At 44.5% G+C, this 241,950-nt stretch overlaps 1 protein-coding gene across 1 annotated transcript; it reads right to left on the bottom strand.

Annotated features, from left to right (window-relative positions):
* Window positions 1-37,379: 37,379 nt before the first annotated feature.
* Window positions 37,380-220,597, bottom strand: DISP1 (dispatched RND transporter family member 1). Its single transcript, XM_047755446.1, is given in 10 exon segments — window positions 37,380-41,020; window positions 47,833-47,930; window positions 52,380-52,398; window positions 52,400-52,478; window positions 52,842-52,869; window positions 52,872-52,968; window positions 53,774-53,897; window positions 60,928-60,957; window positions 92,680-93,205; window positions 220,486-220,597. Coding segments are annotated over 10 exon segments (4,671 nt in total). The 5' UTR covers window positions 220,535-220,597; the 3' UTR covers window positions 37,380-37,399.
* Between the last annotated feature and the right edge of the window lie 21,353 nt (window positions 220,598-241,950).

The following is a 241,950-nucleotide window of genomic DNA, read 5'->3' as shown; positions in this document are numbered from 1 at the left end:
TCACATTTCAGCATGACATAATTAGATTTATTACAGCTAACCAGATTTTACTCCCACCAAGCTGGGAACAACTGACAATAATTATCAGGGTGATGATAAGTACCAGTGGTGATTTTTGCATGAGGCAAAAATAAGTCTAAAATACACAAGCCAGAGTTCCTGTTGCGGCTCAGCGGGTTAGGAATCCGACTAGTATCCATGAGGATGTGTGTTCTATCCCTGGCCTCAATCAGTGGATTAAGGATCCAGCATTACTTCAATCTAAGGCAGAGATTGCAGATGTGACTCAGATCCATACTGCTATGGCTGTGGTGTGGGCTGGCAGCTGTAGATCCAATTCGACCCCTAGCCCGGGAACCTCCATATGCTGCGGGTGTGGCCCTAAAAAAAATACATATATGTATATATGGACCAAAGTGTATCCTTTCAATATAAGCGAAGTATCAAAAAAGTTTATATACTTCAGCCTTCTCTTTCTGACTTACTTAGTATGAGAATCTCTAGTTGCATCCTTGTGGCTGCAAATGGCATTATTTTGTTCTTTTTCAGGCTGAGTAGTATTCCACTGTATATATACCCCGTTTCCTTAATCCCGTCATCTGTGGATGGACATTTAGGTCATTTCCATGTCCTAGCTATTGTGACTAGTTTTGCAGTGAACGTACGAGTGCATGTATCTTTCTGAATTTTAGTTTTGCTGGGAGCTGCAAGCAGGGTTGTGCACGTTCACCTTCCAGCTCAGAATTTCCATTCGGAAAGCCGTTCACTTCAGCTTTCAGATTCCATTTAGCAGGAGGACCAGCCCCGTGGCTGCCAGCCCAGGTCTGTGTCCTGTGAGGGGCCGAATTGCTTCCTCAGCAAAGTTCGGATGGTGAAGCCCCAGTGTCCCCTTCCTCGGGGTGGGACCTTATTTGGAGGTGGGGTCTGTAGAAAGGGAATCCAGATAAAACAAGGTCATCAGGGTGAGCCCTAATCCAATGTGACTGATGTCCTCATAAAAAGGGGAAACTTCATTTGTGCAGCATTGGGGTTTTTTTCTTATCTATTTATTTATTTTATACACACACACACATTCTTTTTCTCACATTATCCTCCATCACAACATTGTAGATTAACTATACTTTCATTAAAAAATTTCAACTGGAGTTCCCATTGTGGCTCAGAGGAAATGAACCTGACTAGTATCCATGAGGATATGGGTTCGATCCCTGACCTCACTGAGTGGATTAAGGATCCAGCGTTGCCATGAGCTTTGGTGTAGGTTTCAGACACCTGTTCCGGTCCCACATTGCTCTGGCTGTGGCGTAGGCTGGCAGCTGTAGCTCTGATTCAACCCCTAGCTGGGAACTTCCATATGCTGCACCTGGACCCCTAAAAAGAAAAAAAAAAATTCAACTAAGAAAAGGGGGAGGGAACTTGGAGATGAGCAGGCATACAGGAAGAATGTGGGGGTGAAGAGACACAGGAAGAAGATAGCCATCTGTGACCCAAGGAGGGGGCCCGCCTCAGCTTCCCCTCCCAGCCCCCCACCCCTCCATCCTGGACTCCCAGCCTCCAGAGCCATGAGATGATGCATTTCTTTGTTTAAGTCCCCCAGCCTGGGTGCTTCATTACAGCAGCCTGGGTGAAGGAACCCACCCCTCAAGGAGCCCCTGGCTTCCCCGGGGGGTTCCAGCTCACCTTGCTGGAGAGGAGAGGAGCAGGTCTCCCAGCAAAGGGACCCAGCAGAAGCCAATGCCCAGAGACGGCCAGCTGGGGGCTCTGGGGAAGGAGAGGTGATGCGGAAGCAGAGAACAGGGCAGGCGGCCTGGCTGCAGCTTTTAGATGTGAAATTTATCCCAATATTCATTTGATCTTTGATCCACAGAGATTGCAGGAGCGGCGTCCAGGTTCTGCAGTCTCAGCTCCGACAGAAGCCCAGGTTTTCCGGGTGAGGTTTTTTTTTTTTTTTTTTTTTTTGTCTACTGATGGAAACAGGAAGCAGGTCCTCAGGGTCTCCCCAGGGACTGGTGCGTCTCCTCTGGAGTCAGGGCGGGAGCGGTCTCTTGAACACCCACCGCAGGCGCCTGGGGTTCATCCGCCAGTAGCCATTCCCCTTATCACCCCCAGGTGGCGTTGCAGGACCACAGCGCTGAGCCCTCAGCCCAAGGCTCCCCCAGAGCCTCCCTCGCGGGCTAGAAACCCAGAGGCTCAAGCTTCAATTCAAGGCCTGGCCCGCTTTAATGTCCCCAAACCTTCTGGAGCCTTCCAAATCAGTGGACGCCAAGGCATCTAGCATGTTCTTGCCACCTGACGTCAGAAGTGGCAAAGTGCTGGGAGCCCAGCTGCTGGAATTCACAGGCCAACTCTGAGTCCCCTCCCGCCACCTGTCTTCGTGCCCAGAGGGCCCCCTCCCCTTCCAGCCCTCCCGCCAGAAGGAGCCCCGCGCCCCCTCCGCAGACACTCGCCTCGGGGAGGGAAACCTCTGCGAAGCTCAGGCTCACACAGACAAACAGGAGCAAACGCCAGCAGTCTGCACTCACGGAGCCTCTTGGCTGGGAAAACAGCCCCCTCCCCACCTACGTTCTTTCCGAAATTCGTCCGCAGTCAGGGAGACCTACCCCCCAATAGCCCCCCATAAACACGCCCCACACACATCCATATTCCACATATCACACACACATGCACACACACACATGTACACACGTGCACACATCTCACACACACCACATGCACACACAGACATACCCCACATATGTACACACATCACACACACAACATACGTACACATCACATGCTATATACCTAACGCACGCAACACCACACACCACACGCACACAGCACATACGCCCACACCGCATGGCATCTTTGAAGTGTGATCCCAGAATTGCCCCCAGTGTGAAGTTCACAGTGATTTGAAAACAGCTGAGGGATCATCCTTCTCTTGGCCAGAGAAGAGCCAGCCCCTCCAGCGCCACCTCAGCTGAGAGGCCCGGCGGACAGGGCACCGGGCTCTGCAAAGACGGCGCCTCGAGGGCCCACATTCCATCCAGGCTTCATGAGACAGAAACGCCCCCCATGGACCCGCCTGGTGCCTCTGTAGGGAGCGGTCCACCTGCCAGCCCCCGCATCTCAACAGTGGCCAGGGACTGTCCCCCAAAATGAGGATCACCAGGACTTGCCAAGGATAACCGTGCCCAGGAGGCCCGGATAGTTAGAATGGGGGTGACTCGATTGAGCCTCCTTTAGTCTAGGGGTTGGCTCTAATTCTGCCGGCAGGCGGGGGTGATCCCGCTTCTGTTCGAATACTTCTAAGGATGGGAGGCCCCTCCTTTGTAAAGTCAGCCCGCTCTCTTATTGAGAATATGCTTCCTTCTTGTATTGATGCAAAATCTGCTTTCCGGAACTTTGACCCATGGGTCCCAATTCTGCCGAAGGGCCTCCTCGTCCCTCCAGGCAGGAAGACCCGTATTGGCTCAGAGGGTTACAAACCCAACTAGTATCCATGAGGATGCCCCAGGCCTTGCTCAGTGGTGAAGAATCCAGCGTTGCTGTGGCTGTGGTGTAGATCAGTAGCTGCGGCTCCTATTCGACCCCCAACCTGGGAACCTCCATATGCTGCACATGAGGCCCTAAAAAGAAAAGAAAGAAAAAAAAAAAAGACACACACTGTGGTATCTCAGAGACCCTTCTGTGGGCAACATCTCTTATACGGTAGTTGCTCAGTGAAATCGTGAACAAATTTAGGGTTTTGTGGAGATACTGGACAAGGCCCTTGGTCTCCCTGGAACCCAGAAGGTAGACTCCAGGCCAGAGGCCTCATCCACACCCAGCCCCACTGTCCACACCTGTGACCAGCAGACCCTGCCCAAGGCAGAAATGCCTGTGGAAGGCCACATGGGGGCCAGAAACACTTGTCCCCACCCCTCCTCGGGTTGTGCCATGTGCTGGAGTCAGGCTGGCCACCACTCTCCCTGTGGGGGCAGAATACAAGGGAGAGATTTCTGGAACAGAGCCCATGTCTCGGGCCGCACTGGCGGCCGTGAACTCAGCCTATTGTGGTTCTCCTTCCCTTCGCAGGGCTTTTATTGGTATTTCCCACTGGTCTTCCAGACCAAAAAGAAATCTTCGGAAACCACAGGAAGGGGAGGAGGGCTAGAGAGGAGCCCTGCAGGCCAGCTGCTTCTGGAAGTCGCTGATCTCCAAACAGGAAGGCTGGTCTTTCCTGTTTAGACATCGTGTCTGCCTAGAGGAAGTTGTGACAAAGTAACAGTAATAATGACATCAGCCCCCGATGTGTCCACATCCCTCCTATCACAAATGGCTGTTTGTGCAGGGCGTGCCAAACCTGGTGGGCACAGCTCCACTGGGGCTCTAGGGGCAGATGATGAGCTGTGGAGTTTGGAAGGCTTGACCGGGGAGGGGATCCCTTGGGGACAGTCCTGGATGCCCACGGACCCTTCAGGACCAGGGAGAATGGGCCTTTGGGCAGAAGGAGAAAGCCGTGGGGTCAAGCTTTGTTCTCAGCCAGGTGCCGGCCCGGCCCAGCCCATGCCAGCTGGCGGACCTGACCCAGCAATTCAGCTCCTCTGGATGCTGAGCTGGAGAAAATCCCCAGCTGCTCTGAGCACATGGCCCGTATTGCCCAGACTCTTGACCGTTTTCCAGCCACCTGGAGCCACCTGGCGGGAGTGCATCGGCTCCCAGTGCAAGCGTCACTGAATCTTGAGAAGAGGGCTCGAAGTTCCCGCTGTGGTGCAGCAGGTTAAGGACCCAGTGCTGTCTCTGTGGTGGTGCAGGCACCGCCCAGTACAGTGGGTTCAGGGCCCAGCATTGCCGCAGCTGTGGCGGAGGGACAGCTGCAGCTCGGCTTCCATCCCTGCCTGGGAACTTCCACATGCCTTGGGTGTGCCCAAGAGGGGATGAGGCGGGGGTAGGGGGAGGGAGACTGGGTTTCCAGTGGGAGAAGCCGTGGGTCCCAGGCCTGATCCAGCTCTTTGGGAGCTGCGTGGCTCCACTTAGTAAAACCTCTCATCCCCTTAGCAGCTGCTGCTAAGGTGACCTCTGTCCGGTGCAGTCACTGTCCACACGTGTGTGCTCAGGGCAGTTCTGCTTTCTGCTGAGAGCTGCCCCTACGTGTGTCTGTACACACACACAGGGGACCAGAAAGACAGCGTGATGTGGTTCCCAGGATCCAGCGTGGCCTTGGGGGTGGGGTGGGGGGAGGGGACCGTCTCTGCTCTCCCTTAGCTACCGAGAGGGAGCCTTCCCCCCACCAACGCCACCAACGCCACCAACGCCAGCTCTCCCTCATCTGTGTTTTTCCTTTTTTTCTTTCTTTTTTTTTTTTGGCCACTCCACAGCACACGGAAGTTCCCAACCCAGGGACCGAACCCAAGCCATAGCAGTGACAACGCCAATTCCCCAACCCCTAGGCCACTGAGGAACTCCAAGCGTGGCCTTTGAGTGGCATTTAAATTAATAGAGCCCTAGAGGGAATGCTGGTTAAACACCAGAAGACACTTCCTGAGCGTGAGGATTGCGTGTGGAGATTCTGTTTCTTCTGTGGCTTTGTTTCAATTCTTTTCGGATGTTTCAGCTCCGCCAGGAAGAACTAACAAAGGAAACCCAGGCACCTGCTCACACAAGCGATTTGCACAACCCCAGGGCATCTGGAGAGCTGTGTCCAGTTGGCTCGCATTAATAGTGCCTTCTGTCCGGTCACAGTAAGCAGCCTGCCTCTGCTGGGCTGTCTTGGTGCTTTAACTCGATGCTTGTATCTGTTTAACTGTCCGATGTCTTCCTGAGTGACCTCGAAGACCTTAAAAAGAGTAGTCACTGAACAAACTGTGAGCAAAAAAATATATGCATTAAAGGCTAACTTTTGAGCTGGAAAATTTTAACACGACTGCTGATGAACTCGGAATTTTTATGGACAGTTGAGGCATAAGCTGTGGCCCCGAGAATAGAGGCAGAACCAAGGCCCCGCTTCTTGCTCGCCAACCGCTGGACCCCTCGGAGCCTCCATGCCCTGCGCTGTCCCCAGATACGCTGTCCCTCCTCCACCCCAGAGCAGAGACTTGTCACCCGGGCCCTCACAGCCCATGGCCGCCTTCCCGAGACCACACAAAGCAAAGGCTCTTTCCAAAGAAAGAAATGGTCACAGAGATGGGAGGGGCCCACCCCAGGGAGGGGCCCACCCCAGTGCTGTCCCTCCCTCAGGGTCATGGTCACCCCAGTCCCTTGGGTTACCCTCTACCTGCCCTCCCACCTGCAGACCAACTGCCTCATTCCACACACCCACCCAGGGCACCTCTGAAGCCAGGAAGTTTGCTCTCTATCGGCGTCTATTTTGGGAGCTTGGACTTGGCCCTGGAATTTTACAAGCCAGGGAGGAATTGGCGGGGCCTCGGCACTTGGCCTGGCTCCTGCCTGCCCCTCCCAAAATGCCCCTGTCCCCTGCACCCCCAGGACAAAGGATGCCCAGCAGCCTGAGCAGGGGCAGTCCCGGGCAGCGGCAGGACAGCCAGCTCCCCATGGCCCGCAGCTGCTAGGGGGGTGCACAGCTGGAGGACCAGAAGCCCAAGGCTGCTGGGGAAGGACTAGCAGCCTTCAGCTCTTGGGGAGGGAAAATCTAAAACACCGTGGTTTCAGCAACAGAAGCGTGTGGTCCGGAGGCGAGCTCTGCATCCATTGCCAAGCTTATGATCCCGAGCAGGCGGCTTGTGAAGAAGCCCCTTAGCAGCTGCCCTGGTTTAAAAATGACAGCCGTGACCCTGCCAGTCTTATCAACACCTTGGAGCCCCTTTTTATTCCAGAGACTCCCAGAAGCTTACCACTAGGCCGGTTTCTTGGTTGGTTGGGGAAAAAAAAAAAAAGTCTCTCCAAGGAGATGCACAGCCCATAGGTTCCTAAATGGAAACACAACAAGCCCGGCTGCAGGTTATTGTCCTTGTTCATTTCTTTAGCGTTTGTCCCGAGAACAACGAGTCAGTGCCCAACACACACGCTGGTGTGACAAGAGAAATCCCCCCAGAGAAGAAGAGTCAGCCCTGAGTGCAGCCTGCTTCTCCTTTTCTTGGTGGGGAGGCACCCACGGCATAAGGAGGTTCCCAGGCTAGGGGTCGAATCGGAGCTGCTGCTGCCGGCCTACACCACAGCCACAGCCATGCCAAAACCATATCTGAGCCACGTCGGCAACCTACACCGAAGCTCATGGCAACATGGGACTCTTAGCCTGCATCCTATGTTGGGTCCTTAACTCGCTGAGCCATGACAGAACTCCACACAAAGGAATCTTATATCCAATTCTGAGCCGAAGGATGAGAACAGGCTGTCTGGGAAGATATGAGGGGAAGCTAAAGAAGGGGAGCCTGAGAAAGGAAGCATGCAGACACCCCCACTCTGAGAAGTATCCGAATGCAGCAGCATTCATCAGCTAGATGGCTGCCCCCAGAACTGCCTGCCGTGGGCCCCTCATGATCCTCTTGGAAGCCATGAAATTTCCCTTGACCTTCTAGAAGAAGCCTTTGAACCTGGGAAGTGGGATAGGCACATGCACACCACAGTCGGCCCAGCCTTGCGAAAGGGTGGATCAGCCTTCTCTGCTGAGCAGCTGGGGAGCTCAAAAGAGGGACCCCTTTAGTTCTTGGGAGCCCCTTGGGAAAACAGGGAGAGAACAGCTCACCCAGTCCACGTATATGCGAGGTGGGCGGCCAGCTTATTTTAATCCCACCTGGAAACATGGCTGGTGGGCCAGCCCGGAGACAGACACCCCAACAGCCCATGACTGCTCCAGGGTTCGCTGGCCTCTCCATTACCTCACACACAGCCACCCCCCCCCCAGGTTCGGATCATGCATCGATCCGCATCTTCATGTCACAGAGGAGGAAATCGGACTCAGACACCTGCCCGAGGTCACGCAGCCTATACCTGGACGCAAATCCCAGTCCACGGTCACTATGCTGCGACAAAACAAGGAAGGGTGTAGCCACCATTGGAGTTGGAAAGGTCCTCTAGGCCGTCCAGTGCACCCCCCCCCCTCCCCCGCCAGGCAGGAGTCCCCCAGGCTCCAGGCCAGGAGGCATCACCCAGCGACCCAGGCCTGCATGGTGCCCAGCAGGACCACCCACACCATCGCAGTGGCCCCTGCACCACACTCATCTCCTTTATTGTCAGGAGCAGGATCCCATTGGAAGCCAAGCCACCCGAGCCGCTCAGAACTCGGGCCAGACAGTAAGGCTCAGGGAAAAGGAGAGGACGCGGGCCATAGAGGATTCTGCCAAATGGGCCCATCGACGCCTATGCTTCCAAATCCAGGAGTTCCCGTCGTGGCGCAGTGGAAACGAATCCGGCTAGGAACCATGAGGTTTTGGGTTCGATCCCTGGCCTCGCTCAGTGAGTTGAGGATCCAGCGTTGATGTGAGCTGTGGTGTAGGTCGCAGACGCAGCTTGGATCCTGCGTTGCTGTGGCTGTGGTATAGCCTGGCGCCTGTAGCTCCGATTGGACTCCTAGCCAGGGAACCTCCATATGCCACAGGTGTGGCCCTAAAGAGAGAAAAAAAAAAATCCAGAATCCCCACTGCCTGACCTCTCGGTGGCCGCGTGCAGCAAGAGCCAGGCCTGAGCCTAATGCAGCGGAAAGATACCCACTACAAGTATCAGTTTGTAGGACTCCCCAGAAGATAGCAGGTGCTCTAGTCAACAGGACAAAGCCAACCCAGTGGAGTAAAAACAAAGGCCATGAATAGGCAAGTCACAGAAGAGGCCATACAAATGGCTTATTAATACACAAAAATGTGCTCGAAACAAATGTAATCTCAGAGTTCCCACTGTGGCTCAGTGGGTTAAGAACCAGACCAGTATCCTTGAGGATGCAGGTTTGATCCCTGGTCTCGCTCAGGGGCTTAAGGATCTGGCATTGCCGCAGGCTGCAGAGTAGGTCACAGATTCGGCTCAGATCAGGTGTTGCTGAGGCTTCTGCCAAGAAACTTAAAATAAGGAGACAAGTGCACCCCCGACTCAGTCTGACACAGAGCTGCCTCCTGAAACCCAGCCACCAGCCCTCTGCTGACCTGTTCCAAGCCACCAACCACTGCAGAGTCTCCTGGGCTTGGCTCAGCTTCCCCACCGGGTCATCTGCCACCTGTCCTCTTTCCAGCCAAACTCTCGCCTGAATCAGGACCAGGACCTGCCAGTGCCCCAGGTGCCATCCGTGATTCATTATCCATCCATTCACGACTCATGTGTTAGGCAATTATGATCTGCCCTGTTCTGGATGCTCCGAGTCGAAAACAGGGCAAGTCCCTGACCTCTAGAAGTTTATATTCTAAAATAGGGCAATACACAATGACCAACAGAACAAATAATTGTATCGCTCTGATGAAAAAAAAACTCAGGCAGGGGGATATAGAGGGACTGGGGGGCTGCTTTCATAAGGTGGGCGCCGACCTGCTGAGGTTCGCTTTGAGCAGAGACCTGAGGACCTGGTGAAGGGCGTCTTTCTGATGAGAGTCTGGGAACTGAACTGAATTGAATCAGGCAGATGAAACAGCAGACGCTCAAGGGGAGGGCACGGACTCTTTGGCCAAGAGCAAAGAGCCTCGCCCGCTGTCACTTCGAGGGAGACGTGGGCGGGCGGGGCATCCTCCTGCGGGGCAAGGGGGGCTCTGGTGAGAAGTCGTGCTCTGCTCACCAGGGCGTGACAGGTGAGCAGCACAGGGTGACCGCTCACGCTGGCATAGGGACAGGAAATGACAGCAGATACCCGGCAGCTCCCCAAAGACTCCAGGGGGAGGAGACGGGGTCCTAGCCCCAGGCATGGTGAGCCCCGACCCCACCAAAGGCAGAGTCAAAAGATGAGAAGATAAAGGAGTCAGACTTGCTCTGAGTTGAGTCTAGAAAGGGGCAGAAGACAGAACAGGCTGGGGCTCTCTGGGTTCAGCTTGCTAATGCAAAATCAATAACCAGCCAAACAAGTGGGGCCAATGGCAATGCTTTTGGAAAGACACCAACGATGCGATGTCTGAGTTTTACTAAATTTCATAAGCCGATGATTAAATCACACAGAAACAAAGGTACAGGCACCAGCACGGTGCAAATGAATTGACTCGCCGAGTTCAGCCAAGGGCCAACCCTCTTTTGGATCCAAAGCTGAAGTTACGGAGAGGGACCCAGGCCAAGGGCGGATGTGCCGTCCTACAGATGGGGTCGGGGGGGACACAGCAGTGTCCGCAGTCGGCTGGTGCTGCTGAGAGCGGCTGTGCTGTGCGAGTCTCTGAAATGGCGACTGTCACAAAAAACAAAACCATTTCAACTCAGAAGTTCTGATCCCAAAACCAAACATTTTGGCCCAAATTCAATGGCCAACTCAGCCGAGTCCTAAGGGTCTCGTGACTCAGGGGACTGGGAGGCGGGTCAGCAGGCAGAATAGACTCTGGTCCGAGCTGTGCTGCGATTTAATGCTGTGACCCCGTTCCTCTCCTCATACAGTGAGAACAGTAGCTCCCCTTTCCTTCCTTCGCTGGGAGATGGAGGCCCTCGCTTAATCCAAGACACTAATGGCAGTGTTTGGCAGGACCCAAGAAGGCTGATCGGATTGCAGTCTCCATGCAGGAAAGATGGGGTGTGTGGGGTCACAGCAAGTGCTGTGTGATTTAATCATCTGCTTATGAAATTTAATAAAACTCAGACATCGCACCGTTGGTGTCTTTCCAAAAGCATTGCCATTGGCCCCATTTGTTTGGCTGGTTATTGATTTTGCACTAGGAGAAGCGCTGTTATCATCAAGCCTTCCTACCAGTATTACAGAGAAACAGACGAGGCTCCCCACTGCCCCCCACTTCCATTTGACACAGTACCATGAGGCAGAAGAAAGAAAGAAGAATGTAGAGATTGGATGGAAAAGAAGTAAAACTGTCTCTGTTAGCAGATGGCATGAATGTATGTCGAAAGTCCAAAACAATGCACTCACCATTAGAATTACTAAACGGACTTAAAGTCACTGGATAGAAAGAGGTCAATATAAAAAAAATAATTGTGAAGATACCATTGTGGCTCAGAACCTGACTAGTATCCGTGAGGTTGCAGGTTCGATCCCTGGTCCCGCTCCCTGGGCTAAGGATCCAGCACTGCCATGAGCTCTGGTGCAGGTTCATGGATAAGGCTCAGATCACACGTTGCTGTGGCTGTGGTGTAGGCCGGCAGCTGCAGCTACGATTCAACCCCTGGGAACTTTCATATGCTGCGGGTCTGGCTCTAAAAAGAAAAGGAAAAAGAAATTATTTCTAGATGCTAGCAACAGAGAATTAGAAAAGGAACACTTTTTTTATGGAGGTAGAGTTGATTTGCAATATTATCCTGGTTTCAGGTGTACACCCTAGTGATTCCAGATGTCTATTTTGAATATTGCACTTAAGGTTATTTTAAAATATTGGCTATATTCCCTGTGCTGTACAATATATCCTCACAGCTTATTTATTTTATCCTTAGTCATCTGTAACTAATTCTTAATCCCTTTCTCCTTTCTCCTCCCTTCTGGTAACTACTAGTTTTTTTCTCTACATCTATGAGTCTGTTTCTGTTTCGTTATATCTATTTATTTATTTTTTTGGATTCCACACGTAAGTGATATCATACAGTATTTCTCTTCCTTTGTCTGACTTATTTCACTCAGCATAATGCTCTCTAGGTCCATCCATCTTACTGCAGATGGCAAGATTTCATTCGTGGTGTGTGCGGATGTATGCAGAGATAATATATCTATATATATATATATAAAATTTCACGCCTTCCTCATCCATATTCGCCTGTTGATGGACACGTGGGTTACTTCCGTATCCTGGCGATTGTGAAGGGTGCTGCTCTGAACATCAGGGCGCATGTATCTTTTCAAATTAGTCTCCGTTTTCTTCGGATACATACTTCTCCTGGGGGTGAGGGTCAGGGCCTGGCATAGCCAGTGTCTGGGCTCATCAGCGCCCCTTGTGCTGGGATACAGGCCAGGGGCCGATGACTCCCTGGAGGCCCAGCAGGGAGGCGGACTTCATCACCCAAGGCCTCTGAAAGTGGCAGAAAACTGGCATTAAATCCATGTTGAGAATGCTAGGTGGCATCGTGATCGTGCTTTCAGACAAGTCCTTGTATTACTGGGAAGCTGAATTTTTGAGCTGGGCCAGAGGCCACCACCTGCTCTTAAAGCAATGTCGGCTGGCAGCTAATAGCTTCAAACTTGTGGCTTCAAGGTCTCTTCTTGTAACTATTAAATTTTTAGACAATGAAATTGCTTTAGATCAGATATTAGCAGGAAAAAAAAAAAGGAACTATGTAATGGCCAATAGTTCCTATTGTGTATACACCACATCTGAAGTTAAAACCCACTTAGATAAAGGAGACACCTGGTCACCTGGCTACCATGAGTCTCTCCACAGTTCAGGTTCCAGGCTGGGTTTCAGGCTTCTTCTCCTAAATCCCTCAGGGAATGTGATCTGTTTTGTCTATTAAAGCTCCAGTTGCAACCCCTCCTAAAAAATAAATAAATAAATTACATTTAAAAATCCATGTTTGGACAACTCACTTCTTTCTCGGTTTCCCTCTCTGTCCCATCAGCTGGTCCCCAGCGTGCTCTCTGTGGCACGTTCCAAGCTGTGAATCCAGGGGGGCGAGGGGGAAACGGCTGCAGGCCTGTCTGGTGTCTTCTGCGTGGGGTTTGCTGCGCAAGGAAGGCGGGCCAGTGCTGCTCAGAGCCCCCGTCAGGGCCCCCAGGCACAGAAGCAGAACCCACAGCCAGCGAGCACAACAGCTCGTTGACAGATGAAGAGTGGGGGGGACTCGGGGCGTTTGGGAACCAGGGGGATGCTGGCTGAATGCGGACCAACATGTGGAGGCCGAGCTGTGGGGAGCCAGATGCACACACAGCGGAGGCCCAGAGACGCTCAGCGCTCAGGAAGACAGGCCCAGGCCGCCTGCCTGGCGGGGGAAATGGGAGGAGAAGCTAAATGGCCACTTTACTGGGTGCTGGGCTTAGGGACTGTTTTGGTTTGGGATCGCGTCCAAAATTAATCCTACACGTAAGTGTTCCCAAAAAGAGAACCCAGGAAAACGACTTCAGTTTTAGGCAGTGCACTAAATCTCCCCTTGGTTTCCAAGGCCCAGGCGGAGCTCTCCTCCCTCGGGGGCTCCCCACGGCACCCCGTCCTCCGCCCGCCCCCCCTCCCTGGTGAGATGCCTGGAGGCTGAAGAAGGACCCGTTCTTCCCGAGAGAGAGCAGCTTGGGCCGCAGATAAGCAGCGATTGTGACCGAGGGAGGCAGGTAACCTCTGTTTAATTTGGCTGTGCTTGCCCAGCCCCGGTCCCGCCCAGAGCCTCAAAAATAGAACAGCCCCAGGGACAAGGACAAACAGACATGCACGCAAACAGAGTAAGAGGGACAGACAGGAAGGAGAGCCTCAGCCCTCGTCCCCCCTCCCCATCCCCCTCCACTTCCACCTCTCCCCCTCCCCCCTTGTCCTCCCCACCCCCCCCTCCTCCTCCCCTCCCCCGCTTCCCTCGGCCCCCCACCCCCCATCCCCTAAAGCCCAGAGGGCAGGGAGCACAGGAGCCTCCCCGGCTGGGGTTTCACACCCCATAGCAGGGAACCGAGGGCAGAGCTGAGCCCAGGGGTTGGAGGTGGAGGCTGAAGGGGAAGAGTTTCATGAGTGACATGGCTTCTCCCCCAGGGCCTCCATCCTGCCAGTCACTGGAAACCCTCTGCCGAGACCACCCGCCACCGCCGGCCTCCCAGCGGCTTTCTTTGTGCCACGTGAGGCCCAGCGCCCCCACCACCCTGGACGAGCGGGCTTCCTGCCTGATTCCTATGCTGCAGAGGATGCTCTGGGCTTCCCCAGGCCCCATTCCTCCCCTCTGGGGCAGAGTCAACGCAGCCAGTGGGAGGCTCTGGCCCAAGCCCACGCCTGCCTGGGAGAAGCTGGGTGATGCTCAGTGGACCCAGGACCCCACATTTCCTACCCAAAGGGTCCTGAGTTGTTTCTAGGACCTGCACGGGCCTCGTCCCCAGGCCTCTCTCCCAGGGGATGGGCAACAGTTGCTCTTGTGGGAGATGGAGACCCGCTAAGATCTGTGGGCTCGGATCGGTGTGGCTCTGGCTGTGGCTGTGGCGGAGGCCGGTGGCTGCAGCTCTGATTGACCCCCAGCCTGGGAACCTCCTAATAAAAGGTGGGGCCGCGGCGGGGGAGTTCCCGTTGTGGCTCAGCAGGTTGAGACCTGGGGGCTGATAGCAGATGGGGTTGCTGCAGAGGGAGCCCATCTGTGCTCCCTAGGCCTGGCGACCAGGACAGAAAGAGGCTGAGGAGGGAAGGAGGGAAGGCCTGGCCAGCACCCTGCCCATGTGGCACGGACCCCAGAGAATTCTAATTTCTCGATTCAAACCTGGCCATCCAGTCATTCGGAAGGTATATTTGTCAAGGTGGTCCCTGCTCGCTTGTCCCAACATGTCCAATCAGACCCCAGGCACCTGGCGGACACTCACTTCCTTGTGGCTCCCGAACAGACTCCCTAGTGTGGGGAATAGCATTGTCTCTTGGGCTTCACTGGGGACAGTGCCATCACAGGGTGGTGACCTAGAGGGCACATCCCAAATGGGCTGCCCTGTGGCCAATCCCAGAATCCCCTTCCACAGGGAAGAGCCCAGATAGCCAAGCCCAGTTGTGGAAATGGGTGAAACAGGAAGGAAGGCAGGAAAATGGGAGAAAGCAATGCCAAGGGACTCCAGGAAGAGCCAGGATGCGGACCAGCTCAGGGCTCCCAGAGGCCTTGACAAGCCCATCTCAGACCTCGCAAGCTCAAGGTCACTTCCACCCAACTTGCCTTCCGCTCTGCTTCACCAGGCTCAGACCTGCGCTGTGTTCTGTGGCCTCTCTGGCCTCCTGAGGCCCCCCTTCGCTCTCCCTGGCATTTCCTTCAATAAAATACATGCAGGGTTTTTGGTGGTGGTTGTTGCTCTTTTTAGGGCCACACCCAAGGCGTATGGAGGTTCCCAGGCTAGGGGTCAAACAGGAGCTGTAGCTGCCGGCCTACACCACAGGCCGGCAACGCCAGATCCTAAATCCACTGAGCGGGGCCAGGGATGGAACCTGCCTCATCAGCGATGCTAGTCAGATTCATTTCTGCTGAGCCACAACGGGAACTCCAAAATACGTGCAGGTTTAACTCCATCTTGCCATCTTTCTGTCTACACCAGTACGACTTTGTGTCAATGTAACTTACATCTTCAGTGACTCTATTTTGAATCAAGTCGCCTAAGAAACTGGGGTTAAGATTCAATATGTCTTCCTTGAGGGGACCTAGTTTAAGCCGCAATATCCACCACCAGGATTTCCTGTCATGGGTTTTCCAATCTTTTTCACACATGTCCCATTTTGACAAATGAAGAAAGCTCATACCTTCTTTAATTTTTTTTTTTTGAGAAATTTTAAGCCATTCAGTGAGGACCTCAATAGCAAGTGTGAGGTCTCCTCCTAGATCACTTTTGCAAACCACAAACATCCCCACCTCCTTCATGGACCCACTCTCTGCTCCTGGTTAGAAACAACCCTTAGGGAGTTCCCGTCGTGGTGCAGTGGTTAACGAATCCGACTAGGAACCATGAGGTTTCGTGTTCGGTCCCTGCCCTTGCTCAGTGGGTTAACGATCTGGCGTTGCCGTGAGCTGTGGTGTAGGTTGCAGACGCGGCTCGGATCCCGAGTTGCTGTGGCTCCGGCGTAGGCCAGTGGCTACAGCTCCGATTCAACCCCTAGCCTGGGAACCTCCATATGCCACGGGAGCGGCCCAAGAAATAGCAACAACAACAACAAAAAGACAAAAAAAAAACAAAAAAAGAAACAACCCTTGGAGGTCCCATCGTGGCTCAGCAGTAAGGAACCTGGCTAGTCTCTTTAAGGATGCAGGTTCGATCCCTTGCCCTACTCAGTGGGTTAAGGATCCCGTGTTGATTGCTGTGGTATAGGCCCCTGACTTCAGCTCCCATTCGACCTCAAGCCTGGGAATTTCCATGTGCCACAGGTGCAGCCCTAAAAAGACAAAAGAAAAAAAGAAAAGAAAAAGAAAAAGAAACAACCTCTTTCTTAAGAAGACAAGGCCCAGGGAGTTCCTGGCTCCATGTGTTATGAATCCGACTAGCATCCATGAGGACACAGGTTCAATCCCTGGCCTCACCCAGTGGGTTAAGGATCCTGAGTTGTTGTGGCTGTGGTGTAGGCCGGTGACTGCAACTCCAATTCAACCCCTAGCCTGGAAGATGCCGCCCTCAAAAAGCAAAAAGAAAAAAAAGAAAGAAGGAGACAAAGTCCAGAACCAGGGAAACAGGACATGACCCATAACTTCTGACTCTTCCTAACCAAGCAGCCACACCGGGATCTCTTAGAGACGGAGAGTGAGGAAGAAGGGGCTGGGAGGCTGAGGTCTTCCCGAGCAGAGCTGCCTCTGCCTGTTAGCCCCTGCATGGGTGGCACACAGCCCGCGGGAGGCGGTGAGGGCCTTAGCTGCCGTCGAGACTTAGGCCGCACCTGTGGCAACGTTGGATCCTTTAACCCACTTGTGGCAACGCAGAATCCGTTACCCCACCGTGCCCAGCCAGGAGTCCAACCCTCCCAGCACTCCAGAGACGCTGCCGATCCTGTTGCACCAAAGTGGGAACTCCCAGCTGAATTTTTATTTTTCTTGCTTATGATCCATTATTTCCTAAATCCAAGGATTCGTGTCTTTCATCATTTTGGGAACATTCTCAGAAAAAATAAAATCCCTCTCCCAATGTCCCTCGTCTCTTTCTGGAACTTTCCAAGTATACATATGTTAGATGATCTCATAACCTCCTCTGTGTCATCATGTCATTAATTTCTTCTTCATATTATTCCATCTTCTTTCTTCTTGGCACCAAACTCTGAGTAATTTCTTCAGAACTAGCTTCCAGGTAACTTTTTCTTCTATTTATAAATAATTTCTTTTCAGTTCTGTCTTTAAATTCCCTTGGCTATTTCATTTTTACTTCTAGAATTATTTTCTTTCACATTTGACCTGGTATTTCTTTCAATATATTAACTTTGTTCATTTCTCATATTTTCAATTCTACTTTTAATCCCTACAATAGTGTTTTAAAATTAGCTTCTTGCTCAATATCCTTTTAAAAAAATTTTTTTTTAATTTTTTGGCCACACCTGTGGCATGTGGAATTTCCCAAGCCAGGGATGGGACCCGAGCCACAGCAATAACAGTGCTTATCTGTGAGGCCACCAGGGAACTCCCATTCCTGTAATAAGTTAATGCATATCTATTTTAGAGTCTATATCTGACAATTCTAATATCTGGTTTTCTTGGAGATTTAATTCTTCTGAGTGTTGTTGCTGATGATTCTTGTCCTTGGTGGCTTATGGCTGTAGGGTAAGTGTTTTGAGTTCACATATTTAGGCTTTTCTCCAGGGGACTGTTGGCCTGGGGTGAAAGCCTCATCTTTCAGAGGGAGGTGTTTCTTTCTATCAGGCACCCATGAGCACCTCCCAGCACTTGCCATTTGGGTCTAGTTCTTAGAGATTACTGGGCCACAGCTCCTCTTTTTCTCATTTCTTAATGAGTGGAGTCTTTCTTTATATTAATTCTCAACTTGAAAAATGTATGCTTTAACCATGTGTGTCTTGGCTTGTGTTCACTGATTTGATTCCTCCAGCAGGAGAGAACTGGAAATAAGCTAACTAACCCCTGCAGGAGACTGGTTGTGTAAATCATGGTATAGCCGTTGGATGCCATACTGGTCAGTCACTGGAAAAGTAAGATGGATCTGTGTATGCCAAAGTGGAACACCCTGAAAATCACACAAAAAAAGGATGCAGAAGAGCCTTTTAATTTACTGACATCTACATGTTCAAATGTTTTTATAAATGTAATGGGTAGCATTGTATTATATTCCAATGGTACCTATAATATTATATAAATGTGACATATGTGTATATATACTGTACGTTACCCTTATGCGTAGTTGTTTCTGCATGAACAGTTTCTGGAAGGATGCTTGTTATTGATCGTTAACTCGGTAATGACACTGAATAGCTGTGGGACATTTGACCGAATTGGCTTTCTAACACGAGAACATATATTGTTTCAACCTAGGAGTTTTTGTTCATTTTATTTGTTTAAAGATGGCAGGATGAGCGAAGAAACATCAAAAGAGAAGAGAGACCCATTTCACGACTAGGTCGTGTGGTTGCTTCAGTCCTACATTCAAAGCCAGTAACGACATGTAGAATGGGTACCAAAGGAACAATTATACTGCATCTCGGGGGAGCACCTGCTACCTGTACCCCCACCCTGGCCCTGCCCCACCCAAGCCTGCTTATCAATAGATCTCACAAGACGGTGAGAACAGGAGGCAGGACCTGTTTTCTCCCCCTCGGGGGAAGACGAAGCTGAGCCCAGGCCAAGCCCCAAATCTTGAGGGAGCCAACCGGGCACAGGTGCCATGGTTCGTTGCAGCTCCACCCGGACGAACACCTCACTTGGGGCTTTAAGAACAGCTGAGAGCGGGCTCTGCCCTGCCGGTCATCTCATGTGACCAGGGCAAGTCTTGCTTCCTGCGTAGCCTTAAGCACCCTTTCACTCGAAGCTGGACATCAGAGAGCTCTCAGCATACTCCAAATTCCCGCGGAGCTGCCAGGCTTAATGTGTGCCTTCAGGACAAAATTAACCCCCTGACCTTCTCAAGCCTGGTCAGATGCCAGTGAAGAGTGTGTCAAAACCAGCCGTAATAAAGCACAGCCTCTGGGCACGTGGCAGCAAGCAGACCGATGGGTCCTCTGCCTGCCTGCTCCTACCCAGGCTTCCCCAAGGGTCCTGCATTCCTTCCTCCAGGAGAAGACAGAGTGTTAGGGGACAGAGGCTGCAGGGTCCCCGTGCCCCTCCCCTGCTTCATTAAGAACGACCTCTTAGGAGTTCCTGTCGTGGTGCAGTGGAAACAAAGCCGACTAGGAACCACGAGGTTGTGGGTTTGATCCCTGGCCTCACCCTGTGGGTTATGCTGTGAGCTGTGGTGTAGGTTGCCGACGCAGCTCAGATCCTGCATTGCTGTGGCTGTGCTGTAGGCCAGCAGCTGGAGCTCTGATTTGACCCCTAGCCTGGGAACCTCCATGTGCTGCAGGTGCGGCCCTTAAAAAGGACAAAACAAAATGCCCTCTTAGGAAAACTGCTAAGGAAATTAAGTCTCCTGTTATTTCCATTTGGAGAGGTCCCTGTCCAGGTTTTAGCAGCGTTGGGGTTCGCTCAAGGTCAAAGCCCCAGACGTCATCCTTGCTGTCTTTGGGTCTCACCTCCCACATCCAATTCATTTGCAATCTCATCAGCTCTAGGTCCAAAGGACTTCCCGGGTGTGTGTCCTTCTCCCCATCTCACTGTCCCTACCTTAGTCCAAGTCACCTGTCCTCTCTCTCTGCCCTGCGATCACATCTCTCCCAACGGCCAAAGCAAACCTTCAAACAGGAAAGTCAAGATAAGTCAGAGCAGGTCCCTCTCACCGTCAAAGCCCTCTAAGAGCTTCCCCAGACCCTGGGTGTTCACAGCTCCCACCTGCCGCCCTTCTGCCTCCCTCCGGCCCTGTCCCCTCCCGCCCGGCCCTTGCTTGTGACTCTCCAGCAACGCACTGGACCCTTTCTGATCCCTGAGCCTGACAGGTGTGTCCCAGGTCCTGCCCTGCTCTTTTGGGCCCCTTTCCATGCCTGGCTGCTTGTCCTGGTTCCAGTCTCAGCTCAGTCACCTCCTCAGGAAAGGCCCTCCTGGCCACGCTCTCTGGTCCCCTGCTGCCCCCCGCCCCCCATTTCCCAGTGTTCTCCTCCTCGAGGCCTCAGCACTCTCTGCCCTTGGCGCGTTCTGTCATCCCCCTGTGTGTCCATCCGCGTCCCACAGGGGCGAGCTCCCTGACGGCGGGAACCTGTGCTGGCTCCTTGTCCACCTTTGGGTCCTGGAGGGCTGGGGTAGGGCCCGTCATACCATGGACATTGGTTCAGTGAGTGGGTCATCTTTCCAGAGGGGACAGGCGTGGATGGAGCTGCCCACGTCCTCTCGGGGCTGGGTCAGGATGGGCATGTGCGCTGAGGTGGGATTGCTCTTGTACCAAGCTCGCCGGCCAAGGCAGAGGACGAATCAGGAGATGTGACCTGATTATCACGCTGCATCCAGGCCTGTTTTACCAGCGAGAAGTCTCACCTGGGTCAGACCATCCAGACCTCGGGGGGTGGGGGGATAGAGAGCCAGGGAGGCTTCTGCCTGCAGTGATACACGTCACCTGCACAGATAGGTCATCTGGCAAAGTCGGTCATGTGACCACATCTGAGCATCAAGGGGCCGAAATGAATGACCTTCTTTCTATTTTTCTGTACTTCACCGTGTTCGCTATTTATTTATGTATTTTTTTGGCTGCACCCACGAGATGTAGAAGTTCCAGGCCAGGGATCAAACCTGTGCCATAGCAACAACTTGTGCCAGAGCTGCTGTGGCCACAGCATCAGCTCCTTAACTGGCTGAGTCACTGAGAACTCCCTTATTTATTACTCTTATTTATTTTTTCTTTTTGGCTGCCCCTCGGCATATGGAGTTGCCGGGCCAGGGACCTGAAAGATCTGAGCCACAGGTGCAACCTCAGCCGCAGCTGCAGCAACACCAGATCCTTAACCACTGTGCCCAGCTGGGAATTGAACCTGTGTCCCAGCGTTCCCCAGACACCAGCGATCCACTGTGCCGCAGCAGGAACTCCTATTGCAATCAGAAGACAAAGCTCTACTGGGAACAGAATTGTCTGAGCCCCTCCCCCAGGAAGACCAGGCTTCCTCCTTTCCTTTAGTTTTCAAGCTAGAGGTGCTGAGGTCGGGATACCCCCAGGTCTGGGATTTAGAAAGTCCCCCTTGACTGGGGAGAGTGGATCCAGGACTGGAAACAGGAGACCAATTAGGGGAACAGGAGGGAAGAGCCTCAGCCCTCGTCCGCCCCTGCCCCACCTCGTCTCTCCTCGTCCCCCCTCGTCTCCCCTCCTCCTCCTCACCCTGGGATCTTTAGAATCACCCTGGGATCTTTAGAATCACCCTGGGATCTTTTTCCTTTTTAGGGCCACACCCACGGCATATGGAAGTTTCCAGGCTAGATGTCCAATCAGAGCTGCAGCCATTGGCCTACATCACAGCCATAGCAACGCCAGATCCGAGCCGCATCTGCAACCTACACCACAGCTCATGGCACCAAACAGGTACCAAAATGTTGCTGCTCCTGCTGGTCCACGGATGCCTTTGGAGAACAAGGCACTAGGTTAAACTTGGAGCTGTGGGGGCCGGCCCTGTGCACAGCCCAGCTGGGGCCTCTCACACTCTGATGACCTTCTCATGAGACTGGGGGCGAGGTCACAGCCTGGCTCAGCACTGCGCCCCCCACAAGGTAGGGTTCAGTCACGCCCGTCTGAATATATGAAGTAATTCAAGGAACAGAATGCATTTCAATGTTTGAATCTTTTACTTCTTTCATTTTATGGCTGCACCCGCGGCATGTGGAAGTTCCTGGGTCAGGGGTTGAATCTAAGCCACAGCTGTGACCTACGTGGCAGCTACAGCAATGCTGGATCCCTTAAGCCCCTGTGCCCATGCCTTCCGTGACCCGAGCTGCTGCAGTCAGGTTCTTAACACACTGCGCCACAGCAGGAACTCTGACAATGCATTTCAAAGGGCCCAAACCTAGAGTGTTTCAGGTGCTCCCACCCCAAGTGGACCCAGATCCTCTGGTTGGTCGGCGGCACCCAACATCTACTCCAGGGACTACTCAGAGCCCACCTGGCTGCCTGAACCATTGACTACGAGGGGCCTGGAGCTTCAGGCTTAAACTCAGAGAGGCACGTCCTGCAGGCTGAAACTCACAGCAGCTGCGGCTGCCTGGCGCTCCCAAAGGAAGGGTGGGCCCAGCGCCTCTGTCTCTGGGGGTGAGGAGAGGAGCCGGAAGGAGGAAAGGGCCGGACCGAGGCCAGGAGATAAGCCTCTAATGACGGCAGCATCTGATCTGCCTCTCCTTCCTGCAAATCCTCAGGCACAACAGTGTGAAATCTGAACAAGTGCGAATGCCTGGGGCCCCAGCTGTTTCTCGTGTCAAGGCCCAGTCCCAGCCTGTCATGGCAAGAAGCGCCCCCTACCTCCCCTCCCAACACCCCACCCCCCAAGGATGCAGTGGTGAGATGCTGCTGGCTGTGGCCCAGCCCCTGCAGAGGGAGAGGAGGGTCACCCCAGGCTGGGGGACACCGTGGGGACTCTGGCCTGGTCTCTATAGCCCGACTGCCACTGAGGCTCTGGGTTGGCCCCCTGCTGCTGCCCGTTTCCCTCTCCACCACCTCCTCCTGCTCCCAGGGACCCCCCGATCTGTCTTCCCACCCTTGTGAGTTTCACAGAGCCTCTGGGAGGCCAACCAGGCGGCTGGGGATGGACAGGGGCAGCTGCCTCCCTGGGAAGCGGGACCTGGGGAGACTCTGAGCTCTGAGACAGACCCTGGCCAGGTCAGGTGACGGCCCAGGAATTGCTGGGGACAGCGAAGCTGTGGGAAGTGCTTGGGAAACACCTGCTAGTCTCAGGTCAGAGGCTGGTGCTGTGAGGGCCGGGGGCCCATGGCCACGGCCTATGGTGGAACTCACTCTTTGAATGGGGCAGGGGTAAGGGAGCCACGGGGCAGAGCAGGGTGGCTTCCTGCTGCCCTTAAAGAGAGACCAGGTCCATCCAGCTTGCCAGGGCCTAGCTGTGTGCCTGACAGGCAGGTAAGCTCAGTAGAGGTTTTTTAATTATTATTTTTTCCTTGCCTTTTATGGTCACACCTTCCCAGGCTAGGGGTCAAATAGGAGCTGCAGCTGCAGGCCTACGCCATAGACACAAGCTATAGCATTGCATGATTGGGTTGGCGACCTACACCACAGCTCATGGCAATACTGGATCCTTAACCAACTCAGCGAGGCCGGGGTTGGGGGGCAGGGGGAGAGGGCGGGAGGGGCAGACGGCTGTGGCCCCTGAGTTGGTTGGGTGGCTCATCAACCCACTCTCCTGACCTGTGGGATCCCAGGCTCCAAGCATCCGCTTCTCACCAGGCTGCTTGTGGTTCTGCTGAAGCCTGGGCCAGAGGGGCCACTGCGGCAGCACCAGCTACGTGGAGCCACTGAAGAGGAAATAAATTAAAACTCAAAATTCAGTTCCTCAATCCTCAGAGCCATGGTTTTTTTTTTGTTTGTTTTTCTTTTTTCTTTTTAGGGTCACAGCATATGAATTTCCAGGCTAGGGGTTGAATCAGAGCTGCAGCTGCCTGCCTACCCCACAGGCACAGCAACACGGGATCCGACCGGCGCCACATCTGTGACCTGACTGCCCCTCATTCGTGTTCCTGCCTCACGGGGAAGCCGTTGCTTCTGAATGATGAAGAACAAGCCTGTGCGTGTCCTGGAGGATGTCCACCTGGACCCAGGTCACACGTGGCCCAAGGAGGCGAGCAGCGCTCTTCCGCTCACCGCCCAGAGCCAGGGATGGGCTTCAGGTGTCCCTGTGAGGGGCCAGGACTGCCAGGCCCTGTCCCTCTGCTCTGTCCCGGGAGTGGCCTGGCCTCCAGTCCATGGGACAAAGCCCGCGTCCAGCCCTTCTGACTCTGGGTCTGGAAAAGACGTGGAGCCGGGCCCATCTCGCTGATCAATGTCAGGATACCCCGCCTTTCCAGTCACAAAGAAACGCCACGCTCAGAAATTCCAGGGCCTGGGAGTCTTCCGTCTCCTTCTCTCCACCTGCTCTGGCCCCAGATAAGGAAGCATCCATCCTCTGCCCCCAACCCCCGCCTCTGTCTTCCCTCCTCCCCCCTCCCTCCGTGTGTTTCCCACCCGACTCCAAGCACCCACTTCCCAGGACTTTTTCCCAGGGTGTGGACACACAGGACCTTCAGCGTGTGTGAAAGCAGGGACAGGGAGCCGGAGGGAGGGACCAGCAAGCAGGATGGTGGTGAGCAAGGGCCCCAGGCACCCTGTGAGGACAAACATACTGTGTCCTCTGTCCCTTTCCGCAGAAGACAGGCCCTGACGCTCCACCCAAGGCCTCCTCACCTCTGCACCTGACGGCGGCCCAGATAAGAAGCCCACCAACCCCATGCCACCCAGCCATCTGACCCAGTGATGAGAAGAACAAACCTGGAGTTCCTGTCGTGGCCCAATGGTCATGACCCTGAGCCGTATCCATGAGGATGCGGGTTCCATCCCTGGCATCGCTCAGTGGGTTAAGGATCCAGCATTGCCGTGAGCTGTGGTGTAGGTCGCAGACGAGGCTCGGTTCTGACGTTGCTGTGGCTGTGGTGTAGGCGGGAAGCTGCAGCTCCAATTTGACTCCTAGCCTGGGAACTTCCAGTTGCTGTGTGTATAGCCTTAAAAAGACAAAAAATAAAAAAAGAACACGCCTGACTCCATATTGGATCTGACCCTCTGTTGCTTGTGCTTAGTCAGGCTGGGTCTGCCTCTGGTGCAGAGGGATGTCGCCTAGAGCCTGAAATATGTGGCGTGGCCCATTCTCAGGGCTCTGGCCTTTAGGAGCCCATTCATAGAGAGAGAAAAAGTTGCAGAACAGAGAAGAACGGTTGTCTTGTGGCAGGTTTATTAGACTGTTGTGACCAGATCTGTGTGGAGAGCTGCATGAACAAAGGACTCCTGCCCCAAGGAGTGTGAAGCAACCAAGCAGACACCCTCCCCGTTGAGTATAAAAAAGGCCTGAATTCTAATTCTGGTAAGAGGCTTCTTTGGGACACTAGTCCACCATCCTCTCGGTGTGCTGGCTTCCCAAATAAAGTCACTGTCCCTTGCCCCAACAACCCGTCTCTCTGTGTATGGGCCTGTGGCGTGGGGAGCAGTACAAGCTTGGACTCAGTAACGACACCAGGCAGACCTGGTGGGTGACAGCCTGCCGGGCTCGTGCATCCTGGATGCAACAGGGGCAGAGCCCACTGCAACCCCGGATGGGCACTGCAGGCTTTGCTCCCTGGCCAGCCCAGTGCCTGCCCCATAGGCAAGCCTGCGTGGTCTTTGCTCTCCGAATGCGGCACAGAGGCAGGCCACCCTCTGTTGGCTTAAAAGATGTGTCCCATTTCTCTCCCTTTTGCCTTGTCCTCCAGAGCTTCAGCTGACGAGCTGGGTTCCCTGCTGGACTGCAAAGCTGCCCCCGCAACCTTCCACTGCTGGTCTCTTAGTCTTTATTTATTTATTTATTCATTTTTAATGAAACTTTGCTCATCATTACATAAAGAAAAATAATTCTGGAGTTCCCACTGTGGCTGAGCAGTAAAGAACCAGGCTAGTATCCACGAGGACATGGGTTCGATCCTGGCCTCGCCCAGGGGGTTAAGGATCCTGAGTTGCCATGAGCTGTGGTGTAGGTCACAGATGCGGTTCAGACCCTGCATTGCTGTGGCTGTGGTGTAGACCAGTGGCTACAACTCCGATTCGAGCCCTAGCCTGGGAACCTCCATGTGCCAAGGGTGCAGCCCTGGAAAGAAAATAATAATAACAGTTCTGCCTCTAATTCCAAAGAGAGGCAGAGGTCCGGAGCCTGATGTATCCACAAGACCTGCCTCACCGGCCTGTGCGGGTTAATTCCCCCGCTGGTTCCATCACGAGCAGCAGTCTCGGCTCTGCCAGCTGTGCTGGGCGGGTGGGCATCTCTCTCAGGGTTTTGCCTAGAGGTGCGACTCCCCTGGTGCGCAGCAACCTGCGATGACGGGAGTCTTTTTTGTGTTTTAGGCCTGAATCTACCTCCCGTTATGAGGGAGAACAGAGAGCCCAGGACAAGCCCAGCAGGCTGTGTGGGCTCCACCGTCCCCAGCCCTGGGAGGTTATCCCCCGGCCCTGCCCGCGCTGACCGCCTTCTCTGAAGGAAATCAAAGGACCGCAGTGGTGTCTCTCATGCCCCCGCCCCGTTCACATCCTTCTTTCTCACCCGGGCAGGTCTCTCGGGGAGGGAGCGGGGAATTGGGCACAGCCCTGCCTCCCTCCTGGCAGCTGTGCGTTCGGGTGGAGTTGTTTCCGCTGTTAGCATTTGCTGGGGAAGCAGATGTTTCAGAGGCTCCAAGGTCGAGACATTATCAGTAGACTATTTAGAATACTTGCAAATAAAGAGAAGGTGCAGTGGCCTCTGAGTAAAGCTCAAAACTCAGGGTAAATCCTGAACAGGAGCGCAGCTTGTTGACCTCAGGGACGAGAAGACAGGTGTCGGCAGAGAGGCCTTGCCTTCGTTTCACTGCTTGCTCCAGCCTTTCCATGAAGCTGAGACTGATGAGTCTGTAAGAGGCCTCTCCCTCTGCCCTTCGAGTTCCCACGTATGTCGATCAGGGTCTGAATGGCAGACGTCAGAGTGTCTTCTAGCTGGCTGTCTACTGAGGGATAGTAGACAACTCACGGAAATGTTGCAAGGGCTGGAGGCGCTTGTTCCAAGCTCTCTCGGAAGCATGGTCCCAGTAAGGGAGCTCCTGGCATCTTCGGACCCAGAAGCACCGGCATTTGCACGTGACTGTCCTGATCCCTGCTTGTGGCATCACTTCGACTTCAACTCTGGTGTGGTCCCATCAGGTTGGCAGAACCTGTCAGGTGTCTGCAGCCTTGTGGCAAAGGGAGGTTGGGAATCAGAGTTTTGGATGCTCTAATGGGAAAGTAGACTCAGCCTGGGGGGAGCCTTCAAAATATGCAGAGGCTGTTAAAATTCGGGGTACCCACGAAGGGCCCAAATCCACTACCCATGCAGAATTCCTCTTTCCACTGGTCCCTGGGGGAGACAGGAAATCTAGACCCAGATCTGCATTCTCCTGTTCTGCCTTCATTCCAGAGGCCCCTGCGTTCAGACTTTAATTTTCAAGGAAATGAGGAAGTCTGTAGAAAAAAAAGATTCGGGTTTTGCCGTGACTTGGCAACTCTGTCATCCTTTTAGCGTCTGCCTATGTTCTGCACGAGAAATTTTAACCGCTTTCCTCAGTTCCGCGGGATGGTCCCCAGTCAGGTGACCTTCTTCCAGGGCAGCTCTCATCTGTGCCAGTTCTTCCCCCTGGACCACAGCTGCCTCCTCCGCTCACCACCTGCAACATCTGGACCACGCGCTGGTGTGGCCCTGGGAGCCTGCTGGGCAGACCGGCTTAAAATCTAGCTCTGCCGCTGTGTAGCTACCCAGGAAAGCAATGCCCCGGTTTTCTTTCTCCTCAGTTTGCACAGCTCTAAGATAGGGATGATATTGCTGACTTCAAAAGGTCATTGAGGGGCGTTCCCATCATGGCTCAGTGGTTAGCGAACCCAACTAGCGTCAATGAGGACGTGGGTTCGATCCCTGGCCTCACTCAGTGCTTTAAGGATCCTGCATTGCCACAAGCTGTGGTGTAGGTCCCAGACATGGCTTGGGTCTGGCGTGGCTGTGGCTATGGTGTAGGCCAGCCACTGCAGCTCCAATTCAACCCCTAGCCTGGGAACCTCCATATGCCATGGGTGCAGCCCTAAAAAGACTTTTTAAAAAGTTTATTAGGAGAGTCAATGGGAAAGGGGTGCCCCAGGGCCACGTAGCTAGAGGGTAAACCCTCAGAAATCCTCCCCTCTGCCGCCTTATGTTTCTTATGACATTTTGCACAAACCCCGATTACAGCCCTTACGCCAAACTCTGCTATTTGGACATTTGATGATTTTTTTATTTTAAAAATATTGAAAACAAAGTTAAAGTCACCTATATTCTAAGCATATTGCAAAAAGCATATAAGCAGCATGAAATTTCTCCTTCATTAGTAATTTGTCCTACAACCAAATCTGCTCCCCAGAGGGAGCCTCTGCTGAAAGGTCTGTGCCAGTCATTCTAAACACTTCATTTTCCACTCTTTGTTTCTCTCCACTTAACAATATACCATCGTCAGGCCACCTTCTTTCAAGTCAGTTCTTCTCGGTGAGGTTTCATTCACTCAAAACTTAGCAGATGTCTCACAGTGCATGTTGAATTAATTTTTTGTTTTTTATGTATTTATGTATTTATTTATTTTATATAATGATTTTTATTTTTATTTTCATTATAGCTGGTTTACAGTGTTCTGTCAATTTCCTACTGTACAGCAAGGTGACCCAGTTACACATACATGTATACATTCTTTTTTCTCACATTATCATGCTCCATCATAAGTGACCAGACATAGTTCCCAGTGCTACACAGCAGGATCTCATTGCTAATCCATTCCAAAGGCAATAGTCTGCATCTATTTACCCCAAGCTCCCCGTCCGTCCCACTCCCTCCCCCTCCCCCTTGGCAACCACCAGTCTCTTCTCCAAGTCCATGATTTTCTTTTCTGTGGAAAGGTTTGTTTGTGCCGTATATTAGATTCCAGTTGAATTAATTTAAATGAGGGTAATGCAAAGGTGATTTATAAGTGATAAACAAATACTTTACAATCATACTATGAAAGATAAGTTTAAACAATTTTAGCTTCTAAAGTTGGAGTAGAAGATATCTCTGTGGTACCCCAAGAATACAGTGGATGAAAACACTGATACAACTTTTGGATCATAAGTAAATATGTAACTTATTTAAAGCACAATGATGGTCTAGTGAGACAGACTGGAATGGGATATAATTCTTATGCTATTGAAGCATTTGCACAAATATATATACTCTGAAATGATGAATTACACACATTTTTATACTTTGCAATAGACACAATGGTTGCAATGCAGGCAGGTATAGAGATGGCACCTGTGTGACAAGATCAGTTCAGCAAGGACAGCTGCTCAGTCTTTGCAGCCTGGGCTCCAGTGAGACCAGAATGACATCATGAGCATAACAACTCCTGGGACAGTGACGTCGAAGTGGTACCTTCACCAGGTCTCATCTCAGTAGGTTTCATCAGCTTTACAGGTGAGGAAGCTGAGGTATTAGAAAGTGACTGGTCTGGCTTTGCAACCTGTCTTTGGTTTTGAAACCCCAAATCCCTTGATTTTTTTTTAAAGGTCTGGCTGCTTCATACCAGGATGATTCTAAAATGCTTGTGACTATTTGAATGCTTAGTTTCAAATTTTTTCATATTTACCATTAAAAAAAAAAAGGCTTATTCGTGCAGTTCCTTGCTTTGCAAATTCCTTTTTCTGGGAGGGTATCAAGTTTGCTTTTTAAGGACTGTAATTTTCTTGAAAGCAGAGGTTCTGTGTCATCAGAGGCCCTCCTCTATGCCCTGAGTGCAATGGACTCTGGGTAAGGTTTTGTGACGTCAGCACAGCAAGGTGTCAAAGAGTGGGGCTCTCAAGAGCTTAGTCTAGCAAGGGAGACCGATAATCGGACAATTATGATGGCAGGTGATGGATGCTGATGGCCCCGATAATCGGACAATTACGATAGCAGGTGATGGATGCTGATGGCCCCTTTGGAGTCAGAGGCTCCCTACTCTAACAGAATTGTGGACCGGGAACGAGTGAGGTTCCCTGTGGCTCCCTTAAACATGGCCCACACTGCTTAAACAGATTGATTCGCCTGATTCTCCCCAAACTGAATGACATCAAAATAGATATTATAAAACCTTCCCTCTATCTCTGCCAGGCCTCAAGATGAATTCTCCCAACCCAGCTTGGTTTCAAAGGATCAACTCAAGATGAGAAAAATTTTGGTTTTGGTTTCCAAGACAAGATTTGTGCCTATATTCATTTCCTGAAACAGAGGGATTTGGAGGAAGGATTGCGTTTTGTCTCAAATCATTGGATTTTCTTTCTTTCTTTTTTTTTTGTCTTTTTGCCATTTCTTGGGCCGCTCCTGTGGCATATGGAGTTTCCCAGGCTAGCGGTCTAATCGGAGCTGTAGCTGTCAGCCTACACCAGAGCCACAGCAACGCGGGATCCGAGCCGCGTCTGCGACCTACACCACAGCTCACAGCAGCGCCGGATCCTTAACCCACTGAGCAAGGCCAGGGATCGAACCCGCAACCTCATGGTTCCTAGTCGGATTCGTTAACCACTGCGCCAGGACGGGAACTCCAAATCATTGGATTTTCTAACCTCTGCTTACTCTCCAATGGTGACATGCAGATATTTAGCAAAATGCTATATCATTTGTCCTGACGGGCAGAGAGGCCATTCACTGAAGGAGATTTACTGTACCTGCCAATCACCGCCCAGGGCCCTTTACGGGGTAGGGCAGAGAAATTCAAGTTGGGATCCGGGAAAGAATTAGTCAACAAGTTCAGATTATTCAGGGTATACCTACCCCATCTGACAGATAACACATACCCTGAAGGAAACGGAAGGAGATCAAACTGCAGAAAAGAACAGACACCAGCGACCTTCAATCTGAGTGAGGCCGTTGCCAGAGAGGTGCGTGTTTCTCAAAGCTTCCCTCAGATCTCTGCAGGGAAACTTTTGCCAGAGGGAGATAAAGCTCGTGGCTTTACACATCCCATCTTTCAGGCTACATTGAATTAAGCCCTTGCTTGCTGCCAGAACACAGAGAAAGGGTCACCCTGCCGACTAGAGAGACGCCCAGGGTGGACCAACGGCTTGCATGGAGTGGGCAGCATCCAACAGAGGCCACAGTTAAGACTCTTTCAAACAGATGCGATTTAATATGCTCAAGAGTACTTAGAACATCTGGTAGAGTTTTGCCTGCAGATACTCCTACTGCAATTTTTTTTTTTTTCCCCTGTGCCTGAGGCATCTGGAAAGTCCTTGGGCCAGGGGTCAAACCCGCACCACAGCAGGGACCAGATCATCACCCTGCTCCCCCACAAGGCAACATCTGGACTGTTTTTTCTTTTTTTTAATTTTGCAACTCAGGATCCAAGCCGTGCCTGCAACCTATACTGCAGCTCATGGCAACACCGGATCCTTAGCCCACTGAACTGGGCCAGGGATTGAACTCTTGTCCTCACAGATGCTTGCTGGGTTCATTACCACTGAGCCACAATGGGAACTCCACAGACCTTTTTTTTTTTTTTTAAATCAATGAGATTTGTAAATGATCATAATATGTTTCAAAAGCAGTTACACTACAGTAGTGTTTTAAACGCTCAGAGGTTTATTTTCTTAAGCAGGCTAAACAAGCTCTTTGTAATCTTGTTTAGATTTTTCTTTTCTTTTTTTGTCTTTTTGCCTTTTCTAGGGCCGCTCCTGCAGCATATGGAGGTTCCCAGGCTAGGGGTCTACTTGGAGCTGTAGCCGCTGGCCTACACCACAGTCACAGCAACGCAGGATCCGAGCCTCGTCTGCAACCTACACCACAGCTCACGGCAACGCCGGATCCTTAACCCACCGAGCAAGGCCAGGGATCGAACCCAAAACCTCCTGGTTCCTAGTCGGATTCGTTAACCACTGAGCCATGACGGGAACTCCTTGTTCAGATTATTGATTGATGTAGCAAATTCTTTCCCTTTAAATAGGGGAAAGCTCAAGTCCATTCATTGATCAAAAACGTCCAGTTAGGAGTTCCTGTTGTGGCTTGTTGGGTTAAGAACCGGACATGGTGGTGAGGATGTGGTTCAATCTCTGGCCTTGCTCAGTGGGTTAAGGATCTGACTTGCCACAAGCCACGGTATAGGTTGAAAATGTGGCTTGGATCCGGTGTTCCAGTGGCTGTGGTGGAGGCCTGCAGCTGCAGCTCTGATTTGACCCCTGGCCTGGGAACTTCCATATGCTGCAGGTGCCGAGGTAAAAAGGGAAAAACAAAATGTCCAGTTAGTGGATAGAGGTTGGACAGATTTTACCTTGATTGTTACATTGTCACAAACTAAAAGCAGCTCTTATAAGGACCTTACTGGTTTCCAAAGAAAAATATCTCTTGCTGTGAAATATCTACCCTTCACTCTTTTACATCTCAGGGAGATAAGTGGAAAAATATGATTAAAGGGCAAGTGTTGGGGTTTCCCTCTGGCAGCAACAGGGTAAGGATCTGGCGTTGTTCCTGCTGTGGCATGGATTGAATCCCTGGTCTGGGAACTTCCACATGCCAGAAGAAGAAGAAGAAGAAGGGGCGGGGGGTGGCGGGGAGAAGAAGAGCCTACATGCCCAAGTATAGCTGTTCCAGTTGGTTTGAGGCCACCAAGTGTAACTCCGGTTTCACTGTGACAAGTCACAGGGTCAGGAATCCCACAGAGTTGTAATAACAACATCATGAAAGGTGTGTATCTCATTTTAGGTGCTAGGCGAGAAGGCTGGAGCTGTTGACTTCAGTCGTCTAAGAGGGCGTGTGCATTACAGAGTCCCTTTGACGAGCCGGGCCCTTGCCTTCTCTTCTTACTCAGAATTCTGGGTGTGGATCCGAAGGTCCCTTCAAAGAAAGCCCTTGAGGGACATCCGGGCTTGGAAGAGCTGTTTCCTGCACTGGGACCTCTGACCTCAGAACCTTGCGGCTTTATTTCCTCCCCGCCCCCACCTTAAAACAGCACCCTCGTGCCCCACGTCTCAGGAAGTCAGACTTGTGGCTGAGAGATATCCATCCGGCTCTGCGGAGGTGGGAAGCCAGCAGCTAGCTGCCACTTGGGCTCTCAGGCTCTTGTTTGAACTGATGGATCAGAGGAACTGAAAGCCACTGCATGGATGACCCTGGTTACTTAACGGTGAAAGGGTGTGTGCTGTGCTTTCGAAGGCTGACGAAAAGAGAAATGACACTTCCTTCCCACCCAAACCTCCAGAATTAGGGAAGTTAAAACATTAAGAACATAAAGCATAAGATTCTACTCGGCGGAGCTCCCGTCGTTGGCTCAGCTGTTAACAAACCCGACTAGCATCCGCATCCACGAGGACCCCTGGCCTCGCTCAGTGGGTTAAGAATCCGGTGTTGCCGTGAGCTGGGGTATAGGTCACAGATGCAGCTCGGATCCTGAGTTGCTGTGGCTGTGGTGTAGACCAGCAGCTGTAGCTCTGATTCGACCCTTAGCCTGGGAACCTCCATATGCAACAGGTGCAGCCCTAAAAAGACACACACACAAAAAGATGCTACTCATCAACCATGGCTATTCATTACTTGTCTTTTTTTCCATATATTTAATCCAAAAAATATGAAACCTCAGTGTACAAAATCAAACATTATTGAAAGGAGCTGTTTTACAAAAAACAATGTAGACGAATGATTAATATAACAACTGGAGCTAAACAAACGAAATGCCAGCAAACATTTTGGAAAGACCCACCGGGGTATAAAGATTATTTGAACACCATAGTTCCTCTTGCATAAAAAAAAAAAGAAAAAAAAAGCAAAAACCCCCCATGATTCAAAAGATTTCTACTTTCATGGCTACGTCTAAATTTTATGAAGAAAACCCAGTGGAGTCTTTGGAATTTTTTTAAACGTAGGCTTAACTTTTTCTTCTAAAATGACATTCCTCATTAAAAAGAAAAGACACAGCTGTTTTCAAAGTCATTGTTTCCTCATGTTTCCTGAGGAATGGGTCCCAACTGCCGGTGGAGACATGGTTATCATGTGAGACAAAGTGAACCAAGAACAGTCCCTGATCTTTTGTAAAACCGCATCTGCAAAACTCTTCTTCAACTCACCCGTGGCAAAAGTCTTAAAATTGGGAATGATTAAGATGGGGGCATAGATGATTGTAAAATGAAATTTAATATAACAACAGCTTAGCAAAACTTGAAAGAACACTGATTCAGGAGGATGTGCATCTTACAGCGATTACACACGAGAGAGACATGACTATACACAGGCAAGGCTGCGCAGTGTATGTCAAACAGCACAGCTCTTCTCTGAGAAAAACTGTGCCCTTGGCCTAGTTCACTTTTCAGTCAAGTAGGGGTTTAAAAAAGTGACCTTGCAAGGAAGAGGTCAGGAACAGATTTGGTCATGTGGAATCAAATCTCGGAGCTGTGTTCTGATGTAGTAACAGTACAAACAGAATATTCTTTTCATAAGCAAATACCCTCCAAGTTACAAATCCTTCACAGGAAAAGGACTTTTTCCCTCTGTACAATTTAGCCTCTTCTCTGCAATTCTCTAGAAGACAATGGATGAAATTTTTGTGAAACAGAACTAAAAAGAGTGATCCTTTGCTGCCCAATAATGAGGAATATATATATTTATATTTTTTTGCCTCACCCTCGGCTTGTGGAAATTCCAAGGCCAGGGATCGAACCCTCGCCACGGCAGCCACCCAAGCTGCTGCGGTGACAACACTGGGTCCTTAACCCACTGAGCCACAAGAGAACTCCAGAGGAATAATTTTTTTTTAAAGTTTTCTAGTCCCAGCTAACAAGTGCTCCACAAAATCCCTGCATGAAAACTATAGTCGTTTCAAAGTCTGAAGTCTGTGGATGAAATCAACGTGGAAAGATTCTGGGTAATTAGGCAGGGGTGGGGTGCGGTGGGGAAGACCAGCGCCTCCACCTCCCGGACCCGAGCACCTGCGGGGCAGATCCGCAGACAGAGCTGACAGGCCCAAGGGACAAGACAAAGGCCATCTCATCCCTGCTTCTCCCAAGTCCCTTTCACTCCAGTCTTTCTTTCTTTCTTTCTTTTTTTTCTAAAAAACTTTTATTTTTAATTTTTACTTTTTGTCTTTTTAGGGCCACACCCATGACATACAGAAGTTCCCAGGATGGGGGTCAAATCAGAGCTGTAGCCACTGGCCTACACCACAGCCACAGCAACGCAGGATCCTTAACCCACTGAGTGAGGACAGGGATTGAACCTGCGTCCTCATGGATGCTAGTCAGATTCATTGCCCCTGCACCATGATGGGAACTCCCAGTCTTTATTTTTTAAGTGAAACCACACTTGGTTCACATGAAAGTCTGTCAGGCTGGACTTTCTGAAAAGAACCTGGCTTCTCCCATTACCCTTCAACTCAATCTGTGTCCATGTTTAGCAAAAAAAAAAAAAAAAAAAAAAAAAAAAAAAAAAGAAAGAAAGAAAGGAAGAAACTGTTTGGGGGGGTGTCACTTTTTTTCTTTTTTCTTTTTTTTTTTTCACCACCCCTCGGCATATGGCGTTCTCAGGCCAAGGATCAGATGAGCCCTGGCTGCGACCGATGCCGTAACAAACCTCTGTCCCCGGCTGGGGATTGACCCTGCATCCCAGCAACCAATCGCGTTGCGCCACAGGGGGAACTCTGGGGTCGCTAACTTTTCCCTAGCCAACTTTATGTGTACATGTTTCCAAAGAAAAAAGAGTCTAGTGCAGGGATTTTGCATCCTATTTTCAAGTGCCCCTTCTCTTCCCACTTGCTTAGATTTTTCTAACAGAATTGAGAGCACTGGGTCTGGAAAGCCAGGGTCAAAAAGGAAGCGGACTGAGAGGCAGCCTAGCGGCAGCACGTGCCAAAAAAACCTAGTGGGTGAGTTTCCTTTAAGCTGCACGAGAGGCAGCTCGAAGGCTTGAGCCAAAAGCCATTGCCACTCAGTGAACGGCTCCGTGGGGCCGACCCTCCGTCCTGGGCTGTGTTGGCATCTGTTTGAGGAACGGCACTTGGGCAGGGAGTCTGACAGCTGTACTTGTCCAGGGACCTGACTGCTCCATCAGTGCTGGATTTGCTTAAACCTGGTCATGAGAAGAAGAGCTGGGTGACCCGGGGATGTTACTGGCAGGATGGGATTACTGTTTCAGCAGGGCTGGCATCCGGCAGACAGAGGAGAGGTGGGTATTTTCACTTCAGAGAACAGAATGAGGAGCAGACAGTGCAGGAAAAGCTACAGGACGACAGATCTGGGTTCAGCCAAGGCAGTCACGTAGTAGGTTCCTTGTCACTGAAGGATTCAAGCCAAGGCGGGAAAGCGACTCAGCAGCCCTGTGGTTTGAGGCTGGCGCGAGTCAGTGAACTTCAAGAGCCCGTCCAACTCCTGACAGCTTTTTTCATGTCCTGAATAATCGGGAGATCAAATTTGAAAAACTATCCTTTGGAGTTCCCGTCGTGGCGCAGTGGTTAACAAATCCGACTAGGAACCATGAGGTTGCGGGTTCGATCCCTGTCCTTGCTCAGTGGGTTAACGATCCGGTGTTGCCGTGAGCTGTGGTGTAGGTCGCAGATGCGGCTCGGATCCTGCGTTGCTGTGGCTGTGGCGTAGGCTGGCAGCTACAGCTCTGATTAGACCCCTAGCCTGGGAACCTCCATATGCCGCGAGAGTGGCCCACGAAATAGCAAAAAGACAAAAAAAAAAGAAAGAAAAAAGAAAAACTATCCTTCGAGAGTAATATAACTTTGGGGAAGAGAATTGCATTTGGAAAATATTTCAGTTTTCTTCAGAGCCAGAACTGGAAGCACAAGCCAGAGGAAGCAGAGTGTGGCTGAACTGTCCTGTGTGGGGCAGGAGTCCCTGGCGTCAGATGATGCCCTGTAAGGGGGCAGTGTCATCTGAAGAATTACCCAGAAAGTGGGTGCCGACGGCTTGAGAAGGGCAGCCCCATCTAACACAAGCGACACACGTGCCACTTAAGACACTGCCTGAAGGCTCAGCCTTCTCAGGTGTTAGCTGCACAGAAGAATCACCCTTGCACATCCTGAGACCCTTTGTAACCCAGGAGGGAGCACCCTCTGAAGACGTCCCCCAAGGGCAGAGATAGAAACAAGGTTTCCTGCAAGTTCCTCGCTTCAAGGGGCTGGCGTTCACCTGGCCCGGCGTCACCCCGGTTCACATGCAAATAATCTTAACAGGTGTAGCGCAGGCCCGGCCAGTACTTCCTATCATCTGCGCTCTCCCTATGGCACTAATGTCATTGTCACTTGACACAAAACCATGACCATGACTCCCCAGTGAGTAGATGTAATCGTGGAACAACTGTACATTTGGGGAATAATGTGGGAGAAGACACCGATCTGGATATAAATGGGGCAGTGGCCTAATGCAAAGTCTACCTGTGCAGGCAGGTGGAATGTGCTATTGAAATGGCCCACAATTAATTTTTGAATGAGGCCTCACCAAAATATAAATTTTAATGTTTAGTTCCTGGATCCCAAGCTGGGTATATATGTTAAAAAACAAACAAACAAAAAAAACCGGACATTTGAAAACATAAAATCCAAAATGGGAGTTCCTGTTGTGGCTCAGTGGGTTACAAACCCGACTGCACGCAGGTTCCATCCCTGACCTCGGTCAGTGGGTTAAGGATCTGGCATTGCCGTGAGCTGTGCTGTAGGCCAGCAGATGCAGCTCTGATTCAACTCCTAGCCTGGGAACCTCCATATGCCTCAGATGCGGCCCTAAAAGGCAAAAAAAAAAAAAAAAAAAGTCCCAAACGGCTAATACCCATTAGGTACACGAGACTGCTGACTGTTTATATAGAATTGAAAAATGTTTGATGACTTTTGACAAAGCAAACCATGCTTATTCCTGTATTTTGGGGCCCCCTTTCTAAACGTCTGGATTTTATTTCCATTTCAAAGGAACAACCGAGGCACTGGTTTAATACTATATTTATTAAAGTGTTTTGATTAACAAACTTTCGCCGGAAAGTTCTGAGTGTGTTGACACAGCAGGCACGTTGGTTTCAATGTTTGGTATTTGACAATCCGCGGAACCCCACTTAATCCTCCCGACTCTGCCGCAGCGCGGTGGGTTGCTTGGGCAGCACCCATAGGCGGCCTCCCCCACTAAGTGGTTAAACAGAAACTGCGGTTCGCTCTGACTTAAGTGTCCCGAGCTCGCAATGACGTCAGTCTGTGACACGCGCGGCTCCACCAGCCCTTCCGCCTTGTCGCTCTGACTCACTGAACACGAACCCTGGTTTGCAGCCGCTGTGCTGCCTGCCCCGCCCCTGAGGTCCCTGTGTTTACAGAGTCCCCTTTGGTGAGTCCCAGGCTCCCAGCACGCTTTTTGCACAGCTGCAGCGTCTCTGCAGAGCGACGACGAGGGTGAGGGCTCTGCCATCTCTGGGAGACCCTCTTCGGTGCTCTGCAGACTGTGGACGCAGTTCTGACTGCCTTTTTCTGGGGCCTGATGATGCTGCACCGGGTGGAGGAAAAGCCCCCTGGGCAGCGACTTCTGCATCGCGGGCGCTTTCCCTCTGCCCTGGAGGCAGGGACAGGGATGCACGTGCGGGAGGGGATGCACGAAGCCCTCGGGGACCTGGCGGGCCGCTTTCAGGGGCACCAGGCCATTCTGGACACGGACAAGGCCGCTGGTAGGTGGAGCGCACTGGTGGCACAAGCAGTGACCCATCTGCTGGCAGGCGTGCGGGCCGTATTTCAAGTGTGTGTAGGCATTTGGGCAGCCACATCTCTGATTCAGAGAGAAGAAGTGACACACGGTGTGCTGTTCCAGGGAGGGCTGGAAGAGGGCAGAGCTCGTTTCGGGTTTGGTGCTCTGGCTGAGCTCGCCCTGGTAGGCTGCGCGGACGGACAGTCCTAAACTCTTTGCCTGGCTGTTGAAAAACTCCGAGCAGATGTGCGTCTCTTCATAAGTGCTCTTCTCAGAGGCCGAGCAGCTGGGGGAGGCCAGGGGTTCAAGCTCATAAAACTCGTGGTCCATTTCAGACTTTTGGTCCCTGGGATCCAAACGATAAGCATTCATGGCATGGGTCTTGCTCTGTCCCTTGTCACCCGGACTTGCGGACAGAGCATGGGAGAAGGCACTGCACTGGAGTCTTCTGGGTAAAGGAATCTGACCACAGGCAGCCTGCGGCCCAAGGCACCGGCACAGGCACTGGAAAAAGAAGGTGGCGAACGTCCAGCTGATGCACATGATGAGCATCATGAAGGTGCCCAGCTGGGTGTAAGCCAGGACCGTGGAGGGCATCATCATGGCCCCGGCCACGAAGGTGGTCAGTGCCGCCATGGCGATGGCCGAGCCCATGCGGCTCAGAGAGAAGATGACCTTGCCTTCGCGGTCGGCGTCGGGGGCCAGGCGGTAAGCCACCCCGTAATGGACGGCGAAGTCCACGGACAGGCCAACCGCGACGGAAATGGTGACCGACTCCAAGACGTTTAGCTCCCAGCCCAGCAGGACGAGAGAGCCCACGGTGACAAAGATGGTTCCGGCGATTGAGATGATGGCATAGAGGCTGATGACGATGTTCCACGTTGTCAGCAGCATCACACTGAAGGCCACAGCCACGGACAGCCCCATGGCGATGAGGGTGCCGTCCGAGAGGCTATCCTGCAGGTCGTAGAACTCCAGGTTGCTGACGAACCAGCCGTTGCTGAGGCCCTCGGGGGCCGAGCTGAGCTCGCTGGAAATCCACGCATCCACCTCTTTATAAAACTGATGCATCTTTTCATAAGCCAGCGTGAAGAGGTAGGTGCTCGGGAACTCCAGCACCACGGCCCTGATGGTGTCGTTGATGTCGAACCTCGGCCCCGGGGTCTTGCTGTCCAGATGGTAGCCGGTGCTCCTCTCCAGCTCCATGATGGCTCTCTTGATGCACAGCTCGAAAATCTCCTGCTTATAGGGGAAGCTCCAGTGGCTGCAGCAGGGGTACAGGGCAGGCTCGTCGCAGTCCTGGTTCTCCATCCACTGCTTGAAGGTCTCGATGAAGCAGCTGGTGAAGTCCTGCTGGTCCGTCTGGTAAAAGAAGGTCTGATTTCTCAGCTTTTGACAGAAGCGCAAGATCCAGACCTGGGAAGCCGGGCTGGCGATGCTGAAGCTGCTGTCCAGCGTCAGCTTGCCTTTGCTCTTGGGGTTCAGCGGGTTGCCGTTGTCCTCGGGGGACACACCCCAGATGACCGTGATGGGCATGTGGAGCTCCTCGCCGTGGTGGACGCGCTCGAACATGAAGAGCTTCTTGAACTCGGCGTCGTATCGTTCGAAAGGGTGGGACGGCCGGAACACCTGGAACTCGGACAGCTCCAAGGAGGGCAGCTTCATCTTGGGGTGGATGCACACGATGTAGGCCCCGCCCACGGTCAAGGCCAGGAACCAGAAGAGCCAGAGGTAGCGAAACTTGATGACGATGCACGGCAAAACCTTCTCGAAAAAAATCCGAGAGGCTTCCGAAACGGCGAAGAGGACTTGGTGGCACTTCCGGCAGGCCGCCGTCCAGCAGCTCTTGTTCTCGTAGATCTGCGGCTGCGGCTTCTTGAAGCAGCTGAAGATGTTGAGCAGATAGCGCTCGTGCAGGACCACCACCGCCGGGAGCCACGTGACCATCAGAACGTAGTTCACCAGGATGGCGGTCCCCGCGTAGACCCCGAAGCACCTGATGGCCGTGATGTTGCTGACGTAGTTGGCGTAGAAGGCGGCCGCGGTGGTGAAGCTGGTGACGAACATGGAGAGGGCGGCGTGCTGCAGCGTGACGCTCACCGTCTCCGAGGTGTCCGCGTGAGGCTTGTCGAATTTGGTGTAGTTCCACACGTCGCACAGGACGAAGGCATCGTCCGCTCCGATGCCGACCAGAATGATGAGCGCGGTGAGGTTCATAAAGGGGAAAAACTCGAAGTTAAACACCACGCGGTAGAGGAAGTAGGAGACAATCAGGGAGCTGATGATGGCGAACATGGCCATCAGCGTGATGAACATGGACTTGGTGTAGACACACATGACCAGGAGGACGATCACGATGGCGATGGCGGGATACACAGTGTCCATCAGCAGGTAATCCTGAAACAGACTGTGTTTGATCCCAAACTCGATCCCCGTGATGGTGGTGACGCCGTCCGACGCGTTCCAGTTTTCGAAGTTGTCCAGGTAAATGTCCATCATGCTTTCCCCCTTCTCCGTGGGCGAGAAGAGCATGCTGTACTTGAGGGTGGGCGCGGCGTAGTCGGCCGCCCTGGGGGCCAGGAAGTCTTTGTCCACCAAGTAGTGGAGGATCTGGTACACGGCGTTGTACTTGGTACACTTGCGCGGCACGCTGCTGCACTTGAGCTGGTCCTTCCTCCGCGCCGCCACGTCCCAGCAGTCGGGCTCCAGGGTGCCGTTCTGATAGTGTTTGGCGCAGGTGCGGAGCAGCTTCAAGGTATGGGAAACGTCTCGCTCGACGATTTTCTGGCAGGATGATCTGTTGTTCAGGATAGCGATGTAGTTGCCCAGCGTCCAGCTGGGGCAGCAGGAGGCGGCCGTGGTCCTCTGGCAGAGGTCGCCAAACTGCGGGTGGGATCGGATCTGCAGAAACAGAGACACGCAGAAGGACTGGCGTTTAAAATCAGAGCGTTCACTGCCCCGGGAAAGGCCTGAAGGACGGCGGCTTTGAGGGACAGGAAAGCCACAGACAGGCAAGAATTAGGTATGGGTTTGAACACAAGGCTAGATTTCTCCCTAAAGCTCTTGGGTTGCAGAGCGCTCAGTGGTTACTTCTTGCTGAACCACAAACCACTGTCTTGGGGCTGACAAACCAGTGTGAAGCGATTTCAGTCAAGGCCAGTTTGGTTTCAGAAAGGAGACAAAATGAACACCTCTTTAGCACACGTGTTTGTTCACAGTCACTTTGAAAAGCAATAAAATGGATGGGCTGTGAAGTTTACGCCTGGAGCCCTGGGTATTAATGAAGAGACAAGTGTCCGGTTGATCTATGACACAAATCTGTGGCCTTGCCTACAATGTCTGGTAATCAGCACGAAATTTCTGGTGACACAGGGAGTATATTTCAATCACCTTAGCTGGAGACAAAGATGATATTCTCTAGAAAACGGTCAGTGGATCGAAAAGGGATTCTGGTGGTACCAGAAGTAGCAATGTCAAAGGTGCTTGAAAAACCTAGAATAAAACTGTCTCCTGATATACAGGGAGAAAGCGGACGTGTTTCTCAATTAAAATCATACATGATTTTAAATGAACATACACAAGCAATAAAATAAGTAGGGATTTAACGATTCCTTCCACATCCTTCAAAGCTTATTCACATTGGCTAAACCCTCTTTTGGGGGGAAACTTTTTTTAGTGAACGGGGGTCTGCTGCATATTAGGAAGTGTAACAATTCTGGATTTAATTGGAAAGGATTTCATTTAGAGCCCTATTCCTGGAGAAAGCTTTTCTTCTTACGGCTGTTCTTGTTACAGAAAATTGAAAAGTTGTTCCAATGCCAAAGCCGGCGTTGCTGAGACCAGAGTGGATGAAGCCTGCACAACTGATAAATGGCATGATGGCCCCTCTTCCCTGAGGGTGAGAATAAGAAATATTCCCCTGCCCTGGAGCTGGTCCAGAGGCTTCTCTGGAAGTGCCAGGCTAAAGACGACCAACTCCCATCACTTTCTCATGGCTATTTACCGAAGGCTGTTCCGGGGAACAGTCAAAGTTCAAGAAGGGCGTGAGTATTTTTTTTCTAATAAGATTAAAGCCACCCTTTACCTTTTATTAAAGCAGGCTTTATCAATCCTTCATTGAAATATTTTCTCAAAGTCAGGAGAAGTTGGCACAAATCATCTCTTTGGCACTTAGCCTTATCTAAGAACCTAGTTATCTGTCACTAAGACGCCCTGGCTCGCAAGATGTTTTACTGGAATAGCCCTGTGGGTGCCAGGTCTCGAGGAAGAGAGCCTGGTATTGGGAACCGCTGCAGCTGGCTGACCTGCACATAGCATTCATTCTGCTCTTCTGCTTTTGCATCTGTTCCAAAATTTCCATAATAAAAAGTTGGTCCTTTTTTTTTTTTTAAAGATACTCTTTTTGGAGTAAAGAAAAATGGGTCCAAAGGTTTATTATACAAGTGTGCTAAAATAACGTTGATTTTAACAAAGGCTTAGTTTTTAAGCTCCTTTTTAAAGAGCAGTTATTACCTGACGTTTCATATAACAGGATACTGGATATTTAATTGTTTCACACATGCTAACTCAGGGAGACGTGAGCCACCTAATAAAGAACAGGACACCCTGAGATACTACCTTTCAGATATGCAGCTTTACACCACGAAGAAATACCAGGCGAGTCCCTGGGGTCAGCCTGGTGAGCTGAAAGAAAGGCAATGCCATCCCACTGTCTGACAGTTTTCAGGTGGGAGCAAATGAACTGCATCCATTATAAAACCCACTCTCAGCTCAGAGGGCACATATCTGTACTTGCTGAAATAACCAAATGCTAAAGATGAAAGAGGGGTGCCAGCTCAAACTGGAAAAGAAAGCAGAGAATCCTGTCCTTGAATAACCTTTTCAAATAACTGCAGGTTTTCTAAATGTGGGTATCTGACCGAAGATTAAAAAGCTGGACATGACAAACACAAGCCAAATACTACTTTGATAGCTGCTCTCAAAAATAAACGCTAATCAGCCTCTGGAGGGCCGGTGCTCGCATTGAAAGGTGATGCTGGCTAATGTACAACCTCTGGGAAATAGCTTTTAAAATTTTTATTTTCTTTTTTTGCTTTTTAGGGCCTCATGGAGCTGCAGATGCCGGCCTACACCACAGCCACAGCAACGCCGGATACAAGCCACATCTTCAACCTACATGACAGCTCATGTCAACTCGGGATCCTTAACCCACAGAGCGAGGCCAGGGATCAAACCTGCATCTTCATGAATACTAGTCGGTTTCATTACTGCTGAGTCCCGACGGGAACTCCATGAGAGCAATTTCTTCTTAACTGTTCTGAGGAATATAGACCTTTTCATTCTGGGTGCGCAAAGACGAGGTGTGTTAGGGCCTGATTCTGCTTCTACGGTGACAACCATACCCCTTCCCTCATTCCCGACGCAGACAGTAGTAGGGGCGGAGTTGGCATAAAGTAGGAGGGACAGGAGAGGAGAGAAAAGAACAGCGGCAGAGCTTCAAGCAATTCCTTCACTTTAAAACTAACAGCCAGGCTGGAGATACGTTAAGAGCTGAGAAAAGAGGAAAGGGAAGAAAACCAGACCCTTAATCCGGGTTCAGTCAACTGCTGGGCTCTGCTTCCCTTTGTGACCTCGTTCCTCAGGGGTCAAAGGTGAAGGGAGCCTAGAGAGGAAAGAAAAAGCAAGGACTCCACAGCTCTCCGAAGACACATCTCTGGGGTCCTCTAAGTTTTGGGGGGAATAGTCCAGCTGTACCCAAAAGCTGCCTAGTGGAGTTCCCCGGTGGCTCAGCTGGTTAAGGATCAGGCATTTGCACTGCTGTGGTGCAGGTGTGATCCTTGGCCCCGGAACTTCTGCATGCCCCGGGGGCGGCCAAATAAATAATTTTAAAAAACTATCCTAGAAAAAAGGGTCTTAGGCATCAAATTTCAGATTCTGTCTACAAGCTGATTCCTCTGAGCTGCAACGTCCACACTGTGCAAAGCCTAAGACAGGGTGACGGGTTCCAGCAGAGTCAAGATCACAGGAACACATATCTTGTGACTAATGACTCTGCCAGCACCTCCCGTAGGAAGGTCAAAGCCGAGGGGAAAAGGGCAGTCAACGGAGGCTCCTTTTGAGATGGTCTGAGCAAACCAGCCTCTGTGACAACCAGAAACGGAAGCTCTGGGTATTGGGGAAGTGACGCCCGCTGAATGGTGAGCATGAGCGGCCTGTAATTTCAGTGGCTCTGGAGTTGGGACTCAAGGTGCCGTAAGCGCCAGCAGGTGACCCTGAAACAGCCGTCTCCGCACGACGACGCTGATCCCCAGGCATTTTCTGGCGTCGAACCACCACACCTGAGATCTCCGGCTCTGAATCACTTGCTGCGTGTGCCATCCCACTCGCTACTGTCAGTAACCAAGGGCTTGGGAATGCCAGCTGGGAGGAGTCGGGCGAGGGAAGGACCTCGGAGGTCGCTCAAACTGCCACAACACAGGCGGGTCCTACAAGGCTCCTGAGCCGGGAGACCCAACAAGACAAAGTCACCACCCGAACTCCAAACCGTTAACCAGTCGTTGTTTAGGACATCCCTGAATATCCTGTCTCCAGGAGAAGCATCGATTATTCTGGGCTCGTAGCCGAGTTTGAGACTAGAATATAAGAGCATTTGCCATTAGCGAAAATAGTAATTAACTTCAAAAGTTAAAATTACGACCATGCTCCCTGAGGTGGAATTTTGGGGCCTTGATTCTGTGTAATCATTTATTGGTGTGGATCTGCCATTGGCTCGACCACGCCTTCAGACTCTTCCTCAGATTTTCACAGGAGGACCAAAAATTGCTGTATTCTTGCCAGGGATGGGACTTGAACTCACAGCTATCCAATCCTTACGAGCCCAGTAGAGGATAAAACCCAGCAGAGTACATGGCTTCTTTCTGATGGTCTAAATTTTGCCATTTCATCAAGCCAAACCCTTAGACACTACACATTTAGACGTCATTGACGTCTCCCCTGTAGAAGTGCGTCTGTGGTCCTGCTTTCCTGCCACCAGCCTACCTGAGGCTTTACAGATCAGCTGAGATTCAGTCCTGCTGTTCCCTCGCAACGACATGTGTCTTTTACGATGCCCGTGGGAATGATCCTTTCCTGAATTAGAAAGATGGGCTTCTTCGAAAAACAAATTTGTTACCCAACTCGAATGACTTTTGTCTCTGAGTACAAACTCCTTTTTGTTCTGGCTGCTGGGGAGGCTATGACCGGTTTGGAGCCCCCACTCAAACGTACAAGCTTCTAGGGTGTGCATTCCCGTGTTAAATCTTGTTCTAAGCTTTCTTATTTCCCCCCGTTATTTTCCCTTCATGAAATTCATTCAACTCATTTATCTAATCCTTTCTGTTATGCCTTTTTGTAAGCTACCTACTGATTTTTATCATCTGATAAGTGTGTATATACACATATATAAAATTATATATAAAACAAGACATGGCTTTCACCTACGGAAGCTCTAATGGCACAGTACTGCTTACTGGCTTTTCAGTCTTTGAGTCCATTAAGTCTTACATGTACTCATAGAATAAACTGCTAGCTCTTAAAAAAAAAGGTACTTATTCTAGGCCATGATGAGTCTCTGAGGTTGAGTTGAGTGGGAAATGGCAAATACAGTAAAACCAGACAAAACAAAAATGGGGGGGGGCAGTAATATGTATTATGGAAGCATGAAGAACGGTGGACAGAGGCACAGACTCTGGAATTGGACTTGGCTGGATTCAGATCCTGCATCTGCCACTTACCACCTGTGTGAACATTCCTTACCTGTAAAGGAGGCAAAATAACAGTGTTTCATTCCTAACACTGCCATGAGGATCAAATGAAAGAATTCACTAAAGTGTTGAGAACACTTCCTGACAAATATCAACAACTTCTTAAGCATAGGCTGTTAATCAATTAAGTGAATTCAATCACTTTGGCGTCTTCAAGGGAGCAAAGGTCTAAAGATCAGCTGTAAGGGTAGGACAGTGATTAAGAGCCAGAGAAGTTAATGAACTGTCCCCAACCCAGGTGTCAAGTTAATGAACTGCCCCCCAGCCCAGATGTGATTATCAAGTAACCAGACTGGCTGAACCTCTCTCAACTTGACTTCTCCTGCATGGAAAGGTGTTATTCCAAGGTCCCTGGTCCACAGGAGAGACGTCAAGTACGCAGCATAAAGCCCTGCATGCGGCAGGGGCTCCACAGATGCACCTTCTAGAAGGATCTTTCCACACAATGAGCAGAGGTACGTTCACAGCTTTTGAACCATCCACTGATGGCTGTCGACCAGAAGAATATCTGACAAATAAGAACTGCCCCCTCATTAAGAAACCTTGGGCAGTTTGTAGGTGGTTTGTGACTTTGGTCTATTTGGAGCTGCACAGAGATTAAGATGGCACTCACAGAAAATCCTACTATCTTTTTTTTTTTTTTTTTGCTTTTTAGGGCTGCACTTGTGGCATATGGAGGTGTCCAGGCTAGAGGTTGAATCGGAGCTGTAGCTGCTGGTCTCCTACACCACTCCGGATCCTTAACCCACTGAGCGAGGCCAGGGATCCAACCTGCATCCCCATGGATACTAGTTGGGTTCGTTCCCGCTGAGCCACAATGGGAACTCCAAATCCTATCTTAATCAATGGGAAAGTTATTTTCAAGATATATAAACAGCCTCTCAGAATGAAGAATAAAGTCGGGAGACCCAGGACCAATTACCTAGGTGACTTAGGTTATAGGCACTCAGTTCTCAGAAGGCTCTTACATCAGCACAGTGAGAGTGCGGGTCTGTGGGTGACCTCAGTGTCCTTCTACTTCCTGTTCCATGAGACACCCTGTTGACAGGCGCAGGTAACTGCACGGGATTGGCAGGCTAGCTCTTAGCAGGGCGTGTGATTAGATTTTCAACTGACCAGTGACTTTACATCTTAGAATTCTGCTCAGAAAACAGTGAGTTCCTTTTCTGCCTGGTTCCCATGATGGGCCAAGGCCATCCGTGACATCAGGCAGCAGTTACTGTTGGAGAAACCACCTCTGAACACATGAAATGACGCCTCTTCCAAGCCTGGAAGGACGGTGACTTTCCATTTTCTGGTGCTGAGATCTTTGGGCTCCAGACAAGCCGGAGAGGAAATGCTGAGCTTCTCACATCCCTCTGTCTCGGGAAGCAGCAAGGTGTTCAGAATTCAGAACTGTGGTGTGGCCTGGACGTCCTGGCCATTCCCGCAGACGCTGTGTTTCTGCCCTTCGCGGTCCTCCATTCCCAGCCTGGGCCCTAGTTCTCCTAAGGACCCACTGACTAGAAAGGCAAGCCCTGCGTTGCATAATTAAGGTGCTGACAGCGGCCTGGGGGTGGATACAGAGTGAACAACGAGGCCAGATTAGGAAAGAGAAAATACAACAAAAGAAGAAGAGGCTCAACTGTTATCCCGAAAGGAAACCAGCTGTGAGATGACACAAAAGACTATCATGGACAAAGAACAGGAGTGGGAAAGAAAAAGAGTCCTTTATTAAGGCAGCGGGTGTGTTTCAAAGGTGAGGAAACAGAGACACTTGGATCGTGGGAGGGGAAGGCTGGGCCTGCTGGGGCTCCGTCCTGCACAGGGGAGCCACCGCGTGCTCCCCGACCCAGCGCCAGGGCAGAGGAGAAGGAGTTTGAGAAGCATGACCTGACTCGGGCTGCACGTGATGCAGCTGACGTTACATACCCTTGAATTATCTACATTGCACATTGATTTAATGGCAGGCAAATTCCACAGTGTCTCCCCTGCAGCCGAGGTAAATACCACTCTGGAATATCGGTCACCTGGTGGTGGGAGAAGAAAAAAAGGAAAATATTCATAAATTATTCATTCAGTTCCTAAGACACAGCATTCAGAAACAATTCAAACTGAGAAACCACAGGAGCGATTCCTTAGCACAGAGAAGCCTGTCTTTCATGAAATTCCAGGAGAAAAGGTAAAAACAAATTTTTTTTAAGTGACGCTATAATTTTGCTTTAGCTCAAAGCCTTTGTCCATGCACTGTATCTTTTTTTTTTCCTGTCCTTTCTTCAGATTCTACATGTCATACGCACTGTATCTTGGAAATCGTAGGAGGGAGGTAACACATCTAGATCTGATCGACTGCGATGGGGAAGAACAATCCATAAGAACGCTCAGCACACAATTAACTGAAGGTCTCCTCTTAATTTCACAAACACATCACCCCGGTGGCATAAGAAACTGAGGAATGAGGTACCAAAGGGCACCAACGGTGGATTATAACGATGTTCTCTTTGGCAGCTGACTAGAAAAAATAAAAGCTTCAAGGACAGTCAACTAAGTACAGAAGGCTGGCCAGAATCATAGACATACTCCACATTCTGGCCGAGTGTTCAGAGTTCTAGAAAAAATATTTGGAAAATCATACTAATACGAGATATAATTCTGAATAAGAGAGGCTATGCAGTATCCTGGAAAGAGCATGGTCCTTGGAGAACCGGGTGTGACAGGTTCTGTCATTTACCAGCGGGCTGATCTTTGGCAACTAACACCTTCTCTGAGCCTCGGTTCATCACTGGTGAGATGAAGACAGCAATACCTTCTTAAAGAGGGGAGAGAACTAAATGAGACACTGAAAAGCAGGTGCTCAGTAAATGCGTCTTCTGCATCCTCAGCTGTAAAAAACCAATACGAACCAACTGAATCAGCATAGATTTTATAGGATCTAAAATGCCTAACTGTGCTGACAAGGAAACCAATCTGCAAACTTATGAATACATGAGCTTTTATTCATGACGACAAAGTTTTCTTTAGTACACTCTGATCTTCATCTGGTGGTTATCATCTTACGTTGATTAACGCTCAAGACCAAAATCCGCCTTGTGACAACTGAAACATTTCTTTCTTACCGGGCTGAGAATGGCTTTAGCCAAGGCAGAACCTACTACTAATGGGATGCATACTTAATACTGACTGAAATATAAACAAGCCTCTACTTGATGAATTTGCTAATATTCTTCCCAGTTAAGATACCAACTAACAGGAATTGGTCAAGCAACATTTAATAACACTTTGAGAGAAATAAACTAGCCAGAACATGCCACTAACCAGAGTTGAACTTTTCTAGAATGTTTTTGAAGAGTCAGAAAAAGAAACTTGCATGGCTTCCTGGGATCCATTAAAGATTTCTACTCTCCTACGTTCTCTCTCTTACCAGATGGTGAAGTAGAGTTCAAAATAAAGACCCTGAGGTTTGATACAGTCTAGAAACATCAAAGATCCAGTCAGATCCCCTAGTGATTTAAGAAGATAGCAAAATGGACATTTTAGAAGAACTTTCAACAAGAAGCTGAACTCAAAGGAGCTTCAAAGTTAATATTCACTTAATCAGAAATCAGAGTGACCCACAATTTGTCATTTGGAACCCTGGGGGCTAACCAACAGCCTAGAAACTTACACCCGTGTCCTCGAGGCTGCGCACGGCCCCTTCCCAGGCAGCCGCACAGGGACCAGGCTGACTCCAGGCTACCGCAGGTTTTGTTAGTGAATTTGCTGCCAACATTTAGAGATCTGGTGATGCCACAGAGAAAGGCATTCCTGACCTCTGGGGGAGTTCTTCTAATATTTGAGCCCTCAGTTCAAGGCCACGTTCCACTGCACTTTCCTCAGCCACCATCACACCCTGCCCGGCTGGCCTCCGCCCAGCTGACTCTCCTCCTCCTTATATAACGAGGTGCCTGAGGCTCTCACGCTCTAGGCTCTGGACTTTGTTTGGTTCAACTCTCTACCTCTAATGTCTAATGACAAGGCAGGCAGGCGCATGCAAGCGTGCACACACATTCTGGAACATTGCTCCGCTGTAACAAAGAATGAAATCATGCCATTTGCAGCAACATGGATGGACCTAGAGATTATCATATTAAGCGAAGTAAGTCAGACGAAGACAAATATAATATGATGTCATTTATATGTGGAATCACAAAGTAGGAATATGGCAGTTCTATTTTTAGTTTTGTTGTTTTTTTTTTTTTTCTTTTTAGGACTACACCCATGGCATACAGAAGTTTCCAGGCTAGGGCTTGAATTGGAGCTGTAGCTGCCGGCCTACGCCAGAGCCACTACAACACGGGATCCGAGCTGCATCTGCGACCTACACACCAGCTCACAGCAATGTGGGATCCTTAACCCACTGAGTGAGGCCAGGGATCGAACTGGCATCCTCATGGATACCAGTCAGGTGTGTTAACCACTGAGCCACAACAGGAACTCCTATTTTTAGTTTTCTGATGAAACTCCATACTGTTTTTCGTAGTGGTGGTACCAATTTAAATTCCCACCAACACTGTAGGAGGGCTCCCTTTTCTCCACACCCTCTCCAGCATTTGTTATTTGCTGACTTGTTAATGATGGCCATTCTGACCAGTGCGAGGTGGTACCTCATTGTAGTTTTGATTTGCATTTCTCTAGTAATTAATGATGTTGGCATCTTTTCATGTGCCTACTGCTATACATATGTCTTGTTTGGAGAAATGTCTATTTAGGTCCTCTGCCCATTTTTCAATTGGGTTGTTTTTTGTTGTTGAGTTGTACAAATTATTTGTATATTTTCCAGTAATCCCACTCCTAGGTATATATCTGGACGAAACTATAACTCAAAAGAGGTACATGCACCCCTATGCTCATAGCAGCACTATTCACAATAGCCAAGATATAAAAACCACCTAAATGTCCATTGACAGATAAATGAATTAAGAAGATGTGGTACATATACACAATGGAATACTATTCAGTCATAAAAAGAAAGAAGTAAGGCCATTTTTAGCAACCTGGATGCAAATAGAGATTCTCATACCAAGTAGAGTGAGTCAGAAAGAGAAGGACAAATACCTTATGATATCACTTATATGAGGAATCTAAAATATGGCACAAACAATCCTATCTACAACGCAGAATCAGACTCACAGACATGGAGAACAGACGTGGCGTTGCCAGGGGGCTGTGGGGAGGGAGAGGATGGACAGGAGTCAGCGGTTAGTGGATGCAAATGTACATTTAGAATGGATGAGCAATGAGGTCCTACTGCACAGCACAGGGACTATATCCAGTCTCCTGGGACAGAACATGATGTAAGATAATATAAGAAAAAGAATGTGTGTGTGTGTGTGTGTGTGTGTATAAAAGATAAGAAAAAGATGTGTGTGTGTGTATATATATATATATATAATGAATAAGTCACTTTGCTATACAACAGAAATTGGCACAGCACTATAAATTAACTGTGCTTTAGTGAAAAATAAACAAGATAGAAACAGACGCACAGACATACAAAACAAAGTTATGGTTACCAAAGGGGATTGTGTAGTGGGGAAGATGAATTTGGAGCTTGGGATTAACATGTACCCATGGCTGTGTACAAAAATAGGTAAATAATCGGGAGCTACTGTATAGCATAGGGAGCTATACTCAGAAGTGGCACAGCACTATAAATTAACTATGCTTTAATGAAAAATAAACAAGACAGAAACAGACGCACAGACATACAAAACAAAGTTATGGTTACCAAAGGGGATTGTGTAGTGGGGAAGATGAATTTGGAGCTTGGGATTAACATGTACCCATGGCTGTGTACAAAAATAGGTAAATAATCGGGAGCTACTGTATAGCATAGGGAGCTATACTCAATATCTTGTAATAACCAATAAGGGAAAAGAATCTGAGAAAGAATATACAGATAATATATGTATAACTGAATCACTGCAGTGTACTTAAAACTAACACACGATTGTAAATTAACTATACTTCAATTAAAAATAAAAAAAATAACACAGTGGATTATTTCAGGGTTCAATCCCAAACTATGTACAAGGAAATGGGGGTGGAGGGGGGCTGTGCCTGCAGCACGGGGAAGTTCCAGGGCCTGGGATCAAACCCAGGCCACGGCAGGGACCCCACCAGATCCTTACTTCCCTGCGCGCCGAGAGAATTCCTGCACGAGGAATTTTTTTAATGACTTGAAATTTGGGCCAGGTCAGGCATTTTATTAGATTTGTTTTTTAAAACCCAATACAACTTAATCATCTCTTTCTTATTCATGTTTAATGTAGGTAAATGAATTCATATTAGCGGCTGACTGACTAGAGAAGGAGTATTACAGGCAATGAAGCTAAACTCGATTTGAGCGTGCTGGAAACAGGCCAGCCGTGTGACCAGCCACCAGCTCCGCATCACTAATCAGGTTCCGTCCCGGGAAACGCAGCAGGTTCGTCACTCACTTGGAACGTCGCAGAAAAAAGCTGTCTTTGTGGAAGTTCCAGTCGACTTCTCTTTTCTCTCTGTCGTAGTGATCCTCTGACCACGGATCATCCCGATGGCTGAAATGGGACAACAATTCCACCTTGAGTCGAGGCATGGCTATTTCAAGCCCGAAAAGCCTACAGTAACAGTAGATCCTTCAAGCCGTGACCTATTTAGCCCTGGTAGAAAGTTGGGAAGGATGAACCTAAGGCACCGACAATCATTTTCTCACTTCTGAAGAAGGAAAACAAAACAAACAACCCCAAACCCTCACATTTTCATCCTCATACCACAAAATCTTAAAGAGACCGGGACAGGGTCAACCAGTGCAGAGGCAAAGATTCTGAGCCACACCCTTCAGAGGCAGTCCCCGTGCCCGGCAGCGTTTAAGAGGGGAAGGCGTTAGCAGTGGTTCATCTAAAAGTTAACGAACGAATTACCTTTTGGCTTGCTCATCTGCATATTTAAAGGGTAATTTGCTAAGGTTGCTTTGTATCCTGTGTTTTTCACCATGTTACTCCACGTGACCAGTCTCTGGCCTATTGTAGTCCCTCTTGGTTCAAAACCCTAAGGCAAAATATTACAAATTCCCATTAGTGGACTTCATTTCAGGCTAAGGAGAGTTATAAACAGCGTGGGAAAGCAACGTCAAGGTGATGGCTAGCTTTCAACACCAAACATACACGTTCCTCACAGCGCCTCCGAGGTGAACTGCATGCAGACCAGAGGACTTGACCCGACAGTGACCCGTCTGTTTACTGTGACAGAGCAGTTCGATTCCTGGGTATGCTGCACTTCTCAAGAAAGAGGGGGAAAAAAGTCTTATCTGAAGCGTCTCTTCCCAACTCATACCTAGCATTTGGTAAATACTCATTTTTATGCTATAAAAAACGTCAAGTTAAATTGTGTTATGCGTGCCATCGTGTTTCACCAAGAGTTTATTCTTGCTCATATTTTCCTCACTATTCCACTCGAGAGGGACAGCCGCTTAGAAACAGACCCTGGCTGTCTTAGTAATACTGAAATTCCTTTAACTTCTTTGGGAAAAAAGGTGACATTCAGTCTTAAAGACTTTGTGAAAACGTTTTTATAGTATGCAAATTCTTCAATTTACTGCTTAAAGACCAAGAAGCAAATTTCCAGCTGGATTTTTGATGGTGAGTCAGTTCTTTGCCCCCCTTTAAGCACCTGAAAATACAGATAGGGCTTTAGTGTTCAGAACGAGAGCTGTGTACTCACTGACGGCTTGAGAAGGTTTAAAATAAATGGGGCACTAAATAACATAATACAACATGTGTTAAAATACATCATCTTTTGCGATGTTTGTGGGCTAAAGAAAATACACACTTTCCAGGGGCTCAAGTCTCCTTACCAGCAATGGATCAGAGAAATCAGGAAGTTCAGGCACTAACACGCCGACCAAGGCACAAACCACGATGAAGACGGTACACAGGCCCAAGACGACCACGGGCCAGTCTGCGATCAGGGCTGCGTAGCTACAAGGGCAGAGGTGACAAAGGAAGCCCAGTGAAGCCGTTTGCTACTTAAGAGACCAATGTGTTGGGAGTTCCCGTCATGGCTCAGCGGTTAACGAATCTGACTAGCATCCATGAGGATGCAGGTTCGATCCTCGGCCTCTCTCAGCAGGTTAAGGATCTGGCGTTGCTGTGAGCTGTGGTGTAGGTCGGCAGCTGTAGCTCTGACTGGACCCCTAGCCTGGGAACCTTCATATGCCTCAAGCAGGGCCCTAAAAAGAAAAAAAGGAGCAGTTTGTTAAATCTTCCCATTTCAGACCTAGTTCAGGTATCTCAGTAGAAGAGCTACTGAGATTATAAGCATGTATATGGAATTGTAGTAGAACGTTAGAGATTGTTGCCCTCTCATTTCTGTGATAAAGCAGCAGTGCTCATATGCTACAGGCTTTTGAGAGTCAGAATAAAGTCTATTTCAGACAGATAACCTTTTGCTCCCACTTCTGTGCCTGGGAGAAGCTCCTGAGTCTAAGCACAAAGAAATCTACTTACAGAGGACCCAGCCTGCTGGCAGTTTCCTCCAGTTCCCTGGGTTACTCTTTTCTCCACACTTTTACTCTGTCTGCTCTTGAGAAAAAGCTCAGCCCATGCAAGTTCCTGTCGTGGCTCAGTGGTAACGAACCCGCTAGCATCCATGAGGATGCGGGTTCCATCCCTGGCCTTGCTCAGTGGGTTAAGGATCCTGCGTTGCTGTGGCTGTGGTGTAGGCTGGCAGCTGCAGCTCTGATTCGACCCCTAGCCTGGGAACCTCCTATATGCTGAGGAAGCAGCTCTAAAAAGACCAAAAAACAAAACAAAACAAAACAAAACAAAAAAACTCAGCCATGAACAGGCTCATGTAGTATAAATCTTAAGAAAAACCAAACCGAAATCTTTCCATAAACCAACTGACTTTCCTTCTAGCTAAAGCTATAATGAACTCATCACCAGGCTGAGCTCCGTGGGCAGAGACTTTGAAGGAGTGACTGGTTGATCTGGGGCATGTCAGCGCTTTTTTTCTAAAGAGCCTGGAACCGTCTTATTGATGAGATGAACAAACACTCAAGTATTTGCCCTCCCTTCCCTCTCTAATCACCACAGCCTGGCTTTAGTTTCCCACCACACCCAGAAACGCCTGTCACCAAATCCGAGCTTTTAAGCTGTTTTTTCCAGCACCCTTTCCGCATCTTCATTCAGCAGCGGCTGTAGAAAGGCCTGTTTCCGGGCCCTTCCCTAAGATCCTGGCGTATTAACTCGACACTTCTGATCTCGACAAGGATCGAGTACTCCAAAGAAGTTGACTAAGATAAACTTTTCTAAAATTCAAAATGTACTCTGCCAACTTTAAGGTTTCTTGAGTTTTTATTAGAGAGACATTGCCTGTGGATAATTACTCTCTCTCAACAATGTCAGCTTGTCGGGCTGCTGTGACGGCTCTTTCTGGGTCATCTGAAAGAGGGCTTCTTGCTTATATAGTTTGAGTTTTTTCTTTAAAAGCATGTGATCAGTTTAAAGAAAGCTAATGGCTTTAAACATCATTTTTGCAAAAGCTCCTCTATGTGTCTCTCAAAATAGATGGCTGATTTTTATATTCTGATCTCTCAACTTCATAATCTGGCTTTGTGGAGCTATTCAAACTAAACTTTAGTAAGGAAGTTCAAATAGGACAGAATTATGCCTTAAGGGAGCCCTCACACAGGCGTTTTTCATTATGTTCTTTTAAAAGCGACCTTAGGAAAATAAAAAATAATCAACTGTGCTCACTGGGCGTTCCAGCTGCCTTTATGCTTTATGTAGATTATCTTCTCATTTAATTCTCACAACAACTTGATGAGATGAAACTGAGGCATAGGCAGGTTAAATAAATGTTCAAACCACAAGCCCCCCAGCTAATAAAACAAGTACGTCCTGGGGATGTAATCAACCATGTACAGTATGGTGACCATACTTGATATAGTGTCCTGAATATTTGAAAGTTCCTAAGGGAATAGATTTTAAAAGTTCTCATTACAGGAAAGAAGAAGAAAATCTGTAACCGTGTGGTGAGGAATGTTAACTAAGTGTGGTGATTATTTTGCAATATATACAAATATCAAATTATTAGGTTATACACCTGAAACTAATATAATGTTACATGTCAATTATATCTAAAAAAGAAAGAAAGAAAAGTCATCAAGCTAGGAAGTCTAGTAGCCGGTTCTACGGTCTGGCCTCTTAACCACCATGCTGTCATCTCTGGCTTCGAACACAGAGAAACAAAAGGCATCAGGAATAAGTCAACGTGCTACAAATAGATGTTTCCCCAAAACTGACATTTAAAAATTAAATTCAAAAAAAAAAAAAAAAATGAAGGAGTTCCCCGTCATGGCTCAGCAGTTAACAAACCTGACTAGTATCCATGAGAATGCGGGTTCGATCCCTGGCCTTGCTCAGTGCATTAAGGATCCGGTGTTGCCATGAGCTGTGGCGTAGCTCAAATGCAGCTCAGATCCTACATTGCTGAGGCTGTGGTCTAAGCTGGCAGCTGTAGCTCTGATTCGACCCCTAGCCTGGGAATTTCCATATGCTTCTGGTGCAGCCCTTAAAAAAAAAAAAAAAAAAAAAAGCAAAAAGAAAATAAAAAATTAAAAAATTATATTCCTAAGCCACCCTAGATCCAAAGGACTTCAAATTCGAATAGTATCCACTAGACTGCAAATGCTGGATCTAAAAACTCATTAAGGAAAAATTATGCTAGGTAAGATGGAATAACTTCTTAAGAATAATTCTGCATGTAATGAAAACATATAAATCATAACATGCTGATTGTAGCTGTTCAAATGTAAACTCCAGTGGTCAGAAGCTGCCGTCTTTCTAGAACACACCCAGTGCTTGTCCTCTCTCTAATTTATTTCCTCCTCCACCAAAGGCAAACTAAGATGAAAGTAACTGGGTCGGAGCCATCAAGTCCTTTGTCAATAGCGCATGTGAGACTTTCTGTTCATTGCTTCAGACTTAAAAAGGGTCCTGTACGGAGACCTTGAAAATAGGAACGAACAGGTCCCAGGTTCACACAATTACTCGTTATACTTTAGGTTATATGGATCAATTTTCTTGCAAACACACCACAAGCTGTGCGTTTTTACCTACAAACATGCCATCCACAGAGGACATGGGGCCCCACGTTGCTTCGTCTCCACACAGGGGTTTAATGTACCCATATAATGACTTTTTGTTTTGTGCTCTTGAAAGAGCTGCACACAGGCCCAGCAAGCTTAAAACCCGCGTGCAATAACTGCTTTTCTTGCTTTTGAAAACATTTGGTTTTGATTTTCTGGCATATGCTCTACACCATCTCCGCATACGGGAACTTGCTGGCACGTGAGTGAATTTGGGACGTTTCTTCCAAAGGCGTTTAACCTTTCCTACATCACAGCTCCCCTTCCTCACACGGCACGTGTTTCTCTGCGAACCTCTCCTAAGACAACTGTTCGCCCTGAAGACGTGGGGTTCCCATCCCGGGTTCACGGGGCAGCTCGGGGAGGAAGCCGTTCCTCACACCGGGGTTCTCCCGAACACCACGCCATCGCCCGGGCTGTTTCTGCTCTCTCCCCGCTCCCTGTGCTGCGAGGTTGTGCAGCCACGGGCACCACATGGGAAACGCAAGTTTTGTGTACAATAGGAAACTCAGACAAGGGTTGTAATTTTAAGACAAGAACCTAAGAAAGCAGGAAAACTGGAGAAGTAAAGGAAATTAAAAATGGCCTATAAATCTCACTGCAATACAGCAGAACGGGGCAGAACGTTGTAAATTAAGTATAATAAAAAAAATGTGGAGTTCCCGTCATGGTGCAGCAGTGAGTGAACCCGAGTAGCATCCATAAGGACGCGGGTTCGACCCCTGGCCTCGCTCAGTGGGTTACGGAGCTGGCATTGCTGTGGGCTGTGGTGGAGGTTGGCAGCTGCAGCTCTGATTCGACCCCTAGCCTGGGAACCTACATATGCTGCAGGTGTGGCCAGAAAAAGACAAAAAACTAAAAAACAAATTAAAAAACCTCACTGCTGTATTTCCCCTCCTAATTCCACTCATGGTGAGTCTGGCTTCAAGATACACATTCTAAATTTAAATTAGAATAAACTCCCCGCATGGTCTTTTCTTTGAAAAGTCAACTGCATGTGCATTAGGAAGCTTTCCAAGGGCCCCCTCCCTTTACCGTAACATGCTCCTCTGCACACCCCGTGTAATGGCGTGTCTTCCCTCTGCCTCATCTACTTCTGTAACTCTAGACACCACATCACTGCACACACACACACCACTTCTGTGACCCCAGGGACTGACAGGTGGCAGGTTTCTCCTCGAGGCCCTACTGCTGTCCGCGGTGTCGCTAATGAAAGTGCCGCGCCCTTCCCAGCAGGTGCGGTCAAGGTAGTGTGGCATGAAGGACTCATCTCCCTTCATCTTCGCCAGACAGAGAAACAGGCCGAGCAGGCTGGACGGAACGTGTTGGGGGGTGGGGGGTGGGGGGGACAGGGCATCTGAGGGAGGGGGCGGTTGCCTGGCAGCCCGGTCCAGGCGGTTCCTGCCCGGCTGGATCCTCCCGAGAGTCCAAGGGGAAAGTCCCCTAGCATCCTCTTAGATCCTCGGCCGCCTGATTTGGGGGTTTAGTCTGGAAAAATATCAGAAGTCACTGTTAAAACAGATGGATGAAGGGTCTGAACGAAGGGTCTGACAGGGCTAGCCTATGCTCCAGGGTCATCACGCGGGGGCCTGTCTTAAATGGACCTTTTGTACTACACTCGACCCCCCTGCACAGGAAACTGTCCTTTCTCTTTCAAAGATGTTTTTCTCCTGCCCGTTGCTCCTTTCCGGCCACACTGTCCTCTCTCTCCCCTTCCTTTCTGAGCAGAGAGCCAGGCTTCAGAGTATGAGCACCTTGGGCCTGAGGCCTCCTTTTCCCAACCAGCCTCCAAGCCTTAACCCCTCAGGGCCTGCCTTTGGCTCTCATGACTCTCCTGAAATTGCTCCAATCAAATGTCTTGGTTTTCATCTTCCTTTCTTTTTTTTTTTTTTTTTTTTTTTGCCATTTCTTGGGCCGCTCCTGAGGCATATGGAAGTTGCCAGGCTAGGGGTCGAATCGGAGCTGCAGCTGCCGGCCTACACCACAGACACAGCAATGCCAGATCCGAGCCAGCCTGCAACCTACACCACAGCTCACGGCAATGCCAGATCCTTAACCCACTGGGCAAGGCCAGGGATCAAACCTGCAAGCTCATGGTTCCTAGTCGGATTCGTTAACCACTGAACCATGATGGGAACTCCAGAAATTCATTTTCTTAATATGCCATATTTACTTGTATGACTTCTTCCCTTCATCCTTTTGCCAAAAAAAAATTTTTTTGGCACAACTGGGTAGACAAAATGTGTATATGCAACGATGTGGAATATCATTCAGTCTTAAAAAGGAAGGAGTTCCGGAGTTCCCGTCGTGGCGCAGTGGTTAACGAATCCGACTAGGAACCATGAGGTTGCGGGTTCGGTCCCTGCCCTTGCTCAGTGGGTTAAGGATCCGGCGTTGCCGTGAGCTGTGGTGTAGGTTGCAGACGCGGCTCGGATCCCGCGTTGCTGTGGCTCTGGCGTAGGCCGGTGGCTACAGCTCCGATTCAACCCCTAGCCTGGGAACCTCCATATGCCGCGGGAGCGGCCCAAGAAATAGTAACAACAACAACAACAACAAAAAAGACAAAAGACCAAAAAAAAAAAAAAAAAGGAAGGAGTTCCCACTATGGCTTAGTGGGTTAAGAATCTGACTGCAGTGACTTGGGTCACTGCAGAGGCATGAGTTTGATCCGCAACCCAGGGCAATGGGTTAAAGGATCCAGCATTGCCACAGCTGTGGTGTAGGTCGCAGCTATGGCCTGGCTTCAACACCTGGCCTGGGAACTTTCATATTCCGCAGGTGCAGCCACTAAAAAAAAGAAAAGGAAGGAAACTCTGACACGTGCCACAACACGTATAAAACTTGAGGACATTATGCTAAGTGACATCAGCCAGTTACCAAAAGACAAATACCATACTCTTCCACTCCACTCCTACGAGGTATGTGAGTGACAGATTCACAGAGACAGAGAAGAATGGTGGTTGCCGGGGGCTGGGGGGAGGGAGAAGTGAGTCGGTACTCTTTAAAGGGTATAGAGGTTCAGTTTCACAAGCTGCAAAAAGTTCTGGAGATGGATCATGGTGACATAATGGGACTGTATTTAATGCCAAAGAACTGTGTTTTTTTATTAAAACAGTAAATTTTATGCTCTGCCTGCTTTACTGCCATTTTCAAAAGTAATGTTTTTTTAAATGTAAAAGCAATTTTACATTTAATCATTACATAATTAAAATTGATGTAATAATTTTACGCCAAAGAGAGGGTAACTCTCCAGCAGTAGGCTTCAGAGTTATCAGCATCTGAGCGTCTTCAGCAAATGAATTTTGAAGATCACTAAGGATTTCTGAATATTATACCTAGAACCATAATGTATAGGGACATCTGATGAGATAATGCTTTTTTCCCCCACAAACTCTTGTCCATTTAAAATTTTGCTTTTCTACTAAGCAGCTAAAACTTAAAAATTCCCACATAAAAGAATATCTCCATCTTAACATGATAACAAAATTTTTGGAAAGAAAACCCAGACAACAATCAGAAATAAACTACCAGGAATTCAAGTCATGGAACCGGCCGAACAGTTTCTCTCTCATCAGTAAGTAGGACACTGAGAAGCCAATACGTGACAGGAGAGAATTCAAAATAATTGTGCAAATATAAATGATTAAACCTCCAAAGAATTTAAAGGTTAAAAGTCTGCCTTGGGATTAAAACCACTTTGGAGATATAAAATTCCTCAAGCAGCCAACTCAGGGGAAATTTATTTTTCCCACACAAAAATATGAACGAGGAAGGTGAAAACAGCAGCAAAATGTAAAGAAAATACTAAAAGAGAAAAAGCATAGAATGATATAATAAGATGATCCAGACTACTTTACCTTTTTGGTAACTTGAACGGTCTGGATGGTCTGGAAAAAAAGCAAAGAAGAACAATCAGAAACAAGGTATCATCATACGAACAAATGCTCTGTATATGCATTTAACATTTGACTTGTTATCTCTCCTTATGTGACAGTCCTGGAAGGGTTAAAAAAGACATTCTCTTTGAGGCTGGGGATTGAATGATGGAGGCTGAGCGTCTGGTACCCAGTAGGTGGCATCTTCTTGGCTTCTCATCCCACGCTCCTAAGGGAATCACTGTCACACAGGGAGGGAGCAACATTTGTTCACCTAACCTGCGTTAGACGCCCTTGTCTCTCCCACAGGAAGCCACTCACCTGTCTCCAGCCTCAACTGCTTCTTGCGAGGATCCTCCTACACTTAAAAAAAAAGGGACATCCACACCTCCCTCAACTAGAAACAGGAATATTGTACCCCTCTTGAGCTACCAAGTTCACCACGAAGTTTCACCAGATTCTCGCGGCCACCGGCGCTCACAGCCTGTGATGGAGGCCCCTGAGATTTCCTGAGACCCTGCCCAAGGCTTGTGAGGGCCTCCCTTCCAACTCCATTCCTGCTGGATTTTCTCCATCATCTCATATCTTTCAACTGAACGGCCGACTGCAACACACTGAGCGCACATGTGAAAATCCTGCTGTGTTCTTTGTAAGCTGCACTTCAAAGAGATTTGCAGAGATGTGATACAACGCTCACATCTCACTAAGCTTTTTTTTCCTTTTGGAAAGTATATTATTTCTCATAAAAATGTTATTTATATTACATGCAAAGAGCTTACTGTGATTATTTATTTATTTCTTTATGTATTGTCTTTTTAGGGCCGCATCTGCAGCATATGGAGGTTCCCAGGCTAGGAGTCGAACTGGAGCTGTAGCTGCCGGCCTACACCACAATCACAGCAATGCCAGGTCGGAGCTGCGTCTGCGACCTACACCACAGTTCAAGGCAACACCGGGTCCTTAACCCACTAAGCGAGGCCAGGGATCGACCCTGTGTCCTCAAGGCTGCTAGTCAGATTCATTTCCACTAGTCAGAAGAACTCCTTCTTGTGATTATTTTAAATGAACTAAATTAAAAATTTTAAATTAATCAGTTTCAACTCCAATATGATACACATCAAATGTAACCCATATATAAAAAATAATCTTTGGATCCTTACTGATTTTTGAAAGTACAAAGGGGTTGTGAGATCACAAAGTTTGATAACCATTACACTAACACTGAGGGGATACTTAATCATCTGCTGAATAAATGAATAAATTTCCTACCTGTGTATTCTCTCCTAACCTGAAATCTTCCATCAGACTACCCCAAACTTTAAGGAAACGAATCAAAACAAAATGAAAAATTTATCTTCTCATTTTTCTGCTTCAAGCTACTACTCTGCCGGTAGTTAGAGCCCTATTTTCGAATGTCTTTGAGACCTAAAGTTTCCTTTCTTATTTTCCTTCTCCATTTATATGTCTCACTAATATACATGCATTCGTTCTTTAAAAAAATTACTTCATTCCTGGTATAGTATGAATGAAACCAAGAGGCAATCAAACTTCACGGAACTTACATTCTAGAATGCATTCTGCATTAATCCATTGACATGAAAGACGCCTATGTTCTGAATTTCATGCTTTATATGTACATGCTTAAGAGGAACCAACCCCAGAAATTACAAGCACTGGAAAAAAAAAAATCTTGGAAAATACACATTTCAGTTCCATCCCAGTCCTGTTTTTAGAGACGGGCTTCAGTTTGCCTCTGGCCATTCAAGGTCTTAGAAGCAGAGCTGTAGAGAGAACTCATGTTTCTGGATCCCTGATTTGTTGTTTGGAGTCCTGTATGTGTCTGCCTGTAATAGCAAGGGGGCAAAAACCAACACAGGGATGACCATAACATATTCATCTGTCATACAGGAAAGGAAGTATTAGCTCTTTGGGGAGGAATGGAATTTTAAGTCAGAGTTTCCAGTAAGAAGAACGTAAGAGAACATGTTTGAGACCCAATATTCGTGGCATAAGTAAAGAAGCTCTCCCCCCAAAAGGCTTTTTTATACATGTACGATAAAGAGAATTCATATTTAAAAGCTAAAACCTGACATTAAAAGCAGACACAGGGACCACAACTAGTCTGCGTTCACATCTCTGTAACCTAGTATAATGTACAATCCTTCGTGAACGTCAGGTCAGAGTTTGCTGGATTCCTGAATGAGCATCTTTTATTACTTTTCTCAGGCGCAACAGCTTTGAAGTTAGTAGTCAGTGGATAGCAAGAAAATGAGGACATAAATATCAACAGAGGTAAATTTAGTTTTATTTTCTATTTGTTTATTTCTCTCTCTTACACACACACACACACCTTTTGTAACTTCTTTACCACTTTACTGAGTTTTGTAAGTTTTTGTTTCTGCCTCTGAATCCTGTAATAGAGGCCCTCTTAATCAGTGTTGCAAGAATAATTAATTTGATGACTAATCAGAAAAGTTAAAGCAAAAAAGTCTAAAACACTGCCGGAGGAGTTCCCTTGTGGCACAGCGGGTTAAGTATCTGGTGTTGTCACTGCAGCAGTTTGTCACTGCTATGGTGCAGGTTCAATCCCTGGCCTGGGAACTTCCGCATGCTGCAGGCATGTCCCCCCCAAAAGTGCATACACTTTTCTTAAGTGTCTAATTGTGACAATTTTGTTTGTTTGTTTTTTGTCTTTGTTTGCTTGATTTGGCCACACAGTGGCATGTGGAAGTTCCTGGGCCAGGGACTGAACCCACACCACAGTAGTAACAATGCCAGATCCTTAATCCACTGAGCTACCAGGGAACTCCTAGCTGTAACAAATTTAAAACGTATACTTAGCTGCCAATCTTTTCTCTTCATTTTTTTTTTGTCTTTTTGCCATTTCTTGGGCTGCTCCCGCAGCATATGGAGGCTCCCAGGCTAGGGGTCGAATCGGAGCTGTAGCCACCGGCCGACGCCAGAGCCACAGCAACGCGGGATCCGAGCCACGTCTGCAACCTACACCACAGCTCACGGCAACGCCGGATCCTTAACCCACTGAGCAAGGGCAGGGACCGAACCCGCAACCTCATGATTCCTAGTCGGATTCGTTAACCACTGCGCCACGACGGAACTCCCATTTTTTTTTTTTTTTAAATGGCTGTACCCGTGGCATATGGAAGCTCCTGGGCCAAGGATTGAATCTGAGCTGCAACTGCAGCCACGCTGGACCCTTTAACCCACCGTGCCAGGCCAGGGATCAAACCCTCACATCCACAGTGACCTGAGCCACTGCAGTCGGGTTCTTAACCCACTGTACCACAGTGGGAACTCCTGGCAATCTTTTCTTACGTATCACACTGCACTGCCTACGAGTCCCAGTTTTGGAGGATTTAGGATACTTGTGAGTATCCTGAGTACACTAACTACAACAGATAATCTAAGCTTTGATGATTTTCCTCCAAAGCTCTTACCGTGGTTTCCCTCATGCGTAATTCAGTATCAATGTTTTGGTATCATTTGTCCAGTTTTTCCAAAGCCCACTATTTTCTTTTCACAAAATTACCCTTTCTTTTAGAGACTATACTCAAACGGATTCTTTCTGAAATTTAGTGGAACAGCATGAGGACAACGTGGCATGCGTAGTTTTGGCGAGCACGCAAGTCAAATGCTGGGAGAGGAAGATGAGCCTCCAGTGAAAAGGTCCTGCTGCTCGATTCATCAGGAAGGACATCTCATCGGGGCGGGGCGGGGGGGGGGGGGAGAGTCTACCAAGGGAAACCCCCCATCTTCTCAAATATATACACGTTGATATTTAAATCTCAGTTTTACTGAGATATATAGCCCACATACCGCATAGTTAACCCACTTCAAGTGCACGAGTGAACGGGTTACGTGCTTTCACAGAGTTGCGCGCCCCTCACCGCACGTGCTGTGATTTTGTCTTTTCAGGGTCTCACCTGCGGCATATGGAGGTTCCCAGGCTCGGGGTCCAATCGGAGCTGTAGCCGCCAGCCTACGCCACGGTCACAGCAACGCCGGATCCAAGCCACGTCTGCGACCTGCACCACAGCTCCTTAAGCCACTGAGCGAGGCCAGGGATGGAACCCGAGACCTCAGGGATACTAGTCGGGTTCCTTACTGCCGAGCCATGACGGGAACTCCCACACGTGCTTTTGGAAGAACATGCTACCTGAACACCAGTGAGGAAGCTACAAATGAGCTACGTGAGAAAGTTTATTTTTATAGAGAGGGAGAGTAAGATGCTGACCAAAGAAGCCAGTCACTTAGCTTGTACACAAAACCTTAATTTTTCACTCCCAGCTTTCATGTTACACAGCCGCAAAACTACCTCTTGAATTTCCGCAAGAGAGAAGGTAACAGAATGCTGTCTTTAGACCTAAGGTGATCCCCAGAGCCACAGCCTGGGATGGATCATACCAGGGAGTTGTAACCAAAAAAAAAGCTATTTTATTATAAACATTTCCGGTTGTAAGAAATACAAACATTCTTTTTTCCTCCTACTCAGCCCACTAACTTTTTTTTAACTGAGCCAATCATGGATCTACGACTAGTTTACTCCCAAGGGACAGAAACAACTACAGTCATCACAGTCTTTCTGCTTGAGGAAAGACTTCATTTTAAGTCAAACTTGAGATAATAAGGAGAGATCGCGGACACCAGTTGAAAAAGAAAAATTGAGGTTACCACAAAGATACCTCCAGGGAAAACATGAGATCCCTTTGAAGTTTTTAGACTAATGGACATGACAAACAGATGTTTGAAACACCCAAGCCACAACTGCAGGTAAAACATGAAACCTGTGTGATTGATGGTTTATGGTGCTGCCGTCCTTAATTCTGCCCTCACAATCTCTTACCAGGACGTATCTGCTTAAGGCGGCATGCAAGGAAATGCACCACGGAGTCTCACGATCCAAAGTCGTCTTGCCCTCTCGTCCAGTCTTTCTGATGTGCTGCTCTTAGTCGCTATCTAATAAATTCTGCAGAATGATCTTCCTCCCTAGTCTAGGGTTGCTAAATAGCAACTAGGAAAAACAAACAAACAAGAGAGAAACCATGTTTTTTTCAAGGTTCATTCACCTTTTAATACCATCTGGTCAAAACCCCTGCCAAAAAAACACCCCAAGACAAATGGAAACATGATAATCTGTCTTAGGTGGGAACATCTGCTTGTTCTTTGGTTAGGGCTTTAGTCTTTTTTTTTTTTTTTTCCTGCTGAGAAAAAGCCCCAAGGCAGATGACATTTGCAAACTCTGTGCACACTCCCAGAGGCTGTGGCATCCACCAGCTTGGTTTCCAATACTTTCCAGACGGCTGGCTGGAGTGTCACTCTCAATCACTCAAGAAAGCGTTTCTGTCTGTAAGTAGGTGACAGGGACATGAGTGCAGAGCTAAGCTCAACTCTGCTTTCAGGAAAACAAACAAACAAAAAAATGCAGCACTTAGACTCAGTGCTCATAATGAGTAGCTAATTGCCCCGACATGTCCCACTTGAGAACTACAGCGGCAGCTGAGAACCTTGGCTCCAGCCCTCGGATGACCAGTAAGTGTGGTATGTGCACAGATCTTGGTCAAGGGAGCGACAATGAGACTCTAAAGGTCTCGGGGCCGGGGGGCGACCATGACAGTGGGGGTTGGGGCAGATACAGAGGCAAGGAGAAACTTTTTCAAAGGTAATAGAAGAAAAGAAATGCGGGAGGAAGAAAGCTGAAAAAAATGTAGCAACGCTGCAAATGCTCTGTATCTCTGTTTCCTTCCCCCTTTCCCTCTTTCTCTATAACTTCTGGAAGAGAGCAGGGAGGGTGCAGGTGGGGGAAACTCGGTTGTTGACAGAGCTGCAGGATTAACCTCACCACTTTGACAGGGACGGTATCAAGTCTCCCAAATTCCAAACGGCTCTTCCTAGCATCCAGGAAAATCAAAACTATGGCAAAAAGAACTTGGTCCATTTCTGAACAGCTAAAACGCGCTGAGGGACCTCGATTTTCCGCTGCGTGGCCAGAACTGGATTTAAGTAAGAACCGGCTTAAAGTAGCACATTTTAGTCTCCATAGCCCCCTACTTTAGTCCCACTGGATTGTGCCCCATGGCCATCGTGTAAAGGGGTATTCTGCAAGAAAAACTTTGGTTCAGAGCTGGTGTGTTAGGAAGAAAATATCTGAAAATAAAGAATCCACACTTGGGGGAGCATTCTTTAAAAGATTTCCAACAGAAACAAAACCAATCTCCATCGCAAAGTATTTCCATGAATCATCACTGGCACACTTGGGTTCTTTCGTGAAGATGAAACAGATACCCTGCAGACAAGCCGAGCGTGGCCTCCAATTCATCTTCATGCGCCAGAGCTAAATGTTTATGGTCTGTGTCAAGCGATCTGAAGGATGACAATAACCACAAGGGCTTGCCTAAGGCGTGTCCTGACCGTTCCAGAGACGTTGACTCAAAAGCACTGGTCATCTTGATGTCTCAAACTGCTGTGACCACCAGAGTGTCTCTGCTACACAACAGAGCAAATAAGCCAGGGGAGCCAGGAAAAGGTTGGGAATGGAAGACTAGCATTCAAAGAGCATCTGAGACATACTGAGTTCTCTGTAAATGTTAAAAAAGAAACTCAGTGGGGAGTTCCCGTCATGGCTCAGCGGTTAGTGAACCCGACTGGCATCCATGAGGATGCAGGTTCGATCCCTGGCCTCACTCAGTGGGTTAAGGATCCGGCATTGCCACGAGCTGTGGTGTAGGTCCCAGATGGGGCTCGGATCCCGCATTGCTGTGGCTGTGGTGTAAGCCGGTGGCTACAGCTCCCATTGGAACCCTAGCCTGGGAACCTCTACATGCCGTGGGTACGACCTTAAAAAGACAAAAGAAAAAACAAAAAAACAGATAAACAACAAGGACCTACCATATAGCACAGGGAACTATATCCAATGTCTTAGAATAACCAATACTGGCAAAGGACCTGAAAAAGAATAGATTGTGGGTGTGGGTGCGTGAGTGTGTGTGTGGGGTATGTGTGTGAGGGGCTGTGGGTGTGTGTGTGTGTTTTAAAGTCTGGAACCTGAACGTCAAGTTTAATGATCCTGAATGAGCCCTCTAACTTCTCAGGATCTGCGAGAAATGGATAATACATAAAGATGAGCTGCGTGAGTCAGTTTTCTATAACGTGTCGAGCACTAGCCAAACGAAGGGACACCTAACCACTGCCCGCACCGCCTTCGGCGCCAGCAGTTCGCCTGGAAACGGCATCGAGCCTCAGTTAAGCAGCCACGCAGGAGACGGAGGAGAAGTCAGGGTCAAGTGGTTTCTTCACGAGCACGGCAAGCCTTTAAGATGAATTTTACAAGGTTCAAATGGCACTTGCTACAAGCCGAATATAGTACAGATGAGTATGCTCTCTCTCGCACCCACAAGCCTGGTCAGAACAGGAAACTGTTGGAACAGTAAGAAAGCCTAAAACAAAGGGTGTCCATGTAACGAAGGCGAGAAAGGGCCAAGACGGCAGAGTGCGTCAATGAACAGCCGGGTCTAGACGGCACAGGTCAAAAGCACAGGACGTGATCCTGTACTTTTGGGCCACAACCTGGTAAAGAGCACCGCCCTCCACTGTCACCCCCGATGCATGTCATGAGGTGCGGCTTGTGAACCAAAAATGGGAAGGAGAGCAGGACAGGAAGCCCTTATTTAAGAGCAAATGGTACGTGTTGCTGAGAGTGCTCACTGAGGTGTGGTTTACAGTACGGAAAAAAGTGAGAGGGCCATCTAGTCACAGAAGGATGCTTCAACGCATGGTGGTCCATCCATCCGACGGAATACTCTACAGAAGGAACCCACACACGTACACACACTGATACGGAAAGAGCGCCAAGGCAGAGTGAGAAGTTTTAAAATAATTCATATGGCATTTACGGGAGAAACAGCATATAAAATATGTAAACGTATGTTAAAAATTCAGAAAGGAAGGCGGTGAATCAATAGCCCTGTTTATGATGGGGGAGGAATCGCAAGCTGTACTTTGCAGTTCTGAATTCTTTATGAGAATATATTCATGAATTCATTGTATAGGTAAAGGCAGTGAAAAGAAGGTCATGAAGGGAAATTGCAAATGTATTCATTCGGGCACATGTAGCTGAAATATTCCACTTGGAAGTTTCTCTCACTGATAAAGAATCTGGGGAGAAAGGACATCCCAGTTAACTGTAAAGCAGATGAAGACAGGGGACACTATACCCAGATCCTGCATTTTCAAAGAACTTAAAGCATATTTAGTACAAATTCTACAGTTAATTTTGTTCCATTCAAGTAGCTACTGCTCAGTTGCAAGGACACCACGTCATTCCATCTTCACTGGAATCACCTGGGTATCTTATTTTAAAAAAAGACTTCCAGGGTCCTCCCTGGGCATCTGGTTCAGTAGGTCTTGGAATACAGCCCACACAGTCAAAAGCTTGAACCACAGCTTGGCACAATTTGCCAGGAAAATATGACTTTCAGACAAGAAACAATGAGAGAACAATACAGGAAAATAATCAGGACAACGTTTAGTACAAAGTACTAGTGAATGGGCGACAGAGAAATAACATCAGAACAGAGTGGTACAAAGGGGAGCCCCCGAACTTGACACGAGGAGTAGAGTGTGAACGAGGTCTTGAAGGACACACAGATTTCAGACAGATAAACAGGTGGCAGAGGAACAGGAAACAAACATCGTGCCAAGAGCTACACTAGATGCCTTCCCACGGCAGTGAGTGATGTCGACAGGACCCGGGGATAGCGAGGGAGCAGGAAGGGGTGACGTGGGCAAGAGAAAGAGGAAGCCACTAATGTTTCTCTCTCTTGTTCTGTCTTTTTAGGGCTGCAGCCAGGGCATATGGAGGTTCCCAGGCTAGGAATCAAATCGGAGCTGCAGCTGCCGGCTTCCACCACAGTCACAGCAATGCCAGATTCGAGCTTTGTCTGTGACCCACACCACAGCTCACGGCAACGCTGGATCCTGAATCCACTGAGCGAGGCCAGGGATCAAACCCACATCCTCATGGTTCCTAGTCAGATTCCTTTCCACTGAGCTACGACAGGAATGCCTAAGGTTTCTTGAGTAAGAATGGATATGATGAAAACACTGTTGTAGGATGAATGATCAGGTGGCAAGGTGCAGGAAACACTAAAGATAAGATCAGGAGATCCCGTCGTGGCACAGTGGTTAATGAATCTGACTAGGAACCACGGGGTTGCGGGTTCGATCCCTGGCCTCGCTCAGAGGGTTAAGGATCTGGCGTTGCCGGGAGCTGTGGTGTAGGTTGCAGACGCGGCTCAGATCTAGTTTTGCTGTGGCTGTGGTGTAGGCCGGTAGCTATAGCTCCGATTCGATCCCTAGGCTGGGAACCTCCATATGCTGTGGGAGCGGCCCTAGAAAAGACTAAAAAGGCAAAAAAAAAAAAGAATGAATGAATAAATAAATAAATAAAGATAAGATCAGGCTGGGAGCCAGCATGGTATTCTAGGCATACAGTGCTGAGAGGAAAAGAAATGGCAAAGACTTGTATCTTCTTTTAATGAGGCACAAAGCCTCTGAGAATCTTATACATGTGTGAATCACAATTATGGTATCTATTGTCAGACATATTTATTATTATATATCACATACCATATAATATTATCCATTACTGATATATAATTAATACATTATACATTACAATTATATATTTATTATATAAATAGAATTAAGTTTGCAATTATAAAATATATAATTAATATACTAGATATAATATTAAAATAAATAAAAATTCTGGTGCACTTTTGGATCAACCAAGGATTATATAGTCTATGTATAACACACGCCCACACTCTTGGTTATTTAATATTTATATATACTGATGTGCTCTAAATACAATTAGAAATGTCTAAAACTACATTTCACTTATATTTAGATAGTGAATTTAAAATAGTAGCAGTGCCTACTAAAATGAAGTTACTGATAATGTGAATTACAACACAAAGAGCTTGTCCAGAAGGCCAGTCTGGACGTTGAGGACGTAGTTTTATAAGTACCTCTGGGGGGCTTATCAGTTTATTCTACTACTTTCATTAAGGTAAGAAAGACACACAGGAGTTCCCGTCGTGGCACAGTGGTTAACGAATCCGACTAGGAACCATGAGGTTGCGGGTTCGGTTCCTGCCCTTGCTCAGTGGGTTAAGGATCCGGCGTTGCTGTGAGCTGTGGTGTAGGTTGCAGACGCGGCTCGGATCCTGCGTTGCTGTGGCTCTGGCGTAGGCCGGTGGCTACAGCTCCGATTCGACCCCTAGCCTGGGAACCTCCATATGCCTCAGAAGCATTCCAAAGAAATAGCAAAAGGACAAAAAAAAAAAAAAAGAAAGACACACAAGGGAGTTCCCGTCATGGCGCAGTAGTTAATGAATCCGACTAGCAACCGTGAGGTGGTAGATTCATTCCCTAGCCTTGCTCAGTGGGTGAAGGATCCAGTGTTGCCGTGAGCTGTGGCATAGGTTGTAGACGTGCTTCGGATCCCGAGTTGCTGTGGCTGTGGTGTAGGCCAGTGGCTACGGCTCCGATTCAACCCCTAGCCTGGGAACCTCCATATGCCTCAGGTGTGGCTCTAAAAAGACAAAAAGACAAAAAAAAAAAAAAGAGAAAGAAAAGAAAGACACACAAATATTTCCCTACTTTCACAATTTTATGGGTCTTATTTGTAAAAAGTAAAATTGTTTTGCATTTTCATTACAAAGTATACAAATTACAGAAATAAGAGTTTGTATGTTAATTAAAACCAGTGAAGGGCTATTTGCATTTCCGAAAGTAAGTTACCTCTTTTATTAGTAGCATGAGGCCTTCATCAATTAGAATAGGAATCAAAAGCAGAAACATGATCATAATTGACAAATGTGTCGATTATTTTCTACAACACTGCTGGAGAAACAACACTGGTTTTCAATTTTTAGTATAACACGTCTACATTTTGTTCAATGTAATAATTTTTATTTGAGCTCCATGTTACAGGATTATTCATCTTAAAATTCATTTCCCACATATTTTGGATTATTTTGGCCCCCCACAAAATTACTCAGTACCATACACGTTTGAATTTGGAAGGTTAAAAGTCACACCTGCTATCAAAAAACTTTGGGAATGAGGAAGTTTAAAAAAAAAAAAAATCCACTGTATCAAAATGAATTCCAACAGGGTAACCAATACTTTGCAGCTGTTGAGAGATCTTCATTTTACTGGCCAGGAGGCCAGATTATTCCCCAACTTCTATAGAAATTCTTGAGTTATACTTTTAAGAACAACAACAACAGATACTGTAATTGATTTTTCTTCCTCAACTAAATTTTCTCATATTTATCCCTTACCTTAAAAGTTAAACTTCTGAAACTCAATTGTCAAAAGCATTACTTAAAAAAGATCACAGCAAAACTCGAACACAGCTTTTATAAAAATAATACTGAGAGAAAAGAGTTTTCTTCTTCAAGTTCCGAGGGGAAAAAAAAATATATATATCAACTATGCTTAAAAGAACCAGACTGAGAACAAATGAGAATTTTCCGAAGTCAAATGAGGCAAACCCTGACGTGTTGGGTTGTGTGTTGTCAGGCGGCGGTGAGGTCCCTGTTCACAGCCCAGTGCTGGGGCAACAGGCTAAAACTTCAAGTTCCCTGGATTCAGTTCATAACGGCAAAGATTCTGTTTGCAACGCCCCAACCCCTCGTATCCAACACCACGAAGCCAGGCTGAGGAACTTACTCTGAGGAGAATGTATTAAAAAGACCACCATGAGGAGTAAGAAGACTTGTCACTAACGCGGGATTAATCTCGGATGCTAACCTCTCTGGCCTCGCTTTCCCCATCTGTCAAACGGAGACGAGGCTTACACGACTGCCAAGGTCCTTTCCTGCTGTGAAATTCTACGGTATTCGCCTAAGGAATTTCAGAGAACCCAAGGCATCGCCTAAGTATTTCAACACTCTGCCCTGGCAAAAGCTGGAAGCCAGGTTCCTGTCGTTAAATCCCACGCTGAAATACTTCATATAAATAATCAATAACGCACACACACACACCCACTCAGGTAGGTAAGAGGCAGTGCTTTGAAATGCTTTGAAAAAGAACGCTGGCTCTTTATGTGACGAGCTGGAGAGACTGGCTTTTTAAATGGCTGGATGAATGTGAATGAAACACAGGACTAGATAGGACGATGGGGCATGAAGAGGGATGAGCTGTGACGGTGGTAACACACCTGTGCTAGCAGGTGTCCAAGGAGAAACCATGCCAGGTTATCAAAGACACTGGTAAGGAGTGACCAGGAGTCCTCGAGGTCACCAACCTAATGGCTTTTACCCAAAGAGCAAACAGGAAAGAGAGCATGAGTTAAATGAGATGCTTTGAAGAGATAGATTTTCTGGGTTTTTTTTTTTGGGGGGGGGGGGGCTGCATCTGTAGCATGTGGAAGTTGGCTAGGGGTTGAATCAGGGCTGCAGCTGCTGGCCTACGCCAGATCTGAGCCATGTTTGTGACCTATGCCGTGCTTGCAGCACCACCGGATTCTTAACCCACTGAGTGAGGACGGGGATGGAACCTGCGTCCTCATGAATACTACTCAGGTTCTTGGCCCACTGAGCCAGAATGGGAATGCCTAGATTTTTTGTTTTAATGTTAGTTTTGTTTTCTGATTATATAACTGACGCACACTTTTTTAAGTCTGAAAAGAGCCAAAAATTATAAAGAAAAAAAAAATCAGCCCATATTCTTACTAAACAGACTTAACTCTGTAATTCTTCTTGATCTATTTTCTTTCAGGATTTTTTCCTTTTTGCCTAAATATACGCCTTAACTATGCGCCCAGTCAGGACCATACTGGAAGCTTAAAGTGTTATCACTTCTGATTATGAGTTTTTTCCACGAAATTAAAACCTTCTGAAAACATGATTTTTAATAGCTGCATAATGTTCCATTATATTTCCACATTTACTTAACATAGGTACACAATATAACCATATTAATATATAACTCTGTCTCTTTTGCTTATATGTATCTGTCCCATTTATAAGAGCCCTGTGTTAAAGCCCTGAAACATCAAAATTTTCCTGGTTTCTGATATTTTCAACATGATTTTTTGACACGTGTTTTAGATTTTTCAATAGCTGCAATTTTCCTTTGTAATTTTGATGACCACTTTTACAGTTAATAAGTTATCCTTGATCCAAATGTCAGTTTTCCCAATTCCACTTACTACTAATCTAGGCACCAGCCCAATTTACTTTGTGATACTTCATTTATTAGTTTCTGTAAGGCCTCACTTTAAGGGGGAAAATAGAGTCCAAAAGTTCATTTTTATAAAATACACGGCATTTGCTATTGTGAGCACAACGTGCCAATCGGAGTGCCCCAGGGCAGCTAGGAGGCTGAATGTCCATGGTCTGGCTGAGCCACCCAAAGCCACCAAAGCCACCCAGAACACGATTTGGTGCCATCTATAATAGCTGGTCAACTTGGTTTAATTATCAATGGGGACTAATGTGGATTCTGAGGTTGCTCAGGCCTTCCAGGACTCTAATCTCTCAGTTAGTTGGTGCCCATTCTGGGAGACAGATCTGGAGACACTGGGCTGAGAGAGTGATGGAGCTATGGAGACGCACCTGTCTCCCCACTTCCTGAAAGGGAGCTGCCTTGTGAGCAGCAGGTCAGAATTTGAGCCTGGCCCGTCTGAGCATGGGGCTAGGTGGACGTCAGGAGCCCACTGAGTTATTGAGGAGTTTGACCGTATTTAAGTTTAATACAGACTGTGGTCTGTTTCATCTGTCCTAGTGGATCCATTGATCCAATTCTTTTTTTTTTTTTTCTTTTTAGAGCCACACCCAGGGCATATGGATGGAAGTCCCTGAGCTAGGGTTTGAATCAGAGCTGCAGCTGCTGGCCTACACCAAGGCGTAGCAATGCAGGATCTAGCCACCTGCAACCTACACCATAGCTCAAGGCAATGCTGGATCCTTAGCCCACCGAGCGAGGCCAGAGATCAAACCCCTCCTCCTCATGGATACTAGTCAGGTTCGTTACTGCCGAGCCATGACAGGAACTCCCATTGATCCAATTCTTTTCACATTGTTTTAGTTACTTTGGCTTCAAGGTAGGCAAGTCCCAGGACAAAATACATTTAGGAAACCCTAATTCCCTTGAAAGAACCGATACATTTACAGTGTTATTCTTGCATTTGTAACTGAAAACAACTTGAGTTAGTGAAAGATCAAAAGAGATTATTAAATGGGTCCCCAACCAAACACAAGAACTTTAATTCACTGATGACATACACCTGCCACATTACACTCTAGAAAAAAGACCCTAAAGGAAATTTCAAACATTTCTCAGCTCCTTGAGAACAACTGCATAACAAGACAACTCCAAGAACCTCCAGGGCGGTGTGTTAGCATGTTTCCCATATACTTTCCGGGACACAGATATTTCTCGCAAAGGAAACTCACAGTCAATTCTAAGTCAACTGAGCACCGTAAGATTTCCCAGAACCTGACTGAGGTCACAGACTGAAGTCTTTTGGAGGAAAAAGCTTACGCATGTAGAATCCCAGGGCTTTCTCTCGTCATAAATGTTAAAAACACCCTTTCTTTTCCTTCTTCCTGGCCCTAAATTTGGCTCTTCCATATGGAAAACTTAATCTTTTTATGATCTTGGCTCACTTCCATCACCAAGTCTTTGGCAAAGGCTGGGAAAGATGTGTCCCTACGTTCCCCGAGGGAGGCTCGGCAGAAGGACAGCCTTTCGTTTTCTCAGCACTATTAAATCATTCATTCTGTCGTCTCTTCTCTACCCTAAAAATTCCAATACACCAAGCACTTGCGAGCAGTAAAAGGAAAAATACAATTTCTACTCTCAAGTACCAAAATAGGGAGATAAGAGGCGGACAGAAAACGCGAGTGGGAAAGCAAACAAGGCACCGTGCAAGCGAGAACGCAGAACCCGCCTCAGATGCCAAAACGAAAATGCAGCTTAACTTTGCTATATTCAGATCAAGGCAAAAAATATATGCTTTTTTTTTTTTTTCTCCTTTTTACGGCTGCACCTGCGGCATATGGAAGTTTCCCGGCTAGAGGTCAAATCAGAGCTGCAGCTGCCGGCCTACACCACAGCCAAGGCAACACGGGATCTGAGCTACATCTGTAACCTATGCTACAGTTTGCAGCAACGCCAGATCCACTAAGCCAAGCCAGGGATGGAACCCAAATCCTCAGAGAGGCCACGTTGGGTCCTTAACCCACTGAGCCACAATGGGAACTCCCTACATCTTTAAACACCAAGGTGGTAGCTCAGAGTAGAGCTTAGTTTATTAGGGGTGAGTATGTTAGCCCTTAAGCTTTCCTCCTGCCTCCGCCCGCCCTCCCACTGCATCGTCAGGAATATAAACATCAGGAGAATATGGTCCCTGCCTTCCAAGTGTATATGGATGAACAAGAAAGAATAATTGAAAATTAAAGCCATTTGCAGCAATATGGATGGAACTAGAGATTCTCATACTAAGTGAAGTCAGAAAGAAAAAGACAAATACCATATGATATCACTTACATGTGGAATCTAAAATATAGCACAAATGAACCTATCTACAGAACAGAAACTCACATACATAGAGAACAGACTTGTGGCTGCCAAGGAGGAAGGGGAGGGAGTGGGATGGACAGGGATTTGGGGATTAGTGGATGCAAACTATTGTATTTAGAGTGGATAAGCAGTGAGAGCCTACTGTATAGCACAGGGAACTATATTCAATCACTTGTGATGGAACATGATGGAGGGTGATGTAAAAAAAAAAAAAGAAAAAATATATATAAAACTGGGTCACTTTGCTGTACAGCAGAAATTGACAGAACACTGCAAATCAACTATAACAAAAACATTAAAGAAATAAAATTAAAGGGGAGAGATTCTTAAATCCCTCATTCTTTTAAGCCATGCCTATTTCATCAACTCCTCAGTAAGACACACAGAGTTTAAGTGCTCAGCTTGATGGATTCTATGTCTATATAACCACCACTTGGATCAAGATAAACGAGATTTCCCAGAAACCCAAAAGGCTCGCATGTGCCCCTTCCAATGGATAATCATAATCAGAAGTAACCAACATTCAGGATCTTAGCACCAGAGATTCGTTTTGCCTAAAGGATCATCCTTTTAAAGTGAGCCAAAGATAAAAGTTTAAGTAGAACCTTAAGTAGTTAAAATTCAGGTTAGCTCGAGTTTAGGGAAATACATAAAAATGAGGTCCTAGTTAACATTTTAACCAGGCAACTCCTAGATGAGTCTACTCTCTGGAAGTTTTAGAAATACCTGTCCAAATGACTTAGAAGGCAGAGAGCTTAGATTACCTATAAAAGGCATCAGGACTCCGTTGATCCACAGCAAAACTAGTCCTGGTGTTGTTATCCGTCATTATGTTTCTTTGGGAATAGACTATTTTTTAAAAAGTCCATATTGTTCTGCTCCCTTACCTTTTAGTTTCTTCCAAAGTCCAAGATCTTTCCCATCTAGCACAGTAAGTGGCTCTGCTTACTTACAGGTGCACTGCTTCAGCTGTGGGGTTACAAAGTACTCTTCCTTTCTGCTTTGTTTGGTAGGTTCCGTAAATAAAGACGCCCTGCATGCTACTGTGAGTCTGGGGTAACCCCCACTCCAGTGAGAAATGCACACAGGGAAGAGGGGTCTGAAACTTTGAAACAATTGAGAGGGGGTAAGAAAAAAAAAATGAGCACCGTTATGATGGAGAAGGTGGTCATGGGAAGGGTGGACCAGGGGCTGGTCAACAGTGAGAGAGGCCAGAAATGGTCACGGCACCTTGGGTTAGGCGGCAAGGAGCAGGGTCATGAAAAGCACAGACCCACGGGTTGCAGAAATGAGGACCGTTAAGAAGGGGAGGTCGGAGTTCCCGTGGTGGCTCAGTGGTCAACGAATCCCAGTAGGAACCATGAGGTGGGTTAAGGATGCGGCGTTGCCGTGAGCTGTGGTGTGGGTTGCAGACACGGCTCGGATCCCGCGTTGCTGTGGCTGTGGTGTAGGCCGGCGGCGACAGCTCCGATTCAACCCCCAGCCTGGGAACCTCTACATGCAGTGGGAGAAGCAGCCCAAGAAATGGCAAAAAGCCAAAAAGCCAAAAAGCCAAAAAAAAAAAAAAGAAGGGGAGGTCGACTGGGATCATAGGCTACTGAACGAAGGGGGAGAAGCAACGTGTTCATCAAAGAGGTTGCTGAGGCCAGTATCGCCAGGAAAGGCACAAGGGTAAAAAGGTGACCGGAAGGAAGGAGAGGGGTCATCCAAAGTAAAATCATTAAGTACACTCATTCATTAAAAAGGGTAAGAGTCAGCATTTACAGAACTTCACTATGTGTCAGACACTAAGCACCTGACCCATATTCAAACATGTTTTAACTCTTCCACCAATCCTAGCTGTTCAGCCGACACTGGCACAACTTGTAAATCAACTGTAATAAACAACAAACGAAAACAAAACGGGAGTTCCCATCGTGGCACAGAGGAAACGAATCCAACTAGGAACCATGAGGTGGTGGGTTCGATCCCAGGCCTCGCTCAGTGGGTTAAGGGTTAAGGATCCGGCGTTGCTGTGGCTGTGGTGTAGGCCGGCGGCTGCAGCTCCAGATTGGACCCCTAGCCCGGGAACCTCCATATCCCGCGGGTGCGGCCCTAAAAAGGACAAAAAGACACACACACACACACATCCTATGTGGTACGAATAGATTTTAGAGAGGAGGACCTGAGGTGCCAAAAGGTTCATATTCTGCCCAACCTCACACAGCTAATGAGCGTGTGAGGCAGTTGTCAAAGCCAGGTAACCACCTGCAGAGACAGCCTCCAGGCTGCACTCCAGCCAACGCTTCCGTTGGTTTCGAACTTCAGTGGGTGATTTGGCCCACGATGGGGGTTGAGAGAGTACAGACGGTGTGAACAAGCTAGAGACGGAAGAGCAGGCGGAAAAGCGGCTGTAGGAAGCGTGTTTACGAGTTTGCACTGAGCACCGAGGCAGGCCAGGCTGCTCCAAGTCACCATAAGGAAGGTCCCCGCTTCCCCGCTTCTTACAGCAAGAACTGTTGAGTAGCAAAAGCATTCCAAGCCCCGAAGACGACAGCATATGGAGTGTGATATTCAGACGAAAGAATTCAACTTAGACACAAAGGAAATGTTACAGCTAACACAGGGAAAATCTGTTTATCACTGCCAGCGGGTCCAAGAACCCACTGGGTGTCCCCACTGGTGTGTAAGGACAATTCGGACAGGGTGCAAATAGACTGGAGAGATCGGGTCGGGCTTTTTCTCGGGGCCCATGCGAGGCAGCACTGCGAATGTGGCCTGTGATCTGAGAGGGACGAGGACAGCCTGGGGCAAGTCCCCTGTGCTTCTCATGATGATTTCTGTGATCTGTGCCATCTCAGCTCTGCGGTTTGGAGAATGAATCTGCACAAATGCTTACTACACAGCAAGCACCCAGCAACTGTCTCTTGGGCTATTTATTGCTAGAGCCAAAAAAGAAAACTTAGCCAAAAAAAAAAAGAAAAAATGTATTCTCATATATTTGAGCAGCACAGAGAGTGACTAAGAGGAAAGGCTTCACAACCAGACAGACCAGGACTCAAGTCCCAGCTGTGCTGCTATTGTTAACCATTTAATTACTATTTTAGGCACTATTTAATTTTTTCAAACCATAGTTTCTTTATAAAACAGAAATGACAATAAGAGCTCTGAATTCCTTGGGCTGATTCAGGATTAAATCAGAGAGTGCAGGTAAAATATAGCACAATGTCTGATATACAGTAAGGGTTCAATAAAATCATTAATATTGTTCATTATAAATTTAATTGAGACCTTATGCCATTAAAGTCCATTTTCTTCATCAAATACAGGGACAATGCATGCCCAAGTTCTGCTTCCCAATTTTACAAAATTATTTAATCTCAGAGACTATAATTCATTATTTATGAATATTTTAGAATATTTTGCCTTTTAGGGTCGCACCTTCCCAGGCTAGGGGTTGAATGGGAGCTGTAGCTGCCAGCCTACACCACAGCCACAGCAATGCCAGATCCAAGCCACATCTGTGATCTACACCACAGCTCATGGCAACGCTGGATCCTTAACCCACTGAGCAAGGCCAGGGATTGAGCCCATGTCCTCAGGGATACTAGTTGGGTTCGTTAACCACTAAGCCACAATGGGAACTCCTAAATCATGATTTTTTTTTTTTTGTCTTTTTGCTGTTTCTTTGGGCCGCTCCCGCGGCATATGGAGGTTCCCAGACTAGGGGTCGAATCAGAGTTGTAGCCGCCGGCCTATGTCAGAGCCACAGCAACGCGGGATCCGAGCCGCGTCTGCAACCTACACCACAGCTCACGGCAACGCCGAATCGTTAACCCACTGAGCAAGGGCAGGGACCGAACCCGCAACCTCATGGTTCCTAGTCGGATTCGTTAACCACTGCGCCACGACGGGAACTCCCTAAATCATGATTTTTTTTTAAACAGGATGTCTAAGATTAGTTATTTTAACTAAGGGAGGAGGACATTTAATTTCTATACTTCTCGATATTAAAATCATACTTAAACCTATGTTGAATTTATCTTTCAAGATATATGTAGGCCCCTGCTTATGGCCACTCCTACCTTCCATAATGAAGGTCTATAATTGAAATATAAAACTCTACGTTCTCTTTATAACTGACAGGAAGATGCTAGTCTAAGGCAGAAAAGGGATGAAACGTCTATGGATCACAGGCAATATTACCACTGAATTCCTTTTCTTGTCTTTTACTTCTACCTACTTCATCTCTTAAGCAATCAGTGGCTACTGGTTAACTGAGAACAACTCACCTCCGATTTGGCTGTTAACGAATTTACAAATTCCCCCCCGAGACATTAAGAATATTGTAGCGATGTCATAAAAGATGGCTATGAACAATGATAAAAATATGCATTTTGCACATATTTATAAACCCCCACGCCAACTTCACCCAACTTGCTGGCAAAAGAAAACTATCTGACATTTGAGGACGTCCAGCTGGTGGGGATGCTGAAAGGCAAAACTGCACACTCATCGGATCTGCTAACCATTACTTCAGTTAGTAACTGAGCCTGGCAGCCCATGAAGGCACTTCTATGCGACATTCCATAAGAAAAAGATGCTTTGTGCAGAATGTACAATGTTCCCCGTCTGTCCCACTCAGGCTCAAAATCCCATAAAGCTGGAAGAAATCAGACTTTCATGTAACAGCTTGAGTTCCAGTTTAACTTAAAAAGAAAATTTTCTCTTATTAGGAGAGCCTGGTCCTAAGTAGCAAGTAAGAAATTAGGCTTTTTTTTTTTTTTTTTTTTATTGCAGTAAACAAGAAAGGCGCCCCTGTTATACAAACTGGGTGAGAATGGGGAGGGGCATTATTTTCTTTTTTATAATTAATCGACTATTTGTCCTCCAGAAGAGAGGAGTTTCCAGGCCTGGCAGATCAGTAGTCAAGGGGCAGCTATTCTGCTGATGATGAAAGCTGAAGGCAGCAGGCGGGGTGCTGGGAAATTCATTTTCAGATATATCTTGTCTCTGCCGCTCATAAGGGAGGGGCAGCACTGGAGGTCAGAATGCCCCAGGGTTCTGATCCAGTGCAAAAAAACGCCCTCAAAGAAGAATCTAAGAATGGTAGAAAGAGAGAGAGAGGGAGGGAGGGAGAGAGGAAGGAAGGAAGGAAGAAAGACGAAGGAAGGAAAGGTTTAAAGCAATTAGCATCCTGAAAAAGACAATGTGTTAATCAAAAATATTTTTAAGTGGTTGAAAAGTAGCTCTGCTTAAAAGAAAGCATTCTTCCTCAGTCCATGACGTTAAAGTTAAATTTGCATGCTTTAGCTAGAGGGCATAAAGCAAACGGCCCCATGTGTTCCATTTTAAAGCTATACTAACTTACAAAGCACTTGTCCTTAAACACAGGCCTTTCCATGCCAGACTGTTGCTGCGAGTCCTGCACAAAACATGCTAAATGAGGGTATAGTATACGCTTTCCTTAATAAGATGTGAATAATAATCACTAATAGGAGATCCAAGAAAAGCTCATAAGAAAGCCAGAAAAATCTTATTAAACGTAACTCACTTAAGAGGTTGGAATGCTGGAATGAAGTGTAAAATCCTCAAGCCAAAATACTCACCAGACACTAATGCCGCTCACTTAGAATTCTGAGCTTTGGGAGACGGAGGTCAGGGGTAAGGAGGTTAAAGAAAAGTAATACATTTTGGGGCTCACCATCAAGTTTAAGTCTGCGTGAGGGGAGCCCTTTCAACAACAAAATTATACGTAAATAGACGTCTCCTGGGGACTGCTGTACAAGGAAGTGGTTTTAGTTTCTGGTAGCCAAGGCGGCCAGCCCATGGCTGATCCCTAAAAAACCAAGTCCTAAAACACTCAGTGTTGGCCGGGACCTAAAGATGATCGGAATCTAGTTCTTGATTACATATAAGTGGAAATGAAGACAAAGTGCTTAATCAGATTTCTGTTTAAACTTCTAAAGTGTGTGTGTGTGTGTGTGGGGGGAATCTGTTACAATAATCTTATTTATTGAGCTCTGTCACCTTGTTCCCAACCAAGGCTGGAAGATTCCCTCCTCCCTAAACTACGCTTCCTTCCCCCATAAAACACACTCCATCCCTTTAAACGGACTTTCAACGTCAGGTCAGAGGGTTGGGGGAAACCGTGGAAGGTTTTTGAGCAGATGAGGGACATAATGAAAGCAGTGTTTTTAGGAGGGGAGGGGGGCAGGGCCAGGCGACCACAGAGGCACACAGAGGGTCTGAAGGACTGAATGTGTTACCTGTCCATCTTGGCTTCTCACCAGACACACAGAAGCGTGTTTAGAAAACGGTAAATCGCTCATATTCCTGCAGAAAGCATCATGCTTGAATCTCAAACTATTTGATAGCTATCGGCGTCCTTCCTGTACCATTCAAATGGGAGAAGAAATTGGGTAATGAAACCAACAACACAGCAAATTCACATCGTGCTAAGGAATCAAATCTGGCCCTGGACTCTCTTGTTTTATTCTTTTTTTTTTTTTTGTCTTTTCTAGGGCCGCACCCGCGGCATATGGAGGTTCCCAGGCTAGGGGTCGAATTGGAGCTGCAGCCACCGGCCTACGCCAGAGCCACAGCAACACGGGATCCGAGCCGCGTCTGCAACCTACACCACAGCTCACGGCAACACCGGATCGTTAACCCACTGAGCAAGGGCAGGGACCGAACCCGCAACCTCATGGTTCCTAGTCGGATTCGTTAACCACTGCGCCACGACGGGAACTCCGTTTTATTCTTTCTAAGTCAGAAAATATACATGGACAAAGAAAAGCACCAACGCCTCTTCGGGAATATATGTTTCATCCACCAGGTTTATGCTCTGCTGACTGCTGACAAAGCCACTTATTCTAGATTTGCAAATATCCAGGAGGTGGCCAGAGCTGAGCAAACAGAAAGGTTATTCTGGGCTGCCTCTCCCCAACGCAGTCTCCTGGCTGATCCCTGTCTTTCTCCAAAGGGCTCCAGCATCATGTACGAAAGCAGCTTGAGCTGAGGGAGTGGACTAGGTCTCTGCCTTGCCTTTCTCACACCTTCGTGAATACGGCCATAATTTTCCTGAAAGTTAGAAACCAATGCATGGGGGGCTGGAGGCGTTAAAGGACAAGAGGAGCTATTCCCCCCAAACGGACTCAAACAACAACTAATCAAACAGGGTTATTAAGGGAACAAAGCCTTCTCAACCTTCTCCCACTGTCGGGGAAAACATCTTACTCCAGGGGAACAATGTGCCTGATTTTCATTATCCAAATAAAACATCCTCAAATCGAGCTCTGCCTGAGAGGGAATTTACTGATGTTCAATGAATTATTCATGTAGTTCAACAATTTCTGAGTCTCTCCTAAATCCCAGGCGCCTTGGTAGGCCCTGAAGATACACAAAGGCTGTTCAGAATAAGAGGGTCAACAAGCAAGCCTGGGGAACTACGGATGAATCAAAGGTGTCAGAACTACGCAGCTACTGGATGGGAAGTACCTGGACCCTTCCTAAGCGCTTTAGGCTGATTCCACAGCTGGACCGCTGTCTGGGGAGGGCGGTCTTCTTGGACGAACTCCAGTGCACTGTTCTCCAAAGATCGAGTCAGACGACCTTTCTGCCTCCTCTGGGCCTCCTCCAGACAAAGGATGCTGCTCACCACGCGGCCTCCTGCTGAAGCCACCCCGGCCTGTCCTCCAGGCCTCCTCCCTTGTGTCAGGCAGTGGGTCCCTCACCCATCGTGAAAGAGCCTACTCATCTCCCATGAGCTTCTCTAACCCTCCCGCGTGGGGCTCCGTTTCCCCCTTTGGGGCTCAGATGACCCTCTCAACTCTGATTCTGGTCCTTGGAGAACTGTGGTTGTCATCTCTCTCCTATGAGATCATAACCTGCTTGACGGCAGTGACCCACCTCTGTGAGGTTTTTAAAAAGCTTAAGTTTTGTCAATTTTTCACAATAAAAAAAAAAAAAAGGTGTCCTGAGAATGGAGGGGGGCAGGGGGGTGTGTGACATTCACTCAACAAATACTTGGGTTTCAGATCTGCCCCCAGGCACCAGGCTGTATTGCAGACTTCAAAATCACCAAGCAGTTGACTCTCTGGCTTGTGTCTTTTAAAAAAGATTTAATCATGTAGAATCAATTTTGCTGAAAAGAACACAGAGTACAGCAATGAAAGTTCTATAAATTCTTTTAAATTACACCTAACAATCCACGGAAGTCTGGAAAGAAGGTGCAGTGGTACCACTGGGGTTTTTTCCCTGGAATTAGAGAAGTAACTGATCTATAACAGGGTCTTTTAAGTTTTGCTGCCGGCCAAATATTTGACGTTTTTCAGCTTTTTTTTTTTTTTTTAAACGAAAAAGAAAAATTGGAACCATTCCTTTTTTTCTTCGCTCTCCAGGATCTGCTAAACAAGTAGGAATACTAGAGAAAGGGGTAATTAACAAATATATTTGCTTCATTCCAAACTGTTCTATTAATTAATTTTATGAAATAAAGAGGGTATTATTTCCTGACATTTATTATTAAAGTAAAAGACGACCAAGGCTCATATTCTGAAATGTGTTACAGACTGTGCAGTGCATTCCTTGAGGCACAGCACACTCTAAAATCGGTTCATTTATAGTATAAAAAAGGCCCTAAAAGAAGTCCTACTAATAAAATAAGGCTTCACTCAATCTGACTGCCAAGCTGACTTACTTTGGCAAGCAAGCTTGGAACATTTTAAATTTTACAAACATTATCCTGTTTTAAAAAGTTAATTTTGACTACTTTAAGGAACGTAAAAATAAACCTTGGTTTCAGTGAAATCAAGATTCAATCGTACCAGACTTCGAAAATTAACTGTCTTAATCAGATTATACAATTGGTATAAAAGCTCTGTGTCTTTGGGGCTGGGGAGGCCCAGTTAGTCTCAACTACTCCCCCTTCCTCCTTCAGAAAGCACATCAGTGACCGTCTTTCACTCTTTTCCGTAGGTTGACAGGCTTAAAATTATGCAATTTAGAAATAAGAATGAAAAGCAATACAGCATGTATTTATTTCCACCAGGATTCAGTAAGAGCTTGATTTCTGAACTAATATTAACAGAATTAAGTACATGGCAGCAAAGAACAGCAAGGAAGACTGAAGAGAAAGAAATGAAAGGAACAAAAGTGCTTCGAAGGAGAAGAGCAAGGAGACTCATATTTGGCTCCAGCGGACTGGGTGCTACATGAAAACAGCATAGCCCGGTCTTCTCCTTTGTCCATGGATAGAAACGAAGGCTGAGGAGTTCCCGTCGTGGTGCAGCGGAAATGAACCCGACTAGGAACCATGAGGTTGTGGGTTCGACCCCTGGCCTCCCTCAGTGGGTGAAGGATCCGGCCTTTCCGTGAGCCATGGAGTAGATCACAGATGCAGCTCCGATCTGGCGTTGCTGTGGCTGTGGTGTAGGCCGGTGGCTGCAGCTCCAATTAGACCCCTAGCCTGGGAACTTCCATATGATGCGGGAGCGGCCCTAAAAAGACGAAAAGAAAAAAAAAAAAAAAAGAAAGAAAAGGAAAGAAACTAAGGCTGAGAGAGATGCAATATTATCCCAACCACCAAGCTGTCCAGTGGCAGAGCCAGGATTCAGACCCTCTGTGCCCTGCCTGCCTCTCCGTGGGCGGCGTGCAAGGAGGACCGGCTCTAATGCAGCGTGATGACTCCTCTGGGGCCAAGGCCTTTCCAAAAAACTTTGCTGGGACATTTGTATTTTAGATCTACTTACAAAAAACCCAGGCAGCCATAAATTCAATAGATGGATACTTCTGCCTTTGGATGGATCGGCAGTCGTTTTTTTTAAAATTAATTAATTAATCTTTTTGTCTTTTTAGGGCCGCACCCATGGCATATGGAGGTTCCCAGGCCAGGGGTCGAATCAGAGCTACAGCTGTCGGCCTCCACCACAGCCACAGCAACCTAACCCACTGTGCGAGGCCAGGGATCCAACCTGCATCCTCATGAATACTAGTCAGGTTCGTTTCGTCTGAGCCACGACAGGCACTCCTGCAGCAGTTTCTGCAAGCTGTAACTGTGGTCTCTGGAAAATGCTGAAGCAATTGCCTACCTCCTACAATTTTTTTTATAATCTAGGGCTTTAGTCCTTCAGATTTTTGAAGAAAAGGGATTTTTATTTTTTGCCATTTCTTTGTTATATTTTAAACAAAATACAATCATACTCCAATGAATGAGAATTATGTTGACCAAAAAGGGTATTTACTGTCAAACACTCCTGTTTCTCTCTATCATACTCGCTCCGTTTGCTGCCACAGAGGTCAAAAGGGATCTTAGCTGCTTTAATGGAGCTAAGAAAGATAGTTCTGCCCAGTTTTCTGAACTGTTGGAAGCGTTCTGTATCTCTGCTGTCCACTGTGGTACCACTTGTCACAGGTGCCTGCTGAGCATGTGAAACGTGCCTTGTGTGACTGAAGAATGGAGTTTAAAATTTTACTGGACCCTGCTGGTCAACACAGGCCTTAAAGAACGAAGCTTAACCTTTCCTGCCTGCCAAAGACACTTGCCTCGTAGTCCTGGCCAGCTTATAATTTACAGCAAATGTACCTAAAGACAAATGATTATTTAGCTCTTAGTAACCCTCCAACGGTAAGAGAGGAAACGGAATTTAAAATAAGACATAGTCTGGTTCTCTTTTTGTATTAATATATAAACCTGGCTTGTGCCCCTGCAAAAGCGCTGTGCTCCAAAGAACACAGCAGCTCTGCTGGCGATATTTGCTGATCAGAGAGGGCTTGCTACCTCAGGCCGAAACCCAAGGAGCGGGCCCAATCCACATCACCGCTCCATCTTTCTAGCCGGGGACCACGCTTGCAGTTTTTACCTCTGTCTCCAGGATGTAACACTTAGTAAGTATTCATGAAATGCTTTCTAAGTAAGTGAGTCGCTAACCTCAAAGTTCCCCATTCATTGCTCCAGCATCTTAGAAAAGTCATTTGGGTTGAGTCTGGTGATTCGGGCAAACCAGGGACTCTGGGATCTGAAGCAATGCCAAGGTTCATGCCACACGGCTGATGAAGTGTCCAGAGTGACTTCGGGTTCAAATTTCCTAGCGAACTAAAATAACACCATCGCCAGGGCTCAGGGAAGCGGAGGGTGCATCATGGCAGCCCAGGTTGCAGCCAAGTAAGACCCTTCAGAAAACGATGCTTTCAGGCCTATCACTGACCGCTGAACATACACAAAGGAACACGGTTTCAAATTCTCATTTTCCACTCTTTAGGAAAAAGAGTTCCCTTCATGGAAAGTAACTAGTGTCCTAAGGGGAAACCAAAAGAAAACCTCTGAGAAACAGAAGTCCTAAATTGGAAAACTCACAAAGAACCCAAGGAGAAAGGAAATACAGGTTACAAAAATTATACAGTCAGAACATACGGGGAGGCAGGGACAATGTTATTTAAGCTCCAGGGGCTGAGCTCCGGCTGGGGTGCCATGGTCCCCTCCGTGCCAAGCCTTCTTAACCCAGCATAGCTCTGATCTCTCCAGGGTGGAACATTTAAAGGGACCATCTGTCTACAAAATCACCCTCAGAGAAATAAAAATGCGTCTGGCAGGTACCCCCAAACCATTGCAGGTTCCCTTCCATGATAATGAGTCTATGGCCACGGCCAAGCATCGTTTATGGAGTCCTCTGCTCCCACCAAGAACATTTTTGCAACGCCAAATTAAAAGGTACGTCAAGGTTGGGTTTGAGATCTTGGGCGCTATTTTTGGAAGCAGACCCCCTTATTAACTGTGTCCTAACACCACTCCCCTTCCCCTTTAATGGGGCAATAAGAAGAGCCCCAAATGGAGAATTCAGAACTTAGCTTCAAGCAGCACACCCGGTGTGTGACTGGCTCCCGAGAGGCACTTTCCAGACGTTTGTAGGATAAGGGGCAGATCGTCTCCGCACGTCTTTCAGGCGGCTGGACGGGGTTCAGGAGGTGGAATCAGGAAAAGCCATCCTCCCGGTCATCCCAACGACCCCCTCACTCTGGCCACCCCGTTCGCCTCACTCTTCCCAGGCAGGCCTTTGTCTTCGCCCGCTCCCCCCCTTGCCATCCCCCTGGTCCTCGACGACCGCCTCCCGCCGTCCCTTGACCCTGTCCCGGTGGCCCTGTGAGGGCCACTCACGTTGTCATCTCCGTCAGCCTGCCCCCCAGCCTTGCTAACCCCCAGCGACCCTTCCCGCCTCGGATCCCCTCCCCCGAGTTCCTCACTGTTTTCACCGCAAAAGAAACTTCTCCTTCTGATTATCGTCCTCAGTTTAGTCCTCAACTCCCCAGGTGATTCAGGAGCTCAGCTGGGTCGAGGACCTGTGGGTAAAGGCTCTGTCTCACGTAAGGCGAGACTGGGTTCTGCCTTATAAAATTCCTTCGTGTTCTCAATCAGACGCATTAATTAAGAGCTGAGCGACGGCTACGAGGATAGGAGCCTACAACTGAAAAAAGATGGAAGCTTTATTTATTTATTTATTTATTTATTGTCTTTTTTTAGGGCCCGAGGCATATGGAGGTTCCGAGGCTAGGGGTCTGAAATCAGAGCTGTGGCCACCGGTCTACACCACAGCCACAGCAATGCCAGATCTGAGCCGCGTCTGCAACCTACACCACAGCTCATGGCAACTCGGATCCTTAACCCACTGAGTGAGGCCAGGGATCGAGCCCGCAACCTCATGGTTTCTAGTCGGATTTACTAACCACTGAGCCAAGAGGGAACTCCCAGATGGAAGCTTTAGAATGAGACCTATTTGACCTACTTGATATATGGTGACAAATGGAACTAAGAGAATAGACTGCATGTGAGCCTTGCAATGATCTCAACCAACCAATTCACAGAGAATTTAAAAAGGCAAAAACAGGAGTTTCGACTGTGGTGCAGTGGGTTAAGAATTCAGCTGCTGCAGCAGCTTGGGTCACTGGGAAGGCACAGGTTCAGTCTCTGGCCCGGTGCAGTGGGTTAAAGGATCCGGTGTGGCTGGGATTCAATTCCTGGCAAGGGAACTTTTACATGGCGCAGGCGCAGCCATTTAAAAAAAAAAAAAACAAAAACACACACAAGTGATCGACTCTAATGAATTGTTTAGAAAGCTTTATTACAGCTCAAAGAGTCAAGAAAGGACGAGAGAACCGCTGTGCTACAGAAGGTGGGAAGAGGAACGGGAGGAGGAGCGACTGAAAGGAGGGGCCTCGCGGGCTGGGAGAAAACTGGATCTTCCTCTCCACTGACTCTCTAAGACATCCTCTACGGTTTTCGCGCTTTATAAAAAAAATACAAACGTCTAAAACTGAAACAAAATACCAACCGGGTGGGCCCATCTGTGGTGTAGGCGCAAAAAGCAACAGCAGCTGAAAGTAGCCAGGATCATCCGCCTGCCCGCAATCTTACTCCACGGCCACCAACCTCTAAGACACTCTTCAAGTGCCGTGAACAGTGCATCCCTTTATCAAGTCATGAATACATCTGAGACAGCAAGTGACTAACACTGCATTAAGTATTTGAGATTATCAGGCTTTAAAAAACAACATGCAGGAAATCACAAAAGGAAAAAAAAATTTTGGAGCGGTACCATCTGTTGCAGAGATCAGCCTCTAGAACCTATGTTCTAATAACTTTTGTAAAAGTGTTGGGTAGAATAACTAATAAAAGACAGCAAAGCATCACAGGACACCCTCATTTTCAGAATTTCTTAGAGCAGACCTCCTGTGCAGACTCTCCCACACTGCCCTGCCCTCCCTTAATCAGCAGTTTTATCCGTGTCCATATTTGCTTGTGCGGATATCTTACGGATTTGAGAAGAGAGACACAGACTTGGCTTAGTGTCTTGCCCACAGCACAACTGTGCAAATAAATTCACGCTGGGCTGAGTCTCCCTGCTACAGTTTTCATTCTACGATGACCTCCGACGGTGTTGTTATCCGCAATGCAATTGTCACGTAATACTAGCCCTCTCAAGAAAGCTCAGGGGACCACACTCTTCCAAGTTACTGCCCCAGCCCTGCCCCCAGAAGCCCTGCCGGCTCCGAGCATCCTTCGAAACCTCTCCGTTTCTGTGATCAGCATTATCATCTACCCACCGCGTTGCCCCAGCCAGGAAACTGAAAACCGGTTGTGATTCTTCTTCCTTCTTCCCCATACCTGGCTGTCCACCAGATCTAGCAGAGTCTACCTCGTAAATCTCTCTAGTATGAAAATATTTCTTTTTTCCTCTTTTGTTTTTTTTTTTTTAGAGCTGCACCCATGGCATATGGAGGTTCCCAGGCTAGGGTCGAATCAGAGCTGCAGCTGCCAGCCTACACCACAGCCACAGCAATGCTGGATTCTTAATCCACTGAGTGAGGCCAGGGATCGAACCCACATCCTCATGGATACCACAAACATTACCACTGAGCCACAATGGGAACTCCCCCAATTTTTAAAATTCTAATATGAAAAATTTCTCACAGAATATTCCAGTTTCTTTTACAACTTTTCCTGATGGACAAATATGGCAATTTTATCCGTTTGCTTTTCTAAGGCCATTCTATTTAAAGTAGTATGTACATTGGGCTCTCATTCCTGTAAAATTAGATCATTGAGAGAGGCTAAGCCAGAGTCCTGAAAATACTGACATGCTGGTCACACTGAAACACCAGGGTGCTTGCCCCTTGTTTTACTATCTTGTGAAGCTTTGTCTAGGAGGGGTCAGCTTCACAATGTAGAGCTGTCTGTTTCACCTCACACTCTGCAATCATATAATTAATGATTTGGAAATATCGATATTTATGACCATATCATTTCAACACAGTTTCATTCAAAGTGGAAAGAGTCTACTGCTGGCCACACGGCACAGTGCCATCTGGACCGCGATCTTCTAAGAAGTGGCTTTGGGGGGCGAGTGTTCTCATCAGAGTTCTATAAACTGAGAGACTCTGACATCTGATGCGGGGAAAATGTCTCCCGCTCCCTGCATACAGTGGAGTAGTACTCAGCAATGAAAAGGGAGCCTCATACACACAGTCTCCAAAACGTGATGCTGAGTCAAAACTGCCAGACACCACAGAGAATCTACGTGTGATTCCATTCATACAAAGCTTTAGAGCAAACAAAACAAACTTTGGTAACAGAACTCGGAACAGTGTTTCTGGTGAAGACAGAAGGAATAACCAGGAAGTGGCATAAGGGGGCTTTCTCAGGTGACAGAAGAGTTCCATCTCTGACCAAGGCGTGCATTACGCTAGTGTCCACAGTTGTCAAAACTGATCAACCTGTACACTTAAGATATGTGCATTTCTCTGTATATAAACTATACCCTAATTTTAAAAGAGAATGCTTTCTTCTAGTTCTTCTAAAATTTTTTATCACCAAGAAAAGTGAAATAATTTTTGGTCTCTACAAAGTCGTCAGTATTTTATAAACTATATGACCATTGCACGCCAGCAGTACAGGTAAGTTTAACCATGGAAAAAATATCAGAAGCACATATCAGAGAAACTCTAACCTGGGAAGGGAACGAGAACCGGCCACGACAGAGATTTTTCCAGGACTTTTCAATCTGAAAATGCTTTACGATAAATATGTTTTAAAGTCTTCTGCTACAGATTTATAGGTCCCATCTGCTGTGAAAGGAACGGTTGCTTTCATACAATCTCGACATATTACATAATTACACAAACCACGTGAAGAGAAAACTGTGCATATAGCCAAAAGGAGGCCACTGGTTTTGTACTTCTTTTTCATAAATGCTGATCACTATCAATAATAGCAAACATAAGCCTCCTGTTTAGGCAGCCTCATTACAAATATATCTCTCATGTTTAATAGCAGAAATTCCTAATTTTACGAAAACCTTCTATTGAACTTTATAACTCTAGGCCTAGCAGGGACACCTAACCAGCCTGCAGACAGGGAAAAAGGAAATAGCGGCTTTACTTGACTAAGAAGTCAATGGATAAAACAGATATAATATTATTTCACTTGCATTTTAACAGGCTTCACACAATCCACCAAATAGGCATTTTCACTGGTTTCCTTTCTCTGATACATTTTTGTCTCCTCCTTTTGAAGCATCGACCCAAGCAGTCACATTCACATGGAGTTTGCTGGATGCGAAGGTCCAGGAAAACTTTCTGAGCACTCACCTTATGCGGGCTATGTGCTGCGGCACAGGCTGATGCTGAAAATGGTCAGGCCACGGATGATGCAGGCAGAAGGATGGAGAGGGCTGAAGACAGCACGCAGTCTGATAAACAGGTGAATGGTTTGGACAGAGAGATGCAGAGTACTCTGAGTGTGGCTGCATGCAACACGAGGCCAAAGCGGGAGGTGCTGCAGAGCCAGCCTCGCGATGGCACTCTTGGTGACTGTCATGGCTAGTCAGAGGGTGATGGTATGGGCAAGGATGGCAGCATTGGGGTAACCTCTGAGGCGTCCTTTGGTTGTCTAAAGGCAGGAAGGATGATTTAACTGTGCCATTAACTTGCAGGCATCCGTTTGGACTCACTTTTGTCCTTGGTGCTTCTTTGGGTGCGAGCTGCTGGGCTGCAAGGTCTCCATCACAGGGGGTGAGGGGACCAGGGTTGGTAGTGCTGGTTGCGATGCTGCCATTGCTTAGAACCACAAAATCGAGGTTTCCGGTGCTCATGGCCATGCTCCAATTTCTTGACCCTGAGAAAGAAAATGATATCGAGTCATCCAGTTATAGTCAGGCAGGCGATTCTGTAGAAAAGACAGGACAAGTATTTGAAGACAGCTCTGAAAACAAAGGCTCTTGCGGGAGTTGTAAAAGTGGCGGGGGATGCTGGCAGCACCTGCAACAGAATCAGGGGGCTCAGGCCTCCTCCCCCTCCTCCCCAGCCACTTCCCGCACCTTAGAACCCTCTCCTGACCTACTGGACACGAACTCCCCTCTCGGTGCCCTTCTGCTCTCCTCGTCCCAGCCACAAAGGTGTCAGTGAAGAAGGAGAACGTTTTAGGACGGGGGTGGGAAGGGGTAGAAGAGACAGGGGTGCCAATATCATCCTGCAACTTTCAACACTATTATGCTGGGCTGTTCTCATCTAAGAGAAATGGGCAAAGTGAGGCCTCTGAGGGTACCTGGTTGTGTAGATTAATGCAGTGTGAGTAATCTTAAGAATATCTTGTGGCTCAGCAGGTTACAAACTCGACTAGCATCCGTGAGGTTGCGGGTTCACTCCCTGGCCTCGCTCAGTGGCTTAAGGATCTGCTGTTGCCCTGTGCTGTGGTGTAGGTCACAGACACCGCTCGAATCCTGCATTGCTGTGGCTGTGGTGTAGGCCGGCAGCTATAGCTCTTATTCAAACCCTAGCTTGGGAGCCTCCATGAGCCGAGGGTGCGGCCCTAAAAAAAAAAAAAAAAAAAAAAAAAAAGAATATCGTATGTTTTTCAGAGTTCCATTGGCTCATCGGTTTAAGAACCCGACTAGCATCCATGAGGATGTGGGTTCAATCTCCGGCCTCACTCAGTGGGTTAAGGATCTGGCATTGCCGTAAAAAGAAAAGAAAAGAAAAAAAAGAATATCTTATGTCTTTGAAAAATGTCAAGGAAATACGACTTTTCCTCTAAGTCACTCAGGTCCTAGAATAAGAATAAGCAGGAGAAAATAAAAACTAATCAGTGAAGCTAAGAATTGTTGCAACCAAGATATTGGACACAAAAGTTTTAGCCCCTAAACCAATGAATATAATGCTAAAAAATAACAAACAAAAAATATGCCATATAAGCTGCCATGAACTCACTAATTTGTTTTCTATGTTACATCCTACAGGTAGCATTGCTTGCCCATGAGAAAAATAATACTATCACTGGGATTTCTTCAAGTGAGAGTTTTGCTCTTAAGTTTTCCCCTCCACCAAAAGGTCCAGGCCTCCAATGCAAAGGGAAAAAATAATGCTCAAATTACCAGGAGTATTTTTCTGTCCAGTCAAACAAAAGCCAAAGCAGAAGCAGACAACCTTCTTCCTTTCCTTAAAATATTTCCCACCCTCTGACCAACCAACAAACAAAACCTGGGAATCTAGTAAGACAGAATGGGTCATCACAGCTCTCAGTCTAGGAGGCGCTGCTGTGGCTCTGCAGGTTAAGGACCTGACTTTGTCTTGGTAAGGGTGAGGGCTCAAGCCCTGGCCTCGCTCAGTGGGGTAAGCATCTGGCGTTGCTGTGAGCTGTGGTGTAGGTCATAAATGCAGCTCAGATCCGGTGTGCTATGGCTGTGGTGTAAACCAGCAGTTGCAGCTCCAATGAGACCCCTGGCCCAGGGACTTCCGGATACCACAAAGTGTAGCCCTTAAAAGGAAAAAAAAAAAAAAAAATGCTCTTGGCCTGTTTTAATCTATGCAAGAAAGCCAACAAGAAAAAAAGAAAACCATGCTTTGGCTCACTAACCCCTCTGGCATGGTATTCTGAGCAGACCAAAGGGCTTCTGGAAAAGCTCCCTCCTGTCTCTCCCCACCTCTGGCAGATGCACAGGTACCAGAAGAAACCATCTCTTTCCAGTCTGAGTACATTGTAAAGACAAACCTGGATCCTCATGGGGAAGACTCCTAAGTCTGTTTTCACCCAATTTATAAGCTACTCAACAGGGGCAGTTCTGAGCAGAAGGCCAGAACAACGCATAACATTTCACTTTGAAAACTAACACCCAGAAGATGCTCACTGTGCTGGGATGCAAATGTAACGTTACGGACTTATTTTCCTTTGGGATAGAGCTCCGCCAACACTCAAAACACACATACACAAATTCAGCTATAAAAATATCAATGCCACAAGAAATAGAAGAACTAATGCAGATGTTAAAAATGTCTTTATAAATTAGTTTAGTGGGAAAAACAAAGCATTTACAAATACCAAAGCATGGAAATCGAGTTAGATGCCACTCTCTCGCCGGGTCTGCCAATCCCAGCTTCCTTTCGTGATGACCATTAAGAAGGCTCTTGGATTGGAGCACACACGGCTTTACTCACTCAGTAAACCACTCCTGGGTAAAAATACCCACTATAAAATATTCAAATAACACACCCAACACAAAGTAGTTACATGTATTATCCAACTAGTGGGAAGACAGGGTAGATAAACTGGTAAGAGCCCTACACTGACCGAAGAGGCATAGACTTCTCATCTTCGTCCCATCACTTTCTTAACAATGTGCCACCTCGGCAAGCGCGGCTCACTTGAGCTTCCCTTTACTGGAGGATATATCTTCCTTTCGTTGTTAACGAAAGGAAAAGCTGCATGCAAAGGTTCTGAAAACAAGAAAAAATCCTAATTAAAGGCCATCTAAAAAGGCACTCGACTTTTTAAAAAGTTAATGGAAAGTTAAGACGTTTATTTGTTTGGTTAAGTGAAAGTCTAGATGATGTAAGAAGCCATCGCTTGATGAGATAAAAGTAGTCATTTCTCAGAATTAGAAGCTCTCGTTGTGCAAATACTCCCCAGAAATCACATGCTTTCCTTGCCTATAGCCATGACTCACGTTCCGGAGCCTTCTCTCCACAGACCTCAGCCAAGCTACCAGAACGGAGGCGATCTGCTGGGTTAAATGGGAAAATCAAGACCTCCTCTCGGCCCCTCCATCAGGGGAGGACTTTTTCTGGCTGGCTGGTTTGTTCTTATATCCTAGTTTGGACAACATCATCTCAGAGCGTCTATTTTTGGTATTCAGTTCAATCAACCCTATTGACTAATCACAGTGAGCGGGTGAGTTAGGCAAGTGAGAAGTATCTTAACAAAAATCCTCAAAGTTTTGAAGTGAAACTGGGCATAAGACAGAGAGCTTATCAACCTCAGACGCTCATCAAAGCCCCCTGAAATCCTCTCTGGACTCCCCCAAATTCCATGTTTCCCTGTCTTCTAATGGAATCTGCTTTTTCTTGGGAAAACAAAATTTTTTTCTTTGTGACAAGAATTACAACTCACTCCCTCTTATTTTTACTGCAAACGCATCATTCGTTTTGTAGTCACGTAAGAGTTAAGTAGATTTCTGCAGGCTAGCCAAGGGACCTAATCACCATTTATAACATTTTTTTCCTCCAGAGTGGTAAAATGCAGTTCAAGTGCCAAATAACTGACTTACAAATGAATTTTTGGAACACAACTTGTTTTGTAGCTTGGAGATTTCTTGTAATGAAGTAGGTATGAGTGGATAGTAAAGAATAATTTGAACTTTGACCTTGGCTTGTATTTGAAGTAGTAAGTCATGTGAGCGTTCCATGATTCAGTTTCTTTAATCATAAAATGGGAACGACCAAACTGACTTTACAAGTAAGTTGTGAATTATAAATAAAAGATAATTAAAAGGCAAAAAGAAAAAAAACCTAGAAATTGTTCTAAGAAATGTTTACAGGCTGAGTTCAGTGGATGCATCTGCATATGAATTCAGATGACCAGGAGAATCGCCAAGTTTCAATCTGAAGTCAAGAGGTGCCCTTAAGGCCACACAGACCAAGACTTTCTTTCTTGGGAACTGAAACAAGTAAGAAAAAAAAGTTGGTCCGAGCCTCCGAGAGAACAGGAAAAGAGATGAGACAGAGGAAGATTCAACCTCACAAAAAGGAACTATTGTGATAAATCTCATGCTATGTGATTATAAAAGCAGTGATATTAGTACTGATGGTGGAAGTTTAAAATAAGTTTTGGATCAAATGTAATTAACCACTTTAAAAGAGCTATGTTGAAATCACCTTTTCCCCCAGGGCCGTAACACGCAGGGACTGCCAAGAGAAGGCTATTCTCGAGGCACTGGCATGAGGTGTGATGGGCCGTGGCCAGAGAGCTTAGCGTACTTCCTGTTGTTCACGACTACCGCATGCCAATATCAATACATCCAAAGCCACTAATCTCATACCCTCTACTTCACCTTTTCCACTCAAATTTTGATGTCCTAAGTGCTTTAGCCACTTTGGGGGTAGAAGGCTTTGGCCAAGGACCATCTTTTGATTACATTTTAAAATTTAAGTGTTGTTTTTTTTTGCTTTGAGCCTCCAGTTCTGCACACATATGAATCAGGGTGTGAATCAATGTCCATCTCACAGGATCACTATGAGAATGTGAAAATATTCAGAAACCATAAAGGACTATGTGTATCTGCAGTGGAAGAATGATTATTATTGCTGATGGAGTGATGAGTACATAAAAAATATAGAACGATGCTTCCTAGTTTCAAAGCCAAAATTATGTTTTCAAATGGCATCAGAGACATCTGGAGCTTAGCAGACATGGCCTGCGTAGGTCTGAGTGGGAACGTTGACACTGTTAGTTACGAACGTTGAGAACCTGGGTCAAGTTAGTTACACTCTTAGTCTCTAAGACTTGGTTCTCAGTTCAATTTGTTTGAAATGCAAATGGGTGAGACCTTCTAAGAAAGCAACGTGACACCACTCATCAACTTTTAAAATACCCTCATCTTCGGACTTAAACTCTACTCGGATTTTGCCGTTTGGATATACCTGAACAATGTGTAAAGCTAAACACCCACACAAAGATCCTGACCACCGCACTGCTTGGAACAGAGAAAACCAAATGACCTAAATTATCACCTTGGGGGACTTAAATTCCCTCATATCCATACCTCGGGTATCCTCCTCAACAAAAAAGAATGAGTTCGATCAGGATTATTCCTAGAGAAAGAAGTCCAAAGCACATCTTGACGTCTGAATAAAACCTAGCTGCAGAACAGCTTTTTTATTTCATTAAAAAAGTGAGGGAGGGAGTTCCCGTCGTGGCTCAGTGGGTTACAAATCCGACTAGCATCCGTGAGGATGCAGGTTCAATTCCTGGTCTTGCTCCATGGATTACGGATCTGGCATTGCCTTGAGCTGTGGTGTAGGTCGCAGATGTGGCTCGGATCCTGCGTTGCTGTGGCTGTGGTGTAGACCAGTGGCTGCAGCTCCGATTCAACCCCTAGCCTGGGAACCTCCATGTGCTGCAGGACATGTGGAAAAAAAAACAAAGTGAGGGAGACACACATATATAGTTAGTATAGACATAGTAATTTCCAGAAGGCCCTAAGAAAACTAAGAGTTGGGCTGGGCCCCTTGGAAGAGTAGAGACTTTCACATTCTACTTCCTATGCTGCTTGCAGCTTTTACGACAAATGCGTCTTTTTCATGGTAATAACATATTAATAGAACAACATACAGCATTCCTAACATAGTGACTAGTAATGAACGAGAGAGATAATTGTTATTAAAATGCAAAAACAGGAGTTCCCGCCGTGGCACAGTGGTTAATGAATCCGACTAGGAAACATGAGGTTGCGGGTTCGGTCCCTGCCCTTGCTCAGTGGGTTAAGGATCCGGCATTGCTATGAGCTGTGGTGTAGGTTGCAGACGAGGCTCAGATCCTGCATTGCTGTGGCTCTGGCGTAGGCTGGTGGCTACAGCTCCGATTCGACCCCTAGCCTGGGAACCTCCATATGCTGCTGGAGCGGCCCAAGAAATGGCAAAAAGACAAAAAAAAAAAGCAAAAACAGAAACAAACTTATTTTATTAAGTAGTCATCCATTCACTGGATGCTTTTTTAAATTTGTTTATCTTCCAGTATATACATCTATTCTTTGCTGATTTGCTGCTTTATCCGATTATTTGATATAGAGACACAATATATCAAATAATTGGATAAAGGAGGAAATCAAAAGGGAGCTAAGGAGCAAGAACAGATGAATACAGACTATTCAGGAAAAGGTTTTCAATCTATCTTACAGCTTCCAAGGTTTGGGAAACATAAATCATTACTTGTTGGACCAAAGCTATCTATGAAACCAAAAGTACCATGACTTAGTTCATAAGCATTAAGCAGACAATGCAGAAGAGAAACACAGAAGCATTTCCGTCATGATGACATGTAAAGAGAAAAGTCATCAGAATTCATGTGATGGGAAGGTGCAAACAATTACATCCTACTCTAGTTTGGGGCTCAGGAAACCTACAGCTATAAAATAAAAGGAAACTACTCTGCTTCAAAGACTAAAAGCAGTATCTCATGCAAAATGCTATCATAGTAGGAACTGTAAATTATGAAAATTTGATTCACCAACGTATTATATACCAAAATATGTTAGTGACACACAACTTATCCAAAGGATGGAATCGAACTATTTAGGTAGCTCAACATCTAAAAAGCGTTACAAAAACCTCCCAGAGCTCCTTGGAATTGGAAGCCAGAGCTGTTAGCGTGGCCAGAAAACTGTCTAGTTAACTCTAAATGTGCTGCTGAAGAGAGTACACAGACCTGTTCCAATTCCCACAGTACCACTCAGCAAGGCCATCACTCTCCAACACGCAGGGCTGAGCCGCCTAAAGGCACAAGGTCTTGTCTCCATCAACACTTAACGATGGTGCCCTCTTCGGGAGTGCCAAACACTTCCACACCCGATCTCACCTGAGTCCATCCCCCCAAGAGCCCTCAGGAAAACAGGTGTGGCAGGCATCACCACTCTACTTTGCAAAAGAGAACCTGAGACACAGTCTCAAATGTGAACGCCCAGAAGTCTGATGCGAACGTTCTGGAGGGCTTTCTGCTAGAATTTCCAGAAGGTCAGATAATATGGCCTAGAATAACCTCTGGCTTCATCAGACTCATAACACCAAACTTAACCATAAATGGCAAGACTAGAGGAAAAGCAAGGATCTCATGTTGTATGTAGCCAGTCACCTTTTTCCGAAGCATGATGCTTCCTGTTAGAGTTTCACTAGACAAAACATTAATACAGTGTTGCTTCTCAAATGTATGCATCACTGGAGGATGTGGCTAAAATCTCGATTCTGAGCTAGTCCATCGGGGGTGGGTCAAGAATCTTCCAATAACATGTGCATGATGTGGGTCCCTGGAACACACTGTGTAGCAGGGCAAAACCACAAACGAGGTGGGGAGGCTACAGGAGGATCAGACCAAAGTGATGTGCAATTCCAGCAGGGAAGTGATAACAGCTGACAGAGAAACAAAGACCCACTGTTCTAAATAAGGCAGAGAAAAGTAACACATTTTTATAGCAGAGGTACCAATTGATACCGAAGTTTAATTATGGCTTGTTTTCATGACTCTTAAACTGCTGTGTGCATAGAAATAACAACCAATCAGATGTTAATCTTTCTAATGCAATGTATAGGGACCGAGCAATTTATTTTTTTTATTTTTGTTTTTGACCACGCCTGCGGCATGTGGAAATTCCTGAGCCAGGGACCGAATCCGAGCCACAGCAGTGACCCAAGATGCTGCAGTGACAATGCCGCATCCTTAACCTGTTACATCACAAGGGAACTCCTGGATTGAAGCATCTTGCCCAGTTAACTGGGTGAGACCATCTCTTTCCCTCGGGCGGTACTACAAAGATACCTGAAGTCTTTTCTTCACGCAGGTATAAAGGTAGTTTGGGAAGTACCTGTATCCACTATGTACCAAACCTGCTTTAATACGCAAGGTTCCCCTAAAATTGCTTGATGCTCAGCCTAAAATGACGGCCTCATTTCTTATCACTGGCACCTATTATCATTTAGTGCTATGGCCAGAGAAGACATCAATGAACCAAAGAGACTGACAAAGAAGAGTATATGTGAGGCATGTTCCAGAGTGAGACCATTCAAGCTGGACAGTACAAGGACTTTTGCTCGGTTTTGTCTCTAGGAGTATATTTCCCTTCAAAGGGCTATGAAAATGGTTTTATCATCTCACTATGTCAAAGACTTTCCTCATAATAGCCTATGAAGATCTTATTAAACCCATTACAGAGAAAACTAAGGATGTAACTAATTCAAATCACATGATTGGGATTCAATCTCCGACCAGCATGTCTCTGAAAGTAAGGCTTTTTTTTTTTTTTTTTTTTTGGTCTTTGTAGGGCTGCACCCATGGCATAGCGAGGTTCCCAGACTAAGGGTCCAATCAGAGCTGAAGCCACCGGCCTACACCACAGCCACAGCAATGTGGGATCTGAGCCACGTCTGCGACCTACACCACAGTTCACGGCAATGCCAGATCCTTAAGCCAATGAGAGAGGCCAGGGCTCGAACCTGTGTCCTCATGGATACTAGCTGGATTCGTCAACTGCTGAGCCACGAGAGGAACTCCCTGAAAGTAAGCCTTTTCTAACCTCAAGATGCTTCTAGGGCAATGCCAAGTTCAACAGCTTTTATAGGACCACTAGAAGCTACTAATATAAAATTCAGTCTAAAGGTCCACATGAAACATAGCCTCTGAATTCAATCTTTCCCAAGACACTTTTAAAAGGTACAATTCCACATTCAGGAGTGTCAGAGACATATTTCACTGAATTAAAACAAGTGCTATCCACCCAGATGTCGTATTATGCAAACCTGAAAAGCAAGGCGATGGATTGATTGTTGTTGTCATGCAGAATCTGGACTATTTCAAAAAAATGTCATTGTGCCCTGACAGCAAAATCAGTATCTTTAATCAAAGAATCAGGCCCTCTTAAGAAACTAAAAAGAATGGTCTTAAATACAGAAACATAATCTTCTCCCCTTCTGAGACAAATTAAATTTTCTTATTTTCTGTTGAGTTCATGAACTTTCTACCATTTAACTCTCCTCCGGTAAGAACACTTATAAATATCTTCACTTAGTCACCTACAAGCATTTTATATGCTGCAAAGAACGCTACAGAAATAAGGTGTTATTGCCATCATTCCCCTTAATCATAAACTACAATAAATTCGAAGTCCTTTTCCTAGAGAAACAATGCTGTATACATTTGAAAATCTATCCCACTAAACAAACATTTCATAAGAGCCGACTGGCTATTACTGTGCTTTCCATCACACCACGAAAAAAGCAACTGACTGAAATCTAGCAAATCTGAAAAGAAGGGACCACCAATGTCTTATAAGGGAAACCCCCTATTGCCTACGAAATTTGTATTATCATACATTTGTATTATCAAATTTGACAGAACACTGTAAACCAGTCATAATGGGGGGGAAAAAAATCCAAAAAAATTGTATTATCAAGAAGATAGCTTCACTTTATGATAACAAACACCATCTTTGAAAATGAAACATACCTAGAATTTTCATATAACCTTTTAAAAGTATGATTTTATACAATAAAGGCATCCATAAAAATAAATCACAAATGCTTCCTTGTTTACAAAAACCATTCAAAATATTTACAAAGAGCTAAACGATACAGAAGAAAAATTAAAATTGACAGATACAGTTTCCCCCTCGACCAGATTCACAAAACTCTGTAGATCGATAAGAGTCAAACAGTAGGAAGACTTAGCGTGTATGTGCCACAGCAAATCCGAAGACCCTGAACTTGGAAAGCATCCTTATTGTTAGACACAAGATAGCTTGTCAAAGCTGCAATTTACACCCAGGGGAGGGCGTGATGGGAATTTCAGGGCTGTGGAAACATCAGTCTCCTTTTTCTCATGTTTCCTGTTTAATGTACCTTTGGTAGCAGGTCTATGTGGGAAGAGAAATGCAGGTGTAAAATAAAGTTTCTCTCTTAGAGTCTGGGATAAATGATAACATCCTTTTTCAGCATAAACACTGATTTTCCTGAATATATATTTCAACAGCACCATCATTAGATCGTCATTATTAAAGTAGTTTTCAGAGATTTCTTTTCCAAATTCATCACACCACACAACTTCCCCACTTCCTCCACAGTAAGTGAGCTTTATCCATGGCATCAATGCCCTTAAAAGAGACAGAGTAGTATATCCGTTTATATTTGAGTTCCTATCTCAGACGACTTCCAATTCTATTAAACGGCAATTGTTTCTTTTAACCCTAAGTCTGAAGACTTGTGTTCATTTGCATAACTAAGAATATACAAAATAAAAGTAGAGTTTTCTATAATCAGAAATGTCAATCTAGGGAGTTCCCGTAGTGGCTCAGTGGGTTAAAAACCTGACTAGTATCCATGAGGATGTGGGTTCGATCCCTGGCCTCACTCAGGGTTTAGGATATGGCGTTGCTGTGAGCTTCGGTGTTGGTCAAAGACACGGCTCGGTTCCGGTGTTGCTGTGGCTGTGGTGTAGGCCGAGAGCCACAGCTCCGACACGACCCCTAGTTCCAGGAACTTCCGCATGTCGAGAGTGCGGCCTTAAAAAAAATATGTCAATCTATAATCTTTCAAAAAAGTTCTAGAAGACAGCCTTCTGATAAGCTGTTATCTAACGCAAGAACCAGGCAGCCAAGACATTCACTTAGACTCTGCAGCAAGTCTTGAAGGAAACACAATAAATATAACAAATATTCACAAAGCTGTAAGTCTATTACCATGGTTCCAACCCCTTCTGCAAATTAAAATCACTTCAGTTATATAAAAAAAATTTATAGACCCAGGGCCCTGGGCCCAGAGGTTATGATTTAATTCATATTTTAATGAGGTGTGGGCATTAGCATTTTAAAACGCTCCCCAGATGATTTTAATGTACTCCTAGGGTTGAGGACCACTGATTTATTCTTTATTTAATTAATGCTGATCAATTTATAAGAGCAAGCAATTGCTACTGAAAAGTATTCAGCACAGGTTCAGGAAATATTGCTTGAAATGCAGAATAATGCTGTCTATTCAAAAACTCCACATTAGGGGTGTGTGTTATAGTATTTGGATTATCTTTACTTCTTTGGGGTTATAATGAAAAGAGGTCTCATCTGTATCATATTTGACGTTTACGGGGTGGGGATGAGGGTCCAGGGAAGAGAAATCCTTAATGAGACATGAATTTGAGAGACAAGAGCACAGAATTCATGTGGAACAGTGTTGTGGGAATACAAAACAACTTGTCACATAGCCTCCGTTACTCACGGAGCATTTGAATAATGTGTAGGATATGGCCAATTTGACTAATGAGCTTATTTAGCCCTCAAGAAAAATATATCCCCAGCACCTGGTCAATCTCCAACGTGAAGTCTCAAGCCTCTATTAAAAGAGTAGTTCCCTAAAGTTTTGTGCCAAAAAAAAAAAAAAAAAAAAAGAATGAAGGAGAAGGAAGAAGGGAAGAAGACAGGAAGGAAAGAGAGTTCCCTGGTGGCTCAGCAGGTTAAGGATCTGGCATTGTCACCGCTGTGGCTCGAGTCACTGCTGTGTTGAGGGTTTGATCCCTGGCCCCAGAACTTCTGCATGCCATGGGCGTGGCTGAAAAAGAAATGAAAGGAGGAAGGAAGGCAAAGAAAGAGGAAGGGCAAAGGAAACGAAAGAGAAAATGAAAGAAAAAATACTCCTGCTTCGGACGGCATTTTTAATTCTAGAGTCAGACGACCTCCAGACGGCAGGCTGCTACCTAGACTCACATCCCCATGAAAACAGAATGAACTACAGGATGCTTTGGTGATAAACAGGACCCCCAAGAAGTGACAGATCTATCTTTAGGCCGTAAGATTTCATCTGAAATTATCTGGCCTCAACTGAAACCACAAAACAGGCAACTTTACCATCGAGCAACCTCTCTGTGTGACCACACTTCTTCCCTAGTAGAACTAGGATCATGTCACCGAGCTCACGGTGTGTTGCTGAAGAGATCGCAAGCATGTCTAAAGACACCATGAATGTTTAATACTTCACACCTCTCAAAACCTCAAAACTTAGCAGCTCAAAGGAAAAAAAACACCACCGAGATCAATGCAATTGAGAAAATACCACCTCCACGCATGGTGAGGCCCAAGAATGGGAAGGAATCTTTAAAACGTCTTCCGTAAAGCCCCAAACTGAGATCAATCACCAGAAAGCACTTGAAAGCTGTTTGATTTACATGGCAACGTGCGTTTCTTAATATCACACTCAGACGTATCCCACGAATGCTAAGTATCCGACACCAGGCTCCACTCCCCGCTGCTTTGTGAAGTTTGAGAAGTAGCAAATCAGATCTCCTAGAGCAGCTCCAAATGGGTTCCTCCCTGCAGGGCACAGCGAATAAAGTCTCAGGGGTATCCTTTAGTCTACAGGCAACTTGAGAAACATATCTCAAGGTATCTGTTATGAGGCACAGTGGAAGACCTCCTTAGACGGAGAGAACTCTGAGATTTACTTGAAACTTAGAAAAACACCAAATTTTGCCTGTTATTCTTACTTGAATTGGATCAGTAAAGTAACTCTTAGCAAGAGTCTGGGTACATTTTTCATAAATCTTTTCCTCTTCCTTACTTAAATTACCACTATAAATGTTGGCCAATTCTATTTGCTTTCCTGAGTATGTTAGGTGAGCTGAAATGACATTTATATTGTGCACGTGGCGTTCTTGTTTGCTCACAAAGGTAATGAAATCCTATTTTTCAGTTAAATGGGAGCACGTCCTCATTTGGCAGGCATATAATAAGCACCTAGTGTGTTCCCTGTGAGTCGTTTTCGTGGAATCGAGTATGTGAGCCTGAAATAAGTGAGCCTGTTTAATAGCGATTAAAATGATATACAAATAGAAATTGAGAGAGCAAAGAGCCATCCTCCGCCCCGAGTCCTATTTTTCTCATATACTTTAGTTGCTTTGTTTTATATTTTTTCCGAAAGGCTGAGAGGTTAAGCAGTTCATTTGTCTTTTGATCCTAAACACCCAGTTTTATTTCCTGTGTTGTGATGTGGTCAGAAATTGTAATTTTTAAGAAATGAGAAATGTTCACGTAGCCAGTGTGTCAAGGCTGTCTGTCCACCACGGGTACGGAGCTGTAAGAGTTACAAGATTTGTACTGTTCGGATGCTCTGATCCAACCCCAGAACTCAAAGCAGTTAGAGTCGAAGGGACAGAACCGGTGCAGAGCAAACTCTGAAAAGCAGACGTCCCCCGTTTGCTAAAAAGGGTTGAGTGATTCGATACAAACCAAAGAGACACCTGGGATTAGGCTGAGTGTCGGATGGAAGCTCCTTGCGGGGCAGTAGGTTAAGGATCTGGCATTGCCATAGCTGTGGCACAGGTCGCCACCCGCCTCAGGTTCAATCCTTGGCCTGGGCCAACATCCACAGGCCCTGAGGGCAGCCAAAATTCAAAAAAAAAAAAAATGTTGGAGGAATCCGTTTTACGATATCGTTTCCCAGAGTGGAAAGGCTAACACGTATTTTCAAAACTGCTCCATAGGTCAATCGTTTCAGACACAGACAGTACATGTTTTTTCATAATCAGTGCAAATAGTTCATGTTCACAATTCTATGATTCGGGTCTAAGATGTAAACCATGTGAAGCATGGAAAGACACATAAAAAATACTCTGATTTCTGCATATACTAAAACAAAAAATGGATGAATGAAACATAGTCATCCAATAAAATACTCCAATACTCAAGATTTGGCAATGAAAGCATTCTAAGATAATTTAATTAAGAGATGTAATTAAAAAAAAAAATAACGGCAAGACAATTTTACCATTTTACAAAGTAGAAATGTGTCAGCAGACGTTAAAACCGTGCTAAGTAGTAAACCCACTGTCTACGAGTGGGAGGCTCTAGTGCAAGAGGTTATTTACATAGTTTCGTGACTGCCCAGCCATCAAAGGGAACTGGAGTTTTCTTAATTATAAATACTATCATCTAAAACAACCCTCTTATGGGTAAGAAGGACATATTCATTCTTTTTCTTTCCACAGGAATACTTGCTCAAGAAAATTTTAGCAAATTGTCAAGCATGACCCATATTTCTTACATTATCACTGAAGAAAATCCTTTATGGTCAGTCAATGACTGGCATGAAATACTTCAGTTTTTGTGAAATCTTTATCCAGTTGGTTTTTTTTTTTTAATTTTACATTTTTACGACAAAACATACAAATATTTCACAAGTTAAACTAGTCTGAATTTTTCTACCAGGCACATAGAAATTATCCATTCTAATTTTAAGCCAAAGTAAATATGGCAAATACATTTCAATTTCTACTCTCCCTAGTAAATCCCACTGTCATGTAGTTCTATCACTGCCACAATTAAAATGAAGGCAATGCACCAACATCTAAGCACCTCAAATACAACTTGGGGCATATTGCCAAATACGTATGTGAAACAAACATCGATTAAAAACTAAACTTGCTGTGAAACCTTAGCTCCCAAGTGGATAACTTCACACAACTCCTCTTTTTGTTAAGCTGCAAGATGATAGTATCGTACTATTTTCTTCCAGCAGTTAATTCACAAAAGTGACTAAAGCGATTCATACAATTCTGCCTTTATTTTTCTACCAGCTGGCAATGAGAAAAACACATATTTTCCAAATTCTCTGGTATAGATAGCGATTACAGAAGAATCTTAAAGCATAAAACAGCTAAACAGCCTTAACCGAAGCTTTCTTTCCAGCTTCACAAAGACAGCACATCTGAATAAACCTTCTTAAGAAACAACTTACCTTACCTTACTGTGCTAGACTCTCATTGAAACTATTTCAGATTTTCAATGCGTTCAGGTGCTGTTCAAAGTTTACAATGAAAAACAACAACAGCCCTGGGAGCTGGAATTCTAAATCCAGTCTAGAAGCACAGAGCAAAAGTTTAGTTTTAAATAAATTCTCCCCAAATAATAAAATTCACAGAAACACAAGGAGAGGTATTACCTTTACGGTAAAAGAAGAAAGGTCCCTGGCTCGGGCTGGTCTGCCAATAACTGCAGTGGCCACCGCCAAACTGGCCACAGTAACACAGCACAGCAGAGAGCCACAGACCGGAGACGCAGGCGCGGGACAGACTGAATGACAAGCCCATGCCCCTTGCTTTGAATTAGGCGTGTTGGGGGCTGGAACTTTCCCTGCTTGCTCTCCTATAGGACAGGAGAGTTTTTCTCCTACTTAACCCCTGGGGGCAAAGTCTTAATAATGGTAACAGCTGGCATACAGAGGGGCTTCATCTCAGCACAGGGTCAGCAAGCCAGGATATGAAGGTGACATGTAATTTCTAGCCTTTTCCTGCTTCTACAGGGAAATTGCACGAAGGACTGTTTTCAGTTATAACTGCCTTTGATCGTTTGCATTTAAAGTTAGAAGATTAAAGCCATGCTAGCTGATAGTATTTGCTTGCTTAGCCTAACTTAAGTGTTAGAGATTCAGTTTTCTGACACATAGGGCTACTGCATTTAAACGAACACAAATAAACACCAATCCGTGTTTATTTCCAAGTTCCGGGGATTCCTGGGTTCTTTCACAGATGGCTCTTCAGACTCTACTTTTAGGGCAGAAAGTCCATAGTTTTTAAGAGGCAGAGTCTTCTTTTTTTAAAAGGAAAGTATTATTTAAAGCAGTTAGAGTGTTTCTCTTTAATTTTCCTAAACAAAACAGTTCATTAAATGAATTTGACACTGCTTTTTATAAAGCTCTGGTCTTGTTGACGCCAGTATTTAAAATTCCACAGCCACCAACACACAGAAACATTACAAATACCTGCAGACAAGCGCTTTAAATTTACAAGTGACATCCACTGGCAAATAAGTGATCATTTACTGGATCCACAAACTCTAACTTTTCATGACTTCTTCAATAAAAAATGTCTAAACAACTTTTAACAGGCTATACTGAGAGCAATTTCAAAATTGAAGAAGGTAACACACAAGCAATCAAAGAAAAAAAAGACTAAATTGGGGTGTCAAACAACAACAACAACAACAAACTTTTGGACATCACAGAACATTATCCATAAAGTACAAAGAGGAGCTCGTGCTGTGGGAGCAACAGGATCAGTGGCCCCTTGGGAACCTCTGGCACGAGGGTTCGATCCCCAGTCCGGCACAGTGGGTTAAGGATCTGGTGTTTGCCACAGATGCGGCTTAGGTCGTGACTGTGGCTCCAATCTGATCCCTGGCTGGGAATTCCACATGCCATGGAGCAGCCAAAAATGACAAAAAACAAAACAAAACAAAACAAAAAACACCAACAGCAAAGCAAATTGAAAAGGAATTCTACAGAATGGGAGAAGATATTTGTAAAGCAAGCATCTACGAGGCTAGGAACCATAATATATAAAAAGCTTACAACTCAACAATGAAAAGACAAATAATCCATTTTAAAACTAGGCAGTGTTCTGGAATAGAGATTTTTCCCAAAGGATGGCTAACATGCACATAAAAAGATGCTCAGCATCACTCATCATTAAGGAAAGACAAAACCACAATGAGAGACCACCTGACATCCACCCGGACAGCTATAACCAAAAAAGCAAAGAAAGGAGAAAGGGAGGGAGGGAGAGAAGCAGGAAGGAACAAACGCTGGCGAGGGTGTGGAGGAGCCGGGGCCTCGCCAAGCTGCTGGCAGGAATGCAAAATGGGGGAGCCACCATGGGAACAGTCCAGCGGCTCCTCCAAAAATTAAACAGAGCGTTACCACATGACACAGCAATTTCACCCCTAGGTCCTCATTATTTGCAGATTCTGTATTTGCAAATTTGCCTACATGTTAAAAAATTATTTGTAAGCCCACATAATCCTCATGGTGTTTCACAGTCATTTCGACAAGCACAGGCACAGGGCGGGGAAAATTCTGGAGCCTTCCAATACACAGGCTTCCAGGTGAGGAGGAACAAGCTGACACGCTGTCTTCTTGTTGCAGCTCTCACACTGAAAACAAGTGTTCCTTCTGCAGTTTACTTTGGTGCCGTACTTTCCACATTTGTGTGCTTCTTGGTGGCAATTTCACTGTTTAAAATGGCCCTGAAGGGTCACGTGCAATGTCGTCCAGTGTCCCTAAGCTCACGAAGGCTGCCATGTGCCTTAGAGAGAAAATGCATGTGTTAGATAAGCTTCACTTAGGCCTGAGTTCTGATGCTGCTGGACACGAGGTGAATGTTAATGAATCAACAATATATACATTAGATAAGGTAGCTTCACACAGAAACACACAAAAAAACAGAGTCATGTTCTGATTGGAAGTCAAAAACATGGCCAGAGGCTGGAAGGAACCTAATCCTGTACTTCCCTGTAGAGTGGTGACTCAGTCAGGCTTTGCTAATGCAGTGTTTGGAGACTTCATAAACATACCTACCACGAGGAGTTCCTGTTGTGGCTCAGTGGTTGACGAATCTGACTAGGAACCATGAGGTTGCGGGTTTGATCCCTGGCCTCGCTCAGTGGGTTAAGGATCTGGCATTGCCGTGAGCTGTGGTGTAGATCGCAGACATGGCTCGGATCCTGAGTTGTTGTGGCTGTGGTGTAGGCCGGCAGCTACATCTCTGATTAGACCCCTAGCCTGGGAACCTCCATATGCCGCAGAAGCGGCCCCAGAAGCGGCCCCAGAAAAGGCAAAAAGACAAAAAACAAAAAACAAAAAACCTAACACAAATGAGGAGGATCAAGTGCATATGCCCACAAGGACTGAAAATATATGTTCCTTAAAAACTTGTAATAATTCTTCACAGCAGGGTTATTCACGACAACCCAGGAGTCAACTGGAATGGCCCTCAGAGGCACACGAATAAATAAACTGTGGTCTATGCCCAGAATGGAGTATTACACAGCCCTGAGAAGGAATGACGCACTGTTACCACTTCACAGATGGACCTGAAAGCACATGCTAAGTGAAAGCCAGACACAGAAGGCCCCACTTTGTATGATTCTGTTTATACGAACTATCCAGAAGGGTCAAATCCATAGATACACAAAGTAGATCAGTGGTTGCCAGGTGCTGGGGGCAGAGACAGAGGACAAAGAATGGCTGCTAATAGGTATGTGGGGGGGTGATGAAAATGTTCTAAAATTAGGTAGTGATGATGGCCACCTAACTTTGTGATTACACTGAAAGCCACTGAATTGGACACTTTAAACTGCTGCATTTTATGGTGTGTGGATTTTATCTTGATAGAAAAATAAAGAAGGTATAAAATTCTTTTTTATTTTTTTCTTTTCAGGGCCGCACCCACAGCATATGGCGGTTCCCAGGCCAGGGAGCCGCAGTTGCCGGCCTCCACCACAGCCACAGCCACGCCAGATCCAACCACATTTGCAACCTACACCACAAGCTCACAGCAATGCTGGAACCTTAACCCACTGGGCCAGGGATCGAACCCGCATGCTCATGGATACTAGTAGGGTTTGTCTCCACTGAGCCACAACGGGAACTCCCAAGGAAGGTATGCCATTCTAGCCATGAGGCCAACGGTTCTCAAATTTGAGAGTGCATTGGACTCTCCCAGAAGCCCTGGGAGGTGGCAGGTTGCTGCATCTCATTCTGGAAGGTTCTGAGTCTGAGGGAATGGAGGGGCCTGAGCATCTATCTCCTTTTCTGAAAAGTCCTCAGAGGACGCTGACCCTTCTGGTCTGAAACCCACATTGTGAGACCCAGTGTATTACAGATGATGCATGGGCTTCCAAGGGGGCAGGAAAGGGACCCCTCACTGCCTTCTAGAAAAGAGCCACTAGGAGGAAAGGCAGGAGAGGGAAGGAAAAGGAGAAGCATTTACTCAAGTAAATACACTGACAGATTCGGTCCCTGAAATCTTAGGGAATGCTGAGTTCATGCCACATGTATCCAAAGGCTCTAATTCCTAAAAATCCCAAGGGAATGAAAGAATTAACATGAAAACAAAGGTACTTTAACATTCTTTGATCATCTGAATAGCACTTTGGTTTAGTTTATTAAGACAGCAAATCCCATTTCATTGCGCTTGTTTCCGCAAGAGAGGCAAAGTTTCTGGGGTTGTGAATCCCACAAATTACTTCAAGAAAAACCTCTCAAATTAGTTAAGGTTTCACAGAAACCAAAGGCCTGAACTCACCAGCTCATAAACATGTAAACCCTTGTTTACATTTTTAGCAAAGGCCCATGATTTGTACATTAATCACTTTATGAGTCTAGGTCAAAACACAATTACCATTTACAGTACACTCTGGGGAGTTCCCTGGTGGCCTAGTGGTTAAGGATCCAGCGTTGGCACTGCTGAGGATCCAGTCACTGCTGCGGCGTGGGCTTTATTCCTGGCCCAAGAACTTCTGCATGCCGGGGGTGTGGCCAAAAAAATAAAGTATACTTCTGGCATTGCCACATGCAATCCATGATTACTTTACAGACAATAATCAGGGTTGTTTACAATCACTTCAGTGTGTTTCTCAAATTATTATTATATATTTAGAGTCAAAAGGAAAACGCGAGGAGTTCCTGCTGTGGCACAGCGGAAACGAATCCAACTAGGAACCATGAGATTGCAGGTTTGATCCCTGGCATTGCTCAGTGGGTTAAGGATCTGGCGTTGCCGTGAGCTGTGGTGTAGATCACAGATGAGGCTCAGATCTGGCATTGCTGTGGCTGTGGTGTACGCTGGCAGCTGTAGCTCCAATTGGAAACCTCCATATGCTGCGGGTGCGGCCCTAAAAATAAAAATAAGAAAAAAAAAAAAGGAAAATGCTAGTAACTTTACACAGTTCTAATGTTCTCTGAAAACAATATCCATTTTTTTTCTTAGATCCTGTCACTTAGGAATCTTTCTTTATTCCTAGAAAGACAGAAGTGGGTAAGAATAAGGGACAGAAAGACGAGAGCTGGCTGCAGAGGCACAACGCTGGGTGCTTTTTAAAAAGTGAAAAATGTACCCGTTGGTTAACAAACTCTTTCACATCTAAGCTCAGTCCAAAATGTGATTCTAGACTTTGTTATGTTTATTGACATTCAGAAGTCCCACCTATTAATCTGTGTGTGTGTTAAATGTCAAAACAGTTATGAATAAACTGCGGTCTAAGGTAGATGGCAGTGTTCCGCTTCAGCAAGATTTTTATTTCGTATGAGCAAGTCGATCGCTTTGCACTTGCAAAGTACAAGTTCAGAAAAAAGGAATGACGAGGTAGTTCTGCAGGTGCTGGTCTGGAGTGCGTTTTACTGTCTCCAGAGAACGAATTGTTAGGCGCCCACTGAAGACTTCAGCCCAGAACACCTAGCTGCTCGGGTCAGAGCCAGAACAGGGAATCGGTGCAGTCTTCAAGTGCAGTCTCAGCCCTGCCACTCGCTAGCTTTGTGACCTTGAACTCATCACTTAACCCAGAGATTAGGGCCTCCTGCTTACAAAGTCCATATCTTAGATGAAAAGATTTCGCAGGTCCTTCCTAACTCTGAATTCAGTTTTTAGGAACGTGGATATCACTCAAATGGATAAAGCGAATGCCAGTCTGACTTCTGACATTTGGATTTAAGAAAAAGCTGGACAGTCAAAGTTGAGTTAGGGAGTCTGGAGCCAAGACCGCATGGTGAGCAAACGGGAGCAGAGACAAAAATCACTGCGGATGCTGAAGTTCCTTTCCGTTGAGCTGGAAACATGCGCTTGCTTTATATATTCTTCTCACCGGACCATTTTCATTATTTAATCTCATAGCTTCTTTTACAATCTCATTTCCTGTTGAAAACTCTACCTCCAAAAGCTACAAGTCTTAGAAATGGCAATGCATGGCCTCGCTTATCTTCCAGGGTCTAAGATGTGAGGAATCTGCCCTTCGCCTCTGCAGGAGCCCCAGCCAGGCCTCTTCTAGTCCTTGCTCTGTTCTAACTTCGCACGGATCTGAGAGGCAGCATTTATTCGCTTACAAGCCTTCCATCCTGTCAGCCTTTCAAATGTCCCCCCTAAACTGGCTCTCCAACTCTTTTTTGTTTTTTGTTTTTTTTCCAGGTTTGGGAATGCTGCTGAAAAAAGTCAGCAGACAGGGAGGTGGGGAGTGGAACCAAACTCTCACCTCTGGAGGCACCCACGCCGCTGGGCTCGGGCCCGTCCTGCAGAGACTCTTCCCTGAGATCCCGCGGGAAGCCTGAGATCTGGCCCGTGCGTCCTCCCGTAACCCTCTTTGCCAACAGTGCTATGTATTTTTTGAGAAAGAATGAAACTTTTTTTTTTTTGGTCTTTTTAGGGGTGCACCTGTGGCATATGGAGGTTCCCAGGCTAGGGGTTGAGTCAGAGCTGTAGCTGCCAGCCTACACCACAGCTCACGCAACACCAGATCCTTCACCCACTGAGTGAGGCCAGGGATTGAACCTGCGTCCTTATGGATACTAGTTAGATTTGTTTCCGCTGAACCACGATGGGAACTCCTCAAATGACTTGCTGATTTTCCTATTTGTATTTACTGAGTCACTTAAGCCCTCAGCTTTAACGTACCTGTGGAACACCTGATCTGGGCTGCGTTCTGCGCTAGGATGAGCCTCAGCTTTGCCTTCCCACCGCCCTCTGCCCTCAGTCATCGGTTCTCAAGTCCTGGCCATTTTCACATAAACCCATCCTTTCCCCACCTTCTACACACAGGTCCTTGGAATGACCGTGACAGCCTCCTAGATGTCACCTAATCTACGGCCCTCGTGTTTCCAATCTCAGCAACAGAGAGGGTCCAGATTCACCAGCCTAAGAGAGAGATCTGCTCGAGCGCCCGCGCCCAGAAAACACAGACGGCTCCTCCACGCCACCAAGTCAACTTTAAACCCCTTACGTACTGGCCCTCCTGCAACGCCCTCCAATTCTGAGCCCTCTTCCCTTCCTACTCGGAGCCCCTGCCAAACAAAATGTGCTTTACTCCACCAAACGTGCACGTGATCTTCGGTGCGGATTCCGTTCCTTCCACCTGGAATGGTCTTTGTTCCCGCTTGCAAACGCCACACTGCATTCTTCACAGCACGTGACAAACAACACACCTTCCACGAAGCCTCCTCTGAATCCCCAGGCAGGAACGATTCCAACCTCTTCCAAGTTCAATGATGCTGAGAGTTCCCCTCTGGCATTCCGCATGCATTAATTTTTTGTCATGGTTATCTGTATACCTCTCTTACCCTCTTAATCTACAGTAGCACAAGCTCGATTATTATGAGTTTTTATACCCCTCAGGAAGAGCTAGTTTTTCTTACTGAAAAAAATGATTTTCTACAATTTGTTACTGTTACCTATATTATTAAACAGAAGAAATGTAGTTTTGGAGTGTCATCTGCAAAATAAAATTCAGTGCACAAAATCCGATTTTCTAGCTCATTTATATGGGCCCCAAGGACCACTTCCACTATGGTTGAGGAAAAGAAACAACAGCCAAGATTCAATGCATTTTAAGTGTGACTGCAAAATATGCTGCACTCTGCTCTGCTTTTAAATTCTAAAAATTCAATTTCTGTAGAATCCTAAGAGAGCAGTAATTGGCTTTTCACCCTTTTCTCCAAACCAGTAGAGGTCACTCCAGAAGCTAAGATGCAAGCTTATTCCTGAGCAGTTTTTAAAATTTCTTTTCGTTTTGTTTCTAGGGTAGGGTTTTCCTTGGCATTACCAAAAAAAAATTTTTTTTTTTTTTTTTTTTGCTTTTTAGGGCCACACTGGCAGCATACGGAGGTTCCCAGTCTAGGGATTTAATTGGAGCTATAGCTGCTGGCCTGCACCACAGCCACAGCAACTCAGGATCTGAGCCTCGTCTGCGACCAACACCACAGCTCACAGCAATGCCGTACCCTTAACCCTTAACCCACTGAGCAAGGCCAGGGATCGAACCTCCGACCTCATGATTCCTAGTCGGATTCGTTTCCACTGCACTACAACGGGAACTCTTAGAAAAAAAATTTTTTTTTTTTGGTCTTTTTGTCTTTTTGCCTTTTCTGGGGCCACTCCCTCGGCATATGGAGGTTCCCAGGCTAGGGTCCTATTGGAGCTGTAGCCACCAGCCTACGCCAGAGACACAGCAACGCGGGATCCAAGCCGCTTCTTCAACCTACACCACAGCTCATGGCAACGCCGGATCTTTAACCCACTGAGCAAGGCCAGGGATCAAACCCGCAACCTCTTGGTTGCCAGTCGGATTCGTCAACCACTCAGCCATGACAGGAACTCCTAGGAAAATATTTTTAAACAATGAAAACAAATGAGTTCTCTCCCCATGAGCCCTTAAATTTACTAGACAACAGACTTTCTGCTTAATTGCCAATTGCTCTTAGTATGCAAATATGATTTCTGTAATAAAATGTCTTAGAGACAAGTGAATCTGGGAAATCTTAATTTTTATTTCTTACATCCTTTGCCTGAATTGATTAAAAACTAGGAAGTCACATGCTTGTTTTCAATAACCCAGAAAGCATTTTGGTCATCCACAATGAAACTTACTTATCAATCTACACAGTACCAAAAAAAAGAAAAAAAAATTTTTTTTGGTCTTTTTAGGGCCACATCTGCAGCACATGGAAGTTCCCAGGCTAGGAGTCAAATAGGAGCTGTAGCTGCCGGCCTACACCACAGCCACAGCAACACGGGATCCGAGTCAGGTCTGCAGCCTACACCACGGCTCATGGCAAAGCCATATCCTTAACCCACTGAGCGAGGCCAGGGATCGAACCCAAGTCCTCATGGATGCTAGTCTGGTTTGTTACCGAGCCACAAGGAGAAATCCCCACCGCCAAAACTGTTAATGAAGATTAGAAGCTGGGATATGTACTTTAAGCAAAAAGCACACAGATTAGTAGCTTTCAGAGAAAAAGTAGTCTTTTTTGGTGGGGGGGGGGAATCTTATTCTGCAATACCAAACAAATAGGCAAAAATTTGAGCCCTCCTATACTAGCAAAAAAATGACTATTTTTTAAAAACCCCTTTTTAAATGTGAAAAATAACTCAAGCAGGTTAGTTTATTATAGGTTTCCCGCTGGTATTCTGGTGAACATCTTGTCTTGGCATGAGCAGGGTAAACAGACTGCAGGACAGCCTTGTCCCTCATGAAGCATAAAGAATGTGTCATATTTTGGAGGCGGAGAGGAGGCGCAGATTTGATAGTTTTATATCAAAACAAGCAGGATCGCTTTGGCCCTAACAAAATCCCGAGGCTGTAGATCTTCTAAGAATATAATCTCATGACAAACGACGATTTAAAAGCAAAGCACTAGACAGCCGCGGGCTCTGGAGAAGTTCCAACATCTTCACGGTGTGCAGCATAGGATTTTTCAAAATAAGGAATTTTACTTCTACAATAGATGCTTCCTAGCCAGAATGAAGACTACTGCGTCTTAGCTCCAGCATTTGTGGAACATTATTTTAACAGTTTCAGCTGCAGCATTACCAAACCTTTAAAGGAATCTAAATGAATGTGGTATATATAATTTAAGAAGAATTATGACTAATAGCTCTTGTAAGTTAGACTTCTAATATTTATGGAGAAAGTTACATGTACTTCTTTATGTCATAAAGTAAAAATACAGGCAAGTTAATGTTCCAAAATTAAGACTTTATGGGAAAATATACGTGTCCCTTGCATCCAAACACCTGTCATCATTGCTAAAGGCTTAGATGAAGTAACACTATGACACATCACGTTTTCTAATATAAAATGAAGTCGTATGGAAGAAAGTAAATGAAAATTCTGATCCTATTTTATTTACTTATACTTTTTGTAATGTGTGGTAATATTATTTTTGGCAAGAAAAGAACTGTAAACGACCCAAACTCTAAGACGGAAGACGTTTATTAGAGTTAGATATTTCGCAGTTGTAGCAGGAGTTGTTTTATATGTTGAAAACACACTCATTAGCTATTCAGAAGTGCAAGCTGTTCAGAATTATGAAACTCATGCCATGTCTGGCTTCAGAAAGTTGTTTATATGAAATCAAATTCTGCGAGATAGCTGTAAAAAGATAAGAAATGATGTAGGAAGAAACAGGAAAGGAGTAAGGGTATTTATTTCCATCAAAACTTCAGAATATGAGATGTAGGAGTTCCCGTCATGGCTCAGGGTAACAAACCTGACTAGTATCCACGAGGCCTCAGGTTCGATCCCTGGCCTCGCTCAGTGGGTTATGGATCTGGCGTTGCCATGAGCTGCCATGTAGTCGCAGACACGGCTTGGATCTGGCGTTCCTGTGGCTGTGGTGTAGACTAGCAGCTGCAGCTCCAATTTGACCCCTAGCCTGGGAACCTCCCTATGCCTGGGGGCAGCCTCAAAAAGACCAACAACAACAACAACAAAAAAGAATATGAGGTATATACTAGAATACTAAAATACCCCAACATAGCTATGTTGTTAGACTTAAAATATAGGCCTGGCTCAAAGAATTTATTTATAAATGGGGTACGCTAGAAACTAGGATTAGGTCACAGACAGTAAAAGGTTATCTTTTTTCATATTACCTTTTATGTTTGATGTCTAGTGTTAGTAACACGTATAACATCTACAGTGTTTTGTACCGGATGAGATGGTATTAATTTAAGTACTGACAACTAATTCATTTTGTAAACACACAAAGTAAACTTATAGTATCAATAAAGAACCCAACTGAAAATGCATATTCTCTTCCTTATGATTTTTCTCACATTTTCTTTTCTCTAGCTTCACTTACGGTAAGAATATGTACATAATACAAACACCATACAAAAATAAGTGTTAACTGACTATGTCATCAATAAGGAAGGCTTCCGGTCAACAGGAGGCTATCAGAAATCAAGTTTTGGGGAAGTTAAGAGTATTTTCAACTGCACGGTGGTGGGGGTGTGTGGGGGGTCTACGCCCCACATTGTTCAAGGGTCAGCTCTAATTCTCTTCAGACATGATTGGATTTAATTTGCTAATATTTTGTTGAGATTTTTGTCATCTGTGTTAACAAGAGATATTGGTCTACGGTTTTCTTTTTGTAACCAAGTAAAAGGTTATTTTAACATATGTAACGTATTATCTTAATAGCCTGACATACGTCACTTCGAAAACATTGGAACAAAAATCATCCCAACAACTGGTGCTTCTCAGGAACGAGGCATCTTTGGCACATGCCATGCAGTGACGAAAGTCTCCGCGAGCTCTGGATGGCCACTCCCATCCATGAGTGGTGGACCTTTCCGAGCTGTCAGCCAGAACGGACCTCCTAGGCAGGGACTGGTAATCGCTCCAGCTCCGGTGCTGGGAAGTGTGGACACAACAGGGAAGCTGTCCAGTGCCCACCCCCAAGCCACTACGTGTGCTGTGACGTGCGCTACTAGATTTTGGCATTCCCCCCAAAGACTCCAGATACTACCCCTGGGACTAAATAAAACCTGCAGCAGTCAGCTGAGGGATCCTTAACCTTAAACGCCTTCAGAAAATTTCACGACTCCCTTTGTTAACCTCTTCCCGGCACTCAAATAACCTGAGATCACAAAACTTTGAAGAAAATGTAGGGAGAAAATATTAAAGTGAATTTAAACATTTCTATCCCTTTATAGCAAAGCTCAGAATCTAATTATTCAATGAAAATTAGTAGGACAGACCTGTACCAAGCCTTGGTTCAAGCACTGCCTTTGCAGAGAAAGATGAGCATTTGCTTACTTTGAATACAAAGCAGCAACAACAGAATATGCTCCCACTATTACTGGCATCAGGAAAGTACTTTATTTATTAAGCAGGTCATTGTACCAGAGGTCCAAGATGTGAACAACAGAATGCCCCCAAGACAACCTCTGTCTTAAAAAGAAACAGAGAAGAGATATTCATCACAATGTTATTAGTAATATCCAGTATTTGGACTTTGCAAAGGGCTGTCACTGCAAGCGTCTTATGCTACGGGAGGGACAATGAAGGATGAAAGCAATTGAGGAGTTTTCAGACTAGTTAGTTCTTTGTTCTTTCTTTGATTTCAGAGAAATCAAACTAGTTAGTTCTTTGTTTTGTTCCTAAATGAAGGCATCTGCCTTGTTAGGTCACCCAACAGTCCAAGACCAAGAATTCCTCGGCGTGTGCTCTGCTGCTTCATAACCTCAAGGCACATCCTCCCGTGTAGTCCACAGTCAGCACAGCCCTCGGTCACAGCAGAAAACAGCACACCACGCGCCCCCTTGCCGTCCCCTGGGATATTAGGCAATGCAGTGTTCATCCCTTCCCCTGCCAAGTGGAATGCCTTAGTAGTATGCATCCACACCCTGCTGGCTGTGCGAGAAATCAAACCCACCACCAAGGATCCAGCTCAGATCCCCTACGCGGAAGCAAATCTCTAAAACAATCCCTAATCATGCACAAAGCTAAAATGTACCTTTTCCTTAGATAAAGAAAGCTTTTGGAAATAACCTCTTTTCCTGATCTCTGATTATATTTGCCAGCATGATAATGGTTGATCCTGACACACTGACAGCTGGGACACAAACACAGGGTCCAGGACAACGGTAGCTGAACTCAGATTTCCTAAAGACCCCGAGTATACGGAAGATACTCAGTCGTTGCTACTGTGACCTTAACTTCCTTACATTTTTTTTGACACCATCAAAGACTACATTTTCCAAGATCGCCCAGCATACCTCCTAAGAGAGGGCAGTAGTAACAGGGCTCATTCTCAGTGATAAATAATAACACTGTACCTTTTTCAAGAGGGCGAATGAAAAAAGGGGGGGGGTGAGAAGACTGAAAAGGAGGTAAGGTCTTGGGGTTCATGGCGCCCCATCTCTGAAGGCAAAGCCCCTTGAGCTGGTCCAAAGGAAACTTGAATCCAAATTAATAATAATGTACAGACTTCACTGGGTCACAAGAAAAAAATTTTTTTTTCTGATCCCAACTTCAAAGCCTAAAACTAATATCCCACTGGTGTAATATATTCTGAAAGGCAATTAACTTTGTCCATAGTAATACACACTTATTTCTGGATTCTGGCACTAGTATACTTGAAAGGCTCAACTGTGCATTTGCACAAGTCTCCCTGAAAGAGGTTTTATTTTTAAAAAGTTCCTAAAAAAATTAAAACCTGGTTCCTTTGATCAAATGTAACTTCAAATAGAGGAGCAAGGAATTTTACAACAGCCTGAAGATTTTAATGATTTCCTTCAGATCACCTGGCATCAGAGTCCGCCTGGACCAGTGTGGGTAAGAGAAACATAACAGTATTAGTCATACAAGCAGAACTTACCCATTTTTTGTTTAGTGTTTTTCTAAAAAATAAAGGACTCCCACTTTCAAGTACAAATTTGGGAATAAAACAAGTCATTCCTACTTGGCTCTGGAGTGTACCAATTATACAGAAAGAAGGAGTGTTTGAATCTCAAGTTTCATAAAAGTTATCCCAAAGATGAATGCTAATGAGAGACTCCGACTTTACTTTTCAGCTACTCTTTTACTGAGTGTTTAATGCTAACATCTTGTGACTTTTTAAAGACGAATGAGTTTTTAATAAAAGCAGAGGCAAAAAGAAGGAAGACTATCTAGGGTAAAACTTTGCTAAAGACAGTTCGAATAGTTTTAATATGCTGTGAATCAACTTCTTTTTCAAATAAGCTCTCTAGCATGGAAGTTCATATCTTGGATAATATGGGTCTCCTAGTAACATCTCTACTCTTTATTGATACATACATGCTAGTATGTTAATATATGAAAGCAAATTCTCTTATCCATGAAAAATAAATTTAATCCATTAATTTGCTTGCTTAATTCTTTATATTTTGTAAAATGATTCTCTTTCACTTCTGCCCATTTCATAGCTGAACTTGTTTAAGAGAATACAAGTGACAACCAAGAACCAAGGAGAAGGTGGGGGGGGGGGGGGCGACCCTTTTCACAACACAGACATAAATCCTTTAAACGTACCAAGTTCTAATCGCTAATTTTCACGTTGTTCTAAAACTCTGAAGTATCACTGGAAGATTTCGAAGCCAAGTTTCATTTGTGTTTTTAGCGTTCCCGATATAAAAATCTAGTCATGCAGGTTGCGAGTCCTGCAAACTGTCTCTGTCCCAAGACCGCATCCCTGCAGGTGGCGGCTAAACTGCATCCCTGTTCCCACGCCGTCAGGTGTCAATACTCAGACATGAAGGCGCTTCCCTATCACGCTGCCATTTTTCTAGCTCACATTCTTTAGTGAAACCTCAAATAACCAAATAAGTTCAACAAAAGTTTACTGAAGCTTATGAATATAGTGTGGTTGCCTTTTATTTTCGGCTTCCCCATAAGCTCTGAGGATAAACTGAAGTTAGAAGGAACAGTCTGATGAACGCAGGAGTCAACCCCCTATAATTAACTTTAAGAAATCCCTTATAGAAAAATAGCCCAACCTATGAGGAAAGGAAAGCAAACAGGGAGGCAAGAGGGGCGTAAGGGAAGCAGGATGGAAGGCAAAGGGCAAGAGGAGAACAGGAACCAGCCGTGTATGGGAGCGATAAACGGAAGATACAGGGCAAAGAACAGGGAAGAAAAGCTGCCGGGCAGAGGCTGCGGGCGGAGGACAGGACACGACACTGATAACGGGTACAAAACTGGGCTCTGGGCTGCCCTCAAACACCCAGGAGCAATCTGGGCTTTTGAAACGATCCATGAGAAGAAATAAACAAATGAGGAAAACTGCAGCACCACGTGTATCTGGATGTTGCCAAGGTTTCTGACCAAGCACCTTTGTACCCTGTGGTTCTGCTGGAAATTCCCACTTATTTTTTTCCTATGACCCCCTAAGAGGCATTTTAACTCTGGACACTCAGGAACTTAATTAAAACACATTAGTAAGAACTTATGAAAAACAGAGGGACCACGGGACTCCCAGAGACAGGCGTCAGCCTCCTCTGGCCCAAGACGAGGTTCACAGGCACCAGTCCCTGCTGGCACCTGCTACCAGCCTCGTTCCCTCAGTCAAATCCTCTCTCCCGTGCATTTTAAAGGAAATCAAAATGCATCAGATACTGGTACCTTCCCTTTTAGGAGTTTCTTACCTTCACACAATCTCATACGTGCAACAAAGTCAGTCCAAATTCTCCCAGCCCTTCGTTGCAAAGACACCTTTGACTCCCAAACAATTCAAACTGGAAATAGTATGGAGCTTTGGTTTAGAGCAGATGCTCTCTGACTTTGTGAGATCCTTCCTTTACGCTAATACCTAATCAGCATTTATTCAATCTAAGGATCAACTAAGGGACAAAGTGAGAAACAGGTTTAACTATAAGTTGAAATAACACAAAGAGATAGAAGCCCTTAGAGTTCCCGCTGTGGCACAGAGGGTTAAGGATCTGACATTCTCTCTGCAGTAGCTCAGGGACTGCTAAGGCATGGGTTTGAGCTCCAGCACAGGGGGCTAAAAGGATCTGGCATTGCTGCGGCTGTGGCATAGGTCACGGCTGCGGCTTGGATTCAATCCCTGGCCCGGGAACTTCATATGCTGGGAGTGCGAACAGAAAAAAAAAAACAAAAACAAAAAGAGAGAGAGAGCGAGAGAGTGAGAGAGAGGGATATGGAGGCTTTCAAATTATAAACTAACTAATCATCAGGAAACAAGAAAACATAACTTGAGAAGATAGAATTTACCGGAAAAAAAAAAAGGAAAACCCCTAAATCGATTACTCTTAAATCTTAAGGACATGTACATTGCTCATTTATAGAATACAAATCCCAGATTTTGCCTAGGAAAAGCTGGGTCTTTTAAAATGATGCCATCCCACTTCTCTCAACACACAGGTACCCCCATGCCTACCAGAAGGGTTCCAAAAGCTTCACAGGCACCCCTTGGCATCACTCCCTGACATAAATCCTCAGGTCCGCCCAAACGATGCTCAAAATGAGCTGAACTTCATCCGCTGCACACGGTTTGCTCACACGGCTCCTTCCTACCCATCACTCGAGCTCCACGACATTGACAAAGCCGAGTCCTCCCCCTCAAGGTACAGGGAAATTTCCTTTTCTCTTCTTAGACTGCCCTGCCTTACAGAGAGTATTCTCTGCCTTGATTACTAAACAACTAGTTTCCACACCATGTATTAGATATTTGCAGCCTTTTTTTTTTTGGTCTTTTTTTGTCTTTTTGCCTTTTCTAGGGCTGCTCCTGTGGCATATGGAGGTTCCCAGGCTAGGCGTCTAATCAGAGCCATAGCCACTGGCCTGCGCCAGGGCCACAGCAACGCGGCATCCGAACTGCATCTGCGACCTACACCACAGCTCACGGCAACACCAGATCCTTAACCCACTGAGCGAGGCCAGGGATCAAACCCGCAACCTCATGGTTTCTAGTTGGATTCATTAGCCACTGTGCTATGATGGGAACTCCAATATTTGCAGCATCTTAAAAGCAAATATTTTTGTAGTTGGTGTAACTCATGTTCACACATTCTCAGAGACAACGGGTGATTCCCACATTTCGTGATATATTTAGTCCGCTTCAGTATTATTTTGTAGGTTTGCCCACATCTGCCCTTGGGATAACTTTTCTTCTTGTGGAGTGCATCTTTTATTTAGTATTTCTTCTGGGGAGGTTAGGTGAAGAACGAGCACTCTTTGAAAGTGCTTAATGTTGCTCTCATTCTGGAACAACAGTTTAGCAGAGCCCAAAGTTCTATGCACTGGTCCCCCCCCCCCCACCTCAGGACTTTGAGGTTTAGTTCATCGTGTTCTGACATCTACGTTGCTGATAAGAAGTCTTGTGCAGGTTTAACTGTAATGGAGTAAAGCCTTTGTCTCCCAGTCTTTTCACGTCTCCTCTTTTGTGTGACCAAGTTCTACTGCAGTGTTTCTAGGTGTGGATTGAACTTTATTTACCCTCTTTAATACTGGGGGCACTTTTGATGTGATGACTCATGTCATTTCATCAATGCTGGAAAAGCTGAGATAGGACCTCCTCTGCGCTTGACGCATCCCAAACACACATATTTTCCAAACGTGTCAAAGTTGCGTAGCAATCGACTCATGTTCTAAGGTTTTTTTTTTTTAAATTTTTGGTGGGGAGGGAGGCTTTTTGAACGTGTGCTTTGGTAATTAGATTTGCAGGCTCTTTTTCTAATGGGAGTGTTTTTTGTTTTGTTCCAACCTGGTTTTTCTCTCTTCCCCTCTCCTGACAACTGTTTCTGTAGCTGCCTGCACTTGCTCCCTCTCCCAGACAGATTCTGGACATTCCTTAGCTCTACAAAAGTCCAGATACTAACATTTAACAACTACAGCTCTTGGTAATCTTAGGAATACTACAGAGTCAGCAGATTCAGTCTCTGGTCACTGTGTTTCTATCCTCCCTCCTCCCTTTGGCTCACCGCTTCCAATAACACTGCACCCCCAAAGCTGGCAGAGCTGGCAACTTCTCGCCTCCAGTCACACGAATGGAAATCAGGCTGGAGAAAGGACCTTCTCACTCCACTCTTGCCTTTAAGCAACGAGCCTGGCTCCATCCCCTTCTCCTGAGGAGCAGCTGAGCAGCTTTGTGCTTCTGGCCAGGGGCGTGGCAGGCTCACAGTTCCGGTTCAACCTACAGCTTTCTATTTCTGATCATTTTCTAGTCGTCTGAGATGTGTGTTTTGATTTTGAGTCAGCTATGTCATTTTGGTCTTCCCTTTTATTTTTTTTTTTATTTTTATTTTTGTTGTTGTTGTTGTTGCTATTTCTTGGGCCGCTCCCGCGGCATATGGAGGTTCCCAGGCTAGGGGTTGAATCGGAGCTGTAGCCACCGGCCTACGCCAGAGCCACAGCAACGCGGGATCCGAGCCACATCTGCAACCTACACCACAGCTCATGGCAACGCCGGATCGTTAACCCACTGAGCAAGGGCAGGGACCGAACCCGCAACCTCATGGTTCCTAGTTGGATTCGTTAACCACTGCGCCACGACGGGAACTCCCTGGGCTTCCCTTTTATATTCTGTCATTGCCATGTGGAGGATGGCACCGAAACAGGGCCTTACAGAGCAGTCCTGCCCAGAGCTCTCCTGTACCTCGTCTGTGCCTGAGTGCCCAGTACCATGCCTAAGACACAATAGATCCTTTTTTTCTTGTTTTTTTTTGGGGGGGGGCTTTTTTTGGCTTTTCTAGGTCCGCACCCGCGGCATATGGAGATTCCCAGGCTAGGGGTCAAATCAGAGCTGTAGCCGCCGGCCTGCACCACAGCCACAGCAACATGGGATCTGAGCCATATCTGCAACCTACACCACAGCTCACAGCAACGCCGGATCCTTAACCCACTGAGCCAGGCCAGGGATCGAACCTGAAACCCCATGGTTCCTCGTCGGATTCGTTAACCACTGAGCCACAAGGGGAACTCCCACAATAGATTCTTGATACACGGCTTTCGAACAGAAAGTGCAGGTAAATGTACAGAGAAGAAAACGTGTCAAGGGCATCTTGCATCACAATAGAAAACCATTCATACGCTGATAGTGGCGCGTAGGTTTTATTTGCTCTCATGAAAAATAACCACACTGTGCGTGTCAACCACACGGATGCGATAACTGCGTGTGACATTCACGAGTTTGAAACAGTTCTAATTTTAAGGAAAAGAGGGACTCTTTCTCAACTCCATCTCTGCGGCAGGGACAGCCGTGGCCGCACTTCAGGGGCCGAGCCGCAGCTCTTTTCTGCGCCCAGGAGCTGCACGCTCTCGAGGTGTCTGGTCAGGAGGAGGTTGCCCAGATCAAGGCTCGTGCAGCCTTGCGGGAGGGCACTGTTCCAGAAGATCAAGCCCTGCTCCTGGCAGGCACGCCGCGAGAGGAAGAGGCTCCGAGCCCTGCGAAGTAGCCGGCTGCATGCCTGGAAGGAAAGGTCCCCTGGCCGGTGCCGAGGAAAAGGTCAGTCTCCCACGCTGGCCGGACAAGAGAAGAAGCAGAAGAAGGGGGACAGGCTGAAAAGCCGAGGCAGCACAGCCGTGCTTTGTCAATGCGGTGCTCGGTTTTGGCAAGAAGAAGGGCTCCAATGCCATCTCTTAAGTCCTTTGTAATCCTGGCTTTCTCTCACAAAGCCGTTTGACCCAATAAAAAAAAAAAATTTTTTTTTTAATTAAAAAAAAGGAGAGAAAGAAAGGAAAGAAAATGAGCGAGATAATTGGTATAAAAGACGAAACACAGTGCCTGATCCTTCTCTTCCTGAATCCCTTTGTTCTCTACATACAGTGTATGATGTAAATTTAAGAAAGTTTATCGTCAACCATAAATTAAAATGAAATCGACCCAAAGCCACTTCACACACTTCATTCTCAGAAGTAACCCATCCCAAGAAGCTTTTTGGAGGAGGTATATACATGGAAGTATAGAGAGTCCCCAAAGCACGTCACCCAGCAGCAGGTTACCATATATTTACAAAGTGTCATAACATCACAAAGAGGAGAATTATAATCTCCGGGGAAGGAAGAAAAAAAAAAAAGATTAAAGAATAAAAAAATCCACTAGGGTTTTCCAGCTTTGACCAAAAGAAGGTAGATGGTCTCTGATAGTGGCAAAGGCTTTCATTTATTTTATACTGAAATATTCTGGGGATGGAGAGCGTAAATTCATTAGATCATTGATTTCAAAAGAAATAATGGTTACGAATATCCAATTGCCATTGATTTAATGATCTGTCCTCACAGAACCTCTTCGATTTCTAATTTTACCTTCTAGGAGAATTAACACAGCAAGTGGCAGGGTCCTGTTCTGGTGTGAGCTGGTTTCGTTCTCACCGTAACATCATAAGCTGACATGATACTTTGCAAATAAGTCTCCAGTCACTTCTGGCTAAACTCGTAAGTGTGCTTCCACCAACAAAGCTGAGAGGCGGAGGGTCCTTTGGTACTTCCACCAAAGTACAAACATCTCTATTTCTTTCAAAACTCTGGACGTTCATGGGCTAATAATTTTCTGCACAGCTATACTAGATCATTAAATGTTTAAATCATTCGGTTTCCAGTTGGGAATGACCTTCGGTCCTCTCTTCTATAGAATCCCTAATCTCAGGGCTGTCCCCTGTTCCCTGAGGAGCCAGCTGCTATCAATCTCCCGAAGGCCCATTAAAAGAGATTCCTGGGGGAGTTCCGGTCGTGGCGCAGCGGTAAACGAATCCGACTAGGAACCATGAGGTTGCATGTTCGATCCGTGGCCTCGCTCAGTGGGTTAAGGATCTGGCCTTGCCTTGAACTGTGACGTGAGGCTGGCAGCTGCAGCTCCAATTTGACCCCTCGCCTGGGAACCTCCGTATGCTGCAGGTTTGGCCCTAAACGAGCAAAGAAAGAGAAAAACAGATTGCTGGGTCTTCCGCTCCCAATGCCTCATGGGTCCTCGACTTTTAGGCAAGGGCCCTGGAATTTGCATTTCTAACAAGCTCCCAGACGAAGCTGCTCATTGAGGAACCAAGTTGGAGCAGCAGAGCTCTCATTTCTGTCCCCTTCACTCTACCTCACAGAGTTAATCCAGCTAATTCTCCTCAGACCAGACACTCATGTCACACCTAGAGCTTTCTTACTAAAACGACTCAGTTTAATGCTAACCCCTCTAGAAATCAGATTCTTCATTTATTCGGACCTCATCTCTTGGCCAACCTAGCAAATCCATTCACAATTCTTGCCAATTCCATTCTCCCTCCCCGAGAAGGCTCTCCTTTTCTGCCAGTAATTTTTCACTATTTTCTTTATCAATCCTTATTTATTCATTAATTCAGTAAGTATTTATGAAGTACCTGGAATATGTTAGTCACCATGCTTAGTGCTGTGAAAAATACTAAGATCAAAACCTTTTACAATTAACCTCGAATCAACTACAAATATCCCATGATTCTATATCCATCTTAGACATTACACTTTTTAAACAATCAAAACCTACCAACCCCCAAAGCATTTCAAACTGTTTTTTTTCTAGGAGCAGAAATTGGATATACAGTGAACCTATTATGTTCAGCTTCTGGCACTCTTATAAGGTAGAATCCATTTTAGAAAGTTCTAGAAAGAGTTAAGGGTTTAATAAAGATGCCACTATGTATAAGTGGAATAGAACTGCAATATCTTCCTCTCATGTAGTAGGTTTAAAAAAAAATAATTGCTAGTAATTACAACTTGATCCTTGGTATTCTCTCCAGATAGAAGAAACAACTATTTGAGGTCAGGATACAAAGCTTCCATCTTTGTATTTCTGGAGTTTAACAGAGCACACAACAGATGCTCAGAAGTTAGACAAAAGGATGAAACCTCTCAACACCTATTAAATTTTACAGGTAACACCATAGCAACACATATTTCATGGTAACATTTTATTCACTGTTTTGAATCAAATATTTTTTTTAACTCATCAAAGTCCTACAAGTATATTTTAAAATTTGCTTTTACTCACACTTATTTAATTTTTAAATAACATTTATTCATATTCTAGCACAAATCTGAATGAAGTCATAGAAGTTATCCAAAACTAATAACCTCATGGAATAAATGGAATTATTAATGCTAAAGGAAGCTTTCACACAGACCCAATTAAATCAATGTTATAATTTTATTAAAGCATGACAGAAGAGTCCATGTAAGGGCAATAAAGTTTAATGGAAACTCAGTCTGGTACCAAGACTCGGCATTATATGCAACGAAAGCATAAATTATGAATAAGAAATAGTCTTACACGAAGCCTGTAATTCCTCAGAAATTAGCCAACGTACACTTATAATCAAATGTATGCATTCAGAGTTTGCAGATAGCTAGAGTGATGCTATGTACTGCTTGTACAGTCTGCATTTGAAAAATGAAGTTATTCTTTAATTAGCTATTTCTATGCCAAAGTTAATGGCTCTTTGAAAGTGAGGCTCATTACACGATTCCGTAATAACTAACATTACCACACAGCTGTATAAACATATTTACCATGACATGTTCTTCTACCACAGGTGTATATTTTCCATTCTGAGTATTACTAATATGTATCTCAGACTAGCCTGACCTGGAATTAACACTGAAGGGAGGAAATATGTCTTAAATTACTTAACTATTAGTAAAATAAAATGTTAACCCAACGGGACACTTATTATGTCATAACCCATCTTATGTTTGCATTTTTATGCTCCACCTTGTGCTTGAAAGGGTTTATGACAGCTATTTAATTCCTTATTTTAGAAATATTAATAATAAAATCCTCGTCTAAAAATGTCAATAAAATCAGCCTCCAAATAAATTAGGATTTGCATTTACCAGCAAACATTACTTGCAGCCTGAGTATACTTTATACTCTTCTAATAACAGAGTAAAATATGGCTTAAGAAGGTAAATAAAATATTCCAATAATATCATCAAATGAGTAGAAATCACTTTATTAGTGAAAACACAAGTCCATAAAGATAAATTATCCTTTCTAAATTTAATGTCAAGTATTACATTAAGAGAAAAGATTTTAGGAATGAACTTTGAGCCTCTTTTGAACATCAAGAATGCTAGTGTTAAATGATAATTTAAAAAGTCTAGAAATAGGTTAGTATATAAATAACAACTTTGATATAGTTGAGAACAAATGGTTCAGTAATGACGTACCATGATGTCATAGACCAAAGATTCAATGATCACTTAAGAGCAGAGGCTTAGAAAGATCCCAAACATATATTTTCTATCTAACAAATAATTCAGACTTCAACCCTGTAGATAGATAGATATGTACATATATATGTATATATCAGAATCTGTTATATATATGTATGTGGGTATATAGAAAACAATCCCTTTGCTGTGCAGTAGAAATTAACACAAGGTTGTAAATCAACTATACGTCAATAAAGTAAAATTTTTTTAAAAAGTAAGTCTTCTAAGGCACATGAACAGACCTCTTCCCCAACCTCTGAGCAAACTTCTCAGAGGCTGGGGTGGCTTTGGCACCTGACAGATGAAGGACTAGAATACTAATGCTCAGTATACTTGGAAAGCAACATCAACTATCCCTAGTACCGCCTAATTTTACATAGTGTACACTAAGTCATCCTACGCCTCAAGTTTCTAAACAGTGATCACAAAGGCAACCTCAATAACACGAACTCTTTAAAACCAGCTTACAGAGCTTTTTGTTTTCTCACTCATCCTAAAGAGAAAGACACAATAAATTACGCGATTTGTTATAATAAAACCTCAAACGCCTCACGTTCCGTGAGTAGATACATCTAAATACACAACTTTCCATTTTAAAGCTCCCTTTTTATAACCGCTGCCTCCCTAGACACACCACCTCATCACTCCCCTCTCTGCTCCTATCGATTCTGGCATCTCCCGCTTTCCATCTGCGTTCACTTTCCTCCTAGCTGAGGCATCTGCTTTCGCAGCTCTTTTGGCAGAAATTTATGAACAGCATACATCCTCTGTCTCTGCAGGTTCCAAAAGGCCTCCTTTTCCCTCTGACTCTTAAATTATTACACTCAGCACTTTGAAGAATTCCACAGCCTTCTGGCATCTGTTAAGGAGTCTGGGGTCAATCTCCTTTCATTCTTGGTACGAAACCTATCTTCTGTCTCTGGTCACTGTTAACAGTTTCTCTTTTTCTTTTAGATGACAATGTCATACTTTTTCTTGGCTCTTCGACCCTCTGACAAATCCTTCTCTATCCTCCTGCTGGACTCATGACCTGGGTATCTATTCTGCTACACGAGCAATCAGAAGACAACTTCCACAACTGCGCACTGTCAGAGCTATTCCCCCTCCAGCATCTGGGCACAAATTTGTTTTCTGCCATCTTGCCTGTTTCGATAGATAAGCTGTTGCGATTTCTAAGGCTAAACCCTACACTTGTGTACTAGACTTCATGCCATCTCCTTTACTAAACAACACTGTCAAGCAATTCTTGTCTTTATCATAAGGTTTCCCTTTCGTCACATCATCTCTATCACTTTACGGATGTGCTCTCATTTTTCTCACTTTAAAAATAATGAAAAACCGGAGTTCCCATTGTGGCGCAGTGGTTAACGAATCCGACTAGGAACCATGAGGTTTTGGTTTCGGTCCTTGCCCTTGCTCAGTGGGTTAACGATCCGGCGTTGCCGTGAGCTGTGGTGTAGGTTGCAGACGCGGCTCGGATCCCACGTTGCTGTGGCTCTGGCGTAGGCCGGTGGCTACAGCTCCGATTCGACCCCTAGCCTGGGAACCTCCATATGCCGTGGGAGCGGCCCAAAGAAATAGCAAAAAAAAAAAGAAAAAGAAAAACCAAAACCCTCTCTTGGTCCTACATCCCCCTTGAGCTATTGCCCAGATCTCCAGGCAAAGCACCCAACTTTAGCTCCCACTCCCATCACACAGTTCATTTAATTAGTTAATTTCATAGTTTATTTACAATGAGATCATAGTTAACGGAATCATACTGTGATCAATTGAAATCATAGTTCCCTACTTTCATCTCGATCTCCTATCTCAAATTTTTCAGCTGAGTAATTATCCTGCCTTAAAAGCACATTCTGGAAGGAAGGGAGATATCCTTCAGGAGATGATTAGATAAGTGAACTGCTGTACACCCAGACCAAGACATGGGGGAACCTAAAATTTCTGTTAGTAAGGGAAAGAAACCAATCTGAATGGGCTGCATACTGTATGACTCCAACTTCTGACGTTCTGGAAAAAGGCAAAACTTGGGGACAGGTGGTTGGCAGGGGTTGAGCGGGGAGGGAGGAATGAACAGGCAGAGCACAAAGGTTTTCAGGGCAAATGCTCCACATAATATTATAAGGATGGATAAACATTACAATGATGGGTACACGTCATTATCCAAGTGTCCAAACCCAAGAAAGTACAGCACCAAGAGGGAACTGTAACTCTGGACTTCAGGTGACTGCTGTGTATCCATGTAGATTCATCGACTGGAACAAACGTACCACTCTGGTGGGGACACAGATGGTGCAAGAGGCTTGGCGTGGGGCGGGGGCGGGACATGTATGGTCAACTCCTCTGCCTTCCTCTCAATTTTGCCGTTAACCTAAAATTGCTGTAGAGTGACATGGAGAACAGATGTGTGGCTGCCGAAGGGGAGTGGGGAGGGGGTGGGAGGGACCTGGAGTTTGGGGTTAATAAATGCAAAGTATTACATTTAGGATGGATGGGCTGTGGGTCCTGCTGTATAGCACAGGGAACTGTTTCCTGGCCCCTGGGACAGAGCATGATGGGGGATGATATGACAAAAAGAATGCGTATCTGTGAGATGGGGTCACTTTGCTGTAGAGTAGAAACGGGCATAAACATTGTAAATCAATTATATTTTAATTTTAAATAGGAAAAAATTGCTCTAGAACAAATAAGGTCTTTTTTAAAGGTGAGTTCTGGGTCATGTTGGTTGTTACCATTTTAATTGAAAGCATGAATACATCCAAGTTTCAGTCTTTCACCATCTAATTATGTATCTTCCAGCTCGCAAATCTGTTGAGAGCCACTGCTTCTCTACATTCTGACTAATCCTTAATCAGTAGGATCTCTCGCAGAAGAAAGAAAATAGAAGTACCGACAATCAACAAATTACGTGTCGTCAAATCAAACTCACGAATCGATCAGATTTTCTTTTTTACGTATCTCATCTACTTATATAGCTAATAATCCTCATTAACTATCATGTTAGTGTGTATGCACAACATAAAAGCCTCACATAGATTAACGTATTTAACCCTCTTTCTTACTGTAAAGGCAGGCACTATGATTCTTGTATCAACAAGAAAGCTAAGGCTTATAAAAGTTCTCTCGTGTTACACAATGAGAAAGTGGCAAAACCGACCCCCAAACCTACAGGATTAATATTAATAAGCAAATGTACACTATCCAAAACACGAATCCTAACAGGATATTAGGACCTGAATTATCTGGATTTTATTTATTTTAATTAATCTTACTAACTTACCTAAGTATACAGCACATACTATACCTTTTATTAAACTTTATAAAAAAAAAAAAAAGACCTTTTGAGGGTGGTAAAAAACATTGTTTTTTCCCCAAAGTTTTATTTAGGCAACTGAGAGCTCCATGTAGTACTTAACATTACATTTCTTCTTGCTCTAGTTAAATAATCTCATTTACTTTCAAGCCAGACAATATAAAATCAGGCTCTAACCCTTTGCAATGGACACAGAATTAAAACGGAGATTTTATTTTGCCTACTTGATCCACAGATGAGTTGGGATTCAATGCTCGTAATTACTCTTAACCATTTATTTAATTACTGTTAACCATTACATCAACTTGGAACTCACAGGTAATAACTCATCAACTAAAACGACATCTTCTAATTTTCTCAGACAGATGCTGAACGCAAATAACTTTACAACTGTTTGAAACTTCTTCTTAGCATTAGAATCTGAGACTCTATTTTCTTTCTCTTTTTTTCCCTTCTGGCTGCACCCGTGGCATACAGAAGTTCCTGGGCCAGGGATCTGAGAGGTAGCTATACTCTACACTACCGATGCAGCAACGCTGGTTCCTTAACCCACTGTGCCACAGTGGGAACTCCGAGACTCTATTTTCTCGACTTTTCCTCACCCTTTCCTAAAGTCAATGGATTGAAAATTTCGAGGGACAGCCCACTGACATGGAAAGACTGTCCTAAACATAATTCCTGGGAACTTTGGTTTTCTCACGGCCTTACTGCAGGAATCAACTCAAAAAACAAAGGACTACATTCATATAAAAAGTGATTTCATATAGAAGCCGCTTAAAAAGGTATTTACAATTTATTGTCTAAAAAGACATTTAAATATTTTCACCAGAAACATGTACGATTAAATGCCGCAAAAGTTAAACTAATTCAATGTTAGGCGTATGCTTAAAAACCGGATCAGGGCCCAAGTACACTAGCAAGATAATTTAATTTAAACTAGTCTTTGATGAGCTGGCCATATCTCCAGATATATGGAGAAGGCTATAAGAGAATGAAAGTAATATAACACAACCAAGCCCTGAATGCAGCCTCACACATGACCTGCTATAAATGGAAACTGCACCTTCTGCAGCCAGCTGCTCTGCTGTGTAGGTCACAGAGAGGATGCCTTTGAAAACGTTTTAAAACCTCAGGCACTTTTAATTGAAAAGAGATTATCCCTGCTATTATTAAGCAAAAAATTCAATAGGATGTCGAGTTATCAATTATCTAAGAATTTTCCATTTGTTTTTCAACAGAATCAGTTTTACTCTTTAAAGACCCCTCTATGCCACATTTTTAAAAACAACCTTGAAACGTCAATAATTGCATTTCCTCCCCTGGTGGAGGGCCTCAGTCTTTATTTATTTATTTATTTTTTAGGGCCACACCCGCAGCATACGGAAGTTCCTAGGCTGGGGGTCAAGTGAGCGATCTACACCCCAGCTCACGGCAACACCATATCCTTAACTCACTGATCGAGGCCAAGGATCAAACCTGCATCCTCATGGCTCCCAGTTGGGTTCGTTAACCACTGAGCCACAAAGGGAACTCTGACCTCACTCTTTAAAAAAGGAATTCTCTTTACCATCTCTGAAAAAGAAATTTTGATAGTGGCTTAAATTATTATAATACATCATCTAGTGCAGGCTCTTTCCAATCAAAACAAGGTTTATGTCCCTGTAGTTAAATTTCTTCCATATACTACAAGCTACAATCCCCGAGAAAGCGACCAGAACTTCACAATTACGAGGATTCAATAAGACAGCTTATGTTTTTTCTCAAAGAAGATGGCTAGTGAAAATCAGATGTCAACAATTCATCTGCAGGACATCAAGACACAAAGCAGAAGGAAAAAATGACAGTAAAAATTCACTACTGACTGTGAAGATTTAAGACTCGGACTGAGAAAGATATATTCTCACGATTCAGATTAGACGTAGACTTTCTTTTTGAAAGTAAGTCCAAAATGGCATATACTCTTGTGCTTAAGGGATGTGTAGTTTAACTGAACCCCCCCCCCAAACTTAGCCTCCAAAAATACAGCAGAATAAATATAATAAAACCGGTATGTAATTTTAAAATATAAAACAGTCAAGTGAAAGTTACAGATGTTAAGAAATGTTTCCTTAAGGGAATGGGGCCTACCTCATTATTTCTGGATTTAACTAAAACTACTAGGTGCAAAATTGAATTATTCATGACCGGATCACTGAATCGCCTCCTGGAACGTTTAATAAAACATCCTAGAAGTACAGAAGAAGGCCCCATGAGTTTAAACGACAAATGCTTTCTCAAAAATATACAAAACTAGATGCTAACAATATTTTAATTATTTTTAAAGCAATTTCATTGTGTTATTTTAAAACACCTTTATTAAATATATACAGTACAATTACAGATTTTAAGTATACAGCTCAATGAGTTTTGACAAATGGAGCGCTACAGCCGTGTACCTACGAACCCAATCAAGCTACAGGATATTTCTACCACCACACAAAGCTTTCTGGCACCCGTTTATAGACAAGCTCCCCACTGATCCCACCCTAGGCAATCAATGACCTAATTTCTATACTCACACATTACTTCTTCCCGTTCTAGAACTTTCTTGGAACTATGTACCACATATTCCTTTGAGCCAAGTTTCTCCCGTTTTTTTTTTTTTTTTTTTTTTTTTTTTGGCCAAGCGCACAGCATGTGGAAGTTCCCAGGCCAGGAACTGAACCCAAGCCACAGCTGCAACTTACACCACAGCTACAGCAATGCTAGATCCTAAACCTGTGGGTCCACAGCAGGAACTCCCTGCGCCAAGGCTCTTTTCGTTCAGCATTATGTCAGATTCGTCCACACTGCTGCGTGTGTCAGGCTTCCGCTCATTTTTACCGCAGGGGAGTGGTCCACTGGGTGTTTATCCATCCCTTTAAGGACAGACGTTTAGATGGCTTCCGGTTTTCGTCTATCATGAAGAAAGCTGCTAGAACATTCATGAATACGCCTGTTTGTTGGCCATTTGTTTTCATCATCTCTTTGGGGTAAGTAAGAAGGTAGATACGTGTCTGTTTACTAAAAAAAAAGTCTGTTTTGCAAGTGCTTATGCCATTTTACACTCCCGTCAGAAAGGGTCATTTGTTCTGCTCTCTCCAATACTTGTTATTTTAATTTCATTACGTAAAATTTTTAATTTAAGCCACTCTGGTGCTTTTAAGGGGAATCTCATTGTGGGTTTTCAATAATTCAAGTGTTTCTTCCAATCTTTGCCCACCAATCTTTGCCCAGTAAAAAACTTATCTGTCTGTTTATTGTGTTGTACAAGTTCTGTAAACATTCTAGATGCATGTCCCTTTTCAGGCATTGCGCTACAAGTATTTTGTCCTACTTGTATCTTGCTTATTCACTTTTAAAATGGTTTCTTTTGAAGAGCAGAAATTTGTAATTATCTTGAAGTCCAATTTATGAAAAGTATGTAAAGCGCTTTTTTTTTCCTTTTCTTTTTTGGTCTTTTTAGGACCACACCCGTGGCACATGGAAGTTCCCAGGCTAGGGGTCATGTAGGAGCTGCAGCTACCAGCCTACACCACAGCCACAGTAATGCGGGATCCAAGTTGCATCTGCGACCTACACCACAGCTCACGGCAACACTGGATTCTTAACCCACTGAGCAAGGCCAAGGATCGAATCCGAATCCTCATGGATCCTAGTTGGGTTTGTTAACCACTGAGCCACGATGGGAACGCCCAGCTCTTAGCTTCCGTTGATGCCATCTGCTACAACTTTTGTGCCCTCCCTACTTAACCTCTTCCCTTCATTGCCAATTCTTAATAAAGCTACAATTATTCATAATATAAGTATATAAATATATATTATATACATATGTTTTCTATATTTACTCCTTCTGCTTCCTCAGTTGCCTTTTACTCAACACACGAAGCCCTGGTTTCCACTTTTGACCGTCCTGCAGAGTCTGGTCTTGGTAAAGGTTGCTAATGACCTCAAACCGGCGAATGAGCTCTCTTCTCAGGTCTCATTCTACTCGACTTCCATGCAGTATTCCGTTCATCTTTCTCAAAACTCTCTGCTAACTTGGTTTCTCAAGTAGTATTCCAGTCAGGGGTTTTTGTGTTTACCAAACACTGCTTTTTGCCTTTTTGTTGGCTTTTTGTACTGGCCTACTCTTTAAATACTGGTGCTTTTTAAGGCTCTAAGTCCACCCCTCTCATCTAGAAACTCTCCTCCTGAGTAATGTTAGCTAACTTAAACCTAAGGGGCAGTTCACTGCCCAACCCTTGCCCGCAGCCCTGGCCTCTCTCTTGAGCAGCAGATACAAATTTCTGTTTACTTGGGTATCTTTACTGGGAGATGGAAGAAGCGCTTGACTCGACATGAGCTGAGAGCTCCCTTGGATCAGGCGCTCCTCCTCACCGCATCCTGCCGGCTGGGAGGTCCGAGCTGCTCTCTCTTCGAAGGTTTCCAGAACCATCTCATTCCACCCTTGCTCTCAGGTCCCTGCGCTTCAGCTGCAGCTCTTTCCTTGAATGAGCCACGCTCGTCCTAACACAAGTCCTTCACAGATGCTTTCCTCGCTTCCTGGGAAAAGGTGTTCTCCCCTCCCCTCTTCTTCACTCTGTTAACTCCTGGGGTTATGGGTTGGACTGTGTCCCTCCAAATCCATGGTCTGAAGTCCCAACCCCCAGGGCCTCAGAACAGGACCTCCTTTGGAAACAGGGCTGATGCAGAGTAATTTGTTAAGACGAGGTCCCACTGCAGTAGGCTGGCCCGTAACCCCATACGACTGGTGTCCTTATAAAAACAGGAGGTCTGGACACAGACACGGGCAAAGGGAGAAGCCCGTATGAAGATGAAGGCAGCGATCACTCCAAGGCAAGAACTCTAAAGACGGTCAGCAACTTGCTGGAAGCTAGGACAGAGCCACTCGACAGATTCTCCCTCAGAAGCAACCAACCAGCTTGTCACCTTGACCTCAGACGCCTAGCATCCAGAGCTGTGAAACGGTAAGGTGCTGTTGTTGCAGCCACCTAGTCTGGGGCACCTGTTACGTGAGCTGGATACACATAGTCGTGGTTCAGATCTTAGCCCAAACGTCACTGCCTCGAGAAGGTCCTCCCCGACTCCCTCAAAGTGGACTGGTCCCCTTCCCTCATGTACACAGTCTCCCAGCCCCTTGATTCTCCCTTAGGGCATTTATCACATTAACCGGACTCCGATTTACCTCCCTGACGAGTCTGTGAAATACATCAGTACAGCTATAGGATTACCTCTCGGCATTTTCGTCTTTGAAGCACCATCTGAAATGATCAAAATCGCTTATTCACACACTTATTTATTGTTTGATTCGCCATCCACAGAGCGTAACCCCAGCTCGCAGAACAGTGCCAGGGTACATGGCTGCTGTTCAATAATGATCTAGTAAATGAACCAAGGCATAAATAAACTCCGAGAGGATAAGTCATGATGCTTTTGCTCATAACTGATTTTATCTCCAGCGCTCAACATACAGAAAGTTGTTCATAGAAAAAGCACTCAATAATTATATATGTTGAGTGAATGAAGAATGACCCGATTTAATAATGACAGGCATGTCATTATCAGGAAGCTTAAAATCCTAAGTTTGGAGATTGTAACCTTGCCTATACTAAAGGAAACTGTTTTTGGTCAGAATATGTTATTCATGGAGTTCCCTGGTAGCCTAGTGGGTTAAGGATCTGATGTCGTTACTGCTGTGGCTCAGGTCGCTGCTGTGGTGTGGGTTCGATCCCTAGCCCAGGAACTTCCACATGCCATGGGAGCAGTTAAAAAATAAATAAATAACTAAAACATTATTCGTCAATTTACCTCCGCTTTCCAGTTGCTATTTAATATTTAGGAACATCTGCCCACAAAAGAACCCAAGAGACCAGCTCTCAGCTTTGACTGATCTCGAAAAGATTTAAAGTCATGGAGTGAAGATATAAAACTTTTATCACTTTCTTCATGATTTTTTTCTAGAACAGCAAAATGGAAAAAAAAGGCTTTAAAAAAGTTTGTTTCGGAGTTCCCGTCGTGGCTCAGTGGTTAACGAATCCGACTAGGAACCGAGGTTGCGGGTTCGATCCCTGGCCTTGCTCAGTGGGTTAATGATCTGGCGTTGCCGTGAGCTGTGGTGTAGGTTGCAGACGTGGCTCAGATCCCACGTGGCTGTGGCTGTGGTGTAGACCAGTGGCTACAGCTCCGATTTGACCCCTAGCCTGGGAACCTCCATATGCCGTGGGTACAGCCCTAGAAAAGGCAAAAAAAAAAAATTGTTTCAAGATCACCAGAAACAAATCATTGCTGAAGCAATGCCAGCAACATGAAGACATTTTACAAAAAATTATTTTCACCTATTATCCCACGTCTCTAACATAACAGGTATTTTCCTTTTTCTGTGTTTCTTACAGCTTTTGCTCCAAAGCATATATATTTCATGTAGTCCAATAATTATATGGCTATGACCAAGCTCAAGGGGAAAATGATAAAGCAACTAAAAACTACTTTGGAAGAAAAACAGTATTGCAAAAGCCAAGAGATCCCAAGTGCCACTGTTTGCATTCTATCACCTTTAATCTGAAAATCTCTTGAAAGAGCTCCTTTTAAACAGGAATCTCTCAGAATTGCAGAAAAGCACTTCTTGGGGGAAAACAGATTCCACTATCATGAATCAGTCCAACCGAGGAGGCATACGAGGTAACCGGACACCAAACAAAACCCTGGCTTTCAAGGGATTAAACGTCAATTTATTTAATACCAGCTCACTTAGATTTTGAGGACTTTTCCTTCCTTCTTTCGTAACTTACAAAGTCTTGACCTCACCAAGGATCCTGCACCCCTTCCCAAAGTCATCATACTCAGAAATACAAAATGCACACGACTCGAAGTATAAAAGGGATTATTACAAATAATCAGAATCTCATCATCAGTGGTTCGAGGTTAAAAAGAAGTAAACAACCAAATAAACTAAGAAAATTTTTAAGTCTTTCAAAGAGAAAAAACACATATGCACACACAAAAACTGAACACAACCAGTCACTGAAGAGGAGGCAGTTACTAAAATAACATTTTTTTTTTTTTTTTTTTACATTTCTTGGACCGCTCCCGTGGCATATGGAGGTTCCCAGGCTAGGGGTCAAATCGGAGCGGTAGCCACCAGCCTACGCCAGAGCCACAGCAACGCGGGATCTCAGCCGCGTCTGCAGCCTACACCACAGCTCACGGCAACGCCAGATCGTCAACCCACTGAGCAAGGGCAGGGACCGAACCCGCAACCTCATCGTTCCTAGTCGGATTTGTTAACCACTGCGCCATGACGGGAACTCCTAAAATAACATTTTAAAAACCTTAAATTTTTCATAGTTCTGATAAAAGTTAACGTTGCTGATGTTTAGGAAGATTTAGTTACTCTCTCCCAATTTGTGGGAGAAAATAAGGTTTATTTGAACACTTTCTGATTCAACGGTTATCTGCAATATGCGGCACTGCTTTTCTGTTATCAGAATACATTCTGCTAAAAACACGGAAAAACTCGAAATTTAAAATAGACGCTCCCATTATTTGGGACAGTCTAATCGCATCATTTTTATACTGCCCCGCGCTCAGCATTCCTTTGCTCCAGGAAAAAAATTTACTGAAAGTAGAACTTGAAAGACTTTCATTCAATAACAACACCACAGAAAATTTTGCTTTAAAAATTCTTTCTTAAGATTGGCTTGTCCAACACATGTGATGACTTGAGATTTGTACTTTTTAGAAGATGGCTTGTTTAATGTATTTATGTGTAATAACCCACGTGGAGAGACGTGCTCCACCACATTCACGTCCGCAGCAGACAGCCTCTATTTCACCTGTGAGGCTTACCATGATCGCCTAATGCATCTAGAACGGACCCGCGCTAGTGGGCCTGCACTGCACACCGGTCACTTAGAAGGGAGTGTGGGAACCTCAGGTACAGCCACGTGGTGACTCTTGGGGGCAACTCCATAAAGTCAAACTCTCTCCTGGAAATGGTCTTAAATGAAATGAGTGGTATGGAAAGCCAACTTGTTCCAAACATTCAGGCAGATCCGCTTTGCAAATCCATCCCAAACTGTGAACTCCCTCAAGTCCCATGGTCAGTATTCCAGGGGGTTGGAGTCAAGGACTCAGGGGTGTCCCAATCTGAACCCAGGATCTATAACTCGATTTGCGACTGAAACAATCAAACGATGATGGGTCAGCAGTGTCACGTCTCTGCTTTTATGTCCTCCAAACCCTGTTCCAACCTGCTAAATTAGGACACGCATTCTGCTTCCATTTTCAAAGACATCCATTATTTTGAAAATGAAAACTATCAAGAAGAAAAACCAATGCGATATTTATAAATAATTATCTAGTTCAGGAAACAATTATGCCCAAAACTAACAAGTATTTTAGACCACGAATTTAAGTGTCTTGGAGAAGAAAACACCCTGACGAGGGTCTCTGAATCTCGCCGGCCTGGAGAAGGTCCGCGTGCCCTGGTTATGATCAGAAGCACAGCCCACGAGAAGGGTGACGAGCAGGCAGGAAAATAAGGGCTTGTACTTGAGGTGTTCAAACAAGTATTTTAAAAATGTGCTTGTCTTAACAAGCAACGCTTTAAGGTGTAGGAGGGTAACACACAGGCGCTTTCAGTTTTCAATTTCCCATTAAGCTGACATCGGGGAAGAAACCCGATAACTTGGTGTCTCTGAAACCGGACCTTCAGCTTCAGAGATTATTTTCGCCCCACTCAAAATCCCCTTTAGCTGGTTGTTTTTTTTTTTTTTTAAATCTCAACTACATGCTTTGTGTTTGTGTATGGTCGTGCATTTATCAATAAACGGGCTCTACCCAAGACGCGTCCGCAGTGAAACACGCCAGTGCCCTGGAATTCTGCAATGTACGACCTCGAGCTATAAATTTCCACAAGGAGTCATCTGAACAACTCTGCCTTAGGTAAACCAGAGGAACTCCGAATGAGCTCTCTGGAACCTCTTGAAGGAAACAAGATGTTTGAAATCACTTGTAGCTATTTTCAACTCCCTTTTGGCAAAGGATTTTCCTGTCTAGGCTTTCTAGGTCAAGCGATTGGCCTATGTAAGCAAAGATTGCCTTGAGTCACTCTGCTTCAAAGGAAACAGGACCTAAGATGGTCTCTCAGAACAGTTCCGACATCAAAGTACTCGGCAGCTTCCTCTACCTTTGGAACGGCCGGGGTTAGTCTAGGCAAGTCAGGATCTTCAAAGAGCTGGCCCCCAGCCAGCCACATTTGCACTCAGTTGCCTCCGAAACCGAGTTAATCCTCCTTAAGGAAGAAATGGAGGTATTATTTACCAGAAAGCTAAACTTTGTCTTCTTAGTCAGTGGAGCTTTGTCTCCAAATAAGTTTGGGGGCTTTGTTGACTTCCTCGATGTAATTTGAAAGCACATAGTAAGTACGCAAGAAACATGCTGTGGCTGCATGAAGGCCTGAATCCGAATGCATACAAGGTAAGTGACAGGAGCCGGTGTGGCAGCCACGCCTACCTTCCAGAGTGTTAGCTACTAACCTTAGGATGTGGCTCCGCTTCCTGTGTCAGGTGAGCTCTCAGCACCATTCACTTTCCCCACTGCCTCGCTCAGCTCTCCTGGTCGTCAGCATCAGAAAAACCTACAGGAGAAACATTCAAAGAATATGTGTACCAACTCCATTATCCGAGTTGGAGAGGGACCACTGAGAAATCTTTTTCTGCATCCCTTTATCTCCCCGTATCAGAGACGGCAGGGCCCTATATGCCACGTTAAATACACTAGTTCAGAGATGGCAGGGCCCTATATGCTGTGTTAAATACACTAGTTCAGAGACGGCAGGGCCCTATATGCCGCGTTAAATACACTAGTTCAGAGACGGCAGGGCCCTATATGCCACATTAAATACCCTGGTTAAGCCTATACATCTCCTCCCAAGTTGCCCTTTCTGAGGGTTTTCAAATTTATGCCTATGCCAGAGGACCAGGAAATCATGGCGCTTTCTATGAACTACCATGCTGATCCTTAGTGAGATACCGTAAAACAGGATACATTTAATCCTGTCGTACAAATGACGAATAACTGCATAGCAGACTGTATTCCTTCTACGTACTTTTTAAAGCAAAACTCGACCAAAGGTCTTTATATCACAATAAAAAACAAGCTTTATGAATTTTATACAATCAAGAATGATAATATGATTTCTGTTCATTTGTCTTGCTGTTTAATGTTCACCATCAGAAAGTAGTAACATCAGAAAACTCAGAAATACTAAAAACTGAGCAAACCATCCATTTGTCCTTTTTCAGCCAACTTGGAAAAGGTTATTTTTACTGTAGGAGGAGTTGCGAGGTATCAGAGTGCCTAACTGGAGAACGAAATTATGACCGAATCAGGGAGAGTAAAACAGAGGAGACGGCTGCATCCCGAAAGCAGCCTCTAATGAAGGCCCTGCCCGATCTCTTTGGAGAGGCAGGTGCAGTCTGCGCTGGTCCTGGACAGCCAGGGCCCCTCCCTCCTTAGCTTAGGAAGAAGGGCAACCTGGGAGCCCAGAGGTGCTTTCAGGGCATCCACAAAAGCTAAACTATTTCCACGAAACAAAATTAAGTCAGCATGTGCCTTTTTCACTCTTATTCGCTCACAAGTGTCCGATGGAGTTTTCTAGAAGCTACATTATGTGCAGTGTTGCGAGAGTGTGTACTGTGAGACAGGAAAACCCAGATGTCCTCTATTAAGCCAGACCTTAGAGAGGTTTGTAAACCACAGAAAACAATGCCATGACTCTAATTTTTTATTTTGGGGAATACAGTTATTTACATGAAATTCGTTATTTATGTTAATATTTAATAGATTTTTTAAATGACAATGATTATTTTAAAATTCGGTTTTAATTTCTACCATGGTAAAGACTGACGGATTTAACTCATATAAACAAAAACTCTGTGAGGTCCGCAGCCAATTTTAAAAATACAAAGAGTTTTACCAATCAGAACGCTGGAGAGCCTCTGGTTTACAGAGTAGGAAACGACGAAGCAAAAATGGAAAGAACACTGTTCAGGAAAAGAAGTATCTCAGAGACTTAGATGTGAGCTTAGAATAAATAAAACCTAAGCAACTTGCATTTTCACAGTGCCTGGGTGCATTCCTTCACTTCTATTTGTAGCCAGATCCCTATAATAATTAGTTTGTGTTTTGAATATCACAGGACTCTCATTAATTGGGACTAGGGCAATTTAACTTATTTAATGTAATACACTAATTAGTCACTTAAAGATCCATTACCCTCTGTTGTGGGGGGCGAAGAAGGGATCTTATGTAGCCACGAATACTCGGTTCCAAATGAAGAGCCCCCAGTCCAAGCTAAACCACGTGGGATGGTCATGAAGGGAACGACTCGATATCAGAGATGCTGGAAACACCCTAAGGAGGTTCTTACTTAGTAGAGTAGCAAACTACTAACATCTGCCCTCAATTGTTTTCCAAAAAAAGGTCATTTTTTCTGTGCAACATCATGGCAGAATCTTTTTTTAATTCCACCCGCCATGAGCAAAGTATTGAGCAGTTTAGAATGTACATTATAGAAACATACTTCTCTCCCAAGAAATGAGGTAAATTCAAACACATGCAGCTTAGACATTTTTAAAAGACAAAGAAAGTAGTATATTAAAGTAAGCATTCTATTTTATTTATTAATGGTTTCAAAACTTTCGCTAAAACCTTCTTTTATTACTTACATATTAATACAGTGAGAATGGTGTTATACACGCTTTTTTAAAGAAAATCTTGATTGAACCTTTTGTGATAAATGGATCTGCACGTCTGGTTCCAATTTCAGTTTATTTACGTACTTAGTTACAGTGGCTGTCACAGTGGGAAGAGAAAATCTGGCAAATGAGATACAGATCCAAACGGGAGAAGCACATCTTTAACTGCATTTAGCAAATCGTGACACTTACTTAGTTTTCAGTTCAACTTGTCAGTTGTTAGCGGTTTGTCTCCACATACTGAGTGTTCATTTAAAATCTTAAAAGGCCAGAAATGGTGATTTCAATAGTGAATACCCTTTCTGACTTATTTCACTCAGTATGAGAGTCTCTAGTTCCATCCATGTTGCTGCAAATGGCATTGTGTCATTCTTTTTTATGGCTGAGTAGTATTCCATTGTGTATATATACCACATCTTCCGAATCCAATCAGACTTGGAGAAGAGACTTGTGTCGGGGGAGGGGGGGGGGGGGGGCGGGCGGGGAGGAGTGGGAGGGATCAGGAGCTTGGGGTTAATGGATGCAAACTATTGCTCTCAGAATAGATTTACAATGAGATCCTGGAGTTCCCGTTGTGGTGCAGTGGTTAAGGAATCCGACTAGGAACCATGAGGTTGCGGGTTCGGTCCCTGCCCTTTCTCAGTGGGTTAACGATCCGGTGTTGCCGTGAGCTGTGGTGTAGGTCGGATCCCGCGTTGCTGTGGCTCTGGCGTAGGCCGGTGGCTACAGCTCCGATTCGACCCCTAGCCTGGGAATCTCCATATGCCACGGGAGTGGCCCAAAGAAATAGCAAAAAGACAAAAAAAAAAAAAAAAAGGGATCCTGCTGTGTAGCGTTGAGAACTCCGTCTAGATACTTACATCGCAATGCAACAAAGGGAGGAGAAAGTATGTATACATGTATGTGTAACTTGGTTCCCATGCTGTACAGTGGGGAAAAAAAAAAAAACACTGCTACAATTTTAAAACAAAGTTAATACCTCAAGGTACAATATGCATGTGGAATGAAATTAATCATTAGGAATGTGCACGTGTCTGACAGGTTGAAGAGCTGGGTTTCAAAGCCGGAAAGCATGGTTTCCAAGTCAGGCAGTGAGATATGCTCTCCTTGCTACAAGTGGGGTCCATGCCAGGGGCACCTGCAGCTCGTGTGAATGCAGAGTCTCAGGCCCCAGGCTCTGAAGCCAGGCACTCCCCTGCTCAGCCAGCCCAGCCCAGCCCAGTCCAGCCCAGCAGCTGGTTGGTACCAGGACCAGGACTCCCTGGGCTGTCCAGCCAGGTACACTGGGATGTGACCCTGCCTACTAAGAGCCCTCACCAGGATCGGTACCCAGGTCTCAGCACCAGCCCTGGGACCACCCCAACCCCAGACCCATGCACCAGCCAACCAACACCAGCTCTGGGATCCCAGAGCCCTTAGGCAGCCGCCCAGAGACAGGCTTCATCCATGAGCAGCCAGCAGCCTCTGCGCTGGGCAGGGCCTGGCAGACAAGTGGGCCGGAGCCAGTCATGCCTGCCGGAATGCTCAGTGCCAACTTCTGCCACAGCAGACGGGTCCACGCAGCCACACAGTGGCCACCCCTGGAGAATATAGCTCTGACAAGCAGAGGGGTGTGATTTCAAAGCCCAGAGGCTAGACCAGAGGCTCTGAAAACAGATGACTCACCTGGGGGCACTTTAAAAAAAAGAGATTCACACGTCTCTGAGTACACTTGTTTTTGTCCTGCTCTGACTCAGAACCATGATGTTTCACATGATCACAAAACAAACAAATAAATAAAACCCCAGACGGAATATAAATAGCAACAAAGAAGCCTGAGTGAAGGGTCAACGGGAACTCTAAATTTTCTGAAGATTTTAAATTATTCCAAAATTAAAAGTAAAAAGAAACAAAAACGAAAAAAGACCCTGGGCCTAGGTGAATGAGTAAGAACTCCAAAGGAGGCAGACCTAGGAATCTGTGTCTTTAAATAGCCCAAGTGATTCCATGCGGTCGCCCTGCAGGAGTCTGAGAACTCATTAAGGACCAGGGTTTGCGGGGGGGGGGGGGGGGGGGGGGATGAGAGATTCAAAGGACCTTCACTTACTGAGAGCCCAGATTTTCCCATGGACAGGCTCTCCACCAAGATGAACAGGACAAGGGGTCAGACTGGTAGTTTTCCTTCTAGTCCGAGAACCTCTCACCATATAAAGGGAGCCTGCTCCCCATTTAGGACAGGAGATGTATTCTGCATTTTGCCTACTTGGAAGCAGATGCAGCATGTTGTCAATCTGCTTTAAGTACAGAGTTGTAACACTACACGCTGTACTGTTCCAAAGTCTTGCATCTATTTCCCTACACGCTGTACTGTTCCAAAGTCTTGCATCTATTTCCAAGAGACCCTTTGCATGCATCTTTGTAACCATACGTGTATGATTAACAAACCTGTCTGTGCTTAGGCTCAGGCAATTATCTCTTGTAACTCTTACACAGTCTGTGTCTAAACAATGTTCGATCTTCATTACGGAAAACGTGGAAACTGAAAAAAGTAATGTTTCTGTTAAAAAAAAAAAAAAAAGACCTTGTTCATATATAACCCTTGGTTGTTGCTGCCACTTTCCTCTTTGCTGTCTTTTAAATTATTTTTCTTAGGATAAATTTTCATGCTTGGAATCGCTGGGTCAGAGGACATGAACATACTTATACTGCTTAACCTGCACTGTCAAATCGTACTTTATACACTTACCTTCTTCTTTAAAAGATAAAAAACAGTTAGTTTAAAAGACATGAAATTATTTCCCTACTTTATTTTAACTGGCATTTCTTTAAGTAATGGTACTATCCCATAAGTTTCTTTGATATATATACACATAAAATATATTTTTTCTATATTTACATATTTAACGCCTGGTCCAATTATAATCTTATGTATGTCACTAAAGTTTTACATGTGACAGACCTTAGCGTTCTTTCTGAAAAACCGATTTGTAACAATTTACCTCTTTAGTGTCTATGATATTTTAAAATTTTTCATCATATTAATTTCCAAATATTTATACAGACATATTATTCTGATGTTTAAGATATTCTTGTCATCATCATTACTAACGTCCAGTAGGTTTAGTCATAGAAAGATAAGGAATTCACAGAATTCCATCATAAAATGCTTTCTTTGTTCTGTCAAATTCGATAGAAAACCAAGTCTGAGAAACGAGAAATGACCTAAAAGTAAAACATATAAGAAGTTTCAAAACTGGAATAAAGGAAACATATAGACAATATTTTTCCCTATTCATTCATGAATTTCAAAGAGAAAAATTCAGTCTTTCACCTTAACCTGCAAATTTGCAATGTTTCTTCTTTCCTCTCTGGACAAAGATACTTTCAAAGGTAGCGCAGAAGAGAGAAGAGCCCACCAATCTTCAAGTGCCCTTTCCTTCTGCCATTGTATGGGAGCTCTTCTAAATATTTGCCATTCCCAGATTACAAAAACAGAATCAGAAGCCAGTCCTTTGTCGTGCAGACGATGGACTGGCCTCTAGAGGTAAAGAACACTTCACACGCCTTCAAGGAGGAACTAGATTTAGAGGTTAAAAGTTGAGACAATCATTAAAGAATTAACTTATTATTGTTATTTGCAACGTACATTTTATTTTAAAGTATTTGCAATGTTCAAGTATTTTATTCTCGATTTTCTCACAACATGAATACATACGGTAAATAAACCATAATGAAAAAAGAGTTAAGAAAATCTGAAACTTCTCCATGTCAACTTCAGATAGAAATCAGATCACTCCTTACATGTTCATACAGCATTTTTTTCCTAAAGATTCATCAAAAATCCAATTCTATAAAAATGAAAATATCTGCTTTCTCTAAATGTTAATTGTTAAAATTGAAGTCCATAACCCTCCCTATCTCAAAATTTCCCTTTTGCTGGTTCAGGCTTGTTGATACCTTCATAAATGTTTGGGTTTTTTTTTTTGTCTTTTTGTCTTTTCTAGGGCCACACCTTCGGACTATGGAGGTTCCCAGGCTAGGGGTCTAATCAGAGCTGTAGTCGCCAGCCTATACCACAGCCACAGCAACACCGATCCAAGCCACGTCTGCGACCTACACCACAGCTCAGGGCTACACCGGATCCTTAACCCACTGAGCAAGGCCAGAGATTGAACCCCCAAGCTCATGGCTCCTAGTTAGATTTGTTAACCACTGAGCCACGACGGGAACTCCCCTTCATAAATGCTTTAATTTGGTACAAGAGTCTTACATGTGTACATGTTGGATACACAAACACATAAATATGTATGAAATACTCAACAATTTGTTCTATTCTACCCTACCCTTTAAAAAAAATAGGAATATCTTTTGTGTTCCTTCCAAAATCCAGAATTAAAGACTGGCAAAGCAGTATTTTTCCTTAAAGTTTCCTCAAAACTAAAAGTATAAATGACCTGTAAAAACCTTTGAGTATAACAACTGAATACATTATGTTGCTAACTTCGTAAGTTTGAAGTATCCCTAATGCCAATTTTATTATTATTATATTTTTTTTTTGGTCTTTAGGGCCTCACCTGCAGCATATGGAGGTTCCCGGGCTAGGGGTCAAACCAGAGCTGCAGCTACCGGCCTACACCACAGCCACAGCAACACAGGATCCAAGCTGCATCTTCAACCTACACCACAGCTCTCAGCAACACCCCGATCTGTAACCCACTGAGTGAGGCCAGGGATGGAACCCACATCCTTAGGGATACTAGTCAGATTCGTTTCCGCTGTGCCACCACGGGAACGCCCCTGGAATGTGTCTTTATCAACAACTCTTCAGGAAACTCAGAAGCACGGCTTTAGGACCATATCCTCGGTCTCTCGGTTTCCTCAAACAAGTCAGAACCGATTTTCCTGCATGTAACACTTGTCTGGGACTCTTCCAGACATAATTTCCCCGCATCTACCGCCTCTCTAGAACTCTTCCAGGCATTCCATCTGGGGATGAGGATCCACCAAGCAGCGCAAAATCTTCTCTCTCCACATTCCATAAAGTCACACTTTTCACAGAACCATCCTGATTCTCGAGTGGTTCAGAGGAAAACGTTACCCTCTCTCAAACAGACTTGTGGTTGCCGAGGGGGAGGGGAAGGGAGGGGGACAGACTGGGACTTTGGGGTTAATGGATGCAAACGATTGCCTTTGGAGTGGATAAGCAATGAGATCCTGCTGTACAGCACAGGAAACTATAGTCACTTGTGAAGGCACAGGATGGAGGATAGAGTGAGAAAAAGAATGTGTGTGTGTGTGTGTGTGTGACTGGATCCCCTTGCTGTACAGTAGAAACTAACAGAACAATGCAACTCAACTATAATAGAAAAAAATTAAAATCTTAAAATAAAAAATAAAATAGAATAAAATAAAATAAAAAGCAAAGTTTTTCCGAGTGGTAAATAGCCTACCCTGTGGAGAAGGAATCTGCTAGGAAAGCCTGGGTAGACCATATTCCGTAGCCCCTAGCACGGAATGTTATCATGCAAATAAATGAATCTGAATAAATAATACTCACTCTCTTCGAATACAAAAATAGTCCACACAAACCAAAGAAAATCTGGACCACACAGAAAAAAAAACAGTGAAACAACCATCAGCCGCGACCCAGAGGCCTGGATACCCTCTGAACATCTTGACACAGGGGTTTCTAGTCTTCTTTTTATATGCCCCTGTTTCTCTTTTTAAAATATAAGGGAGAGTGTGCTTTCTGCTTTCTCCCCCCCCTTAATATCGCAACAATCACTTTCTGAAGTTAATTTAAATTCTGTAAGTATAAGCTGTAACAGTTGTATATTACATCCCTGGATGCCTGATATTTATTCAAACATTCCTCCTATGACTGAATATTTCGATTGCTTCTGATTTTGTTATACTAACAAATACCTCAATGAGTACCTGTACACATGATCTTTTTTGCATATTCATTATTATTTCCCTAAAACTCCTAGAAGTGGAGTCTAGATACATTTTATGGCCACACCTGAGGCATATGGAAGTTCCCAGGCCAGTCGAATCAGCACTGCAGCTGTCAGCCTACAACACAGCCACAGCAACACTGGATCTGAACTGCATCTGACAGCTATGCCACAGCTTGCTCGCAGCATCGCTGGATTCTTTTTTTTTTTTTTTGTCTTTTTGTCCTTTTGCTATTTCTTGGGCCGCTCCCGAGGTATATGGAGGTTCCCAGGCTAGGGGTCGAATCGGAGCTGCAGCCACCGGCCTACGCCAGAGCCACAGCAACGTGGGATCCGAGCCGCGTCTGCAACCTACACCACAGCTCACAGCAACGCTGGATCCTTAACCCACTGAGCAAGGGCAGGGATCGAACCCGCAACCTCATGGTTCCTAGTCGGATTCATTAACCACTGCACCACGACGGGAACTCCATTGACTCTTAAACTACTGAGCAAGGCTGGGGATTGAACCTGCAGACACTATGTCAGGTTCTTAACTCACTGAGCCACAATGGGAACTCCACTGATACATTCTAAAACTTGGCTCTCTTGAATGTTCTGCCCATCTATATTCTGTATGCAACGTGTGAATGTTCAACAAAACTTCAACATGGAGTGTTAAAATATATTCTATTAATCTGAATAGGTGAAAATAGTAGCTTATTTTAAATGTACATTTCTTTGATTACTGGGAAAACTAAACATTTTCTAATCTATAGTAGATTAGTCCTTTCTGATTAGTCCTTTTTTAGATTAGTAGATTATGTCCTTTTTGTGATGTGCTTTTTGTCTGTTAATATTTTACCTTTTTTCTTATCAGCTAAAAAGCTATGTCTTTAAAAGTCCTTTCGTGAGAGGACTCTTCTTTGAGAGAATCAATTTCAGTATAAGGTAAAACTATTAGAGCCCTTAGTCTATACAGGGCTAGTCTTTAACTGCTCAAAAAAGAAGAAAAAAAAACAAACAAAAAAAGGGAGCTGCCAAATAGACATTAAAATGTTGCTTTTATTTAGACCCCCCCAAAAGCAGGTATTTATATTTAGCCTGCTTACAGATAAAACTGTCCTGCTAGCATACCAAAAGGTAGGTCTCAGCTTTCCTGAAATTACTTTCTTACAATTACAGAAGTACCCTTAAAGAATTAAAACATCTGAAGATTTTTGCTTTCAAAGTAAATCAACTTATAAAACGGGAACATGTTACACGTCCACACTACTTCGGGGTTTACCAAAAAAATGTCTTCCCCAGACTGCTGTCGTCGACCACTGTAACCTCCATCCTTCACTGCGGGCATCGATGCCGACAACAGTACACGAGGCACCACCAAGCCGATCAGGGCCATCTTCCCGCCAGGAGGTGCTCTAACGTGCCCGGTGCCTCCGCATCAAGCCTAGCATCAGGCACCCTGGAGCCAGCCTAAGCACCAAACCTAAGGACTCTGGGATGAAATGAAGACTAAAAAGCACTACCTAAAATATGTGAACTGGCCAAAATTAATAAGAACAAATTAAAATTAACTTAGAACTAAATAACACTCAAAGCAAAACCTTCAGGGGCTGTTTTTGCTTATCCCATAGGCTAAACTGAAGTTGGAGGATCCCTCATGGTGGCAGAGCTGTGGGGGTTGTTGGCAGACGCCTGTGGGAGCAAATGTAAACTTGTGCAAGTTTCCAGGGGACGGCACAGTGATCGTTAGGAATATGTTAAAAACACATCTTTAAAAATACACTTTAACACAGAAATCCCAAGACCACAAGAGTTTACCCTAGGACTCACGAAAAGGTCATCAAAATAACACAGACAAAGATATCTGTTGTGCCATTCTTTATTTAGAGGAGGAGAAAAAGAAAAAAAAGAGAGAAGGAGAAAAGAAACAAATTATCCAGCAAAAGGGAACTAGTTAAATAAATTAAGGGAAATAACTTAATCCTGGAACAGAATTTTAAGCAGCCATTAAAAACGTGTATCTTCGTATTTCTCTATATTTTAACTTGTACTTTAAAGCCCTTAATTCTTTCCTTCCCTTTACCGGTTTTCAGAATATAAGTTGAGTCCATAGCATCCTCTAGCTGTGACCAATAAAGAAAGATTTTTTTTTTCTTTTCTTAACAGATGGCCCCCAACCTCTCTCCTCTCATCCAGTTTCTGGTCACCTCCTTACTGCTGGGGAGCCACTCCACAGCAGGGGACGGCGGGGGTGTGGCCTTTCAGAGTGAGACGCAACAGGCAACACACTCATTTGCCGACACCTGCCATGTGACACGGAGCACTGGGTGCCTCGGACATAGGAAACCCTCAACAAGTATCTGTATAATTCATTAACGTACGGAAAACATTTTACACGTGAATGTACGGGGCACTTCAGCTGAAGGACGCGTCATCTTGGTCACGGTGCGCTTGCACACAAAGGAATCTACTCAGAAGACTTGAGCTCCTCCGTTCGGGCTCACTATTTACTTTAGGCTCTAACTCTGTGTTTGCATAATGCAGCCCAAGCTTAGAATCTGCACAGCTAAGGAGTCTGTTCTATTTGAAGAAAATGGCCATTAAGGTGGGCCGTCACTGGCAAACTTTTCCGATTGCATAAAAGTTAAAACCACCACCCACTGGTTTGTGGAAACAACTTCTGCTTCTGGGTCCTCGGCCTTTCAAGGCCGTCCACACACACCAGCTCGGACCGCTCGGGGCCAGTTCGGCAGCCCACCTCCTGGGGCTCCCTAACAGCGACGCGTTATTTAAAGCCGTTTCCAAACTGCCTTTTTAAGCGTTTCTTCTCTCCGCCCTGATGGAGGCAATTCTAGCGCTGGGTCCCCGGCTGAGGGCAGCTCACGCCCAATGATGCCCCGGGGCCTCGGCGCCCGCAGACGTGCCTTTCCCGATCCGGCCCTGCACCCCCACCCGCAACCCTTTCCAGCGCCTTTTAAGGCCTGTGCCCCCTCCCAAGGCCTGTGCCCCTTCCCACAACGTTTCAGTCGCCTCCCCCTCCCCACCCCCTGAAGGCTCGAATCCCTGCCCTCGTCAGTCCCGGTATCAGGAATACCGCCGATGGGGGTTGAAAAGACACGGAGTCCTCCCAGATCTGCAGGCTGACGGAGACCCGAGGGCAGCAGGGCTGGGCGCAGGTCAGAGCCCCCTTGCTAGTTTCCTCTGGCAGGAAAGCCAGAGGAAGCGAGCGAGCTCCGTCTCGCTAAGAGTCCCCCCTCAGGGCTCCACTCTGAGACCTAAGGTCCCGCAAAGGCCCCACCTCCAGACACCTTGAAGCGGGAATTATGGTGTCACTACGTGGATGTGGGGGGACACAGACGCGTGGTCCCTAACACTCCCTGACTCATAGTGCCTTTCCACTTGTCCTTGAAGACACAGATCACAGATGGCATCGACATCCGCTTGGGTGATGAACTGCTCATTTCTTTCCCCTCACTAGACTCCCAAGTTATGTAAAAGTGGGGACAATGCGGGTTACACGCCTATGTCCTTCCCAGGGCTTGGCACGTCTGCATCTCAACAACAACAAAAAGCCGTTTTACCTGTGGGATTTATTCCTCACAACAAACTGGGACGGAGAAGTTTATTATCCTCATGTTATAGACGCAGTAACTAGCGATTCTCAGAGAGAAAGCAGCGAGCTGGAGGCCACAGAAGCACAAAGCAAAGCTGGGAAAGGACTAACCCAAGCCTCCCAGACGGCAGAGGCCCCCGCTGTCGTTCTCCTCCTGATGCTTTTAGAACACCAGGTATCTACCTTGCCTGCATGTGAAATAAACATCAGAGAAATAAAAGGACCTGTACAATGAATATCCATGGACTTGCTTCCCAGCTTGATAAAAATCTTTTAATTTGACTTAGTTGCCTTTTTTTTTTAAATAAAACATTACAAGCAAAACGGAGGCCCTGTGGATCATTTTAGGGTTCTGGTCTATTTCTTCCCTCCAAATGGGGTAACCACCATCCTAAATGGCAGAGTTTCCATTCCATGCGTATCTTATACTTGTACAACATACATATCCATAGGTAATATATGCACTATTTTACATGTTTTATATAAACACTATCATATCCTATCATTCTGCAACTTTATTACTCAAGGCTGGTTTTGAGATTTATGTTCATATACAGCTCTATTTCATTTTTAACTGCTTAACAGTGTAGAGACATCAGAATTTATTTCCCTAGTCCTTTCTGATGAATACTTAGGTAGTTCTGCTATTTTACAATTATAGACAGAGCTGTACAGAACCTACTTACATACATCCTTCGTACCTTTGCAGGAGTTTCCCCAGTGTATTGCATTAAGGAGTGAAATGGCTGGCAAGAAGGGTTTATGCATAGAAAATGCATAGCTGCTCACCAGAGTGTTGGTACTTGATTTTCATTTTTAATTTACTTATTAAAGATTAAAGATCTATCCACATGATATGCCCCAGAAGTTGAATCTCACTTCTTCTTACACCACGACTAATCAGTCAGACCTTTCCCCACACACACACACAGTAAGCAACTAATGTTCATGAAATAAAATGAACATCCAGGGCGTTCCTGTCGTGGCGCAGCAGAAATGAATCTGACTAAGTATCCATGAGGATGAGGGTTCAATCCCTGGTCCCACTCAGTGGGTTGGGGATCGGCGTTGCCATGGGCTGTGGTGTAGGTCCCATATGTGGCTCAGATCCCGTGTTACTGTGACTGTGGTGTAGGCTGGCAGCTGTAGCTCCAACTCGATCCCTAGCTTGGGAACCTCCCTATGCCATGGGCTCAGCCCTAAAAAGCAAAAATAAATAAATAAATAAATTAAATAAAACAAAATGATCCAAATCAGGGAAGTAAGAATAGCAGTTCCAAATTTATTAAACATTTGTTCTGCGTCAGACACTATACTGAGAATTTTAAATAACTAATACCATTTAATTTTTATGACAACCCTAAGAGATAAATATTGGAAAGACTATTTCCCTTCAAAACTCTCCTTTTCAAGATTTTCCTGGTCTTTTCACATATTTTTTTCTTCCAAGTGAACTTTAGGATCATTTTCATATCTTTACATGCAATAGTAAGATTAAGAACTTTTAAATTTTTAGCTCAAACAATGAACATCTAGGAAGTGCTTCCTGATGTTATTTCGCATCTAAAATGCTCTTTGCCCCTCAAAGAAGCCAAGAGACGCTCTGGGCACATCCGCTCTTTTTAGGCTCCTACTATATGGAAAAGGGGAAAAAAACCACTACAGACTGAATAATTTACAGTATATTTTGTGGTTTACTGTTTTTTAAACCCAGAGACAAAACACATATGCTCCTATATTCTGACCTGAATTGGGGATAACATTTAAAACTTAAATTTAAGGCCTTGCAAGAGTCTAAGGCTTGAGTTCAGTGACCACCAGCCCCACGTCATTCTAAGCCTAGAACTCTCTCTCATTTCTCATCTTCTCCTAACCCCCTCCACAAAATAATGGTTTCCTTTGACCTGATAATTATCTAATTTTCACTTGGGGTTATAATAATAGCGGATATAAAAGACAGAACTCATGAAGGTTAACTTTAATATTTCCTTTGAAAAGGAACCTATATAAACGGATAATTTATAAAACTAAAATATGCAAATTTAGATGCCTGTAAGTCAAGCTCTCAAAATGTGGGAAAAGACAAGGAGAAGATAAGACCCCTCTATTTTTCTTTATAAATGTTTTATCATGTATAATTAATGTTGTTCCTTTGTAGCTTGAATCAACTAAGCCTTAAAGTAACCGTGAGCTTTGAGATCAGAGGCCCATGGCTTCGGCAAGCTTCACCAGCTCCTCAGAGAGAAAGACATCCCTGTTAAAACACAGTGCCTGCCTCGGGTCTAGGTTACAATCTCATGGGCTTTTAAAGATACTAATTTGGTGCTCCTTTAATAAAAAAAAAATAAAAGCTTGCTACAGGAGCAACTCACTATAACACACCTTAAACAAGAAAGGGGTTAGTGTTTTGTTTTTTCCATTCCAAATACACTCAACGCATTACTGGTATTTTTCTTACAGTTTTAAAATTGATTAGTTTTTAAATTTTATGTGAACAACAGTTTTGTTAGTGTTACATGAAACCTATGATTAACAGAGTCCTGGTAAATATTTACATTCAAAAATATTTTTCTTTTATTAGTACCTGTGCTTTAAAGCAAACAAACAACTTCTTAGGACCTGAGACATCTCTAATGCTGGAAAATTACAAGGCATTTACACTTATTTAGAGTTACTGATGGCTTGGAGCCTTAGAACTTATGAAAAATTCACAAAATGCAAAGGGTTTATTTTGTTCCCTTTTTAAATAAAAGCTTTAATTACAGTACATATACATTTCCTGGAAAAAAGAAGTTTGAGTCTTAACTGAATCAAGGGCATTATGAGAATTTTTTAACCTTGGTTTCGCACGGAAACAATGTTCACCTTTCAATGGTGAATATACTAATTTAATCAGTTCATTGCGAAATACAAATGATTTCTAAAATAAGAAGAGATGAAAAATGCTTAACATTATGTCAGTCAAGAATATGAGCATTAGAAAAGGTGATCTTAGCGAAAGCACATCTAAAAACTTACCTTCAAGTTGTTTTCTTTCTATATCTATATGCGTTATCTTTAAAGAATTTAAGTGTATTAGAAACTATTGGAATTCAACAGTTCAGTGGCCAGATAATTTGTTCTTTTCTTCTGGGGGAAACTCTATTAACCAACTTGACTATTACAAGTTCATGTTAAAAAATCTTAAGTACAAAAAAATACAGATTTATTTTATTTCATTCTATTTTACTTATGTCAGGGCCACATATGCGGTATATTGAGGTTCCCAGGCTAGGGGTCGAATCGGAGCCGACATTTCATGTGTGTAGGTTTTGCTTTAGTTTTGATGAAATTATATATATTACACTACAACCTGCCTTCTGCACCACAATCCTGGCTGTGCCTTCCACCAGCAGACACACAGATAATCCAGTCTTCTGCAGATATACCATCATTCATTCTCCTCGTAATCATTCTTCCTTCTCTTGACAGACATGATAAATGTACAGACTCTTCCCAAATGCGTGCCCCAAATTTAACACCAGAAGAGCCCCCTTTTCCCTTTAGGTCTCCTCCCTCTCGTTACCTCTCTCTGCAATCAACACTCAGGCCTGAGCACCAGGGAGGAGAGAAAAGCTTCTTCTTTCTCTCTCTTTTTTTTTTTTTTTGTCTTTTTAGGGCCACCCACAGCATACACATGGAGGTTCCCAGGCCAGGGGTCAAATCAGAGCCGAAGCTGCCGGCCTACACCACAGCCACAGCAATGCAGGATCCAAGCTGCGTCTGTGATCTACACCACAGCTCATGGCAATGCCGGATCCTTAACCCACTGAGCGAGGCCAGGGACCAAACCTGCATCCTCACGGATACTAGTCAGATTTGTTTCCGTTGCGCCACAACAGGAACTCCCAGAGTTTCTTTTTTTTAATCAATTTTAATCAATTTTGCATGTAAGCCTACCTATCCGTGCCCTATATTTATTTAAACATCTCATTGTCCAGATGGATCTGCAGCAATCTGCAGATTACACTGTAGTTAGAACCCTGTTATTTACAATAAAGTTATACCGGACAGAGAACCATAAAGCCCAGGCTGTGTTTTCAGCTTTGCTGTGAACAACTGATGGGATACTGACAAGTCGCTGAACCACAAGGAGGTTCATTTTCTCCTCTAAGTAACCACTGGCTTGAAGCAGACAATGTCCACAGTCTCTTCACACTCAAGTCAATGAGAACTATATACTGTTCAGCAAACAGAGACTTTGTGATAGTCCAGAGAGAAGTTTACTAAGAACTTCTGTATAACTTCTGCAAAAGGTTTACTCACAAATTAACAGTACAAATAACATTAAAAGAAAGAATATTTTAACTGAATGAGAAAGCAAAGTTTCAGCACCTCCACATGAGCATTATAAGGACATATTTACAGATAAATAACAAGCTAATCAAACTATAATGGTCAATTTATTGAAGCAGTTATACCTAGAAATCTCATAATATTATATATACTTGGCTTGGTTCCCATTATTACAGATCTTAAAAATAAAATTAATTTCTTTTAAAAATGTAACAAGTGCTGAATGGCCATCGGGAGATGTGGGCTCTGCTTCTGCCTCAGCTATTTCATTTTTTTATATTCAGTTTTCTCATCTGTAAAATTAAAAAGTAACCCAAAGCTTTTAGGATTCACTCATTCATTCAGCAGATCTTTACCAAGCATCTCCAATTTTACTGTCCTTTGTACTAGGGATATAGTTATGAGAAAGAAACACGACCACCTAGACTATTCCCATTGCTAATTCTATCAGCCTATGGTTCTGCACCTCAGACTGTTTTCTAATTCAAAATGGTCTCACTTCCAACTTCATTTAGCTAAATTTTAATATATATCTTTAAAAATATTCATATATAATTTTGCAGACATTCTACTGTACTGTTAAAGAACAAAAAAACACATTAGTTTTCACTTCAACTGGAAAAAAACCTTAGCACACTGCAAATTTATAGGAAAGGGGTGGCAATGAGTCATTTAATATCCATAACTACCTTTAGCTCATAAATGATATTAAAATATACCTGGATTTTAATTTGCTTGATCTCTGACTCATTTAAAAACATGTACAGAAGGAAAAACAAAAATATGCCAACGATATCATGCGTTGACCATATTTCTGAGTCCACATTCTCCTGTAAAAAGAAAGAAGTGAAAATAGAAGAAGCCACAGAAAAAGACGAGGTGAGAATGAAGTGTGTGAAGGTGAGAAAATGCTATTTGCTCCAGACGAAATAGGAAACAACCAGAGAAGGACTAGGAAGACCTTAGGTAAACGTTCAAGGAGAAAATAAAAAGATAACTTTGACTAAAAGTACAGGACATTTTTAGAAACATGCCAAGTACACCAGCCTCTAAGAGTTAATACTGTGTGGTACGAAAATTATTAATGCTAGGCTGCATAAACTTCATTAACACGAACTGATGCTGGGGCAATTGCCATTCATAGAGATAACGAACAACAGGCAGCAAGGAATCTGACGCAACAGGACCATCCACCCCAAAATACTTTTTAAGCAACAATTTTAGGATTTTAGCTTTATGTGCCTATACGTAAAAGATGTAAATTGAGAGGACTGGTCAAATGGCAGAGTTGGAGGACACGGAGCTCACCATCTCCCACGGGCACACCACACTTACAACTACTAACTGATGAGAAAAATCTTAAGACTAGCAGAAAAGATCTTCTACAACTAAAGATATAAAGAAGGAGCAATGAGATGGGTAGGAGGGATGCAAGGATGGTTCAACATTTGTAAATCAATGCGATACAACACATTAACAAATTAAAGAATAAAAATCAGATGACCATTTCAGAGGCAGAAAAAGTTTTTGACAAAACTCAACATCCATTTATGATTAAAAAAGAAAAAAAGGACTCCACAGGGTGGGTACGGAGGGAACATAACGTCAACATTATAAAGGCCGTGTATGATAAACCCACAGCTGACATTAACCTAATAGTGAAAAGCATTTCTTCTAAGATCAGGAACAAAACAAGGATGTGCACTCTCATCACTTTTATTCAAAGCGGCATCGGAAGTCCTAGTCACAGTAATCGGAGAAGAAAAATAAATAAATCTAAATTGGAAAAGAAAAAGTAAAATTGTCACTGCAGATAACATGATACTAAACACAGAAAATCCAAAAGACGTCATAAAGTCACAGGATATAAAATTAATATACAAAAGTATGCTGCATTTCTATACACTAACAACCATCAGAAAGAGAAATTCATAAAAACAATCTCATAATTACATTGAAAAGAATAAAATCCAACTAAGAAAGTAAAAGATTTGTACTTGCAAAACTGTAAGACGAGGGTGAAAGAAATTAAATAGGATGCTAACAAATGGAAAGATATATATACCGTGCTCATGAATGGGAAGCCTTAATTAGTTAAGATGACCTTAAGGCCCAAGGTAATCTACAGATTCAATGCAATCCCTATCAAAATGCCAATGGAATATTTCACACTACTAAAATAAATAATTCTGGAGTTCCCGTCGTGGCTCAGTGGAAACAAATCTGGCTAGTATCCATGAGGACACAGGTTCAATCCCTGGCCTCGCTCAGTGGGTTGAGGATCTGGCATTGCCATGAGCTATGGTGTAGATCACAGATCCGGCTCTGATCTGGCACTGCTGCAGCTGTGGCGTAAGCCAGCAGCTATAGCTCCGATTCAACTCCTAGCCTAGGAACTTCCATATGCTGCAGGTGTGGCCCTAAAAAGACAAAAAAAAAAAACCACTAAAATAAATAATTCTAAAATTTGTATAGAACCGCAGAAGGCTCTGAATAGCCAAAACAACTGTGAGAAAGAAGAATAAAACTAGAGGTATTAGGTTCCCTCATTTCAAATTATGCTACAAATTTACAGTAATCAAAACAGTATGGTGCTGGCACAAAAACAGACACAGATCAGTGGAACCAAGAAAAAGACCCATAAGTCAGTGGGACAGAGAGCTCAGAAATGAACCTGAACTTAGATGGGCAATTAATCTGTGACAGAGGAGGCCAAAATATACAATGGGGAAAAGACAGCCCCTTAAATAAATGACGTTAGTAAAACTGGACAGCTATAAGCAAAAGAAGCAAACTGGACTACTTTCTTAGACCATATACAAAAATAAACTCAAATAGATTAAAGACTTAAACGTATGACCTGAAACCATTAACGTCTAGAGGAAAACAGGCAGTATGCTCTTTGACATACGTCTTAATACTTTTTTTTGGGGGGGGATATGTCTCCCTAAGCAAAGGAAACAAGGCAAAAATAAAGACTACATCAAACTAAAAAGCTCTTGCAACATGAAGGAAACTACCGACAAAATGAAAAGACCTCCTACTGAATGGAAGAAAATGATATATCTGACAAGGGATTAATATTCAAAATATACAAAGAACTCATACAACTCATCAGACAAAAAACAACCCAATTTAAAAATGTGCAGAGGACCTGAATAGAAATTTCTTCATATAAGGCGTAAAGATGGCCAACAGGAGCGTAAAAAGATGCTCAACACCAGGAATCCTCGGGGAAATGTAAATTAAAACCACAGTGAGAAGTCACCTCAAACCTGTTATCAAAAACACAGTAAGTCACAAGGGTTGGTGAGGATAGAGAGAAAACAAAGCCCTCATGCACTGTTGGTAGGATGTAAAATTCCAAATTTACTGGAAAACAGTTTGGAGATTCCTCGAAAATTAAAAACAGAACTACCATAAAATATGGCAATTCTGCTCCTGGGTACTTATCTGAAGAAAGCAAAAACACTCATCTGAAAAGAGTATACACACCCCTATGTTTATAGCAGCAGTGTTCATAATAGCCAAGATGTGGAAGCAACCTCAGTGAACACTGATAGATAAAGAAGTGGTACATGGAGTTCCCGTCGTGGCGCAGTGGTTAACGAATCCGACTAGGAACCATGAGGTTGCAGGTTCGATCCCCGCCCTTGCTCAGTGGGTGAACGATCCGGCGTTGCTGTGAGCTATGGTGTAGGTCGCAGACGCGGCTCGGATCCTGCGTTGCCATGGCTGTGGTGTAGGCCGGCAGCTACAGCTCTGATTAGACCCCTAGGCTGGGAACCTCCACATGCCACAGGAGTGGCCCAAGAAATGGCAAAAAGACAAAAAAAAAAAAAAAAAGAAGTGGTACATACAGACACAACAGAATATTACCCAGCCATAAAAAAGAATGAAAGCTTGCCTTTTGTGACAACATGGATGGAACTAGAGTACATTATGCTCGGTGAAATAAGGCAGAGAACGATAAATACCATATAATTTCACTTATATGTGGAACCTAAAAAACAAATGAACAAAATAACTAAACGTAACAGTCACAGATGCAGAGAACAAACAGGTGTTTGCCAGAGAAGAAGGGAGTGTGGGGAGACGGAGGTACAAATTTCCAATTTTAAAATAAAATAGTCATGGGTATGAAATGCACAGGGTAGGGAATATGTCGGTAATAACATAACACCTTTGTATGGTGACAAATGGTGACTAGACTTGGGATGATCGTCCTGCAATGCGTAGAATCACCAAGGGGTCCCCAGGTGATGTCGGATGTCGGTCAGTTACACGCCCAAACAAATAAACTCATTGAATCACCAAGGGGTCCCCAGGTGATGTCGTGATGTCGGTCAGTTACACGCCCAAACAAATAAACTCATTGAAAAATCATCAGATTGGTGGTTTCCTGTCCAGGGGAAGTGGGGCGGGAGAGGGAGAATTGCCTGACGGTGGTCAAAGGTATAAACTTGTGGTTATAAGATTTAAAAAGTACAAGGGATGGAAAGTGTAATATGATAAATAGAAGTAGGAACACTGTACGTTATAAAAGAAAGTTAGGAGAGTAAATCCTGAGTTTTCATCACAAGGAAAACACTTTTCTTCATTTTTGTTTTTTTAACATCCACATGAGGTGATGGGTGTTCACGAAACTGTGGTGATCCTTCTATGATGTATATAAGTCAAACCATTACGCCCGCACCTTCCCCCTACATAGTGCTGTCTGTCAATTACATCTCGATTAAAAATGGATGGAAAGAAAAACCCTGAAAGAACAGCACATCAGATAATCTTTAGACGGCCACAAAAACAGGATCATGAGAGAAGAGAAAAGCAAGAGATGAATCCACAGAAACTTTAAAACTTTGCCCTTGGAGTTCCCGTCGTGGCTCAGTGGTTAACGAATCGACTAGGAACCATGAGGTTTGTGGGTCCGATTCCTGGCCTCGCTCAGTGGGTTAAGGATCTGGCGCTGCCGTGAGCTGTGGTGCAGGTCGCAGATGCGGCTCAGAACTGGTGTTGCTGTGGCTGTGGTGGAAGCCGATTTGACCCCAAGCCTGGGAACCTCCATATGCCGCAGGTGCGGCCCTCAAAAGACAAAAAAAAAAAAAAAAGATATAAAACTTTGCCCTCAAAAATGCAATCTTGGGGAAGAAAAAGATTGTAAATTGCTATAGTGTTTTTAACAGAATGCTTTCAAGACTGAAGTGCTTTGAATTTTCTGTCCATTTTTAAAGACACAGACTCCTGACTCTCCTCCTCCTTATATGCATGGGAGAAATTTTTGAAATAAATGTTTCCGTAAAGGGTTAAAGAAGCTATATTGGAGAAAAAAATCCTTTAAAACAAAAATAATTCCCAGCCAATCTTGCGGAAAAGTCAAACTGAACACTAAACCCCTTCTTTCTTCCCTACTTTTCTTACTACCATATGAGATGAGAAATTACACATTGTGATTTCTATACTAGAGGTACAATGCCTAGGCTATATTTAACATAATTTAAACAGGAAAAGTAAAACACAGAATAGAGCACTTTTAAAGCAAGTTTCTAGGGATAAACTAAGAGTTTACGAGCAAGGCATTGCTCGTTTTAATTATATCAGAGAGAAAATAGACCATGCTTCCCGGGGCTTAAAGGGAAAAAAAAATCCTCTCTGAGAGGTAACATCATTAAAGGCTGTCCTAAATTGTAAATCTATAACCTTGGAGGGCAGAGGTGAATGAAACCCTGCTGGTTTTGCCCAGCTTACTCACAGAGTTAATAACATAATTTGGCAATGAGTCTTAAGGTTATCAGAAATTTCTCGTCACTTGCTCATAAGTTATCTTCAAGCATTCTTGTTTCTTGGAGCTTAATGACAAGCAGCAGGGGGTATAGGAAGAGAATTCAGATGAAGAACATACCCCACGTCGCGAGAGCTGACGAATGTGAGAAATGTGCCAGGCAAACGCTGCAAGCTACAGTGTGGGTAATGAGCATTGGTGCTGCCCACAGTCGGGGTTTTAAAGGAAAACAAGGAGACTTTAGGAGGTAACATCATTAATGGCTGCCACAAAACAGGATCGAAAGAGTGTATTTTTCTCATGGAACGATTTTATTTTTATGTACGACTTTGTCTTATTGGAAAAAGGACTGACTGTTCTGAATAATGTACGTAGATTTATGCTGTAAATAACAGGAAACAAGAGTATTCTCGTGGAGTCATAGCTCATCTCGTTTGAAAGTTAAAAACTGAAGACGGTGGCGAGAAGGAAACGTTTGCTTTTTGTGGGGGTTTTTTCGGAGGGGTTGTTTGGTTTTTGTTGTTGCTGTTTGCTTTTTTAGGGCCACACCCATGGCATATGGCAATTCCCCGGCTAGGGGTCGAATCAGAGTGGCAGCTGCCAGCCTACACCACAGCTGTGGCCACGTCTGTGACCTACACCACAGCTCACAGCAACACCCGGGCCCCAGCCCACTGAGCGAGGCCAGGGATCAAACCCACATCGTCATGGATACGAGTCGGGTTCGTTTCCACTGCGCCATGACGGGAACTCCCCATTTGTTCCACAAAGTTTTAATCAACATCTACCTCAGGCCGAGCATTGGTCACGGCCGTGAGGATATACAAAGATAGCCCCACAACTATTTTATTGACGCCTTCACTTATTCAAATACTTAAAACGGAGACACTCAAGATACAAATGATACTACGGGGTGAAGTTTGTCACTGTTGGAGATGGGAGCGCTAAGTACGGAGAGAGACTAGGATGAATCCCAAGGCGTCGGAGTTCCATGAAATAACTACCATGAGGTCTTTAACTAGATACTGACCTTTAACTCAGACACAGATGTAACATGCAGACCCATATTCCCCAGCTCGTTCGGACAGATCTGAGACTTGAGAAGGTCTATAACCAATGACACATCAGGAGCACTGAGTACATGAATCACTCATATCTTAGTTTTTAAAACCATTCTCCACTAAAAGGAATCAGGGCACCTTAGAAAAAGGCTGAGTCCAGGGTTTGGGGGAAGGAAAATACACAAAGAACCTAGAACGTCTTGTTGGACCAGGAAGAAAGAAACTCTCAAAGAATGATTCAGCTATAGGAAAAGGACCGCAGGAGAGTTTGTAGGAGTCTCCAAATCCAGAATAATTCAAACACCAACAAAACAGTTAACGACAGCAATGAGATATAACTCCCCGAATAACATTAGAATCCGTGAGTCTGAAGTAAAACAAATTAAAGATGAAGACGAAAAAGCAAGCGTCTCCTCAGAGTGGAATGACAACGAATCAACATGGAAGGATGGCATGGAGGACGTGACAGTGCTGGGTGAACGTCTGATGAAGAACCACAAAGCTCCAGCTCCAGAGCATCTCCCCGCAAGTGCCATATCAACTGCGAAGGAAAAACAGCAGTAATTCATACAGCAGAGAACCCTGGTGGAGAGAATGTGAGTGAGGACCCGTCAGTACCATCGGTACAAACTGATGTGATGGACTAACAAGTGCACAGCCTTCCTTCGAGGGCTCTGCCGCCAAAACTAAACAATCTCAGTCCAATCATGAGGACATATGAGATAATCCTGAACTGAGGGACAGGCTACGACATAACTGACCTCTACTCTTCAGAATACATCACCGCCGAGAAAGGAAAACAAGGGGTAAAGAACTGTTCCAGGTTAACGAGGCTAATAAGACAGGAAAATTACAGCCGACCTTTGAACAACGCAGGGGTTCACCTGCATTTGGATTAGAGTCTGCCCTCCACACCTGTGGTGCTGCTGCATCGATCAAAGACTGTGTGATACTGTAGTACTTACTACTGAAAAATATCCACCTATAAGTACACTTGTTAGCTCAAATTTAAGTTACTCCAGGGTCAACTGTAAATGGAAATTTGATCCTGGATTAAATACTAGACGGAGGAAAAAACTAGCTTGAGACAATGGACAAACCTGAATATGGACTACAGATAAGAGAAGAGCATTATATCAAGGTTAAATTTCCTGATTTTGATAAGTGTACTGTATTTTATTTAAAAGAATGTTCCTTTTTTTTCATGAATGTTCTTTTCAGGAACTACATACTGAAGTATTTAGGGGTAAAAGCGCACCATGTAGACTTTTTCTCAAATGGTTTAGAAAAACATTATGCAGGAGTTCCTGTCTTGGCGCAGTGGTTAATGAATCTGACTAGGAACCATGACGTTGCGGGTTTGATCCCTGGCCTTGCTCAGTGGGTTAAGATCCGGCATTGCCATGAGCTACGGTGTAAGTCGCAGACGCAGCTCGGATCCCGCGTTGCTGTGGCTGTGGTGTAGGTAGGCCTGCCGCTGTAGCTCCGATTGGACCCCTAGCCTGGGAACTCCATATGCCGCGGGAGCAGCCCTAGAAAAGATAAAAAGACAAAAAAAAAAAAGAAAAACAAACAAAAAACATTATGCATATATAAATTTTTTTTTAACTTAGAAAACAATTGGGAAATATGAGTAAACAGTATATGGGTTTTCCTTGTATTAACTTTGTAACTCTTCTTTAAGTCTGAATTGATAGCACAGCAAAAAGTTTTAAACAAACAAAACACCATCGTTAACTCATTCATGAATGTAATCGTTCAGGTAACAGTTAAAATTTTACTCTGTGTCAGACTACGGACAAAGACAAGAAGAAAACAAGATTCACAGGCTTGAGGTCATCCCAATCTTAAAAGGGTTGCTCAACCTTTCAGAAAAATAAGTTGCCGAATTACCTTATTACCACTCTTAGTGCAGCCAAAATACCTTATGAGGAAAATGCGAAGGACTAGAACATTCCCCCAGCTATGCTAGAAGTTACATAATAAACATTCCTAAAAATAAGTAACTCTATCTCTTGAAAAACAGAATTTTGGCTTTAAAAATTATTTTGAGTTGTAACGCGACCTACACTACAATAACATTACTAGAGAACTCCGGAGAAAGTGGGTATAACTCTCTTTATTAATGCCAAATATTATTTTCAAATGCCAAATTAATTACTCATTGTGATTTGAAAGAACAATAACACAACGGCCAGAAACAATAAATGATGAAAAGGTGAAAACATCTGTGAGGTCGAGGGCCTTTAGGTGTTAGTTAGAACTGCGAGTGATCACGCTTACAAAAGACAAGGAAGACATGGGTGGCTGCAGACATAGAAGAAAAGGACAAAAGTGAAGAAACAACACTTTTTGAACAATTACAAATAGGAAACATTCTTACTTCACAACCAGATTGGATTTTTGAAAGACTGAGCAAATGGTGGTGACATCACTCAAAATTAAGGTAGAGGAGGAGTTCCGGTCGTGGCGCAGTGGTTAACGAATCCGACTAGGAACCATGAGGTTGCGGGTTCGGTCCCTGCCCTTGCTCAGTGGGTTAAGGATCCGGCGTTGCCGTGAGCTGTGGTGTAGGTTGCAGACGCAGCTCGGATCCCGCGTTGCTGTGGCTCTGGCGTAGGCCGGTGGCTACAGCTCCGATTCAACTCCTGGCCTGGGAACCTCCATATGCCACGGGAGCGGCCCAAGAAATAGCAACAACAAAAGACCAAAAAAAAAATAAATTAAAAAAAAAATTAAGGTAGAAATAACCTGAGAGAGTATTTACTGGGCACTTCCTCTGGGCTGAGCACGTCCCTGCTGTATGGCTCTCAATCCTCCCAACGACTCCCTCCCGTGAGACAGGAGCAACTCCCTCCTTAGACAGGTGAGGAGACCAGGCCTGGCAAGAGAAGCTGGGCAACACGGCTACCACGTGAGGGAGACGGGATTCAAATCCAGCTTGGTCTGAGTCAAAGCCACGCTCTTCAACACTACACGACCTGCTTTTCGGTGAGCTGTGAGCCACGAGGACGGTTTCAGGCATCTTCCACGGGCCAGGGTGACAGACACTGACTAGAGAGGGAACAAGCACAACCACATATGCCCCGATGTCACAGAACTTAGACTCAAGGATGCGTGGCCCACTGGAACCACAGTGAGATGTCAGCAGACCTCTCTACAGGGAACTGTGTCCTCAGCCTTTGGAAGTTACAATAAAATAACTGTCCACGACTTAAACATCTTGAGGGAAAATATCCTCAGGATTACATGTACCGTCAGCACAAAGCAGAGGAGAGAACTTACAGACAGAATATTCCCAGCCGCTGGGCTATGATCTGACTGTACGCTCATGTCTAAAGAAACACGTGAATCCAGAATGAGGTGCACCAGCCACGGAAGAGGAGAAAAAAGACAAAGGCTGTCAGAGGGCAAGGGTTCCTTCCCCCAGGACAGCCGCGTCCCGGTGACGGTCCTTCCCCAGGACAGCTGCATCCCGGTGATGGCACTGCCTTAATATGGAGGCAGGTGTAGCCCAGTGCCATTAAATATCCTGAAATGTTAAAAAATCAGAACAAGCCATTCACAGAGTTTTAAAGCAGTTCCACAAGGCCTATCATGGGAGAGAAAGCGTGGTCCTCGGCCTCATCTTTCTCCAGCTCTCACTTTCTATTCTTTCCACTAGTTTCTAGATAAACATCATCATAACTGCTTTTTATGATTGTATGTTGCAAGCAGTCCACACTGACTTCCTACAATAGATGATGTGGATTCAGCTCGCAAGAGCATTCCCCTCCCCCCTTTAAATGTAATTACATCGTTAACTCTTGGTTAAATCAGTAGTGGCTGTTGCACACGATTACACCTAAACTTTATTTCCAACTGAGCCACTTAAAGAGTAGGGACTGGATTTCTTTGCTTGAAAAAAACGGTTCCTTCTAATTAGCTGCCTTTGTTTTTGTGAATTTGCTCAGGTTTCTACCTAACTTCTCAGTGACAGGAGGATAATCTGAGTCAGAACATCTGAGGAGCTACGAGGTGCACGTACGTGACGACGAGCAAGATCCGTACACCGTCCCGACTTCGCGGACAGTGGAGTCTTGAGGGTATAACCCACTGGGGTGTCACCTCACCCCAACCTCTTCCTGGAATCCCTCCTATGAGTCAAACAGGAGACAGCCTGGCTCTCCTCTAATGGTAATTTCTTGTCTCTCCCACCTCCACTTTATTTTCTATCTCATTGTCATTTTAATCTTCTTTTTTGGATGACAGTCTCAGTTTTATCTCCTAGACCTTCCAGTGAGTTGATAACCTTGGAAACACCCAAAGCCTTTATTTAGTCTTGAATGACCCCATCTGGAGCATCTGTTAGTTTACAGATACAATAGCTGCTCTTACCTCTGAGGATTTTAACTAAGGTTTTTTGAAATGTCTTTTGTTCCTACATGGTTTCTGTTGCTTTCATATTCTCTCTCTCTCTCTCTTTTTTTTTTTTTTAATTTTCCTGTTTGTTTTGGTTTCTTTCATACCAGAGACTTCCCTCTAACACATCTGTTCAGGGTGAGCGTGACAGGATGAGGAGACAGCGACAGCCAGGCGTGGATGGTAGAACTTGCCGGGACCCCGGGCCACCACCTGGAGCTCTTCTCTCTCTCGCCGCTCCTCTTCCCTGGACAGATACCTCCACGCTCCTGTGTGTGCTTCCTGGGGTGGTGAGAGAGCTGGTACCGAGCCGGGCCGCCTCTGGGTGCCAGCAGGAGAGGGTGGACAGGATTCGACTCAGGATGCCGATTCGGACTTTTGATCCTGTTAAAGCCTAAGTCAGACCATGTTACCCCAGCTGATTCCAAGGACATCCGGTTCTGACAGTGGCCGCAAAGGACCACAAAGGACCCACAAGATCGACGCCACCTGCCTCATGGTCCTGTCTCACTCCCTTCCAACCAATTACCATCCTGTTGCGTCAGGCCTGACTCCACGTCGGGGCCTTCTGCGCTGGCCAGTGCCCTGCCTGCAGCCCTCTCCCTGTGGCCCAGGCCTCCTCCTCTTCCAAGCCTTTGCTCAAACGGTTCCTACTGTGCCACCTTGTTTAACGACACCTCCCCCGCCCTGTGCGCACAACCTCCGGACCCTACTCTGCCTCTTTCTCCGTGAGTACTGATCACCTGCTAACACACCAGACCGTCGCTACCGTGTCTGCTATTTACTATTTACCTCCTCCCTCAACAACAGGGTTCGTTTGGCCTGTTTTTGATCCCGAATTATCTCCCCATCACCTAGAACAGTACCTAGCACATACCAGATACATGCCCCTGCCCTTAACGACACCCAGTTCTGGAAAACACCCCTCTAGTCTGGTCAGAGTGGAGGAAGGGCAGTCACGAGGCGACATGCAGGGGACGCAGGATCCCGGGAGTCTTGCCCGTCCTCATCTACTTCTCGGACATTCTCCTGTTATCAGTTCTACAGCGCGGCTGCCTCCAGACACGGCGGGGACCCTCCACTCTGGGCTCCTATTACTTTGCTCCGTACGTGCTTCCTCCCTTCAGACGTTTAGGATTCTGTATTCTCTGTTCTCCTGATCAGTTAATAACTTTCCTAGACTGTTGTCATCTTTTTTTTTTTTTTTTTTCCAGTCTTTTGTTAGGGCTGGGGCATATGAAGAGTCCCAGGCTAAGGGTCGATTCGGAGCTACAGTTGCCAGTCTACACCACAGCTCATGGCAATGCTGGATCCTTAACCTGCTGAGCAAGGCCAGGGATCAAACCCATGTCCTCCTGGACACTAGCCGGGTTCATCACCGCTGAGCCACGACGGGAACTCCTCAATTCCCTCCCCCAAGAAACCCCCCAACGAATGACAGCTTCTTACGCAGGCATGCACTCCAGTGGCGGCTAGAGAACCCATCCCACTTACTCTCCGGAGCAGACAGTAGTGGCTCTGTACACTGGTCTGTGAGCCCAGTAAAGCCTCCCCAGGAGACAGACCGACTCAGGATGCTGACACACCACCAGGTCAGTGTCACGCTAAGAAAATACAACCTTAGAAGCTTCTTGGGAGAGAACTTCAGATATTTTATTTTTTATTCATTTAACCATTATGCTGAATATTTTTCATCTTTTAAATGTCAAAGAATAGAGCTGGATTAACCAAAAAATGGGGAGAAAACAAAGAATTAGAAGATAAATATAAATAGGCAAGCATGTGGGTGGGTGAGCAGACAGACTGAACAAACAGACATAACTGGTAATAAATACATAATCTAACATTTGCTGAGTACCAAGGAGATCCTGGCCGTACAGAGGCACTTTATATCTACCATCTCATGAATCGCCACACCAACCCTGTAATCCATCATCCCATTTGATAAATGGAAACACTGAGACGCAGGGATCTGAGACCACTGGCCTAAGAGACAGAGCCAGCTGAGAAAAAGCCAGAAGTATCCAATTCCAAATTCTATGATCTTTATTTTGCACATTCTGTTTTCAAGTATAAAACAGGTTAAAATGCAAAATGATTGATTCTGATTTTATCAAAATGATCCTTGGTGATAACATTTTAAATATTTCTGGAAGTTCTACTAGCTTTACAACAAGAATTCTAAAAAACATGAAAACACATTGTTTCTGCAACTCAACATTCTGTTCCAGAACAGCAAGTGGCATCAAGGATATCTTGTGGTAGGAAGCAGCTGCTTTCCCTGACACCGACTTCAAAAACTTGGGGCAAATCCCCAATACATCCTTAGTTTTCCTTAATACCCTCCCATAAGCCTCCATTGTAATGTGTCTGTCATCGAGGTCATAGCTATGCTGGCCCGAAAACAAAGCCTAGTTATGTCGGCGTGGAAAAGGCCCACGCTCTGCAGTTGCTGGAACTTCAGGCACATTATCACTGGCTTCTCATGGGAAAAAGGCAAACACTGCCTTCAAGTTCAGAAAAAGAAAATTAAAACCAGTGAGCAGCCATACCTGGATTAGTAATGAATGACAGCAACACAGCCTGGAACTATTAGTTTCATCTGGGCCGGAAGGAATCTCAGTGGAGGAATTTTTGGCTGCAGCGCTGCCATTTGCTGAGTTTTGAAAATTAAACACTGATGCACCCAACATTGGAACGTGCCTCTGCACAGCACAGTAACGTGCAGGCAGTTGCAGCCAGAGTTTATACAAGATTTAATAAAGGACTTCATGTCAGAATGGCTTCCAATTGTTCCAAGTGAACTCAATAAAAAATAAATGACAGTGATGGGGCTCAAAATATTCACACCCTGGAGCTGCCAAGCTAAATAATTTAATATCTTTTTGAACCGAAAAGCCTTTTCCCCCAGGACATATTTTTCAAAATATTAAATGTTCTGTTAGTTTAGCTTTCCCCTTGCAAGCAGCTGCATTCTTTTTTTGAAACTGGAGAATAATGGTCTTGCCTCTCCTCTAATTGGAGAAAAATTCCAGGCCCATTAGATAGGAAGCATTCGAATCACAAACTTTTATACTTATAAATTACGGTACTCTTAATATTAGGCAAAGTTTGAATAAGTCAAAATACCTTCCAAAGGTGGGGAGAAAAAACATGTTTTGAAATAAAAAGGAGGAAGCTCTCGACACTGCAAAATTGAGCTCTCATCTCCCTAGATGTTGTTTCGTTAAGCAGGGAAAGCACTTAGCACCCAAATAAGATGAATTATGAAAATGAGAACACCCCAGGTACAATGCGACCTTTGTGTTTGATAAGCCTGGTGACAGGGGTCTACCTACTAGTGCATAATAACAATTGCCAGGCACTAATCCCGGGAAGGTTAAGGCTCATCATTGGCTAAAATACATTGCTTTCTAAATAGTTTAGTGTGTTGGTTACCTCCACACACATTCTTCTTAATGAAGACAATACACTCTTCCATTTAATTAGAAGATATAAGAACATAACCTTCAGGGCTTTCAAGTATTATTTGTTCACATCTATCACTTCTACCTGATCTTACAAAGCTCCCACAGTGTGAAGAATTCAAGTGCTGAATTTCTTTTCCTTACTCTCTGCACAAAAGGGCTGTGAGGAGAGGGGCTGAGGAGGAAAGGCAGGGTGAAAGAAGAGGGACGGCCCGAAGGTCCCCTCATGGCGCAGGGGTAAGGAACCCATTGAGGATCCATGAGGTTGCAGGTTCGATCCCTGGCCTCACTCAGTGGGTTAAAGCATCTGGTGTTGCTGTGAGCTGTGGTGTAGGTCAAAGATGCAGCTTGGATCCCCTGTTGCTGTGGCTGTGGTGTAGGCTGGTGGCTACAGCTCCTATTGGACCTCCAGCCTCCATCTGCCCTGGGTGTGGCCCTAAAAAGACAAAAAAAAAAAACCAAAAAACAAAAAACAGGGGAAGCCAAATGAAGGTCCTGATTGGAGGCACCTTTTCACACAGAATCCTCAAGAGTTGGTAAACAAATCCTCCAACTAAAGATCTTTTTTTTTTTTTTTTGGTCTTTGCCATTTCTAGGGCCGCTTCTGTGGCATATGGAGGTTCCCAGGCTCAGGGTCTAATCAGAGCTGTAGCTGCCAGCCTACACCAGAGCTACAGCAACACCAGATCTGAGCCGCATCTGCGACCTACACCACAGCTCACGGCAATGCCGGATCCTTAACCCACTGAGCAAGGTCAGGGATTGAACCTGCAACTTCATGGTTCCTAGTCGGATTCATTAACCACTGAGCCACGACGGGAACTCCTTGATCATCTTAACACTCAGGTTTCACAGCACCGTCATCTGGGTAGCCATTTATAATGAAAAAAACAAAAAAACAAAAAAACAAAAAAAACCCAACATTGAACCAGAATCGTCAGGCTCCACAACAGGATACTCCCCCAATAACTAAGAGGAGGGCGATCAGCACCCCACTCACACCGGGAGGTGAAAGGTCAGATCAATCCGGGTTCCACTCAGACTGCTCCTCAGAGCCCAGAATGCAGAACTAAACAGGAACAACGGCAGCACGTGAGCCTCCAGGAGTCACCTTGTTAAACAATCTACTCGTCAGGGAGAGAGAGTTACGAAAAATAAGAAAGCTCTTCCAGTTTTACTCCCCGGCATAGGCTGCGCCCCAACTCTCTTGCACACATATCTACACGTCTCCATTCGCAGAGCAAATTTTCCGTTTCAAGGTACAATAATGGGGGGGGGGGGGCGAGAGCTCTCTCTTTGGGGACCAGCCAGAAGTCATGGCCTGCCATTAACGTCACAACTAAGACACAGGAGATAGGTTAATCCAGGCGGAGTCAAGGGCTCCACTTTTTCTACCAAATAACTGCTGGTAGATAACATCCTTCCTGGGCCCTGTTCATTTCCTCCTGCGCTTTCCATTCTTTGCATAGGAACACATATGATATCTACACAAACCCACACCCACACCCACATTCATATGCATAAACGGAGATACTCGTTTTGTCCAAGGGCCAGGGCCTGAAACGCCACGTGCAGTGTTGTACACTCGGAGCCCAGCACGTGCCAGGCACTCAGTCCCTTTTGGTGACTGCACACGGCACTGTGGTAGCGAAGCTCGGTACAGTGACAGGGCTTAGCTAAGCCTTGACGGCTCATCAGTATGTTTTAAAAGGAGAAGGGGGCGGGCGCTCTGAGCTTATTCATTTGGTTTGATTATGCCCCCGTAGAAGCAAGGCCCTTGGAAACGCATTTTATTTTTGAGGATGGAATTACCAGTGCCGAGATGAAAGACGCACTATTTTTCTTCTCTGGACTTGTACACCTGATAAGATGTATCATGAATGCGATGCCTGAGTATCTTCTTCTCCTGGAGAAGCTCTAAATTCTTCAGGCTGTCATGATGATTCATGTAAACCATGATTTTAGTTAAGAAAACAACTTTGGCTCTTTGACCAAGTAGAAAAAAAATACACTTGCGTCTACATTACTCTCTTGTTAGAGCTGCCATGCCTCGGAGGCTTAAAAGAAACTCCAAAGGCTGTCAATTTGGATTTGTTTTTTCTAATGAATTTATATACTGATTCCAAATACACTTTTTTTTCACTGGACAATGAGCTTCTAAAATATTGAGTGCTTTGTTTCTAGAAATACAACAAAATAAAATTAAATTGAAAAATATCTACTTTGTTTTAAATTACGCTGGGCATTTGTTATGAATATTTAAAATAGGGAAAATGACTTTATGGAACACGTAATGTTCTATTTACAAAACCACTAACATTTTTTTTGGACTTTTTTTTTTTTTTTTTTTAGGGCCACACCCGCGGCACTCGGAGGTTCCCAGGCTAGGGGTCCAATTGGAACCACGGCCACAGCAACTCAGGATCCGAGCCGTGTCTGCGACCTACACCACAGCTCACAGCAACACCAGATCCTTAACCCACTGGGCGAGGTCAGTGGTCGAAGCCACATCCTCACAGCCACTATGTCGGTTTTTAACCCAATGAGCCACAGCAGGAAACTCCCCTTTATAAGAAACACAAGGACACAAATCTCATGCACTGAGTATGGAGAAGAGAGTGGCGAGGGCCTTCCCACCTACAGAAAGGCTCCCTACACATGGACTGAGGACCATGAGGCAAATGGCAAAAAGGCCCAGCCAATCATCTGGGCAGGAGGGTGGTCAGAGCCTGGGGAGGACGGGTTCTCAGCCCTGGAGAGTTCTTTCAATCCTCTGAAGCCCTGGTAAAGAACCATGGACACTGTCCCTTAAAAAACGCTTCTTCATAAAATCCTGTGCCCAACTTCAGGGGCTCTTTGGGGCCATCAGGAATCTCAGGCTAAGGGCCCCTGAGGCAGAGATACAGGCAGGCCCATGAAGGGTAGAAAGTGTGGCCACTAGGCCTGGAAGACAAAATACTAAGAATTGGGAAATTTTTAAAGATTACAAACTTAGGGTAAAGTGGGAGAAAAAAGAGACTTAAAGACAGAAAGAGCGAACAAGGGAGCTGGTAGACTAGAAAAAGAAGTGAGGAGTTTCTGATGTGGCTTAGCCGTACTAGGATCTGTGAGGCTGCAGGTTCCATCCCTGGCCTCGCTCAGTGGATTAAGGACCCAGTGTTGCCATGAGCAGTGGTGTAGTTCAAAGACGAGGCTCAGATCCTGTGTTGCTGTGGCTGTGGCGTAGGCCGGCAGCTACAGCTCCAATACGACCTCGAGCCTGGGAACCTCCATGTGCTGCAGATGCCGCCCTAAAAAGACAAAAAAGAAAGAAAGAAAAAAGAAGCGGGAAAGTCAGAGAACTAAAGAGAAGGGGGGATAAGAGCGAGCAGTGGAAAGAAGAAAGATGAGCAGGAACGCAGGCGAGTGAACTTTATTGCCCGCATTTACCAAGTGTTGCCTGACGGCTAATAAAACGCTACGTGTTTTTAAGGTATTCACTCATTTAAATCTCACAACCACCATAGGGGATTTATTTTACATATTTCATAGCTCAAGAAACCGAGGCACAGAAAGGTTAGGGATACGGAAGAGCGGCAGAGCTAGGATCGAAACAGGCCTGTTGTCGGACCCCAAAGCCCGCCTCTACATTTTTATAGCAAGTCCCCTCTACAGCCTTCCTGACCCTGGAAAGGCAACCCTGGACCTCTCAATTTGTACTCTTTGGGAAGATAATTTTCCAATAATGAAGGTGACACTAGAATAACATTATCTTTCTTAACAGACACTATACCAAATCTAAATTACACTCTCAAGATCCGAAATCACGATTTTTTTCCTTATTATTAAAATATAGTTGATATACAATGTTTTAAGTTGTGTTGTGCAACAAAGTGACCCAGTCACACTCATTTCCCGTGCTGTACAGTAGGATCCCAGCCTTTTTTGAGAGATAACTGCCATATGACATCATGTGCCATGATGTTCATTTCAACTGAAACCGTACTTTTATTTAGATTTCTAGTCTTTGGAAATTACATGATTCCACTTGTCAAAATACTCCAAATGCATTAAAAGATTATCGAAAATGTAAAGAAATATGGCCTGTTAAGAGTCCACGAATATTGGCTCTGCACACACACTAAGGTGGTTTGAGTTCCTACGCTCCCTGGCATGCTACATTTTTGTCAGATTGGTTGCCAGCTGTTTCACTTTAGTTATTTTTAACAATGCAGTTTTGTTAAAGCTGCCCTTCCAAATCATGGATTTTTTTTTTTTAGCTACATTGATCTTGAAAGGTTTATGTTATACAGATTTAGTCTATTGCATCTCAGTATGGTTTTGATTTAGAGGGTCTTTTTTGCATGAATTCTAGGTTTACAAGTAACTTCATTCTTCTCCGAGTTTCAGTAATTGGAATTTTTCACATGGTTACCACGCAAAAAAACAGAACGTATGCTTCAAAGCTGGGGTAACCCCTAAAAATGTGTTTCTCTTTTAGAAGTGAATGGTGAAAATCGTCTTGTCACAGGTGTGGAACATATATAGAACAGATGCTTGGATTTTAAGACACATTAATTTGATCTTATAAAAACAGAAATTAATTGCTTGATTTTCGTCACAGAACCAGAAGAAGCATTCCGAGAAAATCGCATTAGAATGAGGCAGTGAAGTGGCCATCAAGTTGTTAGTACGTGGTCAGGAGATGCCTTCACTCCCCAGGGTTAAACACGGAAGACACAGAGTGAACATCTGAAGATGCACAGAAGCAGCATTCCAAACCTGCGGCTTTTTGCCTTCTCTGTAATTGATATTGCACAGGATTTGAGGCTAGGAGATCGGGGAACAAATCGGTACTCTGAGAGACAGTTCAGGGAAGAGAGCGTGAAGACGCTACTTTAATAGTCACCTCGTCCATCCCTACGTTTAGGGAAGCGTGTCAGCGCACGTGCGCAGTTCTGATCTAGCCACCTCCACCTCAGTGGAGGGCGACTAAAACCATCAGTGCGTGTGTGCGTGTGTGTCTGTGTGCGCACACTTTCACATTATCTGTGTTTATTTGTATTTACTAGTTTATATGCATGTTTCCCCAACTAGACTGTAAGCTGCTCCAGACTCTCAGGGCTCAAGCACCAAGTTGAGTCATTTTTTTAACCACCTAACTTTACTGTTTTCCCTCTTTTCCCCCCTCCTCTCTGTTTCTCTCTCCTACTGGAACGTGAGCTCCGTGAGGGCACAGATCCTATATCCTTTTTGGTCACTGCTCTATTCCCAGTATACGTATTAGGCACTCAAGCCACTGATCTTCAAGATATGTGACGAAACAGGGGAAAAGGGGCTATGATATTACACTGTTTTTAGTGTACGACATTTTGGATAATAAATTATAAAACACGTGCACATTACATATATGCTTGTATTTGCATAAAATCCTTGGGAAGATATTTTAAAAACTGGTATCAGCTGTTGCCTCCAAGGCGAGGAACAAGTTGTCTGAAGGGCAAGGTCAGGAAAACTAATATTCTACCCTTTATTCCTTGTGAATTTTGTACCATGTGCACATAGTATCAGTTCGTAAAAGTAATCTGAAACATGTATCATAATTAGAAAATGACAGATCATGTCCTCATAGCTTTACAGAGTTCCAGCTTTACTGCACCTGTGAATAGAAAGTCTCAGAAACTGACACTTGGTCCTTAAATTCTTCCATACTTGTTACCTATCCTTACTTATCATCATACAAGTCACATTTTTACTTTAATAGTCAGTATGTCATTTTAAATCATTGAAAATGCTTTCCAAACAAATCTACCCCCCTTCTCTGTTTTTTCTTCCTAATAAACAGCCATAGCTGTTCCTCTGCATACAAGTCATATCAGGCAGCAGAGATGGGGAAATCAGAAGGCAGCAGAGAATGGGAAATCAGAAGGCAGCCTTCACCTACAACAACAGGCTCAAGAAACGACAGAAAGTTCCAGAAGTATCACCAAGATGATTTAAAAAATTACTCAACCCTATCTGGCTAATGACATTTTATTCTATGAGCAAGATGCTACAATGTGGATCCAGAACAAAATAAATAACCACCAATACAAATTTTTTAAGGTGAATAAACTACAAATTAAACATTTATTTTTAACTGAATTGTATTTTTCAAAATTAAAAATTTAACTTTTTTCAAAATATCCTATAAATTAAACCTGACAAATTTGCATGTATTTAAGTAATAACAACAGATAAAGGATATTAACTTGTCGCTGAAAACTGTTTCATTCACTGTAAATTTTTCCTAACAGTGAAGCACGCCAGGTGATTCATACATTCCAAATACCACATCCCAAAGTGTATTTCCAACACAAAAGGTTGTACATCAGAAACGGGGGGAAAAGTAGAGAGTAAGGCTTCACAATTATCTTATGACAGAACTGGCATTAAACTATCTCACTGAGGTCCAGATACAGCCAAAATGCATAAACACACACACACAGAAAGAAATCAGCTCACAGTCATAATAAAAATAGTTCAAAACAACCTAAACAAATTGTTCAATAACCAGAAACTCATAAAAGACTGTGTTAAGACATGTTTATTGTGGTGACACAAACAGCACTGCAAATCTACATAATGTTTCAAACACACTTGCTGAAAACAGCTAATAGTTACTGATCTTTAAGTCTTTTATCTTACATTGAAAACTTACACAAATGCGAACAACTCTGAATAAAAAATACAACACTGAATAAAAAAAAGCTCTTACAAGCAATAATGTCTTTGGATAAATGTCAAAACACATATAAACCTTTAGATTGTATTTATTATCAATCTAATTATTGTCTTCCAATTTCTTTTCTTGCATTAGGACAGCAAATAAAGTACAAAATCAATTTCTTTTTTTTTTTCCCTTTTTTCCCCCATCTTTTTAGGGCCACACCTGCAGCAAATGCAAGTTCCCAAGCTAGAGGTGAATGGAGCTGCAGCTGTGAGCCACAGCCACAGCAACACCAGATCCAAAGCTTGTGGCAACGCCAGATCCTTAACCCACTGAGCAAGGTCAGGGACTGAACCGCATCCTCGTGGGTACTAGTTGGGTTCTTAACCCACTGAGCCACAACAGGAACTCCCACAAAATCAATTTCTAATGCCCATGTAGTATTAGTAATACCTAATTGTGCTTTTCTTTGGAAATGACTACAAGCCAAGCAAATTATTTGAGTACTCTTTAAAAGAAGAATTCCTTTCCGCCAAACTCTCATGCTCAGCCAAAAAAAAAAAAGCAGTGAGCTATCTTCAGTGAAAATTTTACCTTTTTAACTACAGAAAGTCATTATTTTAACTTGATAGATAAATGATAATTCGTAGTTTTCTTGAAATGCATAGTCAAGAGGTGGAAGCATCCCATTTTTAGCCAGGTTAATTAGTTAGAAACCCTAGATGTCGAGTTTGAGGTTTGTCTGTGAAGCCATTCCCATTCTAGTCTATATTCAAAACACCCCTTTCAAACAACTAAAATGAAGCAACTGTTGGACACCCTGGGGAGGTATTCTAAACTCTGTGCCATGATATCTCAAACTACTCACTTAAAATATAATTATCAATACAAATCCCACTGTAATTGTTTCATTCTGTTTCTCGGCCACATGGCCCAGTGCCAGACAATTTATTTTCTGCATTCTGAAATACTCAATATCTTACTTAGAAACAGCTTTGAAAATTGGCTCATGGCCTATGTGCAACTGATACTATAGCTTAAATACCTTTCCAGCAAAGTTACACTAACTTCAAAATACTCTGGGATCAACCCTTAAAATGTTTTTGTTTCGGTTACAACACTAATGAACACCAAATGCTAGAATTTGTTTTAACGATCTAATACATCAAGGATTTTCTTAAAAGGAAAGGCTGGATCAGCTATCCATTTATATAATGAAAGGCAGATTAGTCAGGACTGATACAGCTAATACTTGAAAGATTTAATACTTAAGTGTAGAATCAAGCATTAAAAAGTTAAGTTCAGAAAGTCTGCTCAATTAGCCATCATATCTTTACCTATAAAGATACCAAACTCTTGTGCTTGCTTCAGCTTAGCTTACCAGGAGTAAGCTACATTTGAAAGCCTCTTTCCCTCCAGGCTTTGGAAAGCCAGGGAACCTCACCTTGATTCCCTATTCCTATGAAACGGGTGCTACTATACTTGACTTTCTTAGGCTGCAAAACAATATAATGTATCAAAGGAAGCAAAAAGGAGCTGGAGGAAACCTCAGCACATCAGGTCTATTAAAGCCTGGTAAGAACACTGACCTGACAAGGAAACAAGTGTGTAAATGCTGTCTTTAAAAAGACCAAAGTCAAGAGGAGAAAATGGGCTCTTCTGGACATACCTCTATATGTTTCTGGATGTGTACAAAGACCATATGATGAATGCTTAGTATGGGAAGAGCCGCTTTACGAGCCGCTGAAATTCCCAGAGCTTCTTAGCTGCCCCACGCCAGGCCATTTCCAGTGGCAACCATGACAGTGACACCATTTATCTACTTCTGCTGCTGCTTAGGCTCCTTTTTAAATTTTTTTTTAAGTTAGAATTGCAACGATTCTTAATTTTGATTTTTTTCTTTGTATTTTATTTATTTATTTTGCTTTTAAGGGCCGCACCCACAGCATATGGAGGTTCCCAGGCTAGGGGTCGAATTTGAGCTGCAGCTGCTGGCCTACGCCACAGCCACTGCAACGCCAGATCCGAGACCCACTGAGTGAGGCCAGGAATTGAACCTGCAACCTAACGGTTCCTAGTCAGATTCATTTCCGCTGCCCCGCAATGGGAACTCCTTAGGCTCCTTTTGATTCTGGCTCTTCTGTGAAGTGACACCTGCTTCAGATCTCCCCAACATCTATATTACCTTGGTTGCTACAAATATATAATAATGTCATCTTTCCTTTCCAGCATCTTTTCATTTTCTGTCATCTTTTCATTGCTGGATTTAACACTTCTTGGCCTTCAATCTGGGCTATCACAGAACTCAACAAGCAAAGGACTTTCCTTTTGGTTTATTAATTATTAATCATTCCTTTTGGCTGTAATAGTTGAGTCTTTGGTTCTTGTGTTTTTATTTGTTTGTTTGTTGCTTTTTAGGGCCACACCTGTGGCACACGGAAGTTCCCAGGCTAGGAGTCCAATCGGAGCTGAAGCTGCTGGCCTACACCATAGCCACACCAATGCAGGATCTGAGTTGCATCTGCGACCTACACTACAGCACCCGGCAACACCAGATCCTTAACTCCCTGAGCAAGGCCAGGGATCAAACCGGCATCCTCATGGACACTAGTCGTATTTGTTTCCACTGTACCACAAAGGGGAACTCCTTGGTTCTTGCTATTTTTATCAGTGCTCAAAAGAGATTTTTTTTTTTCCTTCTGCCCCTCTACCTTATTTCCATGTTTCATTCTACTTTCAATTAGCATACAGACAGCTAAACAAGATTTTACAAGATAGACCATATTAAGAATTTACAATAGATTCAGCTAAAGAGAAACAGTTCAGCAAGCAATAGTTCAGCGAGCAAACAGCATAAATAACATTCATGTAATAAAAGCTAAACTTTTGAAAGAAATATTTTAAAATAATCTCGTGTTTCAGAAGTATCTATATATTTGCACCTGAACTAATTATAATTTACTGTTATTTATTCTTAAAGAATTTTCACCCAGAATCTTCCATCTAGGAATATTTTGTTAGGACAATTTTAGATGAAGGGTTTATAGTGATAAAACTGCATTTCTTTAAAATTCATTCTGTATTTTTTACACTATCTTGGATTCATATAGCTTCCCCAATTAGTTAGAACTGATGAAGTTTATCATTCTCTCAAGTAGAGAGATCACAAATCTTTTGAAAGTCACATGTCGATAAATTCAAGGTCCTATAGTATAACAAATTCAGAGAAGATTCAGTGCACCTTTTAAGTTAACAATAACTTCTAAACACTTTTCCTGAAAATCCACTTATTAACTATAAATGAAATAACAATGAATTTTGGATGGGCCATTATTTTGAAGTTGCATCAAAATAATATACTGTAACAGTTTATATTGAGTAGCATCATTTTCCAAAGAGGAGTCTGGGGAGCACAGAGGGTGTCAGATGTCTCACTGACATTAAGGGGTAAAGGGTTCTCAGTTCAAATAAACGCAGTAACCGTGGACCTAAACAAACAAAACTCAGCCAGTTTTCATTGCTGCAGGACAACTTAGTATCATGACTGTGTTAGGGTATCCTGTGATGCCTCCACGTGTACGTCTGTACGTGCTGGAAGCAGCACTGATCAACTGCACCCCAGTTTATGCTCACAGGGCCATTTTCTAGCAGGGTCATCTTCCAAGACTAGATCCCACAGAACAAACTTTGGGAAATACTCATATTTATAGAAAATGGTCACTCTTACTTGCTGTCTCTAATCTCTTAACATAAAACAATTTCTGCCACATACTTTACTTGCAAAAGTACATGGCGAATGAGAGAAGGCATAAAGGTTAAAAAAAGAAATGTAGTTATTATTCTCCTCTAAAATAGTCACTCTTGAAAAGACAGTGCTCTATTCATATTTAAAACTTCTACTGTTGCTATTATTTGAATATAACAGATGATTCATTTCCATATTTTTAATGACAGGTTTTGTTTAATAGATATCACAGTAAATTCAGATTTTTTCTCTAAATGCAGGCTATCTGGGGACTTCAGACAACCAAAGTACTAAGAAATATCCCCCAGGCTTTAATGAAGGGCTGCATAAATAAAATATGAACCAAGTATCATATCTGTGAATTATCAAATTCAAACTCGACTACAGCATGAATCTTCGCACCTCTCCTGGACCACAGAAGTGGGCGAGGAACAGAAACAATCCAGTGCCTCAAGGACTACGACAAGGAGCAGGCCAAGGGCCTTACAAGGTTCAAAGCTCATTAGGTACCCAGGCAGATGTCAAAAATAACAGCTAGATGTCTAAACATCCCATCCTTCTGATCCCAAGGCTCCCAATGCCTCTCTGACACTTCAGCGATCTTTCGGGCAGAAAGAACACTTTGCTAACACCAACAGAAAGTTAAAGCACATCAGCAGACACATAGCCACACGCCATGAATTTGTGAAATCACACCCGCTTACCATTGTATTTCATTAATATAAATGTTAGAGTATTTTAAATGTGCTTATGAAAATATATTTTAAATAACACGGCATATGCACTGAATAGCTTGATGATAAGCACAGTGGATATTACTGTCAGGAAATTTCTACTTTAACAAAATTTACAGTAAATAATAAGTGAAGCCGCACAAGTATGGGCAGTCTTCTGGGGAGATGGAAATAACTTTTAGAACTAGTATTTATTAAAAAACAGGAGTCTGCTTGGCATGGTAGTTAAAAGCAGACTTTGGAACCTGGGCTTGGATTCAGATGCCCGCTGAGACGCTCCCTAGATGACAATTTTGAGCAAGTTACCCAACTTGTCTGCGCCTCGGTTTCCTCATGTAAATGGAATAACAGTAACAATAAGACCTCATACAGTTTTTATGAGTTTTACATGACTTATGGAGAACAGTACAAGGCACAGAGAAAGCACTATGGAAATTTTTGTTAAATATACTTTTTTTTTGTTTTTTTTTTGTCTTTTTAGGGCCACACCCTTGGCATATGGAGGTTCCCAGGCCAGGGGTCGAATCGGAGCTGTAGCCGCCGGCCTACACCAGAGCCACAGCAATGCGGGATCTGAGCCATGTCTGTGACCCACACCACAGCTCATGGCAACAACAGATCCTTCACCCGATGAGCAAGGCCAGGGATCAAACCCACAACCTCACGGTTCCTAGTCGGATTCGTTAACCACTGAGCCACGATGGGAACCCCTTTTGTTAAATATACTTTTACGTATTTGTTATGTAACCCTATCACAAAAGAAAATCAAAGCTTAGCTTTCTTTTTTTTTAAATTTATTCACTTATTTATTTATTGAAAGCTAGAGTGGCTTTATTAAAGTGAGACAAGTCAGTGCAGAGTAAGGAATGTTGCCAGGGTAAGAAAGAAGACCACAGAATGATAAAGGAGTTGATTTACCAAAAAGACACAACAATCCTAATGTGTGTGCACCTAAAAACAGAGATTCAAAATATCTGAAGCAAAACTGGATAGAACTGACAAAGGAAACAGACAAATTCACATTTCTACTTGGCGACTTCAATACTCCTTTTACAATTATTGATAGGATAAGTAAACACAGAATCACTAAGCGTACAGAGACCTGATGGCCCTGTCACCCAACTTTACCTGATTGACATTTACAGAACATTCAAAAGGAAGGAATCAATCATCTTGGGAAAGCGAGTGAAAATTACACTCAAAGAAGGAAGATTAATACATGAAAGTGGTATTTATCCCATTTCACAAATGAGTGCATGTTCATTTATTTAGTCACTCATTCAAACATTTATTAATAGCTTCTCATTTGCCTAGCACTGTGCTAGATGTCAGAGTTACTAAGATGATTAAAATCTTTGACCCAAGATTAATCAGGGACTCTGCTCACTTTCACATTTACTAAGAATTTAAAGAAAATGTGGTATGTATATAGTATTTAACTACATGGTATAATTATGCACAAAAATATGGTTTCGTTGCTGTCATCATTTTTTATCTTTTTTTTTTTTTTTTTTTTTTAAGGGCCTCTGCCATGGCGTATGGAAGTTCCCAAGCTAGGGGTCCAATTCGAGCTGTAGCCACCAGCCTACACCACAGACACAGCAACTCGGGATCCGAGCCTCATCTGTGACCTGCTCCACAGCTCACGGGCAACGCCAGATCCTTAACCCACTAAGTGAGGCCAGGGATCAAACCCGAGTCCTCTTGGATGCTAGTTGGGTTCGTTAACCGCTGAGCCACGACAGGAACTCCTGTCATCATTTTTTGAAGAACTCCTCTAAACAAACTGCAAATAAAAGGTGACAGCTGGCGACATGGACAGACAAGCATATCCAAACACATTTGCTCTGTATTCTTGTCTCAGAACCCAGCAGCTAATTAAAGAATGTTGGAAATGAAAGCATGGCTCTGGTGACTAACCTTAAAAGAAACTAATACTGTTTCCTGTTATCAAATAACTTGGCTGCTCTGAGAAGATGAACAGGAGTCATTTGAAGCATGAGATCTGCCTCTTTTCTCAAAGCAGATGTACGGTGGCTCTTACATCCTCGAATTTTTGCTGTGGGCAGGCTGACGCTTTCCAACCCGCATCTTAGCATCTTTATCTCTACCTCGTCTTATCATCCCTAGATGAGATTAAGTCAACACCATTGCACACAAAACTTTAATGGATACAAATAGTCATATGGTATTTAAAAGAAAACTTTTACACAGAATTTCTTAAAAGCTCTAAGTCTATAGTCCTTTTAAGATCAGACAACAATTACCAAAATAATCTCTCCCTCTGCACTGTCTTAGCGGTGGAAATCTGCAACGTATTCCCAAACTCTTAGGAAATGAGACAGTACATCCTTCAAGGTAAGTCTCTCAAACTTCTAGACTTCTCAACTCCTTGTCAGATGACTCCATTAGACAAAACTAGTTGTCTTTAATCTTTAAATTTATTTTTAGAAATTTTAATTGAGGTAAAATATACATTAAAATGTACCATCTTAACCATTTTTAGGCATATGGTTCACCTGGTGTGCAACCAGTGTCCAGAACAGTTCATCTTGTAAAACTGAAACCTGACATTAATTAAATAATAACTTCCCCTTTTCACCTTTCTCCAGCCCCTGAAACCACCATCCTGCTTCTACCGCCATGAATCTGACCCCTCTAGGCACCTCGTCGGAGGGGGACCACATGGTATTTGCCGTTTTGTGACTGGCTTAGTTCACGGAGCACGTCTCCAAGGTTTACCTGTGCTGTAACGTGGACCGGAACCACCTTCCTTCACAATCAGGCTGAGTGACACCCCAGGGTGTGCATACGACACATTCTGTTTAACCACCCACCAGTGGACGGTGGGGTTGCTTCTTCCTTTTGGCTGTCACGAACATGAGTGTAAATGAAACGATGCCTCAGAAGCTCACATCACTAATTGATTCAATGATGCATATGAAAGGTAAAAAATCCAGAAAGTCAAGGAAAACAAATTTATCCCTTGGGTTTCTAAAAAAGCTTTCTAATTTCCATTCAATGAAATGGCAAACAGAAAAGAGCAAAAAGCCCACTTAATTATTTGACTTGTCACTAAGTTCTCTTTCTTTCAGAATTAGTTTTAAAAGTCTTACCAGGTCATGGGAGTTCCCACTGTGGCTCAGCAGGATAAGAACTCTACATAGTGTCCACGAGGATGGGGCTTCAATCCCTGGCCTTGCTCAGTGGGTTAAGGATCCAGCATTGCTACAAGCTGCGTGTGTGGCTGCAGCATAGGCCACAGCTGCAGCTCCAATTCGACCCCGAGCCAGAGAACCTCCATATGCCACGGGAGCAGCTGTAAAAACAACAACAACAACAAAACTACCAGGTTGACTGAACAATACCTAATTTTGATATCTAAAACTAATACATATCAAGAATGTATTATGCAGGGACCTCCAGAAATATTTTTCCATGGCAAATGCTTTTACATTTTTATGGAAGCTTAAAATGATGCCTGATTTTTTTCCTGAATCATTCTAACAATCTCATCGACTGATTCACTTTTTTTTTCAAGCTCCATGTTTCAAAGAGAAAACATAATACACTTTTTTATAAGCATTTAATCACATAATCAATGAAAGCTACATAAAGGTTTAAAATATCAACGATGAGGAATTATTATGAAGTCGTGAAGAACAGTAAGTGAAAGCTTTTCTATTCGGATAAAGGTGCTCATCAAGTGAACATAACACACGTACGCACATGTGTCAGAGCATGTTTTTCATCTTCCACTTAATGGCATCATGTGCTCAATAATCCTAAAACCTTGAATCAGATGTTGTAACATTCAATTTTCATACCAAAGTGGCCTTACTGTGCAGCACTAGCTATGCTACCTTACAGGCTCATCTAAGAGCTCTGCTCAGCAACAAATGCACTGTGGGCCTGGTCCTCACAGCCACTAACCATCCCCTCCTTTATTTAAGAGGTTGCCAGGTTGTTCACTCTGCTGTCACTGGAAACATGAGGTAGCTACATGTACTATATGGAAAGAGGTCCAAAATTCATTGTTCTCTTAAAAAGTCAAATTGCAAGACACTTCTGAAAAGCCCAACAAGAAAATGTTAACAGTAGTTCCTTAGAGTCAGAGTGGGAAGGCGGGTAGAAAAAAGAACTTTTTATACACATTTAACGTCCCACAGAGGATTTTTTTTTTTCCTTTTTACGGCCGTACCTATGGCATATGGAAGTTCCCGGGCTAGGGTTCGAATTGGAGCTGCAGCTGCCAGCCTATGCCACAGCTACAGCAACACCTGAGCCGCATCGGTGACCTATGCCACAGCTTGCGGCAACACCAGGATCCTTAACCCACTGAGCAAAGCTAGGGATTGAACCAGCATCCTCACGGACACTAAGTGGAGTCCTTAACCTGATAAGCCACAAAGGGAATTCCCCACAGGGGACTTTTAAGCAGGAAAACTATTTCGTATGAAACTGTAATGCTATATATATGACATTGCACATTTATCAAAACTGATCTGCTTGTACAACACAAAAAGTGAATCCTAGTAAACTATGGACTTTGCTTAATAATAATGTAACAACGTTTGTTCCTCAATAGGAACAAACATTTACACCAATATAAGGTGTCGATAATGGGAGAAGCCAGCAGCGCTGGGGGAGGACAGCATATGGGAATTCTCTGTGCTTTCACTCAATTTTTCTGTAAATCTAAAACTGCTGTGAAAAATAAGTATGCTAAATAAAAATGAAAAGACATTGGTACTGTTTAGTTTTAAATGACAAGTTCATGCATGCTAAGAAAAACACATTTTAAAACCGAAGAACTCTTAATATTTTCATCACACAATTAATACAGATTGAGGAGATGAAGTCCATACCTGCCATGTGATTAGAGGGCTTTCAAATCAATATCAGACATTTTGCCATTTAAAGTAGGTTAGCATCCAAAATACTAAAATGCATGGGCTACACGAACTCAGAGACAATGAGGAGCCTATTTAGGTGGGTCCTGCTTTGCAGGACTTATCTATACACCACAGGCTGCATGCGAGGCATCTATATGCTAGATCATCGTCTCTCACCATCATCTCCCTAAAGGTGTCTTGTTGGACGTTGTCCCCCAGACACGTGCACTCATGAAATGTTAACACCACCAATATACCCACATATAATTGTAGTATTATGGACAGTTCCCCCCTTACATACATTATATGGTAATTTCCTGTTTCTGCATCTTACAGGCAAAAAAGATGTGCTCAATTCTAATCAGCCCACCTACAATTTTAACTGTGACATTCTCAATTGCACAAGATAAGGTCCAGAGAACAAAAATTAAAAGTCTGGATAAATACTTTCAAATCACTCACCAGTGATTCTATTCTAAAATCCAATTTATCTAAAACATGTCTAAGGGAGTTCCCGTCATGGCCCAGAGGAAACAAATCTGACTAGGAACCATGAGGTGGTGGGTTCGATTCCTGGCCTTGCTCAGTGGGTCAAGGATCTGGTGTTGCCACGAGCTGTGGTGTAGACTGCAGACGCAGCTCAGATCTGGCATTGCTGTGGCTGTGATGCAGGCCAGCAGCTATAGCTCTGATTCGACTCCTAGCCTGGGAACCTCCATATGCCACGGGTGCAGCCCTAAAAGGACAAAAAAGCAAAAAATAAAAAAATAAAAATAAAAAATAGAAACAATAAAACATGTCTGAGCCATACCAGGAGGGGAAAAAAGGAGAACATCTCAATTATAACAAGCTGTGGATGTTTTTAACAAAAACCTTTAGCTTATTTAAACGAGAAAACAGGCTACAAGAAGGAACACAAGTAAAGCCTCTACCAGCCTTTATGTTTTCTAATGAAATACTTCCTCATCAGAAAATTTTTATAGGAGGTTAAAAAGGAGAGGCATGCGAAGGCATTCCAAAATTCCAGAGAAGGGATTTCCTTTAGAAAATATTACTACATATTAGAACATGCACAAGTGTGCCAGGAAACTGGGAAAAGTATCTCAACTGTACCGTGCTGGGCTGGCATCGTACAGAAACTAACAGCCACACTGGTCTAGAAACGTTAAACACAATTTCTTTTTTTCCACTTGTACAGGGGTAACGCAGTGTGTTAAATATGGAAGGTCTTATCTACATGGGTTTGATAACAGAAACTAATAAAGTATTCCCTAAATAATGAAGGAAAAAAAAACAAGTGTGCCAGGAAACCTACTGATTATGCCCAGAAGTACTGAGGCAAACTTAAGACTTAGGCGAGTGTAACTTGCACTTGGCAGGGAAGGGAAGAAGGCATGAGGGCATTCTTGGCACTGGCCTGCTAAGGGGTACAGATTCTGAGAGGGGCCAGTAATAAGAGGTGCACCCAGTACCTCTGAAAAGTACACTACCAGCAGACTCAGACCTCCGTCTCTAGGCTCAAGGTCCCCAGAGGAGCCGCGGGCTATTTGAATCAAGAGAAGGAAACTAGATTAGGGCAGGCCCTACCCTGCCGTCATCCTCAACGTGAATCAGGAGTCCTCACCATGGCTCAGCAGTAACGAACCCGACTAGGATCCATGAGGACATGGGTTCGATCCCTGGCCTCACTCAGTTGGTTAAGGATCCAGTGTTGAATGAGCTATAGTGTAGATCACTGACATGGCTCGGATCCCGTGTGACTGTGGCTGTGGTGTAGGCCGGCGGCTACAGCTCCAATTCGACCCCTAGCCTGGGAACCTCCATATGCCGCAGGTGTGGCCGTAAAAAGCAAAAAAAGAAAAGAAAAGTCAAAAGAAATTGACTAACTTGCCCAATTACATACAGCCACATGTAACAGAGCTAGGATATGAGTCAATAGTTTGCTTTCAGGAAAACTAATTTGAAGGATATATTTAACTTACAAAAAATAATCACAGGAGCATGTCTTTAAAAATGCGTCCTAACTACCACCTATCAGCATGAGAACACTATTTACAGCCCTAAGAACCATAGGAAGGGCAGCATTTGAAAAGTACGCCTCCTGGAGGGCAAGTTGGCTCGGGCCTCGCCACGTGGCCGGGACAGACTATCCCTAGAGAGAGGCCGGGTGGTCCACGGCCGTCTAGACCATCTGCCCGGACCCAGACCAAACTCCTTTTCTGGATTCTCCATTCAACTGCTAAGCCTACCTCTGCCTCGCTTCTACCCAAACCTTCTTCTCCTCAGCATGTGTGTCCTCAGGATGCCCAGCTGCCAGCCGCCCCCTTCATCACAGGTAGGCAGCCAACGAGGAGGGAAGCCCACCCGCCGCGGTCTCCCCGCCTCACTTTAGGGACCAGCCTGCAAAGGGAAGGCTTCTCTCTGCAGCCACAGACCAGGCACTAGGCTCTGCCACACCTTTTCCTTCGGGCTGGAGAAGGAACAAGCAAACTTCGGAGGAAGTGGGGAAATTGAAAATAAATGGCACATAGTGCTTCAACTCAGAAACAGAGAACATGAAATAAACACAGTTCTGTAGAAAGGCTGGCACAACGTGGTACAATGAACAAGGCCCTGCCCTCAGAGCTGTCACCACCTCAGGACTCGAGCCTTAACTCTGCAGGTACTTGTGACAGACACACTGCCTGCCTGCCTCCCAAGGCTCCCATCGACCGATGACACGTCCCATTCACACAGCTCTTCCGAACTTGCTAAAATCCTCTCTTGGCGTCTCATTTAAACCTCACTGCCAACAACCTGCAGCAGAAGTAACTAGCCCTCCCTTTAGTAAAGAGAAACAGAATAAGACAAACAACGTGTTTTGCACAGAGTGACACAAACAGGAAGAGGAAAAGCCAAGAATCGGGCCCAGGGCCTCAGGCTCCAATTCTACTTCCTGAACAGTCTCTGAGGAGAGCTCTGGTTTCTGTCAAGTGAATTTAGAGCCCGATTCACAACATCTGAAATGAAATGAATGCCTCATAATTCACACATCACATCGGAGTTTCTCACAGTCACGGCAAAGCAGTGGTCAGGTGAGAAACGTGGTCAACAAAGGCCCTCAGTGGTGAAGACCGAGGCACAGCAGCGGGCCTGGCCTTTCCTACCCCCGTCACCTTGGGCCCAGCCCTCCTGCCCCGCTACCAGTCCCGCCCAGTAGTCTAAATACGTCCCTAAATCATCCAACAGAGTCAGAGATCAAAGGTAGTTTACGGTCATAAAAAGCAGGGTACAAGAGGGTAGCTACGGGCTCTCCAAATAGTAAATACTGTCAACCCAGAGCCCATGAAGCGTCCTTGAACAAAAGGCGCTCACCGACGGCCCTGCGACAGCCGAGAACCCTGGCGCTCCAGCGAAGGCCTGTTCTCAGACTGGGATCTAGTCCACTCTCAGTCTGTGACAGGCTGTGAAAGCCGAGATTCTGCTACTCAGCACGCTTTCCAAACTCACTTTCCTGATGAAGAAAACAGCAGTGACAAAACAAATAAACATCCATCTACCTTGTCTTTGTGAAAACGATTCCCCACTCTCTGTGGTACGGGTAGGCTTGTCCAACACAGAACTCACAATGTCTCCATTCCATTCACGGGATGGGCAGAGGATTGACTGGGGGGGGGGGGGGTTGTTTTGTTTTGTTTGTTTTGCTTTTCAGTGCCTCACTTCCAGCATTTGAAAGTTCTGGGATTTTTTTTTTTTTTTTTTGGCTTTTTAGGGCCATATTTGCAGCATATGGAAGTTCCCAGGCTAGGGGTCAAAATGGAGCTACAGCTGCCGGCCTACACAACCACAGCAACACGGGATCTGAGCCACATCTGTGACCTTCATCACAGCTCACAGCAACGCCAGATCCTTAAGCCATTGAGCAAGGCCAGGGATGGAACCCTCATCCTCATGGATGCTAGTCGGGTTCATAACCCACTGAGCCACAGCGGGATCTCCCAAGATCGTTCTGATTGTGATATCTTTGGGATGCTTTTGGATTTTATTTTTAACTTAAACTTAAATTTTTAATCTAATTGAGTTTATACTTATTTTCACTTCACATTTAACTTAAAATTAATTGAATAGTATCCAAAAGAAAGGAAAACTATCTAAAATAATCCCTCATGTAAACAATGCTCAGCTGAAAAAGTGTTAAGTAAAATAGTAAAATTTCTGGTAGTGATGAGAATATAGTTTTCTATATATTTTATGATCAGTAACCCAAAATGAAGTTTCTTTCACTGTTTTTTTTTTGGGGGGGGGGGTGGCTGTGTTCGCAGCATGCAGAAATTCCCAGGCCAGGGCTGGAACACAAGCCACAACAGTAACCAGAGCCACAGCAGTGACAACACTGGATCCTTAACAGACTGAGCCACCAGGAACTCCTGACATTCGTACACATTAGTGACTTGGTGATTTGGCAAATTTATCATCACAAACCAATCCAGACCTGTCAGAGGGTCCAGATACTTACGCAAGGCTACTATGCCACTGAGCAGTAAAGCAGGACTCGGACCTGGAGCTGAGGCCCTCCAGGGTCTATGCTTCCCACCACACTCCTCCGCTGGGTGGTTAATGACTGGATGATCAGTCATCTCAGTGTCACCAGATCTGGCACCTGCTGGGATGGCATTCAGTGCCCTGCACGTCCCAGCTCTAACCCTATCTTCCCTACTCCATCACCTGTGTCCCACACACTGCAATCAAGCCAGCCTCAAGCACATGGACAATGTCCGCCCTTCACCCCGGCTCCCCCCACTGGCTATTTCCCCCTCCACAAGCCTACACCTCCCCACACCCCCTCTTCAAAGGACTCAGGGAAAGCTTCATACTAAATATATGTGGAAAGCACTGCAGGTATCTAAACCCAAAGGATCCAGCAATCAATCCCACATATCACAATGACAACCTTTAGCGGGTTCTTCACAAACTTAGACACTATTCTTTAGGGATCAGGCTCCTCCGTTAACCCTCCAACAAAAGGACAGAGAGCAGACCTACATAAAATGCAGAGGCTACCATCTCACAGATGTGACTTACTTAGGTTTATAACAATGGCCTAGGAGCCTCAGCAAGAAGCTAACTCTACTGACCATGAGGGGCAGGCCAGCCAAAAAAGTTCGGTGGAAACCTCTGCACTGAAACTTGCTTTATTTTTTATTTATTTATTGTCTTTTGTCCTTTTGTCTTTTCAGGGCCGCACCTGTGGCATATGGAGGTTCCCAGGCTAGGGGTCTAATTGGAGCTACAGCTGTCAACCTACGCCACAGCCACAGCAACGCCAAATCCTTAACCCACTGAGCAAGGCCAAGGATTGATCCTGAGACCTCACGATTCCTAGTTGGATTCATTTCCGCTGCGCCACGACAGGAACTCCGAAACGTGCTTTCAAAAAAGCAGAAGAAAGAAATGAGGGAGGAAGGAGGGAAGACGTTCCAACAGGCACAGAGAAATTGCACAATCTTCTTTTCACTGCAATGGCCCCCAAAAGTAAAAAATAAAACTACTTGCAGAGTTCTCTGGAAACAGCTGCTTGATTTCATGGTCAAGTTATGTGATTTGTAAGATGTGAAGATATTCAAGTCAGTGATTAACACCCAATCACATGAGCCACTTGAGAAAAGGCACAGAAATATCTGTCTGTGCAAATGAATGTACTCAGTCACCATCCAGCATCACCACTTAACAAAGCAAGCAATTGTCTCCCTTTGAATGCTCATCTCTTCTATTAGCTCTAACTAAAAATCACTGCCAAAAACACTAAAGTAACACCGCCTGCTACATAAATAACTTGATAAAACATTAACCTTAGCCATTAAAAAAAACACATGGCTTAAACATCTTTTCAATCAAAATATTTTCACAGTGTTTATCTAGTGGGCAAAGGAAAACACATATATCTTATATAATTCTACCACCAGATTATATGAAGGAAAGAAGAATGAACACTGCTTTAAAGTTACTATCTACTTCTAGAAGTCCTCCTAATATTTATTGCTAAATAAGGAGAGCAGGCAAAAAATAGTATAGTGACACCTTTCACGCGGGTTGGATCCTCGGCCTCGCTCAGTGGGTTAAGGATCCGGCGTTGCCATGAACTGTGGTGTAGGGCACAGATGCGGCTTGGATCCCGAGTCGCTGTGGCTGTGGTGTAGCAGCAACAGCTCCAATTGGACCCCTAGCCTGGGAACTTCCATATGCCCAGGGTAAGGCCCTAAAAAAGACAAAAGACAAAAAAAAAAGAAAAGAAAGAAAAAGAAAACAATACTTAATGTCCCATTAAAAGATTTGTTCTCAGGCTTTTTTTCCCTTGTTCCAGAAGGCAATCAGTATAAGCCTCCGGGAAAGGGAGCTTTCAGGGTTTGGGGAAGTCATTCGATGGAAGCCATCTGGTCTTGAAGGAGAAGAAAACTGTCTTTTCCTTCTACCCTTCCACACACTCTCATCTAAGGCTCTACAACAAAAGACAGATTAGCCAGAGAAGAGCATACACATTTACTTAATATAAATGTGATGCGACATAGGACCCTTCACAAAGACCAAAGAAATGGGTAAGCCTGAGTGTTTTTACACTAGATTTGATGACGGGTTGAGAATCATGGGGAACTATGACAGAACAAAAGGGAGTGACAGTTAAGAGCGGTAAACTGGAGGAAATCTGGCAGGACCGGTTTGTTCCAATTCTTCGCAATGTCTCTCCATCTCTAGGGATAAGGATGCTCCTTCCTCTGTGCAGAGGGCGGCAGCTCTCACGTGAGGGTTTTAGGAAATGCTTCCCGGGAAGGTCAGAACATCCTTCCTGCACCTGCCACTTCTCAAATTCCTTCAGCTGACAAGAGGCAACATGCCAAGGGGCCATATTTAGGGGTAGCATGTCCTAAACCCTGTCATTCCCCCAAATGAAATTTCCCCAAGAACTTTCACAGTCCAGAAACTGAGTTGGTAGAATGTCCCATAACCCATGGAATCATTCGCAGTCCTGGGAGTCGGTCAGTCCACTTAAACAGCTGTGCCGCATTTCAGGAGGAGCTGGTGGGGAGTAAATGCCCATCCGCTGGGTCTCCGTGTGCTGGGAGTAACCAAGCACTTAACAAGGGGCATTTCTATGGAAACACACAAACAAAAGCCCACAGAGGTTAATGGTTAGAACAAGCATAAACTCAGCTTTTGAGTCCAGGGGGCAGTTGGTTAGGATTTCTAGATGCTGGGCTCAAAGCATCTGTACATGGCAGAGTGAGAACGGGCAGTGGCGATCTGATGGATTTTCCTGGTGTGCAGTTTAAAGTGTCTGTGGTGAGGGCATCAGGTGTTTCATGAACTTTCTGAGTGGCCCACCCAGCAACGGGCACAAAGGCTGCCCATTCACGATCTGTTGTAGTGATTTCTCTGAACTTAAATCAAGTCATCCAGCCTCAGCTTCAGGGCTTCAGGAAAAGGACGGTTTTATTTCTCAATGATTCCAGGTCAGAAGGGTGAAAGAAAAACTGGAAATGTTCATTTGGAGAGTTGTAGCCAAATACTGGAGGAAACTAGAAGAATTCAGGAGCCAGTCCAATTAGTAAGTGGATAAAATCTTAAAGACAATGAACAGGACTAGAACCTAAGACCCAGGAGGGTATGCTACAGATTCCTACTGAAACATTATTTTTCTCTCTACTGTCACCTCCATTTCTAACAAAGATAATAAATGACTAATTTGTTTGCAAAATAAGCCTAGTTTCATTAAATTTGGCCTCATATTTACAAGAATAGTGACTGACCACACAGCCTCTTTTAAGTTTGCGCTGCTGGAACTTTAAAAGGGGATCTCAAATTAGACTTTTAAAAGCCTCTCAAGGCTGGGAAGCCAAGCCAGAAACCTGCCAACTGACTTTGCTTTCAGTACCTAGATGTAGCTGAATTTCTCTCTTCATGAGTCCCTAAGATTTTTAAGGTGCCCGAGTATTCCCTAGCAGTGATCTTTCTCACTTACCTGTAACGCTGAGTGGCCTGTGAGCCAGGTACCAGGCCAGTTGGGGGGGGGGGGCTTTTTGTTTTTGTTTGTTTCTCCCCAAAAGGGTTTATAAGCATGAGCTCCATAAAGACTACCTTAGTTCCTTAAAGCTGTCTGGTCATATCTGATTTTATACATTATTCTCAAATATAACATTCCAGTTAAAGCCTTGGTAATACAACCAATGTTTTTGATCATGTTCTATTACAAGGAAAACAGATTCTTTCTGGACTTATGCAAATAATTATATTGCTATGAAAATAAAAACACTCAATAACAGTTTCTGAATTCTGGAGGGATCAAGTAGGGAGAAAAATTGTTTCATCTTTGTTCACAAAGGTATACTTTAACAAATTACTTTAAGTTATAGAAAGCTTAAGAGAAAAGAGAAAAACAAAACATTAAAGAACCAGCAATGTTTCCAAAAAAAGTCATTAAAAAATTATAATCATCCTCATCAGTTCATTCAATCTCATGTAAGGAATACTTGTTCTGTTTGATCTTGGGTTAGCAGTTTTCTGAATCCATCAACCTCTTCATTACTTCAGAAAATTCGTACTCAATCCATTGGTCTGGTCTCAGTGTTACTCAATTGATGGCATCATGGAGCATTCTCACTCACAGCTGACTGCAAACACTTTCAGGGGAGAATCAGGAGTCAAACACAACTGTCTGTGAATGACAAAAGACTCTGAAACGGCCATGATTAAAGATAGATGAGAGGTCATTACCGTGTAGTTGACAAGGAAATTTGTTTATTTCAGTGAATACAATATTTTAACATAATAACCAGAATTATGACTGATAACATAATGCTGAACACATGAACATCGAGTATTGACAAATTTCGATGTACTTAATACTCTTTCTGATACACTTATATTAATAACACACACCCATACAAACACAACCTAAAGGAATCGCTTCTCGGCCTTTTGGCTAAGATCAAGTGCAAATATAACCTAAGGAAGGTTCTTATTTGACAATGCTTTCCCTGCAACTTAATATAACAGCAAATAAACCTAACTAGTTTAACGTCTCTCTTTTACAAGGTGAGGGGCAAATCTTTTGAGATTTTCTGAGGACCCTCTGGGAAACCTCAAAGCTAGTTTAAGTTAAAGAGGACTTTATTTGGAATTTCATTGAGCAAAGTTGTCAAAAACGTCAAAAGGTTTGAGGAGTTGATTAAATAGAATCATGGATAATTATAAAATAATAATTATCTGTCTAACCAAAATGACAATAAAAAATCTTAATGGCAGATACCTAAGATTAAATGGTTGCAAACAAACCCTTTAATCTGAAATAATCAAAGATCTGACGAAGACAACATGAAGTACAGGATTATCATTCTGACAAGACACAAAATCTTGGTTCTCCAAACAGATTACTTTTACATTTTCGTAATGAGAGATAATAAAATCAATAATCCAAGAAAACTTTATCATTCTAGTTATACACAGCATCCTTACAATACTGAAGTTCATCTTTTTTTAACTTAAACCTTTTTTAACTTATAAACAAATCTATTCAATATAGATGCCTAACCACACACAAAACCCCTTTTCCCCAAACTTCTTACTTTGTCCTCCCTTCTTTCTACAGATGCTGATTCTGGCATCAAGGAGGAACAGCCAGTCTCTCTATTTTATGATAACATTACTGTCTTTGTCCCTTAATAGAAATACATTCTTCATACCACTTAGATTTTTCCTTGTCAGAAACACATCCTATTTTGCTTGCATACTTTAGCTACAGAGAGGTTTTTCTTTGCCCTTATTATTTCCAGCAGTTTAATTTACATAATTAATAAGAATTTTTAATCCTCAGTAACCCTGATTTTCTTTTTCTTTCTTTCTTTTTTTTTTTTTTTTGTCTTTTTGCCATTTCTAGGGCCGCTTCCCACGGCATATGGAGGTTCCCAGGCTAGGGGTTGAATCGGAGCTGTAGCCACCGGCCTACGCCAGAGCCACAGCAACGCAGGATCCTAGCCTCGTCTGTGACCTACACCATAGCTCACGGCAACGCCAGATCCCTAACCCACTGAGCAAGGGCAGGGATTGAACCCACCACCCCATGGTTCCTAGTTGGATTCGTTAACCACTGCACCACCACGGGAACTCCAGTAACCCTGATTTTCAATGAAACTAGAAAGCATGTACTTGTGAACAGCCTATCACATGCTAACATTGTGTCGTAGCTTTTGCAAATGTACGAATTCACCATTTCACAATTTCTAGAGGCACGTGCATCCTCTTAGCACAAGTTTCCAATGTGGCAAAGAACATGTTTGTTAAGAGACCCAAATATTTTTAGTCTCTACAGAATCGAGGAAGCCAAAAGAAGATAAGCTACGTTCTGCAATTAACGATTCAGTATTTCATCTTATTTGGAAATGATCTAGATATTCAATGAATATTCATCACTCTAAAAAGGGTTCAAGGTACCAAAAAGATTTTGGAAATGATTATTAAGTAGACAGATGATAAAACACAAGCAATGTCGAAAAGTTAATTTATAAGCTTTCACCATACTTACATTAATTCACTTATTCTTAATAACTTTGCCTGACTTGCTTCATGAAAATTTTATGAGACATTAAACAAAGCTAGCCACCACTCTAAGTTATTTTCCTTGTTGACAAATCAGGCAAGCATAAAAAATATCACAAAAACAAGGAATCTAAAAGTTACACATGTATCCCACCTGGTTCTTTTCTTCCCCCCCACCCCCCCCACTGCTGTACTTGACACACATCAAGCAATTTATTTTTATTGTACATTTTGTTCTCTGGTTGGATTTATAGCTTCATAATCTTAAATATCTATTGGTGATAACATAAGCTTGTTTGACTAGTAAACCTAAGTAGGAAAAAAAAAGGCATATGTCTGTGCTATATTTAATGTTAATAACTCTGAGGACATACCTGTTTTTATTTTACCACAAATATTAAAAATAGCTTTATTTACCAAAGGTTATCCCAGATAAATGTGAACTTAAAAAAACTGGGCGTTAATCTATAGTCCTGAAAATTTTAGGAATACGTAATTTACATAAATGCTCCTTTATCTCTAAACCAATCTGAACAGAACTTCAAGGGATTTTATAAATTAATTTGGTAATAACTTCCAGAGATAGAAAAATAACACATATACGTGATGTGCATGCATAGATATATGCATACCTATGGAGAAATCAACTTTCACTTTCCTAAGAGATACAATCCTATGGAGGTTGTGAGCTACATTTTGGGCAGGTGATTAAGGAGACATCTAGAAGCTGACTGCATGCCTCTTAAGCTCTTTTTTTTTTTTTTGTCTTTTTGCTATTTCTTTGGGCCACTCCCGCGGCATATGGAGGTTCCCAGGCTAGGGGTCGAATCGGAGCTGTAGCCACCGGCCTACGCCAGAGCCACAGCAACTCAGATCCAAGCCGTGTCTTTGACCTACACCACAGCTCACGGCAACGCCAGATCGTTAACCCACTGAGCAAGGGCAGGGATCGAACCCGCAACCTCATGGTTCCTAGTCGGATTCGTTAACCACTGCGCCACGACAGGACCTCCTCTTAAGCTCATTTAAGTGGATAAATTATCCCATTTATTTCTTTCAAGATTTTTATTTTTTCTATTATAATTGATTTACAATGTTCTGTCCATTTCTGCTTAAAGCAAAGTGACCCAGTCATACACACGTACATATATATACATATTCTTTTTCCCACATTATCCTTCATAAACCATCTACTTCTAATCAGCGTTTTTCCTTTTCAGTCTCAGGTAGTTGCTTCTGGGGGACCTTGGGTCCCTTGAGAGTCAGAGTCCTAGAGTTCAAGTGACGGAGGGGCTGGAGTGGAAAGGGTCTGGCAGTGACGAATAGAGGGATGCAAGAGACAGGAGCTTGAAGAGGGACCCAGCAAAAGGTTCAAGGGACCCAAATGGTGGCAACAGGAAGAAACAGGAGCATAAGCAACAGGAAGAAAGAGGTCTTTTTTTTTTTTTTTTTTTCTTTTAGGGCCACACCCACAGCACATGGAAGTTCCCAGGCAAGGGGTCAAATCGGACCTGCAGCTGCCGGCCTACACCATAACCACAGTGACCCAGGATCCGAGCCACGTCTGCAACCTATGCCATACAGCTCATGGCAACACTGGATCCTTAACCCACTGAGCGAGGCCAGGGATCGAACCGGCATCCTCACGGATGCTAGTCGGGTTTGTTAACCACTGAGCCACGACAGGAACTCCAGAAAGAGGTCTTACAGGAGTGAGTCTGAGATCTTAAATTTCCCAAAGAAGCCAATAAAGTTCCGAATTATCGTCAGCAAAACTGGACCAACCAAAAGGGAAGTAGACAGAGTTGGAGGAACAGTCAGCAAGGGTTCAAGAAGGGAGTTTTAAACAACTTAGAAGTTCTCATGGGAGGAGCAGAAACAAAGAGGAAGAATAGAGAGGACTCAACAAACAAAAAAAATTTAATTAAAAAAAAAAAACCTTCCTATCAAGCACTGGATATCAGCTTCCAATGGTGCCAACTTCTGACCAGAGAGCTCTTTTTAAAAATATATATCTCTTCAAATATCTTATTATCAGGTTTCACACAGGGCAAACAGTAAATATCCCTAGAAGTTTTGAACTCTTTTCTTTTTCTTTTTTTAAACCGAAGGTATGCCTATATCAAGGAACTCAAAGCCGTTAAGCCTTTTACGACTCAATCATGGACACAAGAGGCTTTCTCAAAGAGGGTACAGAAAATACAAGATCCAGAGCCACTCCCAGACATAGCCAAAAGAAAAACTTCAACAAGCCCCACTGAGAGCCGGCAATGGTGAGCAGGACATTAGCCACCAACAGGGTGCAGCCCATATTTCTGTGTAGCCGTATCTGGGTCTCCAATCTGACAGCTGCCTGCCCACAAATACAGGTTTAATAACCTCATGCCCCAGCAGGCGGAAAGCCAAGCCGAGTTCTCAGGACACAAGAGGAGGAAGAGCCCGACAGCCGTGCCTGGGAAGGAAAGGATTAATCATGAATGGCTACCAGAAAACAAGTTCACAAGAGTCAAAATTCAAGGACGTCATCTTTAGAACTTTTTTTCCTGCTAATCTGAATTTGGAAAAGACTAGGCAAAGGAATTTTTACCTTCCTCTCTTGACTAAACCCTAGAGAGAGTGTACTACAGAAAGTCAATTGGCAAAGAGGTGACTTTGGTAAGACTTCTTATCTTTCATTGACTTTGTGGTTTTCCCAAAATCCCATCTGGAGCTTCCAGAAGGAGGGTGGTGCCCCAGCCACTCCTTGCGGTCGCCAGAAACTGCAGGGAAGGAAAATATCTTTTCCCTCAACCCCTCGAAGTTCTCAGCTTGGTCTCTGTAACGAGAGACAGATTCACAAAAGAAAAGCATACAAACTGATTTAAGTTTTATGTGACACAGGACCCTTCACGGAGAATGAAAACCAAAGAAATGGTTAAAGCTGAGTGTTTTTACATCAAGTTTGATGAAGAGTTGAGTCACGGAAAAATGTGATAAGACAATAAGGGTTATGAACTAGGACAACAAACGGGGAAACTGAGCAAGGACGGCTCCTTCAGACTCCTCTGGCATTCATTCCTCTGTCTTAGAGAAAAGGATGCTCTGATGATCTGCTCAGGAGAGAGTCAGAAAGTCCTTCCTGTACCTGCCATTTCTCAAATTCCTTCAGCTTAAAACAGTCAACATGCCAAGGGGCCCTATTTTAGGTGGCAAGCGTGTCCTAAACCCCACCATCCTCCTTTGAACAGTTTATTTCTTTTTTTTTGGTCTTTTTTGTCTTTTTTGTTGTTGTTGTTGTTGTTGCTATTTCTTGGGCCGCTCCCGCAGCATATGGAGGTTCCCAGGCTAGGGGTCGAATCGGAGCTGTAGCCACCGGCCCACAGCAACGTGGGATCCGAGCCGCGTCTGCAACCTACACCACAGCTCACGGCAACGCCGGATCGTTAACCCGCTGAGCAAGGGCAGGGACCGAACCCACAACCTCGTGGTTCCTAGTCGGATTCGTTAACCACTGCGCCATGACGGGAACTCCTGAGCAGTTTATTTCTTATGCTCTCAATGAGAAGAACTTTGCTAGCTACTAGGAATGGGCATGGTAGACTAAAACAAATCAGGTCTTCTCCCCACCTCCTGGGATCAATGCAAAACACTCCAATCAAGCGCGACCACACCACGGACTTCTATTGCTGGCAATGTAGCCCGGTGACTGGAGAGCACCTAAAAAGCTAGAGTAAATATTTTAAAATTCTTTTTAAAATGTATGGCAAAGCCAGCTGCAAATAACAGAAAGGCTCTGAGGGCAACAATGGCCGGAGAGCACAAATCCAGAGAGGTGAGCTAGTTCTGAAACCAGCATGCCCTGGGGCGTCTGCACAGTCCTGGTGGCATGAACTTGACCAGGGGATGAGGGAAGACACATGAAATAGGTAACAGGGGCAATGGTCAGGGTCTGGGCAAGGTGGAACCAGAGCAGAGGCCCCCTGGCAAAGCCCCAGGGCGAGTCCAGAGCTGTTTAAAACCAATTCATCTCATAGTCGATACTCATGAAGGGATGGTCAGACGACCAGAAGGAAAAAAGATAAATGCATATGGGTAAATCTAAACACCTTATCTGTTATTTCTGGGGTTAAAAGATCAAGTCCCTGAAACTCCCGTTGTGGCTCAGCAGGTTAAGAACCTGACAGAGTCTCCGTGAGGATTCGGGTTCAGTCCCTGGCCTCTCTCAGTAGGTTAAGGATCCAGCGTTGCCACGTGTAGTATACATTGCAGACACAGCTCAGATCCAGTATTGCTGTGGCACAGGCCTGCAGCTGCAGCTCCCATTTGACCCCTAGCCTGGGAACTCCCATGTGTCACAGGTGCCACTGTGGGGAAAATAAAAAAGATCAAGTCCCAGAACTATAACATCTAATACAAATAGTTTATATCTGAAAGAGGTCGATCCTATTATTCAGGAAGAGGGTGAGGATATTATTTACATTTAGACTTTGTTAAGTATACATATTAATATTTTTAGGGTAACCATTGAAAGAAAAAAAATGGAAGTGAAAACTTCCAACAAAGCCGAAGGGTAAAAATGAAATATGAGAAGAAGAAAAGCCAATTGAAGACAGAAAGCATAGGATATGAATTCAGGCCTTAGAGTAAGATATTCTTGGGTCAAACCCCAGCTCTACAAGTCTAAGTCCTAACCACAGACAGTTTATTTGCTTTACAAATTTCATTTTCCTCATCTTTTAAAAAAAGAGATAATAACACAGAATTAAACACAGGATTTGAGTTAACATGCAAGCACACAACACCTAACACAGTGCCTGCCACAAAGATGCACTTTTTTCCTTTCCCTTCTCTTCATGACACTGAAGCACACTGTCTAATAACGAGGCCACTGTTTCAGCCTGAATCAGACTCTTCGATCACAACCACTAGGCAGAATTCAGCCACACTTGCCTACCTGGCTTTCTGTGATATTCCTTCCTTATGCAGGGCTAAAAAGCTTCCAAACAAAATTACGGTATGTGTACTACCGCACGATTATCATTATTTCAAAACAACGCTTAAACACATTTAGGTTTTCAGGAAAAAAGATTAAGCTTGATCTGAAGCAAACGTCTCTTCCACAGCAAAATGCAAAGGTTAACACTTCATGTAAGATATAGGAAACCCACTGGCTGCTTTATTAAACGGCTGCCTACTCTTCCCACCACCTACTTTCTGGTGAAAAAAGAATGACTATATGTCACCTCAGAGATGTGAAACTCACTTCGGTTAATCACAATTTGTCAAAATTCAGAATGCGTGTGTCATCCCTAAATACAGTAAAATGACATCTTGTTGTGTGAGGAGGACTTCATGGATTTAGAAACTGTGCCCCCGAAATTAAAGTGTTCAGTCGAGTTTAGCAAGTCAAGTATTTCCTAATAACAGTGTTATAAAGGTTGACTCTAAGGACAGAAAAATGCGAAAAACTTTTAATTCAACACTCTATATACGGCTTATCCAACTCCCACCCCCCTTTTAAAATTCCGCATGACCAATTTTAAATTCTGAGTGGATTTTTTTCTCTTCTCAACAGGATGCTTCCAGATTTTCCCCATCTGCACATTTACAGCATAAAAATTAATTTATATGTCTAAGATAAAGTGCACATGGCAAATCTGCCCAAGAAACTTACAATATAATCCAAAATAACATATAAATGCTTTAACTGTTCATTTCTACCCACAAAGGACTGGCTACCCCCAACTTGAAAGCACATATGCCAAACAGTTAGCAAGGTGACACAATTCTTTTCCTGGAATAAAAATGGGAAAAGCTTTTAAAAAGCTTTTTGCAAGAAACCAATTGGCAACCTCCAAAGCTAAAGATGAAAGGTTTACTGGAATAGAAATGAAAAATCTGTATAAAAAGATTCTAATAGGAAACAAGGAAACAGGGAAATTTTAATATTAATTAAATAGGGAAAATTTAATATTCTAATAGGAAACAGGGAAATTTTATGAGTGGAAATCTTAATAATAGTTATATTATGTATAAAACAGAAGGCATCAGCTTGATGTACAACAGAGTAGTTAAGGGTTAAGGCTTTGAAGTCAGGTTGCCCCAGTTCAAATTCCAGCTCCAATTTCTGTGTAACACGGGAGAGCTATTTAGCCTCCATCTAGCTCAGGTTCTGTATCTGTGAAGCTGATATCAGAAGGATACTCAAGGAGTTCCCGTCATGGCTCATGGCTCAGCGGGTAACAGACCCAACTACCCAACTATCCATGAGGACGGGGGTTTGATCCCTGGCCTTGCTCAGTGAGTTAAGGATCTGGTGTTGCTGTGAGCTGTGGTGTAGGTTGCAGATGTGGCTTAGATCCTGTGTTTGCTGTGGCTGTGGTGTAGGCTGGTGGCTACAGCTCCGATTCAACCCCTAGCCTGAGAACCCCCATACGCTGTGGGTGCAGCCCCAAAAAGACCAAAAAAAAAAAAGAAGAAAAAAAAGAAAGAAAGAAAGACACTTAGTAAGACTGCAGTGAGGATTAAACTGGAAAACACGTGAAACCCTGGGCACAATAACTGGCACACAGTAAATATTTAACAATTATTAGTAATATAATTATTATCCTCTTTCTAAAATTGGTTTACAAAACCACACTAGCAGATGTGTCAAAAATCACCTTAGGAAGGTAAAAATAAAGAAATTACATTTTAGTTACTCACTCCTCTGAAGGGAGGAGATAATCCTATCACCCATCATACCACCTTCGGCAAACAGGATAACCTGGAGGCCAACAGCAAAGAACCACAAATTAAATCATTAAAAATTATTAAAGCAGAAAGGTAATCTACCTACTTGATCCCAGAGATCTAATTACTAAGGATTAGATTACAGCATTAAGGGATTAATGGAATTCCTCTATACAACAGTGCTGCCAAGTGATCTTGAGGGGCAACCATGATAAACCATAACAATGTCAAAAAGAATCAAGAGCCATCAACTATTGGCAAGCACAGCAATTCAAGAGGTCCCCCTCCCAACACACACAGCTTTAGCAGCTGGCAGGGAGAGCAGTATATTCAACAAGATATGAGTTATTCAAAACAGCTTAGTTCTCTCAGGTTGCAATGTGTTAAAAGGATCTACTGCAGACAATTCTTAAGAGTCTGGTTTGCTTTTGACCTTGACAGCCTAAGAAAACCTAAGCAGTTCAGGGAAAGTAACACCTTTACCTAAAACTTCTCAGTTGGGGGTGAAAAGGAAAGACTCTCAAGAATGCAGGACTGCTTGTTCTATTCCCCAGGGAGAGACTACTTGTGACGAACTGTTAACTGGCGGTGACCATGTCGGCATCACCTGAACAGGCTTCCAGAGCAGGAATCTAATAACCACTTATTAGGGAGCCACTAATTTACACTTCACTTCAAAGCAATCCTTTTTCTAGATTTAAAAAGAGGGAAAACTGTCTAAACGATTTTTTTTTTCTTTGCAGCAGCAGCAGATGGAAATGCATTTATCGTTTACTCTCCATTAATCTTTCAGCTGGCAAAGACTGGGTTGTAAAGCAAAGAAATAAAAGCGTTTGGGTGATTTTAATCACTGGATTCTAACTGTGCCCTGCAGCAGGCTGTAATATGAGGAACGTTCCTGCCTCACATTCCAAAAGAAATGAATTTGTATGTGAATTCCTCCCTATATATATAAAATGAGATTAAAGAAGAAGAACCTGGAGAAGGAAAAAAGAAGTAGCTATACCTATTTGTCAGATTGAAAAAGGCCCTGTCTCTTCCCCTCATTCTTTCTCTTCTCAGGTGCTCTAGGGAAGAAATATATATATTATCCCAGAAACTGGAGTCCCCAAAAAAGGAAATCTGAAGTAACAGGGCAAACAAGCCATCTCTATACATTAAACCACTTGCGAATTCAGAAAAGAGTTTGCAAAAGCTAAACTTTTTGTTTAGTCTTACAAGTTTCACTTTAAAATACAGAACGTACATAATATGCTTTTGGGTCAAGTCTGAATCAACTTAATGAAATAATCATGGATTAGCTATCATCACAGGAGAGATGGAGATTTCATTTGGAGGAGAGATTGAGGAAAAAAGAAAAAGAAATGAGTGCTTTTAATGTGAGATGAGAAAATATCATTATCCAGCGGAGGAAAACAACGGAGCGAGGCCAGGAAGAGACTGCAGGGGAGTGTGCACCGAGCCTACAGAACAAATACTGATGTCAACACCCCACTTACTCTGGTCTTTTTCGAGACAATAATGCCAGTGCGTCTCAAAGAAAATCAAGTGGTACCACAGACTACCAACATTTATCAACCATAAGACAACGAAACACAATATCATGTAATTTGAAACACTGGGGTCTGAAAATAGGAAGTTGTTCATCTTAAAATCAAATTACAGAAAAATCATTATCACTCAAAAAGTAATGTTTATTTATATAATGCATCTTTGGAAAAAAAAAAAAAACAGAGATTACTAAAAAGAAATACTCAAATTTACTTCTTAAAGGCCTCTTTCGAGCATTTCCAAACTCCTTTTGCTTATGAATGTGGACATACGCACATTTCTTAACTTAAATTTAAAACCTAGCCTACAAAATTGTCCAGAAGAGCTCTCTTCCAGCTCTGAGGGTTCCAAGAAAGAACCTTCTTTACCAGATCTTCAAGTATTACCAAGGCTCCTTAGAATGATAACTGAACACAGTCAGTCTCTCTGAGTGAAGAGCAAACTCTACCACAAGGGAAATGGCCCCAGGACTGGCTCAGAAGCAGCTGCCCTAGAAGGATGAGGAGACACTCTAGGCCTCATCTCTAGTAATCTCACTTGTGGACCCAAACAACCTGTCACTTGATTACCACGAAGCTACTTTCTTGTTTTCCCATCTAAATCACAGTTATTAAAGAAAACATCTTTTGCTCAACCAGTTAGCTTTGGAGTTGGTGTCCATCAAATATTTTGTTTTTTACCCGAACCTAAAGGGAGTAATCCTCTGAAGAGGAAAAGGAGAAGTTATTTCAAAATCTTTTGCCTCTCCCTTTCCAACCACATCTTCGCAGTTAAATTCCGGGGGTGGGGGACAACGAAGTTAACTGGAGAGAGCGCTCTGGCAAAAACATCCTTTCAATCTGACGAAGTGGAATTTGCCATTAAAACACAGCCCCCCAAAGGTGCACAGTTTATTCTAAAAAGTATAGGCCTGAGGATCACAGAGGAAGAGAAAGAAGTACCATACAGAGTGAGACGAGCGGAAGTAAGAAACCTGGGGCAAAGTAGGCTGAGGACTTCCCGGTGCTTCATTTCCGTCTTGTAATTCTCTCACTTGTTGGGGGGATCGTAGAAAATAGTTGGGGGAAAAAAGCATCCTAAAGAGCCATGGAGGTGACAAAAACAAGGGAAAGGGAAGGAAAGTGGGGGAGGACCTGACTCTAGCGATACCTTCTCCCGGGCCCTCAGCCAGCAGCAACAACGCCCTCGAATAAAATCAAATAAACTGTGGAGTCCCACGTGCCCACATGCCGGGAGTCAGGCTCACACCACGTGCACTGCTGCCTTTACTCCCCATAACAATTCTAAGCATTGGGGTATTACTTTATTTTACAGATGAGAAAGCTCTGATGAAACCCAAAACCTGGCAACCTTCTAAAGGATCTATTTACATCCTACAGTATTTTCTCTGTGCCCCCAGTCCTTAAAATTCCCTCCTAGAGGACTTCCGAATTCCTAACCCAATGCTCCTTACAGAGAGCACCTGAGCTTCAATGGCTACAGGTCTCTCCATCCTCAACCTCCTCACAAAGCAAGCTCTCCGTAACTTCTCTTGGCCCACCCGCTCCCTACACTTGGGGTTCTTTGGAATATCCCCTGGAACCACCCAATGGCCAGCCTGTATGAACCAGCAAAATCTCCTCATCCCCCAGGGGTATCCCGTGTCACTATGCGTTTTCAAGTGGCTATGTTGTCCATTTGGATGACTCTTATGATATGTACACACTTCTCTCTGCCCACCATCCCCCAGTGCCACTGAATGGCATGAACTCTTCTCTTAACAATTAATCCATTAAATTATTCTCAAGTATTAATTCATATTCTCTATTCTCTTAACTATTATTTCTCTTAACTATAAATTCATATTCACTCCCTTAAATAGAGACTCAAAAATCACTCTCTTCAGAAAACCTGCCCGTGATCAGCACCATTGAACTGTAATCATTCTTGCAGCAGAATGACCCTTGGCTAGAAAGCAGGTCTGGCTAGATCTGGCTGCTAATCCGGTTCTTGCACTCGATGTGTTACCTGGGCAGAACATTCCACCTTTCTAGGACCAGTTTCTTAAGCATAATTGAGGGGAACTAGACTAAATAAACTCAAAATACTCTATAAACTTTTTATGCAAAAAGATCACCAAAAGCATTCGTTTATAAAAACAGAAAATCATTACACATTTTTAATTACTTAAGGCACCTAAAATTTTCAAAAATTAATACACAACATATTAAAGCCACCAAGAAAAGAGTAACTTTTAAATTTCTCAGAGTGGCAAAACTGATTAAATTGTCCATTTTCCATTCTTTATTCAACACATGATTGAAAACCCAGCTAATCCCTGAAAGACAAAGAGGCTATAAATATTCTCTCCTATTAACTAATCACTCTGCAACAGTTCAATCCCACAGTCCTGTTCAATACACCGAAAGTACTCTCAAGGCCGGGATGGTCAGTACCCAGTGGGAGCCACATGGAGATGCGGTAAGCGGCAGCTGTCTCGCACAGCCATGCCCCTTGCACCCACGGCAGATACGACTAATCAGTCACAACACTCTTTGCTAATGAGGCTGCACTTTGCCTCATTAGGACTTAACACAAGGCTCCAGACAACCGCCTCCAAAGAAGCAGAATTGTGACATTAAACAATATTTGTTATCCTTATCTAAAGAGGCAGTTCTACACACACACACACACACACACACACACACACACACACACACACACACACACACACGCAGAGGAGAGAAACCGGCTTCCTTAAGTGTACAAAGCTGAACAATAATATGGTTTAATTTTAACCCCTAAGGGATGTTTTGAAAGTCTGTGAAAACACTTGGTTGTGACAATGACGGGGTCACTGAAGGCACTACTGCCCTGAGGAATGCCATGCCGGATGTCGTGACACGAGGGCCAGGGCTGCACCACAAAGGACTATCCTGCATCCCTCAGAATCACTTAATATCCCACTAGAAACAGACTGGGTGAAAAAACCTGTTTAAATGATCAACAGGAATCCTCTTTTTCACATTTCTAAATAATCACTAAGTTCTCCCAAAATGTAACTGCTTTGAGAGTCAAGGCAAAACTGTACTTAACTTTTCTCTGAATTTGGCCAAGAGTTATTCACCATTTTAGAAAATCGCCTCAATGATAAGAATATAATCCAGAGGATGTAAGTACAATTTACCTGAAAAAGTCTGCTTCTGTAATGATTTCAGTCACAGTAATTCTAGATACAAAAACCACTTAGTATGTATAGAGCATATACAAGTTAAAAACATGCTAATGACTTCCTTTTATTTCTCCGTTATGTTACAGTTAGAACATTATGCTCATTTCTTTGCAGTCCAGTTTGTAAGAAGGACTACAACACATGTTATAAAAAAAGCATTGGCTCTGGCAGGTTAAGAACCACTGGTCTAAACTACAAAACCTTTTCGGCCAAATTTCACTCACACAGACACCAGTCTTGCCCACACCATGGACGCACATCTAAGGGGTGTCAAGGGAGGGCTCAGACGCCATGTTAACGGGTTACCCGAAGCCACTTTTACAGAGAAACACGAGCTCTCCCAACGTACGTGCGGTGTCCCCACCGTCTCTCCCCATGGCTGTGAAAGCCAGGCGCTCGGGACCACGAGGTCCTCCAGCCACCGCAGCTGCTTCGGCGCTTCCTTGGACCCAGTTGTAAGGAGGACCAGCAGGGATCAACAGTGTCACCGCAAGAACCCAGGCTGTCATCACTGATGCAAAGATTCCACACGGAGCGAGTCCATTCTGCACGTTAAATTGTGTTACTGAGAGCTGTCCCTTGTTCAGAGAGCAGCCTTTAGAACAGCATCCAAGAGAACACGCTGAGAGGCAGATGATCTGCTCTGTCTACGTGAGAGATTACTAGTTGAAAACTTAAAGGTTTCATATTGACTCAAATGGAAATACTCTCTACATAAAGCTATATATATGTATAGATAAGCTATATGTATAAAAAATATCCTAAAGCCATTGGCAAGCCTAGTTTCCAAGAATGTTAATTATTGTTTTCCTCTACAAGTCTTTTTTCTCCTCTCTTTGTTGGAGGCCCCACAGCATAGGGAGCTCCCTGGCCAGAGATCAGATCTGAGCCACAGTCGCAACCTACACTGCAGTTGTGGCAACACCAAATCCCTTAAACCACCGCACCAGGCAGGGATCGAACCTGTGTCCTGGCACCACAGAGATGCCACTGATCCCACTGTACCACAGCAGGAACTCCTACAAGTCTTTTTTTTAAAAAAAAAGCTTTATAGGTAACGGCAATTTTCAGGTCTTCAGAGTGTGGATAAGAGTTCACCTGCAGTTCAAACACCAGACTCCGAAGCAAATTCATAAACATAAGCCAGGCTAGGTCTCAGATACTTTCCTTAAGCCAAGTTTTCAACTGTTCTTAGGTTTAAGAGGTAACATTAGTTGTGAGAGCCAAGAGAGACACAGGCATGTTAGAATGCAATTCCAATGATTTGTCTTCTCCTGTTCCTCAGAGACATGCATGGAAAGTCAGTAGCAGGAGCTAAGGGCCTCATAAAGGCTATGGAATGGCCTAGAAACAACTCTTGGATCTCCCAGGGAATAAGGCAACCAGGCCCAGAGAACAAGCATTTGTCATCCTTCTCTGCAGAAAACTTTGCATAAAACTATCCACAAATGATTTGCTTCTGAGCCCTACAAGGTACATTAACTCTGTAGCTTTAATCAGCCCAAAGCCAGCCATGACTCAACACAAGCTTTAAGGATAAATATTACAAATGGAGAGGACAAAGCTGAAAAGAAAAGGATGACTAATAAGCAAACGAGAATATTGAAACCAAGATATATTTCCATAGGCTAAAACAGACTGCTGAAACATCGGCAGGATAAAATTTAATAGGGGGTTAAACATAGTCATGCATTTCAATTGAAAAATGAGTTGTCTAAGTACAGGGACCAGATTGATAGTTCCCGTGAAAAATCTCGGGAGCTTTGGCTTTTACCAAATGCTTAATGTAAGAGCAAGATGTGTCTACTTAAATATTAATGCAATTTTGGTTTTCAACAATATTGCACACGCAACAGCAAAGAGTATAGTGTCCACCTTACAGGGAGTCATAGTCCTACTATTTGCTGCCTTGATCAGACATCTAAAATAGTGTAGGAGTTCCCGTCGTGGCGCAGTGGTTAGGAATCACGAGGTTGCAGGTTCGATCCCTGGCCTTGCTCAGTGGGTTAACGATCCGGCATTGCCATGAGCTGTGGTGTAGGTTGCAGACGCGGCTCGGATCCTGCGTTGCTGTGGCTCTGGCATAGGCCAGTGGCTACAGCTCCAATTCAACCCCTAGCCTGGGAACCTCCATATGCCACGGGAGCAGCCCTAGAAATGGCAAAAAGATAAATAAATAAATTAATTAATTAATTAAATTAAATACTGTAGACAATTACAGAAGCTGTGTTTTCAGAACATTGACAGCCTAGTGCATCCAGAATAAGACGATCCGGATAGCAAGAGGCCTCGGCATTGGCATTATTTTGCCTGGAGAAGAGACACTAAGAGACAGTTACCTTTAAATATGTGACAATTTTTTGTAGATCGAGGAGAAGACAGATCGTCTATGTTTCTCTGGCTGATAAAACCAAAACCAACAGACAAAAACACATTAGGTAATTTGGATCCGCTATAAACAAAAGAATCACCTTATAGCTGGAGCCATCCCACAACAGACCAAGGCTGCTTAAAAAGGAAGTGAAAACCTGGTTACTCTCTAGATTTGGGCCCGGGCCTAAAGCCCTCTGGAGTGTGAGGAAAGCACCCAAACCAGGGAGAAGATTGGATTAAAGGACATTCACTCCAAGTTGGCAATGACACTATTTTGTTTTGTTTTGTTTTGGGGTTTTTTTTTTTGTCTTTTTGTCATTTCTAGGGCTGCTCCCATGGCATATGGAGGTTCCCAGGCTAGGGGTCCAATCGGACCTATAGCCGCCGGCCTACACCAGAGTCACAGCAACGCAGGGTCCAAGCCTCGCCTGCAGCCTACACCACAGCTCACAGCAACGCTGGATCCTTAACCCACTGAGTGAGGCCAGGGATCGAACCCACAACCTCATGGTTCCTGGCTGGATTCGTTAACCACTGAGCCACGACGGGAACTCCGGCAATGACACTATTTTAAGTGCAGAAGACAAAGCACAAGGTGAGTCAGCAAACACTTTATATCCCTAAGAGCAAGTCACACTGGTGAGAGGGGAGAAGAAATGAAAGAGCCAACGTGATTCTAAGGTACATCTAAAAAGAGACAGTACATAAGGACCTCAGAGTGAGACGCAGGGGAAAAGGGGATGGGTCTCAGGGTTAGAAGACTGGGGTTGCCACCCAGCTCCCACCCAGCCTAGCTCTCTCTGCAGGACGCAGGGCAAGTCACTGAAACTTCCTGTAGCTCAGGTTGTTCCACCTCTTGGTGTACCACCTGTCCTGCCCTAAGGATCAAATGACTGTAAGAAAAGCACTGCCTAAAAAATTTACACACAAAATTCACTGTTGTTGTTCTGCATTAGTCAGATTCTTCTAAGCTTTGTTCACCACACTTTAAAAAGGATAAGAAAAACCTAGAATCTTAAAAGACCAACCGAAATAAAGGCTTGTGACCTGACTAAAGAGATAGAAAAGCGTTTTTAGGAAGAAATCCTCAAGGAAAAAAGATAGTCTTACCCAAGGAACGTTAACCAGGTATTTATTAGAGAACAGGTTACATGTTTATAAAAAGGATGCTGTTCAATTGTTTTCTATCGGCAAAGGAAAAGCGATTCAGAAGACAGGAGCTTAAATGAAAGCAATTGAGATTTCAATTAAGTCTAGAGAATAATATTTTATATGCTTGTTTTGAGATCAAATAATAATGTGTAAGCCACAAAGCAACAAAAAGACAAAGGAATCCTACCTGTTAGGATAAGACCCTGGAAGAGGCTATGGAGGCTTAGAAACCAAAACCCACCTGTTCAGGATTGATCAACACTTAACCATCCTTAAGAGAGTCAACTCAGATTATCTCCTAGCTCCTTTCTAGCTCTAGAACTCAGAGAATTAGAACCAATAAATAACTGTTTATTGGGAAAATATCAGTTGAGCTTGGGCGTATATTTCACACAAGCTTTCTACTTTAATCAGTTACTGTGAAAGAGTCATCACCTAGTCATATTAGGAGCTGACTGATACTTCTTATCTTACTAGTTCTTGTGGGCAAGCCTAGAACTTAATCCTGTATCACTTCCTAGGGCCTGCCCTCCCTCCTCTGCTTTGAGACAAGTTCATGCATACATAGTGCTTGCTCGTCTCACATTCCAATGTTCTCATCAATCTCCATGCCTTCATCCTCTCAATATTGAAAGTCAACTCCAATGTTGCTTTTTATTCACATTTCAACCCTTCTCTCAAACCTCTCCATGACTCCCAATTACCATATAAACTTGGATTTCCCGAGCCTCTGCCAGGTCATCCTCACGGAGGTGGGAGAGCTGGGAGGGATTTAGTTCCGTCCGCTACAGAACCCTGTCTGTAGGGTATTTTAAGACAACAATAAAAGCAACTAAAATCTTCCTGCTTTTTATTACCACCAGACAAGGGCAATTCTAAACAACCTTACTGCTAAGACACTCCTTCCAACCACTGCAAACAGTGCCAAACATCACCCTTTAACCTCTTGCCAATAATGGTTAGTCTCCCCAAACTCTGCCCAAATCTCTTATCCGGTAGCTTTTCTTTTCCTCAGGATCTCAAATTAAAAAACGAAAAACACCACCTAACAATAGCAACAGCAAAGACCAAAGGCAATGAGTACACTTTCTACAGTATTTGCAATTGTGAGGTACATCAGTATCACTTTAATAGAAAAGCTCCTGTAGGAGTTCCCGTCGTGGCGCAGCAGAAACAAATCCAATCAGGAACCACAAGGTTGCAGGTTCGATCCCTGGCCTCGCTCAGTGGGTTAAGGATCTGGGGTTGCAGTGGCTGTGGTGTACGCCAGCAGCTACAGCTCCAATTCAACCCCTAGCCTGGGAACCTCCATATGCTGCAGGTGCGGCCCTAAAAAGCAAAAAAAAAAAAAAAAAAAAAAAGAAGAAGAAGAAGAAAGAAAAGCTCATGAATAATTTAATGTCATGCCTCACTCCAAGCAAAACTAAAGAGGCCATTTATATAATCCAAATCAATTATGATTTAGCATTAAACCCATTTTCAAACACAATAATGTGTCCAAGTGGTTTAGAGCCACAGCTACATGACCGCAGGCTGGAAGATTTGCCCAGATCTACGGGATCAGACACAGCAGAAAGGACAAGGCTCCGCTGACAGAACTGCAGAGCTTTTGGCTGCTCTGATCTTCTTGTACTACTTGGAGGCCCAGGTCAGCTTAGTCACTATGAGACACAAAGTCTAACTCAGCAAAAGAAAAAGGACACAAAGATATTAAAGGAAGGAGTTGATTATGCCTCAGCCAACCTGGTTGAGAGCCACCATCCTGCATCAAAGGCAATGCAGCAGCGGGAAGGCAAACAAGCAGATCCACACTCTGCAGAAAAGCTGTGCTCCTCCGTGGGAACACATCCTCCTGCTTCTACCAAAGGCAGGGAGTCACTTTCTAACTAGGGGATGAAGACAACAGAATATACTACACAGTAATGAAACAGATACTCAGAGAGGACAAAACCAAAAAACCCAATACAGCAAGTTATTTCACATATTACAAACTAGTGATTAAGGAAAACAAAACAGGTTAACATGTGTATGTGAAGACAGTTTGTTTTAGCTATTGCTGTTTTGATAGTTCTTCCAATGCACAAATATATATTTCACTGTAGCAGAAATGAAGAGTAAATCTATAAGAATAACTAGTAATTTGCTGCACCCTGATAGAAAAAACGCTGCTATTGGTTAAACTGTAAAATGCATCTAAATCCTACAGAATAATACATAGAATTTATCTAGAAAAAGCTAAGAAATTTACTCAACAATCAGAACAATGAACAAAAATACAAAGATTATCCAGAACACAAAGCAATCAAATTTCAAACATACTACTCAGATACATAACAAGAAACTTGCCACAGAAGGCAGGGTTCCTGTGTCTCAACCACGAAAACCTAATGTCCTGCAGGCTTTCTCAACTAGTTTATCTCCTAAAATCATGGCAAAAGGGGAAAGAACACATTTTTAAAGCAAGGTTTTATGGAAAAATCAGATCAAGCCATTATCAGAAAAATAATATCGACTAAAGAAATAAGACTGAATTAAGACATGTAGAAATCTACATAGCAGTTAATTCAAAAACTTTAAAGATTAGTGTCATCCTTTCACCTTCCAATTTGAAAAATTATTCAATCTGCTTATTTACATGTTCAAGCGTTTTTTATTTCGGCCATGCTCTCCTCTTGTATCAGCTGTGCCCCTAAGCATGAGGAAATTATATCTATCTTAGGTATAAATTTTCAAAGCCATCAGGGGTTTATAAGCTAGAGTTAATAATGCTGTGTTATACATTTGAAATTTAGTAAGAGTACGTCTTTAGTGTTCTCACACACACAAAAATAGAGAAATTAGCAATATGGGAAGTGATTTGTTAATTAGCTTTTTGACTTCAGTAATCACTTCACAATATATGTGTACATAAATCATCACGTTGTACACCTTAAATATAGGCCATTTTGATTTGTCAATTATGCCTCAATAAAGCCGGGGAGAAAAGTGTTTATAAGCTAACAAGACACCAGGCCATCAATAAACACAAAATGTTTTTGCTTACCTGAATTAGTGCAAGTCAAACCACCAAATTAGATCTAAATCTGATACCCATACCAACAGTTTTAAAAAGAAAAAATGTTAACACGTGAAATATAAAACACTTGAAACAGGAGTTCCCATTGTGGCTCAGGGTAACAAACCAAACTAGCATCCATTAAGACTTGGGTTCAGTCCCTGGCCTTGCTCAGTGAGTAAGGATCCTGAGTTGCTGTGGCTGTGGTATAGGCCAGCAGCTGCAGCTCCAATTCAACCCCCAGCCTGGGAACTTCCATACGCCGAGGGAGTGTCCCTAAAAAGGCAAAACAAACAAACAAATAAACACTTGAAACAAGCAAATGATTCAATCATCAGACATCACCCCCACCAATAACAAGTTAGGGCTCTTCCTAGCTACCTTGACCAGTCGTGATAAAAATCCAAATTTGCCATCTACCTAAAGCTAAAGGAGTCTTTGCAATTTCACAGAAGTGAAACACTATATGATGTAGATTAGAAAGTACATATTAATTGCCATCAATTAAACATTAATAAAACGTAGCAAATAAAGTTACTAATTACCTTTGACAATGATAAAAGCAAGCCTACATACTACATGATGTCCAATAAGGAAAACAAAATGCGCTAATGTGTATATAACAACAGATCGTGGATTATCAATATTTTTTAAAAATCTGTCAAGGGCAAATATATATGTCCTCCTTATAACAGAAATAAAAAATAACAGTAAATCCAAAATTACTAGTAACTGGTTGCACCCTAATCTAAAATTGCCCTCAAATACTAAACACAATAGGGTAACTTTTGGTAAAAATGTATCAGAAAGTCAGGCAGAAAAACAACGACCTGCAACTGCAAACGTGACGTCACTGATTTGCCTTGTAATTATCACTGTAATTCTAAACGCATTTAGAAGTTCATTCCATGACAAAGAAAATAAGACAACCTAAACTCTGCAGGGCAGAGAAGATTCCAAAAGGAAAACTTTGCATGGCTTACTTGTATGAAGACAACTTTAAAGCACGATCTTGTTGACAAAGAAATGTAGCCTAAGTTGGACCTGGGTGAGAAAGAGTTCAAGTTTTCCCTGGGCATGTAGCATTTTTCCCCGAAATCCGCACGGGTGAAAAATAAATAAATAATTTGTAAAACGCTCCCTTAAAGAGCCAGCATCAATTGCAAATGAAGCAAGACGAGTTCAGCATCCAAGAGGTGACTAGTCGTCTTTCGGATACGTTAGGTCAGGACGTCCTTCTCCTCTAGGACCCTCGGAGAAGGACCCTCCCCTCCAGCCTCCCCTAGAAGCCTGCCTCGCAGACAACCTGCCAAGTCCCGGACACTCCCCAAGCGGGACCGCCTTCCTTCGAGATGCATCCCGCCCGGTGTCACCCGCCGCCCCCTCCCCTCCGGGGCCTCTTCGGCCTCAGGGTCCCGGGTGCCTCCCACCCCAGTCCCCTGCGGCTGCCCTCTGGACTCCCCGGCCCCCGATCCTGGTCCCCTGCCTCAAACCTTGGGATCGCGAGTCTCCCTCTGCCCGCGCAGGGAGTCCCGACTCTCCCGTGCCTACCCGGTCTCCCCGTCCCGCGGCGCGGGGCTGCGGCGGGGCCGAAAAGCATCCACCGCGAAGACCAGTGCCTGAGACTCTCCGGCTCCGATCCTGACCGGGAGCCGGCTTCCGCCTCGCACCGGAAGGCATTGGTGAGGGACCGGAAGTCCCGCCCCTCCCGCCGCCGGCCGGTGGGGCGCTGGGCTGCCGGTGCCGGAGCGCAGGAAGGGCTGGGGTGAGGGGGGCTGGCGGGCAACAAGGCGGGAGCAGAAGGGCTTCGAAGGGGCGGCTTTCCAGGTGTCCTTCTGCTGCTTCCCTTTCCAGCGGATCAGCCAACCTACCTGCAGCCGCTTGACCAGGGGTTTGCTCTGCTCCCAAGCCCTAGAGGGTCAGGATGACTCAGACACTGACCCTTGCCCTCGCAATCTAGTTGAGAGTTGACATAAATATAAACAGAGGTTAATCACAGCACAAGGCGGTATTGCTTCATACCTTAATCCAAATTTTTATCACCTGCTGTATATCATTCATGAAACAACTAGGCTGTAAAGAGAAGAACGCCCCTATCTTACGGAGCTAGGGAGGCAATGAACCAGGCAGAGAGTAAATCAAACAGCGACCTGTCCCTTGGAAAGCATAGGCTAAGGACAGATATAGGGGCAAACAAGTGCAATGAAATCATCCAGCATTACAGGAACTATGGCCCTGCTGAAGGCAGTGGTGGGGTGTAGGGAGCTGGGCTGAGAAGAGACTCCAGAGATAATGGCTCTTCAGCTGAGACTGAATAAATGATGAATAAGAATTAAAGGTCAGATAAGGTGGGGAAGTGCAGGCAGAGGAGAAGGATGCCAGACAGTGGGAGTTTGGCTTGATCAGAGAGGGGGAGGCGGGTACAGTTAATTTAGCAAAGTCTGAGATCGCAGAGACAAGAGGAAGCTAGGAGAGGAGGCAAAGCCGGATCAGGAAGACTGTTGTGCATTATGCTAAGGAATTTGAACTTTAGACTCCATGAAGCAGGGAATCAATGCCTATCTCTAGGGCAACTGATGAAACACTGAGTTACGAGGTGGAAAAGGATGGCTGATCTACTCACCAAAGAAAAATAAGAACTTGAAAGATCATGGCTAGAACATTCTACTTGTGAGGGTGCATTCTCAACTGCCATGCTGAGATGTTAAGACAGTGGTTAGCTGCAGCAGCTATATAAAGTCAGGACCACTAGGGCCTGGACCCTTCAGGTTGCCCGTTTGGGCACATCACCCCAACCAACTGAGTTGCAAGCTGAAGCCACAGGGAACCATGGAATGAATGAGCTGAGGAGGAAGACTGCATTCCCAGCTAGACTAATGAGGCTGTTTGCTGCCTCTATTTCCTTGCTTGCTAATACTGCCTAATAAATATCCTCTTGCACACCCAGCCCCATTTTTCCATTTTAAAAAGAAATGATACAAAAATTGTTCCTTCATTTCTTTCGCTTTTGCCAACAACAAACTATGTTGCACTATATGGAGGGAGGATGACAGTAAAAGGAAAGGAAGAATGGACATCAGGTAGAAAGTCTATACTTAGAGGGCACAATGTCACCTCTGGACATGGCTTTTGGCTTTCTCCCAATGGGAAGGTTAGAAGTCCATTTGTGGTGCTACATGAAATAACCCAATCATGTAGCAGAGAGGTGTGTCTTTGAAAGAATGAGAATGTATACGTGTGGTGTGATGTATGTGGGGTTTGTGTGGGTGAGGATGTGTGTTTCTCCTCAATAACAATTTGCCTCCCTGGTTTGGCAATTGAAATAGACACACAGTTCTACTCCTAACTTGAAAAATCACACCGGCAGGTGAAGTAATAGGCTGAATTTTCAGCTCTGAGTCTCCATGATATACATTTCTTTCCCAAGAAGAAATTAGCCACAGGCTGGGAGGATTGAGCCAAAAATTTCCCTGTGAAAACAATGGATATATGTCTTAAAGAGGAAGGTGACATCTCTATAAAATATCCTGATTAATTACTGAGAAGTTACTTCATTTTTAACGTTCTCTTAAAAACTTTAAAAATCAAAGACTAGCCATAGGCTGTTTGTAACTCCCCTGAGTAGACAGAATCATTGAAGGTTATTTCTGAGTCCTCTCAGTTTTCATCCTGAGACAGACCTCACTGCCCAGGAAAGCACCCTGAACATTGTGTTGCCAGATAAAAATACAAGACACGCCATTAAACTTGAATTTCAGATTTTTTTTTGTTTGTTTTGGTGTAAGTATGTCCCCAAATATTGCATGGAACCTACTTTTAATAAGAAATTACGTATTACTTATCTGGAATTTAAATTTAACTGAGCTTCCTGCATTTCTGTTTGCTAAATCTGGCAACCCTATACTGCACACAAGCAAGATTCCTTAAATATTCCTAAAGGAAAGATTTCTTAAATTCATCAATGCAACTTTTCTCCCACAAAAGTGTGAATATTACAGTGGACTATAACGTACTGTATAACAACTATCCACCTTTGTATACTTTTCTTATTATTTTATAATAAAAAAGGATACGCAAGACCAAAGATCTGTGATGGGTATTGTTAAGAGTTAAATGGAAACTGTGTGAGATTGAATCAGAGAGACTGACCTCCGTGTGGCTATAAGGTAATAACTCATGGAGTGGGTATTATTCGTCATGTGAGTCTTTTACCTGAGAACAGAATGGACGAGCGCTATGGAACCAAGCTAACTCTTCCCTGTAGCAACTTTTAAAGTACTTTTCGGTAAAGTGGGCTTGTTGTCTCTGTTTTTTGGTTTCAGGCTGTTTGTTTGTTAAGTTTTGTTTGAGTTGTGCTCTACAGTTTTTCTTCTTCTTCTCCTTCTTCTCTTTTGCTTTTGTAGGGCCACATGTGAGGCATATAGAAGTTCCCAGGCTAGGAGGTCTATCGGAGCTACAGCTGCTGGCCTACACCACTGTCACAAACACTCCTGATCCTAGCCACATCTGTGACCTACACCACAGCTGACGGCAACACCGGATCCCGAACCAAAGAACAAGGCCAGGGATCGAACCCGCATCCTCACAGATACTAGTCGAGTTCTTAACCTGCTAAGCCACAGCAAGAACTCCTAGTCTTTTCAAAATCAGTCTTATCAGCCTTTTGTTCCACATAACTTTATTTTCCTCAGCTAAGCATACATTGATTCATCTGTCTATTCAACAGATATCCACTGGTAAAGAGACAGCAGTTCCTACCCTGTGGAGCTTGCATTCTAATGGGGAGGTGGGGGCGGGGAAGGGAGAAGCAAATAAACAACAGAGCAATAAAGAAATATGTTAACCGTGTTATAATTTAACATTGATTTATATAACACGATGATAACAAGTTTATTATAATATAACGTGTTTATTTAACATGAGTTAAATAATAAATAGTATTATTTAAATACTATTAAATACTAATACTAATATAGTATAAAATAGTATTATTTAAATAGTATTTAAATAGTATTATTTAAATACTCTGGGGAAAAAACAGGGCACAACAAAAGGATGGAGGGTACAATGACAATTATCAGGAAGTGACTTTGGGGCAGAGGCTTGGAAAAATTGAGAAAAAGTTATGTCTGGGAAAAGGGTTTCAAGACCCACAGAACAGCCAGGGCAACGCCCCCGAGACAAGAACATGCAAATCGGACTCTGGAAGTGCAACTCTCAAGCGTACAACATAATGCAACGTGTCTCAGTTCCAGCTCGGGTTCACCCCGGATCTCCTTGCTAGGATCATTTGTTTGCCTTTCTGGCTTCTGCGTCCGCCCCGCAGACATTTCTCCTTAGGCAGTTGCTCCGTGTCAGGCTTGGCCAGTAGGGGGCGTTAGAGGCCGCCGGAAGCCTGGGGGCGCAGAGAGGACTTGCTGCTTTCTTGTCTTCTTTTTTGTCCCACCGCTTGTGACATCCTTTCACCTTGGAAATGGTTGTTGGGATGGGTTCCCATCTTACCCCCAACGCCCAAAGCCAGCCTTGTCGGGCCCTGGGCGGAACTGCTGCAGAAATGAGCCCCAGCCCCCACCCACAAACTGGACTCGTTTCCCCTTAGCACAGCCCTTAAGGCCACAGCTGCCTCCTGCAGCCACTGCCCATGACCTCACGGCTCCCTCTTCCCCTTTCAGTAGTCCATCGCCCACCGAGCGAATTCCCAATATTAAATTCTCTCTGTTAAGGTAACTGCTGTGGTTTCTTTTTCGGACTGGAACTTACTTGACTGATAAGGGAGCTAGAATGTAAATTTCCTGAAGTCACAAATCACGTTTTTTTCGTCTCTGACTCCATGCACTTAGCACAAAACCTAGCATAGAGTAGTGCTCAAGAATGAGTAGAGCATAGCTGAATGAATAACAAACCGATGCCATACCTACTCACTGGCAAAGTAAACTGGGAGCAATACCTGCACATGATACCCAGCCCCAGCTATCCCCTTAAGGATGCTTGGTCATCCCCTAAAATTGTCTTGGTTTGCCCATCAAAGTAGAGCAACTGTAGGATCCTAACGTGAGCAACACCCATGCCCACACAGAGGGCGTCTCTGCGGAATGAAGAGGGCGCCGTGGAGAGAGCAGTCAGGGACAGGCAGTCCTTAGCTGGGCTATCATTTGTTCAGGGAGACTTGGAAGCAAGAAGAGAGTGTCTCGGTTAAAGTCATTTAAGGAAAGCATTTGTGTTTGGCCCACTGCCCATCAAAACCCTGCCAACACCCTGGCCTTGAACTGACAGGGGATCACAGCAAGACACGAGCAGCTTCCTTCAGTGAGGTCAGAAACTGCAAAAGAGCATCTCTCTGGAAGTTCATGTGCACTGAGAGAATACCACCTCACGTTTTAACGCTGGTCTATTGTCCTGCAAGGAAAGTTAGTTGTAACAAAAATGAAGCAAATGGGAGTTCCCCTTGTGTCTCATCAGAAACAAACTCGACTAGTATCCATGAGGACACAGGTTCAATCCCTGGCCCCATTCAGTGGGTTAAGGATCTGGTGTTGCTGTGAGCTGTGGTGTAGGTCACAGATTGGGCTCAGATCTGGCGTTGCTGTGGCTGTGGTGTAGGCTGGCAGCTGCAGCTCCAATTTCACCCCTGGCCTGGGGACTTCCATATGCCTCCTGTGTGGCCCAAAAAAGACAACAACAAAAAAAAGGAGCAAGTGATACCTGGAAGTAAAACAAATTTGGCCCAGCGCCTTGCATGTAGCAAGCATGTAATAAGTAGTTGTTACATTCTTCTAATGAGACCCTTCATCAGAATTGGAAAGCTGATGAAATCCTCCTAGCGAACTCAGTGCTTTGGATCCTAAAACTAGCATGTGAGAGAATTTTGGCACAGAATCCTTTTGAGGTTCTTTTCCATCCCAGCTGCTGTCTTAATATAAACTCTCTTTTTCTGGATTATTACAATAGCCTCCTGATTGGGCTTCTTGTCACTAACTCTGGACCACAGTCCATGTTGCTCTTGGTTACTTTTCCAAAGCCCCCTTACTTAGTTTGAATTTCAGCTTTGTCACCTCCCAGCTGGGTGGCCTTAGGTAACTTAGTCAACCTCTCTGTTCTTGGTTTCATCATCTTAAAGTGGGGATAATAATAGCATCTACCAGAGTTCCCGTCATGGTGCATCAGTTAATGAATCCAACTAGGAACCATGAGGTTGCGGGTTTGTTCCCTGCCCTTGCTCAGTGGGTTAAGGATCCGGTGTTGCTGTGAGCTGTGATGCAGGTTGCAGACGTGGCTCGGATCCCATGTTGCTGTGGCTCTGGCGTAGGCCAGTGGCTACAGCTCCGACTGGACCCCTAGCCTGGGAACCTCCATATGCCGAGGGAGCAGCCCAAGAAATGGCAAAATAAATAAATAAATAATAATAGTACCTATCTCATCGGATTGGTGTAAGTCGAAATAAGTTAATGGCTCTAATGTACCTGCGGTAGGCCTATCTAAAAATAATACCTCAAACACTGAAACTGCAATACACATGACAGCTGTAATAATAACTGCATTTGCAAATACTAATTGGCTTCCCATCGCCTATAGGATAAAATGCAATTCCTTAGCAGATATGGACTCCAGTATTATCATCTCAGCTTAGCACTCAATTTTTAAACTGAAAATATACACCTATATACGTATGACATACCAAACATTCGTTCTCAAGCTAATGAATTTTGCAAAAATTCACAGAAAGAAGAGCTCGGTTTTATTTGAATTATACACAGGGGGTCATTCTCCCAACTGTAAGTTCTGAAAAGGGCAAATTTCATCTCTTCCCATGACCAAAGTCAAATGCAGAGAGAGAAGAATGAGAAAGTGGTAGATGAGAAAAGGGCAGGAGCTACAAGGAGAGAGTGGACCAACTGCCAGTGAGACAAGAAGGAAAAATAGACACTCAACAGTAGGGCACACAGGGAGTGGCTCGAGGTGACTCAGAAAAGCTGTCAAACCATTCCAAATCTAAAATGAGTGTGTTCATGTATTTATTTACTTGTTTTTGCTTTTTTTTTTTTCTTTTCAACATATGAAGGTTCCCAGGCGAGGGGTCGAATCAGAGCTGCAGCTGCCGGCCTACACCACAGCCACAGCAACTTGGGATTCAAACCGCATCTGCTACCTACACCACGGCTCATAGCAACTCTGGATCCTTAACCCATGGAGCGAGGCCAGGGATCGAACCTTCATGCTCATGGATCCTAGTCGGGGCTCATTACTGCTAAGCCACAATGGGAACTCCCAATATGTTTATTTAAATAATATATAAAACGAAAAAAGTCAAGTAGTACAAACATTAGCAGTTTTGCCCTGAGGTATAGCATACACAGCTTGAAAAATACTTTTTATTTAGGAAGTTACTCCCTTTTTCAGACTTGAGTACTTTACATACGAGTGTGACACAAATCATTTTCAGACCTGAAAGAATAAGCCTAAAAATAAAATCACACAGTGACTTTAACAAAACAAGTGTATCTTTAAAATAGTAACATCATTCAATCTTGATGTAAAATGTAACTTTTTAAAAAAGCAACAGAAATAATAAACTGTTTTGGCTAAATCAGCTTGAAACACGTAAAATATTGGGTTACCCAGCTAACTCAGTTTTCACCTCTCTGCTCCGGTTTATTCGTAGACTAAAGAAAAAGATAAAACTGTCCCGCTTTTATGTTTTTTAAGGTCCCAAAGAGATCTCAGTTCACAGAGCTAGATAACATTCTTTCTATACTTTAGAAAGCTTTGGCTTCTCTGAAAAGCTGGACTCACCTCTGGACTGTCCCAGAGCTCCGGGCCCTGCCATGTCCTTCAAGACACGAGGAGCATAAGTCAGCTCTATGCTAAGAGGAGTTCCTGTTGTGGCTCAGCAGGTTAAGAATCCAATGAGTATCCACGAGAATGCGGGTTTGACCCCTGGCCTCACTCAGTGGGCTAAGGATCTGGCATTGCTATTAAGCTTCAGAGTAGGCTGCAGCATAGGATCCCGAGTTGCTGTAGCTGTCTCTGATTTGAACCTTAGCCCAGGAACTTCTATATGCCGTAAGTGTGGCCTTAAAAAGAAAAAGAAATGTATTCTTAAAAAAAAAAAATTCAAGAGAAATCCACCAGTCCGATGAGGCGTCATCTGGCTCAAATGAATTTATTGTGGTTGATAATAACTTTTTTTTTGGCTTTTGCTGTGCTTGAGACATGCAGAAGTTCCGGGGCCAGGGGCTGAACCTGAGCCACAGCAGTGACAACTGGGAATCCTTAACTGCTAGGCTACCAGGGACCTCCTAACTTATGAAATGTTTGAAAATAAAATAGTTTTAAAAAACGAAAGGCTTGAAACAAAAGTATAAAAGCTAAATAAAAAGTATAATACCACCCCAATTTTTAAAGCAGTCAATTTCCTACAATTTTCAAGGGGAAAAAAAAAATTCCTGTCTTACAGTTCATGTGGCATCCAGCCAGCAGATCTAATTATAGGCTGGGAAGGGTGTAACCCCGTAAACTAAATGGGAGTCAGCCACCTTTGGCTAAAGTTCCCTCTAGCGTCAAATATCCAGTCCCATTATCCATGCAAACACACTTAGACTCGTCAGACCTCTTGAGGAAATTTCTATTTTTCAAAAATACGATCAGCTGGCCTTTGACATTTAAACCACCAGGTATTGCCAACGGGGCTGGAACAGGAATTCTGAGAGAGACCGAGTCCTTGGGCTCAATTATGAAACATAAATATTTCATAATTTCATTATATCAGCCCTCCCCCACCCCCTCGCTGTTCCCAACCCTTGTTGTGGAAGGAACTAATAACCCAGGCGTTAGCTGCAAAAGTCTTAAGCACTGATCCTCCCAGGGATATCTTTAATTCCTGAAAAACATGTCTTTTAAAAAGTGCCTTCAAGAAGTAACTAAAAGAAGAAGGCGTCCTGGTGGGCTGAACACTGGAACTGGAGCGGGAGGGCCTCGATTTGCCAGGTCAGCTCTATAGCCCCAGGCCTTCCCACCCATCCTAAGAGGGGTGTGAGGTGGCTGCAGACTGACACTGTGGGCTCCCTCTGCCACCCTCCCTCCCCCTCTGTCCTCTCTCCCGGCCCCCTCCTCCCTGGCCCTGCAGCTGTTCCAGTGTCGCTGTGTGTCTCAAGTTCCGACCTGAGACTGAATACATTAAATAAGATGAGCTACTCTGAGGAGCAGTGCCCTCCGTCCAGATCATTAACCCAAAAGACCCGGACTCATTCATCTAAACGATGAGCCCCTCATCTTACTCCTGGTTCCAGTCAAGCTGGTGAGGTCAGCCGGGCCACCTCCCCCTCACCCAGCCTCGGCATGTTTGCTGGGGTACCTGCCCGCCGCCACTGCAGGCATTTGCTCCTTCTCCAAAGGTGTGCGGGGGAGAGTATTGACCTGAATGATTTGGGTGAGCCCAACCAAAAAAGAAAAAAAAAAAAAAGAATTGATTCTAGCAAATTGAGCTAGAGTATTGACAGTATATAAACCCTGTCTTTTGGAGAAGAGTGGCTCTCTCTGCTCCCTGAGAGCTACTTTCTATTTATGTATCTATTTATTTATTTTTATTTTTTATGGCCACACCTGCAGCATATGGACATTCCCAGGCTAGAGGTTGAATCAGAGGCACCGCAACGATGAATCTGAGCCAAACTTGCTGCAACACCGGCTCCTTAACCCACTGAGCGAGGCCAGGGATCGAACCCGCATCCTCCTGGATACTAGTCAGGGTTCTTAATCCCCTGAGCCATGACGGGAATGCTGCTACTTCCAGTTTAATGCTGCAGGACCAGCTGTGCTATAATCTCCATTCTTCCCTTCCGGAGGTCTTGGCAGGAGCCGCAGGCTTCACTCGGGCTGCTTGTAATTGCTTTCTGGACCTCACCCAGAGGTCAGTGATTCTCAACCTCATTGCAGTTGTGGCCCCATCCAGGAACATGATGAAAATATACACTCGAGACAGTACTTGAGAGTGCTCGTGCACGTGTGCACACACACACACACACACAATTTCACATACAGCTTCTGTGCGCTCACAGACAACCTTGTGGTTTGGGTCTTATCTTCAGAAACTTTCACTATGTAGACAAAGTCGACCCCGTATATTGGAGACAAAGAACATTCCGCATTTATGAAGTCTTTGAAATGCATGGTTCAGCCCAGCTCCGCTCTTGAGGGGACACATTTGTGAGGCTAGGCTTCAGAAGCCCACTCCGTCTCCATCATCGCAAGGTATCTGCTCACCCCCAGGCTATGTTCAAGGTCTACAGAGTGAAAGATTGAGGCCTCACTCATTTTAGCGGCGGGAATGCCAACCGGGTCTACGGATTTTTGCCTAAGGGTCCATTTCTACTACTACAAACGTAATTTGAATTAGTCCTTGCTTTGAAAAAGTTTCCTGGATATTCTTCTTTCTCCAAGCCCATATTCTCCGCCTGCACCATACGTGTTTTTCTGTTTTGCTTTGTGTTTTTTTAAGCGGTGAGGAAGAAGGAAACATGATCAGGATGAGAAAATCAAGTCGTATTTGTTCAACATCTATGGTGTCACCAGTTAGGGGTGTCAGAGTGCAATTATGTAATGACCAGCTTGTTGAGGTATAATTGACTCCCAATCATTCTCATGTAGAATAAATCTTGAGCCCTGGGGAACTTAATGGTGCCCTTATAATGACTGAGGATTATAATTACTTTTGGATTATGATTGTCCATTAAGTTGACAATGACAGTTTAAGAGCAGTTTGGCACTTTATGGAGACATTTTTACATTTATATATTGAAGTATAAGTATAAAGAATATGATACTTTAAAAAGCACTTTCAAAGCCTTCTTGATAACATCTATTATAAACCCCCAAACAACAATTTTTGTTTCTTTGAACCTGAAAATTCCTGAGTGAAAGGGGAGTGGATGGAAGAGGAGAACAATAAATAGAAAGAAATGTTCCAACTTAAAAAATGGTATTTTTGCTATTCAGCATTTCTGAGCACACATACAGTTTCACCAAAGAAGATGAGAAAAGACCCGAGCATGAGTAGCGTATTGCGGGCTGAGTGCGATGGAGATACAGCCATGGGACACAGGTCTGGAACCAGATGACCGGCTGCTGTCCTGTCCATCACATCAGCCTCATCACGGCACAGGAGGCAGGATGTGGGAGTGGGCTGAGGTCTCAGGGAATGTGGGATGGAAGACCCAGGGCTGCTTCAGATTTTGTTTAGAGAGGGGGACTCTGGCAGTGATCTGGTTAGATTCAGGCTGAGGGATTTAGCCTGAAACTCTTTCCGAAGCCAGCCTGTGGGGTTTTTTTTCTAAAATATAGAAAGTGCTGGTCCTAGATTGTGTTTATGTGGCGTACCTTGGGGCAGGCTGAGGACTCTGGGCTGAGAGTCTTCTAAACCCCTCTCTGGAGCTTCTCCTATAGGTGCTTTGCTGCTTCTTTCACCTTTCTCAGGTTTTGTGGGGTTTGTTGTTGTTGTTGTTGTTGTTGTTGTTTTGCCACCCACAGCAGGAGGAAGTTCCAGGCCATAGAAGCAACCCAAGGCACAGTAGTGACAACACCGGATCCTTAATCTGCTGAGCCATCAGGGAACTCCCTAACCTCCTCATCCTTCCTGAGAATAATTTTCGAACCACCCCCTACGCCACCCCTTGCCTGAGGCAGCCAAAGTTTTCCGTGGATCTTTATTTTCAACCCCGCTCTGCCTCTTGCCCCACAGCAACCTCATCTCCCTGCTAACATCACCTCTGCCTGCAAGTCCTGATACTCGAGTTCTCTGACTAGTTACCGTAGTGAAGATTCACTTGTCATTCTTTCATCGGTACTTTCAAGGCTCCTTGTTAAGACCATTTAATGAGGGCAATTTTTGTCAGAGAGGTTTCAGTGACTATCCCCCATTGTAATCAAAGTGGCTCATGTTTATTGATTAGTTTCAAGCAATGTCCTGTAATCTGCTCCTTGAATCCTCGCAATAACTAACAATAACTAGAGATTTGTTTTTTGCCTTTTTTTTTTTTTTTTTTTTTTTTTAACTTTTTAGGGATAGGGAAGTTCCCAGGCTAGGGGTCCAATCAGAGCTGTAGCCGCTGGCCTACACCACAGCCACAGCAACTCAGGATCCAAGCTGTGTCTGCGACCTACACCACAGCTCACAGCAACGCAGGATCCTTCACCCACTGAGCAAGGCCAGGGATTGAACCTGCCTCCTCATGGTTCCTAGTCAGATTCGTTAACCACTAAGCCATGATGGGAACTCCACAGTAGCTTTTTTCACTCAACATTACGTCTGAGATTCGTCTGCATTATTGGGAGTAACTGTAGTTCATTCCTTTTCGTCGTGGTGTAGAATTTTATTGCATTAATGAAAACAAGATTCCCTAATTTAGGTTTATATGAAGATTATTGTCCTAACAGCACTACAGAGCAAACAGATAGCTTTTTCCTATTTAATTCCAGGATTACTCCTGCTTGGTTACTGAAGTTCTCTAACTATATTTTAATTACATTTTTATTAAGGCTTAGCTACAAGATAGAAAATAAGTAGAAAACAAGTAGGATTAGGATTACTTGTTTGCGATTAAGAATAAGTGGGAGAATTCTGAAGCTGTTCTCTGGGCTCCCTCAAGTTTTGGAGTGGTTTTGTAGCAGCTGGCAGCTGAAAAAAAATTTGGGGGGGGGCCTTTTTTTTTAGGGCCGTACCTGTGGCATGTGGAGGTTCCCAGGCTAGGGGTCAAATCAGAGCTGCAGCTGCCGGCCTACACCACAGCCACAGCAACACCAGATCCTTAACCCACTAATCGAGGCCCAGGGATCGAACTCGCATCCTCTTGGATGCTATCAGGTTTGTTAACCACTGAGCCACGGCAGGAACTCCCGAAAAAAAAAATATTTTTTTTAATGCTAAGGGAAAGTTTACATATTTTAGAATAAAGATTGAAGGTGGGGGTTATATGATGAAGCACTCTTCGAGAAAATCACTCTGTCAACAGGGAGAGGATTTGTTGGGGCAGAAGGGGGAATGGAGCCAGGACAGCCAGCTCAGAGTGTCTCCCTGGGGCCCAGGCAAAGGGCACTGAGGATTTGAATGCTAGTGGCTTTGGGGAAGGAGATGAAGGCAAGACCTGTTCCAACACGTGGGATATGACAATCAACTTGGAGTGGGAGGGAAAGAGAAGAAAGTGAAGCTTTTGATGGCCTGACAGAAAAGTTACTGTTCCACCAAAGTCAAGAGGTGGTACCTGAGCTGAATACAATAAATTTGAGATGGGTCAGCTACGTGGATGCTCCCACGGAATATTCTGTGTCAGAGCTGGAAAGACACGGGCATTTGTTGAACTTATTTCCCAAGAGAAATGTGGAACTGTGGATCTGTTGTCCAAGAAAGAGCCATCAGAGGAAGCTGCGTAATGGATGAAACTTTGTTTTATGTATTTGTTTCCCGCACCTGCAGCTCCTTGTTCAATGCCTGGCCTAGATAAAATGCTCAAGAAACGTGTGTGTTAAATGAATGAAACGGAGATTAAGGAATAATCTGCATTGCAGGCACTGCCATCAAACAGATCATTGCTACAATCAAGGGCCTGAAAGGAGGAAAAGAGAAGTCAGTTCTAAGATGTTTAGTCTCCGTCTCTTGTCTCTGAATTAGCTCAGTGTAAACTATGGGAAATATAACCGGTAATTCTCAAAAAACAATCTCAGTACCTCTATCAAAACAAAACAAAAACAGGCATTTTGGAGCCAGAGGAGACGGGTAATAATATATTAACTTAACAAATAGCAACACCTAGTGACCAGATCCAAAAACAGCACAGGGACTTGTCAATGTTTCATCATTTTCACGGCACGCAGACGTGGAGGGAAGGAAAGTTGCAGTGATTGGCCAGGAGTGCTGGTGGCCATGACAATAATGGCACTTAATAACTTGCAAAAACTCTCCTATACCTTATCTCCTTGGTTCATTGAAATGGCTACTGGATGCAGTTGAGGCTGATGCAGAGAAGAGGGTTGAGGTCTGGGCTGCTTGGCAAGGCTGAATCCCCTTCGCTCTCTGTCACAGAAATTGTCCATGATAAGAAGTGGCAGAGGGAGACAGGAGATGAGTCAGTGTCATCAGATTCTTTACTCCTTATCTTCATCAGGAGAAGCCTTCCAAAGCTTCTATCACCTGTGGGGTCAAAGGCCACCTCTGGAGGCAGGCGCTCGGCCAGGCTGGTCAGCTGAGTTCTCTCATCCCACTTTCCTCAAGATCCACTGAATTCGTGCCCCTGTGATGCTTCTTTCCTCTCACTGTGACTGGAGCTGCCGTGTCTGTTTGTGCAATGTGCACGCTCTATAAGCGTCCAGCCAAGGGTCATGCAGCATCAAGCAGAAACAGAAGTGAGACTGGCCTCATTCACATAAAGGCAGCAAAGGGTCTGGAGACCCCACTGTAACCACTCCGTCTTGGGAAGTTTCATTCCTTCATCGCCAGTGGCTGCCAAATGTGAGTCCAGCACATCAGAATCTCCTGGGCCACTTACATCAAGAGATCCCTGGACTTTGTCAACTGGTACTCCCAGTGCACAGCCCACAATGTGACAGTTAGAGGGTATTTAGTAAATGTCTCATGAATGGATAAATAAATGAAGGGAAAAAAAGCGTTCACTGAATTAATTCTTTGCCCAGCTTCAGCCTCCAGACTTCTCTATATAATGCAGGTAATGCTTCCTTATCTGCTCATCTACAGCTGTGGAATATTTCAAATGTTAGTTTGGTCATGTGTGCTTTTATTCTTTTTCTTTTTTTTAGGCAAGAAATAGACTTCAAGAGCTAGGAGGCTTGTGAGAGTGCAAGCAGGCAGGCAAGGAGGCTCTGCCCCAAGGATGGGGTGGGCTACAGTTTTATAATCTAAGGGGGCGGGGGGTGGGAAAACCCCCCTCTTCCTCTTTCTTGGAGCAGTAGCTCCTCCTTGGTATCCGGTAAGAGAGTATGTGACCGCATAAGGTCAAACTAGGACTGTCAGGGTATTTATTCAAATCAGCAGAAGGGCGGGGGGGTCCTTAAACTCCTGCCCTTGGTCTGAACCTGAATGCAGGCCTCGCCCCAGCACCCACACACCCCCCCTGCCGCCCCCATGACCTGAGGCATATCTCAGGCCTCCACTAGTCCAGCAAGCCGGGTTGTTCTGATGGCTTTCTTGAGCAATTAACTCACAGGCGTCTCCCAAGGCACCTAGGTTTCCCGCTCTATCTGTGGCCCCCTGCTGGGACTCCTACAACTGCCTGTGTAACTATCCTACTGCATCCCTTCAGCCCCCCCTCCACATGCTTAAAGGGGGTATTGGGCAACATACGGTTTTATTTCTAAGCAGACTAAAAACGGAAGAAAGCAAGGACAGGGATGTGTCTTCTGTAGCCTTTGGCCAGGAGGTGGGATGGAGTGCAGAAAAACAGCGCTGGCATCCTGAAATGCTGGTTGAACAAAGGACCATATTTGGAAGGAGAAGCTCTAAGTCCTGGAAGGTGCCGAGAGCAGAGTCCCACTTCTTCACTCTTCAAAGGGACCAGGAGCATCCAGAGGACAGGCAGTGTCCTTTGTAACGCTGTGGCTCCAAGCCCCAGTAGTTGTTACTCAATAAATAATTCAGGAGAAGAAAAGGACGGAGGGGCAGGCGGTGGGAGGAGGCAGGAGCAGAAGCCAGAGTCCAACGATGATTTCGCCAAACTTGCATCAGAGCTCAGGTCTCTGATCCCCACTCCAGCTCCGTTTCCACCAGCCCGTTCACACTGGAAATGGGACTAGTGCCGTCAGAGACGCCGTCTGTTTTCCTGCTACTGATGGCAACTTAATTCTGAGTGCATTTGCTCGGCTTCACTGCAGCTCTTTCCTCCACGTACCTGTAATGCCAGCGCCCCAGCTGTCTTGATTGAGAGGCCCCTTTTGCAAGAAAACAAGACAAAATACCTTGCTGCTTAATGCTAGTGGGAATTTCATTGAATTAGCCTCTGATTTACACAATGCACTTCTGACAGCTGTGTTGGTGGAGAATCCGTAGCAGCAAGAAATTACCACCATTGAAATCATCATCAAAGCGTATTCGTCTTCCTGCTGCATCTTTCCAGCCTTCAGCTTTGGGGACTTCGGTGTGTTTACTGCACACTTCCTGGGGGTGGGGGTGGGGTTCCAGTAAAGAGCACTCCAGGAAGCACGTGAGGATTCGTGGAGTGTTTAGCACAGGCTTATTGCAGAGCCTTAATAAGGTGAATTGGAAAATGAGGCTTTGGAGGTCTGATCAAAGGACAGGTGTTTTTTTAATGGTGGGTTTTAAGGAACATGAAGGATCTCAAACGAGAGAATCGTACCGCCTGGGCCAAAGGAGGACTCTCAGCGGCACACCTGGGGCTTCTGCCGTGTCTCTGCTCAGGAAGGACGTGGGTGCCTGGTGATAGGCTGCTCCCTGGGGCCTCTCCTCCAGCACCTGGTCCTGGGAGAACCAAGGCATCAGTCGCAGGATCTTACCCAAGCTCACAGCGCCCCTGTGCCTGGCACTACTAAACAGTTGTTGAATGAGTGAACAAATGAATGGGTTCAGGTATAAAGGAACTGAGACAGAGCTTTGAATAAGCCTCGTGCAGTCCTTCACTACCCCCCTGTCTTCAGCACATCGGTTATTTGAGGAATGATTAGCAAGAGTTTACAAATCACTATAATACCGGCAAGGGACGCAGTCCTAACCAAGCCCAGGGAAGGGACAGCAACCCCCAAATAAGAGAGACATTTCAGAGAAGAGGCGGCCTTCGAGCCGAGCCTTGACTCATTCATACAACCGTCCTATGGGAGACAAATGTTTTAATGACAAGAGATAGAGGTAAGAATCCTAAAGAGAGAAAATTATATTAACAGAGTTGAAAAGGCATGAGATAAGATAGTTTTTTTAATTTATTTTATCGAAGTATGGTTGATTTACAGTATTTGTATTAATTTCTGCTGTACAGCAAAGTGACTCAGTTATATATATATATATATATATATATATATATATATCTTTTTCATGTTCTTTTTCACTGTGATTTTTCATAAGATATTGAATATAGTTGTTCCCTGTGCTATAGAGTAAATCCTTGTTGCTTAACTATTGATGTATAGTAGTTTGGTTTTTTTTTTTGCTTTTTAGGGCTGCACTCACAGAACACGGGGTTCCCAGGCTAGGGGTCCAATGGGAGCTGCAGCTGCCAGCCTACATCATAGCCACAGCAACAGGATCTGAGCCACGTCTGCGACCTACACCACAGCTCATGGTAACGCCAGATCCTTAACCCACTGAGCAAGGCCAGGGATCGAACCCACAACCTCAGGGTTCCTAGGCGAATTCATTAACCACTAATCCATGACAGGAACTCCATGAAATAAGATATTTTTACTGAGCAAAGAGCTTGGCTCACAGAGATAGAAAACATAGGACAGGTTAGGGTTAGACCATGGGTGACCTTGAAGAATTCCAAAGTTTATTCTGTAGCAACGCGGGACCTTTGAAGATTTTGGAGAAGGGGAGTGACTGGATTAGAAAAACCTCTGGCATCCTGGTAAAGAACAGGGGGAGGTTTGGCACACCTTCATGAGTCAGAGATTTTCAGTGTTTCTACCAGTGAAGTGACAATCAAGAAATTGGTCCATGGGTAAAGCCTGAAAGCAGGGTTCCTGACATGCAAGTGAGTTTCCGAGACAGTATAAAGGAAGAACTGCCAGGATTTAGCAACGCGAAGGTTGACAGCTGAGGGTCAAGCTTATCCTAAGTACCAAAGTTTCCAGTTGGGTTGACAGCAAGAATGGTGATGCCGTTAAGAAGAGAGAGAAAAATCTAAAGAAAATGCTGGGAAAAATAAAAGTTTCCTGTTCTAGGATGATATTCCTGTAGATACGCCTACACATCCGTTTTGTACCACTCCAGCTTGATCCAACATTAGGATTACAAACAATTTACAGATTATCTAGTTTAGTGTTTCTCAAAGTAATTTCCTCAGATTGCGACTGACCGAAATGCTCTGTGCACCAGTGATTTGTAAGCAGATAACCTGGCGAGATACTGTACTCTCTGTCTGCTTTTTGAAGATTCACAATGCACAGTAACATAGTAAATACCTTGAAAAGTCACCTTCTGCAGCAAAGAAATTGTCTTCATTTTGTTAAATTAGGTGTCTCGGAACTTTTTTCAATATAAAATTTACTAACATTCAGCAGAACCTTCCCCCCCCCAAAGCTTATTTAGTCCAAACTCCTCATTTCGTAGATTAGAAAACCAGGCCCAGAAATATTAAATGACTCTTCTAAAGCCATCTAACTTTCTAGGAGCAGAATCAGGGCTAGAATCTAATTTTCACAACTCCTTATCCAATGCTCTTTCCACCGCTCTGATCTCCTCCCTAGTCAGACAGGGCACCCGTCACACCCCTAAGGGGTGGTATGATTCTGCATCCAGTTCCAGTGTATGGTTGTTCCTTTTTCCCACACTAAGCAATTCTCCCACACCAGCTGGGTATCCTGTATACCTGGAGAGAGCCTCAGAGCCCACCATGCACAGGCTCAGTCCTACAAGACAGCCCACCCTCTCTGGCTGCTTGTCACCTGTGCTTCTAACTGGCTATAAGATGGAGGGTCCAATGACCTCCCTCTGGGGTTCCAATGATTTGTTAGAGTAACTTACAGGACTCAGAGAAACATTTTTACTTACCAGATTACTGGTTTACTCTAACAGGATACACCTGGGCAACAGCCAGATGGAAGAGATGCCTAGAGCAAGGTGTGGGGAAGGGTGCGGTGCCCCCGTGCTCTCTGAGCTTGTCACTCTCCCCAGATCCCACATGGCCACCATTGCCAAAGCTCTTTGAGCCTTGTGGTTCAGGGGTTCTTGGGGAGGCTACATGACAGAGGCCTGACTCATTCAGTCATTGGGCATTGGTGACTGACCTCCATCGTCAGCCCCTCTTCTCTCCCAGGGGGGGTCTCAGGTGGGGAATGGAAGTGCGGGGTGTGTGCTGGGGCTGAAAGTCCAACCCTCTTAGACGACTGGTCCTTCTGGTAACCAGGCCCCGTACTCAGGTAAGTCAGTCTAAAAGCCACCTCATTTACATCACACGAGCCACCTTTATCCTTATCATCACAGAAATGCCAAGGGTTTTAGGATCTCTGTGCCAGAAATGGGAGCAAAGACACAGTCTGTATATCTTATAAACTGCAGTATCAAAGGGAGTAAATAGCTTACCTTCCTGTCATAGTCCATGCACGTGGAATGGAAAAAGAATCTTCCAGCCTTGGAGTTCCTGCTGTGGTTCAGCAGTTAAAAAAAAAAAAAGAGAGAGAGAGAGAGATTTCAAGAGATTATCCTTTGCGATGGTGGGGGCTGGCAGGTCCAAAATTCATAGACAGGCCAGCAGGCTGGACACTCAGGCTGGATTGGATGCTGCAGTCTTGAGGCAGAATGTCTTCCTCTAGGAGGAACCTCAACTTTTTTTCTCTTAAAGACCTTCAACTGAGTGGATGAGGCCCATTCACACGATCAAGAGTAATTTCCTTTATGTAGAGTCAATTGATGTTTGGATGTTAACCCATCTACAAAATAGCTTCGCAGCGACACCACCTGAATTAATGCTCGGTTGAAAAACTGGGCCTTAGAGCTTCGCCTCCGCGTTGACCCATAAAATGAACCATCCCATCAGCCAATGAGGAAGACTGATATTTCCATCAATTGCCTAAACTTAACCTTAATGAAGTTCGTATACAAAGTGTCCAGAGCAACCTCTCTCGGGATCCGAGGCTGAAGGTGTACGTTCTCCCCCACCCACACGTTCCTGGGCGCCCGCTTGTTCTCAGGGCTCATCTTGTTCTGTCCCTGAAACTGATTTTTTTCCCCAAGACAAACAAAGGCCGTCATGAAACTGCCACATTTTATATGGAAACTCACTCCATTCTGAATAGGGTTTTGATTCTACCCCTTTCCCTGATTTATACAGCTGGTCGGTCTGAGGGAGCCCCGAAGATGACACAATAAATGCCTCAGGGACATGGTATCCACTGCCTTTCAATGGATTTGTTGGGGCCTTCTTCTTCTTTTTCTCAGTATAAATACTGCCCACCCCAATCAAATTCCAGCTGAAGTCACTCGTCCCTGGTCCCCAACATAAAGGAGCTCATCCACAGAAGATTTTCCCTAAGGAGCTTTCACCATTTTCCCCTTTTGCCTGGAAGGCTGTGTATTTTCTAGCTCTTGGCAAATCTGTATAAGCTGCCTGAGAATAAAAATGTACAACTACAAGTGGAATAAAATTCATTGAGTAATAATAATAATAATAACAAAAAGAATAAAGTCACGACCCTGGGGCTAGACCTCAGGAGAGTCAGAATATCTTAAGCAGCTCACCCCAAATGTGTAATCTTCTTAAAATGTTGTGCATCAGTAAAGGTATGCTTAATAAAATACCAAAATATTTCCCTTCGGAGTTCCCGTCATGGCGCAGTGGTTAACAAATCCGACTAGGAACCATGAGGTTGGGGGTTCGATCCCTGGCCTCGCTCAGTGAGTTAAGGATCCAGCGTTGCCATGAGCTGTGGTGTAGGTCGCAGATGTGCCTCGGATCCCGAGTTGCTGTGGCTCTGGCGTAGGCCGGCAGCTACAGCTCTGATTCGACCCCTAGCCTGGGAACTTCCATATGCCTTGGGTGTGGCCCTAGAAAGACCAAAAAAAACAAACACAAAAAACCCCAAAATATTTCCCTTCAAAAAATCAATCAATGACACATACTATCTGACAGCTTTAATATGTATGCATGTATGTATATGTTCTTATGAAAACCCTATGAGGTTGGTACTAATGCAATTATTCCACTCCACAGAGACAATTACGAAAAAATAAATAAACAAAAGAAGTTACATAAGTCGCAAAAAAAGATTAAAGGTGTGGTTGGCCTCATTTTGCTGTAGGTTTAAGAAATAATTACATCTTGGGGTTGGAGATGGTGCAACCTGGCAGAGGATAGAAACTTTTATCCGGATAATTGAAGGCCACGATTACCAAGAAGCCTGCAAAGACGAAAAAGACCCAAACAATCCTTGGCAGGCTGTTCATCCAGGGAAAGGTGTTCAAATGATGTTTGGAGCGATAAAGAGATGAAGGGTAGAGCCTGTGTGTGCATTTGCCAAAGGACTTCTCTAGTAACTTCAGACTTCTTTTTTGTTTGTTTGTTTGTTTGTCTTTTTGCTATTTCTTGGGCCGCTCCCGCGGCATATGGAGGTTCCCAGGCTAGGGGTCGAATCAGAGCTGTAGCCACCGGCCTACGCCAGAGCCACAGCAACGTGGGACCTGAGCCTCGTCTGCAACCTACACCACAGCTCACGGCAATGCCAGATCCTTAACCCACTGAGCAAGGGCAGGGACCGAACCCACAACCTCATGGTTCCTAGTCGGATTCGTTAACCACTGCGCCACGACGGCAACTCCACTTCAGACTTCTTGAATTTCCACTCTAAAGGTCAAAGTTTAGGTGATTCTATGGTTAGAGAGAAAAAAAAAGATAAAATTTAATTTGCCTACAGTACACACAATGAAGTGTGGTGGTAATAATCTAAAACATCAAGAATCAGAAAAATCATTTCAATTGTTGATTAAGTCAAAAACTTTTGCTACAGAATTTGTTAAATGGGGATATTTTTGGTTGGCAAGAATCTGGGGTTTAAGTTTCCCTGAAAGGGGGCGTTAGCCCTTTCCCGCCATATCATACTGTTGAGCATCCATAAATCTACGAAAGGCAGAGATGCCTTCTGGGAGGAAGAGGACCGGGGCCAGGATGGGAACTCCTTCTCCAAGGTTCAGAGATATTAAAATGAAGTTGAATGGCCGGAGATGATACTGACCAAGGTTAGGTGTCCCGAAAGGCCAGCAAAGGCCCAAGAGGAAACCCATGATAAAAGAGATTCTCAACTACGGACTCGTATTCTGTCTTTGTCTAGATTGTTGGGGGGTGTTCTGGTTAC

This window comes from Phacochoerus africanus, chromosome 12, assembly GCF_016906955.1.
Source record: "Phacochoerus africanus isolate WHEZ1 chromosome 12, ROS_Pafr_v1, whole genome shotgun sequence".
Taxonomy (NCBI): domain Eukaryota; kingdom Metazoa; phylum Chordata; class Mammalia; order Artiodactyla; family Suidae; genus Phacochoerus; species Phacochoerus africanus.
This window is presented reverse-complemented; position numbering and strand designations above follow the sequence as displayed.